Source organism: Callorhinchus milii, unplaced genomic scaffold, assembly GCF_018977255.1.
Source record: "Callorhinchus milii isolate IMCB2004 unplaced genomic scaffold, IMCB_Cmil_1.0 Scaffold4, whole genome shotgun sequence".
Classification (NCBI taxonomy): domain Eukaryota; kingdom Metazoa; phylum Chordata; class Chondrichthyes; order Chimaeriformes; family Callorhinchidae; genus Callorhinchus; species Callorhinchus milii.
The window spans coordinates 67,568,824-67,831,998 of record NW_024704745.1 but is presented as its reverse complement, the minus strand read 5'-3'; the positions used below and the strand labels follow the sequence as shown (position 1 = coordinate 67,831,998).

Below are 263,175 nucleotides of genomic sequence, written 5' to 3'. Positions count from 1 at the left end.
AGTGCTATTTAAATGTTGAATGAAAACAAATTTCACATTATATGTGTCACAGTGCAATATTTTTGTTTTTAAAGATTTTTAAGTACTTTCTAATATTGATAGTTCTTAAATACTTAAGTCACTGGCTTCACAATGTGGCCTAACAGACACACCTAGTCCTGTCTATCTCTGCATGTCATTTTCTTAGTCAATGTATTATGTAGACATGGTGTATTCAATGTATTTTTAGTTTTCCTTTTCAAATTGCTATACTTTATTAGTGAAATGTTGGAGGTGCTAATCTTTAAGGCACTTTTTTTAAATGTGTTTCAGTTGTCAATAGTGTGTTCTCAATAATGTATGTTTCCGATTTTGTGTTTAAAATTTTTTTAGTTTTATATATGAATTAGCCATTTATTTGGCATGCCAGTCCATTCTTTCTGAAACATTTAAATGGTGCAGCACTTTCTTACCCCAGCTTCAAATACTGCTCAGACAAGTTTGCTGAAACATGACTAATTTGCTTCCCTTGTTCAAACAGAGAGAGGGAGAGAGATAAAAAGCTGCTGAACACATTTCCTTTAGTGTTACAATATTTAAGCATGTGAATCATTTAACATTCAGTCACTGCATTGCGGAATTTGACAGTGTTTCACACATAGATATCAACAGCCCCACCTTTGCTGGGAAAGTGCTAGTGCTAACTTTGGGTTCTATTATGCACTATGTGTAAGAGACAGCTGTATTTTGTGCTGTAGTGCCCCCCCCTCTCTGCCCACAAAAAACACCTTCAAAGCTATCTCTTTGACCATAATTTCAGCCACCAATCCCCCTGCCCACAAACTAATCTCAGGCTCCCAGTCAGTTGTGTGAAGCACTTTTGAGACATTCTCCCAATGTGAAAAGCACTACATGAATGTAAAGTGTTATTATGTGTAAGAACAAATGCAGAGAAGTTATGTCATTAACAAAGAATTCTTCCATTGATGTTGATTGCATAATCAAGGGCACATGCAGTTCCCTCTATACACCTGTTTATACATGGTGCATATTATGCTCTTGTATCTCTAGGCTTCTTCTAAAAAGGACCCTGTGGGATTCAAGGGTGTGAAATGAGGAGGCAGCTCTTATTGACATCTCAAACTACCACCGATTTGGCAGTAAATTGGAAAAATCTGACTCATTGTGGGTGCATGAGAGCTGGTTTGGGAAATAGAAGGTGTCTCACTGGTGTGGGAGGGTGTGTTATGAGGTTAGGGCCAAGCACAGGGGGGGAAGCTTTACTCTGCATGCAACTATATTACAGCTGACACGGGAGTGCTTAATGCTGCCACTTTGTGCCCCGAATGTTCCATCTTTCAGCGTCAATATTTCTCACTTTAATGAGCACAAGAATCTCAAAAAAACTTTTAAAAACACCTTTTTATATATATAAAAAAAGTTTTTTCACTCAAAACTGAGAGACAAAGTGGTTGTAATGATAGGGAAGAGATTAAGATCTTTGCCTAAGCACAACGGTTACTAACACTCTGATATAAAAGGTAGTGACCTTGACAGTCTGTACGTGTAATAATATTTCCCCATTGTGATAACAGCTTGAATTTATATAGTGCCTTGCATGCAGGATAGGGTCTCGGAGTGCTGCATAATGGATCCTGATCATGGAAGAAGGAGGAGTGGGTGGTCTTAAATTGGAATATAAAGAAGGGGAGAGGTGGAGGAAATGAGGCAGGGGATTGTAAATCCAAACTGTTAGTCGCTATACTTAGTGACATGTGGAATATCTCACTGAATGTTCCATTAAAGGGGAATTAGCCTTTTCCATACTCGGTGGACCTGTGAATCACACACTCACTTCATGCACAGAACATTTGTTGTACTTCACTAGTCTTTCTTCTGGGCAATATGTTAGAGCATCTCTGTAAAAACAGTGTTAATGTTGACAACAATGGCTTCAGGAATGTGTGATCCATGCTGGGAGTGTTCAAACACAGAAACGATTGTGAAAGCTGTCATATTTTTGACATTTATCGGTTGATTTTTTTGCCATCCAGGTACATCGTACACTTGTCTCATGTAGCATAATCCATCAGAGTTTATTTCACTCTTGTGTATATTTGACAAAATCCCTGCTGCAAGACCTTGGTGTGATACTGACTAGCAACTAATAGATTGTGCAAAAGCTGCTGTAATAAGAAGTTATGCGTTTTAAAAGAATGGTTCTAGCACTGCTTGTGAATTCAGAGCTTTGTCGCTCTGTCTGCTGATGTACCAAGTATCACAACTAAAATAAAGCAAGTTCATTACACTGATGTTCTATTATTGTCGCTCGCAAGATAACAAAATCAAGGAAACATACAGCACTTTGTAAATGTGATTATCTTGTAAGTCAACTTCTCAGTTCTACTCCTATTTCTGTCAACTAAAGACAAATAGTGTATGATTAAGCATGTATGTTGCTAGCATGTTTATCCCCCAGTGGTGAATGACAGAGGCAGATGTCTGTGATAGTTCGCCCTAACTCAATGCAAATTCCTCTTCCGTTGTGCTCACTTTCCATCTATACCTGAGTTGTGCTCACACCGAAAGCATATTTTGAAAACAAAATTTCTACCTTTTTCAATACTTGCTGATAGAAAGTTCAACCGCTTATTCAGACTGCAACGTCTCGTTCTTCTAACTTTCTGTGTAAAACTATTGACCCATGTCAATGCTTCTGACAAGATTGTAACTGCTACGTAGTTAAGTGAATATTTTGCAATTTTAAGGTTTCAAATTTTGTTCCCAGTTTAGTATAAAGTACATGTGTTCAACTTGCAGGTTTCTTTAATTATAAACCTCTTAAGTTCTGCAGTTCATGACGAAGTTCAGTTTATTCAAAATAAGTTTTTTTTAGTTTAGCGAAAATGGATTTTTAAACCTTTAACCTCACTTTTTTAATCAAACTTATTTATATTGAGTATTTAGTGGCAATTCACCACTAAAGAAAATTATAGGTTGGGTAAAGCATGAGGAGCCCTTCAGAACAGAACATATTGCAAAGTTGGTTTTGACTAAACAATAAATACAGCGGGTGCAAATCAACTCTTCTCAGAGTTTGCGTCTTATAAATTCACTGGATGGCTAGGGTAGTAGCTTTTCCCTAACATGATGCTGTCTCTTGTTGGGTTCAAGGAAATAAAGTACTCTACCTCAACATAAGTATATATTCTTCATGTGTAAGTTTAGACAGTGGGAGCTTAAACCATGTAGGGCAAGACAGCAAAGGCTGATTGTATCCTCACTTGATATATCTATGCACGTGCCAGCAGAGATCATTCATTAAAAGCAGAAACGCTGGCTGTTATTGCTACCTCTCTTGTCCATGTAAACTGAAGCCAAATGTAACAACTCTACAACTGTTCTGCTGAGATCTATTAACTCAGCACAGATTGGGGATCCAAGCAGGTTTGACACAATGGGATGCTAAATTGTTCCGTTATCATTTTCTATAATCAAATTTACACGACTCAAAAGTGAATTGATCTCCATCGTTATCTTTGGCATCTTCTGCTGAGTGATTCATTTTAGCTGCGTGCTAGTTCAACTCACATTCAAGCCAACTAAAGTCAAGACAGTTCCCCCCCATGATCTAACCAATCCTCATTGTGGTAACACTTTTTTCGAACACAGTGACTTCTCTTTTCAGATAGTGCCATAAGATCTTTAACCATCATCTGAACAGCCAGACGGGACCTCGGTTTAACAACTCACCTGAAGGACGATACCTCCAATAATACAGTTCATTTGTATCTAAGTGTCAGCCGAGACTGCGTTCCAGACCCTGATGTGGGGCTTGAAAGATCACTTTCTGACTCAGGTGGGAATGCTACCACTCAGCCAGGCTTTATGAAGATTATATAGTTGAGCTCATATCTCCATATCTTTAGTCATAGGATCAAATACATAATCTTCATGAAGACATTCATTAAATCTGCTAGGTAAAGAATCACGGTATATTAGCTGGATCTATCTTTACCCAGGGTTTGGATTTATTGCCTTTCCACTTTACTCTTGTTAGATACTTCCTTTATTATTGATGGCAATATTTTTAACTTGATGTGTCAAGCTAAGAGTAATTCTTGTGATTCGAAAATTATCTTCTGTCTTATACCATTTAGTGTGTTAATCTGTCTGGTGTTCATTTCTACCCTCGCTCCTCTGTTCCTGTTCCCTTAAGTGCTGTCAGGTTATAACATTTAAGTGGGAATTAGATAAATACCTGAAAAACAGAATTATAAAAGGGTTTGGGGAACCGTCAAGAGAATGAGACTAAATGCGAAAGTTAGAACTGGGATCAGGAAATATTTCTTCACACAAGGTCAGGAAATATTTCTTCACACAGAGGGTTGTGAAGACGTTGAATATTCTCTGCGGAGAGATGTAGCTCTGCAATCAATAGGGATGTTAAAGTTGCTGGACTACCAGACTCTTACTTACAAAGCTACAGAGTATCCGGAGCTCTGCAGCCCATATCCTTCTTGGACTAGGACCCTTCCTTTACTTTTAAGGTCAAGACCTTCCTCTTCGACCGTGTCTTCTGTCATCTTTCCCTTGCCAATCTCCCTAATCTCCCACCTTCAGCTTGGGTGCCAAATCAGGACTCAAATGCCTTGGGATGTCCTCCTGACGTGAACAGCGCTGTACAAATAAACATTTGTATTGCATTGGAAAGGGAGACAGACAGATACTTGAGAAGTAGACTTATTAAAGAGGTTGAAGGGTGGGGTTTTGGGATTAAACAATGTGACAAGGTCTAAAACTAGTTGAACAAACTCAATGGGCTGAATGGCCTCCTCCTGTTCCTGTTTTCCTATGTTTCTAAATGGATAGCATTTTCAGAAAACTGGCACTTGGATTGAGGGAGAGCATTCCAAGAGTGAGAGAGTTCCACTGCACTGGAGTGTCAACCCAGATTATAAGATTTCAAAGTTCCAAAGTGAGTCTTAAATGCCTGACTCAGAGACAATAACAACAACAATTTGGATTTATATAGAGCCCTCCATGCTGGATGGCGTCTCAGAGTGCTTCACAGTAACGGATCCCGGGGCTGAGCCAGGGGGAGGGGGAGGAAGGTGACCAAAGGCGCGGTCGAAAAGAAAGGTCTTCAGCAGAGACCTAAAAATGGGAAGGGAGGGAGTGAGACAAAGGGAGTAAGGAAGGCAGTTCCAGAGCCTTGGGGCATAGTGGCTGAAGGCACGGCCGCCGAGGGTGGAGCGGAGGACTCGGGGGACGAGGAGGAGGCCAGACCCGGAGGAACGAAGGCAACGGGTACTGTTTTGAGGAGAGAGGAGGTCAGAGAGGTGAGGAGGTGCAGAGGGGTGCAGGGACTTGAATACAAGGGTGAGGATCTTGAAATCGATCCTCTCTGGGATAGGCAGTCAGTGCAGTCTGGCAAGGACTGGGGTGATCGGGGAGCAGAGTTTCGTGCGGGTGAGAATGCGGGCAGTAGAGTTTTGAATGATTTGGATTTTATGGATGGTAGTGCATGGGAGACCGGTGAGGAGGGAGTTAGAGTAGTCCAGCCGAGAGGTGACAAAGGCATGGACCAGGATTTCAGCGGCTTTTGGGGAGAGGTATTGGCGGAGACGGGCGATGCGTCGGAGGTGGAAGAAAGCGGTGCTGGTGAGAATGCTGCCAACTGAGCTAGGATGGCATACTGTACCTAAATACCTGGGTTGTGACTGAGGAATTGATGCGGTTGTTTTCCATTGTCACTCACTTGAGAGCCTTGACCAATAAGTGAGATTTATATTTCAGGCACTTGACATGACGTTTCCCGTAAAAAAAGCAGCAGACCAGACATTTGTAACTGAAGCTCTAGTTGCCTCTTCTGGAGTTTCAACCACTTTTGATGGTGACACAATTTGGGCTCAGCGTTCAGTATCCGAAAGAATCTTCTAAGGTAAGAAGCATTCCCAGGAGTTACTTACATTAACGGTAAGGACTTTCCCAACTACAATCAAAATACCGGCAAGCGCATTGTTTACAAATACTCTTGAGTTATAGAATCATAGAAGTTAACAGTACTTAAGGACGGGTGGGTGTTCATGAAACAGTAATTACGATGCTACTTAGGCATCTAACCACATGGCTTACCAATAGGAAGTATTTCAAAGTAGTTATCTGACATGAACACTATTATGGGTTTAAGAATCTTTGTCATAGAACTATGAAACTGTACAGCACGGAAAAAGGCAACCATTTTGAAAAAAAAGTAATTAGTTGCGATTGCAACTGTTAAAGTTAAAAAAAATAATAATTACAACAATTGAGACTCAATGTCAAAACAATTCATAAACAATAATAATAATTTGGTCACTCAATCCACAACTGTTTGTGGGACACTCCTGTGCACAAATTGCCTGCTGCATTTCGCCCACAAAATATATTCAGTTCATTTCACTTCTGTGAAGTGCTTTGAGACATTTCAGCGACATGATAAGTCGCTATATTAAATGCAAGGATTATTATTATTATTCGACACATGGTGTCTCTGCTGGCTCTCTAAAAGAGCAATCCATTCAGACCCACTCCCTTTCCCTTTACTCATAATCCATTAATCTTTTTCCTTTCAAATATTTGCCTGTTAAAAGATGCTCCTCCGTTGTATTGTTTTAAATCTTTCCCACTTTCTCTCTACTGCCCCCCTTAGGGAAAAGAAGGGAATTATCAGAAGCTTGCCAACTAAACCCCTGTTGTCTGAACGTTTATAGAGACATTGCTCATATATAGATAATCCTTGCATTTGATATAGAACCTTATCACGTCTTCGAGACATCTCAAAGCGCTTCACAGGACATACTGTAAAGTGAATTGACTGTACATTTGTGTGCGAAACGCGGCAGCCAAATTGCACATAGCAGTGTCCCACAAACAGTCATGGATTAAGTGACCAAATTATTATTATTTATTTATTATTCTTAATAAAGAATGGCCTACTCCTGTTCCTATGTTTCTATCATACACTCCCGATTGCTCTACCAGGCAGGACTATCCCTCCCCTCTACACCAAAACCATGTTGGAAGATAATAAATAATAATAATCCTTGCATTTGATATAGTGCTTTTCACATCGGGAGGACGTCCCAAAGCGCTTCACAGAACACACTGTAAAGTGAATTGACTGTATATTTGTGGGCGAACGCGGCAGCCAATGTTTTGTGGGCGAACGCGCACAGCAATGTCCCACAAACAGTCGTAAATTTAAAATGATCAATTTATTATTGTTTCTGGTTTTGGAGGGATTATTATTAGGCTCTGTGTGGAGTAAGGAAACTTGCCCAAGGTTTCGCCCTCTGCCTGGAATTGAACTCAGGTCTCTCACTTGCAAAGCGAGTGCTCTAACCACTGAGCTACAGGACTCCACTGGAATGTCTGGTTTGTTTGTGACTGTTCCACAATTGTTGCTGAGTTTAATAATGTCTTTCGTATGAAACTGCTTCACTTTTTGGTGCAACCCATTTGTATCAATAATAATGGATTTGATATAGTGCCTTAACACGTGTTCGAGATGTCTCAAAGTGCTTCACAGAATATACTGTAAAGTGAATTGATTGTATATTTTGTGGGAAAAACGCGGGAGCCAATTGAGCACAGCAGTGTCTCACAAACAGTCTTGGATTGAATGACCAAATTACATTTATATGTATGACACCCAACTCTGCCTCTCTGCCTCCACCCTGAACTCCAGGACTATTGGCGTCCTGACCGACTGCCTGTCTGACCTCAAGTCCTGGACAAGGGCCAACGTTCTCCAACTGAACGTCAGCAAGACCGAGGCCCTACTGATTGGCTCGCGCCAGCGCCTCCACACCTCAGGCGTTGGCAGCATCAGCCCTCATGGCTGCACACTCAACCTCACTAAGTCAGTCAGGAACCTGGGTGTCTTGTTTGACCCTGAACTGTCCTTTCTACCCCACATCCGCACCATGACCGGCACTGCCTACCACCACATTCACAACATTGTCAGACTCCGCCACTGCCTCACCCCTCAGGCTGCCGAAACCCTCACCCACGCATTCATCACATCAAAGCTCGATTACGGGAACTCCCTCCTCATCCGCCTTCCCAACTCTTCCCTTCGCAAGCTGCAGATCATCCAAAATTCTGCAGCTCGTGTACTTTCACGCACCAGCCTCCATGACCCGATCATTCCCACTCTCGCCCAACTCCACTGGCTCCCCATCCCCCAGAGGATTGAGTTCAAGATCCTCGTCCTCACCTTTAAGGCCATCCATGGCCTTGCCCCCTCCTACCTCTCTGACCTGCTGACTCCCTACCAACCTGCCCGCTCCCTCCGTTCATCGGGCCACCATCGGTGGTCAGGCTTTCAGCCTCTCTGCCCCCACACTCTGGAACTCCATCCCTCGTTCCCCTCACCTCGCTTCCTCCCTCGCCTCCTTCAAGGCCGGTCTCAAGACCCTTCTCTTCGACTGTGCCTTTGGTCTCTCTCCCACCTCTCTGACTTCCCTCACCCCTACACCACCCCTCCCCATTCTCGGGCCCCGACACCTGACTGTTCAGCGCTTTGGGACGTCCTCCCGACGTGAAAGGCGCTCTATAGATGTAATTTTGTTGTTGTTTTATTATTTATTTTTTGAAGAGATTATTAACCCTGGAAATGTCACCCGCCAATCGAACAACAAATGGGTTCCTACTTACTGATAGACCGCCAGTACACCATTATTCAGATAGGCGACTAAACATTAAGGAGACTCGACTGTATTTCAAAGGACCTATACTTGAAAGGCACAATACATGAAAGACACTATACATGAAAGGTGCTATATGTGAAAGGAGGTATATGTGAAAGGCCTTTTGTTAGTGCAAGTTTAACGCTAATTGGAAAAAACATGTCATTTGATGATCAGCTTTAACATTATAATAATGTATCAAAATGAGAGAAAGAATTTTGCTACAATAAATGTCTTCAAATTTTCCCTAGATAATTATCAACGAGCCTTCTTAGTCAAAGAGATAAATGGGGACGCTGTGATTATTAATTATTAATTGTGGCTCTCATATACTTCACTATTCATGCCAATACATTAGTCGCAGGAGGGATTCAGTGCCTTATTTTCAAAGCGAATGAACACAATTGGCAGTTATTTGTAATTTGCAGCAATAATAACTTGTCATTGCCATTTATTGTATTATATAGAAATCCCAGAGCTAGAAATATGAATCAAACATAGCTGGAATAGTTGTTAATTGCTAAAGTTGAGATGGGTATTTTTCTACAGAATGAAATAATTCCAGGTTTTGCCACTTACTGTCAGTTCTCTTGTGGACAGTAATTTCACCTGGGTCTAGATATACTCTGTTAATGTATCATTTCTGAGATCCAGAATTTGTTAAATAAAGTTCTTAATTTTGAAGCTGGTTTTCTGTAAGTTCTTTTAGGAATTTTTACTGCACTTTATAGTAAAATTGTTGTATTGAATAGAAATTCTTTGAAGCACTTTGAGACATCATCTTGATGTGAGAAGTGTTATGTCAGATGTAAGCATTATTATTATTATGATGGTCCTCCTTTTCTTGAGTGGGTTTGAAAGACGCATTCATTGGTGACACCTAATGGGATCCTCTGCTCCAGGGCTTCTGCTTTGGTTTCAAGCAAACTTCCAAGCAATAAGATAAAATAGTCACTAACGACAACAATAACAACAACAACAATTTACATTCATATAAATGTGCTTCACGTAGGCTAACATCTTGCTTTGCAAAGTTGGGGTTGGATGCCAACTTAAGTGAGGGGAGAGGAGGGGAAGAATTAAGGGGAGGTGTTGGTTGAAGAGGTAGATGCGAAGACAGGAGTTAAAGACAGAAAGTTGGAGGGAAGGGAAGCTGAGATGGAGCAGTAGAAAGATGGATCTCCAGAAGTTAGGGACGTAATGTTTGCTTCCTTCTCCTCTAGTCTCTATTCCCTGTTTTCCCCGTTTCTATTTATGCGGTATTGACTCCCTTATCTCCCTCGCTGCTATAAAATCTGCCAAGTTGGCCATTTTGTACAAAAGTACATCTGGCTGATGGCTATCACCGAGATTGTTGCTGGCTGTTAAAAGATATTTGTATTTATAACAAAACAGGCTGATCATGCTGATCACACAGTTGGTGTGATTCTGTGGTGGATGCACTGTTGATATAGCTGTACTCAAATGGAAAGTACTCCCTGTGATGGGGAATAAAAGACTTGCAGTTAAGATGAAATCTACCTACTCTCCTCCTATTTTGTTTCTCCATAAGGAATGGTGTAAGAGCATACCGTGTAGAATAATAATAATAATAATAATCCTTGCATTTGATATAGCGCTTTTCACATCGGGAGGACGTCCCAAAGCATATGAAAGAAGGAATATGAAACAGTGAAAATGTTTCTTATACAGTGCCGGAGGTGCCGTGCTTTGATTGAGACACTAGATCAAACTCCTATCTGTCTGTCTCAGGTGGGTGTTACAGATCCCATATTTGAAGAGAAGGGAGTTTCTGCTTACTCACCTGTACTAAACTCCCTAGTCCCATCACACCAGTCCTTGCCAGGTTCCACTGGCTCCCCATCACCAAACGGGTCAATTTCAAGATCCTTCACACTCATTTTCAAATCCCTTTATGCCTTGGCACTTCACTACCTCTCTGACCTGCTTACTCCACAACCCACAACCCGCTGCCTCTGCTCGACTGGCTCCGGCCTTCTGCATGCCCCTCATGCCCTCCATTTTACCATTGGTGGCTGCGCTTTTACCCACTATTCCCCGAAACTCTGGTATACTCTTCCTCCATTCCTCCACATTGGCCCTTTCTTCCCCATTTTCGGGTCATGCCTGAAGACTTTCCTATTTGACCATGCCTACGGTCACCGTCTATCTGTCCCCGGCTTGGAGTCGTACTCTGCCAATGTCAATCACTGCGTGAGAAGCACTGTATAAATACAAGTTATTGTTGTTGCCTGTGCTCAGGCCAACCATTCCCCAGATCACTTCCTGGCTATTTGTATGAAAATGTATGCAAACTGACTGCTGCTTTTGCCTACTAAATACACAGTCTCTACACTTTACAGTAAATCCTATGAATCATTTTAACAAACTTTAATGAATTGATGAGGTGCCTTATCACATGCAAAGAATCTACTGTCATGTACACACATTCCACAAGTATTCTTTTTGGTCAACTGGGTGTCTGACACATACGGAAACCTTTCACCATGCTTAAGAGTATCCAAACCAAGCTGAGATTTCCATACATCCCACCTACGCATGGAAATCAGAAAGATAGATTGTTGAAAAGGAATGCGCACTCTTTCCCTGGAGGGACACAGCCTGCTTACCTAATTCCGGAAAATATTAGGTGCAGGTTGGCAAGTGCCAAGGCTAGGAGCCCCCAGGGTGTATGTTGGGATAACTGCTGGTGTTTAACCAGCGAAAACTGCATAGCTTGCCATTGTTATCGCTGTCCGGCAAGCTTTCCCGCTGCTTGTCCAGCTAGGACCACCCTACCCGTTAGGGCTTTGGCTTACAAAGTTAACAGGAACTGAATTGGAGGATTCCCTGCCCTAGTGACTGGTCTGCCCTTCCAGGTCCTGCCGATGAGCCAGGCTGGCTGCGCTGCCATCAGCAGTGCCCTGGAATACTACGGGCCTGCCTGGCTCAGGAACCGGACTACTGAGACCGCCACAGAGGGCTGGCTCGATTCCAACATTCCATTGCCAGGCATGTTACCTTGGAACCAGTTCAGCTCCAACGAATACACGCTTACCTCCTGCCCAAGAAGGAGAGTCACTAGTTGGTTGTTCAACATCCGAAAAGCTCAGCCTTGCCACGGTCTTCCTGTCCGCAGATCGGGCACATGTCTCTTCCCATTGAGCGATGGTTCCAGCAATTTGAGAGGTGTAGAGGTTAAGTACAGGCAATGGAGCAGTGACAGAGACCTGGGATCAGATTAATTGGGAAATTGTGTGTGGCCATTGAAGAGAATGGGAGACAAAAATAATTCAGTGCATGAGGCCCGGGTAACACAGAGGTGAAAAATGTGAATTGAGAATCTTTCACTGGTGATGTTACTACATCTTTGGAAACTGCGGTCCAAACCATAATCAACTGGCATTGGGGGTAAAGATTTTACCAGATTACTTGACACCATGGAGTTTCAGTGTTACAGTGTTGCTCCGCGGGACATCATCATGGTATTGAACCCTGACTATCATACCCAATGACTGTCAAACTCTTCGCTTCACTATTTTCCAGGTTTTGAAAAGCAAAATACTCTGTTATTGCCTGGTTTTATTTTCATATCAAGCTCAGAATCATAGAGCCAGACTGTTAATCTAGTCTTTCTGAAAATGTTAAATGCTTTGCAGTAAAATGTTCGTGAAAGAAGAGAGTCACCATCTGTTTGAGCGGTCTGTCAGTGACACTGTGGAAGACAAAACAGTGACCACATCTCATACTTCTGAGGCCTGAATTTCCCATATACTGTGAAAGCATCATCTCCGTTTGAACGGTACAATCTTACAAATGCATTGATAAGAGGGCTTCACCTCAAATGAAAATAATGAAACAAAATTGATTTTGAGGCAGGGTCGGGGTCAATTTTGAACTATTTCTTTATTGAAAATAGATTCTTCAATAAAAAAATTCAAAATGTCTCAAAGTGGAAAACTGGAGTAACTAATAGTTACTCTCAAAGTGTAGTGACTGTTTTCAAATTAATTTGAGCCTAAATGGAAGTGATGATTAATGAAAGAACTGAAAGGATAAGTTTGGATAGCAATCAAAAGGTAATATAGGAATGATAATTCTTGTATTTAATATAGTGCCTTTCACGTTGAGAGCATGTCTCAAAGCACTTAAGAATAGAGGAGATGTGAAAACATGAATTATATTTACAATTTCTATTATGTAGTGCAAATAAAAAGTCTGTTCTTTCAAATTCTTAATTTGATGAAAAACTGTATTTTGAAATTATTCTCGTTGTTTTCAAAACATTTAGTTTGAGCTACCAGAAGGTGGCATGAGTACAGCATCTTACAGTAATGCATCAAGCAAGTCTCAGTGACTGAAGCAAAGCTTTCTATGTGACAATCACTTTCCTGGTTGTTATCATATAGTGAGGTAGCTTGATCCTTTGCATTATATGTTTTTTCGTTTGAACCACAAAGGCCAGATGCCTGCAGAGGTCTTTTCCGGTCCGACACATGCCTCTTAAACATCCAACACAGGGCAAGAAAGGCAGCTTACATAAGCAACCATTCTAACATCTTTGATCATCTCTCCTTTCCCAGCCACCTCTGCACTTTCCTGGTTCCAATCATACTTGACCCATTGCCTCCACTTTGTTTCCTCCAGTGGGTTCTCCTGCCTCGTATGGTCAACTGTAGTGTACCTCGGGGCTCCAACCTCAATCCTTTCCTTTTCCACATCAACATACAATCTCCATGGTGAGCACAGCCTTGTCATTCAGTTTGACTCTCTATTTTCTTTCTTCTCTCATGTCTCTCATCAAATTAGCTTTGTTGAATTGTTATCATATCACTCGCCTATGTCCTATCTTATGCCCAGTGAAGTCAAAGCCCTCACCCACATCTTTGCCACTTCAAGACTGGCTTTCCCCAAAGCTACCCAGATCTACCTTCTACAAGCTCCAAATCATTCAAAGCTCTGCCACATCACATCTTTACCTGCATAAATGTTGCAAACCCACTATCCCTGTCCTTGAAATGTCCACTGGTGTTCTGTCTCCCAGTAGATGAATTAAAATCATCACACTTACCTACAAATCCCTTCACGTCCTCACAACTTTCTACCTCTGTGATCTTCACCAGCCTAACTCTCCACCTTGCCTCCTCTTCTTGGCAAACTCGGGCTTGCTGAGGATTCCTCTCCCCCACTGCCTCATCATGAGCAGCCAAGCCTTCAGCCACTATGTTTCCACTCTGGAACTCCCTCTGTCAACCTTCCTTCTCATACCCCTCTCCTTCTGTCTTCAAAAGCTACCTAATATCTTACTTCTGTGACAGTGTCTATGGTCAACTCTCCACTCCTCCCTCTCCCCACCCCCACCATTCAATATCTCTGTAAAATCCTCTAAGTGAAGGTCACTGTATAAAAGTTGTGTTTGTTTTGTTGTATAGCATTGACTAGATGCTGCATTTCAACAAATGAATTATCTATTAAAGAATAAACTGTTACAGCACAGAAGCAGGCCATCTGACCCATCATTAGTACTTTTCTCCAAGTGAGCCGCCAAATCTATTCCCGCTCACCAGATCACTCCCCTTACTCTTTAATATGCCTCTTTTTTCCCTTTTAAATAATTTACTCATCGCTGGGATTTGGAGAGGCAAAGTGAGGGCAAGTATTCTTCCCACTCAGCTCCTGTTAACCCTGCAAGCCAAAGCCCTAAGGAGTAGGATGCTCATAACTACTGGATAAGCAGTGGGAAGCTTGCAAGACCTTGCTTTAATAGCAAGCTATGCAGTTTTAGCTGGATATGTTCCAGCAGTACCACAACGAACACTCTGGGATGCTCAAACTTTGCCAATCTGTACCTAATCTTCTCTGGAATAAACTAAACTTACTTAGCAATGTCCCACAAAGAGCTTTGTGGTAAATGACCAAGAAACTCTCTTCTCTTTTCAAACAGTGGCATGAGATCTTCAATATCTGAACAAACAGAGGGGACTTCAGTTTAGCAACTCATCCAAAAGATGGCAGACGCCAAGACTACCAGCCTAGCCTGTGAGATCAAAGTCCTGATGTGAGGCTTGAATCTTTTGACTCACAACGAGTATGCAGAGAGGAGGAACAAGTGGACTATTCTCCAAATGAAATAATAATAATAAAGGTAACTTTAATGTTACAGTAGAGGCCAAAGTAACTTGTATAGACATTGACCAGTTGAAACAATTCTTTCAGTCCAAGTTTCATTAATTCAGACAAACATATTGATTGGTCCTTTTGGCACCCATAAAACTGTTTTATTTGTTCAGATCCAGGATTACTTACCTGGATGACACTTCATTCTGTACTTTGCCTGAACTTTGTTGCACTCGGAGCACTTTCGCTTCGTTCACTCCGAAGCCAGTCAATAAATTGTTATCGTTTGAAACAAAAGGGTATTTTTCTTGCAATCCATTGAAATTGCATTTCCTATTGCAGATCGGTATCTTGCCGTTGCACACACTTCACTATGCAAACTCAGTAAAAGAATATAATCAATTTAAATGCCATAAGTAGATTCATATATAATTTCAACCCAATGTACTTTTAACTGTGTTAATAGCCAAGGACTTGTTTTGCTGGGAAGATTTAAGGAAACCAGAGACATTTCAAGGAGCATCTGTAATTTATGTAAAACAACTATATCATCTTCTATGTACGCATGGCTACTTCTACTTCATTGGATTATTCCATTTCTGTCAGCCCATTACTTATTCCATGAGTGGAGCGTTGTACACGGCTTTTACTGTACGATGAGGATACAAAAAAGCTTGCATGTGGTAGAGTGCCTTATCATGTCAAAATGTCTCAAAGCACTTCATACACAATGAGTTACTTTGAACTGTAGGGAGTGTTATGTACCGCAGCATTTCATTTGTCAGCGATGTCCCTGAAACAGCAATGAGATGAATAACCAACTGATCTGCCTTTTTGGGAATTTAGATCTGGGAGGAATATTGACCAGCTCGTTCATCAAAGAGTGTCACAAGATCTTTAGCCTCAAATTGAATCAGTGGAAAAGGCTGAGGAGGCATAAATCCTGCAGGTGCTGGTCTCACAAGCGGGAGGACCTGGGTTTGTTTCCCGGGCGGCGCAATAACTTAGGAAAGTTTCCTTACTCCACACATCTCTGTTTACCTCATAAGTAGGAACTTGGTTGATTGATCAACCAGGTTCCTACTTACTGCTAGGTAAACAGAGACATGTTTCTGTTTACCTAGCAGTAGTCGATTGGCAGATCACTTTCCAGGGGTAATTATACCTTCAAAAAAAATTAATAATTTGGTCACCTAATCCATGACTGTTTGTGGGACACTGCTGTGCGCCGTTGGCTGCCACATTTCGGCCGCAAAATATACAGTCAATTCACTTTACAGTATATCCTGTGAAACGCATTGAGACATCTCAATGACGTGATAAGGGACTATATGAAGTGCAAGCTTTATTATTATTGTGTTTAAGTCTAATTCTGGAATCTAAATCTCCAATCGTTGACAAATCTATCAACTTGTGAAAAGTATTATGTATCAGGTAGATGAGATGAACTGTTTGTTTCTGTACTCTAATATTCTCTGATTGTATGAATATCATTGGGTTGAGAGAGTTATTTCCCAAGTAAATTGATTCTGAGCTTCCAAGACCAAGGTAACTCGTCCATAGGAATATGGGAACTTTGTTTTTATTTCTTCAAGATTTTATTTCACCAACATAGACAGAAAGAAAATAGAACAGTGGATTATTAAATCACACCATCAAACTGGTAGCTGTTGTGAGAAATGGTAAACAGGGCACTGGAACTGAAAGAGATTCTTTTCTGAGGTTGGGTTTAAGGCACGCTGCTGATGGAGAGTAAAGAGAGGCAGATGGGGAGGAACTTTACTCTGCATCTGGCTTACGCCTTGACCTGGCAAAACGTGATGCTGAGCAGAAAAAAAATCACCCCCAAAAGATACAAATTCAAAAAGATTACATAGAGGCAAAAAGCATCCATAATATTGGTTATTTTGCCCACAAAATGTACAGTCAATTCACTTTACAGTATATTTTGCAAAGCACTTTGATATGTCTCAAAGACATGATAAGGCGCTATATCAAATGCAAGGATTATTATTATTATTTTCATTTCTTAGGGCTGCAAACTTGCCACTTTTTGTTACTGATTGGACTCTACCTTTATACGTAAGTGTTATATATGCTTGCGGCATGCTCACCTAACTTGGCTTTCAAGAGCCATATGCTTCTAAATCGCTGGGTTGTTGTCAGGCAGGTTGTTGTGGAATGTGATTGTTAGCACATTGTTCAAAATTTCAGAGGGGACAGCTCAATAATTAGCGACTAATCCTGCGGGTGTAATCCTACCAAGCCCCTCGACTGTTTTGCACAAATTTGGGGCCCTAAGAGAGGCTAATGTAGTTGTCAGGTGTGGCTTATGAGTGCTGGTTAATGGGAGATGGCTTCACTAGCAGTTTTTGTCATGAGGTCAGTCAGTATCCCAAGATTCTTACTTCCAAATGCATCAAGGCAAACAGGAGGACACAGGATCAGGGTTGCTAATCACAATTTCAGGAAAGACACCAGCAAGTGCTTGTTTACCCAGAGTAACTAATGGCTGGGACAGGTTGCCAAGGAAGGGTGGTTGAGTCCAGAACACTGAGCTCATTTAAGTTGTTATGGGAGGACAGGAGAGTGGGTATACTGGAAGGGTGATATCAAATTGATTCAAGTGCCTTCTTCATCTGGAACTGACTCGTTTGTGATCTTGTGAATCAGCACTCAAATAGACAGCCAGCAACTCCAAAGCAATTTGTCGTACAACCATTATGTTGCTGTCGGGGGAGAGGAGCAGTGTCACTCTTCATGACTATTCAGAACACTAATAATTTTCAGTACCAAAGGTCATTTGGCCCATTGTGCTTGTACCAATGGAAATTGTATTTTATTGTACCATCTCTGTGTTGTCCTACTGCTCTGCCTTTTCTCCATGCATTTTTATATTTACGGGTTCCTTTTCACATCTATATTTTCGTTTCAAATGCTTTATTGGATTCTGCTTTGACCACCAATTGTGGTAGGGCATTCCACAACCTCATAACTATGGGTGTGGGTTTGTGTGTGTATAAAAAAATCTTACCAAATGACATTGACTGAAATTTTCAGTAAGGTTAACAATATCACACCTCAGAATTTTCACCTTGTTGTCCTGTGGTTGTGGGTTGGTTGTCTTATTAGTCAGCTTTACACTGTTGCAGCTGAATGCTCCATAGGATTCCTCTTTTTCATATAATGATACTGTCTTGGTTTGTTCGTGCACTTTTATATTATTTTATATATGTGTGTATATATTGTATTTTAAAAAGACGAACAATAGCCTCCAAATAGAGCTTAGTAATTATAAGCTCAACTACTCAATGATCATTACACCCCAGAATACATATTACTTTGTTAGCAATGCATAGTTGTTGCGCTGGGCTGATGAAATTGGCATTGTTGCTATTTTAATAACCGCAGCAATCCATTCGACACTCTGGATAGCACTAAGGTTGCTAGCAAGGCGTGCCAGGGATGCTCTTCATAATGCTGCATCACTGTGCTGCTTTGCTCATCCTTTTGTTGCTGGGAAGAAAGTAACAAAGTACCATGGAAGCTTTAAAGCTGCAGTATCCCTTTTCCCAAAAGTTTGATTTCAATGAGGTCAAATTAAAGCTAAATGATCTATGGTTTGTGCGTAATCCAGTTAATTCCTCTAAAACATATTAGAGCAAAGCTAACTCATCGGCAATCCAATGTGGGGTGTGGGATGGACAGCTTTGGGGCAAAACCACTGTGAATGGTTTTGGGGAGGAGGTAATAGGTTCTACCTCCAGTGCACCCAGGGAGCAGTCAGTAATTTAACATCAATTTTGTTTCAACAATGTGTTAGACAGCAGCATCGGTGTTAATCATCTCAACCATGGCAAATTTCACCCCATCTACATTATAGTTTGGGTTACACTTTGTTCCAGAGTTAAGTTAATCTGAAAAACTGGTAGAGATGCCAATGTGAACCCAGACTTCCACAATGAAAGTCTCAATATGCAAAGGTTATTGGAGTCCTGTAGCTCAGTGGTTAGAGCACTCGCCTCGCAAGCGAGAGACCTGGATTTAATTCCCAGCAGGGTGAAACCTTGGGCAAGTTTCCTTACTCCACACGCCTGATAATAATCCCTAAAGAAAAAAAAAATAATAAATTGGTCACTTCAATCCACAACTGTGGAACACTGCTATGCGCAATTGGCTGCCCACAAATATGCAGTCAATTCACTTTACAGTATATTCTGTGAAGCTCTTTAAGGCATCTAGATGTGAAAAGCGCTATATCAAATGTAAGGATTATTATTATTATAATATTGTTTTCACCCTGTAAAATGCATTGGTGACATTCAACAACAACAAGAACAACAACAACAAGATTTCATTTATAGAGCGCCTTTCACGTCGGGAGGACGTCCCGACAGTTGGGTCAGGACCTGAGCAGGGAGGAAATGGTCAGGGTGAGGGGAGGGAACGGAGGGAGCGAGGAGGGGTAAGAGAGTCGAGAGGGGAGCTGAAGGCACGGTCAAAGAGAAAGGTCTTGAGACCGGCCTTGAAGGAGGAAAGGGAGGAAGCAAGGCGAAGGCACTGGGGGATGGAGTTTCAGAGCCTCGGGGCTGAGAGGCTGAAGGGCGGTTGGGGCGGGGGATGCGGAGCAGACCGGAGCCAGAGGAACGGAGGGTATGGGCAGGTACCTGGGTCGAAGAGGTAGTAGGGAGCAAGGCCGTGAATGGCCTTGTAGGTGAGGATGAGGATCTTGAATTCGATCCTCTGGGGGATGGGGAGCCAGTGGAGGCGAGCGAGGGTGCGAGTGATGTGGTCCCGAAGCCTGGTGCGGGACAGTACACGAGCTGCAGAGTTCTGAATGACCTGCAGCTTGTGGAGGGAGGTGCGGGAAGGCCGGCGAGGAGAGAGTTCCCATAGTCCAGCCTTGAGGTGATAAAGGCGTGGACTAGAGTTTCAGCAGCGTGAGGGGTGAGGTAGTGCCGTAGTCTGGCGATGTTTCGGAGGTGATGGAAGGCGGTGCCAGTTGTGGCGCGGATATGAGGAAGAAAGGACAGCTCAGGGTCGAACAGAACACCGAGGTTCCTGACTGGCTTTGAGAGGTGGAGAGTGCAGCCTTGGATGCTGATGCTGTCAGCGCCTGAGGTGCGGAGGCGCTGACGCGAGCCAATCAGGAGGGCCTCAGTTTTACGCACGTTGAGTTGAAGAAAGTTGTCTCTCGTCCAGGACTCGATGTCGGACAGGCAGGCTGTCAAGACATCGGTGGTCGTGGAGTTGAGGGAAGAGGAGGAAAGGTAGAGTTGGGTGTCATCCGCATACATGTGGAAGTTAACCCCATGTCTGCGGATGATGTCACCAAGGGGGAGCATATAGAGGGTGAAGAGGAGGGGACCGAGGACAGAGCCCTGAGGGAAGTGAGCTGTACTGTTGCTGTGGGAAGATGGACTTTTATTGGGGTGATGTTAGACATTAAAAACATGAGCCCATTGGCTAGTGGCTGCCTGTTTCAGTGGAATAAATTGTTTATTTGTCCTGTGCTTATGTATGTATTTACACACTATCAGAGTGTAGGGCAAAATACAATATTGGGTTGAAATTCCATACGTCTTACGCTATTATCTTTGATAATGTTGGCTCCTTATGGGTTTTCCCATTATAACTGCGCAATGCTAAAAAGCAACGCTCTATGAGATTTTTACCTATGTTGTTTATAAATGCGAGTAAATAATATATGGGTAACAATTCCGTCCAGCAATATGAACGTCACCTTTGGTGATGAGGGCCACTAAACGGATTTTCCGATTACACTTGAGAGCATCACTAAAAGTTTTTCTGTGTATCACTGAATGGAACCCAATAGATTAACATGCTAAAATGACTGGGATGAAATGATAACACAAATGCAAATAGGGACTTAGGACTTTTTATTTTTATACATTTTTACAGGTTTATAAAAAGACTAAGAAAGGGGTACTGCAACCTTAATACTGTGGCTTACACACAGAGGGTAAAGCTTTGGAGACTTCATCAGTCCACATTGTAGTTTGTACAAAAAAGCACAGCTCTTGTGGTTCAAGTGTTATTGCAGGAAAAGAAAAACAGAAGTTATTGCATAGACATCTAGCAGCTACTGGCTGAACGAAATCAACCCAGTTCCTGCTGTTAGTGTATCAAAATTGATTTATTTTTTATTACATTAATAAAAAAAATGAATCTCACATGTTGGCATAAGTAAGAGTTGAAGATGTAGATGTTTACTGATGTACTGATAGAAAATGTCAATCTAGATTTTGGAGTTCATATATCTTTCCTATAAAAATGTTCCATAATAGTAGGAGATTTATCTGTTGGATCAAGGGGCGTTTAACAATGTCAGTGCAACATTATGACTGAGCCCAAGTCACTTTTTTTGCTTCCTCTATTCCCAAATAAATGTTCTGAGTTGTGCTCTTTTTGTCCTCTTGTGTATGGGGTATATTTTCTCTCTGGGGAGTGGGGTTTGGTTGTTTAATATCTTGGACTAGAAGATCTAATGATGGGAAGGGACACCTTTACCAGTTTCTTTATGGGAATGATGCTTGCAGTTGCATGTTACTGAGAAGGTGTTAAAATGTTTTGGTAATGCCAGGCAGAAGGGCAAGTTCTCAGAGGAAAGCGGAATGGTACCGCTGTGCTCACTGGCAGACCCGGCTGTATTCCTGGCAGGTTGAGCCCTCACCAGCCACGGAACGGTATAGTTTGCCATCTGGACAAACGCAAACTTCATACAGTCCCTGAGAAATTCCAGAGCCACCCTGTATCCCCTGAGGCAACTTGGGCAGCTTCACAGTCTCAGCATCTAAGAGTATCTGCAAAAACAAAACGGGGTGGGGACGACGACAGGAAATCCTATTATTTTTGTGCTTTTATTTTCCATGTTACACCAGAGGTAAGAACGCTACTAGCTGAGCCAACCCATTCTAGTGGGGCTGATAGTGCTACAAGATAACAATTTTAACTCTTTTGATAGCTGGTGCGGTACTCCAAAATACAGCCCAGAGTCAAAATTGTTATATTATATAGATTAAGCGAGGTGGGATGGAGTTCCAGAGAGGGGGTGCATCATGGCTAAAGCAGTCCATCCGCCCATCAACAGGCTTTCAGACACGATACACCCTCTCTCTGGGTCTCCATCTCGGGTCCCTCCCTCTCTTCCCTCTCTCTTCCCTCCCTCCCTCCCTCCCTCCCTCCCTCCCTCCCATCTTTCAAGGTTTATCTCAAAACATACCTTTTAACCATGCTTTCAGTCATCTTTCACCTCCCCATTCCCCTCAACTTTCATCCTTAGCTCTGTGCCGAACTACAATTGTCAAATGCTTTGGGACGTCCTCCCAATGTGAAAGGCACAATACAAGCGGAAATCAAGGATAATTAAAGAACACTTTGACTGGATAGTGTCTTTGGGACCGAATTCCACCCCTACCACCAATCCTCCCATTTTAGGAGAATAATTTCTCCCTCTGGTCTCTCACAGTCAATTTGGTCACCATATTTTGAAAATAGCATTTCAGTAAGTTCCAAAATTCTGATTCCTAGACGCTTATTTAACTTTAAAATATTAATGTTTAAATTTATTTTTAGGCCAGTGTTGTCAAAGAAGCACAAAATCCGGGTTCTCTACAGTCCACTCCAAACACTCCCACACCAGGCGTACTCACCATTCCTTCACTGGTGTGAAAGATGATGTCCATCTGAGAGCTGCCCTCAATATTGCCTGCTCTTGCTTTGATCTGAACCCCTTTGGGTGCGTCCATGCTCAACGAACGAGTTGGGGATTCCAATCTAAGGGTAAAAGAAGGTAAGATCTTTGATTGTGCTGATAACTGTCGCAAGGATTTGCAATTATTTTTGCTCTCCCCTCAGATCCCTTTGTTCGTCTACCGGTTCAGGTGAACGTCAAAGATCCCCTAGAACTACTCCAAAAGAGAAGGGAGTTTCTCCTCATGATCTGGCCAACAATCTCCCAAGTAAAATGGGTTATTCATTGCATGGCTGATAGTGGAACATTGCAATGCACTATTGGGATACCGCATTCGCCTACAAATACAGTCACTCCACTTTAAAATATATCCTGTGAAATACTTTGGGCCATCCTCCTGATGTGAAAGATGCTATACCAAATGCTAGGATTATTATTATTATTATTATTATTATTATTATTATTATTATTATTATTATCATATGTCTTTACCAAGTAGCAGGATTTATAGAGTCTGATTTGAGGCTATTTCTATTGGGATTTCTTATTTAAGGAAACTTGAAGTACGTCACGTCAACTCTGCTTTGACACAATCCATCCTTTGGATGAGGTCCCATCAGCCTGTTTGGCTCAAAAGAGCTGAGAATTAAGAGACAAGTGCTTTTTCTCGGCTTAGGTAACAATCCTCCAGGTAAGAATTGGTCATTGATCAGTCTTGACAGAAATTCTGTAAAGCCCCTTGAAACATTTTGAGGTGATAAAAGCATCATAAAAATGCAAGTTCTTTCTTCTAGCCAGAGTTCCCATGAGTAGGAGTAATGGACATGGCATAATTCCAGTGACTAGAAGAGTCGACACTCAGATTCTTGAATGAAATGATCACATTAAAAGTCACTGCGTATTAGACCCCATGGGCTACTTAATCTTGTCAGCCACAATCAGGTTGGCTGTGATATTGTACTTATCTTTTTGAGCAACCCAATTTTGCAGCTACGCTTGCTATGTAGCTGTCAGCAATTTGTTCCGGAAGATAATATGTAATATTAAAATTATGCATTAACGTTATTTTGTTTTGAAAAAAACAAAACAAACAACCGGGATATGAAATGCATTAATTCCCTCTGGGTAGTGTTCAAACTGTAGGTCATATCCAAGATACTAAGCTATTAAAAATGTTTATAAGATTATACAGTAAATAGAAAGACAAGCTATTAATAAAATAACGTCCACTATATATTAGGGCAACTGCTCCCCAAGTCAATGAAATTTAATTCAATCTAATAAAATTTAACTCAATCATTCATATCAAAAGTTATTAAGATCTATCGATGAGTTACATCATATGAGTCTTGACAGCAAAGGGAATCCAGCAACTGTGCTGGCAACTTAGATGCCACATTTTGTATGTGGGGATGCTGAGATCCAAACATCTCTAGTGCAGGTGTAAACTTCACCCCCTCCTCTTCCTTATTACTATCAGTGAAGCAGCTATGTGTAAAATCCAGATAAATGTCCCTCTTTTAGCCAAAAGATTACAGTTCCTGTATATCTCATTGGCCAATCTGTGATATTCATAATAGGATTTGTAAATAGCAAATCCCTGACGATATGCCAAATCCTCCCAAGTTACCAATCTCAGTTAAAACTTCCTTAAAGTTGGTAATTAACTAGGGTTCAGAGGTCTGACTGCAGATCAGAGGTCAAACTGGTGTGTCAAGTTCAGACTGGGATTCTTAGGTCCAGCTTCATAATTCTTGATTTATAAACCTTTTTTGCAAATTATTGCGGAGTTTTTTATTACAATTTTTAACAGCGAGATCTGGGTGAAGGCTTTTACGAAATGAGGACACAGAATTTAAGAAGATGAAAAAGAGCCCCATCACCTCTCTCTGGATTTAAAGTTATTGGATCACCTCTCTCTGGATTTAAAGTTATTGGATTTCGAGAAAGTTACATCGAAGGAATCTCATGGTAAATTAAGGCGCATTGGGGGAAATTAGATAGATAGGCTGGATGGTCTAATTCTGCCTGGAATTGCTCCAATGTTACCCACCCACCTCAGACGCAAGACAGCATGCACCAAAGTGTATTCCCTAAATAACTTAATCTCCTTTTTAAACAATGCAGCAATATTTCACATCAGAGGTCAGTGCGCACTGGTGGACTAAGAAGAAACTCTCACAGCAGAGCACAGTCTATCTCATGCTGTAAACTTACAGACTAAAAAGTATTTTTTGCAGGAACCAAATATGGTTTAAATAAGACAAAGGGAAAACCACCATGTCAAATATTAATAATAGCAATCCTTGCATTTGATACTGCACCTCATCATGTCTTCGAAACGTCACAAAGCGCTTCACAGAATATATTGTAATGTGGTTCGACTGCCCAATTTTTTTTAGGGATTATTACCCCAGGAAAAGCAATCCACCAATCGAGTAACAACTCGGTTCCTACTTACTGCTAGATAAAGAGAGGCGTGTGGAGTAAGGAAACTTGCCTAACTTTTCGCCCTGCCCAGGAAACAAACCCAGGTCTTCTTGCTTGTGAGGTGAGTGCACTAACCATCAAGCTACAGGACTGCACAATACACAATGCAAGGATTGTTAACAATAAAATCTTTGCATTTGATGTAATAAATCCTTACATTTGATATAGCGCTTTTCACGTTTTCTAGACGTCTCAAAGCGCTTCACAGAATATACTGTAAAATTAATTGACTGTATATTTGTGGGCGAAACACGGCAGCCAATTGCGCACAGCAGTGTCCCACAAACAGTCGTGGATTGAGTGACCAAATTATTAATTTTTTTTAAGGATTATTATCCTCAGAAAAGCAATCCACCAATTGACTAACTACCGAATTCCCACTTACTGCTAGGTAAACAGAGGGATGTGGAGTAAGGAAACTTGCTCAGCGTTTCGCCCGACCAGGAATCGAACCCAGATCTCTCGCTTGCGAGGCGAGTGCTCTAAATATAATGCCTTATCAAGTCGTTGAGGCACTCAAAGAGCTTCACAAAATACACTGTAAAGTGAGTTGACTGTATATTTTGTGGGCTAAACTTAGTCTTAAAATATTAAGATTCAACTCTTCGCCTTCAATTTCAGAGTTTGGAATAATTTAATTTCTATGAAGAACGTAACTTTACTTTTTGGAGCCATTAGGAGTAGGAAATCAAACCAACCTGATGTCAATGCGTGTGTCAATCCCTTCCTCTCTCAGCCTTCCTTGTCTTATGTTTCTTGCTGAAACCTATCCTTTGGGAAGCATAATAGCTCTACCCTAGATCAGCTCCTTGGTAATATTACAAATGGTGTTTATGAGAATTTACAGTAAAATGGAAGGTCTAGTTGTTAGTAAAATAACTTTCTCCAGGGTTCTTATTTTTTTATTTTATTTTTTATTTTATATACATTCTTAAACTCAATTATAGTTTATGTTGAACAGATAATGAGTTGCAATGATTTCCAATTAGTTGCTTTTCAAACACTTTTCTAGCACTGGTTAGAAGGCGTTAACACTGCAACAAGCTAACAGAATAAGAGGACATGGGTTTAGAGTTGTAAAGGACAGTTTCAAGATGGATACCAGTAAGATTTTTCTTTACCCAAAGGTATTCTCGCCAAAAATCCCCCAAATAAAACTGGTCATTCACTTCAAGGTTGTCTGTGGGACATTATTTTGCGTAAATTGGCTGCTGCATTCGCCCACAAACACACAGTCACTGCACGTTACAGTGTATCCTGCAAAGTGCTTTGGGATGTCCTCCATGAAACAACAATAAATTGCATTTATACAGCACCCCTCACATCCCAGAGCACTTGAAAGGCACCAAAGCAAATTAAAGAATTATTATTATTATTCATAATAATGACTGGAACAGTTTGCTAGGAAGCCTGGTTGAGGTCAGGATACTGGATTTAAAAAAGAACTTGATATTGCGATGGGAGGACGGTAGGGTGGATCTTCTGGAAGGAAGAGATCAGTTGGGCCGAGGGACCTACTTCATCCAAACTAATCTTGAGATCTTGTCAGAACTCAAAAGTGGGAGCTGAGACTTGTCTAAAAGATAAGAAAAGCAAAGCAAAGAACTAGGATTCTGTGGTAAATAATGTAAACAAGAAGAGATCTCTTGAGAAAGGGTGAGGCATGAAAATTCTGTTTGCTATTATTTTTTCTACCTAATTAATTTATTTGAAGGATCACTCGTCAGAAAAATACTGAGGAATTAAATTGCGAATGAAATGAATTTGACAATGAGACTAGGAAGGCTAGCGGCAGTATCAAGATCCACCTCTTTGACTGCACTTTCGGTCATCTTCCTCCTTCCCACCCCACTTGGCTGCCATCTCCAGCCAAGCCATCATTGTTAAGTGCCTTGGAGCATCCTCCCGACATGAAAGGTGCCATGCAATTATAAATGTATATTGTAAGTTGTTTTTGCCTTAAGGGGTTGGGGAAGGTAAGCAGGTCTCTTTGGGAATGAGCTGGCTTCAAGGAGACGTGTCTGGCAATGGAATGTTGAAATCACGTGAAACCTCTTTCGCAGTTTCAGTAATATGGTTCGTCAGCCAGGTAGGTCCACAATACTCTACTAATACTGCACCAGAGTGTCAGCCTAGACTGTGAGTTGAAAATCCCAGTGAGTGGTGTGAACCCACAACCTCCTGACTCAGAGGAAAGAGTGCTACCAACTGAGCCTGACTGACACTAAATTATTTAAAGTATTGTTCAACCAAATAACTCAAGTTTCACCTACAAAATACAGTCACTCTACATTAAAGGAACACCTGCAAAGTGCTTTGAGACGTCTCACTGAGGTGAAAGATGCTATACTAAATGCAAGGATTATTATTATTATACGTTTCACATGCATTTGGCACAGTACCTTTAGTATTCTGATGATACTTAAAGTCACAATTATTATCCAGCACAAAGATCGATGCAGTATTGACCTAGCACTTGTAAGTCCAGCTAATTCCTCTTAATGGCAAGTTGAATAACACATAGAATAAATTGCTGTCAGCTGAAATGACTCCTAGCAGAAAAAAACCTTTCCACTGCAACTACATAATTTACTGCCTGGTAAAGAGTGCTGAGTTGCTCCATCATAGTTACTTTTAATCAAAATATCCTGTCCTGAGAATCAGAATGGAGTGGTCAGGCAATCAGATCACTCCATTGTCCATTATCAGCACAGTGCTACCTACTTTTCTCGAACCCATTTATATCGAAATCCCGCACATGTCAACAAAAAATTGAATTTTTTTCAAGTCCCTAAACAGCACTCATACATTGTGTTATTATCGCTCATGTCGATAAGCTGCTTATGTAGACAAAATTTGCTTGACAACCCACGACTAGTTGACATAAACGGGTAGGACTGTAAACATCCCAGAACAATACTCAAAAAGAAGAGTTTCTCCCAGTGTCCTGGCCAACAATCCCTCAGATAAAATTGGTCACTCACTTCATGGCTATTTGTGCAAATTGACTGACACATTTGCCTAGAGATATACAGTCACTACACTTCACAGTAAAATGCAGTGAAGTGCTTTGAGGCATCTCAAAGGCACTATATCAAATGTAAGGATTATATACTTTATTATTATAATGTTTAATCCCTCACTTAATCCTCCATTGTTGAATGTTGTTTTTTGGGGTCATTGAATACAATTAAAATATTTCCTGGATTTAAATACAAACAAATCTCACCTGCTTAATAAATTGTTACTGTTTCATACCTTTGTTCCCCAGTCCACCTCAAACAATTTCTGTTGCATGCTTGGCAGACTCTCAACTGTGGCTTTCATCACAAGCAGGATACAGAGGGTGACCATCAGCTTGAATGAGCTGGACAATAAGCACTTCACAGAATATACTGTAAAATGTGGGGACTGTACACAGTCAATTCACTTTACAGTACATTCTGTGAAGCACTTTGAGACCTCCCCGAAAACGTGATAAGGCGCTATATCAAATGCAAGATGAGTTTTATTATTATTTCACTGAAGTCTTTTGTTCTGGAGATTTTCTGAGAGTAAAAGGCAAGGACATCATACCTCCCTCGTAATCCTCTGCTCTTCCTCATTGTACTGAGTGCCTCAGCTCTCACTATTAATGCCTTTATGTTCTTGCTGCTGTTTTACTCTTGCAGTCAACATGAGTGGTTTGAATAGAATATTCTTCCCTGAGGGTGTATATAGTGTTCTGTGGGTATTATGTCCAAATTCAATTTGTACTAAATACTGCCAGGATTTAGTGCTGTAATTGCAATGGAGTCTTTTTTTTGCCAGATTGACCATTAATTAAAGGTCTAATAGTCTCTTAAACACTCTGGCATTGGGCATTGCGACCAGTCACTCATACTGACTGGAAACTGCAAACTGATGGAAAATCTGCCACTTGCAATTTTACTGCCACAAAAATTACTGCTGGTATTAAACATCAAATCTGAACAAAAAAAAACAAGAACCAAAATGGTTCAAAATAAAGTAACAGAATAGGAGGCAAGTGAGGCTTTAAAGATGAATTCTTCAGAATTTTTCAATTTTTGGGGGTCAGTCGGGTGTCTGCCACATGCGGAAAGAGTAAGGTTAAGAGTATCCAAACCAAACTGAGATTTCCATGGTTAAGAGTATCCAAAACAAACTGAGATTTCCATGCATCCCACCTCCACATGGAAATCCCAGAGACAGATTGTTGGAATGGAATGTGCACTCTCTTCCTGGAAGGAGACATCTGCTTACCCAATTCTGGAAAGTATTAGGTGCAGACTGGCAACAGCCAAGGCTTGGGGACCCTAGAGTGTGGGTTGAAACACTGCTTAGCAGGGAGAAGGAAGAGATATGCGTGGAGTCAGTGAATGGCTTCAGTCAAGAATAGTGAGATCTTGATCAACTCTGGTGATTCACAGTGTACAGATGGCTGTACGCAATGTCTTTTCTCTTGTGAAGTAAAACTGCCTGAGGGAATTCCTGAATCATTTCTGACAAGCCTCTATGGATGAAGATGCTGTGATAAAGAATGAAATAGTCTCCCTTCAAGAGGCTTGATTCCATCTGCTCAGTTATAGTTCAATCCTCAACGGGAGGGAAGAAATAATGCTCCCTCTTTCTGAGATGTTGTCACTGACACTCAATGTTATAATTATAATTTAAACAATTCTTTAGCACTTCATTGATACATCTCAAAGCACTTCTCAAGATTTATTGCAAAGTGTAGTCATGTGCAATTGTAAGTGAATTTGAAAGCCAATTTGTACACCTCAATGTCCCACAAACAGCCATGAAGTGATAGAAGTTAGGGCAGTGGCGAACTGGCTCCCTGAAAAAGGTTTGGGACTTACAGGTAAAATAGGGGGGTGGGGGGGAGGCACGGGGGTGCTGTGCCTCAGGATTCCGCATTAAACCTCCACGTGTTTAAAAACAATTTCAGTGTTTAAATAGGAGGGTGGGAGCTAATCTATTCGAATAGTGCCATGGGATCTTTCATGCCCATCTGATAAGCAAAACAGTTGTGCTGTAATGGAGCTGTTTATATCATCGGAGCATTGATATGTTGCTTTACTGTTAAGAGTTGTAAAGCAAGAATATTAGAAGAAAGTGAATCCATTGATGGCACTGTCATTGTTCAGATTGTCAAAAAATCTATAACAGCCTCATACCTGATCCTATGACCTGTACAATATAGAATTCTCTTTGTATCAGTTTGGGAGGGGGTGGAGGTGAGGAGAAAAGCATTGAGAGAAATGTTAATTCTGGAAGATTGGAAACCAGCATTGAACAAAGTGTGGTCAGGTAGGGAGGGATGAATGAATGAATGAATATATAGAGCTTATTCTACAATACATTGGGGTTTTGAGAATATACAATAATAATCCTTGCATTTAATACAGCACCTTATCATGTTTACAAGACGCAAGTGCAAGTGAAATGTAAAGTGAATTGACTGTATATTTTGTGATATTCTGCAAAATGCAGCAGCCAATTGTGCACAGCCGTGTCCCACAAACAGTTGTAGATTGAGTGACCAAATTATTATTATTATTTTTTTTTGAAGGGATTATTATCCCTGGAAAACCAATCCACCAATCGACTAACAATTTGGTTCCTACTTACTGTTAGGTAAACACATGCGTGTGGAGTAAGGAAACTTGCCTAACATTTCACCCTGCCTGGGAATCGAACACAGGTCCTCTCGCTTGTGAGATGAGCGCTCTAACCAATACGCTAAATGACTCCACAGTGCAATAGTACTGGCACGCTTCTCAAAGTGGCTCAGATCAGACTAAAGTGAATAACGTCATTTTATTTACAAGACTAAAGTGAAAAATAAGAAACACAACAATAAGCAGATAACATTGAGCATATTGGTATCTAGACATAATATTGAGAACATGACTCCCAAACAGCGAATAAGATCAAACTGCTAATAACTAGAAGGATGTCTTGCTGATCAGTAAGAACTGGGCTCTGGAAGTAGATTATGTTTATCTAGCGCCTTTCACATAGGGTAACATCTCGGAATGCTTTGCAAGGACAGGGTAGGGAGATGAAGAAGGGAGAGGGGGGGAGATAGCATTCGCAGTGGTAGGATTTGAGTTGGGACTTAAAGACAGAAATAGAGGGGGGAAGGGAAAGACTGAGTGTGATAAAGAGAGGCAGTTCCAGGCATCAAGATTATAGGTCAGAGAGATCTGTTGTGATCAGGAGTCATTATTTATTACACTGTTAATATGATCATATTAAGTTTACAATATTGCATTAAAACGTGAACAGTTCTTGATGAGATAAAACGATTCTGAAAATAAATTCTGAAAATCGAAAAATCCTGAATGTGGAGATCAGGTCAATCAACATTTGACAGAGGATTGAATTAAACATAATTCTTGATGGGTTGAATCAGCTTCGAGCCTTAATCTTTGGCCTGTTTTAGACACTGATAAAAGATTAGATAGAGATGCACCAATGGGATAAGGACAGGGAGGAACTTAGGGAAATTTTCATTAGTAGAGAATTGGTGCTAGGGAAACTGTTAGCATTAAAAAGTGATGAATCCCGTGGTCCGGATGGCTTGCATCCCAGGGTTTTAAAAGAGGTAGCTTATGAGATAGTGGAGGCCTTATGTCTGATCTTTCAAAATTCCTTGGAATCTGGAATAGTCCCCATGGATTGGAAGATCGCAAATGTCAAACCACTATTTAAAAAAGGTGGAAAGGCAAAGATGGGGAACTATAGGCCAATTAGTCTCACATCAATGATAGGAAAAATTTTAGAATCATTGATTAAGGATGTGGTAGTGCGGTATTTAGGGGAGCACAATATAATTAGGCCAAGTCAACATGGCTTTACAAAAGGGAAATCATGTTTGACAAATCTCATAGAGTTTTTTGAGGATATTTCCAGTAAACTAGATAAGGGTGAATCAGTGGATGTGGTCTATTTGGACTTCCAGAAGGCATTTGATAAGGTGCCGCATAAAAGGTTAGTCCAAAAGATAAGGGCCCATGGGGGGAGCATATTAACGTGGATTGGGGAATGGTTAACGGGTAGGAAACAAAGAGTAGGGATAAACGGGTCCTTTTCAGATTGGCGGGATGTGACCAGTGGAGTGCCACAAGGATCAGTCCTTGGGCCTCAGCTATCTACATCAACGATCTAGATGAGGACATCAAAGCTAATATATCTAAATTCGCGGATGACACAAAACTAGGAGGAAGTGTCAACACAGAGGACGACTAAAAAAATGCAGCGAGACATAGATAGGTCAGGTGATTGGGCAGGTAGGTGGCAAAGTATAATTTAGCGAAGTGTGAAGTCATCCACCTAGGTAGAAAAAACAGTAGAGTGGGTTATTTTTTAGAAGGGGAGAGATTGGAATGTATTAGCGTCCAGAGGGACTTGGGTGTCCTTGTACACCAATCACGGAAAATTAGTCTGCAGGTGCAGCGAGCAATTAGGAAGGCGAACGGTATGTTAGCATTCATTATGAAAGGATTAGAGTATAAGAGTAGGGAAGTCTTGCTGCAACTGTATAGGGCCCTGGTGAGACCACATCTGGAATACTGTGTGCAGTTTTGGTCTCCTTATGATGTATTTGCCTTGGAGGGGGTGCAGCGTAGATTTACTAGGTTAGTACCAGGGGTGAAGGGGATGAGTTACGAGGATAGGCTGACCAATTTAGGCCTTTATTCTCTAGAATATAGAAGAATTAGAGGGGATCTTATAGAAACCTATTAGATCATCAAAGGGCATGATAGAGTAGATAGTGGGAGATTGTTTCCCCTGATTGGAGAAACTAAAACCAGGAGTCACAACCTTAAAATCAGAGGCCAGCCCTTTCGCACTGAGTTGAGGAAGAACTTCTTCACTCAAAAGGTGGTGAATGTATGGAACTCACTACCCCAAAGGGCTGTTGACGCTCAGTCCTTGAACATATTCAAGACTGAGATAGATAGATTTCTTATTGCAAAAGGGATTAAGGAATATGGGGATAAGGCAGGGTTAGGTTATTAGCTGGAGTTAGATTAGAAGATCAGCCATGATTGAATGGCGGGGCAGGCTCGAAGCACCGAATGGCCTACTCTTGCTCCTACATGTTATGTTATGTTATTCTGCTGTGGGCTGCACCTTGATTTTTTTTCTAGCCAGGTGTCTTACAGATGTGGAAACCCATCACCACATGCAGAAATATCCAAACCAGATAAGATTAAAGTTTCACATATGTACACCACCTAAACATGGAAATTTCCCTGTGTCTGGAATGGAATGTACACTTTCTGCCCAGAGGAATGATCTCTGCTTATCTCATTTCAGAGAGTATTAGGCACAAGTTGCCAAGAGCCAATACTTGTGGACCCCCAAATTGTGCGTTGGGGATACGGCTGGACTTTAACCAGCTATAATAACACATTTTCAGATTTAGCTGGTATCAGAATTTTGAAAGCGTGTCAACATCTCATCTATATAGATAAACTCTTAAGTATAACTGATAGGTTGCACTTAAGCTTTCAGAGAGCAGTGCTGAACAAAGGCTAAACTCCTTGCCACAGAGACAGGGTTAACATCAGAGAACAAGTCACTGTGAGTTACTCTTGGCTCACTCTGGGGTCAGCCTGGCTCAGTTTGTAACATTCTTAACTCCACTCAGAAATCTGGAGATTCAAGCTCCACATCGGCAATTTGGACTCACAGAACAGGGGTGTGCTGCATTGCTGGAGGTGTGGACCTACAAATCAAACGTTAAACTGAAGACTCACCTGCCTGTTAGTGGCACCATTTGAAAAGAGAAGCGAATTTCTCCTGGTATCCTGGCCAACAATCCCCAGATAAAATTGGTCATCAACTCTATTGCTGTTTCTGGGGTAGTGTTCTGCGCAAATCTGCTACTGTATTCAGCTTCAAATACACAGTAAAATTCTGAGAAACTCTTTGAGTCATTACCAACAATGTGATATGGTGCTATATCAACATGCAAGGATTATTTATTATTACTGGCTACAGCATAGCACAGGCAGAGACCTGAGTGATAATAATAATAATCCTTGCATTTAATATAGCGCCTCATCACGTCTTTGAGATGTCTCAAAGCGCTTTACAGAATACAATGTAAAGTGAATTGACTGTATATTTAGTGGGAGAATTGCGGCAGCCAATTGCGCCCAGCAACTTGATCCCAAGTTAGGGGAGAACAGAAAGAGAATTTTGTTGATGAATATGATCCCAGTCAGACATCACGTCTAGTGAATGCAGGCTGAGATCTGAACACACTGTTAGAAGCTGAAACAGTCTTGTTCAGCTTTCCAGGCCAAGAAAATAACACCCACAACCATTCTGCCTATCTTCTTCACAGTCAGGAATTTTGACTAAAGGGACAAGTGACTAAAGGGAAAAAAGCAATAATACATTATAACACCAGTATAGTTAAAAGGTCTAGCAGCGTTTGGGTCTAGACAAAGAGCTTTGATAAGAGCAATTACCACTGGTATTTCCCAGAGAACCCACTAGTGACTTCAGTTTTCATCTGTGACCTCGAGGGGGGCGGCAGTGAAGGAGGTAAGTGAGGTTTCTGTGGGAGTTGAACTGACTACAAGGTAATGTGTTTGGCAATGCAATGTCGGAATCGAGTCAGTGCTTTGTGGTGTTCTAGGTAGTCCTTTTGCTAAGTACTCCACGGTATTCCAGGGCAGCTAGCCTTCCTCAATAACAGGACTCAGAGGCACAGACTGGAGGCAGGGATTCTTCCCACTCAGCTCTCATTAACCCTGAAAGTGAAAGCTCTAATGGATAAGGTGGCCATAGCTGTACAAGCAGCAGGAAGCTTGACAGACAGAGCTCTCAGTGACAAACTATGTGGTTGTAGCCGGTTAAACTCCAGCTCAAACTCTCCAAACCTTAACCAGACCTGGTTCCCCTCCCCCACTGCTGTTATTAATGATGAAGTCAGAAAAACTCAGATATTGGACTTGCCCCAAATCACCTAGAATTTGTGTATAACACTAACCAACCAACAGGGCATGATTCATAAACATTAAGTTCAATGCCACCATCTGACTTCTTTAACTTCTACCATCTTCGTTTCCAGGAGGAGCCCAGGAAGTGCCTTATTTCTGTGCAAATTGACATTATATAGTGTGACCCCATTTTTAAGTGCCTCACTAGAGGCAGAGTTTGCTTATATCATGAGATCTGCAGTTGCCAGAAGTCAGGTGCCACAGCCGGCATCCTATGGTTCCTGTCGTGTAATGTCTCAGATTGCTTTACGACAATGGGGCCAGATGCCGAGCAAGGTAGAAGGGAAAGAGAGAGGTGACCATAATATGTTGGAAGAGGTAGGTTATGAGGCTGGACTTAAAAGACACAAAAAGGTGCAAGACAGAGGGATGGAATGGGGGAAACCCACTGCGTAGAAGCTTTCAGAATTTCACTGTTTGGTGCAGTGTGATGATGACATCAACGAACTAAAATAATTTTTAAAACAATAAAATCAAAATTTACAGACGTGTGAATAAAGATGCCTACTGATTTTTATAATTAATACTTCAATCATCTGTATTTGTTTCAGCTTTGACCCTGCAGAAAATAACCAAACCAGACATGAATTCTCAATGAAAATAATACACCAACAAAGTACACAATCATTTCATTTCACAGTATACTCCGCAAAGTGTTTTGAAATGTCCTCCCAACTTGAAAATTGTAATATCAAATGTAAGGATTATATAATGCACAAATTGAATTAAACCACGCACCAATTGAACTGCAAAAAACTTTGTGAGCACGCTGAGAAGAATAAGGGAGGGAAATGTGCAAGCCGGCCATGTTAGCGGCTCAGCAAAAAGTATCTAAAAGACGACTGGTGTGAAATTGTGCAGCCTAAAAAGCTAGTTTGGGGAAGATTTACACACATTGTTCAGGTCCTAAGAGCCAGTTGAACTGGAAAGCCCTTTGCGATTGCCTGGTCTAATCTCTTCCACCCAACGTATGTGTCATTTTGTATTGCTCATTGCACTGACAGCTAGCACAGTTCAAGCTTATGCCATAGCAGAGTGACAAGAGGATTGGGCTGTGCTGCATTATCTGATCAGGCTGCGTTCAAGAGAGCTGAAGGAGATTACAGCGCTGGACCACAGGCTGGAGCCCCATTAAACCAAAACAAATCTCAAGAACGTGCAGCTCAGCTTATTTTGCTTTGTATTTTCTTCCTATAATCCTCAATGTGCAGTATTTCTGTTTTCAGCTAAGACTGGAAAATTAAGAATTTTTCAGTTCACCGCATGGAGCCACATTATATTTTTCGAGCAAACCTCAAAACTACTATTAGGAGACCTCAGAGCTTAGAATAAAAAAAAGCAAATTCTATACTGTCCAACCTTGTTAGATACTCTTTCACAGAGAAGTGCAGCAAATTTATTATTAATAATTAGCGCTCCGGGACGCTTATAAATGCAAGGAACCGAGTGAAGGACGCTATATAAATGCAAGTTCTTGTTGTTTGTTGATGTAATAATGCCAGCAGTCACTGTAGACAGTGTTTCTCCAATAACAGTATTTACTGTGCTAGAAATAATAAGCTTGCATCCTGAAGATAGGTAAAGAGCGGGCAAGACAGAGGGACTGAGACAGGGAGTTAATGATAATCCTTACATTTGGTATAGCATTGGGAGGATGTCCCAAACCTTTTCACAAGATACACTGTAAAGTGGAGTGTCTGTGTTTTGTGAGCGAATACAAATGGGGAGAAAGTGCATTAACATGCAACAAAATCATTCAGCCTTTTCCCTTTTTGTGGGAGAATTTTATGAACAAGATCAAAGGAAGATTCAAGGAAATCTCACTGATGTGAAACAATGTGTTTCAAACAGTTTTTGCTGGAGGAAGGGAGATTTTTTGACTGAATTGCATCCTTGTTAAAAGTGATAAGAAGATAAATAATAAAAATAATAATCCTTGCAATTGATATAGCATCTTATCATGTCATTGAAACGTCTCAATATGTTTTGCAGCATTTTGCTATTTACTGCACTTACATTTGTCAAGTTAGTGTGTATATATAACTGTGCATTTGGATGCGAATGCGGGAGCCATTGAAAGTTGATATAAAGTACATTACTGTAATGGTTGTCCTTTCCCCTCAGGATAACATTTTGAAAAATGTAGTTTCAACAGTGGGTGACTAAGCTCACATTATCTAAGATGGCACTCTAATGCAGTGCTGGGGTGTGCTGCAGTGCTGCAAGTGCCATCCTTTGGATGAGATGTTAAACAGAGATCCCATCAGTCACTTCATAGTTGTTTGTGGGACACTGCTGTATGGAAACTGGCTGCCATGTTTGCCTACAAATACCTAGCCACTACACTTTATAGTAAAATACTATGAAGCGCTTTGAGACATCTTGACCACGTGATAAGGCGCTTCATCAAATGCAAGGATTATTACAATTGAGATGATCCGAGAGCTATCTGCGGGCTGCATCACAGATGCACTTTAAGCACTGTTTAAGCACTGAATCCTAACCTGACATATTTTCACTTTGACTGTGAGGAAACAGATAGAGCTGAGTTTCTGTGAGCAAGAAACTTTGTCTTCGATTTGCATGTGTTTTTCCTACCTAAGCTCCTTGAAAGGCTGAGCTCTGACCACTGGTGTCTCCACAGAATGTTCAAAGAGTGCACCTTCTGGTCCTGGAGGAAGAAAGGAGGAAACAAAGCTTTTAATCTCAATGAAATACCACAGCAAGTTAGTTTAACATTAAATACACGGGTTCACAGTTGAAAATTCGCATCAAATAAATGCAAAGGTACCACATAAAAGTGACCTTATTGAGGCCTGTTTTAACTGAAATACAATATTAACTGAATCTGTATACTTAGCCATACTATAAATCGTAGGATGACATTTTTCAGCAGCTCTTTTGTTACAGGCTTGATTCTGGTCAGCAACATCACCTCTCTCTCTCTCTCTCTCTCTTTATCCCTTGTGATTGTGGAATGTGAACACTTCCGCTATGCTTCCCAACACTGGCTTGATGAGAGCCTGAGAGGTGAATAATTACCCACACCAATTGAACACACTATATGCATTGTGATTTGCCCCAACACAAGCCACATTGCCAAACTCTCTTCAATTAGAAGATCTTACCACAAAGAGCATCTTTCAGATTAAAGAAAATAGTAACTTGATTCATATTTTACCTACAAAATACACAGTCACACTATACTTTATAGTAATGTATTTTGTGGGCAAATGTGGCAACCAATTTGTCTCACAAACAGCCATGAAGAAAATGACTAATATAAAGAAATAAATGATAAACTTGCATTTAACATAGCGGAGTCCAATACTGGAATGTCTCAAATATCTAAAGCTCTTAATAAAAAAAGTTATTTTAAACTGTAGTGAATATTAGTGAAGTACTTAGTGAGTTCATTGCCTGGGGGAATCTATCACCACCATCCTTCCATTCTATCTATTCTAACACTACATGTTTCTCCAAAGCCTAATCGAATAAGTTAAGTTGAAGATTTTGAACGATTCCTCAGTTTGCTGTAGTTGATAAAACAATTACTAAACAATGGACAATTTGTGCAAGAATGGACAGAATGTTTTTCTTGCTACCTACTTCTAATGAAATCCCCATCATTTACTATTAGGCTACGGTCACTGCAAAGACTCTAATTCACAATCTGCCTGGCTCAATTTAGCTCAATTATAGAATCTGTATATACTGAATATAGAAAGCCCCAATAACACAGAGCAAAACAGTGTTTAAGTTTAACCTTCAAGACCATTTCATGTCCTCTATATACAGAGGAGTAACTTCATAAAAATTATAGCAAAGATGAATGACAATCTGCCCACCTACCCTAATGTTAGCTCCTCCATTGGAGTACTGTATTCCAATCCTAATTTCATGCTCTTTCCACAATTGTTCCTCTTCAAACATTTACCTATTTCCCTTTTACTATTTAATGATAAAGGTAACCCTGTCTATAACATGTTCAGCTGGGTCCAACCCTTCATCAACTGTGCGTTATGTAATACAATACAATTTACATTTATATAGTGCCTTTCATGTTGGGAGACAGATTCAACATGCTTAATAATACTGGCTGGGTACCCAAGCTGGGAGTGGGAGCCAAGGAGGCTGGGGAGTGGAAATATGACTGAAAGAATGGTCAAAGAGGTAGGTCTTGAAACAGACTTTGAAGCCTGGTGTACTGCATTTTGAGTCAGCACGGGTCCACAATAGACTTGTAATATAAGCAAGGCAGTGTTACAGTGAAGGGCGCTATAAGAGGGCTACCCTGTATACACACTGGGACAGCATTTGTAGACTTGAAAACAACTGTAAAATAGGGAAATCTGTATACTGTCGAGAGTCTCACATGCACACTAACTGGGACTGGTCCCATTATACAGAAATAATGGGAGGTAAGAGATCCATTTTACAATCAATGTACTGACAGAAACCAATCCAGAATCTGAAACAAAAACTACAGTCCTTCGAAACACATCTGACAAGGCTATTCACTCCACCGTTGGTCTTTGTTCTAAATTCTAAGTTTGATTTTCGGGCAGGGCGAAACGTTGGGCAAGTTTCCTTACTCCACACACCTCTGTTTACCTAGCAGTACGTAGGAACCCAGTTGTTAGTCGATTGGCAGATCACTTTGACATCAAAAGAATAAAAAATTTGGTGATTGTTTGTGGGACACTGCTGTGCACAGTTGACTGCCGTGTTTCGTTCATAGGAACATAGAAACATAGAAATTAGGAGCAGGAGTAGGCAATTCGGCCCATCCAGCCTGCCCTGCCATTCAATAAGAACATAGCTGATCTTCTAACCTAACTCCATCTGCCCGCCTTATCCCCATATCCCTTAATCCCTCTATCCTTCAAAAATCTATCAATCTCAGTCTTGAATATATTCAAGGACTGAGCATCTACAGCCTTCTGGAGTAGAGAATTCCATAAATTCACTATCCTCTGAGTGAAGAAGTCTTTCCTCAACTCTGTTTGAAAAGCCTGACCCTTAATCTTAAGACTGTGACCCCAAGTTATAGATTCTCCTACCAGGGGAAACAGTCTCACACTGTCTACTCTGTCAAGCCCCATATGAGTCTTATATGTTTCTATAAGTTCACCCCTAATTCTTCTATATTCTAGAGAAGATAGGCCTAGTTTGCTCAACCTATCCTCATAGGTCAACCCCCTCATCCCAGGAACCAACCTAGTGAATCTAAGCTGCACCACCTCTAAGGCGAGTATGTCCTTTCTTAAATAAGGAGACCAAAACTGCACACAATATTCTTGGTGGGATCTCACCAGGGCCCCATACAGTTGCAGCAAGACTTCCCTACTCTTGTATTCTAACCCTTTTGCAATAAACACCAACATCCCATTAGCCTTCCTAGTTGCTTGCTGTACCTGCATACTAACTTTTTGTGACTGGTGTACAAGGACACCCAAATCCCTCTGAACACTGACACTGCCTGGTCTCTCCCTTTCTAGAAAATAATTTGCTTTTCTGTTTTTACTACCCAGGTAAATAATTTCACACTTCCCCACATTATATTCCATCTGCCACCTTCTTGCGCACCCACCTAACCTGTCTATTTTCCTTTGCAATCTTTTTGTGTCATCCTCAGAGCTTAGTCTCCCACTTAGCTTAGTATCTGAGAAGGACACGTTTATCCCTACTTTCTGTTTTCTTCCCATTAGCCACTCTTCGATCCATGCTAGTATATTGCCTTTAATTCCATGGGCCCTAATATTGTGTAGCAGCCTTATATGTGGCACCTTGTCGAATGCTTTCTGAGAATCTAAATACACTACATCTACTGGTTCCCCCCTATTTAACCTGCAAGTTACATCCTCAAAAAACTCTAAAAGATTTGTTAAGCATGACTTCCCTTTTGTAAAGCCATGTTGACTCTGCCTAATCATGTTATGGTCTTCTAGGTACCCCACTATGACCTCCCTAATTAAGGATTCTAGAATTTTCCCAACCACCGATGTCAGATTGACTGGTCTATAGTTCCCCATCTTTTTTCTCCCACCCTTCTTAAAAAGTGGAGTTACGTTTGCGATCTTCCAATCAATGGGAACCGTTCCAGAATCCAGGGAATTTTGGAAGATCAAAAACAAGGCATCCACTATCTACATCTCACCCGCTCTCTTGCCCCCTTCAAGCCCTGTCTAACGACCTTCCTCATCGACCATGCCTTCGGCCACCCCCCTGCCCTTGCAACCCTCCTGACTCCAACTCCCAGCTCGGGTCCAAAAAACCCTGACTCCAAGGCCATGCACAGCTGCCAGGAATCACCATTGAGATGATTGTCAGGTGCGTAGGTTCGCTTTCTGCACCTAGGGACCATTCAGTGAGTTAATTATCACAATGTTCCTAAATTGATTACCAGTATTAATTATCATGTAGGTGTTAACCAACACATCAAAACAACCCAAAATGTGTACCCCTAGATTATAACAATCCTATTATTTAATATTTCATATTGGGAGGACATCTCAAAGAGCTTCACAGGATATATTGCACTGTAAAGTGCAACATTTGTGTATTTTGTGTTTGTGTTAACTGGTTCTACTGTTCAGTATATCTGTTGGTTGCTTGCTGATGCAGAATCTAGACCTTCAGCATCAATCTTCTTAGTTAGCTTTGCAGGCATTCTTTTGTACTACTCATATACGCAAGACATAATAGCACTGAAACACATCTACCAATGAGATGCGCTTAAGTATAACATAGTCACGTTTAACAGACACAGTCACACCACTTTACAATATAACCCTGTCAAGTGCTTAGAGACACTGCGATGACTTAATAAGGCAGTATATCAAATCCAAGGATTATTTTTATTATTGAAGGAGTGTAACCCGCACACCCCCGACCCCCATTATGTGGAGCCCTGTAGTTCAGTGGTTAGAGCTCTCGCCTCTCTCAAGTGAGAGACCTGGGTTCGATTCCTGGCAGGGTGAAACCTTGGGCACGTTTACTAACTCCACACGCCTGATAATAATCCCTCTAGAAAAAGCAATAATAAATTGGTCACTTCATTCCACGACTGTTTGTGGGACACTGCTGTGCGCAATTAGCTGCCGCGTTTCGCCCACAAAATACAGTCAATTCACTTTACAGTATATTCTGTGAAGCGCTTTGAGACGTTTAGAAGACATGAAAAGCCCTATATCAAATGCGAGGATTATTATTATTACTATTATTTTGTAAGCCAATTTTGTGCACTGCAATGTGCCACAAACAGCCATTAGGTCAATTAACAATTTTTTATTTGGGGGATTGTTGGCCAGGAGAAACTCCCCTCACTTTTCAAACAGTGCCATGGGATCTTTAATATCCACCTAAACAGGCAGGCGGGACCTCAGATTTACATTGGAAGATTGGCACCACCATCAATGCAGCACACCCTCAGCCCCACTGTATTGGAACATCAACCTAGAATATATGAGTTCAACATCCCCAATCCTACCCCTTTATTAGTTACATTATTTCATGAAATGAAATACCTGGGATTGAATTGTTGGAAGTCCCAGGTAGCCCTGTCAGAATCCCATCAAGTCTCACATTAAACCAATAAAACATTCCCAATGATGGTATACTGCTGTGCGCAATTGGCTGTCGCAATTCGCCCACAAAATATACAATCAATTAAATTTACACTATATTCTGTGAAGCGCTTTGAGACGTCTCAATGACGTGATAACGCGCTATATCAAATACAAGGATTATTATTATTTTACAGGATGATATGTAGATATAAAACTTCTGATACATATATTACCATATATATATAATATATATGTATATATATATGTATAGATATTGCTACCTGTGTGAGGGGCCCTATATAAATGCAAGTTGCTGTTGTCTTTTTGTTGATCGGCCAACAAGCCTAAAGACCCACAGGAAGGAAGGGCCAACTGCTTGAGGGAAAATTGGCATTACAAACATTTACCTTCATTGAATGATGGTGATTGGTAGGGTTGATGATCTATCATAAATGTAATCATCTGTACTCCCAGATTAACAGATCTGATTTATAGTATAAACTAATCCGAATACTAAAATCAACTGTTTTATTAATAAACTGTTTTATTAATCTATCTAGACATAACAACATAAACCAGTCTGTTCTCATATCATAATTAAGGTAACAGAATGTTACTGATGCCATTAGGATTATTTTCAATTTGTTGCAAATAACATTTTGATGGTGGGAGCTGTATTCAGTTCCATAGTTTGCTGCCAGCTTTGCTTACGTTGCTGTGCTGCTCTTGGCAACACTGAATATAAGCGGAAGATAAAAGCACAGTCATCAGAGTCACTCCTCAGACTCTCCTAGTTCAGTGGGACTGCTGAACAACTTTGATTAACAATTAGCCACGGATTCACTAATGGTTCATCACTTAGGCTTGATCACAAGACAAACATATTGGAGTTTGATTTGTGACAATTTTTTTCAAAGCGGGCAACCTAGTCTAGGCTGACAATTCAATGCGGTGCTGGGGCTAAGCTGCATTGTTGAAAGTGCCGTCCTTCGGAAGACATTTTAAACTGAGGTTTTATCAGCCTGTTCAGGTGAACATTAAAAATCCCATGGCTACACTTAATAATAATAATAATAATAATCCTTGCATTTGATATAGCGCTTTTCACGTCGGGAGGACGTCCCAAAGCGCTTCACAGAACACACTGTAAAGTGAATTGACTGTATTGCCCACAAAATACAGTCACTATGTTTCACAATGAATCCTATGAAATGCTATGGGATGTCCTCTGAATGTGAAAAGCTCTGAATCAGATGCAAGGATTATTTATTCATTATTTATAAAAGGGATTCCTCAATAAATAATCTGAATTCAGCAAGTAAGAACTCTTACTAATAACTGGAAATATGCCAATGTGCTCTGATGTGATTTAGTTCATCAGTGGAGTTTCTGCAGATTGATGGGAATTCTAATGGGATTCCTAATTTCTAAGAAACACCATTAATTTACCCCAATGTATTTTTCAGAATTACTTTCTCATGCTTACTGGGTTTATATTGGTCCCTATTAATTTAGACCATCCATGAATAACCTTAGTTCAACTCTCCTATCCATGTACTTTCAACCAAAAAGAACAAAATGAGTTAATTGCAAACTGATGTTATTTTACTAACAGTAAAATTGCGTAGAATGCAATCCTGATCTTAACCTTAATAATTATAATTCTTGTTTTCAAGCCTTGCTCATTCATGGAAAATAAAGGTTTATCATATTAAATCTTTTATTTCACTGATCAAGGATATTATATTAAAATAATTGATACAATGTTAAAATAGAACTTCATTTGTTTATTGAACCTGTAATGGCAACTGGTTAAAGGCGAATAGAATCCTCCCTTCAGATTAATCTGATGCCACTTCACTCATGGTGCATTATTTCTCTTTTAACACCCCCCCACCCCACCTCTCCCCACACACACAGCTCCATGCTTGCGAAAGACTTGTTCAGCACAATATCAATTGGTTTATACTGGGGTTATTTCTATTTTTACTGCTCTAGAAACAAAGTGGAAGAGAAACAAACAGCTGGACTTTTCTACATCCATGTTCCACTCTGGCTCAGTCAGTCACTCTAACCTTTAAAATGCCTGCCACGTTTATAACAATCCTTGTATTTGAAATTGTCAGAACGTCACAAAGAGCTTCACAGAATTTTAGTGTAAAGCGTAGTGATTGTGTATTTGTAGGGGAACGCAGCAGCTAATTTGCACACTACAAGCAGCTTGTTGTCATGGAGTGAGTGGCCAATTTTATTTGGGGGATTGTTGCCAGGACACTGGGAGAAACTCCCTTCTTTTTCAAATAGGATCTTTAACGCCACCTGACCAGGCCCTTGGTTTAAAGTCTCATCTGAAGGACGCCATCTCCAATGATGCAGATTGAAGACCTGCCATGGGATTTGAACGCACAACCTTCTGATTCAAAGGTGAGAGTGCTCCAGGATGCCACCCCACGTGAAGGGCATTTTATAAATGTTGTTGTTGCCACCAATTGAGTCAGGCTGATATACAAAACAGTGATGACACCAGGCATTGTCTTTACCCTGTAGACCACTAGGGAGCTTTTCAGATAGTTTTGAGAGCCACAGTCATTAATGTATTTTTAATACATTGTACTCAACCATCGCTATAGTAATATCCAATATATTTTACTAATATCCCTTGTGTGTGCTGTACTTGCTTTTCACAAAGGGTTTCATCACTTTTCCAACCATTATTTCAATTTGAAAGGATTTAGTAGTACATAAAGTCTTTTTGGAGGGTGGTTGAGTTTTACATTAAGACATGTAATTCTCTGTTGTATATTAGGATTTTTTGAGTAATTGAGTCAGCTGGGTGATCAACACATAGAAAAACCCCTCATCATTAAAGCACCTAAACCAGATTAAGTGACGGGTTGATGGACTAGGCGGATGGTCCAATGGGAGTGCAGCAAGTTGATGGGGAAAGAGAAAATTAGAAAGTTATTTCTGGAGGGTTCTCAGAATTTAGCACTACATCACTGCCAATATTTTGCAGTTGCTTATACTGCAACCTTTGAGCTTTAAGGAGACAAGCAACCGATTTGCTCTTGGTCTTCTCTATATTGTCAGACTCCAAATAATGGGCATGATAAAGGTCCTTTAAGCACTACCCAATACAACTCCAGTTCAAAGTGCTGGAGATGACAAAAGATTCTAAGTGGGAGTGGATCAAGAAATATTACCATGTTAATTCTTCAATTTCAGTTTCCAGGCAATTTCATGAAGTCTAAAGCTGCAGTTCCACAATGAGAAGTGAATCTCACAGTGCATTCAATGTTTATCACATTCAATGTGCTGGACAGGCCTCCCTCCCCGATACCAGTCTCACTGGCGAGATCCCAGAAACTATATCTACAGCATTACACTTCTAGCCTGCGATTGACAGGAACTATTGTCTAACTGTCCAATGCTCCAGGCTCCAGAATTTCAGGCATTTAAGTGTCAGTGTTGCTAGGTTGGCAGCATTCTTTGAATGTTGTAGGCGAATGAAGCAGCCAATTTGTGCACAGGAGTGTCCCACAAACAGTCATGAAGTGAATGAACAATTGTTATTGGGGGAATTTTTTTCTTATTGGCCAAAACATTGGGAGACACTGCTTTCTCTTTACAAGTAATGCCATGGGATCATTAACATCTACCTGAAGAGGCAGGACCTTGTTTTAACATCTTATCTTTGCCCACAAAATATACAATCAGTTCACTTTACAGTATATTCTGTGAAGCGCTTTGAGATGCCTCGAAACATGATAAGGCACTATATCAAATGCAGGGATTATTATTATTATCTGAAGGACAGTACCTCCAATAATGCACCTCCAACACTGCACTGGAGTGTCAGTTTAAGTGAGTTTAAAGACCTGACATGGGCTTGATCTCACAAGCTTCCAACTCAAATGCAAGGGTGCTACCAAGAGGCGAGAGTGCTACCAACTGAGCCAGGTTGACACCTAATTGAATGGCTGCCAACACTTTTTCAGGCTGATACGTCACACATAGCTCAGGTACCTAACATGAGTCAGCATTGCTAGGAAACAAAGAGAGGAAATTGGAGAGGGAAAAATAAAAGGAAGGCAATTATATTCAATTTCATCTGAATTACTAACATATTGCAACAGTTCTGAGTCTCAATTATAGAGACAAGGAAATGGGCAGTTCAGTAGGTCTTTTCAGACCTCACCAAACAATGTTAACTACATAAAAATAACGAGAACACTTAAAATGACTCATTGTCAACTCCAGTAATAAACCCTTTGGCAATGCGTCATGAAGTATCACAGGGTAGATGCTGAGACCATATTCATTATCCAACTTAGAAATAAAACTGAGGGGTTACAGATTCACTTCTATTCTTCTATTAATGTTTTTTTTCCCATCAGTTTTGTGCTCATCGAGGTGAGGGATGTTAGAGCTGGGAGATGGAACACATATCTATCACCCAGGAGTAAATCTGATGAGTAACTGTTTGCTAACTTCTCCTTTGTAATATCTTTAATATTTAATAAAACGATGAATAACAACAACCGCTGGAGGGACAGGAACCTGAAATTATCAACTTGGCTCCATTGGTAGTACTCTCACCTCTGAGTCATAAGATTGAGGGTTCAAGCCCCACGTCAGGGTATTTTAACTCATATCTAGACTGGTACACAGTACTGGGGGGAGCACAGCATTGTTGGAGGTACCGTTCTTTGCATGAGATTTTAAACCGCAGTTCTATCTGTTTGTTCAGGTGGATGTTAAAGAATCTATTCAAAAAGAGAAGGGAATTTCTCCTGGTGTCCTGGCAAACAATTCCCACACATAAAATTGGTCATTCATTTCACAGCTGTTTGTGGGACATTACTGTGTGCAATTGGCTGACAAGTTTAACTTGCATTAAATAGGAATCTGGTTATTAGTCAATTGGCAGATCGCTTTCTGGCAGATAATAATCCCTCAAAAAAAAATGTGGTCACTCAATCCACGACTGTTTGTGGGACACTACTGTACACTACCTGCTGCCATGCTTCACCCACAAAATACTCAGTCAATCCACTTTAAAATATATTCTGTGAAGCGCTTTGAAACATCTCGACGATGTGATAAGGCACTATATCAAATGCAAGGATTTTTAAATATAAATTCACCTACAAAACATAGTCAGTACAATATACTTTACAATAATTCCCGTGAGGCACTTTGAGAAGACCTCCTGACTTGAAAGGTGCTATATCAAATGCAAAGATTATTATTAAATTCTGTTTCATGCAAGACTAGATATTATAGAATGACCTCTGTGGCAATATCACTCAGGTTTATGCTTGGCAAATGCTAACTCTTTTAAAATTCTTGACTGAAAGCTGAATTCTTCATTACGTTTGTGTCTGACTTTGAAGTGCCAAATGTTTGCCATCTAAAATAAAGTGAGAGGTTACCAGTATTTGTGAAGCATATGGACACTGCCAGAGGGGATTAATCTTACTGGACTTCAGCCAAGATTCATGTAATTCTTCTCCACTCCCCCAACCGCCTTATTTTGTGTCAATTCCAAAGATACTTTAGAAAGACTCAAATACACGATTGGAAGGAAACTGGAGAATATGTCAACGCTTTAAATGCATTAAAAACATTAAAAGCACAATATGAGTCACACTTCTGCTACTATCCACTTACACCCCTTGTCAGTAACTGTCTTTGCATTGTTCTCCATGGTAAAAAAACTAAATAAATAATAATCTAATAATCCTTGCATTTGATTATGGCGCCTTATCACGTTTTCAAGATGTCTCAAAGCGTTTCACTGTATATACTGGAAAATGAATTGATAATAATAATAATCCTCGCATTTGATATAGCGCTTTTTACATCTTCTCGACATCTCAAAGCACTTCTCAGAATATGCTGTAAAGTGAATTGACTGTATATTTTGTCGGCGAAACGCGGCAGCCAATTGCACACAGCAGTGTCCCACAAACAGTGATGGATTGAGTGACCAAATTATTATTTTTTTTGAAGGCATTATTACTCCTGTATAGGTGATCCAACAATTGACTAACAACCGGGTTCCTACTTACTGCTAGGTGAAAGGAGGCGTGTGGAATAAGAAAAATTGCTCGAAGTTTCACCATGTCTGGGAATCAAAGCCAGGTCCACTCGCTTGTGAGGCAAGTGAGCTAACCACTATGCTACGGAACTCCAAGATGCATCAAGACATTGAGGTCCTGTAGCATAGTAGACTTTGCAAGCGAGAGGACCTGGGTTCAATTCCCGGGCAGGGCAAAACCTTAGGCCAGTTTCCTTACTCCACATGCCTCTGTTTACCTAGCAGTGAATAGAAACCCGGTTAATGGATTGGTGCATCGCTTTCCGGAAGCATTAATCCATTCAAAAAAAGCAAGCAAAAAAAATGTAGTCACTCAATCCATTACTTTTAGGCTGGAGTAGGGGGTATTGCTGGAGTCTGACCAGCTAGAAACTGCATAGCTTGCTGTTGAAAACACTGTACCCACAGGGGGTAAGGTAGTCCCACTGCTTGTCCAGCTGGGACTACCTTACCTTACCCATTAGGACTTTGGCTTCCAGGGTTAACAGGAGTTGAGTGGGAAGAGCCCCTGTCCCCAGTGACTGATATGCCCTTCTTCTAAGTTCTGCCAATGAGCCAGTGCTGTCATCAGCATTGCCCTGGAGTTCTACAGACCTACCACTAACAATTTACTCAAGGAGATCCTGCTTTCCTCCCCATAGACACTAGTTGATCATTTGAAATCTTACAAGCGTGGGTTCAAGCACTCACTAGATGGATAGCAGATACCAGGAACTTCCTTGAACTTCCTAGTAGGCAACACAACTCAGCATGAAATGCGTGAGATCACCACCATCTTACTGTCCACAGCTCGGTTACACATCCCTTCCCATTGAGCAATGGTTCCACCAGTTGAAGGTGCAGAGCTTGAGCATCTGCTTCTTGCCTCTCTGCAAACCAATCAAAGTGAATTCCAAGCACTGGATGCACAGCCATGTGTTCATGAACTCCGAATGTCTGCTGTGCACTTCTCTCCCACTACTTTCCGACTCAGTGGCTGAACCTTCACTCACTATGCCTCTATTCTCTGTAACTCCCTCCCTGAATGCCTTTCCCTCACCGCTTCTCTATCTATTTTGAAAAGCCTCCTGAAAACATACCTCTTCAACCTTGATTAAGATCACCTTCCTCCTCCCCCACTCTCATTGCTCAGTACTTGGCACTGTTTCTGTGAACCCCTTTGAGACGTTACCCTATGTGAAGGATGATATATAAATGTAAGTCGTTGATTTCCAAAGCCTTGAAGGTAATTGCTTTCTGCTTGCACCTCAATGACAAGCAGACAGCAAGGACAAGCTTTGCGGTTTCAGCTGGTTGGACCCTTGCAGTACACCAACACTCTGTGGTCTCCAAGCCTTAGCTCTTGCCAACCTGCGTTGAATACTCTCTGGAATTAGATAACCATGGACACATGATGATGGGTTTCCGCTTGTGTCAGATACCCGGCTGACCAAAAAAATGCTTCTACCTCAAATAAGGAGCAAAGAGAGGAAGACTGAACCTGTATTTTTCCACTCAGTGACACGTTTTGCTGCTTTAATATACAGCAGCATCAAGCTGACTCAGTATTGGTTTTCACGTATATGCAAACTGTGAAAAATGCTTTGAGCTGCTACAATTGCAATTTAAATTTCTGAAGTAGGTTTTCATTTAAATGTTATTGGAATGTTTAGATAGTGCTGGATTAAATCTTTGAATAACATTTATTTCCTCTGCTCTGCATGAAAGCAGTTCGCATTACTGATCACACAGCTAAATAACCTCGTATTGGCAAGTTCCTGTGCTGGAGCCTAAACGGAATTGAACTGTTTGCAAAAAGCAGTGAAAAGCAGTTCCAAGGTTAAAATCTTATTCTACATCGGATATTATTTATTTCAGTCTATCCATTTTTTTTGCACCATTTATATTTTCTTAAGTGTTCACAATGCAAAAATAAATTGCAAATATAGGTCGAAATTCTTAGCATTTTTTTCATAAAATAAGCCAAAGGTCAAATCTTGCAAGGTCAAAAGAGGGAAGAAGGAATAACAATTTTGAATTGTTTTGATTTCCTTTTCTTTTACAGTGTAGGCTGACACTCCAAAGCAGTGCTGGGAGTGTAATGCATTTTTGGGGATGTGCCGTCCTTCAGATGAGATTTTAAACCAAGGTCCTGTCTGTCTCTTCAGTTGGATGTTGAATTGGTTTGATTCCCAGGCAGGCGAAACATTAATCAAATTTCCTTACTCCGCATGTCTCTGTTTACCTAACAGTAAATAGGAACCCAGTTGTTAGTCGATTGGTGGATCGCTTTTCCGGGAGCAATAATCCCTTCAAAATTAAAAAAAATTATTTGTTTCGCCCACAAAATTATGCCCAATAATTCACTTTACAATATATTCTGTGAAGCACTTTAAAACGTCTCAATGACATGATAAGGTGCTATTTCAAATGCAAAGATTATTATTATTATGTTAAAGATCCCATGGCACTATTCAGAAGGAGAGGGAAGCTTCTCCTGGTATCCAAGCCAACACTCCTGATAAAAAAAAGGGTATTTAACCTCATGGCTATTTGTAGGACATTACATTCTGCCCTATTTTCTGCAAATTTATCCCGGAGTCACTCCGACAGCCCCCCCACCCCACTTTCATAGCTGTCTCAAGACATACCTCTTTGACTGCATTTTCAGTCATTCCCCCCTCCTCCCCACCCTCTTCAGCTCCACCCCCCCCCCTGCCAGATTTGGTATCCAGTCAGCTTTGTGAAATCCTTTGAGTCATCCTCCCAACATGAAAGGTGCTATATACATTTAAATTGCATTTTACTGTAAAAAAAAGTTAACTGCTCCAAATATTGTGTTCCACAGACCATACGCAGCACCTAAAGGCAGAGGTCAAAAGGCCACTAGTGTAAGGAGATAGACAGAAGGCTGTGCAGATGCCTTATTTTCATTTTTTTCTGTATTCCTAAAGCAATCTAACTGGATCTAGCATGAATGCTGTGAAAAGCTTGTCACTTCTAATATAAGGAGCATCCCATTAAAGGGGCAGAATTTCCATCAGTGCATTGTGAGTTTGCATCCAAATGGAAAAAATGATTTCCCTGAATCTTCCTCACACAGATCCTTTGAATGAACGACCTCAAGGTCTAGATATATGACTCCAGGTCTGATGTAAAACCTGTTCTGCTACACAATCAGGATAATCACATTCAGTCACCAAACTGCATGAGACAGGAATTGGGAAATGAGCACAGAGCTGTGCTCTGCTGAAACCCTGCAAGATGTATCTACACTATATAAATACACAATATGTACGTACATGCATTTATGGACTTTCTGGAAGGAAACAAACCTCAGAATGGACTGGGAGTTAATAGTTACATGTATTTTCTCTGAATAAAATAACTTTTAAACAAATGTACCCTTTTGTATACATATAAAACCCTCAACTGTCCTTTAAATCCCATATCCATGCCATGACCCGTTCTGCCTTCTCCCACCTCCACAACATTGCCCGCCTCCGCCACTCTGCCCTTCACAAACTGCAGTTTATTCAGACTTCTGTAGCTCATGTTCTCTATCCCCATCAAGCTTCATGAGCCGATCACCCCCATGCTCATCTGGCTTCCTTGTCCTCATCTTTAAAGCCCTCCATGTCTTGCTTCTCCCTAACTCTCAAAGCCACTTCACAGGATATACTGTAATGTGTTGGGGCTATGCATTTTGTACACAAACACAGTAGACAATTTACATACAACAGTGTTCTACAAAAATCTAGGAAGTGAATGACCAATTTTAGCTGTGGGATTCTTGGTCAGGACACTGGGAGAAACTCCCTTCTCTTTTCAAATAGTGCCATGGGATCTTTAATGTCTACCTGAACAGGCAGGTTTAACATCTAATTTGAAGGACAGCAACTCCAACAGTGCAGCATACCCCTGCACTGCACTGGAGTGTCAGCCTAGATTATATGAGTTCAATGTCTTGATGTTGAACTCACATAATTTAGGCTGACACTCCAACCTTCTGATTCAGAGGCAAGAATGCTTCCAAATGGGGTAAGGCTGTCTGACACGCAAACTGTTCCACTTGTACAGCAATGTTGAACTGTGTATCTAAGACAACTGAGGCAAATTCTTGAGTCAAAGGAGAAGCTTCCCTCTGCTGATCTGATCGTCTTTGATGTCGCCAATGTGAGCGTTTTCCATTCCCAAGCTCTACTTTTCAGTGTTAAAAGAAAGTTTAAAAGAAGAAAATATGGTGAGTCTTTTACCAATATTTAACTTGTCCTACTATTATACTCTTAATGCCTTCAAATGGTACTCGTTACTCTGACTGCCAGATGGTGGCTTTGGAGCATCAGAATTTTAATAACAGATCTATTAGTTACCAGAAGATCTAAAATCTTTCCGTGACAATTTATGACGGAGATTTTACTTTTAACAGTTGTCGTAGTTCTGAAAAGACTGAAGATCCGCTGGATACCAGAGGTATAAAGGGAAGTGTTGGAAATCATTGCCTTGTCTGTCAAGCATTAACGAAGATCATGACAATGTTCCAAAGCAGGGGGAAGATGGTTTCTCTTGCCGCTGAATACAATGGCTTTGGTGGTTTAGGCTTACGATGGGAAATCCACATTTATAAGCACATTGAAGTTAACAGAAACCAAATTTATCTTAGCATTTGGGTATTTAGTCTATTGAACTACATTATGGGAATTGTGGGAAATCTATTGTACTGAAAAGAACTGTATTCTCTCTCCAATTATAATGATAATGATACTGGCTGTACCTGTTGCAGCTACGCTTGCTCTCAAAGGATCCAATATGGAATGTAGATTTTTCTGATATCACTCACAAAACATTTAACATGCCATAAACACCGTGTGCACACCTTAAGCAAAACTGCTGTACATGTGTGATGAGTTTGTTTAGGTCATATTTCACCAACGAAAGGAGATTCCCCCCAAAAAAATAGGCCCCCTTACAAGACCTTTCCGGTGAGGTATAAATCATATCTCTACATCAATCGGTTATTGCGTTCTTAGTGGACACACAGACAGATACACAGAATTACGTCTTTATTAGTATAGATAATAATCCTTGCATTTGATATCCTGCCTTACCACATTGTCGATGTACTGTATTTCAAAACGCTTCATGGATTTTACTTTAAACTGCAGTGACTGTATTTATAGTAGAATACGGCAGTCAATTTACACAATTTGGGGGATTTGTTGTCCAGGACATCGAGAGAAATTCCCTTCAATTTTTAAATAGTGCCATGGAATTTTTAACATCCACTTGAACAGACAGACGGGACCATGGTTTAACCAAAGGACGGCACCTCCAATACTGCATCACTCCCAGAACATTATATTAAAATGTCTCTTAAATTAGACTGAAAAAAAACTTCAGGAAGGTGCAAATCTCGATCAGACATCTATGTAATCGTGTAGTACCTGATTGAGGTGTATTAGCTGAATAGTAAAGAATAAAAGTGTCAGGGGGAAGAATTAGAAGACAAACATTGACCCAAACGATAGGTTAATGATACCTGTGTGGTGGGAACAAATTTACCCAATGGCTCTGCACTGATCTTTCTTGTTTTAAATAGTGCACGTGACAAAGGACGGAAAATTATTCTCTGAAAATGTTGCACTTACTGAACATATCGACTAGAAATATACTGAGCTGAGACTAGTTGACAGTGGCTTGATTTATGGATCGCTGCCAAACTGCTAACAAACTTTGATATCGATGGGCTATCACGCCAGGCTAGTAATGGCCATGTGATCATTCTGTTATGGGTAGGGGAAACAGAGAGGACGTCTTTTAAAGTGGATCAACAGGCGCAATTCTGAGTGAATGCAGAATTCACACAAGCAAAGTTACTTGAAGTGAATCACCAAATCCATCACAATGTGCATTATAATGAGCTAATTTCACACAAACAAGTACTGCTGCTAATGCTCTGTAAGAAACCCTCAGGTGGGAAAGTTGTCTGTCAGGTCTGTGATCATTTATTCTTTAGGAATCATTAAGAACAAGAGGACATAGGTTTAGAGTTGTAAAGGGCAATTTCAGGACAAACACCAGGATATTTTTCTTTACGAAGAGGATAATGACTAGAACAGGTTGCAGGGATTATAGTTTAGGCCAGGACGCTAGACTCATTAAAAAAGCAGCTTGATTCTGTGATGGGAGGACAGTAGGGTGGGTGTTCTGAGATCAGATGGACTGAAGGTTCTTCATCTAAACCAATCTTGAGATCTTATGATAAATGCTTGGAAACATTTCTGCAGAGAAGGGGGCCAATCAGCCTATTGTGTTTTTCTAAATCACCTTCTTTTATTAACACATTATTCTTTTATTAATACTATTCTTTCCTCACATCTTTTCATGGAGTAAAGGGAGCTGAAATTGCTCCACAGCTCCTTATTGTTTATCAGAATGCAGCAATTTCCCCAATATTTACTGCTCTATCTTTATCTTTGTAGAAGTGCTATGGACAACAAATTGTTGATCTTCAGGAAATGGTTAATCATGGGAACTCACTGTCAATGTTAGCTTTCCTTGAATGTAAGTATGTAATTATTCAAAGATAACAATCGTTGTTTCTCATGATGCTCATGTATCAGCCTGGCTCATTTGGCAGCAATCTCTCCTTTGAGTCAGAATATAAAAGAGGAATTTAAAATGCATTCAAAGCTTTGGCAGCCAGGCCCCTGCATATTTGTGTATTGATATACTTCTAAATACTGTGTGGAATACTGATCCAAATTGGCTATCTGATAAAAAATCAGGGGAGCATAAAAAAGATTACATACAGAACATTACATAAGACTTAATCTAGGCAGTTCTAATATACTTCACAAATCATGACAGACTTTACATTTGTATTTTTTTGAACGGTTTATTGAAGAATGAATGATGATGTTTGTTAAAGATGATCTCATTGGATGAGAATGAGTGGGCTGATCATATCCTGCAGCTCAAGTATTTTTCAGGTTTATTTATTTTTTGACTTGGGCAGTGGGTGGATTGTTCAATATTTCAATCAGTCAAACAGAGGTTGCAGGGTTGTTGGTTGAGTTATTCTCTTCACACCATAAGTGAATGTACAAGTGGGATTTTGAATTCACAGTCTAGGCTGACACTCCAGTCACAGTGTTGGATGCTGTAATGCTCTGTTAGTAGAGATATTAAACCGAGGCATCCTCTGGCTGTTCAGCTGGACATTAAAGATCCCACAGCATTATTCAAAAAGAGAGGGGTGTCCTGGCCAAAAACCTCCAAATAAAATTGGTCATTCACTGCATGGCTGTTTATTGGACAATGCTGTGTGCAAATTGTTGGCCTTATTTGCCTTCAAAACACAAAAGTCACTACACTCCACAGTAAATTCTATGAGGTGCTTTGAAATGCACTTCTGATGTGAAAGGCACTATATCAAATGCAAAGATTATTTGGAAGCAGGGAGTAACAGCAGTCAATTGTTCTGTTGGTATCACGGATCTTTCTTAATCAGCACAACTTGTTAGTGAAAGAGACATTTTGAAATTGTGGCTTCAGACAACAGCACCCCAGCATGCAGTCTACAAAACCAGGATATCTACACAGTTCGACAATCAGAGAACCAGATTAACTGCAACCAGATAGCAGAGAGAAAAAAAACTATTTTCTATTAAAACTACAACATAAGAACTGAAAAACAATTTAAGGAATGTTCGTTCAGTGGTCTGTGGTCACAGCAATGTCCTATCAAAGTGCTAACCCGTAATAAAATTTTCATCCCAGTCTCAATGAACATTTTAATGGAGATGGGAGTTATTCTTCTCTGTTAACTGGTTCCAGTTAATTTGGTACGTTTACGAATAGTTTGTGTAAATATCCTGTTTTTTTGTAGACTGCAGATGTGGTCAGGCTGTTGTAGTTTTAATATGGTTTATCCATTAAAATCACAATCCTCTCAATATCCACGCTATAACACTGAGCACATTAATGGGTATCATGATAAATCAAGTTCTATCAAGGCTGTACTTCTGCTGCAACGGCAACTCTGCCATCCACAGGTGGCGCTATGCTCTATCATGTTTAGTTTTGATTTTCTTTGAGTTATTAAACTTGCTTAAATTGGAAACTAACATTATGATCTTGCTTGGGAACCTTTCTTATGCAAAGTCAACATGCGGGACAGGCTGATCCTGTAATAACGCAGTGGTTTGGCTCCATATGTGCAAGCCCTGTGCCTATGTTATAACAAAGCACATCTTGAAATAAAGGCGTTCTGGGCTGACAGGTCATCATTAACATCACTTGCCGTGGGTTGTAGACAGGGAGTCAGCAACTGCTTTAGCAAGCATTTCCAGTGGTGGGTGGCACATTGTTAGATGCTACGAAGCCTTCTGCACCTGCATCCCCCCACCACGCACACACACACCACTCGAGTACCCAGGTAACTGTGCAAAGCACTTTGAGGTATCCGCCTGATGTAAAAGGCACTATCATAAATTGTATTGCAATTGTACGCCATGAGCAGGAAATCAGCCAGTCAACCCCGGAAGCCAGATATGGGTTATACTTAAGACCATGAGAAATGCTAGACGAATAAAAACCAAGATCCATCTGGTTCGCCTTCTACCTTCCTGGTGGTCACATGCACATATGTCCCAAACTACCTATATCCCATAATGTTATTTCCTAAAAGAAAATCTGTATTTGAAAGAATCAACACTTCCTGCTTCAACCGTCTCCTTAGGGAGTCTGTTTCACAGATTCACTATTCACTCACTGAAATAGCATTTGCGTATAAGAACATACTTCTGGTATATAGTGAGTCTACAGTGCTATATCAGGGCAGAGTATATTCCAGGGTATAACAGGGTTGGTCTGCAGACAGTGTTTTCTATCCATCAAAATGTAGCCTTGTAGATACAGTCCAGTCCTCTGAATCAATGAGCACTTATTCCCCTTAATAGATTGGTAATTTGTTCTAAGAATTAAAATTGCTGTAGCTCTATTGATAAAGGAAACTTATTTTGAGATGTGCCTTTATTATAACATAGGGATTGCATTCATAGAGCCAAACCACCACATTATTAGTACACATCCAGGCTACTTTTGTCATCTTATTTAACAAAATGTGCACTTATATAGGAGTTGGAATTGAAAAGTGCTGACCACAGGCACAGTCAAAGAGGTAAGATTATAAAAGGGATTTAAAGGTGTGGAGAGGAAATGCAAGAAAAGAGTTGCAAGGCATTTGGATTGAGCAGGGACATAATAACTGAAAGCTCAGCCACCGACGGTAGAATGGAGTGAGAATGATGAGATGGGAGGGGAAAATAATAATAATCCTTGCATTTGATATCGCGCCTTATCAGGTCGTTGAGACGTCTTAAAGCGCTTCACAGAATATATCGTAAAGTGCAGTGACTGTGTATTTTGTGAGTGAAACGTGGAAGCCAACTGCGCAGAGCAGTGTCCCACAAACAGTCGTGGATTGGGAGACCTCATTTTTTTTTGAGGATTTATTATCGACTAACAACCGGGTTCCTACTTACTGCTACGTAAGTAGGAACCTTTGTCTAAGGTTTTACCCTGTCCAGGAATTGAACCCAGGTCCTCTCGCTTGTGAGGCAGGAGTGCACACCACATATTAACATAGCGGGAATCTTTGAAGCTCTCTCGGTCAGAGCAGGGCTGTTAGATGTGCCATTTCCCTAGTAGAAAATAACTTTTTTTTCAAAAGGACATTCCAAATTGGACCACCAACATCAACTTGGACAATAGAATACTTTAGGATATATCAAGACAGTAGAACAAGAGGTCATAGGTTTAGAGTTAAAAATGTCAATTTCAGGACAGATATCAGGATGTTATTCTTTGTTCAGATGGTGATCGCCAACAGGTTGTCAGGAACAGTGGTTGAGGCCAGGACATTCAATTTGTTTAAAAAGCAGCTTGATGCTGTGATGAGGGAATGGTAGGTGAGTGTTCAGGAGGGATGAGAGTAGATGGGCTGAAAGGGCCTTCTTCATCCAGAGCAATCCTGTATCTTGTGAAATTCAAAACATGATTGGCTCTGAAGGCACTATACGAATAATATTTTTCCAATATTTTTCAATTAACTCCAAAAAGTCTGGATCTGGAGTGAGGGGAGGGAGAGGGATGTCTGAGTGCGAGTGGATTGGGAGGGTGCACAGGTGAATTTACTCAGTTCTTGCTTTAAGTGCTCCATGGAATATGGGAGTCCAGTTCCTACCGATCAAATATTTGCATTGCACATGTGCGCTAATGCGCTGTTGCACACTTAGTCTGTGGTTATTAATAATAATAAGCCTTGCATTTGACATAGCGCCTTATCAAGTCTTCGAGACATCTCAAAGTTCTTCACAGAATATACTGTAAAGTGAATTGACTGTATATTTTGAGGGCATAAGGTGGCAACCAATTGCGCACATCAGTGTCCCGCAAGCACTCATGGATTGAGTGACTATTATTATTATTATTTTTTGAAGGACTTATTACCCCCGGGAAAGCGATCCGCCAATCAACTAACAACCGGGTTCCTACTTACTGCTAGGAAAACAGAGGCCCATGGAGTAAGGAAACTTATCTAACGTTACACCCTGCCCGGGAATCAAACCCTTGTCCCCTCGCTTACGAGGCGAGTGCTCTAACCAATACACTACAGGACTCTACAATTCCACTCTTATGACGTGCACTCTGTGATGATTGCACTCTCAGCACCTACACTCTTGTGATTATCAGTGCCAGCCTGCCTCAGTTGGTAACTCTCTTGCCTCCGAGTCAGAAGGATGTGGGTTCAAGACCCTCGTTGTGACCTGAAACTCATCTTGTCGGAGCTGACACTTCCTGAGGGTGTGCTGCATTGTGGGAGTCGCCATCTTCCAGTTGAGACATTAAACCATGGTCCCATCTGTCTGTTAAAGATCCTGTGGCATTATTTGAAAAAAGGTTTTTCCCGGTATCTGGACCAGGAATCCCCCAAATAGAAATTGGTCATTCACTTCACGGCTGTTTAGGGGACATTGCTGTGCGCAAGTTTGCCCACAAAGTAGACGGTCACTGCACTTTACAATATTTCCTGTGAATGACTTTGGAACATCTGATTCCTGATGAGAAAGATGCTATACCAAATGCAAGGATTATTATTGTGCTCTCAACATGACTATTGTACTCTCCGCACATGCTTTCTGGGAGTGCCAAAAGCTTGCCCGACAGTGTTTTCAATGGCAAGCTATGCATTTATAGGTCGTCAAACTCCAGGTGCATTCCAACACACACTCTGAAGTCACAAGCCTTGGCTCTTGCCTACCTGAGCCAATTAGCTTCCATAATTAGATAAACAGCATGTATCCCTCCAGGGAGAGAGTGCACATTCAATTCCAAACATAGGAAAATTTCCATGTGTGAGTGGCATACATGTGTGAAACTCTTCAGTCTGTTTTCCGATACTCTTACGCATGGTGATGGTTTCCCACGTGTCAGACTAAAAATGATGGAATGAGGAAGAGCAGAGTTATGGAATTAAAGTAGATTGCTCCAGTGGGGGCACCAACTCAAACACATGCACATTGGGTTGAATGACCTTCCTTGCTGTAACTTTCTGTGATTTAGGTAAACCAGCGTCTGATTAAAGAGAGCAAAAAGCTATTCCAACTTCAGTTTTATATCGTTTTTACACTATTACTTCAGTACTTTCATTTCAGCCACCATTGACTAAAATTATGGGTAAAAAGTTTTCCAAAGACCAAAGGACAAAAAAAAATCTGATTTTTCTTGACAACCTAATATTTTCTAGCAGTAGTTTTATGTTTATTCCTATATGTAATTCCAGATACAGGTTGCAAGGTGCCCTATTCACCATTAATTATGATCAAGCACTTACTTGCTATTTGAATTTACTTTTAATCTTCCAGATCTCTTCCTCATTTGCATGCCTTCCTTTCATCTGAAGATGCCACTAATTTGGAACCAGTCCAAATGAACAGCATCTGTATGAGTGTGAATATTTACATAAGCTTTCAAACCCTGTGAGATTTCTTCATCACCTGAAACCACCCCTGAGGCAGATACCACCAAGTATTCCTCTAACAAAGGACTTAGTTCTGCATGTTCTGTGGTAGGCTGCTCCCAATTCATGCGTTGACTCGAGAGAGCTGGATCCAATTTCATATGTCATGACTTTGCTTTTATGAAATGCCTTTCATTTTTAGAAATAACTCCTCTTCAACAAGGACTTTGTTAAAGACTTTAAAGAATATATTGTTGGTGACTTCATTTGAATCTAGTGTTACGTTGATGTGAACTCTTGGTTTTCATTCAGATAAACGTGAGTACATTTGCCCAAGGTTAATCAACTCGGCTCACTTGGTAGCACTCTTGCCTCCAGATCACAAAGTTGCGCGTTCAAACACCACATCGGGACTTTGAACTCATATAGTTTCGGCTGACACTCTAAAACAGTGCTGGTTTGCTGCATTGTAGGAGGTGCCATCCTTCAGATAAAATATTTTCTTATCTTAACAAAAGGGTGGAAACTATCAGGGCTTAGAGATTTGCACAGATTCAATTCCACAATAGCTTAGCTAGTGGAATTATGCAAAAGAAAAAAAAGTTTCATAAGGTGCTTAGAATGGAATGTGGGACTTGATGGTTCTAACTGGATTTTGCATAAAGATCTTGTTTCCCAATACACTGAGAGCAGATATGAAACTAGATTTTTTTTCACATTAAAAGCAATAACAAATTGTGTTTACATAACACCCTTCATGTAGGCTAACATCTTGAAGTGCTTCACAGAGACATTCAACCATGAAAATTTACAGCACCAAGAACCACATTTGGCCCCAAAGTGTCTATGGCGTCGACTGGGTCAGACACTGTACTCTCAAGAGCTTGGTTTGCAAGTGCGAATTGGAAGGAGAATTGCCACTGACCTTGTGATAACCAAGTTTTCTACAAACACAGTAAATGCCCTAGCAGAATGTTTCGCTTATACGGTGTGTGCAGAATCCATACATCCACTGTAAGGAGGGGGAATCATTCCAGAGACTAATTTGTGATATTCACAAACCAGATTTGATGTGCCAATTACAGTTTAATCTAGTTTGCAGTGTTTCTTAATCGGATTTTCTTAATATTGAATCTGGCAACTAGAGGTGCACCACTCCAACCCATGGGAGCTCTCCTATAACAGAGTCTACTCGGCAATACCAAAAAATGTAACCTAAAGGCAAGTGCGTTGTGGCAGACTATCTGTCAGCAGGATTCCTCATAAGATTATATGGTTGTGTTTTCAGAATACAAAGACCCAAGAGAAATCCTGGCAAGTGAGGTCAAGCTGCTGTACTGTAGCTTTGTGCTGTGTTCCATTTTATTAGTTTCCCTTCCTTCTGCTTTTCCCCTTGTTGGCCATTTAATTTCCTCCTTTGTGCTCTCTTGTATCGATTACTTTTGTTGCCCCCTCTCTCATATACTCCCTGTCTCTACATATATTCTTATATTTAGAACAACTACAACTTGCATTTATATAGTGCCCCTCATGCAGATAGCATCGCCGAGGACTTGACAGTGGCGAAGTATGATGTCGAGCACAGTCAAAACGAAGGTCTTCAGGTGAGACCTGAAGATGGGGAAGGAGGGGGCAAGGCCTTTTTGAGGGAGAGTGTTCCAGAGTTTCAGGGCAAAGTGGCTGAAAAGCACGAAGGCTGATGGTGGAACAGAGGACACGAGGGACTAGCAGAATTTTGTTCTTCAGCCTCTTGAAATGCACTATGACTGTGTGACTTAGATTTATGGGGAGAAACACAACATTAAAATAAATCACATTAGCGTTTGACATTGTTAAACCGGAATAGAATATTGCCTTTGGCCTTCATACTTATTAGGCTTCCCTTACACTTCTCTTGTCCGAATGAAAAAGTAATGGGAATCAGATACTTTGTCTTCCTGTTGGATGAATCTATTTTTAAAAAAATCAAAGCCTTTCACAGGGGAGTTCTGAGTTGTACAATAAATATAGAAAAGTCGATATATATTAAATTTGTTTCCAGAACTTGAATGTTACTGGAGAGGTTCCAAGGTTTCTCCTTTGTTTGTCAATAATTCATATTGACAGCTATGCAAGCACTTTTAAAGTAGGCTACCAAGCTATATCACTTCAAGATGGTGTAGGATTTACTACAGGATTTTCTTCAAATTGTTTAATTGGGATAAATATGTCCCCAATTGCTCTGACTTTACAGCACCCGTGAATGAGTGCAAGATAGAAAGAATGTAGTGAGCAATAAGTCATTCCTTCCAGTGCATTTTAAGTTCTCCTCCCTATTGGCTTATAATTATAATGCTCTGGAACAAGGCATTGAGCGAGGAACTAGTGACATTTAACTGGTCTTTTGCCAGCACGATAAGTGCACTAGAAAAACGTTGTTGTGTTTACAGTGCATGCAAATTCCTTATGTGGGACCTATTATACAGACTAATTTTCAATTGATGCATAGAAAGGACAGAGATTAAAAAGGCCCAAGAGTTCATTAAGTCCACTCCAGTGATATCTCCTCCATGCCATTCATTTTTCTCTCCAGGGAAGGTGAAAAACAAAGAGAAACAAAAATTCCCAAGAAAAGACACAAAATACCACAAGGTTTTTGCAGCTGCCACTTTTGGTTGTGAATTTCGAAATTTGGTTTGCAAATAATGGCAAAATTTGATCTTTTGCTAATGGTAAAATTATGTTTCAAAAGCTCTTTAGCTGCGTAACCACTGCATAGCGTCCAATCAGTGTTGTGAATGGTGTTTTCCCCAAGAAACATGCAGAGCCGAGAGACATCAGCTTGGACCCGTGGTCTAAGCAAAGAAGTCTTGTGACTGTGACATTACAAGGCATTCCCTCATGAAGCCACTGTTCATGTCGAAGGGGACTTTCTAGTAGCCAAACAGCCATTACACTCATGCTTTTAAGATACTATTGTGCCTTCTGAAGTTACCTGTGGGCCAAAGAGGCCTTGTTGGATTAAGTGCAACCCATACAACAATAACCCACATTTATCTAGTGCCCTTCACATGGGTAATGTCTTGGAGCACTTTTTCATACTCACTGAAGAGAAGGACATGGGGAAACGGGCACTGATGTAAGCAGATGTTTTTCACTTCAATCAGTTTCCACTGTAGTAGATAGTAACCTCAGGCTGAAAACCATTCAAAATGTGCTGAAGGTCAAATGAACCCCAAGCGACAACAATCCTTTATAATAATCCTTGCATTTGATATAGCGCCTAGTCACGTCACTGAGATGTCTCAAAGCTCTTCACAGGATATACTGTAAAGTAGATTGACTGTGTTATTTGGGGGTGAAACATAGCAGCCAATTTGTCCACAGCAATGTCCCACAAAAAGCCATGGTGTGAGTGACTAGCTTTATTTGGGTATTATTGGCCAGGACAATGGGAGAAACTCTCTTCTCTTTTTGAAGCGTACCATGGGATCTTTAACTTCCACCTGAACAGGAAAATTGGACTTCGGTTTAACGTCTCATCCAAAGGACGGCAGCTCCGACAATGGAGTGCCATCTTGGACTGTGATTCCAAGACCCGATGCGGGGCTTAAACCCACAACCTTCTGACTCGGAGACGAGAGTGCTATTACAGAGCCAGGCTGACAAACCAATTTTTGGAACCCCTTAAGCAGTGCCTTTGAAACTCATATAGTTTATGCAGACATTCCAAAACAGGGCTGGGTGTGTGCTGCATTGTTTGAGGTACTATCCTTTGGTTGAGATATTAAACTGAGGTCCCATATGCTTGTTAAGGTCATATTGCACTATTCAGAAGAGAAGGGACTTTCTCCTGGTGTTCTGGCCAACAATCCTCTGAAAAATAAAATTAGTGACTCACTTAATGGCTGATTATGGGAAATTGCTTTCTACAAAGCCACATTTGCCTACAACAACAACAAATTATATTTGCATAGCGTCTTTCACGTCGCAAGGACGTCACTAGGCGTTGGACAGTCAATGGTTTGCACCCGAGCTGGGGGTTGGAATACACAGTCATGTGCTTTGCAATATATCCTGTGAAACACTTTCAGATGGCTCCCTGACTTGAAAGGCACGATATCAAATGTAAGGATTATTAATATTATTCCACATGTTGAAGTGCAGCTGGACTGTTTCCTGTACTCCTGAAGATCTTGGTGCTATGGACAATGATTTGGCCCAACTACATTTAACCAATGAAACAACCGTTTCCATTTCTCTCAAATGGATATTCCACAACACATGGCAAAATTGCTATGGTTTACAGAATGGTGATTGATTTGATCTGGCTATTTAATTCCTTAATGTTCCATGAAATGAAGTTCATTCGAGGCAGACACAATCAGTTATATTCTAGTAAGCAGCAGTTACTTTCAGTGATACTAGTTGATCCCTCTCTTAGAACCAATTTATTAGAGGTCAGACTTATAATAAGTATTGTTCCTGTTTTTAACTCTTGTATAATGATAATAATAATCCTTGCATTTGATATAGCGCTTTTCACATCTTCTAGACGTCTCAAAGCGCTTTACAGAATATACTGTAAAGTGAATTGACTGTATATTTGTGGGCGAACGCGGCAGCCAATTGCGCACAGCAATGTCTCACAAACAGTCATGGATTGAAAATGACCAATTTTTTATTATTGTTTTTTTTTGGAGGGATTATTATTAGGTGTGTGGAGTAAGGAAACTTGCCCAAGGTTTCGCCCTCTGCCTGGAATTGAACTCAGGTCTCTCACTTGCAAAGCGAGTGCTCTAACCACGGAGCTACAGAACTGTGGGACACTACTGTCGCAATTGGCTGCTGCATTTTGCCCACAAATATACAGTGGGCAAAATGCCCAAATACCTTACTGAAATTTAGTCCAGTTTATTAAAGGAGATTTTGCTTTTTAAAAAAAGGGAACTGATGGCTATCCTATCCTAAATATATTTCATGGCTGTTTTGGGGACATTGCTATCCAGTCACTACACTTTATCGTAAATCCTTTGAAGCACTATGAGACATCTTAAAAAACATGATAAGGCACAATATCAAATATAAGGTTTTGTAATATTTGTAATATTACAATTATATTTAATGCAGTTCCAGCCCATCCTGATGCAAGGCTCTTAGTTATACAGTAATGATATCGCTATTGTGAAGTTATTGCACCTTGGATGAATGGAATATTATTGCTTTATATGATTCAGGGCTTTTCCCCTTATATCTGACCTATTTAAACCCCATTTCGACCTTTATTTTCATTCCAGGCTTGTTTGCAGTCTTGCATTTTTGGTCTTAAAGGCTGATTCCAGATTTATCCCAGTCTTACAGGCATCTTTTAAACCTTACCTCTGTGCTCTGGGGTCTACCACAAGATTAGTGATTAGTTTGGATGAAGAAGACCCTTTGGCCCATCTGATCTCATCCTTCCAGAATATTCTACCATCTTCCTATCACAGCACCAAACTGATTTTTAAATGCTGTTTTTAGGCTCTGACCTGAATGCTGATGTGATCTTGGCTGTGTTCTCTGTAGATAGCAACATCTGTTGACAAACAGATTTCGTTTTTCATTTGTAGTTGGAATTTAAAGTTGGAGTAAGTTTGGAACAGGAAAATTAAATGTACTGTATATCCCTAATGATTAGGGCTGCTGTTAAAATCTAATCTATTACTTATTTCAATGCGATTTATACAGTGGTGCAATTTCTACCGAATGCAATGCCTTGGAGTCTCAACAATAATAATTCTTATATTCGTTATATTGCTTTTCACGTCGGGAGGACATACTAAAAGGACATACATTTGACCATTTTGTGAACGACGTAGGACCCCATTTTATGCACAGTAATGTCTCACAAACAGCCATGATGTGAATGACCAATTTTATTTGGAGGATTGTTGGCCAGGACATCGGGTCAAACTCCTTTCTCTTTTCAAGTAGTGGCATGGGATCGTTTAACCTGAATAGGCAGAAGGGGGCCTCGGTTTAACATTTCACCTCCAAAAATGCAGCACACCCCCAGCAATGTACTGGAGTGTCATCTTAGATTATATGAGTTCCAAGTCACAACATGGGACTTGAACCCGCAACCTTCTGATTCAGAGGCAAGAGTGCCAGCAACCAAGCCAGGCTGATACAAGAGCTACCAACTGACTCAGGCTGTATGTTACCTCAGATATGGGAATGTAAATTCGAGTGAGAATCAGTCAGAAAGCCAGAATTAATGAATTGCCATTCGCGATTGCAGCTAACAGATACAGTGAAGACTAGGAGCGAGCCCTGTACTTAGAGCTCACATGCTGAATAAAATGTTCTTAGGGTGAATAACAGCTGGTTTAGAATGCACTAGGCGGTGGCTGCATGGATAAAAATAACATATAAAAAATACAAAAAAACTCAGAAGATAAACAATAATAATTCTCGCTATATTTTCTGCGCTCGGTGTTTAATGAAAATCTATTGGATAATATGACTGTCGCTCCTGAGTAATGGATGATCAATCCCGTATTCCAATTCATGACTGACAGAATAATATTTACACCAATTTGCAAGTTTAATTCCTTCAGTAAAATTCCCTTATTAGTTTGCTTCATATGCAGCGTTTTCATAACCTTGACAAGCCCTTATTTCGTTCCATAATGTGTATCTATTAAAATAATAAACTCGCCTGCATCAATATGTCTGGGTCAGCCAAGGTTATCTTAATGAACAGGGTTTGCCTTGAATTCCATTACTGTTCTTTTATGGTCCTGTTAACTAATTTTTTTTTGGACTCTGTGGCAACCTTTCCTTCTGTCGGCTGTTGGAAACATCTTTCACTCTTTATCCTTCGCTGTTGCCAAGTCCAATAAAGATCTCTAAGTGATATGGAGTTGGGCACCAATCTCCTTATATGTGAAACTGGGAAAATAACAGATTAATAATAATAATCCTTGTAGCATCTTTCATGTCTGTGGCATGTCTCAAAGTGCTTCACAGGATATAAATGTAAAATGGAGTGACTGTGTATTTGAAGGTGAACATAACAGTCCATTTACACACAGCAGTATTCCAAAACCAGTGAACAGAACATGAATGACCAATTTTATTTGAATGATTGTTGCCCAAGAAACCACGAGAAACTCCCTTCTCTTTTCGAATATCGCCATGAGATCTTTATGTCCACCTGAACAAGCAGATGGGACCTTTGCATTTGATATAGCTGCTTAGTACATCAAAACATCTCCAAAGCACTCCAAGAGATTTCTGTAAAGTGTAGTTTATTTGTTGGTAAACCAGTCAATTTGCAGACAGCAGTGTGCCACAAACAGCCAGGTAGTGAACAACCAAATTTAAATGGAGAAATGTTGGCCAGGATATCATTCTGCAATTTATCTGATCCTATTAAAGCATCTTAACTTGCATGGATTTGTAGTTCACATGCATGAAAAGTAACATTAAGTATAAATGAAATCCTGCGAGCAGTCATCACTACAGGGCCTAAAGCCTCTGTAGCCTTGAAATTGTGACAGTGCCCCTTTTCGCCACTTGAAGTATTCAGCATCTCTTTGAATCATTTTATATCTTTTGGGATTTTCAATGTACACCGCCCCACTGTCTATAAATATCTGGACTGAAGATATATCCTTGCCACATGAAAAATGCTCCACTTGTCATGATTGGCTTCATCTCTCATGAGCTATCTAGTCAGCTATGTTTCAGATATTTATCATATGTCTTGGCTGGCTCTGACATATTCTCCCTGTAATATTTACAGCAAAGCGAGGCCTTTTCGTGTGACACATTATATTTATAACACTTGCAGCAGTTTTTTGTAAATTGAAAAGAATAGTCATAAAAGAAAAGGAAAATCTAGCAGGTGGAGAGGAAGGGGAATATGTTGATTCAAAGTACTCCCTTTCGTTAGTTCAGAAAATCATCTAATCATCAATACGTGAGTGTGACTTAAAATTCCCCAAAAGTAACAGAGCCACAGATATGATGTATCACCGTCAATGCTGAAAATTTCTGCCGCTACAATTTGCAGTGTTCCTTAAAGCGTTCCACATTTTAATTGGCAGAAGGAATGAGTTAAGAGGAATCCCATGAATTTTACCCCTATGTTTCTTGAATATATTTTAGATCAGAGTAGAGGAATTTTGGAAGACGGTTTTATTTTGAGAACTGTAGAAAAAGACTGAATTTTAGAATTTTCCATATTTCTGCACAATTTTACATTTTAAGACAAAATGGCTGTACATGCTAAAACCTAGTGGGATTTCAGTGTTATGGGAGGTGGAGAATATACTTCACTGCAAACACAACTTTTGACATATGGAGAAGGTTTTGTAATAAAGTAATAATGAATCAAGTTTTACCAGCTTCTCACTCGACTATAATGCAAATAAATAATAATTATAATCCTTGCATTTGATATAGCGCGTTATGAAGTGTCGAATTGTCTCACCGCACTTCACAGGATTTTACTGTAAAGTGTAATGATTACATTTTGTAGACAAACACGGCAACAAATTTGTGCACAGCAATGTCCCACAAACAACCATGTAACCTTCATTTCCCTGCAAAAAAAACAGTGTAAATTAAATGATTGATAAGTTGCCTTTAACTTAGCATGGAACACTCATACTGCAACAAGCAATTAGTAATTATGCTCATTATATATGAAACTAACAGCAAAACCAACAGCGGAAAATTCATTATAGCAATACATAATCTGAAAGCCTGATAAACGTCAAAAGACAAAAAGCAGGGTAGACACATTGTGCAAGAAAGCAATATGTTTACTCAAAGTGGATTAAGGTAATTACATGAATAGCAGCTTGTACTGGTTATGTCTAATAAAAACCACTGTGTGCTCCTGATTCTCTATGTTCACTGTGCATACAGTAAACTCTTGATAAATCAACCTTAACTTGTACTACCACTGAAATCATCAATATCCTGTAGGACTCCCGTAGCTCAGTGAGAGACCTGGGTTCAATTCCCGGCAGGGCAAAACCTTGGGCAAGTTTCCTTACTCCACATGCCTGATAACAATCCCTCAAAAAAAAATTGGTAACTTCAATCCACGATTGTTTGTGGGACACTGCTGTGCGCAATTGGCTGCCATGTTTCGCCCACAAATTCACTTTACAATATATTCTGTGAAGCGCTTTGAGATGTCTAGAAGACATGAAAAGTTCTATATCAAATGCAAGGATTATTTTATTATTATTTAACTTGTCACTGAGCGCTGTTCCCATAGAATCATGAGTTATCCAGCATTTACACCCTGGCACAGTGGTAGCACTCTCGTCTCTGAATTAGAAAATTGGTACTATGTTGGGACTTGAAATCACATACTGACACATAGTCTAAAAACACTCCAATGCAGTGCTGCGGGTGTCACATTGTCGCAGATGTTGTCCTTTGGATGAGAACATCAAGCCAAGGTCCTGTCTGCTTGCTCACGTGATTGTTAAAGATCCCATGGCACTTTTCCAAAATAGAAGGGCATTTCTCCACACCTCCAATTGGTGGAACCATTGCTCAATGGGAAGGGATGTGTGCCCGTGCTGCGGACAGGAAGATGGTGGCAACGCTCTCACACATTTCATGCCCACCAGGAAGCTCGCAGGGAGTTTCTTGTACCTACCATCCACCGAGTGAGGGCTCAAACCTGCGCTTGTCAGATGTTGAACGACCAACTAGTGACTATCCTCCTTGGGGAGAAGGTAAGCGTGGACTCCTTGGAGCTGAACTGGCTTCAAGGTGACATGCCTGGCAATGGAATGTCGGAATCAAGCCAGCCCTCTGTGTCGGTCTCAGTTATCCGGTTCCCGAGCCAGGCAGGCCTGTAGTATTCCACTGCACTGCTCAGCACAGCCAGCCTGGTTCATCAGCAGCCTTGGGAGGGCAGACCAGTACTAGGGGCAGGGAGTCGTCCCACTCAGCCCCTGTTAATCCTAATGGGCAGGATGGTCCTAGCTGGACAAACAGCAGGAAAACTTGCCAGATAGTGATATCGATCAAACTATGCAGTTTTAGCTAGTTAGACTCCAGTAGTACTCCATTGCACACTCCCAAAGCCTTGGCTCTTGCCAACCTGCAATTAATACTGTCTGAAATTAGGTAAGCAGGATACATCCCCCCAGGGAGAGAGTGGACATTCCATTCCAACAATCTATCTCTGGGATTTCCATATGTTGATGGGATTCATGGAATTCTCAGTATGTCTGGATAATTTTAAGAATAGTGATGGGGATTTCCACATGTACCAGACTCCTGGCTGACCAAAAATAAAATAATCTCCAAGCCTATTAATGTCTTCCTGTGAATTTTGATACCAAACCTCCTATATCTGGAGAGGACAACATTACACAGATTAAGCTCAGCTACGTTGAGCAATTGTTCAGGAATCATTAATATACAGTGTGATGTTTAGTGCATTTTAACTCTTTTTGGCAGAAGCATACACAATGAGCTTGATTTTATATTCAACAACAACAACAAGATTGCATTTATAGAGTGCCTTTCACGTCGGGAGGACTTCCCAAGGCGCTGGACAGTTGGGTCAGGACCCGAGCAGGGGGGAAATGGTCAGGGTGAGGGGAGGGAAGGGAGGGAGGGAGCGAGGAGGGGATAGAGAGTCGAGAGGGAAGCTGAAGGCACGGTTGAAGAGAAAGGTCTTGAGATCGGCCTTGAAGGAGGAAAGGGAGGAAGCAAAGCGAAGGCACTGGGGGATGGAGTTCCAGAGCCTAGGGGCTGAGAGGCTGAAAGCCCGGCCACCGATGGTAGGGCAGTTAGGGCTGGGGATGTGGAGCAGACCGGAGCCAGAGGAATGGAGGGTACGGGCAGGTAAGTAGGGGGATAGTAGGTCGGAGAGGAAGGAAGGAGCAAGGCCGTGAATGGCCTTGTAGGTGAGGATGACGATCTTGAATTCGATCCTCTGGGGGATTGGGAGCCAGTGGAGGCGAGCGAGGGTGGGAGTGATGTGGTCCCGAAGCCTTGTGCGGGACGGTACATGAGCTGCAGAGTTCTGAATGACCTGCAGCTTGTGGAGGGAGGTGCCGGGAAGGTCGACGAGGAGAGAGTTCCCGTGGTCCAGCCTTGAGGTGATAAAGGTGTGGACCAGTGTTTCAACAGCGTGAGGGGTGAGGTAGTGCCGTAGTCTGGCGATGTTCCGGAGGAGGTGGAAGGCGGTGCCAGTTGCGGCGCGGATTTGGGGAAGAAAGGACAGCTCAGGGTCGAACAGAACACCGAGGTTCCTGACTGGCTTTGAGAGGTGGAGAGTGCAGCCTTGGATGCTGATGCTGTCAGCGCCTGAGGTGCGGAGGCCGTTTGCAGAGACAAAATGAAGACGGTGGGAGAGGTAGGACCTAAACCACTCAAGGACAGGGCCTTGAAGGTTGAGGTGGGAGGACAAGCGGTGGAGGAGGATAGAGTGGTCGACCGTATCGAATGCGGCCGATAGGTTGAGTAGGATGAGGAGGCAGAGGGAGCCCTGGTCGCAGATGGTCGAAATATCATTGGTGACCTTGGCCAGGGCGGTTTCCGTGCTATGGGCAGCACGGAAACCTGACTGGAGGGGTTCAAAAAGTGAGTGGGTGGAGAGGAAAGAGTGCAGCTGGGAGGCGACGACTCTTTCAAGAACCTTGGACAGGAAGGGGAGGTTGTAGATGGGCCGGTAGCTTGATAGCTGCGACGCATTGAGGGAGGGTTTTTTCAGTATGGGAGTGATGGTAGCAGTTTTAAGGGGAATGGGAACAGAGCCAGAGGAGAGGGACAGGTTAGTGGTGTCAGACAGTGATCCACACATATTTTTCAGTCATGTTTAGTGGCAATTAAAGACTTGGGTGTTCTGGAGGAGAAAGTACATACATTATTTTGTTTTAAAATATGTCACATACATCCTGGAAAATAAAAACCTAAATGGGATTGAGGAGCAAAGGGACCTAGGGGTACACATACACAATAAGGCCATAAAAAAGGAAAACCAGGGATTGGGGTTCATTTCTAGAGGGATAGAAATGAAAAGCAGGGAAGTTATGGTAAACTTGTACAGAACCTTGGTTAGACTACACTTAGAATACTGTGTGCAGTTCTGGTGCCCACATTATAGAAGGGATGCAGAGGCACTGGAGAGGGTACAAAGGAGATTCACAAGGATGATCCCAGAAATTAATTATCAGGAAAGGCTGAACATGTTTGGACTCTTTTCTCTTGAAAGGAGGAGGGTAAGGGGTGACCTGATAGAAGTCTTTAAAATTATGAAAGGTTTTGATAGGGTAGACATAGGGAAGATGTTTCCATTTGTGGGGGAGATCAAAACCAGGGGCCATCAATATAAAATAGTCACAAATACATCAAATAGAGAAGTTAGAAGAAATTTCTTCACACAGAGATTAGTGGGAATGTGGAACATGTTACCACAAGGAGTTGTTGAAGCAAATAGCACAGATGTATTTAAGGGAAAGCTAGATAGGTACATGAGGGAGAAAGGAATAGAAAGTTATGCTTGAAGACTTAGTGAGGAAGGGCAGGAGGAGGCTCATGTGGAGCATAAACACCGGCAAAGACCAGTTGGGCCGAATGGCCAGTTTCTGTGCTATATATTCTAAAATGTATTCTAATGTAAAATGCTGCTCTTGCATATGAGTGGTGATGGGATGAGTTAACCAAGGTCCCGTCTGGCTGAGTGGGTGGCTGTTAACATTCCCATGACACTCTTCAAAAAGGGAGTTTTTCCCAGTGTCCTGGCCATGAATCTCCGAGATAAAATTTGTGGGACATTACTGTATGCAAATTAGCAGCCGCATTTGGCAATCACTACCCAGTGATGCGCTTTGAGACATTCTTCTGATGTGTAAGGTGCTATATCAAATGCAAAAAATATTATTACTAAATGAACTGAAGAGTCTTCTTCATGCAAGCTTCTCTTGTGAACTTGTGAGTATCTCAGCAGCAGAGGTCAATTCTAGGGACTCCTTTAGGAGATGAAAGAGGCACCATAATGCACATGCACTGCTTATTTCATTCTTATTTCAACTGCCACCGAGTTTCATCACTGCTTCTATTTTTCATTGTAGGATTTTTCCTCTTCTCAGAGTCCGTAGGCCACCACCAAATCCTCCCAGTAGCTGCTCTACCATGAGAAAATTACCTGCAGAATTTTGTCAAGCTCAAACTCCACTGGAGCTGGATTCAAACCCTGATCTCAATGGGAGCTCAATGCTCTGCAGCAAACCGATCTGCAAATTGTACATTTTTATCACAAAGTAGGTGGTCCATAGACAATGGAATATGAAAGAAAAATTAACATGTAAAGATGCACAAATTATTAACGTGGTAAGTTTCCACTGCCTGTGGTTTGTTATTATTAAATATTAATTGACTCATATCTCCCCTCATGAATTTTAATGAGTTTATACCAGAAGGCATTGAAATATACACCTTGGTGAACTCAAAAATGTATTATCAACATTAAATCTCACTTTTTGTGGATCCAGAGAAACTCCAGGCTGGAGTACGAAATGTATAATCCAATACAAATTTATATTTATATGCAGAGACTTTCACGTCTGGAGGACTCTGGCAAAGGTTTAGTCACAACTTTGGACTCAAAGCTCCCAGTACCAGTGTTTATACTGAATTGATGTGAATATGTGAAAACCTTAGCAACAGCAAAATACTGTACATCAAAATTTCTTCCCTGAACATTTTATGCTCATCAAGGCGGGGATGTTGGTGCTCAGGGTTAATGGAATCATTTTGTCCTTTTAGGAACTCAGTCGCAGGATTAAGCACTCCCATGTCTGGTATTAAATGCACAAGAAAGTCCTCTCTACTCCCTAACCCTTGTTCAAAGCATGTCCCATAATTTACCAACATTTCACCCACAAAATACACAGTCACACTCCACTTTACAATATATCCTCTGAAACACTTTGAGACATCTCAATGTCATGATAAGGCATTATATCAAATGCAAGGATTATTATTATTATTATTTATTTTTGTTAATGTAACCTTTGCCATTCCCCAGAATACCCTTTCTGGGTGAGTTTGCCAATGTAAAGTGCCTTATCTTATAAATGGAATCTTGTTGTTGTTGTTATGCACAACCAGCAAGAGGTAGAGCTTGAGAACACAAATGTATTTCACATGAGATATCTTCTTCCCAACTAGGTTAAATTGGAACCCTGGTGCCAGAAGTGAAAGGCCAATATTCAAACCTATTGAGACACCAATTTGATGGTTTGCAGCAAAGGATTTGACATCATAAATATAGCTAACTGGCTTACTTTCTACAGTATGTATTGAGGCATTTCTCTTCCATTTATAATTCTGACAAACATAATGTCAACAGGTGTCAGCCTGGTGCAGTTCGGAGCACTCTCGCCTCTGAGTCAGAAGATGGTGTGTTCAAGACTGACTTTGGGTCTTTGAATTCACAGTCTAGTCTGACACTTCTATACATTGTTAGGGAATATATTTCAAGGTCCATGTGCCTGTTCAGGTGGATGTTGAAGATCTCACAGTACTTTTCAAAAAGACGAGTGAGATTCTCCCAGTGTCCTGGCCAACAGTCCCCCAGGATCATTCACTTCATGGCTGTTGGACTCTGTGTGAAAGCTATCTGCCAGTCATTACACTTCACAGTAAATCCTGTTTGAGATATCTTGTCGCTATGTTAAATGCAAGAATTATTGTTCAATTGTGAATAAAGAACTCTGTCAAATGATATGAATGCTAAAATGATTTACTATTAGGGAAATAACACTTGTGAGTAATATGATTCATATCATAAATTGTGGACTTTAACATGCATTTTAAAAATTATTATTGTATTTTGTGCGGACCAATAATTATAATTTAATGTTGGTGAACTATGTGGATGTATTTGTGTGGGTAGCATAGCTGAGCCTGATTCTATCAACATCTCCAGACACACACACACACAGATATACAAGTATCTGTCTTTTTTTACACAGGCAGTGTCATTTCCCCTTCCCTAGCCCAAAATGCTGCTGTCCTTAGTGAACTCATATGACTGGGCACAGACCCAGGACTGATTTCCCTGGTTCGGCTCAGTGCCAAACTACACAGTGCATTTACTGACTGAGGCAGTGGAGGAGTTTAAGCTGTTATGTAAATGTGGGTAAGGTGAACAGACTGGAGCTCAGCATTGCCATTCACCTGTGGCTTGGCCCCATTTTCACAGGGTTGACGTGGAACAGTGACAGATGTGAGAGGCTCAGCATAGCATCTATCACTCCACTTAATCTGGAGGGTGAAATAGGACAAACCTGCAGTCGCTTTACTTTCATGAAAAAAACATTCTTTAAACACAGGTTATATAGATTGATGGGGAATTTTTCCAAAGGGTGGATCAATCATTTTGATTTGATTTCTGGTGTTTTTTTAAAAAAAACATTAGAGATATAGGACAAGAAACACCAAAATGTTATCGGTTTAAACTGAAATAGCTTCCATCTCCCTTGCTGAAAGGAGTGTCACTTATATCTAGCGTAAATCGGTCAAGATCTCTCTTAAATAATTGCAGTGTTAAATAATACACATTGATACACTTTCCAGTACATCCTAAGAAGGGTTTTGAGACGTCCTTCTGATGTGAAAGGCATCTTATCTAATGTAAGGATTAATATAATTTGCAACATTAAATACCTGTGACTCGTAGTTTATCAGCTCCAACCACCACCTCCTCCTCATCTGCGGAAAACAGCAATCTGCCGCTATTGGAGTTGATTTCAAAGTGTTTCCCATGAGCTTGCACAGTCCTGGGTCCTTGAACCAAAAGACAAACACTTATCAAAATAGAGGACAGAGGCTGGCACAAAAACATTTCTGGGAAAGCAAACCCAATTTAAAACCGACAGTGTTCTGTACAGTAACCTTGTGAAGATTGGAAACATCTTGAATCAGGCTTGGATTCCATACTTCTTCGCTAGGTCATGGCCTAAAATAATTTAAAAAGTTTTCACTTAAAACTCAATTCACAAGATCACAAAGTGAGTTCGGACGAAGAAAGTTCGACCCATTTGATCTCATTTTCAGAATACAAGACAATATAAATTTACATTTATATAGTGTTTTCACATCAGAAGGATATCCTAAACACTTACCTACCTTACATCCCCCATTACAGAATCAAGCTGCTTTTTAAATGGCCTTTCCTAGCAACCTGTTCCCGTTATCAATTACCCTATGAGTGAAGAAAAACTTCCTGATAGCTGAAATTGCCCTTTGCAACTATAAACCAATGTCATTGTGTACTACATACAGTAAATAGTAATAATAATACTAATCCTTGCATTTGATATAGCGCTTTTCACGTCGGGAGGACGTCCCAAAGCGCTTCACAGAACACACTGTAAATGTCCCACAAACAGTTGTAGATTGAAAATGACCAATTTATTATTGTTTTTGGTTTTGGAGGGATTATTATTAGGTGTGTGGAATAAGGAAACTTGCCCAAGGTTTCGCCCTGTGCCTGGAATTGAACTCAGGTCTCTCGCTTGCAAAGCGAGTGCTCTAACCACTGAGCTACAGGACTCCACAAATGCACTGATATAGGGGGATCCTAGAGTATTGTTCTGGAATGTTCAGGACATGCTAAATGACTTTATGAGCTGGGAGTCCATTAATAATAATAAAATAATAATCTTTACATTTGGTATAGCATCTTTCACGTCCGGAGGATGTTGCAATGCGCTTCACAGGCATTTGTGTGTTTTTGTGCGTGAGCACGGCACCAATTTGTGCACAGCAATGCCTACAAAGAGACACAAAATCAATGGACAATTTTAATGGGGGGTTGTTGGCCAGGCCATTAGGAAAAACCTTTGAATAGTGCCATGGAGTCTTTAACATCACATGGTTAATACAGAGTTACAGAAAGCCTTACCAAATGGTAACAAATGGTAGCAGCAAATTAAAACAGAGAACATCAGACACTTTCCCACTCATTGAAACTCTTTAAAGCAGTAGCGAGGCAAATGGTAGTGTATTTAAGACAATTTTCCAGTCAGCCAGAATTAATCTAGCAGATGGTGAAGGCAGATACTGCTCTATTGTAATCAATTAGCAGGCAATTGACTGTGTTGGAATTTAGAAATGGATGATTTGCACCACACTTCCTTACTTGCAGAGTAATAATAACAATTCAATAGATGGAGTCGGGGCGGTTAGCAGTAATGGGTAATTGGTTATTCTCAACCAAAATGTTTCAACCCATTAGTGAGATTCCAATATCTGACTGAGAAACAAGATTCAAGTAAGTTATTTCCCAAGAATTGGCAAGTATTTTTTTCAATAGATGATTTAAGGATATGTTCTTTAAATATGAAAATACATTTTTCATATTCCTCTTTATACTGCCTACAATACAATCTTGTGTATGGAAAAGCATTGTCATGATGAATACTTTAGTACATTGGAATGGAGGATATATTGGTTTAAATAACAATATACTAAAAGATTTGATATTTGCAGAGGTGGAATTTTAAATGAAGTAGATTTGAAGAGCGTGCAGGGGTTGATTGAATTCACTTAAACATCCATCAAGAAAAAAAAAAAAATTTGGTTTCTCAATCCACGACTGTTTGTGGACACTGCTGTGCACAATTGGCTGCCGCGTTTCTCCCACAAATAATACAGTCAATTCACTTTACAGCATAATCTGAGAAGGGCTTTGAGACGTCTAGAAGACGTGAAAAGCGCTATATCAAATGCAAGGATTATTATTATTATAAGCATAGTTATGATAATAATACTTTCATTTGATAAGAGCACCTTTCAAGTCAGGATGTCTCAAAGTGCTTCACATGATATCCTGTAAAGTGGAGTGACTGCTTCTTTTGTGGGCAAACATGGCAGCCAATTTGCTCACAACCATGTCCCACAAACAACCATGAAGTGAATGACTAATTTTATTTTGTGGTATTGTTGGCCTGGACACAAGAAGAAATTCCCATCTTTTTTCAAGCAATGTCATGGGAACTTTAACGTCCAACTGAACAGGGTTTTGGTTTTGTAGACGGGGCTTTGGTTTTGCTTGTCTAACAATGTTAGCCCAATCCCCACTCCAATCCTCCCTTGCACTTGCATTCATTGGACTGTCAGCCTCGACCAGTGGTGGCCAATTTTTATGCCATAAATCAATAAATATTCTGACAAGAAAAACTTTGAAACACACAACTGACCGAACATGGACCTACCTAGACGCGTGCGAATGTTCGGGAGGGGCCATTTCATGACATGGCTGTCACTGGCCCAGACTATATCAGTTTCATGTCATGACATGGAGATTGAACCCATAAATGTCTGATCAGAGGCGAGAGTGCTACCATCTGAGCCAGGCTAACACGCAACTAGTTATTTTTGAGGTAAATGAAGAATATTCTTGAAATATTTTACACAGTTGTAATTTCTTATGGAAACAAAATCCTAAGGCCTGAAATTCCATTTAGTCGTAATGCATTTTATCTTAAAATTTAAGGTAGTGCAGTATTGTGAAAAGAAATTCAGGTTTAATTTGGAAGCTGATGTCTTTTTTAAGAGCAGGAGCAGAGGAGCGACTTTGAAATCAAAGCTTAAAAATTGGAGATGGAAGAATTTTCCACAATTCTGCAGTGACCTTAAATTTTAAGATGAAAATGTACTGCAGCCTAAGGCTGGGTGGAATTTCAGGCCAATGGTGCTTTGTCTAATAACCGTATCCAGGGGCTACACAGTAGGAGATAGAGAAGCAAGCTCTAATATGCAGGTGTCTGGTTTAAAGCGTAAGCTGCTTAGGGAATTCTAAGCTGCCAGTTATTTTCCTAGACACACTCCATCAATACTTTTATTAGTTACAACTGTCGATTTGGAAAGCAATTCATTTCTCATAACAGGCTCAATCCTTCAAAGATGGCGTTCTTCTTGCTTTCATGTTGTATTATTTACGCTTAAAGAGAAATCATAGGATTTGAGACCACTATGTCCTGGGTTTGAATCCTGTTTGTTTCACTCAGACTTTTGTCCTTCAGCAGTCAATAAAATGAATTACTGACCTTCCTGAAATGGAACTTGCTTAAGAAATACGTTTTGCCTCCAAAACAGGGAGCTGCACAGTGATCCGAGGCATTGTTCATAGTTGACTACCTCATCTACCTCATCAATGAGACTTACAAATGTTGACATGTACTCAATCTTGCAAGGCTCGACAGTTAGGGCAGTTTTAACTGTGCCCTTTTGGCTCAGTTGGTAGCACTCATTGTTTCTGGGTCAGAAGATTGTGGGTTGAAACCCTAAATTGGGACTTGAGCTCATAGTTCAGGTTGACAGCTGAGGTTCAATCTTTCCCATTGCAGCACTGATAGGCAGTGACATGGGTGTTGGAAATGCTCTCATCACAAAAATGTTAGCGTGATATCACCTCACATTGGAAAAGCAGCTCAGAACATAAGCAAAAAGTTTTACCTGGTGACAGTTTTTTGCCTTAAAATTTAAGTTTGTGCAGATTTGTGAACATTCTTAAATTCAGTCTTAATTTTGAAGCCTGTTTCCCAGAGTTTCAAATTAAGACTGATTTCAAGAATTTTCCACAATTCTATGTGATCATAACTTTTAAAGCCAAATAGTCTTAAGCAGAGATCAATTTCAGGCTGATAGTAAATTATCTACAGGGAAACGAGCGAGTCTGACTCCTGAGAACATGGCTCTAACTTAAAATCAAATTGGAGATCACAGACAATTGTGTGAAATGCAAGTAGTTGTTGTTGTCAAAGCTCTTTGAGATGTCCTCCCGACATGAAACATAAATATAATTTGCTGGTGTTACGTATTGCGAGTCATTATCATGTACATGGGATCCTGGAAGCAACAGACTTTATACCCCAAAGTGCTTTTTCCTCTGCAAGCTATTTATGCTACTGTTTTCACAACAAACATTTTTTCAACCATACGGTGTCCTAGCTTATAATCCCCCAGATAAAAATGATCATTCACTTCACGGCTGTTTGTGGGATATTTAAATCTCTCCAGAGTCTTGCCCAATCTACCTCAGCAACCTTCTTGAACCGTACAAATCCGTCATTCGTTTCGCTCAGCCTGCTTCATATCCCCACCCTACCCACACCACCATCAGCGGGTGGGCTTTCATTCTGTGGAACATTCACTGGAGTCCCTTTGACCTGCTCCCTCCCTTACCTTATTCAAGATATATCTCTTTGACTGTACTCTTTGGTCACCTTCACCCCACCCACCAGTCCTTTGGACATCCTCCAAGCTCTAAATGTAAATTTGTGATGTATTGTAACATTGCTGTGTGCAAATTGTCTGTTGTGTTTGCCTGTAAAATATACAATGGGCTAAACGAAGGAGAACATACATGAGGGAGAAGTGACGAGAAGGGTATAAGTGAGTGGATTAGGACGGGTGGAGATTTATTTGGAGTATAAACACCAGCATAAACTGGTTGGGCTGTACAGCCTGTTCCCATGCTGTCGTTTCCATCGACAGTTGGGGGCCTTCAGCCTCTTTGCCCCCAACCTTTGGGACTCCATCTAGGAGTCCCTTCACTTTGCCACCCCCCCCCCACTCTTGTGTCTTTCAAAGTCCATCTCAATACCCTCTCTTTGACCATGCCTTTTGGCATCCTTCCACCCCCAACCCCCTTTCCCTCCACCCTTCTTCATTCCAACCTCCATTTTGGATGCAAAGGTGCAGTATGAATGCAATTTGTTGTTGTTGCTTTCTAAGCAGCTCTACGTAAAGACAGCGAGACTCCTGCAGAGTGCACAGGAATGTTGCAGATGCATCAATGATCTCAAAAAGGTAGCGGAAGTGGAATTCATTAAAAGGTGCAATAACAAAGCAGGCTTGAAACATAAGGAAAGCCTTGGATGGCTTTAGTACATGATGCCAAGCCCCTCAAACTGCTGGATGTGGAACCCAGCAATTCCTCAGCAGTGGCGTGCAAACACCCTTGATATCATCTTTCGTAATCCACTTGCACATACCAGTTTATAGAGTTATGAAATCATACGAAAAAAAAAGTCCTGTGTCTAATTTCTTCTGCACTTAACTGCACACATCGATTACTATCTGCCTCGACTGTCAATTTCTGCACAGCTGTAAGTGGGCATGAGGATTACCGACAGACTCACTATAAACTAGTGTGACTAAGCCACTGTAACCAATGGATATCTGGAATAGACTCTCAGTTGAAGCAATTGATGTTATCTTAATTAATATCTTAAAAAAGAGAGCTGGATGAATATTTGGTGAGGTAGTCAGGTAGATCGATGGTACAAAGACAATCATAGAATGCTTGTATCACTGAAAAAGGTCATCCATCTGATTGTCTGCTGGTGCTGTCTCCCCCACTGCACCCTAATAGCCTGTGCTTTTCCCACTCCAATATTTTTTCCTCAAGTATCAATGCTCTGAAACACTACCTGCTTGAAGGATGCAATTCAACTGCAAGTTTTTTTTAAAAACATTTTTATTAGTTGCATTTCATACAGCAGCAGTGTCCCCACAAAAAGTCGTGGATTGAGTGATCAATTTTTTTTGAGGGATTATTATGACCAAAAAGTTCCAACAATCGACTAACAACCTATTTACTGCTAGATAAACAGAGGTGTGAGGAGTAAGGAAACTTGCCTAAGGTTTTGCCCTGCCTGGGAATCAAACCCAGGTCCTCTCACTTGCGAGGCGAGTGCTCTAACCACTACTCTATGGGACTCCACAAGTTATTTTTGTATCCAATTCCCTCTTAAATGCTGCTATGGAGTCAGCTCCAACAATGATTTGTGATAAGTCGTTCCACATTCTAAAAGTGTATATAAAAAAAACTATTTTAACCTCCGGCTTATTCTTGTGATTATCTACAGCTTGTATCCCACTCTTATTACTGACTAAATGATTCATGGAAATAGGTGGAGAAATTCTGCCTGGGTTTACATTTACTCTATAATCTTAGCATTTCAGCATCCAGAATTTGGCATGTTCTTAAATACAGCCTTAATGTTGAAGCCTAGTTTCTTGACAGTACCTGTAATTCTGCACACGCTTTATCTCTTTATCCAGAGGGTAACTAACAAGTCGACAAGGTTACCAGAACAACAATAACAATACATTTGTATAGTGCCTTTCACATCGGGAAGACGTCCCAAGGTGTTGGACAGAGTACAGCATTTCAGACCCGAGCTGGGGTCGGAGTGGGGGGGGAGAGGGGAAGGGGGGTGGCTGGTGGCATGGTAGAAGAGGAGGTTCTTGAGATGGGACTTGAAGGAGGCTAAGGAGGGGGCGAGGCGGAGTGACTGGGGGATGGAATTCCAGAGCTTGGGGGCAGAGTGGCTGAAGGCTCTCCCGCCAATGGTGGGGCGGGTGGGTCGGGGGATGTGGAGCAGGCTGGAGCCGGCTGAGAGGGAACGGGCGGGTTGGTAGGGTGGTAAGGCCAGGATGTCGGATTCATTTAAAAAAAACAGCTTGATGCTGTAAAAGGAGGAATGAGATCAAATGGACAGAAGGGTTTTCTTATAATATAAATATAATTGCATTTGCAACATGCTTGAAACATTTCAAAGCGTTTCACAGAATTTCAATATAAAGTGTAATCGCTGTGTATTTGCAAGCGAACGCAGCAATTTGAACAGCAAAGTCCTATCAAACAGGCATGAAGTGAACAAGTAAGATTTTATTTGGAGGAATATTGGCCAGGAGAGTGGGAGAAACTCCCAATACCTTTTCGAATAGTGCCATGGAATCCTTAACATCCACCTCAAAAAGCAGACAGTACTCCTGAAAATGCAACGCTGGAATATCTGTCAAGACTATGAGTTCTAAGTCTCACTGTGACACCTGAACCTATCATCTTCCGACACAGAGGCAAGAGTGCTGATAACTGTGCCAGTCTGATACCTAGCAACTAAGCTAGGCTGACACCTTCATGTGAACCTTTCTTGTGTTCTTACAACTCATTTGCCATTAAAGGCACAATCTGGTGCTCTCACTGCTGGGTTCTGCTGGGAGTCATGAACAGCGCACTGGGGCTGTGAACAATGTCATCACAGCTGCAGATAACAACAAATGAATCAAATATAGTATTTTAGTCCCAAACCCATTAGTATTTAAAATTCATTAGTATATGGAAAGGTCATTCTGCATTTCTTTGGTCTGCTGTGGTCATTAAATGCTGAATCACTGAAAGCATTTGGAATAATTGAATTTCTTTTGTAATTCATCCTCCCACCAATTACTGTGATATTATTCCTCCACCTTTCACCAGCCTGCTGAACACTGATTAAACCAATACAAATCCTTATCTCCCTCAGCAATAGGAACTGAAAGGAATAAACTTTTAATTTTGAGAAAGTAAAGGCTATTTGGGGAAATTAATTTTTGAACGGATGTACTGTATTTCTCACACCAGCGAATAAGCGGTTGAAGCTAATGATTTTTATGATGTTATTAATTCACTTAACTTTTTATGAAAGCTGCTTCAGGGTTTGAGTGCACTGACACAGTTAAACCTGTGCTCGCTCCTGCAATGTGCTTCATTAATGTTGCGCATCATCCATTACATATCGAAGGAACAGCCTTACCTCAAAAAAGGCTGCAGAAATGACGAAAACCTTTAAAAATACAGTTCCAACACCAAAGGAAACAACTGGGTTATTTTCAGAGCTAGGTGAGAGCTCAATGCATTTGTCTGCTCATTGTGACACGTTTTAAACAGAAGTTGGGAAGCTCGGTCCGCCAGCGATCGTATTCTAAAGCCCGGTGTTATGACACATAAGGTTGGCTATTACTGCCGTGTCCTTGTCATTACTCAAGTCCAAATAGGTTTGTGGCAGTTATGATGGTAAAATATTACTACTGCCGACTTTTCAATTAGGCAGTGTCCAACAAATGCTACGTCTGAACAGCCCTTCAATTTACTCCGGATTACAGATTCATAGAATGTTTCACAAAAATACTCTATTCAGCCCATAGGTCTGCACTGCTGTTTTTCTCCCTGTAAGCCACCAGGTCTGGTACTTGAGCCAGGCAAGGCTGCAGGATAACAACAACAACAGCAGCAGTTTGCATTTATATAGCAGCCTTCATGCAGGACTTAACAGTAGTGGAGCATGACTGTAGGCACAGTTGAAGAGGAAGGTCTTCAGGTGTGATTTGTGGAGTCCTGTAGCTCAGTGGTTAGAGCACTCGCTTTGCAAGTGAGACCTGAGTTCAATTCCAGGCAGGGCGAAACCTTGGGCAAGTTTCCTTACTCCACACGCCTAATAATAATCCCTCCAAAACCAAAAACAATAATAAATTGGTCATTTTCAATCTACGACTGTTTGTGGGACATTGCTGTGCGCAATTGGCTGCCGCGTTCGCCCACAAATATACATTCAATTCACTTTACAGTGTGTTCTGTGAAGCGCTTTGGGACGTCCTCCCGACGTGAAAAGCGCTATATCAAATGCAAGGATTATTATTATTATTATTATTTGAAGACGGGCAAGGAGGAGGCAAAGGTGGGATTTGAGCCAGAGAGTTCCATAGTTTTGGGGTGTAGTGTCTGAAAGCACAGCCACCAATGGTGGAACATAGGGACATGCAGGGGGGCAGAGCCAGCTGAAGGTAGTGGAGAGGGGTGTAAGCAGGTTGAAGAGGTAAGAAAGTGTCAGGGCGTGAAATGATTTGTACTCCAAGGTAGAATGGCAGACCAGCCAGTCTGGCTTGTTGGCAGGATTTGGCAGGGCAGAGTAATCACTTGGACTAGGAATTTTTCCCACTCGGCTTCTGTTAACCCTGTCAGCTAAAGTCATATTGGGTAGAGTGGTCCTAACTGGACAAGAAGCGGAAAGTGGGCAAGGCAGAATTTGCAATGACCAGTTTCACAGTTTTAGCTGTGGTTAAAAGAAAATCTTGAAAAAAAGTTTGGAGTCATCCTTGTTTGTCAGTTGATCGGCAATTCTACTCTATTCCATTCCACTCAGGGTTCAAGTATGTTGGAGCACTTCTAGAAGTCAGCCTGTTTAAATTGTAAATTTAACACTGACCTTTGATGGTTTAAAATTAAAACACACCGAGGCAAGTTAAAACAAGAACGTTTTATACTGGGGTTTAATTTACAATATTTCCAAATAAGAAATGTGTAATTATAACATATGTAAAACATTGAATGTGCTAACAACAACAACAAGATTCCATTTATAGAGCGCCTTTCACGTCGGAAGGACGTCCCAAGGCACTGTACAGTTAGGTCAGGACCCGAGCAGGGGGGAGATGGTCAGGGTGAGGGGAGGGAAGGGAGGGAGCGAGGAGAGGGTAGAGAGTCGAGAGGGGAGCTGAAGGCACGGTCAAAGAGTAACAAAAGTTGTCTTCAATAGAAATTCAACATGGGGGGTAGGACCTACTTCTGACCCAGAGGCAAAAATGCTGCCAAATGAGACAAGTTCACACCTACAGCACTTGTTGCTCGTTGAAAATATTTAAATGAATTATGCATGAAGTAAATATTTATACATTGCTTCCAGACCATTTTGACTCACAGCAGTATGTCATTCCTGAGCTATGTGTTGTTTTCACATTGTATAATGCCTTTCCCTATTCCACGAGAGCTCCTCTGTTACTGAAAGTCATATGTATGTTTACAGGGCTTTATTATTGTTTCTTCTTATTGATCCTAGCAGCAAAATCAAAACAGCAGAAGTCAAACCAATGCAGGCATTATTTAATAATTTTATTTATCACTTTATAGGCATCCCCCAATACCAGATTTTAATTATAACTTCAGTTTGCTGGTGAATCTTCAAAACCCATTAGTGAAGAAACAAAATCAGTACAACTTGCATTCACAGCATTTTCATTGTATGGGTTAGCACATCAGCTGTTAATTTAATGCTGTTTTGAACACTTTTGTTTCCTGTTTTTCCACTCCACTTAGCACATCTAGACATGGATGCAAAATGGGGAGTTGGCAATGCAGCAAACAAACCCCTATAAGCATCTGGCAGGCCAAGTTTCTTACACCCTGAGGCAGAAAACATACTCTTACGCGCAAGCACGATCTGTCTAAAGTGCCTTGACTATATCTTCACATTTTAAAATGCTTCCTTTTCTTGCAAAAGTGGGCAACAGCTTAATAATAATAATATATTAAGATCCTAATCGAGCTTGGGTTCACTTTTAATACATATCTCTCGTGGATCTGCAGATATTGGAATGAAGTGCTAAAAAGTGCCTGCTTTCCAGAAAGTCGAGCCTCATCCAGGACTTAATATCTGACAGGAAAGTGGACAAAACATCAGTGGATCTGGAATGAAGGGTAAAGGTAAAGAGAGGTAGAAGCAAAAGGAGTAGAACATTCATCCATGCCCCCAAATCCTCCCAGTGTATTGGCCAACAACCCCCGAATAAAATTGATCATTCACGTCTTGGCCCTTTGTGAGACATTGTTATGCACAACTTGGCAGCCACGTTCACCTATAAAAATACACATTCACTACACTTTACAGTAAATCATGTGAAGCACTTTGAGATGACATGCACGTATCTATAGCAATACATTTCTAATCTCCAGTTTTGTTTGAGATATATTCATTCAAAACCGATGTCCGTTAATTCCTGGTCAATCCTTCTTGGCTCACAAAATGCAACACAGTAAGTCTTGTGAAATACTGAAATTCTGCAGTGATTTGCTATGCCGCTATATTAATTGCAAGGATTATTATTATTATAAGTAAGAATGCTAACACTAATCTGTTCCTCCACCCCCTGCGTCATGATCTGTCAGACCCAAATCCCAAATCTTTAGCTCCGTTGTCTAATAGTTATTCACCCACATACCAGGCATGAGTGGAAATCAACCCAAAGAGACAAATACTTAGGCAATGATGGTTCCAGCTTGTCAACCCCAAAATATTGGATGATATAGTTTTATTACGTTTATAATTTGGCTCATAATCAAAATATTTGATAACCGTTATTCTTACAACATATTGTTATTTCTGTTTATTTTGCATAGTTTTCAGTTGCAACTCATTTCAACGGATCATTCATAACTGATCTAAACAATGGTGTTTTCTCTCTTGCCACCTAGTGCACCAATTATACACAAATGTTTCACCAGTGTAGGCACTTTTACTGTAGTTCCATGACACTCAGCGTGCGGTTGAAGTGAAGTGATATGAATTGACACTTGAAAGGGAGCTTGGTTTTCCAGACCATTAGCTCGGGCTATTATTTTAAGGTTATAACCCTTTGTTAACCTGTGAGGCCCAATTTAGAGAGGAAAAGTGGTGACAAAAAGATCACTTCAATAGAATGGCATAGCTTATAAGAAGCCCTGCATTTTCTTTTACATTAGTTCTTCATTGTTGGCTCACCGTGTCACTATTACCATACATGCGCAATGCAATTCAGCTCCTCTGCGGCTGATGATTCAGGGCTCAGTGCTCACAATTTCTTCTAAAGGTTAAAGTCTCTATCAGACTGAAATAGCTCGAGAGACGTGATATACATTCTTCAGAATGGTTGTCCTCTGAAGTTGTTCGGATTCAGATTTTTCTATGAGGAAATGTTTTGTAGAACAGAATAAAGGATTTGAAACGTCTCGATGATGTGTTAAGACGCAAGCTATATCAAACGCAAGGGTTATAATTATTATTTATTATTGCCTCCCCCTGACTTCTACCTGCCTCATGGCAACTTACAAACTGCTGCTGCTTGTCAATGCAAATGTCAATGGATGACAATGCCAGAGACTGAGCAATTTTGACTTGTCTGATGCCTAGTTCGTCTGAAATAATAGCTTTAAAAAAATGCCATTTTGTAGCTGTAACTGATAGATGTCCTCCCATCGTGAAAGGCGCTATACAAATGTCATTTTTTTGTTGTTGTTTTGTTGTAGACTCTTAAATTGAGTCACCCCTGTAAAAAACAAGGCAATCGAAATGGACAGATATCAGGTCAGGTGTAACACTCCTGCATCTGAGTCAGAGGTTGTGGGTAAAAGCCCCACTTTTGGACTTTAAATTCATAGTCTAGGCTGACAGTCCAGGACAGTGCTGGGGGATCTTTGCATTGTTAGAAGTGGTGTCCTTTAGATAAGATGTTAAACCGAGGTTCTGTCTGCCTGCTCATGTGGATGTCAAAGATCTCATGGACTAGATATGAGGGAAAAATGTGATACATGATACGGGGTGATTCAGTTGGAACGTTGAGCATCAGTTTGACTTTAATAAAAAAAATCTTAAAGTGATCTTAATGTTAAATCAATTAATGTTTCTCAGTTGAGTCTTGCTGAGTGTCTAGATCATAAAGAAAATGTGTTTTGTGCAAGCCCACACACACACAAAAAAACATTATGGTGCTTTAAATAATGCATACCTACTTTCCCCAGCTTCAAGAAAACAAATATTCTGAAGATGCTTGAATATAAAAATCTCATTAGCTCCAATATTTCATGGTGCTTTAGATAAATGATTATTTCTGATCTGGTTTGGGACTGAAAGCTGTAAAGTTGTATGATTCTAAAAACTCTTCAGATCAAGCAGGCAAACCAGCATCACTATGGCTCTCCATAGAGAGCCTGATTTAGCCTGGTTCAGTTGGTAGCACTCTCGCCTCTGAGTAAGAGATGGTGGGTTCAAGCCCCATGTTGGGGCTTTGAAATCACAGCAAAGACTGATACTCCAATAATAATAATAATCCTTGCATTTGATATAGCGCTTTTCACATCGGGAGGACGTCCCAAAGCGCTTTACAGAACACACTGTAAAGTGAATTGACTATGTTTGTGGGCGAACGCAGCAGCCAATTGCGCACAGCAATGTCCCACAAACAGTCGTAGATTGAAAATGACCAATTTGTTATTATTTTTGGTTTTGGAGGGATTATTATTAGGCGTGTGGAGTAAGGAAACTTGCCCAAGGTTTCGCCTTGACCTGCCTGGAATTGAACTCAGGTCTCTCACTTGCAAAGCGAGTGCTCTAACCACTGAGCTACAGGACTCCACGAAGAGTTCCAAGGGAGTGCTATATAGTTGGCAGTGCTGTCTTTTAGATGAGAATTTAAACCGAGGTCCGATTTGTCTTTCCGGATGGATATTAAAGATCCCATGGCACTATTCATAAGGAGAAGGCAGTTTCTCCCACTGACTTATCTCCATATAAAATTGGTCATTCACTACATGCTTCTCAAGGGACATTGCTATGTGTTAAATTGGCTGTCGAGTTCGTATACAAAATACACAGTCACTAAACTTTAATCCTATAAAGCACTTTGAGCCATCCTCCTGGTGTGAATGGCGATATATCAAACCTCAAGGATTATGCCACCTACGCATGGAAATTTCCCTGTATCTGGAATGGAATCCACACTCTCTTCCTAGAGGGACACATCCTGCTTACTTAATTCTGGAGAGTATCAATAATAATAATAATCCTTGCATTTGGTATAGCACCTTTCATGTCAGGAGGATATCCCAAAGCGTTTCACAAGATTTACTGCTGCGTGACTGTGTACTTGTAGGCGAACATACAGCTCAATTGCGTGGCAGCCCAACAATGATGTCCCACAAACAACCATGAAACATATAACCAATTTTATTTTGGGAGCTTGTTGGCCAAGATACCAAGAAAAACTCACTTTTTTTTCAAAAAGTGTCATGCAATCTCTGAACAGGCAGCTTGGACCTCGACTTAACGTCTCATCTGAAGGATGGATGGAGGATGGTTGGTATAGAGCAAAGGTTGGTGGATCCAGAGTGTAAATTGTGGTCCTGTTGGAGTTTAACCAGCTAAAACACATGGCTTGTCATTGAGAGCACTGTCTGGCAAACTTTCTTCTGCTTATCCAGCTAGGACAATCTCACCGATTTGAGCTTTGGCTTGCAGGGTTAACAAGGAAAAATTCCTTCTCGTGAGACTTAACTGAATGCAATTATTACAAGACTTTCGAATATCATCAGGTATCCTTCCATTTTATTAAGCCCATAAATTATTAAAAATATGAATGCTGGGTGTTGACCTTAGGGCTCACATCCACACATCTAGAAATGTATAAATAACCCAAGCTGCACCCTCATGGCTTGTGATGGCATCAGAGTTGCTCAAGTAAAACAGCAACTGCATTATTCTCTCCAAAACCTCTGCAGCTCTGACTGCAATAAATAAGGATTTGCTGTTTGCCTCTGCACAAATTCCACAACAAATGTCATGCAAGTCCACTGCCCAAATTCCGAATGAGTTTCAAAGGACTTCCTAAGTGCATTATTCCATCTCAGAATACTGTGGCCAGAACCGTTAAGCACAGCAGAATGCCACATGAGTGACAGGCCAGAAGATGAGGGGTGAAGGTGGGTAAATAAAAGCACATTTTAACGAGAACACTGATGAACTTGTCAACTGAACTTACGTTTACAACTACTCAGGTACTTGATTCTGATTTATACTCCGTACTCAGGTGACATTTACAGATACCACAATGCTCTTACTTTCTGAATCGTTATTAACCGCTCCTCATAAATACACATATCACAGTCATTATATGGTTTGAGCTGTGCTATTGCTTATACCACTACACAGGTCACAAGATTGATGATCAATGTCACTCTCACAATTTGGTTAAGAATATACACGAACCATCTCTCAGTAACATGTGCAATCTCATACTGTTCTATGATGCCCTTACAGCCTGAATGTACAAGGTTTTAAGGTTTTACCCTTTTGTTCCTATTTATTATGTAATAATACAACAAAATTACATTTCACGTCGGGAGGACCTCCCAAGGCACTGGATAGAGTTTCGGACACGAGCTGGGGGTTGGGGAGGGTGGAGGGCAGGGGGGATGCAGGGAGATCGAAAGCACGGTCGAAGAGGAAAGTCTTAAGATGGACCTTGAAGGAGGCAAGGAAGGGGGCGAGGCAGAGGGACAGCGGGATGGAGTTAATATAATAATAATCCTTGCATTTGATATAGCGCTTTTCACGTCTTCTAGACATCTCAAAGCACTTCACAGAATATACTGTAAAGTGAATTGACTGTATATTTTGTGGGTGAAACGCGGCAGTCAATTGAGCACAGCAGTGTCCCAAACAGTCGTGGATGAGTGACCAAATTATTATTGATTTTTTGGGGGGGATTGTTATCAGGCGTGTAGAGTAAGGAAACTTGCGCAAGGTTTCACCTGCCAGGAATCAAAACCCAGGTCTCTCGCTTGAACCACTGAGCTACAGGACTCCATAACAGTTCCAGAGGGTGGGGGCAGAGTGGCAGAAGGCCCGCCTGCCAATGGTGGGGCAGGCTGGGAATGTGAAGCAGGCTGGAGCCCGCTGAGCAGGCAGGTTGGTAGGGGGTTAGAAGGTTGTAGAGGTAGGGGGAAGCAAGGCCATTGAAGGTGAGGACCAGGATCATGAATTGTATCCTCTGTGTGATGGGAAGCCAGTGGAGTCAGGCGAGGATGTGTGTGATAGGGTTGCGGAGCCTGGTGTGGGAGAGGACATGGGCTGCAGAGTTCTGGATGATCTGCAGCCTATGGAGGCAGGATTGGGGAGGCCGACAAGTAGGGAGTTTGCGTAGACAAGCCTGGATGTTATGAATGCATGTATGAAGGTCTTGGCGGACTGCGGTGTGAGACAATGGCGGAGCTGGCCAATATTGTGGAGGTGGGGGAAGGCAGAATGGGACATCAACAAGACAACAACAACAAGATTCCATTTATAGAGCGCCTTTCACGTCGGGAGGACGCTGTACAGTTGGGTCAGGACCCGAGCAAGGGGGAAATGGTCAGTGTGAGGGGAGGGAAGGGAGGGAGTGAGGAGGGTGTAGAGAGTCGAGAGGGGAGCTGAAGGCACGGTCAAAGAGAAAGGTCTTGAGACCGGCCTTGAAGGAGGAAAGGGAGGAGGCAAGGCGAAGGCACTGGGGGATAGAGTTCCAGAGCCTAGGGGCCGAGAGGCTGAAGGCCCGGCCACCGATGGTAGGGCGGTTGGGGCGGGGGATGTGGAGCAGACCGGAGCCAGAGGAACGGAGGGTACGGGCAGGTAGGTAGGGGGATAACAGGTCGGAGAGGTAGGGGGATAACATGGCACGGATGTGGGATTGGAAGGATAGTTGAGGGTCAAACAAGATGGCAAGGTTCCCAGACTGGCTTAGTAAGGAAGGTGGAGTGTGCATCCTTGGATGGTGATGCTGTCAGTGCCCGAGGTGTGAAGATGTTGACGGGAGCCAATTAGGAGGGCCTCAACCTTGCTGAAGTTCAACTGAAGAAAGTTAGCTCTCATTCTGTCAGAACACAACAGTGGTGCTAGAGTTGAGGGTGGAGGCAGAGAGGTACAGTTGGGTGTCATCCGCACACATGTGGAAGTTGACCCCATGTCTGTGGATGATGCCACCAAGAGGGAGCATATAGATATTGAAGAGAAGGGGATCAAGGACAAAGCCCTGAGGAACTCCACACAAGATGGTGCAGGGGCTAGATGAAGTGGAGATGATGTGAGAGGTAGAGGTGTGAAGGGCGCTATATAAATGCATATTGTTGTTGTTGTTTAGTGAGTGTTTTTTTGTGAATGAATGTGGCGGCCAATGTCTAAAAGCAGCCATGAAATGAATGACCAATTTTATCTGGGGGATTGTCAGCCACGACATCGGAAGAAATTTCCTCCTCTTTTCAAATGGTGCCATAGGATCTTTAACGTCCACCTCAACGAGCAAAAGGGATTTCAGTTTAATGACTCATCCGAAGGATAGCTCCTCGCAACAATGCAGGACTGCTCAAAGTTTAGACTGAATACAACAATTTGCCAAATTCTGTATACTCTGAAATGCTAAGAAATCAGAATAAATTCTGGAAGTAGAATTTCCTACTCAGATATGAGAATTGCGACTCATGTTTTTATTAAGACTAGTCGAGCATTACATTGTGAAAAGTTCACCAATGCAGTCAGTCAATAACTGGAGACATTGACTGGTCCAAGGGTTTAACCAATCACAGGATCCTTAACACATCTTATCCCAATCATAGAAGAACATCTGTCCAGCATCGGATCCAGTTTCCATTTTCTACAGTTTCCATTTCCCTGTCTTGTGACCTCTCTGAGGGATACTCTCAAACTGGTGCTGGTAAGTGCTGGAAAGATTCAGTTCTCGAATAGCAATGTTCGTTCAATCAGAGGAGGTCAGAGAGTGAAAAGCTATGTATTACTTACCCACCGTTAACCTGCCTGTCACCTGCCCACTAGAGTTACGTGCATTAACGGTCACGTTCTGGGAAGAATCCACGAGCAAAGGGGAATCCTGTGAAACAAAAGGAAAGCAAATCGGTTAGAGTTCAAAACAAAAGCAATGCGTAAACTAGAATTTTAGAAATATAATTCTCCAAAGTGGAATACATTAAAAAAAACAGGGTATGTTAAAGGATTGTTGGTGTCCTTCAGGCAAATTGATATAAATGATTTGCCAACAAAATACACAGTCACTACACTTTTCAGTAAATCATCTGAACCACTTTGAGACATCCTCTTGATTTGCAAATATAAGGATTATCAAGAATTATTAGAAAATATTATTAATAGTGAAAACTCTGTATTAAAAGCATACTGTTCAGAAATTTCAAGTCCTAAACAAGGACTTATTTAAATGTTGATGGTTATTGTGCTCCCGTATTCTGAAGGGATTGCTCTACTGATGGAAAATTTAAGGATATTGGGAAAGTGGGGCTGATAAAAGGGGGACTACGAAAGACAGACAACAGTAACATATTAGATTGGATGATTAACTTTGGTGCTGAATATTTCAATAGTCTATGTCAAGAGATGGTATCATGCTATGGAAGTCAATGTCATGAGTGGGAGAAGCTTGCAAACTTTGAGGGTTGAGTGCAGGACAATGAGTTCCGAACACTGAATTCGACTAAAGGTAACCCATAGTGCTCTGGTCAAACCATACTAAGAATACCACGTACAGTTCTGGTCACCACGAGATAAAGGAGTTGTCCTGGCCTTAGAGGCAGTGCAGAGGATGATTCCCAGTGTCAGAAGAATGAACTATGAGCAACAAATAGACAACAAATAGGGTTCTTCAGTCTTGAGAGAAGGTGACTATGAGGGTTACTTACAGAGATGTAAAAGATTTCAACAACAAGATTACATTTGTATAGCGCCTTTCACGTCAGGACGTCCCAAATGGGATTAAAAAAAGGAAATCATGGAACAATACTGTAGGATTGCATCAGGACAGGAGGACAGGGGGACATAGGTTTGGAGTTGCGAAGGGCAATTTCAGGATAAAAACAAGGATGCTTTTCTTTACTTGGAGGACAGTTGATGACTGGCACAGGACGGTGGTTGAGGCTAGGACACTGGACTGATTTAAAAGGCAGCTTGATGCTGTGATGTGGAACGAGATCACAAGATCCGAAGGATAACGAATCTTGTGATTTTGTGATTACTTGTGAAAATATTAAAAGTACTTCATTAAGTGTAAGTATTAATGAATTAGAATAAATCTGGCTTGTAAGTGAAGTGGATCCTGAAATGTTTACCCTCCCATAAGGAAAACTTTGCCGCTCCCTCATAAATTGATAAAGCAATAATCCATGTGGATTACAAGAAGAAATAAATAATCATTAATGCTCTTGCGGGTTGCTAATGACCTAACTTGTGTTTATTTCCTAAGGCTGTTTGAAATACACATAGGCAAGCTCTCTTTAAGGAGCTTAGTGTCCCATTAAAACTGATATTTGAATTGAGATTTCCCATTAGGATTCTTTAATGTCTGAAGATGTGATCTGAATTTTTGGAAATGTTCAGAAATATGAAAATAGAAATACTTATGAAAAAGACATGGGACTTAAAGTCTCCCATTGTGTTGGTGTTCCCCCATTCAGCTCTATTTGATCTTTTTGACTTCCTGACACTATCGTACAAAATAGAGAAATATATTTTAAAGATGCCCAAGCGAAACTGTGAGGGAGACTGCAAAGACTTGTCAGAAATCACAAAAATAATAATAATCATTACACTTAATATAGCACTTTTCACATATGCCTACAAAATAAAAATCACCATTTATAAAAAAGAACTAAAGCAACATTTAAACCACCCCAAATCCTACCAAGTCTTAGCCTAAAAGACCATTTTGTCTTTAAATTTAAGATCAAGCAGAATGGTGAGAAAAACTTTAGTCTAATATTACTTTTGAAATTTATTTTAAGAAATGTGGAAAATCTGTAGCTGTTTATCAGTCATATTATTTGCGAATGGTGATTTTTATCTGGTGATGGTTGACTGGGATGAACATTAACCCTAAAATTATCTTCAATTCTTAGAGCCTCATAGTTTCATTAGTGATGGCTTTCCATGATTCTGGGACTCAGAACAGGTATGGAACAGGTACAGCATAGAATAACACAAATTATGATAATAATCCTTGCTTTGATATTGCACCAATTACATTAAAACCTCAACTTGCTTCACATTTTCTGTTTGAGAGGATTGAGAGGATATTGTTATAATGATAATCCTTGCATTTGATACAGCAACTTGTATGTTGGAAGGACGACTCAATGTGCTTTGCAGGATCAACTGTAAAGTGTAGTCACTGTGCATTTTGTAGGTGATCACAGTTTTGTACACAATGACCACTTGGTGAATGACCAATTCTATCTGGGGGATTGTTGCCCACAACACCAGGAGAAAATCAGTTCTCTTTCAAGTAGTGCCATGGGACCTTTCCCATTTCTTTTAGATTTCTTTTAGCAGTGCACTGGAATGAATATAAGACTAGAATATGATCTTAAATGCCCCTAATCGCCTCCACTCCAAAGTTTCTAAAGTTTGAACCCACACCTTCTGACCAAGTGGTGAGAAAGCTACCAATTGAGCCAGGTGGATATCCATAAGTGTAACTTTGCTTTGGTTCCATTGAAACAGAGAAGATCAAGAGGAACACCAGGAACATAGGAAAACAGGAATAGGAGAAGGTCATTCAGCAAACTGAGGCCTGTTCCACCAGTTTATTAGATTTTATAATAATAATCCCTGCTTTTGATATAATGCCTTATCACATCACCGATATGTCTCAAAGCACTTCACAGGATATACTGCAAAGTGGTTTTGACTGTGTGTTTTGTGGGCGAAACAACAGATATTTTAATCCCATGTCCAATCTTTCACTATGACCTTTAACATCTCTCATACCCAGGTGTGTGTGTGTTTGTTTCTCTCTCTCCTTTGTGCACAGTAAAGTCCCACAAGTGGCCATGAAGTGAATGAACCAATTTTATTTGGGGGATTGTTGGCCAGGAAACTACCTTTTCATTTTTCGAATAATGCCGTGAGATCATTAACATCCACCTGAACAGGCAGCTGGACCTTGGTTTAATATCTTAACCATTCCAGACAGGGAAATTTACAAGCATAGTTGGCATGCATGTGAAGAACTCTCAGTCCACTTTGGATGCTCTTGAGCATTAGTGATGGGTTTCTGTACATGTCAGACACCTGGCTGAACAAAAAAAATGCAGAGATTTCCTTTAGGAGGTAGAATGGAACAGGGTAGGTCTTGATTATGATTATGCCTGTTAAGACCTATAAGGATAATGGATTGATTTCAAGATCCTCAAGCTCGCATACAAGTCACTTCATGTCCGGGCACCACTCTCCTCTCTGGGGCTAACACTCCACTATTCTATAGCCCCCTTGGCCCAGGTGGCTGCGTCCTCCTGCACATCCATCGACCCCTACACTCCATGGTGGCTGTGCTTTTAGCCACTATCGCCTGAGACTCTGGAACTTTCTGCCTTAATCCCTCTGCCTTGGGCCCTCCTTGTCCATCTTCAGGTTGTACCTGAAGACCTTCCTCTCTGACCTTGCTTACAGTCACCTCCTCTCTCTCCCTGGCTCATGTCAAACTCGGCCACTGTTAAGTGCTCCGAGATGCTGAAGGGCGCTATATAAATGCAAGTTGCTGTTGTTGATATACGGAAGGAACTGTTCTCATGGCCTTAACCCATTCCATTCTTTCTCTTCTGCGATATGACAGGCAACTACTCATAGGACTTATGGGCAGTGAATGTTAGCTTTTCACTTTCTCTTAAGTCCAATTGTCTGCCCAGTGAACATTCCGCTTATTTGCTCAACAGAGAAATGACAAAACTCATCAGATTTGAAGCTGTCAGATTTAATTGTCAGAAAACTACAAACTGTGACTTCTGGAAGGCAAAGCACACAATGTTACCACTATGCTACCAGGCTGACTTTCTACAAAGACCATTATGGAGTAAAATTTGCTAGATTCCTTAATGTGCTCCGTAGGCTATTTAAGGAATGCTTTAAGGAACAAAGCAGGCAGCCTGCTCCTCGCCAGGTAAATGGTTGCTGCCTCTCATGGTCCTAGTGCTACCAATTTGAAACTCTGAGGAGAGAACAATCTCAGTTTGTGAACCTGAGGCCCTATATTGGGCTCTGGGTTGTTCTTCTTGCTTAATATTGCTTTCTCAGGTTTGTTCTGGCAAGAAGAGCTGAACTCTGTCTTCTAGTAGGTCAAACTTTGGTGATCGACCAGGTCAATAATAATAATCCTTGCATTTGATATAGCGACTTATCATGTCTTTGAGACATCTCAGAGAGCTTCATAGAATATACTGTAAAGTGAATTGAATGTATATTTCATGGGCGAAACGTGGCAGCCAATTGCACACAGACAGCAGTGTCCCACAAATAGACGTAAAACTGCTGTGCGTAATTGACTGTCGCGTTTCGCCCCCAAAATATACAGTCACTGCACTTTACAGTATATCCTGTGAAGCACTTTGAGATGTCTCGATGAGGTGATAAGGCGCTATATCAAATCCAAGGATTATTTTTTTTTTCAAGGGATTATTACCCCCACAAAAACAATCCACCATTCGACTAACAAGTGGGTTCCTACTTACTGCTGGGTGAACAAGCATGTGGAGCAAGGAAACTTGCCCACTGTATTGCCCTGCCCGGGAATCGAACCCAGGTCCTCTTGTTTGCAAAGCAAATGCTCTAACACTGATACTGGACTCCATGACAAGATTCTCCTAATGTCAGGCCAACAATCCCCCAGAGAAAAATGGGCATTCATTGCATGGCAGTTTGTGTGACACTGCTGTGCACAAATTGGTTGCCGAGGTCAATTACAAAATACAATCATTACAATTTACAGTATATCCTGTGAAGTGCTTTGAGATGTCAATCTAAGGATTATTATTACATAGTTATAATCTGCAAGTGAATTTTAATCAATTTTTACAGATTTATACAGTATTCTTTAAAATTTACAGGACTTTAATCCAATTTTGTTTTATTCAGCGGGTATCTGACATGTGCAGAAGCCTATCACCAAGCTTAAGAGTATCCAAATGAGTGTTCCAAATATGTCTGCCACCTACACATGGAAATTTCCATTTCTCATGAATGCTTCTCCGAGAGGGATGCACCCTGCTTATTTAATTCTGCAGAGTATTCAGTGCAGGTTAGCGAGAGCCAAGCCAATAATTTGCAGACGGCAAAAATAATTAAAAGTAAAATTTCCTTTTAATTTGTCTTTCATGTTCCAACTTTTAGGCAAACAGCGAACCTCTATTTTAATAATAATCCTTGCATTTGATATAGCGCTTTTCACGTCTTCTCGACGTCTCAAAACGCTTCACAGAATAGACGGTAAAGTGAATTGATTGTATATTTGTGGGTGAAATGCAGCAGCCAATTGCGCACAGCAGTGTCCCACAAACAGTTGTGGATTGAAATGACCAATTTATTGTTGTTTTTTTTTGAGGGATTATTATCAGGTGTGTGGAGTAAGAAAACTTGCCCAAGGTTTCGCCCTGCCGAGAATCAAACCCAGGTCTCTCGCTTGCAAAGCGAGTGCTCTAACCACTGAGCTACAGGACTCCATGTCTTTTTATGCTGCTTGTCATTCCACGTCTGCACACTTATATCTGCTTCTCAACAAAGTCTACTGGAGGGGGTTAGAATGTCAAGTTCAGACTCATTAGACTCATGCTGGTAAGTAAATGGGGAGATTTCAATGTGAGCCACAGAATTGTTATTCCTGTTGAATTGCAGAAGTTCCCAGTGTTGGATCCCACTGACAAAATCTTATATTTTTATATTGAAGCCAGCCTTGCACAACTATTTTTGTTTCTGGCATTTAAGTTAAGAAAATGAAAGTTATTGCACGTCTATAGGTACAGAAAATAAAGATGAGGCTTTCGTAAATTCCATCAAGCAATGTACACAAATACTTATATTAAGGTACGTTTGCAATAAGGGATGGAAAAGGCTATATGTATTAATGGATTAAATGCCATGTCTGAAGTCACAGTTTAAATTGTGCACAATTAGCAAACAACTTTTCCAAACTGACATTTAATCCATCGATAAAAATCACTCTGGAGGTCTATTACTCCCTAATTGTAGCAGCAAGGCCCGAAATACAAAACAGATTTCACTCTCTTCAAGCAACCTTTTTTTTAAAAAATTGCTTTGACTAACTGGCCCCCTCTTTTCCTAATGAAGGCTACGCACATTCATACATACATCAGAAAGAAACAGAAAATGTATTAATTAATGCTGAATTGCAAAATAAAACCTGGAAATAATCAAAATTTATCTTGAGGAAAATGATAAATGATTATTAATGATTCACGTGTGGCCCTTCAGCAGAGCTCCAGTTTAAAATTATGTTTGTTAAAGATGCTAAAACCCAAGCACGAACTCTTACGTTACAATATTGTATACAGGCGACCCATTGTAACACAATGGTGTAGGTCCATTAACTCAGTCTCTAATGAGGCAGGTTAAAATATGGCTGCCTGTGAGCAAAACACAGCAGTCAATTTGTGCACAGCAGCTTCCAAAAACAGCCATGGAATGAACAATTAGTTTTTCTTGTGGATTGATGGCCTGGACAGCGAGAGAAACTCTTGCCCTTTCAAAATAGCACCAGTAGAGAGACAATTACACAAGTAAAAATATTTGGGACACCCTAAATTTACTTTAAAAAAGAGAACAAAATGGAAGAAATATCACGTCAATTGGTTTCGATGTGTGCACAGGATGTAAGACACTAGCCCTGAAATAGCAACTGAAAGGAAAATGAAAGTATGAAAAACCATAATAATCTAGCAAAGCATTGTAGAGAGGGACCTCAGGACTTCTCAGAACATAAGAATCTGCTAGGCGTAGAAGACCAAGATCCATCCAGTTTGCCTTCCACCATCCTGGCAGTCGCTTGACATGTCATTTCCCAAATTATACATTGTTTCCCATGATATTAAAAGGAACAGAAGAATTTGCTTGGCGAAAGAAGAACCAGTTGTTAGATACTGTCATCACCTTGATATGGGGATTATCCAGGTGGAACAGAAGAGGCTTCGTCACAGATACTTAGGCATAAGATATTTATAGATCTCACTCAGAATATTTATGTGTCAAGAAGTTTTGGAAAGAAAGTAATGTATTCAGAATGCATTAATGGGCTGAATTAGTAGTCAAGTAGCTGAATGAACCAACCAGAATATTTTGGAAATAAATACAGTGGAGCCTTGCTATAACTTGTTATAATGTGGAGATTGGGATTAAAAAAAACAAATAGGTACGATAGCTATTTATCAATATTACTCAAGATCATAGTGTTCTGGCACAGCAAATAGGAAGTGCTGTTGGTGGTGATAACAATCGTGGAAGTCAGTCATTTTAGAGTGAAAATTGCTTAGCGTGCAGGAAGCAATACGGATGAGCAAAGAAAAAAAATCGAAACTTCGAAGGGATGAGAAATGAATTAACTATGGTAAACTGGGCTGAACTGTTAATGGGTAAAACCACGGACCTACCATGGTTGACAAATAAGGTTAAGAGGCAGCATCAAACTAAAAGAAAAGGCTTACAGTCATGCAAGAAAAAATGGAAATCCAGCGGACTGGGAGACTTATAAAAAGCAACAAAGAAAGTAATAAGGCGCAAAAAAGGAAATATTAGAGAAAACTTGCAAAAGATATCAAGGGCCACAGTAAAAGCTTTTATAAATATATTAAGAGAAAGAGAGTGGTAAAGGGGGAATATGGGCTCATCAAATACACACGTAGGTGAGTCTATAATGGACAATAAGTTAAATGGCAGGCTTGTTGAATGCTTCCATTTTCACAGTAGAGGAAGAGGAAAAAATACCAGCGGTACAAGGGAACCTAAAAATAAGCCAAAGAGAAGTACTACTACTACTACAACAACAACGTGGATTTATATAGCACCCTCCACGCCGGATGGCGTCTCAGAGCGCTTTACAGTTTAGGATCCAGGGACCGAGTCAGGGTGGGGAGGTGACCAAAGGCGCAGTCGAAAAGAACGTACTAAATGGATTTAATATAAATTCAAAAAATGGTAATGGAGAAAGTAATGGGACTAAAGATAGACAAATCTCCAGGACCTGATGGAATCCACCCCACAGTATTAAACAAAGTAGGGGAGAAAATTGCAGATGTGTTTGTCATGATTTTCCAAAGCTCTCTATATTCGGAAATTGTGTCCTTGGTTTGGAAAAGTGTAAATTTCATTCCATTACTTAAGAAGGGAGGGAGGGAGAAACCAGGTAACTACAGACCTGTCATCTTAACTTCAGTTATGAGGAGCTCACTGGAACCTCTCATCCGGGACAGAAACACTGAGCACTTGGGCAAGTATGAGTTAATCAAAAAGAGTCAGCAAGGATTTGTGAAGGGTAGGGCATTTCTGACGAATCTAAGTGAATTTTTTGAGGAGGTCACTAACATGGTGGATAAGAGAGTGTCTATGCATGTCATCTGCATGGTCTTTCTGAAGGTATTCAGTCCCCATGGATTGGAAGATCGCAAATGTCACACAACTATTTAAAAAAGGTGGAAAGGCAAAGATAGGGAACTATAGGCCAGTTAGTCTAACATCAGTGATAGGAAAAAATTTAGAATCAATGATTAAGGATGTGGTAGTGCGGTATTTAGGGGAGCACAATATAATTAGGCCAAGTCAACACGGCTTTCAAAAGGGAAGTCATGTTTGACGAATCTCATTGAGTTTTTTGAGGATATTTCCAATAAACTAGATAAGGGTGAATCAGTGGATGTGGACTATTTGGACTTCCAGAAGGCATTCAATAAGGTTAGTCCAAAAGATAAGGGCCCATGGAATTGGGGAGAGCATATTAACGTGGATTGGGGAATGGTTAACGGGTAGGAAACAAGGACTAGGGATAAACGGGTCCTTTTCAGATTGGCGGGATGTGACTAGTGGAGTGCCACAAGGATCAGTCCTTGGGCTCAGCTATTTACCATCTACATCAACGATCTTGATGAGGACATCAAAGTTAATATATCTAAATTTGCAGATGACACAAAACTAGGAGGAAGTGTCAACACAGAGGACAACGTTAAAAATAGCAGCGAGACATAGATAGGTTAGGTGATTGGGCAGGTAGGTGGCAGATGAAGTATAATGTAGGGAAGTGCGAAGTCATCCACCTCGGTAGCAAAAACAGTAGAGCGGGTTATTTTTTAGAAGGGGAGAGCTTGGAATGTGTTAGGGTCCAGAGGGACTTGGGTGTCCTTGAACACCAATCACAGAAAGTTAGTCTGCAGGTGCAGCGAGCAATTAGTATGTTAGCATTCATTATGAAAGGATTAGAGTATAAGAGTAGGGAAGTCTTGCTGCAACTGTATAGGGCCCTGGTGAGACCACACCTGGAATACTGTGTGCAGTTTTGGTCTCCTTATTTAAGGAAGGATGTACTTGCCCTGGAGGGGGTGCAGCGTAGATTTACTAGGTTAGTACCAGGGATGAAGGGGATGAGTTACGAGGATAGGCTGACCAATTTGGGCCTATATTCTCTAGAATATAGAAGAATTAGAGGGGATCTTATAGAAACCTATAAGATCATCAAAGGGCATGATAGAGTAGATAGTGGGAGATTGTTTCCCCTGATTGAAGAAACTAAGACCAGGGGTCACAACTTTAAAATCAGAGGCCAGCCCTTTCGCACTGAGTTGAGGAAGAACTTCTTCACTCAAAGGGTGGTGAATGTATAGAACTCACTACCCCAAAGGGCTGTTGACGCTCAGTCCTTGAACATATTCATGACTGAGATAGATAGATTTCTTATTGCAGAAGGGATTAAGGGATATGGGGATAAGGCAGGGTTAGGTTATTAGCTGGAGTTAGATTAGAAGATCAGCCATGATTGAATGGTGGGACAGGCTCGAAGGGCCGAATGGCCTACCCCTGCTCCTACATGTTGTTATGTTCCGCACAAGAGGTTATTAGCAAAAATGAAAACGCATGGAATGGGCGGTAACCTTGTGTCCTGGCTTGGAAACTGGTTGGGAGGCAAGAAATAGAGTAGGGACAAAAGGAACTTTCTCTGATTGATGGGACGTGACAAGTGGTGTTCCCCAGAGAGCTGTACAAAGGCCTCAGCTTTTCACCATTTGTATATAAGTGACTTGGATGAAGGAAGAGAGTTTTATATCAAAATTTGCAGATGGCACAAAGTTAGGAGCACAATAAATTGTGAAGATGGGAGCAGAAAATTAAAAAGGGATCCATTCACATTTTCAAGACTGAGGTGGATAGATATTTGTTAGGTCAGGGTATCAAGGGATATGGGGCAAGGTCGGATAAATGGAGTGGAGGTACAGATCAGCCATGATCTTATAGAATGGAGGAACAAGCTCAAGGGGCTGAATGGCCTATTCCTGTCTCTATGTTTCACACTGCAAGTGAATTGGGACCTCCTCCCGACATGAAAGGCCCGATACAAATGTAATTTTGAATTGTATTACAAGCTTTTGCGCTATAAAGAAGCACGCTGTACCATAGTCGCACTGTCCATGTGTGACAAGTAATTAATTCTTAGCCGGCCAGCAATATTGCAAATTGGACCTGAAAACATACCGTTCTAGATCGAATTTCTTTCGCATACAAAGGGAAAAGAAACTCCGATTCTCCTTCCAACCGAAGCCCATTTTCGGTTACTCTTAGGTGTCCCATCCCATCCTACAAGGGAAGAAGAAACAAAACACAGGTCAAATGGGTGGACCACACTTTAGTGATGCTCGTGAATTAATCATCAATTTAAAAGTTACATTTGGGAGGAAAATAATGGGAGTGTGCTATTATCTATTTTGAATGTAGCTCAACCCCCGATCATGATTTGGTTGTTTAATTCTGAAAGCACCAGTATAAATCAAAAATGTGAAAATCCTGGTAGACCACAGCAGGAATCCAACAAAGAGCTTAATCATCATTCTCAAGTCCACTTCATTTTAATGCTTAGCAACTCCAGGACTGGATATCATTAACAGTAAGATTCTTCCTGACGATTCGAAGATCAAATATATGAGCCAGCAAAGACTATTGATCAAGGGAGCACAATGGTTAACGTAAAGAATCTTTTGAGGGTAGGACAGCATTATGTGATCACTCAGTCAGTCCACACTTGGGATCAGAATATTCTGAGTTTGAATGAGACTAAAATGAACTTCAGAGAGCTAGCATAGGCACGGTGGGCTGAATGGCTTACTTCTGTGTGTAAATTTCTATGGTTTATGGTTCTCTCCCCAACTCTAACCTCTTAACTTTGAACTCTTCCAACCATTTTCCTCAAACCTTTCTATTCATTCAATCTTAATGCTGGGACTCCCACTCTCCTTAGTGCTTGTGAAATTATAATAAAAAATAATAATCCTTGCATTTGGTATAGCATGTCTTCAAGACGTCTCAAAGTGCTTCAGAGAATATACTGTAAAGTGAATTGACTGTACATTTTGTGAACAAAACACGGCAGCCAATTGCATACAGCAACGTTCCACAAACAGTCGTGGATTGAGTAACCAGATTATTATTTTTAAAACAATTTTTGAAGGGATTATTACCCCTGGAAAAGTGATCCACCAATCAACCAGCAATAGGGTTCCAATTTACTGCTAGGTAAACAGAGATGTGTGGAGTAAGGAAATTTGCCTAACGTTTTGTTTCAACACTGAAGCTTTGGAAGTGACTTACACCAAAGAGCATGAATAAGATTGAACGGAACAAAGAGCACTTCACAGCAGACACACAATTTTACCAGAGCAACAAACTGTTGTGATTGAAGGAGACACTGGTTACAGCTCATTCACCCTCCTTTAATAAATATGGAATCTCACACTCTAATCTGCTGCATTCTGCTTGAACAATCAGCTTACTGCCAATTTGTTTGTAAGCAATTATTCCTTCTGGAAGATTGATAGCATGGATGACCTGAGATTTTATTAGTTCAGTGCACATTTCGCCAGCATTATGTTTGTTAGATTAGAACTCTTGGGGGACTGAATTTGAAACTGCGGGACACCTAAAATATCTTTTACAGAAATAGATGTCACATAAATTGAGTTTATTGCACAGGTCAGGAGGACTTCACAACTCAGCAGTGACAAAGTCACCAGAGAATTACATTTGTGATTGGGATAAATCCACTCTCCCTCTATTCTGATGCAGTCTAATTATACTATCCAACAAATGCTTAAACATCTATGAATGCAATATTTAATAGCCCTCAGGATATTATAGTTGTTTCAGTCATGTGGAATGTGCTTGTTTTACTTAGAATCTGAGGCCTGAAAATCTCCTCTGATTTTAGCCCTAAGACTACTGCCTTAAGATTTAAGATTGTGTCCAGTTTTGCAAAATTCTTAAATTCTGTCGTAATCTGAAAAACAGTTTTCGTGCAGTTCCTATCCACGAAGAACTTTTTTTGAAGAACTGTGGAAAACGGATGGTAAATATTAATAACAATATAATAATCCTTACATTTGATATAGAAATTTATCATGTCTTTGAGATGTCCCAAAGTGCTTTACAGAATATACTATAAAGTGAATTGATTGTATATTTTGTGGATGAAACAAGGCAGCGAATTGCCACAGCAGTGTCACACAAACAATCGTGGATTGAGTGATCAAGTTATTTATTACCCCCGGAAAAGCAATCTGCCAATTGACTACTTACTGCTAGGTAAACAGAGAAGTGTGGAGTAAAGAAACCTGCACAACGTTTTGCCTTGCCTGGGAATCAAACCCAAGTCCGCTCATTTGCGAGGTGAGTGCTCTAACCAAAACGCTACAGGTCTCCAGAATGAAGGCTAAATTCAGGAATTATGCATGATCTTCAATTTTACGACACTGATCTTAAGGCCTCAGAGTTTGAGAAACGCCAGGTCTCAAATCTTGTGAATTATGTCAGCAAGACCAAGAACTGCTTGTCAGAAACCACAGACTCAGCTGAGACTCTTTGAAAAGTCACATGGCAACTTTTACACGTGTTCCTCAACAGGATTATTAAATTGAAATCAAATGAATTACGCAGATCTTCTGCAGATGTTACTGTTGACTGTGATCAAGGACGGTTTTGCTGCAGCCTATTTTGGCACGGTCCTCTAGATCGAAACTGTGGTCCTCTTGCCTCAGCATCTAAAGAGGTTTCACACAAATCTGCCTGTTGACTTTCAGCTGGTCTTTCATGTCTTGCTGACTAGTTATTTATCACGGCTGACAATATAATGGCCGAGCGTGGTATCTTCTGCTCATTCTACGTGCTGCATTCCTTGGAGATTTATCTGCCGAAGACATTGAAGATGTCTTGTTCTGAACACGCTCGAGTGGTTCCACATCCAAGGGAGTTGGCCTGCAATTAATTTCAAGATAAAACAAACTCCCAATGCAGCAGTGAACCAACAGCCATCACCACAGAAGTAAAACTGAAAGGTTAATTGCACATTAGGTAAATAGTAATAAGCTTTTAATACTACTTTTTGCTGGAGGAAGATCACAAATAAAGTACCTGAACAAAACACTAAGATAATTAATCCTTGTACAGTAATCCTGGAAATAGTTCCAATTTTCTGATAGTGGGTGGCGCTGGGCCAGAGAATTTCATAGTCAAATCGACCTCGGCATTAATATTGTTTATTATTCTATTAAATCGCTAAAAGCAAATCTGTTCTTCCTAACTGTTTTGTGACATACATTAGAAATGATTTTACCACTCAATTTTCCCAAGATGTGCCATTACGTCTTGATGCGAGTATTTGTGGAACATTGGTTTGTGAGGTGTTGCTATGCGCATGCATTATCACACACAGGCAAATTCATGCCTCAGGTTCCTTAATAATAATAATCCTTGCGTTTGATATAGCGCCTTATCAAGTCTTCGAGACGTCTCAAAGCGCTTCACAGAATATACTGTAATGGAATTGACTGTATAGTTTGTGGCCCTTACTCTCCCTCCTGTCACTCATCCCTGATTGAAAAGACTTTTAAACTTTATTTTAAAATCTAAAAACGTGGCCCAACTTTGACATCACCAAATGCTCCAGAATGACAGTCACACCAGTCTAGGTCTCCACACAGAGGGCAGATTCACAAATGAAATTCCAAGTCCAGTGTTCTGAGTGACCAGGGCAGGCTCTTTTAACAGCCCAGGCCCAAAATTCCATCTCGTCTTAATCGATGAGATTAAATTCTTAAATTCAGACTTAATTTGGAAGTCGATTTTCTGCTGGTTTTAAAAATAAGCAACTTCCAAATTGTGACTGAATTTAAGAAGTTTCTACAATCCTGAAATTGTGAAACAAAATGTCTCACAGGCTATGACTTGGTGAAGTTTTGGGCTTCCTGATTGCCAATCATAACATTGATATTGATTTTGCAGCAAGCTAATGTTTTCTTAGGTACATATTATAGGATTATTATTATGCATCTCAACTGAATATTGGCTGAATTGTTTTATCACTGTTGTATCAAGATAACTATTGCACTTTTAATGTTTTCTATGCTTTTTCAAAACAACTATCATTTATAGCACAATTTACATCACTCTCTCCTACTTGGGAATGCCAGTATATTGACATTTCTATTAAAGATTCTGGCAGACGCAATTGAGTACACTATCTCATATATCACCAGGCCATCAATATGAAATCATTCACACAAGTGCTAAGAATTCATTATTTGTTGTTTTTCCAATGAGGTGTACTGCAAAAAATATACTGTCCTGGGCAAATGGCATGAAGTAGAGATGACATGTTGTCGATGTGACCTGCTATGCAGTAGGTGGAGGTGGTGTGATGTGGCGGTGTATTTCTTTACCCAGACTGGAATGGTTATCATGGAAGCACTTTGAAACATCTAGAAGACGTAAAAAGGCCTATATCAAATGCAAGCATTATTATTATTAAGCGTATTTAGGGCCATGAAACTGGACTTATTTAAAAAGCAGCTTGATGCTACTGATGAAAGGACAGAAGAATGTGTATTTGGGAAAGATGAAAGCAAATGGGTCGTGGAGCCTTTTTCAACCAAACCAATCTTATGATCTTGTGTTTTGACTAAAACTGCAAGGTTTGATGTGACGTTATCAGCAAATTCAGGAATAGTCTTAGCTCACCATGCTTGCTATCATCATTTTTATCTTCAAATCCCACCTTAAGACTTATTTTTTGACCCCATTTACCGCTGCTCCTTCTGCCTCGTTCAGTGTCTATTGTGCAGGGCTCTGTGATATTATCCTGTGTGAAGGGTGCTATATAATTGAAAGGTGTTGTGGTCATATCACTGTTGTTCTTGATTTTGGACCATTCTGCTGCTTGCTTATGTGTGTGAATTCTAACTTTCTTCTCATTCCCACCTTCTCGCCTTCTGCCTGTGGTTTCCCTTTTTGCTTGTTTCCATATATGTGATTCCTAGCCTTTGTTTCATTCCCAATTTCTGTGTAGGCAAAGATCCATTCATTTCACAAGTAAAACAGGCAGCAGTTTGGTCCTAAAACTTAGCAGTTTATACCTGTTCTTCAGATATAGCGCTGCTCAAAAGAATTTAACTAGTTAGTATCAATCTTACCTGGAGGAAGTTACCAACCTGTGCTTAGAATACAGCTGCCACCAGCTGTTCCGCAATCCCGTCAAGTATCAAAGCCCAGGGTGTTATAGGGAGTTATTTACTGCTTTGCTTTTTTTGGTCAGCCGGGTCTGACGCACACGGAAACCCATCACTATGGTTAAGAGTATCCAAATTAAACTGAGATTTCCATCCATCCCACCTACACATGGAAATCCCAGAGGTAGATTGTTGGAATGGAATGTGCACTCTCTCCCTGGAGGGATGCTTGGGGACCCCAGAGTGTGCGTTGGGGTATTGCTGGAGTCCGGCAAGCTTCCCCGCTGCTTGTCCAGCTAGGACCACTAGTTTACATTATACCCTTGGAAGTGCATCGGGATGTCCTTTCAATATAAAAGGCATCATATCAAATGTAAGGTATTTTTTATATTATTTTACGTATAAAAGAAGGGTAGAAAGCAAACAACAAGCTTTTATTCTAAAGGCTTGATGTGTTAACAGGTCATTTTCTTCATTTTCTGCTCATACTACAGAGTACCATTTAGTAATACCAGAAATAAATGTCTATTGAGTAATTAACTTAAATTCCATTAAGACCACGATAACTCGTTTCCCTTTTAGCAAGCTGACTGCACCTCTGAATTTTCATGAAGGCTGAGCTTATGTTTTTTTAATGAGTTAGTTAATTTTGCAAATTAGACTAATTTTCACATGCAGATCAGAATTAATTAACATAATATATTAATGTTTTCTCAATTCAGCCAAACGATAATACACTTCAAATTTCATGAGGATTGTTCGTATGTTTTTTCCACTTTAAAAGGAGAAAATCTATTTGTAAGTCACTTTTACGCAAGCAAAAATCAAATGCAATTGGCATAATTTACAATGTTATTCCTGCTTGTATAAGGAGGTCACTGTCACCTCTTTCCCTCCCTTTCAGCTGTTTTTCTAGCAGAGATACACAGGTAAAACTGTAATAAAAATAATTGGGGAAGCACATAGCTTACCAGAAACCGACTGAAATAGTGTCTTGTGAATTGTGATTTTTAAAGCATGAGGCAATCTAAATTGCATGCAATTCTCTGTTGAAGAAATAATTTACAATAATAATCCTAGCATTTGATATAGTACCTTATCACGTCACTGAGACATCTCAAAGCGCTTCACAGGATATACTGCAAAGTTGATTGACTGTATTTTGCAGGTGAAACATGGCAGCCAGTTACAAACAGTAATATCCCACAAACAGCCATGGAGTAAGTCATCAATTTTTATTTGGTGCATTTGTTGGCCAGAACACCAGGAGAAACTCCCTTCTCTTTTTGTAGAATGCCATGGGATTTTTAACCTCCACCTAAACAGGCAGACTGGTTTAATGTGCCATCCGAAGAAAGAGAAAGTTATTGAAATTGAAAGTAACGGAATTTGGGAGAAAATTGTAAGACATATTTTGTTAAAATACGATTGCAGCCTGTTTAACTCCAATTGCTGCCCTTTATCCTGTACTTTGGATAGGATGTTAAAACCAAGGTCCTGTCTGCCTGTTCAGGTGGATGCTGAAGAGGGGGCAGGGACCACAGATTCGAATTAAACTAAAATCCATTCACAAATGACCTTCTAAAACCAGAATAGATCTCTATAACCTACTTTTAAATCTGAATAGTTTTAACACTGCAACACATTTCTGAGGACAAGGAGATAGAATTGTAGTTAAGACTGAAGAAACACAGCAAAATGGAACAGTGCTAATTTAGTTCAGAAGCTGGTAATGTAAATGGAAACCTAATCACCTCACAATTTCTGGACTCCGCAGAGGTAGGCTGACACTGCAGGATATAGAGAAAGCTTGTGCATGTGAACTGCATCATTGGGATTGAAAATGCAGCATTTTCAAACTGGAGGTCACTGCACCTTCCGATTTATGATGGAGATTGTAGGATTTCTTAAGAAGATCCAAAGATGGCAAAGAGATCCAAAGCTGGCAAAGGTTGTTCTATAATGAACAGTTTGTAGTCCAACGTCCAGGCCTTTTTTATGTCCGAAAAATAGCCCCAAAGCAAAACCATGCCGAGAAATGTCAATGAGTCCTCTATCTTAGTGGTTAGAGCACTCACCTCATAAGCGAGAGACCTGGGTTCAATTCCCGGCAGGGCGAAACTTTGAGCGTGTTTCCTTACTCCACACGCCTCTGTTTACCTAGCAGTAAGTAGGGGGCCGGTTGTTAGTCAATTGGTGGATCGCTTTTCCGCAGGGAATAATCCCTTAAAAAAAAATAATTTGGTCAATCCACGATTATTTGTGGGACGCTGCTGTGTGCAGTTGTCAATGTCAATACATTTTACAGTATATTCTGTAAAGCGCTTTGAGACGTCTTGAAGATGTGATAAGTCACTATGTCAAATGAAAGGATTATTATTATTATTTTTATTATTATTGTGAGATGAGGCTGGAATATTCTGAAAGCATGGTTGATGGGTATCTTGACCCAAATATCTCTCTGAACCGCTTTCTTTGGCCGGTGGATGCGCTCGGAAAATAACAATGAGGTACTCAATATGCTCAAAATTCCAATCCATTCCAGGTCACTTCACCACTCAGCTCATTTCACTGTTAGGAATTTGGCCACAAACTGTGCCTTGATAAATAGTTCAAGGTTGACAAATGTATTTTTTTTGAAGTGGAAACGATTCAAAACTTAATCCACATCAGTTTAAGATGGTCTCAATTGGATATTAGCAGTCAATTCTTCACTCAGTACTCAAAACCACAAAGCATGTTGACCCAAATGTAAATTTCCAAAATTGACTGATTTGGCACATGTTTCTAGGACGTCAGCTAGCTCAAAGAGTAATAATAATAATAATAATCCTTGCATTTGATATAGCGCTTTTCACGTCGGGAGGACGTCCCAAAGCGCTTCACAGAATAGACTGTAAAGTGAATTGACTGTATATTTGTGGGCGAACGCGGCAGCCAATTGCGCACAGCAATGTCCCACAAACAGTCGTAGATTGAAAATGACCAATTTATTATTGTTTTTGTTGTGGAGGGATTATTATTAGGCGTGTGGAGTAAGGAAACTTGCCCAAGGTTTCGCCCTCTGCCTGGAATTGAACTCAGGTCTCTCACTTGTAAAGCGAGTGCTCTAACCACTGAGCTACAGGACTCCACAAGTAGGAGTAGTGGACTAAGGCAGTTAGATGGTACAAGGTTCACAAATGCTGCATTATAAATAAGCTTTATCAGTACAGTGAAATCAGGAGGAACCTGTATTTGGTCTACACAACATAATGGGATACTTCATCATGTTGTAATTGACACGGTACCTGCCAGCTTTCCTCGCCAGTTATTTCGCAACAAAGGATGACACAGCACCCCCCAAGACTATGCCTTACGCATATAATCACGGTTGAGTAATGGACTAATCAAAGTAATGTGATGTTGGGTAATGGAAGTCACGATTTTAGCAGATTTTTGTCTGAATATTTCAGGATTCAGTCAGTACCACAAATCTTCTGTCATGTGTGGAATCGGGTGTGAAAGTGCAACTCTATTTATCTCCCAGACATGGGAGTCTAATAGGAGACGAGCGATGAAATAAAAGCACTGGGGCAAGAAGTGAAAAATCAATGGTGAGTCAACAAATCAAGCAAAGCATATCAAGATCTCGGTGCACAAAGGGAACAGTTTAAAAATATCAACCTAAAAATCACTGTCTTCAAACAATTTCTCAGAACTGGACATTTCTGAGCTCGGCAGAGGCGAGCACTGGGCACTGTTACATGTGACTGCTAAATAAACCGAATAAAGTGTGTATTATGTACGATATGTAACACAACAAGGGAGTATCTCAAATGACGACTTATCAGAGTTGACGAGTTATCCAAAAACTCATTGCTATTGTTAGCCATACTTGTATGGGCCATTCTCTAGCAGTGCTTTATTTAGTAATTAGCATGGCCACTGATACAAACATTTTTATCATGCTATATGCATATATACTGTATTAGAGAGTGAAGAGACTTTGATTTGAATACCTAATACAATGGAATAAGATATTTACCTGAATATAAATTTTGATATTGTTTCCCCCACCAAATGCATGTGTGGGTTCTCAAAACAGTGCTGGAAAAAGTTTCTGAATTTCTTTTAAGATTTTTTAAATTTAAAATGCTCGCATAAATGTTTAGCTCATACAAACATGCAAGAAATTGAATAACAGACCCATGAGGATCATGTTATAGTAATTGACATTACCTTATATAAAGGCAGCTATTGTAAATGCAAATTGTTGTTGTTCACAAGATCCCAGGAATGGTTTTGTCCAATAGTTGTGTCCAGTACATTTGGCTAATCCTATCTCATCCTTTCAGAATAACCAGTTTATTGGGTGTCATTGTATAATTGAAGTGCTTTGAGTTATCCTCCCAACTTGAAAGGCACTATATAAATGCAAATGGTATTGTACTGAAACATCTGTTGTTGAGCTTATTGGATAATGTGTGCCTCTGCTTTTTCTTCACCAAAGCAGGTGTGTACAGATGGACATACAGAGGACTGATTGCTGCCAGGATAAGTAATCATGAAGTCTGCAAGTCTCTGCTAAATTAGAACTGTGTGTCAGTCTGGCACAGTGGTAGCATTCTTGCCTCTGAGTGAGAAGGTTTTTTTAAGGTTGTGGGTTCAAGCCTCACATTGGAAACTCTGGCATTGCAGGAGGTGCTGTCCTTCAGATGAGACATTAAACTGAGGTTTCTGTTATGGTGGGTGTTAAAGATCCCATGGCACTATTCGAAATGAGAAGGGAGTTTTATCCGGTGTCCCGGCCAACAAATCCCCCAAATCAAATTGGTCACTTACTGTTGTCGGCTGTTTGTCGGTCATTACTGTACGCAAACTGGCTGCCACGTGCACCCACAAAATACACAGTCAATCCACTTGTTTTGAGTGTCAGCGCCTTGGGACATCCTCCCGATGTGAAAGGCGCTATACAAATGTAATCTTGTTGTTGTTTGGAGACGTCTCAATGAGGTGATGAGGTAATATTAAATGCAAGAATTATTATTATTATAATTATTATTATTAACCGTGGTCCAGTACAAATTGTACAGCTTATCTCAGTTATAGCACTCTCATATCTTGGTCAGAAACTTGTGCTTTCAAGCTCCATATTGGAATTTGAGCTAATAGTAAAGTGTTGAGTGTTGGATCTGTTGAGAGTTAGGACTGTGGAGGTGGAAGGGCATCACAAACTGTTTACAGACTTGGAGAGGCACAGACTGAGAGGGAACAGGAAACACAGCGAATTTGTTGAGTTAAGAATCGATGAGTGGGAATTCAAGTTTCCATTCTGGTGAGCCAAAAAGATTTGTAGGTGTGTTTTTTTATTTACAAGCTCAGTATAAATAGTATGGACAGACAGCTGAATTCCTGGAGACTTGTGTCTGGGAGGTCCACACACGCAGGAGGTGTCTCCCTCAAGCTCAAAACTTCTGACCTTGAGGAATAGCTAGCAACATACCATCATGTACACAAGGTGTGTGTGGGGAGTGGCCATCCTTTTAGAGAAATGACATGAGATCTTTAATGTCCACCTGAACAGATAGAACACACTTCAGTTTAACATCTCATCCAAAGGAAGCCACCTCTGACAATGCAGTTGCACCCCAATATTGTATTAAAGTGTCAGCCTAGACTGTGAGCTCAAAGTTCTGACACTGGATTTGAACTCACAAGATTGCAACTCGAGAGGTGAGAGTGCTACCAACTGAAACAGGCTGACATCTGAAGAATGAAGAGATTTGATAAAACTTACTACTTACAATACCACCAAACAACTGAGAAAAACAAAATCACAGTATTGCAAACACTGATGAATACATCACTTGTATTGACTGAGGAAGTTAATACTAGTCATATTTTAGCAGAATAATACAGAATAAGATTAAGGTAAGATATTATGAATACATAGATTTACATGGGTAGCAATGTTTTTATGTATTTCATGCTGAGCTGTGTTGCCCAACAGGAAGCTTGCAGGGAATTCCTGGTACCTGCCATTCACCTAGTGAGGGATGTCAAATGACCTACTAGTGACTTTCCTCCTTGGGGGCAGGTAAGCAGGATCTCTTTGGAGCTAAACTGACTCCAAGGTGACATGTTTGCCAACAGAATGTTGGAATCAAGATCACCCTCTGTGGCGGTCTTGGTACTTCAGTTCCTGAGTCTGGATGGGTCTTCAGTATTCCAGGGTACTGCTGATGGCAGCACAGCCAGCCTGGCTCATCAGCAGGACCTGGAAGAGCAGACCAGTCACTAAGGGCATGGACTCTTCCAATTCAGCTCCTGTTAACCCTGAAAACCAAAGCCCTAATGGGTAGGGTGGTCCTAACTGGATGAGCAGCGGGAAAGCTTGCCAGACACTATTCTCGATGGCAATCTATGTGGTTTTAGTTCGTTAGACTCCAGCAGTACCCCAAAGCAGACTCTGGGGACCCCAACCTTGACTTTTGCCAACCTGTACCTAATACTTTCCAGAATTAGGTAAGCAGGATGCATCCCTCCATGGAGACAGTGTGCATTCCATTCCGACAAAGATCTCTGGAATTTCCATATTTCTGGAGTCCTGTAGCTCAGTGGTTAGAGCACTCGCTTTTGCAAGTGAGAGACCTAAGATCAATTCCAGGCAGGGCGAAACCTTGGGCAAGTTTCCTTACTCCACACGCCTAATAATCATCCCTCCAAAACCAAAAACAATAATAAATTGGTCATTTTCAATCTACGACTGTTTGTGGGACATTGCTGTGCACAATTGGCTGCCGCGTTCGCCCACAAATATACAGTCAATTCACTTTACAGTGTGTTCCGTGAAGCGCTTTGGGACGTCCTCCCGACGTGAAAAGCGCTATATCAAATGCAAGGATTATTATCATTATATGTAAGTTGGATGCAAGGAATTCTCAGTTTGGTTTGAATACTCTTAAGCATGGTGGTGATTTTCCACATGTGTCAGATACTCGGCTGACCAAAAAAAACCCATAGATTTTCATAGATTGTACATATGGAAACAGGCCACTCGGTCTAACTTGTCTGTGCTAGTGTTTATATTCCACATCAGTTTCCACCAACTCCGTACTCCCTCCTATACCCTTCTATTTCCTTCTCCCTTATGTGAGGTCTTGCTTCCTCTTAAATGCATCAATTCTATCTGATTCAACTGTGCTTCAGGCAACACATTCCACATTCTCACTAACTTGAGTGAAGTAGTTCCTCCTAAATTCTTTCATAGATCCCCTAGTCACTATCTACTGCATCTCGCAGGACACAAAGGCCACTGATAGGATTAGTGTTCATGCTAACAATCAAGCATGTGTTGGATCAGAGATTGACAGTGAGGGGCTGGTGTCCTGATTGCAATAACTACAAAATGGGACTGGAGTTAATGGTAGTTTGGCTGGTTATTTTAGCAGTGAGAAAGAGCCTTAATGCATTGATATATGGTACACAAAATAATGTTTTAAAAATAAATATAGCGCCCTTTCACATTGGTAGGACTTCTCAAAGTTCTTCACTGGATTTACTGTGAAATGTAGTGACTATATTACACATGCAGACATTTCATACATAAATATATTCTGTATCAGAGATTTTTTATTCCATCCAGTATCTCAGACATCTTTTGCTCAGGTGAAGCTATTCATTCTGTTACGTATCCGATTTTGGACTAAATATGATAAGCATTGTAGGTATTCTTCTTACAGGCTGCTATCAAAACAAATGATAAGCAGTATAGCTGACACTGAACAATTTGAGATAACATTTCCAAGACAACTCTATCAAGTAGTACACCAGAGCTAATATTGTGGCTTAAAATGAGTTTCGCCTACAAATATAGAGTCAATTCACTTTAGTCTATTCTGTGAAGCGCTATGAGATGTCTAGAAGACGTGAAAAAGTGTTATATCAAATACAAGATTATTATTATTATTAAAATAGTCCCAGATTTCTACATTGATTAGCTGTGCAAGAACAGTAACAGCTCAGCTCGGCTGATTTCAGATCTGTGTTGTGACGTTTCATTTTCATTGTAAAGCACTGCAAACCTTCAATATTTGAGACTTACAGGTTTCTCCATAGAATGCTGTTTTCCCTTTGAAGCGAGTACCACCAGATTATTTACTTCAGCTCTCAGCTGCACAGTCATAATGCTAAATGTTAAATGTTATAGATAGCAAAGTAATGTGTAGAATGAAGTTTCTTATTCCTACAGTCTAAATAAAGAGCAAATACTAATCTCAGGAATACTCTTGGATATTGTGTACAAATTCAACTCAGTCCTTCATACATTCAAGGGATTTTATTTCAATGAAAATAATCTTATTTCTGACATAAAACAAACATAACCCTGTCAGAATGTATAATGCACGCTCCTATTTATAAACACTTTATGTAAATAATACTAATACTATACTAAAATGAGTGTCCAACTAAACATATTACTCACAGAATCTAAAACAAACACCATTGACTTATGTGGCTTTTATAAAAGGCACAGCTGTAGATACCGTCTTTGCTAAAATTTCTCCAAGATTCACAGCTGATTCTCTGATTAAACACACAAATACTGTCTCATGCTTATTGTATTAGGGTGAAGCACCTAAATCGAGATACAGGTTTGGCAGCAGGTTGGATGTATTCCATAAGGGACAGAAATAATACTCTATACGTCTGATATAAAACCTTTCACTTAGGGAGGACGTCTCAACGCACTTCACAAAGTTGAGTGACTGTGTATGTTGTAGGTGAATGTCAATTCCACCTTTGGGCTCACAAGAGCTGTAGCATATCTACTCAAAACAACCCAGGCAGCTAGATGGCTGTTCCCATGCTTAACAGTATCCAAACAAATTATTGAGAGTAACATGCTTGGAAATGTCTATTCATCTGGAAGGAATGCACACTCACTCCTTGGAGGGGTGCACTATGCTCACCTAAGCCTGACTAGTTTTAGGCACAGGTTGGAACCCCAGAGTGTACAACGAGGTATTGCTGGAGTCCAATTCAAGCTTAATATTGCAAACAATCAACAAGTACATAAGAAAGTTGTTTAAGTAAGCGCTAGGGTGGTTTAGCCAATTAATAATAATAATAATCCTTGCATTTGATATGCGTCTTATCACATCGTTGAAACGTCTCAATGCGCTTCACAGAATATATTGTAAAGTGGATTGAGTGTGTATTTGTGGGTAAAACGCAGCCGCCAATTGCGCACAGCAGTGTCCAGTCGTGGATTGAGTGACCAATTATTTTAAAAAAATTATTGGCTACATATATTGAAAAAAAACCTCTTCTATTAGGTTTAATGGGTAGCGGACAGTGAGCCAGAGATTGACCAAAGAGAGATGTTGCCGCTCAGAACATCCCAAAAAACAGATAAAACATGCTTGAAATCTGCTTTTGATATCAAATTGTAATTATTCTTTCTTTTAGTTGTATAGGATAAACAAGTGTTAAGAATTTTCTCATTTTTTGCACTTCTGAGAGTATTGGCTTCTGATGTGGGGTCTCGGTAAGTCCTCAATCCACATGCCTGAGCCTAGCCATATATAACAGTGTGCACCTGCAGACCATTTTACCACGGAGAAAATGACAGCCAAGACCAGTCCTGACCTCACCACACACACCCACACACACGAACACAGTGTACCTAGCAGGAGTCATTCACAGCTGGATCAACTAATTCAATGCAGATCAGGGACTGAACCTTGCAAAGTTGTTTACATGGCCTAAGGTAACACCAGGTAGTGCTTTTATCCGCTCGGCCATCGAGGAGGTCAAGCTTACTGTAATAATGCTGTGGTGAATACCCAATCTGCTCCTGCTACCTATCCGTTCACCTGAACTATAGTCGACTTTCCATATGAAATGCTGCTGCCTCTCTGATAAACACAATGGTATTGGCATTGTGCCTCATGCCTATATACGCGTCACTGTATCTGCCAGTCTATGGGTGTCCAAATTGCAGTATCCTAAATTCAATTCCTTATTTATTACCAGAGTTGATAAAGGAACGGTACAGAAACTACAGCTGAAATAAATTGTCTTTACAATCTAAGTGCTGATTTAGGACTGAACACCTTAGGACTTATATTTCATATATTTTGCAGGCGTGTGGCTTTCTGTTCTGTAAGTTTCTATGATTTTATGGCCTTTGGGAGAATGGTCAATCTGATGGCTGTCTATTTTTTAATTTGACAATGGATGGCACTTTGATTCCCAGCTGTTAAAATCTTTTTATATCATTCAATGTTTACTTTAAAAAATATTTTGGATAGAGCTAAGCACTCTTTCCACCACTGGATTCAATGTTTTCCTAATCTAGATCACAGGATTTTACAATACTGAGGGAGGGAATCAACACTTAATGCCTCTCTTAGTCCCACCCCGTCTGCCTTTTTACCCTTTTTTTTATTTTTCAAATATTTATCTATTTTACTTTTAAAGTGTATTATGGATTCTTCCATCACTGTTTTGCATTCCATGTCTTAACAATAGTAATCCTATAATAATTCTTGCATTTGGTATAGCGCCTTTTCTGTCTCAAAGTGCTTCACAGGATACACTGTAAAGTGTATTTTCTGTGTATTTTTCTAATAATTATAATAATAATAAACCTTACATTTGGTATGGTGCCTTTTGCCTTCAGACGACATCTCAAAGTGCTTCAAGGGATATTCTGTAAAATGTAGTAACGGTTTACTTTGCAGGCAAATGTTGCAATCAATTTGCAAACATCAATAAACACTCCTCTGTGTAAAAGAAACTTCCATCTTTCCCGCTGTGGTTATGGCAATGATCTTAAATTTATATCCTCCACTTACCGACTCACCAAACAACGGAAATAGTTTCTCTTGACTTATCAAAACCCCACATCTGAGCTGTTATGAACTTGGTTTGAAAAGCTATTTGTGGTACATACAATATAGCTCAAGCTCTACGATGTTCTCTAGAACTAAAATAAAAACCTCCTGTGTTTTAAATGCTAAGTATAAAATAATTACACTGCCTGCACTTCTTTGGGAGCAGCTTTTCATGCTATTTATGAATTCACAATAATGAAATGAAAAACGGCCTTTCAAATACAATACTATGCTTAGAATCGAATGTCCAAAAATACTATTATTATTCCTTCTCTTTGCTTTACAATGCAATTTGTTTCAGACGTGCTGTCATTTTATTGGCAGTGGAGGCTAAGGGATTCATCCCCTGAAACTCTAGGTTATATTAAACACTGTTAAGATTAAATATCCAAAAGAAACATCACATATTGTTCGAGATGAAAATGCATTAAAAAGTATGACAAATATTTCCAACATCTAAGAATATTGATTTAAAGCTGAAGTGATTCAAATGAAATGCTTTCTCTTTCCACCACCCCAATTTAATCACCATCCTGTCCTAATGATATAGAACCATATAACTTTACAGCACAGAAGAAGGTCATTCAGCTTGTGGTGTGTGTACTGGCTCTTTGAAAGAACAATCCATTCAGTCTCCTTCAGCTGCCTTTTCCCCCGGACACCTGTAAAAGATTCCTTTTTATACATCTATCTAATTCCCTTTAGAAAGCTAATATGGATTCTGCCTCAATCACCACACCCAGCAAGGCATTCCACATCTTAACAACTCTGTGTAAAAAAAATCCTCCTAATCTCTTCCTTTGCTCCCTTGATAATTATCATAATTTGGTGCCCTCTAGTCACAGACATACTGACCAGTGGAAATAATTTCTCCCTATTATGCTCATAGTATTAAAAATGTAAGGATTATTATTTATTGCAGTACTAAAGAACTCTGGGTCTCCCTCCAAATCCTTGCTCCAATGAAAATTGGCTCAGTTCCTCTTGCCTACAATTTGTTATGAAATGTCACACTTTTCGGCTTATTAATTTGTATGAATCTTCAAAATGTATCTTGTCAGCTGAGACATCACAGAGAAGAGGTTTAATATACTACCCAAAGGACAGCGGGTACCATCTAATTCCAAAATGGTTTTGAAACAGCATCCATGCAGTCCCATTTACCAACCTTTTCCCCAAACCACTTCAATTTACCCCTCTCACCTCCAAAGAACTCTGCTCATCAACCCCACCCCAATTTAATGTGTCTTCACTGTTTACCACTTTTCTCCAATCTTTAGGAGGAGATGTTAAGCTCAAGTCTGGTCTGCCTGTTCTTCAAGTGGACTTCCTTTCAGCCAACTTCTTTTCATGCTACTTAACAGCATATTCCATATTTATCACAATGATTGCTTTTAGGTGTGTAGGAGCATATTATGTCCGCGAAGCCACACTTGTTTAGTTGTTACTTATTTAGCATAGGGCTGGTGTTCAAGGAAGAAGACCCGGCCTGACAGACACTGCCATTGACAACAGCATTAGGGACCCTTCTCATATATCCGCTTCCATACTCGTGCTAAATTCACTTTGCTTGCTTAGCCTACAAAACACAGTCACTAACACTTTACAATAAATTCTATGAGACGTCCTCCCTACCTGCAAAGTGCGATATCAAACGTACTGCTAAACTGATGCCATTAACATCTGCAAACCATTAGCTAGCTGTCTCCTCCCTTCATTTCCTTACTTCAATCTGACGTTTAATTTCTCCCTGTTTTCTTCCTACACTTTACTTCAGCATTTCCCAATCTATTAATGAGCCTTCAGCTCTCTGTATACGTAATCGTTTTTTAACATCTTTCTAATGGCTTTTTCTTTAGTCTTTGTATATATCTGCCTCTTTGTATATTTAACATGTTAAATTGCTTCCTTATATAGTTATTTCCTTTGCCTCATCTTACTTTGCTTTCCTACTTACCATTTCAGCTCTGCTTGGCACCCATTATTAAATAAATGAATATATCTCTGCTTCAGATGCTGATTTGAAACACTTCATTTTTTTCAACAGTTACCTGCTACTTTTTCAGTTCACCAGCTTTCACAGCTTTTCTCCTCGTCTCTACAAGTTCCCTGAATCAGCTGTCATCTGCCACTCAGACTCAAGTAGTCATATGTCATGCTGCTCAGTAAGAGTGACAGAATGAGGTAGCAATGGATATGAAGCTAATGAGCTACCATTTTACTAGATCATGGCAGACCTTTCAATCCAAATTCCCTGCCGTTTCTCCATCTCATAGAATCATAGAATTATACAACACAGACGGAGGTCATTCGGCCCATTTGTCTGTGCCCAACTCCGCCACTGCCTCACCCCTCAGGCCTCCGAAACCCTCATACGTGCCTTCATTACAACCAGGCTCGACTATGCCAAGGCCCTGCTTGTCGGCCTTCCCAACTCTTCCCTCCACAAGCTGCAGATCATCCAGAACTCTGCAGCTTGTGTCATCTCCCGCAACAGGCTCCTTGACTCGATCACACCCACCCTCAGCTGGCTCCACTGGCTCCCCATCCCTCAGAGGATCGAGTTCAAAATTCTCATCCTCAGCTTCAAGGTCCTTCATGGCCTTGCCCCTCCCTACCTCTCTGACCTGCTAACCCCTTATCAACTTGTCTGCTCCCTCCACTCAGCTGGCTTTGGCCTGCTCTATGTCCCCAGCCCGGCCCACCATCGGCGTTTGGCCTTCAGTCTCTCTGTCCCCACCCTCTGGAACTCCATCACACATTCCCTTTACCTCACTCCCTCCCTTGCCTCCTTCAAAGCATGCCTCAAGAACCTCCTCTTCAGCCACCCTACTAACCCCACCCTCCCTGTATTTCACCTTCCCTGAACCCATCCCCCCCACCCCCACCTCGCTCAGGTCCTGATCCCTGACTGTTCAGTGCCTTGGGATGTCCTCCCGACATGAAAATGTAATTTGCATTGTATTTTCTCTGCAATATCTGCAAAACAAGCAATCTATTGTTTTGCTTTTTCTGCCATTGATAGTGGCTTGAAATGTGTGTGTTTACAAGAAAATAGTTAAATTCTGCAGTGGAATGGAAGGACTAGAGAGCTGAGAGAGAAGCTGGCACGTTCAAGCCTGTCTCTATCACTTATTAAACTACTTTGTGCCAAGTCAAATTAAACCCTTATTTGATTTAGTGATGTCACATGAAATTTGCATGATTGCTGACATGTGAAAAAAACAGGAAAAAACCTTATTTTAGATTGCATTTAAAAAATCTACTTGTTCTGTCCTCTGGAGAGAGCTGTTTGTTTAAAACAATGCAACAAAAAGGCTAGTTTCTACAGGAAAGACAGCATACCACTGAAGCCCATTGAAGGGACTAATGCAAATGGGTTCAGTGGACAGACAGAGTTTGCAGGTAGAGAAGGGATTGAGTGAACAAAATGAGACTCAAGGAAGAAAGGAAGGTGGCATGAAGAATCAATGTGATGAAGAGACAACGTTTTTGACCCTTTCTCTGTTCCTAAGAATTCATCTACTGATATTGTAAATGCCAATATTAAATGAATACAGATTCAGATACTAACTGGTTCAGCATAACTTACATCTGATCTCATCTCTATGATACTCATAGGAATGAGATGTTAAACCGAGGCCCAAACTGCCTGTTCTGATGGACATTAAAGATCCCATGGCACTATTTGAGAAGTGACAGGAGTTTCTCCCGGTGTCCTGGCCAACAATCCCCTAAATAAAATTGGTCATTCACTTCAAAGTTGTTTTGAGAGATATTGTGTGCAAATTGGCTGCTGTGTTTGTCTGCAAAACACAGAGTCACTACACTTTACAGTATATCCGGTGAAGTGCATTGAGACGTCCTCCTGATGTGAAAGGTGCTTTACCAAATATAAAGGTCATTAATATATCCCAAGGCGATGTTGAAAATGCAGTACGTAAGATACAAAACCAGCACAAGACATAACCAACACGAAATGGAGTGGGGGTAGACAGGGCAACTCCACATAAAATACCTTAATAGAACATTTCAGGCCACATTCAAATAGTACGGGCTATGAAAGGAAAGATTTTGATTAACCAAATGTTTTTTTCTCATTCTGTTCTTTGTGAGATAGAAAGATGAAAAGAAAATGTATCAAAAGAATTCACAAATTCTTTTATGGAAGTTACATGAAATTGGTTTAATCAATTAAAAGCTGATTTCTATAAATGCCCGTGTAAGCTCTGCTGTAGAATTAGATTTTTTTTCAAAAATGAGTCAAATGAAACCATTTGATGCATAAAACCATTACTGAAAAATTATATCTGCCCAGTTATTGCTGTGGTTTATTATGTGGTTTATGCCTATGGCATTAATACAACTTAAATTTTTATCAGAGCCTTATTTACATAAAGCCACAAACAACACCAGCTGTTTTATTCCCCACATAAAAAAGTTAAGAGGGCAAGGAAAATGCATCTGACCCTGGGTTAGACGGCATTTGCTTGCGGTTTGTGCTTTATTCTCTTTAAGGAGTAGGTGGGAGCTACCTTTCACCTTGTAAATAAATGAAAAACACAAAAATTCACAGATCCCTTATCCATACCAAACGAAGAGCATTTCAGTCATCTTTTCCCCCTCCACCTCTCTCGTCTCCCACATCCAGCTCCCGTGCCCCTGGCTTTGTCGAGGACTTTGAAACGTCCTTCCAGCGTGAAAGTATATTGTAGCTTTTCTAACCATGGTTTAATTTCAGTGCTTGAACCTTATCGTGAAAGGAAGTCTTGGTCATAATCCATCTCTAAACCCTTAAACTGTTATTAAATTGAGAGATTTGCTAAAGGATATGTAACTCTCAGGAATTCCTCTCGGATGTCAATCTTGGCTCTGATAGCCATGAAGTCGGTGTATAAGTGGAATTCCAAAGGTCTCAACAAAACCAGGATTCCTGATTTGCTATTTCTTTAGCAAATCCTGCAGTTGGATCCCATCTTTTTTTTATTAGATCCCAATGTCCATGGCCCACTGGGCCCCCCAGAGTGCATTTGTATAGCACCCTTCACGTGGGGCAGCATATTGGAGCGCTCAATCCAAATTTGGCATTAATTAACCATTAATGGCACCCCTTGGCAACCCCTTATCTCTCTAATCTCCTCTCCAGCCTCCTCCACGTCCCCCGAATCCTCTACTCCACCACCGACGGCCATGCCTTCAGCCACTACTCCCAAAACTTTGGAACTCCCTCTCTCAACCCCTTTGGCTCGTCTCCTCCTTCCCCATCTACAGGTTGCGCCTGAAGACCTTTCTTTTGGACCATGTCTACGGTCACCTTCCCCTCCTCGGCCTTGGTTAAGTGCTCTGAGACACCGCCCGGCGTGGAGGGAGTTATATAAGTGCAAGTAGTTGTTGTTTTTGTTGTTGTTAATGCCAAATTTGGATTTATTCAGGTCAATAAAAGGTAAATTGTAATTCTGAGGATTGAAAGTTTAACACAAAATCCTGTGTAATTGATGACGGTGTGGCACTATTCGCTATGCAGCTAAGACTCTAGTTAATTAATAATGATCCTTGCATTTGGTATAGCACCTCGGAAGGACTTCTCAAAGTGCCTGACAGGATCTACCATAAATTGTCATGATGCTTATTTTGTCGGTGAACACAGCAGCATATCTGCGCATAACAATGTCCCACAAGCAACCATGAAGTGAATGACTCATTTTATCTGGGGGATTGTTGACAAGGACACTGGGAGAAACTTCCTTCTCTGTTTGAATAGTGCCACGGGTGTCTTTAATGCCTATCTATATGGGTAGAAAGAACCTCAGTTTAAAGTCTCATCTGAAGGACGGCACCTCTGACAATACAGCACACCCCCAAACTCCCACTGGAGCATCAGCCCCTAGACCATGAGTTCAAAGACCCAACATAGGCCTTGAACCCACAATCTTCTGACTCAGAAGAAAGAGTGCGACCAACTGAGCCAGGCTGACACCTCAGACAGAAACTGAGCGATATCCCTGTTTCTTAGTTCTACAGATTCCAATTTCATTGAGGAATTATTCCTTCTGGGCCTGGCGTCAGCCTCCAAAGTAATTTACTGTCAGCCAAGTGTAATCCTCCAGGGAACAATACTTCACTTCCATAAAGCTTGTTCAAATCATTTCCCAATAGGGGACAGCAGGGCATTGCCCTGGTCTATACCTGAAAGCATTTCTAATCAAGAAAATTGGAACGATCCACTGACATCTCCGAGTCACTAGGTCACCAGCAATGAACAAAGATTCGGTAGGAGAAAATTGGGTTGCTGAAACACAATGAGGATGAATGACCAACACAGCCCTGTTAACAATGGACAATGTTTGTGTCAATCACAAGAAACCTTTGAAATGTCAATGCCAGCAGGTCATAATCATCCTATCCTCTGCAGCCACTTGGAAAGCAAAATATGATTACTCATCATCTTTGATTTCATTTCATGGCTGTGTGGAAATTCGCTACCAAGATACACAGTCATCGCACTTCACAGCATATCCTATGAAGTGCTTTGAGAGGTTCTCCGAACATGAAAGGGGCAATATCAAATGCATGGATTATTATTACTATGATTCTAGCTAGAAATTTTCAAAAGCTACAAATATGTAGTTTAGTATTCTGCCAGGTAAGTTACACTATCAAACTGGTCTAAATATAGAATGGTGGAATCCTGTAGTTTAGTGGTTAGAGCACTCGCCTCACAAGCGAGAGGACCTGAGTTTGATTCCCAGGCAGGGTGAAATGTTGGGCATGATTCCTAACTCCACACGACTCTGTTTACTTAGCAGTATGTAGGAATGCGGCTGTTAGTCAATTGGCAGATCACTTTTCCGGGGGTAATAATCCCTTGAAAAAAATAATAACCCTTGCATTTGATATAGCTCCTTATCACATCATGGGGATGTCTCAAAGCGCTTAACAGGATATACTGTAAAGTGTAATGACTATGTATTTTGTGGGTGAAACATGGCAGCCGATTGCACATAGTAGTGTTCCACAACAGGCATGGATTGAGTGAATTTTTTGTTTTGATTTTGCAGGGATGATTATCCCTGGAAAATGATCTGCTAATTGACTAACAATCAGATTCCTACTGACTGCTAGGTAAACAGAGGCGTGTGTGTGGAGAAAGGAAACTTGGCTATGGTTTCAGCCCACCCGGGAATCGAACCCAGGTCCTTCCTAACCACTACCCTATGGGATTCTTCTGTGTAAAATGATGTATATACAGTTGTGCACTGTACGTATGCACAACATATTTTTGACTGAGAGACAGCCAGTTGTTGACACCAATGGTGGATAAACATTGGCTATAGAACAATGCAGACAATGGTTTATGAGGAAAAATCTAATTTGCAGTCTTGCTGTGCCAGTAAATAGTGTTCCCAATCAACTTCTGAGCATTGCACTCAACCAATTTTTCTCTTGATATTGCACTTCACTTCACCTCAGGACCCAATACTGACAGTCAGTGTTCATGTACATGATCCATTTACATTTTCAAGATGGAGGTAGATAAATATTTGTTAGGTCAGGGTATTAAGAGATATGGGGAAAGGGCAGGTAACTAGACTTATAGAAAAGCCATGATCTTAGAAAATGGTGGAACACGGGCTGAATAGCCTACTCCTGTTTCAATGTCTATGTATCTATGATGGTCTGTTGAATATGTGACCACCAAGTAGTCATAGAATCTTACAAGACAGAAGGAGGCCATTCGGCCCATCGTGCCTGCTCTTTGAAAGAGCTACCTAATCAGTCCCACTCCCGTACTCTTTCCTCAAAGCCCTGCAATTTTTCCCTTTTCAAGTATCTCTCCAATTCCTATTTGAAAGTATTATTGAATCTGCTTCCACTGCTGAACAAAATTGGCTGTCGCATTTCATCCACAAAATATACAATCAATTCACTTTACAATATATTCTATGAAGCCTTTTGAGACGTCTTGAAGACATGATAAGGCCCTATATCAAATGCAAGAATTATTATATTACTATTATAAAATGGTATAATTTTTATTGGTCTCACTGACAACTATGAATATTCATTTATTCTCTCAGAAATTCAATGTCAAATACATATTAAAATACCAAAAAAAATAATGCTTTGCCCACTGGTAATAAATCAGCTGAATCAAAGACAGGATTTTTTTTAAAACCTTTGGAAATTTAAACTGCAAATCTCAAGACAATTTTATTTTCCTCTTCATTAACTGCAATTCTACACCATGAAAACTGATATCTTATGCAAATGAATCTTCCCCTAGAGGTTTGCATCAAGCCTAGCTGAAAGACTATAATAAAAGTGACTATAGTTGCATTCATCAAATCCCAAGATTGGTTTCGATGAACGTCAGCCAGAATATCCAGAGTACCATCTTTCCATAATATCCATCCTACAGTGCTCCCATGGAACATAAAGCTGTTTTTCAAATAATTCCAGTGTCCTGGCCTCAATCACCCTCCTGGCATGGTTGCCAGCCCAGGCACTATTACTTTTTGTGGAAAGTATTTATAGAGTCTGGTGGAAACCTATCTTCGGAAATAGGAGCATCCATTAGAGCTGTACATTAGAGCTGTACTAGAACAGATACATTCCAACAGTTGTATTACTTATCTGTCTCAAAAATTGTTTACAATGCCTGCCCACAGCATCATCCAAGCTGAAGATGACAAGATCTCCAGCATTTCTTAATTAGAGCCTTTCGGTGTAACTTTTCTTAAAGAATTATGAAATGACTAGTGCCTTGAAAACATATTTTTGTATTTAAAGATCAAAAATGTTTAAATTTGGACAGATTATTTTGAATAAGACAGAAAGTTGAACAAACTCATGGCTGGGTGAGATAAATATGATTAACCATTATTTCCTGATTTGCTTTATGTCAGTTGGAATCCTGACGGGACATCCTAAAGCAAGAATGAGTTTGACACACAGATTTGGATGCTCACAAGAGAGGTCCAGGCGAAGAAGATTATTTATCCCATTTAATCTCATCCTTCAAGCATACCCACCCTACACTCTTCCTATTACAGCATTAAGTTGCTTCTCAAATAAATCCAGTATCCTAGCCTCAAACACACTTCCTGCTAAACTATTCCAGGCATTATTTACCGTCTGCTGTCTGTCCTGAAGTTGTCCATTACAAAACTGAACACGTGTCTTCTTGTCCTGCTGCCTTGAAGTCACAGGGAAGCAGAACGTTGCCTCGTTTGAGTTACTTTATTAGAATTTGTCAGACAGACTAAATTATTGATTAGTCCAGCAGCCCCCACACATTCAGGTGTCCTTACGCATTAGGATCACGAGTGCACATTCCATTCCAAACGTGTGAATTTTGATGTATATGTGACAAACACATGTAGAACTCTCGGTGTGTTTTGGATACTCTTAATCATGGTGATGGGTTTGACAGCTGGCCACCTTGCCTGAGATCAACTAACTCAGTACAGCCGAAAAATTCAAACCTGCAAATTTCCATTTCCTGCTTATTTGGGTGCTTATCCGTGATTATTACATCTATACAATTAGTTATTTAGGTGATTACATACAGCAGCAAATTTGCTTATAAATATTTACAACACTGCTTTTTCACAGATTTATAAATCTCAGCAAAAGTCTGTTTGCAGAAATTAATGTGTGCCTGTTGATGTACAACTTGCACTTTTTACGCAATGCTTTTAGTGTTAATCATAGTTAAATAAACAGCACTCATGTATATTTTTATTGTCTGTACTGTTTCCATTTATGTTTCATATACATTTTATGCCTTGGACATTAATGCGAATTTAATGTGAAGATGCCAGACAATTATTAATACCTGAGTTAGTTTTGCTGCTGAATAATGGATTTAATGATTTTATTTCCTCTGTGCATTTCATACATGTTTGTTCATTTCATACCTAACTGGAGGAGAACTGAATACAGAATACATGGCCTTTTACAGCGTTCAGAACTTCTTTGTAGTGCTGTGATCTTTTCCACCTTATTAGTCAGTTGTTTGAGGTTATAACCATTTACAGCAATGTTGTGCAATTTGCTGAATTGTTGCCAGTTTCTAACATATCATGGTCCCCGTCACTCTTCTGTGCACGGTAAATGATGTTACAAAGAAAAAACATCGAAACATGTTGTTCCGAATTGTTTCGACAGTTTAGTCTCTGTAAAACAATGCACTTTACATCCCTCAGCTCCATTTTCACTCTCCACTCTGAATGAAACAATGTGACCTTAAAGTAGAAAGCTAACTTGCTCCTGCTCACTTGGACTGCAGATTTGACTAAACCACGAGAGGCATTTGATCGGAATTTTTAATTTACTGCCAGTAGTAAGTTCCTATCAGAATTTGCTGCAGTCCTTTCTAGTGGGCAAATGCAACCACTTACAACTACATAACTGTCTCAACTCCTCAAGAACTAACAATCACAATACCACCCCAGTCCAATTGTATAATTATCCATAATAAAGAGTTCATTATTCACTTGCAAATCTTGGGATTGGAAGGTTGTTTCATTGAAATTTACGATTCCATGTTGTGCACAAATTCACTTTACAGTATATTCTGTGAAGTGCTTTGAGACGTCTAGAAGACGTGATAAGGCGCTATGTCAAATGCAAGGATTATTATTATTAATTATTACTATTAGTCCCCAAATACACAATCAATCCAATTTACAATTTATCCTGTGAAGCGCTTTGGAACGTCTCAATGACGTGATAAGGTGCTATATGGAATGCAAGGATTATGATTATACATCATCTTCATTATAGTAAACTAACTGCAATATTATTCATTATGTTGTATGTGCTGTCAAATTTCTTATTCACTGTTATGCCTTAAGCATCAATGTTAATTTAGTGTGAAATGGCATATAGTTGTCAACACCTGAGTTAGTTCTGCTGCTGAGTAAATGATGCAGTGATTAGCCATTCGTTTCCCACTACATATAATACAGTGATATGAAACAGACTTGGAGAATGTGGAATACACTGCACTAGAAGTTCAAAGGTGCACAATCAATCGGAAAGTTTAAAGAGGAGACCGACAGCCTGTCAGACTGGCTGACCGAGAGACCTGTCATGTCTGCTCCGTTATTTTACTGGATCCTTGCTGATCTTTTAATCCCATTCCCCTATCTCCCGACAGCCAGATAGTTCAGGAGGTAGGGGGATGGGATTAAAAGATCTGTCAGGATCCAGCAGTAGACTTGACAGCGTAGTGGACTTGACAGCTGAATGATCTACGGCTGCCCTAGGACAGTCTGAGACTTCACCTCTTACCCAAAGGGCACAGCCCAGATCAGAGCCAGCTATGATCCTGCCTGACATTTCAGTTTGATATTGGAGGAACTGCTACAAGACTGGAGCTACTGTGCTTCAGAAGAGTTGTTAAACTGAAGTTATATCTGCCTGTTCAAGGGGACATTAAAGATCCCATGGTGCTACTTGAAATGAGAAGAAATTTTCTCCCTGTGTCCTGACCGACAAATCCTTCAGCTAAGTCGATCATTCACTTCCTGGCTGTTTGTGGAACATGGATGTGCGCAAATTATCTGTGTTTGTCTACAACTACACAGTCACTACATGTAAGAATAAATACTGTGATGTGCTTGGAGATGTTCTTGATATAATAAGATGTTGTATTAAATTGCAAGGATTATTATTATCATCAATAAACATTTATTTAAAATGTTACTTTAGAGTCATTTAAAACTGTAATACCAAATAGTGAAATTTCTCTTGTTCTCGCATATCTATCAGTTTCTATCAGAATTTGCTGCAGTCCTCTCTAGTGGGCAAATGCAACCACTTACAACTACATAACTGTCTCAACTCCTCAAGAACTAACAATCACAATACCACCCCAGTCCAATTGTATAATTATCCATAATAAAGAGTTCATTATTCACTTGCAAATCTTTCATTGTTGAAATTTACGATTCCATGTTGTGCACAAATTCACTTTACAGTATATTCTGTGAAGTGCTTTGAGACGTCTAGAAGACGTGATAAGGCGCTATGTCAAATGCAAGGATTATTATTATTAATTATTACTATTAGTCCCCAAATACACAATCAATCCAATTTACAATTTATCCTGTGAAGCGCTTTGGAACGTCTCAATGACGTGATAAGGTGCTATATGGAATGCAAGGATTATGATTATACATCATCTTCATTATAGTAAACTAACTGCAATATTATTCATTATGTTGTATGTGCTGTCAAATTTCTTATTCACTGTTATGCCTTAAGCATCAATGTTAATTTAGTGTGAAATGGCATATAGTTGTCAACACCTGAGTTAGTTCTGCTGCTGAGTAAATGATGCAGTGATTAGCCATTCGTTTCCCACTACATATAATACAGTGATATGAAACAGACTTGGAGAATGTGGAATACACTGCACTAGAAGTTCAAAGGTGCACAATCAATCGGAAAGTTTAAAGAGGAGACCGACAGCCTGTCAGACTGGCTGACCGAGAGACCTGTCATGTCTGCTCCGTTATTTTACTGGATCCTTGCTGATCTTTTAATCCCATTCCCCTATCTCCCGACAGCCAGATAGTTCAGGAGGTAGGGGGATGGGATTAAAAGATCTGTCAGGATCCAGCAGTAGACTTGACAGCGTAGTGGACTTGACAGCTGAATGATCTACGGCTGCCCTAGGACAGTCTGAGACTTCACCTCTTACCCAAAGGGCACAGCCCAGATCAGAGCCAGCTATGATCCTGCCTGACATTTCAGTTTGGTATTGGGGGAACTGCTACAAGACTGGAGCTACTGTGCTTCAGAAGAGTTGTTAAACTGAAGTTATATCTGCCTGTTCAAGGGGACATTAAAGATCCCATGGTGCTACTTGAAATGAGAAGAAATTTTCTCCCTGTGTCCTGACCGACAAATCCTTCAGCTAAGTCGATCATTCACTTCCTGGCTGTTTGTGGAACATGGATGTGCGCAAATTATCTGTGTTTGTCTACAACTACACAGTCACTACATGTAAGAATAAATACTGTGATGTGCTTGGAGATGTTCTTGATATAATAAGATGTTGTATTAAATTGCAAGGATTATTATTATTATTATCATCAATAAACATTTATTTAAAATGTTACTTTAGAGTCATTTAAAACTGTAATACCAAATAGTGAAATTTCTCTTGTTCTCGCATATCTGCTTTCTTCTCTTTGTCCACCATACTCAACATTTATTGACCATCAAAGTGACTTACCCTCTAATTTCCCCTTGGTAATAGAAAATATACCAACAATCTTATTTGTGCCTCACAGTAAGGAAATGTACTTGTTGCCTCTCTCCTTATAGGGCAAGTGTCAGCATGGGTTTATTCCCATTTCTGGTTTAGGAAGTTACGAGTTCAAACCCTACATTGGGACTTCAGTTCATAACCTAGGAATAACACTCCAGTGGAGTGCTGAGGTACCATTGTATTGTCAGTACCATTGTCAGTAGTGCAGCCCTTTGATTGAGATGCTAAACCAACATTCCTGTCCGTCTGTCTTCAGGTGGACTTTAAGGTGACAAGGTTCGAAAAGAGAAGGATGTTAGTCTGGGTGTCCTGGCCAACAATCCTTCAGATTAACTGATAATTAACCTCGCCACTGTGTGAAAAATTATATTTTCACTTCCCTACACTGATAAATTAATTATAATCCTTACATTTAATACAGAGATTTTTACATTAGAAAGACGTCTCAAAGACCTTCACAGGATACACTGCAGAGTTTAGTAACTGTGTATTTTGTAGACAACAACAACAATATAGTTAAAATAATAAAGGGATTTGATAGGGTTGATACAGAGAAACTTTCCTTTATAATAATAATAATCCTTGCATTTGATATAGCGCTTTTCACGTCGGGAGGACGTCCCAAAGCGCTTCACAGTACACACTGTAAAGTGAATTGACTGTATATTTGTGGGCGAACGCGGCAGCCAATTGCGCACAGCAATGTCCCACAAACAGTCGTAGATTGAAAATGACCAATTTTTTAATTATTGTTTTGGGTTTTTTGGAGGGATTATTATTAGGCGTGTGGAGTAAGGAAACTTGCCCAAGGTTTCGCCCTGCCTGGAATTGAACTCAGGTCTCTCACTTGCAAAGCGAGTGCTCTAACCACTGAGCTACAGGACTCCCCTTTGGTGGGGGAATCCAGAACAAGGAGGTATAATCTTAAAATTAGAGTTAAGCCATTTAGGAGTGAAATTAGGAGGCAGTTTTCATCCAAAGGGGGGTGGAAATCTGGAACTCTCTTCCTCAAAAGACTGTGGAAGCTGGATGCATTAAAATTTTCAAGACTGAGGTGGATAGATATTTGTTAGATTGGGGTATCAAGGGATAAGGTGCAAGGGGGGGGTAACAGGAGTTTGTGTACATATCAGCCATGATCTTAGAGAATGGGGAATAGGCTCGAGGGCTGAATGGCTTACTCCAGTTCATATGTTCCTAACAACAACTTGTATTTATGAAGCACCCTTCATTCGAGCACTGTCTTGGGCTGCTTAACAGCAGTGTGGTTTGATAATAATAATAATAATAATCCTTGCATTTGATATAGCGCTTTTCACATCTTTTAGACGTCTCAAAGCGCTTTAAAGAATTTGCTGTAAAGTGTATTGACCGTATATTTGTGGGAAAAATGTGGCAGCCAATTGCGCACAGCAGTGTCCCACAAACAGTTGTGGATTGAAAATGACCAATTTATTATTGTTTTTGTTTTTTGGAGGGATTATTATCAGGCGTGTGGAGTAAGGGAACTTGCCCAAGGTTTCGCCCTGCCTGGAATTGAACTCAGGTGTCTCGCTTGCAAGGCGAGTGCTCTAACCTAACCACTGAGCTACAGGACTCCACGAGCTGGACAGGGAGGGGAGGTGACTGAAGGCATGGTTAAACAGGAAAGGTTTCAGGAGTGATTTGAAGATGGGCAAAGAGGGGACAAGATGGAGGGATTGAGGCAAGGAGTTCCAGAGATTTGGAGCATAGTAGCTGAAAGCACAGCTATCCATTATGGAGCAGACGGACAGAGACAGAGTGTGTATTCTACACCAGACAAATACATGTGTCCATGCCAATAGTTTGGTTTGGATACACTTATTAATAATAACAATTATTATTATAATCCTTGTGTTTTCACTTGGGGAGGATGTCTCAAAGCACTTTATAGGATTTATTATGAATTTTATTTGAGGGCAAATCATGGAGACGGGCTTCTTCGTATATCAGACACCCAGCTGCCCGAAAAGAACAAACACACTGTGTACTTAATAATTACTGTAAATCACTTTCAAATGTTTCGATGAATACAGTGCTATAAAAATGCACCTTTCTTGTCATGTCGCAATCATTCCTGGGCCACTCTTAATAATTAAAAAGATATAACATTTGCAATAAGCATCATGGTATTAATTCTCATAAAAATCCTCTAAGGACTTAAAAATTTGCCTCTTCAATGGATCTCTGAACTATTGTGCTTTGAATAAGATGCAAATGCCTCCTTCACATCAAGTACATTCAGTTTAAACAGATCAGATCTGCATTACGGTGGATCGAGGCAAATACATTTTTCAGGATCCCATTTGTGTTTAACTTCTAAAAAAAATACTGCATATTCAGTAAAATGTAAACCTTTCTGAACAATGCCTCAAGAATCTGGAGGTGGAATACATCAATTGCAGGACCGAATAAATAGAACTTCTAAATATAGGAATTAGACCCAGATAATCCAAACCATAGAACAATTCATTATTGATTTAGAACTGGGCAGTGCAGTGGGTTATATAACATTTGCACTTTCACTTCCAGGAGCTGCCTGTGAATATGGCCAAGAATTATGGGATAAAGAACCCGACTCTTTACTGGCGGTAAAATGGCTGACTAAAACCAGATTATGCACACACAATCCCAGTTCCTAGTGCACTCTATTAACTAAATAATAATAATAATAATCCTTACATTAGATATAGCAGCTTTCACATCACGAGAATGCCATTAAAGCACTTCACAGGGTATACTGTAAAGTGTAATGACTGTGTATTTTGTAGGCAAATGCAGAAGCTAATTTGCACAAAGCAATGTCCCACAAGCAGCCATGAGGTGAAACAAAACATTCTATCTGGAGGATTGTTGGTCAGGACACTGGGAGAAATTCCCTTCTCTTTTTGAATCAGGTCATGGGATCTTTAAGATCTACCTGAACAGGCACAGGGTCCATCTCACCCAAAGGATGGCACCTCTAACAATGCAGCACAGTGGACTGACTGAGCCAGACTGATATGGAAGTATGGCAAAATTGGGAAATGAAATATAGCTATAAGGAGATGCTGCAGAGATGAGGACTCTTTCATTCGAAGCATAGAGGGAGAGGGGTGGCATGGCAACAGCGCTTAAGATAATAAAAAGGTTTGAGAAGATAAATAATGAGAAATAATTTTTACTGGTAGATCATTCAAGGAAAAGAAGGCACATACTGAAACTGTAATGAGGAGTGTGAATGGAGAAGTTCGGAGTCAATTAGGGGTAGTGAAAAGGGAATTAAATAAACATACAAGGAGGAAAGGCATTAGAGGGTGTGGGGAACGAGCAGGGAATTGGGATTAGAAGAGATGACTTCATTGGAAGTGCAAAAGCTGACAGTAATACAATAGGTACTAGTAGCAATATGTGCTCCTCTCACATGGCTTCATACTGTCGTAAACTTCTATATTATGTAAATTCAGACTGGTGAATTACAACCTGCTTTTCAAAGAGTAAGGCGAATGCATCGGTTAGAGACAGAGTAGAGAGAGCCTCTCAACTGTATATCTGACCTGGAATTGCCTCATAAGAGCTTTGAATGCCAAAGTTGAACATTGTCCACCTTCCCCTCGCCCATCACCAATATCCTTCAGCTTGAATGGCAACAGCAGAATGAGCTATCAATTCTCTTTAAAATGGGTAAAAGGAACAAAGTTCAGACTGGTTCCATAAGTAGAAATCTATTTTGCCCAACTAGAAATCAAGTTGTTGGACAAGAGAACAATGAATTGGTAAAGTACATGAGAAACCACAGAGCAAAATATGCCTACTGAGCATGCTCCGATCGTGTAATATTTTTAAAATGAGTCCAGTGTCCTGGCCTCAACCATCCTGACTTGATAACTTGATCCAGTTGGTGATTACCTTCTGGGCAAAGATTACCCTCTGAGTAAAGAGCACTACACTTTACAGTATATCCTATGAAGTGCTTTGAGATGTCCTCCAGACGGGAAAGACTCCATATCAAGTGGAAGGATTATATAGTGTCAAACCTAAACTTATACCTGAACTCCCTTCCCTAACATTAACTGCTGCACATGTTTCTGAGATTGTGGACTGCATTACCCTGGCTTGACCAGCTGGCTGCCTTCACAGATAGCATTCTCATGATCCTAAAGGAGCTGGAGGTATTAACAAAGTAGTTAATCATTTATGTCTATGATGAATAATGCACATATAGCATATGTGAGAGCGGCACAAAGCTGCCATGTTATTTTCCCAGGGTCCCTGAACTCTGACAATATACTGCACAGCAACTAACTTTCCCAGAATATTACGACTGATAAAGCATTTGCATCTTTCTTCTTTGCCCGTCTCAAAGTTCAATTGTATGCCAATGTAACAACAGGAGTGCCACTGGTTTTGAATAAATTTTCACAGTTACAGCTACAGCATTATTATGGAGAGTAATTATGAAAAATAAATTTCTTCTTGGTTTGCATTCAATTCTGAATTAAGGACCGAAGCTTCTAATAATGACCTTTTCCCTTGCCACTCCCCCTGCCCCACACACATACACATACTCACACCCCTGCAAAATTCATCTATTTCACCTACCACCACTTAACTTTGTGAGAAAACACAAAATCATTTTCAACGTTTTGTGTGATTTGTAAATTCTACTGTGTGCTGTGAGATTTTTTAAATGAGTCCACTTTTCTGTGTTCAACCGCCCTTTCTGGTAACATGTTCCATTTATTCATTACCCACTGGGTGAATAAATACTTCCTGGTTTCTGTCCTGAAATTGCCCTTTGCAACTCTAAACCTGCATTCTCTTATTCTGCTGTCTCAAAACATACAAAAGTATTGTTCTGAGTTTACTTTCCAAATCCCATTGAATTACATTTTTGGTAGTACATGAATTGTTCTGTGTGTTAAAAAAAATCTTCTACCTTTCCCTTTTTTTATTATAATGTTCTAAAAATTTACACCTTTTAGTCACTGATCCAGCAAGCTCTCTAGTTAACTAGTGACTAACCATATTTTACTTTATACTGACATGACAATTGCCTTGAATTAATGTGAAATGTGGGAGTACAAATGCAGCTTTAGGTTCATGATTACTGAGAAAATCATGCCAGCGACTGTCAGTCAAATCGAAGTTGATGAGGTAATTTGATCAGGAAATTGATTCACAGCATCCCAGTGTAAATTGCAGCCAGTGCAAATCAATTTTGTTTCCACTCAACAAAACATCCTTTTGAAGTTTTCTAGGCAGTCCAATGTGTCACCAGGAACTTTTAGAAAAAAGTGACATTTTTTGCATCACTTTATCATATTCAAAATATCTCAAAGAGCTAAGCTTCATAACTAATTCCTGCCAAGTGCTGTGAATGATTCCTTTAGGATCATATGTACTACCTCTCTCAGACACTTTTTAAAATAATTTGGGATGTCTGAACAAAATTTAACACTGCAAACTGCAATCACACAGTGTTTCACAGGGAAAATACTGTAAAACATGGGGCTCATGCCTTTTTCACAATAATAATAATAATAATCCTTGCATTTGATATAGCGCTTTTCACGTCGGGAGGACGTCGCAAAGTGCTTCACAGAACACACTGTAAAGTGACTTGACCACGTATTTGTGGGCGAACAGGGCAGCCAATTGCGCACAGCAATGTCCCACAAACATTCGTAGATTGAAAATGACCAATTTATTATTGTTTTGGGTTTTGGAGGGATTATTATTAGGCTCTGTGTGGAGTAAGGAAACTTGCCCAAGGTTTCGCCCTCTGCCTGGAATTGAACTCAGGTCTCTCGCTTGCAAAGCGAGTGCTCTAACCACTGAGCTACAGGACTCCACAATGGCTGGAGACTGAGAGCATTGAAACATTTAAATCTGGATCAACATTTGAAGAGAAGGAATATTAAAGCGCATGGGGAACGAGCAAGGAACTGGGATTATTGCAGGTATAGCACTGTTGCTACATTCACTGAAACTTAAGGCAGGAAGGACACCTCTGTCAGATGCATAGTTTTGAAACGGTCACAACAAAAGTTGCTTTAGAGAATGTTGATAATTAAGTGATCACAGTGTGTTAAGTTGTAGGACTGAATGTTTAATACAGTATTTGTAACTGGGATTTGGGGATAGAACAGGGCAGTTGGATTGAATGGCTAGCTTCCTCAGAGAGCTAGCGCAGACGCAGAGATCAGGTGTCCTCCTTCTGTGCCGATTCAATGAAATGAGCTAGGTTCAGTTTAAGCTATACAGTATATATTATTATATATTTACACACACACACACTGTATTTAAACAAATTGGATCGAATTATATCAGTTAATGAAGATTTCAAAGCAGTCTCCAGTGCTACAATCAAACAGCAATACAATATCATTTCATCCACAAAATGCACAGTCAGTCCAGTTTACAGACATCTCAAACAACATGATAATACAATAATAATCCTTGCATTTGATATAGTTCCTTATCACATCTTCGAGACATCTCAAAGCGCTTCATAGAATATATTCTCATGGGTATTCTACTACAACAAGAGGCTATTTCTTCAGCAGAAATCTCGTAGGGTTGGCAGGAATTTGAATGGGATACTGTTAAAGCATACTGTAAACTAGACTCCAATAGCACAAAAGAAGTGCTCATCTGACACAGTTTGAAAATGCAGTTTCGCTTTCCATCATTCAGCCATTCACTATATTATTTTCCTCACGTCTCCTTGCTGGAGTGATCTGTTCCCCTTTGCCTTCACACCGTGAAGCTACTTGATTAGAATGTGCTGCTGTTGTATCCAATAAATCTACCTTTTTGTCACTCTTTCCACTATGACTTCTTCACGCACAAAATGCACAGTCAATCCACTTTACAGTATATTCTATGAAGCGCTTTGAGACGTCTCAATGATGTGATAGGTGCTATATCAAATGCAAGGATTATTTATCCAATGTAAATGTAAAAATCGCACATAATAAACTGCTCCTTTGAACCATTTTAATACTTTGAACAAATACCCCAGCATTTATTTTCTTTACACAGTGTATTTATTTGTTTTCACACAGATTTACCACAAAATTGCCCAGATGATGTCTACAGATTAAATTACCCAATCTCAGATATGACTTCCATTTCAATTGGTGTCTGTGAAGAGTTCCAGAGGGTCAGCCACGAGACATCCAAGATAATAATAATAATCCTTGCATTTGATATAGTGCTTTTCACATCTTCTAGATGTCTCAAAGCGCTTCACAGAATATACTCTAAAGTGAATTGACTGTATATTTTGTGGGCAAAATGCGGCAGCCAATTGCGCACAGCAGTGTCCCACGAACAGTCGTGGATTGAAGTGAGCAATTTTATTATTGTTCTTTTCTTGATGGATTATTATCAGGCGTGTGGAGTAAGGAAACTTGCCCAAGGTTTCGTCCTGTTGAGAATTAAACCTAGGTCTCTCGCTTGTGAGGCGAGTGCTCTAACCACTGAGCCAAAGGACTCCACTCCCTGGTGATGCCAATCTATATTGTTGTTTCTGCTTGGGACGAGGCAATACTAGACAACTAGAGATTTACTCTGTGTGAACAACATCAGAAGTGCCTTTATCGCAATCCTTTCCTTCAATCAATGGAGATATCCAGCACAACGGGTTAACATAACTGATTGAATACAATCTATATTATAAGATATAATAACAATCCTTGCATTTGATACAGCACCTTATCACATCTTCGAGATGTCTCAAAGTGCTTCACAGAATATATTGTAAAGTGAATTGACTGCATATTTTGTGGGTGAAACACAGGAGCTAATTGCGCATAGCAGCGTCCCACAAACAGTCGTGGATTAAATGACTAAATTATTTTTATTTATTTTGAAGGAATTATTACCCCCGGAAAAATGATCCGCCAATCGACTAACAACCAGGTTCCTACTTACTGCTAAGTAAACAGAGGCGTGTGGAGTGAGGAAACTTGCCCAATGTTTTGTCCTGCCGGGAATCAAACTCAGGTCCTCTCACTTGCGAGGTGAGTGATCTAACCAGAGCTGCTGGACTCCATATATACACACACACTGAGATTCACTATTACAGAATTACATACATGATACAGCACGCAAATTAGCCATTTGGTCCTTGCTGGGGTTTATACTCCACACAAGCCCTCACCCAACCTATCCCCCTCTCATAGCCCTCTATTATTATTATTATTATTATTATTATTCCCTTCCCCTTCATGTATGCATGTTTCCTCTTAAATGCATTAATGCTTTTAGCTGCAATCACAGCTTCTGGCAGTGAGTTCCACATTCTCACCATCCTCCGCATGAGCACCTAAGCAGGAGGCCAAGAAAGGAAACAAGCCGTTGAGTTTGACAGCACAAGTGGAACAAATCTTGATCTAATAATTGATCCTCTCTCCACTACCACTCAACTTACATTGGATCAAAAGCAGACTGCAGGGCACCAAATAGCATTGAAAACTGAGGCCATAGTAGATTGTGGAGTATTGACATGTGCATTGATTCGGTGTGCTGTTGATTGTTTCTGCTATTTCTGGTTTCATTCTCTCTAATGTTATTCTTCATCTGATGTGGCCAAACTCCATCATTTACATGACTTCAAGTGTCGCCACACTTTACAGTTTGTGCATGGCTCGAATCATCAATTTGGTGAAGAAAGAGGTCTTTCAGCCCATCGTGTTTGTTTACTGGCTCTCTGAAAATACAATCTATTTAGTCTCACTCTGTTTCTCTGTAAGCTTTCATATTAATTATCTGTCCCATTCTGTTTTAAAAACTATGATGAATTCTGCTTCAACCTTTGTTCTTACATCTTCGATGCTTACATTTAACCTTCAGTTGAAAAGCAATAGTATTTCGCCTGCAAAATTCAGTCACTACATTTAAGAGTAAATCATGCACAGCACTCCCTATCAACTCTGTACGAAACCCTCATAATGTTAAGGGCCTCAAGTGGATCTCCCTATAACATTGCCTGTTATAATGAAAATTGGCTACTATGAAATGTCACACATTTTTTATCCATAAATATGTTACAAATCTTTAGCATTTTTCTGGCCAGCTGAGACACAGCATAGCACAGGTTTAATATAGTACCCAAAGAGCAGGGGGGTACCACCTAATTCTTAAGTGGCTGACAAAACCTAGCTGCACCATGTAAATACTGTGAAGCCAGCCTCTGCCTCTGTCAGCTGTGCATTTTGCAAAGCAACAGATACAGTCTGGACTTTTTCTGCCTTTGTGTCTTTTAGGTTGCATAATAAAGAGGCTGTGCTTGTCAACATCTGCTTCACAGAAAGACAGTTCATGAATCCGATCCTGGTGTCCCATGAGAACACAAATACACTCAAGGTACTAATGCTGGACAACTCACGGGCAGGTTAGAGCAGGCACAGGTTTCCCATAGTCTTGAGTTCAGCAACTATCCTATAAATAGCCATGAAATTAATGACCAATTTTATCTGGAGGATTGTTGGCCATAACACTGGAAGAAACTCCTTTACTTTTCCAATAGTGCCATGAGATTTTTAACAGCAACTTGAACAGGCAGACAGGATCTCAGTTAAATATCTCACCTGGCATCTCTGATAATCCAAGGCTCCCGCACCACTGGGGTGTGAGGCAAGACTGCAAGCACAAAGTCCCAATGTGGGATTTGAAACCACAACCTTCTCACCCAAAGTCGAGAGTGCTAACAACTGAGCCAGGCTGACACTGAATACTAAGTAGTTTGATGTTCGAATGAGAGCTGGAAAGATGAGATCAAATTGGCAGAAGAGCCCACTTCATCCAAACCTCTTTTCCCAAGATGAGCTGAGCTTTTTCCAACCATCTTTGCTGTGATATAGATCAGATGAGAGAATCAAACTAAGGAACTAAACATTTTGTAACTGAAAACAGATTGTTTCCCCTTATACACTGGAGATAGCTTAGTAATATCGTGGGCAATTTTTCTTGACAGCTATTGATTGGTTTTCCAAGCACTGAAGATAATGCACCAATTGTCTGACTATTGTCTGATTCGGTCTATAGATGCCTGCAGGGATTTGATTCTTGTCCGTCTTTCAGATGGAGAATCAACACTCTGTGGAAGGCTGAGGCCCATACCGGGTGAAAGCTTATGAACATGTTTAAAATACAATGGGGGTTCAACCCACTGTGGAACTGGGAAGAACTCTTATGTTTCATATCTGTATTGCGAACCTGAATACAGCTATTATAAACACTAACAACACTGGAATACCAATGCTGCTGACTCATTTATTATTTATTGCACCATGTATCTAAACAAATCCTGAAGATCTTGTGGATGGCTCTTAAAATGACTTTACATGCAGCACTTTGTTACTTTACATTTTCCCTTAAAAACTGAATCTGCCAGGAACTTTGTTCTCCTAGCACTTAAGAATAATAATCTTTACATTTGATGTGGTGCCTTATCACATTCTTGAGAAGTCTCAAAGGGCTTCACAGAATACACTGTAAAGTGAATTGACTGTATATTTTGTGGGCGAAACACAGCAGCCAATGGCGCACAGCAGTGTCCCACAAACAGTCGTGGACTGACTGACCACATTTTTTTTGAAGGGATTATTACCCCCGGAACATGATCCGCCAATTGACTAACAACTGGGTTCCTACTTACTGCTAGAAAACAGAGGCATGTGCAGTAAGCAAATTTGCCTAAGGTTTGCCCTGCCCGTGAATTGAACTCGGGTCCTCTCGCTTGCAAGGCGAGTGAGCCAAACACTACGCTACAATACTTATATGCTCTGTCCTAATCCGTACATATTACCATTGGCGATCTGTATTATAGCAGATTTGCATATATTACGTAAGTTTCTGTAGGACATAAATATACCATTGCAGTGTATGAAACTGTAGAAAATGCCAGCATTCAAAAGGATAGCATTGGAGTTTGGAGCAACTGACAGTTGCAATCATCCTTGTATCACAGCAGGATAAATTTATTCATCTGAACAGTGGTAAAAATGCAAATACAACAAGTACACTTACAGAAAAGAGACAACATAGAAGATAGGGAAAGGGAATGAGCAAAAGCAAATACAGATACAGCACAAAAGATTATGAGAGAAGAGCAAGGAAGGTACACAGAGAAAATACTGAAAGATTATATTGCAACACATCTATATTGGAAAAGGGTGAACGAAAAAGAGGATAGAACGAGAGAGGATACAAATCAATGAAATGTGAAAGGAGAGTGAGAAAGGAAGGTGCAAATGGAAGTGAGAAGAATACTGCAAGATTATCTGAAATGGGTGAGTGAGAGAAAGAGAATAAAAAAAGTGTAATTCGCACTTACTGTTGAAAACCACATCACTTTGAGAATCCAGATAGTCAATGCAAAATTCACAACCAGGATGATGAGAAGCAGCAGCACAAATAAATAAAGACAACGCTTCCTCCAGCCATAGATCCCAATCTTGTAGACATATTGGTTCTCAGGCCTCTGTAGGCTATTGCCTTGTGTTGTCAAGTATTGTTCCCGTACCATCTGCTGGGAAAGGGAGAGAGTAGAGATTAGTCAAGTCCCATAATCAACTGTAAACGTCTTTGGATTTAAGACTTTCAATTAAGTTTGCTCAAGTATAGTCACAGGAATACACCTGCAGTTAGAACAAGAGTCCTGTAGCCCAGTGGTTAGAGCACTCGCCTCGCAAGTGAGAGACCTAGGTTCGATTCCCGGCAGGGAGAAATGCTGGTCAAATTTCCTTATTTCACACGCCTCTGTTTACCTAGCAGCAAGTAGGAATCCAATTGTTAGTGAATTGGTAGATCGTTTTTCTGGGGATAATAATCCTTCAAAAAAAACAATAATAATTTGGTCACTTAATCCACGACTGTTTGTGCGCAATTGGTTGCTGCATTTCACTCACAAAAGCAAAGTCAATTCACTTTACAGTATATTCTGTGACACGCTTTGAGACGTCTAGATGACGTGAAAAGCGCTACAGCAAATGCAAAGATTATTGTTATTATTAAGATCAGTAAGACGAGAAATGTTTCAAGTTCCTCGTCACAACTATCAGTTTCGGGAGATTGGAACATTCATTTGTTACATGAAGAAAAATCAAATGGGGGTGACAATGCAATGGTTAAGCAGAGGACTCCCAGCACAAACCATTAATCTGGGATATTAAATTTTTTTGTCATGGACTATTTATCAACACCAACAGCACGCAACAGCTATTTCAATGCCTCACAATGCAGAAGCAAATCAAGTGTTAGAGAGCCAGGCCATTCTGCAGTCTCACAAGAGCTTCCCATCTGTAAAAGCTACATATTTTTTTTCCTTCTGGCTCGCTCCACAAACAAGATATGCTGCCTAAAAACATAATCAAATGAAAGCACAGCTTTGAGTAAGATCTCTTTACAGTTTCAGAATTGCACAAGGGAATAAAGGTTTTATTGGGCTCAGCATATATGATTTAACAAACATGATTAAATCGCCACCCTTTTCCTGCAAGAGAACTATTCCAATCTCTTAAATGAGTTTGATGTGGGACTCCTCCTGAACAAGGCTATGCTTCTAACATGCCCCAATTCTCTGCAGTAACCTCCAACTGTCAAGCTCCATTCTTAGCCTCTCTTCTGCTACAGCTACATGTCCCTTTGGGTTTATTAAAACTCCAACTTAAAAAAAGAAACAAGCAGATTATAATTGCACCTGACTAGAATCTTGGATCACGTCCCTTAAATCTTACCCACCGCCAGCTGTAGTGATCCTTTCATGTGTCACTCTATACCCCTTGTTTCTTGCAGGTAATTCACTCCTTTTTCCTTTCATTGAGATTTGGCTCCATGGATGCCAGTTGCCCTCTTGTACTCTGCCCAAGTGACCATTATTCATACCTGAACCTCAACACTGAGTGTTGGCAGAGAACATTGAATCCGAGGCCAATCCTGTGCTCGTGTACAATCACACCTGCCTTAGGGATCACAAGATAGTAATCAGAAACAGGAAACAATTTCTCCATCTTTAATGTGGGCACTAAGATCAATCGTATCACTCCTATTGTCACCGTGGCTGAGATCAGCTAACTCGGCAAAGAATTATAATGGGAATTTCCCTGTCAATTGCTCAATGGATAAATCTGCTGAGCCATCCGGGGAGTTCACCTATAATTTAGGCGACTTCTAAAGATCCCAAAATGTGGGTGAGTTACCAATTCACGTGCTACATTTCAGGTTGGGTTATCTATGTGCTAATATGGCAAACATGTACCCTTAATTTTGTACTTAGTGACCAATTAAAGAAATTTCCAATCGCTCTAATCCTTTGGTTGCAATTGCAATAACAAACTTAGATTTGTATAGCACCTTTCATGTCTGGAGGACCTCGCAAGGTGCTGATTGTACACTCCAGTGCAATACTGGGTGGGGGGGGGTTGCAGCATTGTTGGAATTGTTGTCCTACAGAGGCAACGTTAAAAGAGAAGGAAATTTCTCCAGGTGTTCTGACCAATAATTTCCCAGATAAAATTGGTCATTTACTTCATGGCTGTTGGTGGAATATTTAGAAAGGATGTTTAGATCTCACAAGCAGATGTATGGAGTGCTTGAGGCTAATGGTTATGTTGTAACCCCTGGGGTCGATCACTATCCTGGTGGATGTTGGTCTTGTGGAGTGACTTTGAATGTACTTCAGTATCTGTTGGTTGATCAACATTTGAATTCGGTGGATGGAACTCACTTCAATTTTTTGTTTGCCTACAAATACACAATCATTACATTTTACAGTAAATCCTGTGAAAGTGCTTCGAGTTGTTTCAACAATGTGATTATTATTATAATGATAATCCTTGCATCTGATATAGCGCTTTTCACGTCTTCTCAACGTCTCAAAGTGCTTCACAGAGTAGATTGTAAAGTGATTTGACCGTATATTTGTGGGTAATTCCCCCCCATTCCCCTCATCTGCAAGACCTGCAATGCTTGGAATTGTTACCTCCCCCTCAACAACTCCTGTGGCACTGCCTGGTGCTCGAAGCAATGACACTTTTCCCAAGTACCAGGGCCAGATGGTCCCTTTCAACAATGGCACGCATTCCAAATGGGAAACTTTCCACTGATGTGGCAGGGCAACAGCAGGCAGCAAGTAAAATGGCTGCAGGCACATTGTGCTGTACAAGACAGCTTTCTTGGCCGAGTTAAGGAAAACCACTCCTCCTCTGTAATGATCTTACCCACAAACTGAAGGTTACCAAGAATACAAACTACCTAAAGTGCTCCTGGCTACTGTCTCATGTATTTGACTGACAGCCTCCTTCACAGTTCAATGACTTCAGAAAGATTTAGGCATTGCTTTTTGACTACCTTTTGAGGAAAGGTAGCAGTGTCTAAAACATCTTCCCTCAGCTTTTCTTACAGCAAAGAGCCCTCCGCCTTTTCAAAGAAAAAAAATTCTGCAGTTTAACACTGCAACACAACACTACATTACATTTACAGAGTGCCTTTCATGTCAGGAGGATGTCCCAAAGTGCATTTATAGTGCTGGACGGGCACTAGAATTTGGGGTGGGGAGTGGAAAGATGATTGAAAGTGTGGTCAATTAAGGTACATTTGAGATTTGCCTTGAAAGAAATCTAGATGGAATTCCAGAGAACAGGGGCAGAACAGCTGCAAGTCTGGTGGGGATGGTGAGGCAGTTAGGACGGGGGACAGGAAAGATACTGATGCTCAACGAGTGCTGACTGAGTGGGAAGATCCCTGCCCTCAGTGATGCTCATTGACATTAATTATTTGTTATTATTAACTTGCCAACAATTTTAAATCATTCTCACAATCCTTAAATTGTCATGCCTTTGTTCAGTAGGAGACGTTCACCTGTTAATTAAATGATAATTATGCATAATTCTGTCTATCTGTTAATAATGTTCTTTTGGTTTCTTTCACTAATAGAAATGGCCTTAAAGTTTGGTCTTAAAGAGATCCTATTCTCTGACCCCACATTTAATACAAGTTTATTGACCCTATAGGACTGTGTAACTGTTTTGGCTTCCATTCGGAGCTGCTGTGCAGAAGATTGAAAAGAATTTGGTGACACAAGACGCATATGGATACTTGTTGGACAGCATGAATTCAGTGCGGAAACATGACTAAACATGACCAAGCACTGGAAAAATACTGTGTCCTGAATGGGAACCTCTTCTACTTTTCATGGTTGCCAGAACTTGTTGAGTTGCCTAACTAACTTGTCAGTGGGCCTCTTGCAGACTAAACTAACTGGCTACGTCAATCCCACGTGCTGGATCGATCTAGGGACGAAATGCACCTCCCTCAGAATACCTGAGCTCAACTGAACTAGTGCAAAACAACCCACTAGCTGATATTAGCACTTTGTCTACCGGAATTTCTAACCTCTTATGACTTATTCTCCAGATAAAATTGGTCATGGCTGTTTGTAATAATTGGCTGCTGCATTTGTCTGCAAAATATGTAGTCTCTTCAAAATATGTAGTCACTTCACTTTGCAATTAATCCTGTGAGGCGTTTTGATGCGCCCTCCTGACATGAATGATGTTATATCAAAATAAAGGATTACTTATCATTATAAGTATTGATAACATTGGGCCCATCATTTCACCTTCAAGGCTATTTTATCTTAATATTTAAAACTGAAGAATTCAGAAACATTCTTAATTCAGTCTTAATTCGAAAGACATCTATACGTAAAGTACCAGCTTCCAAATTAGGGCTAAATTTAAGAATCTATCTACAGTTCTGCACAATCTTAGATTTTAAGACTAAATGGCCTTCTAGGTGATGCCTAAGTGAATTCACGCCTCTGATTTCTACTTTCTTGTGAGGGTTTCTAATACACACAGCATTTGACCGTTTGCCTGATGTTATTTTATTTATTTTCCCCTTGTAAGTCTCCACACAACATGAACCATCCTCCAGCAGAAAGGATGGCCAAAAGGCCTACTCCCAGGCCTCTGCTCATGTTGTTGACAAGCTGTGTGACTAACCTTTGATTTCCCCTTGCTCCACGTGGAGAAGTGCCTGACATTTTCCCCGATGTCATGCTGAGACTGAGAACTCACCTTGCAGGAAATTGTTAGTGCAAACATGTTTCCAACTGCTCTGCCTGTACATCACAGCTCTAATGAGTATACCACCCGCTAGCTATCTATCAGATACTCCCTTCATTTGCTGAAACCTGCAATCGTGCAATCTGTACCTTCTAAATCGAAATAAACATAAAATATGGCATTCACAAACAAAATTCACTGCGCTACTTGCGACTTGCATTTTACATCTGAAATGACACAAAATTGGCTACCACTTTCGTCCACAAAATAGACAGCTTTACTTTATAATGAATCCCGTTAAGAGCTTTAAGACATCATCCTGACGTGAAAGACTCTCTTTCAAATGTAAGGATTATTATAATTACAGTAAACTCCTGATAACTCTTAACATCCAGGGAAAAGGGCTAAGTAATGAGTTATCTGGAGTAGCGAGTTAAACATATGTATAAATACATAAATAAATGTGCTTGAGATATTGACAGGACTTAAGTGGTAGTTACCTTTCTGATAACTTGTTCCAGTTATAATAATAACAATAATAATAATAATCCTTGCATTTATATATTGCCTTATCACATCGTCAAGATGTCTCAAAACATTTCTTAATTTAAACACTCCGAGATTATCCTGATTATAGAAGAGCACTCTATAAATGCAAGTTGTTTTTATTAATTACCCATTTGATAAATAAGTACTTCCTGGTTTCTTTCCTGAAATTGCCCTTTGTAACCCTAAACCTGTGTCCATTTGTTCTACTGCCTCACTGCATCTGAGAGTATTCTGGATTTACTTTTTCAATTCCCTCTGAGATGCTCTTTTCAAGACTGAAGAGTTCCAGCTTGTCTAATCGTTGCACAAAGCTCATTTCTCTTAAAACAGGGGATCGTCCTAATTGCTTTTCCCTGAGCTGCCTCTGGGACTTGGGCAGCTCCCTTGTATTGCAATGACAAGAACTATACACTGAACGTCAGGTGTAGCCTGAGCAGAGCACTACACAGCTTGAATATGACTCTGAACTCAAAAGACATCCTGAAAGCAAAATGCCAGTGCAATCACTACTTACTATAATAATAATCCTTGCATTACAGGAGTAAGGAAACTTGCCCCTGCCACAGAAATCGAACCCCGGTCCTCACGCTTGTGATGCGAGCATACACTACGCTACGGGACACTTCTGGCTTGTAAACATAGAATTACATAGCTACGTGGAAACAAGTCATTTGACCCTTCCAGCAGGAAGTTCCATATTCTCACCAATCCCCTCGGAAACAAGTTCTCCCCTAAGCTTCTTTTACAACCGATACTAGTGAATATTGCATAAGTTTTGGGTTAAGAACTTTCTGCATTGGAGAAATGGCAGAAAAAATCTGATAAAAAGCTGCAGTTAAAAATATACCTTTGCCAGCATTTGGGATCACAGTTAATTTTAGTCCCGCTGGTCAGCAAAGCGCAGATATTTCTATCCAGGATTGTAGCTTTCAAAGATGAGTTGTGCCTGTTAAACAGCTGTTGTGAACTCCCTCAAAGACTCGGGGTCTAATTTTAGTGAGTAGCTGAGAAGCACAGAATGGGAAGGTCCTATGTTTGATCCAGGGTTTGGACGTTAACTGATCCTGGGCAGGCAGAGCCAGGTTGCTAAACTTGATTTCAATGCCCGAATCAGCCAGGGTCCCCACTCATTGCTATTCAGCAAACCCTGCTGCAAGTCTGTTTGGATGGACACTGAGTGAGGTCAGGATCAGGTCTCCAATTTAATGGTGCTGCAGGACACACAGCTTACCGACACTCACTATCAACGGACAGCGAATAATGGTAATTTTGGCGAGCTGCCAGAGGTCAAATAGGGCCTGTGAAAAGGTGACAGGAGAAAACTGTCAAGCGAGAAAAAAAACGATTGCATTTCTAATAATTTTCTACCCCACCATGTTATTGTGGAGTCCTGTAGCTCAGTGGTTAGAGCACTCGCTTTGCAAGTGAGATACCTGAGTTCGGTTCCTGGCAGGGTGAAACCTTGAGCAAGCTTCCTTACTACACATGCCCGATAATAATCCCTCAAGAAAAAAAATAATAAACAATCCACGACTGTTTGTGGGACACTTCTGTGCGCAATTGGCTGCCACATTTTGCCCACAAATTTACAGTCAATTCACTTTACAGTCTATTCTGTGAAGTGCTTTGAGACGTCTAGAAGACGTGAAAAGCGCTATATCAACTGCAAGGATTATTATTATTATGAATATATTTTAGCCTATATTCTCCATTCAGATTTGCCTATGGCATCCCGAATGAATCATGATAAATCACTGTGTTTCAAATGGGACCCAGTGGGAAATATTCAGTAAACTCAGATGCCTCCATCATTTCCCGTACTGTCTCCTACTCTTGCTTCTCCCCCTGGTTCACCACCCACCTCCGCTCACTGAAGAGCCAGGTGCGGGCCGCTGAACGCACCTGCGTCAAATCTGGCCTCACGGTCCACCGACAAATCTGGCTGGACCTCCTCAAAATCTACCGCTCCACTCTAGCCTCGGCCAAGTCGTCCTTCTACTCCAGGATAATCCTGGAGGCGAAGAACAACCCCAGGCTACTGTTTTCTACCACATCCCGACTCCTCCGTCCCCCCGCCACCCCGCGCAGGTCATCTCCTCCAACCTTCACTGCGAGGAGATGCTGGATTTCCTTGAATCCAAAATCAAGGGAATTCGCTCCGCGGTCACTTCCCCTCCAACATCCACCCACCCCCACCCCTCCCTCCCACACTCCGACTCCTACCCATCCTCCCCTACACACTTTCGTACCCGTTTCCCCACCCTCTGTCACCAAACTCATCCTATCCCTGAAACCACCACCTGCTCCCTTGACCCCATCCCCACTCCACTCCTTATCTCCCAGCTCCACCTCCTTGCCCCACATATCACAGACATCGTCAACCTGTCCCTCTCCTCTGGCTCTGTTCCCATTCCCTTAAAAACTGCCACCATCACTCCCACCTTGAAAAAACCCTCCCTTGATGCGTCGCAGCTATCAAGCTACCGGCCCATCTCCAACCTCCCCTTCCTATCCAAGGTCCTGGAACGAGTTGTCGCCTCCCAGCTGCGCTCTTTCCTCTCCAACCATTCACTATTCGAACCCCTTCAGTCGGGTTTCCGGGCTGCTCATAGCACAGAAACTGCCCTGGTCAAGGTCACCAATGACATCCTGACCATCTGTGACCAGGGCTTCCTCTGCCTCCTCGTCCTCCTCGACCTATCGGCAGCATTCGATACGGTCGACCACGCTATCCTCCTCCACCGCTTGTCCTCCCACCTCAACCTTCAAGACCCTGTCCTTGAGTGGTTTAGGTCGTACCTCTCCCACCGTCTTCACTTTGTTTCCACGAATGTTTTTTCCTCCAGCCGCCACACTGTCTCGTGCGGTGTCCCTCAGGGCTCTGTCCTCGGTCCCCTCCTCTTCACCCTCTATATGCTCCCCCTTGGTGACATCATCCGCAGACATGGGGTTAACTTCCACATGTATGCGGATGACACCCAACTCTACCTTTCCTCCTCTACTCTCAACTCCACGACCACCGATGTCCTGACAGCTGCCTGTCCGACATCGAGTCCTGGACGAGAGATAACTTTCTTCAGCTCAACGTGCGTAAAACTGAGGCCCTCCTGATTGGCTCACGTCAGCGCCTCCGCACCTCAGGCGCTGACAGCATCAGCATCCAAGGCTGCACTCTCCACCTCTCAAAGCCAGTCAGGAACCTCGGGGTTCTGTTCGACCCTGAGCTGTCCTTTCTCCCTCATATCCGCGCCACAACTGGCACCGCCTTCCATCATCTCCGGAATATCGCCAGACTACGGCACTACCTCACCCCTCACGCTGCTGAAACTCTGGTCCACGCCTTTATCACCTCAAGGCTGGACTATGGGAACTCTCTCCTCGCCGGCCTTCCCGGCACCTCCCTCCACAAGCTGCAGGTCATTCAGAACTCTGCAGCTCATGTACTGTCCCGCACCAGGCTTCGCGACCACATCACTCCCACCCTCGCTCGCCTCCACTGGCTCCCCATCCCCCAGAGGATCGATTTCAAGATCCTCATCCTCACCTACAAGGCCATTCACGGCCTTGCTCCCTCCTACCTCTCCAACCTACTATCCCCCTACCTACCTGCCCGTACCCTCCGTTCCTCTGGCTCCGGTCTGCTCCACATCCCCCGCCCCAACCGCCCTACCATTGGTGGCCGGGCCTTCAGCCTCTGGAACTCTATCCCCCAGTGCCTTCGCCGCCTCCTCCCTTTCCTTCTTCAAGGCCGGTCTCAAGACCTTTCTCTTTGACCGTGCCTTCAGCTCCCCTCTCGACTCTCTACCCCCTCCTCGCTCCCTCCCTTCCCTCCCCTCACCCTGACCATTTCCCCCCAATGCTCGGGTCCTGACCCAACTGTCCAGCGCCTTGGGACGTCCTCCCAACATGAAAGGCGCTCTGTAAATGGAATCGTGTTGTTGTTGTTGTTGTTGTAAACTCTCACTCGAACTCATCACTTGGAATTCTACCAAATAGCACATCTGAGGGAGTGTCTGCTGCTGCTCACTATTGCTTCCCTGAATTAGCCTCATTATAAAAAATGTTACCCTGATGGATTTGAAGACTGTTGTTACCAGGATTTGTTTCTAACGCGGAGGAATATTGCTTGTAGCCCTGGGGGAAAGTCCTCATGAGTTAAACGTAGAAGATGCAGAAAATGAAACTCAAGTCATTGTGCTGAGTCAGTTTCAGTTGTGTTGTAGCCAAATAAAATCAAGCTACTGGCAATGCCAAACCATGGGATGCAATTCTCACACTGTCAATTAATAATTATGCTTGCAATTAATATAGCGCCTTATGTTGCTGAGATATTGCAGTGACAGAATTTTGCTGTGAAGTGACTGAATTTCTAGTAAAACGAAGCAACCAATGTGGGTACAGCAATTTCCCATAATCAGCTATAAAGTGACGAATTCTATCTGAGCGATTGACAGCCGAGACACCTGGAGAAATTCCATTCTGCTATACACAATTGGCTGCCGCGTTTCGCCCACAAAATAAACAATTTAGAGTATATTCTGTGGAGCACTTTGAGATGCCTCAATGACGTGATAAAGCACTATATATTAAATGCAAGGATTATTATTCTCTTTTGAAGCAGTGCTATGGGATTTTTAACATCCTCTAAAGAGGTAGATGGGACAACAACACCAACAAGATTACTTTGTATAGCGCCTTTCACGTCGGGAGGACATCGGGACCTTCGTTTAATGTCTCATCCCCATCACTGCAATGGAGTGTCAGCCTAGACTGTGAGTTCAAAGTCCTGACCTGGGGCTTGAATCCAGAACCTTCTAACTCAGAAGTGAGAGTGCTATCTACTGAACCAGGCTGACATTTAAATGAGTCAATAGCTAAAGGCAATCTATAAATAAAGACAGTCCATATGTGTGACCGTCCACTGCCACCTCTCAACTCTGCTGTCACAATAGCCAGAAGGCAGCCGTGCAGAAAGTGAGCTGTGCAGCTTTCAGCAGAGAAAGAGATGATAGCAAAACTGTCAAGAGAGAAAAATAACAAACACACAACATTCTTGGGCATACATACAAAGAAAAGCCATTGAAAAGGAGGCACTGAAAAGTACCCCTGGAAACATATTCCAGCATATCAGTACGTTGAGGAGGGAAGGGAGAAAGCCGGGGGAAAATGAAGCCCTTTATTATGGCTGGTTATTAGATTTAAACCCAGATACCGGAGGGAATCCACCTCGTTCCAACACATGACAGCCCAGACCCTGCAAAGTATTGACATTTGTGGATGTTTTAAAGAAAACAACATGCAGTTTCTCTCCTCTTTCTTAAAAATATAAAATGCGACGCATGTGCAAAAATTATACTGCATTGAAGAATTTGTCGTAAAGTTTAACTACTGAAATACAATATGAAGAATGGTTAGCAGTTAAAGGTCTATAATCCAACTGAGAAATTCAGATCAGATCATAAAGCACAAGTATTTCTGAAAGTCACCCATGTCCTAAGATTAAATCACAGTTTTGAAATAATTCACCATCCACTGTTTCTTATATAAGATATGAAATGCTCTTTTGTTTTTAATAAAAGAATGTAATTAAAAATATTTGATTCATATTTTCAAACATCAAGGTTTCACTGAGTCAGGCCCTGGGTACATTGGCACTGCTATGAGTTATAACACCATTGGGCTGAACATGAAACAGTCACTTCTAGCTGCACCAATTGTTAACCTACTGGAAGCTGCTGCACTATTATTAATAATAATCCTTGCACTTGATATTGTGCCTTATTGCATCTTCGAGACGTCTCAAAGCGCTTCACAGAATATACTGTAAAGTGAATTGACGGTGTATTTTGTGGGCAGTCAATTGCGCTCAGCAATGTCCCACAGACAGTCATGGATTGAGTAACCAAATTATTATTATTATTATTTTTGGAGGATTATTACCCCCGGAAAAGCGATCCACCAATTGACTTACAATCTGGTTCCTACTTGCTGCTAGGTATACAGAGGCGCGTGGAGTAAGGAAACTTGCCCAACATTTTGCCCTGCTGGGAATCGAACCCAGGTCTCTTGCTTGCGAAGCGAGTGCTCTTAACCACTGAACTAAGGGACTCCAAATGATCATCAGTTGCCATGCCCTCAGCCACTTCACCCTTAAACTCTGGAACTCCCCATCTCAATCCCTCTGCCTTGCCTCCTCTTTATCGACAGTATCTTTAAATCCTACCTGAAGACCTACCTCCTCAACCACGCCCCCGGGCTTGGTGTCAAAGTGCAGCACTTTGAAACACTATCTTACAAGAATGGCACTATTTAAGTGCAAGTTTGTCATTACTCTTTGGCAATATTCAAAATTGCACCTTCTATTGACCAACTAGCCACTGCTAGTGACTCTTGTCCACAAAGATTGGTTTATGATAATGAGCTACTGAATAAGCCCTTGGAAAAATATACTAGCATAAAACAGCACCTTCAGAAGGGGAGAGAGAGCTCATGGGGAAAGAAAAAAAAATTGGACACAATGAAAATAAAAACATTGCTTGCTTATAAGTTGTTAGAATATTTTGTAACTAAACCAGAATCATAGCTCTAAAATTCTACCTTAGAGCTATCTAAGACCATTTTGCTTTAGAATTAACCCAGTCTTAATTCAAAATCGTTTTTAAGAAATCAAATTTCAAATTAAGAATTAATTGAAGAATGTTCACAAGTCTGTTCATCTCTGAATCAGAAGGTTATAGGCTCAAACCCCATGGTCAGGACTTAGAACCCACGTAGTCTTTGTTGACACTTCAATGCAGTGCGGGGTGTTGGCTGCATTATTGGAGATGAAGTCCTTCAGAAAAGACATTAGACTGAATTCCTATCGAGGTGGACGTTAAAGGTCCCATGACATTATTTGAAAAGGCAGTTAATCCCGGTGTTCTGGCCAACAATCCATTTAAAATTGGTCAGTGCTGTTTGTGAGACATTGCTGTGCTCAGATTGGATGCCAGTTTTGCCCACAGTTCCACACAGCCACAGCACTTTACATCCTGTGAAGTGTTTTGAAATGTCTTGACAATGTGGTAAGGTCCTATATCAATGCACAAATTATTATTATTGTTGCACAATGGGCTTGTATGCTAAGGTTAAGTGGAATTTCCATATCTGGCAACACAGTCAATGCACTGCCCACACACGTACACTCCCTCTCCCTTATGTCGACACATCTGAGACCACTCGAGTTCTGTAGACATAGGCAGTTTGTTAACATAGGCAAGTGGTTAATAGATATTCTATGATTAAAATTTCTGCACCAGGTATTTACATCTATTTTGATTGATTTTTAAAAAGTATTACATTCAATTAAAATTCCTCAACCATTTATTTACATGAATTTCCATTACCTTATTTTCCAAAAATAGTCATGTCGATTAAAAAAAAGTAATTTAAGAGTACAACATGGATATAGGTAGTAATAAAACAATGCCTTTAATGCTGTTAGGGACCTAAACAATCTGTTGATATAAGTGTGCCGGAGTTTATGTCAACATAGATGGTAAGATTTTAGTAGTAATATGCAGAGAAAGGATGGGACTTCCCTTTTTTGTCGACATAAACGGATTCGAAATAAATGAGTAGGACTGTACTACACTGAAGAGAAGCCAGATTCCAAACAACATACAATTCTGTAGGAGGATTTAATATGCTTCCAAATTAAGAAAGATATTAAAACCTAGACATCATCAATATCTTCCTTCATTTGGGGTCACAATGTTAGTGAAAATTGAAGGCTAAGAAACTTTGTGAGGAAAAAGTCACCAATTGCCCAACTCTAATGTCACCCCATGGTCGAATAGTTCACTGTTGTGGCTCATGCACGAAATAAAATTTCCAATAGATCATGTTAAAGCGAAACTCAAACTTTACAGCAATCTCCAGCCATCGCATTTGGGTTGGTGCTTGCTCTCTCCCACAAGACTATCCACTTTACCTATCAATCTACAACAACAACAAAATTACATTTATTCCCATTTATTCCTCTATTTAGATCTATTCCTCTACTCCTTCCCCATACTTTTCGATATTATTTTTTTAAGTAGTTATCCATTTTCCTTTCAAATGATAATTTGGATTCAGCTTTAGCAGCTCTATGTTCAGCCCAATATTAATACTGTAGTTGCTTTATCGATGATTGTTAGGCAGTGTCAAAGTTGCCTTCTCTTTTCAAATAACACTATAGGCATCTTTGACATCCATCTGAAGAAGAGGCATACATTGTTTACACTGCATCCAAGGACAACTCTTCTAACTTTGCAGCACTCCCAGTAATGCAATGGAATGCCAGCTGAGACTATGAGCACAAATTCCAATTTGGGGCATGAAACCATAACCTTCTGACTCAGAGACAAGACTGCTGATCAGCATCTAACACAATATGTGTGCCTGAATGTGAAGGTCTACAAAAATATTATTGTGTCCTCAAATAGGCTTCCAGCACTCATTATCTAGGGTCACACACAAATAATTTCCACTTGGGTAAGTTCCTAGAGAATAGGAAGCATTAGCATCCTCAGGAAAGGAGAACTTTTGTGAAAGACAGTGAGTTGATCAGTCATTTAAAATAGGTTTACTTTCCCCTCCTGCACTTTTTAGATTTTCATCATTCATAGATAATTTTCTTGATCTCATTATCAGACTGGCTCAGATGGTAGCCTCACCTCTAAGTCAGAAAGTTGTGGGTTCAAGCCCCACATCAGGACTTTGAGAACATGATCTAGGCTGACATACCAATGCAGTGCTGGGATTGTGTTACATTGTTGGATGTGCTGTGCTTCGGATGAGATGTTAAACCAGTGTCCACCTGAACAAGTAGACTTTGTTTTACAAAGTGTCATGGGATCTTTAATGTCCACCTGAACAAGCAGAACAGTGTCTAATTGTTAAGTGAACATTAAAGATACACTTTAAAAAGAGAAGGGAGGGTGATCATTCACGTCATAGTTGTTCATAGCACACTGATGTGCAAATTAGCTGCTACACTCACCTACAAGAATACAGTGACTTCACAGTAAATGATGTGAGAGATTCGATGACATGATAAGGTGCGATATCAAATGCAAGGTTTATTGTTATTGCTGTTGTGTTATAAAATGTTCAGCAATAGAGAATGAAAGTCAGTCCTCTGGCTATGCACATCTGAGTCTTATTGGAAAATTACAACACTGATTGAAATACATAGCACAGGACATAAGAATATATCTCAGAATCGCTTCAAGCTGTGATTGTATTGGGCTGGTTCCCAATTGCGATGATGCTGCAAATAATGCATTGTAAAACCTAAACTGTTTAAAGTAAGCATTTCGAGGTAATCCAAATTAATCTCTTGGGTCCTCAGGGGACATTAGTGTCACATTCTGAAGCCTCTAAATTGTTTGCAATAGCAGCTCATGTCCATCTCAGAAAACCACATGCATCGTTGACAAATCTGCAGACTAATTTTATGACAATAAGAGCCTATTGGGAGGAAGACTTAATTTGATTTTTTTTTAAATTACAGATTTACGATTTTTTTTGTGCTGTAAGCATTTCATTAAATCCAGGACTAAGACTGGTTGGATTTCCGCATTTAATATTATTATTACAAACAGTATTCCTATGATGGTGCTGCTCTCTGATTAGAGAACAAGCGAGGGGAAAATAGAAGGTCCATAAAGAAACTAAATTGTAGGCAAACTGATTTTGAAGGTTTAATATAATAATAATCATTGCATGTGTTATAGCTTATCATGTCAAAACATCTCAAAGCACTTCACATTAACTACTGTAAAATATAGCAACTGTATTTATAGGGGAATGTGGCAGCCAATTTACACATAGCAATGTCAATCTCACAAACGACCAAGAAGTGAGGTTATTTACCTTTTAACACATATTAGGATGAGGGAATGCACCAATGGGAGGAGAGGTTAAAAGGAAAGGATGTGAAAGCAAAGTAGTTTAAAGTTTTATAAAAAGCAAAATAAATTTATCCTTGAAACAAGGTGCGAGGGGAACAGAAAGATAAAGTCAACTTGACTGACCAAGATAGATTATGGAGGATATTTATGGGTAGAAGGAGAACACTTTAGATATCTATAATGTTGGGAAATCAGCAGAGCAGGAAGGTGAACATAGAAAGGCTAAGAAGTTGATAAGGACTGCAAAGAGAAAACATGAGGAAAATATTGCTAAAAATAGTATATTAAAAGCAAAGAAAGGGTAAGGATAAATATTGGGTCATAAAGCAATGAACAAAGAACATAAAGTAGTTTAAGTTTTACTGCTCTATTCTATCAATAAATAATTTCAAACCTGCAAATTAAGATCATACTTTTGGATTTTCTAGTACATTTTGAAAGCTCTTACCGCACTACTGATTTCTGGTGAAAGTGTGCACTCTTTGGGAACAGTGCTCATTGTTGAGACCACAAGATTGATCTGGATGAAGAAGGTCCATCCGATCTCATCCCACCTGAAAAGCCATCCTCCCCTACCCCCAATCACTGCAGCAAGCTAGATTTTAATAGCTTGGTGAAACGCCTGAAGTAAGGGTTGCTGTTTCTAAGTGAGAGCAGACTTGATCACAAAAGAGGATTTACTGGAGAAGTTGCAGAAACCCAAGGATCTCAACACTTCCATCCCACAGTTAAAAATAATTGGCTCAGGTTATTGTGAGTCTTCTCATGGTTAGTTATCACATTTCACTACACTTGGAGCAAATTCCAGAGGATTGGAAAACAGCAAACGTAACTCCCACCTTTACTAAAGTGGCTATGGATGAATTGTCAAACGTACACCGGCAAGCCTTAAATTGACTATAGTTGTAAATAATGCTGAGATGTACTATAAGAGATCCTCCTAAGAAGTGCATGTTAACATAAGGCAAGCAACGTGTCGGAGACTGTGCTCAACACATTTTTGGGATTTCTTGTTGGAAGTTATAGACTAGGGATGAGCTGGTAAATGATATTTGCCTGGATAAGAACATAAGAACTTGCTAGGCGAAGGAAGACAAAGGTCCAACTGGTTCACTTTCCATCATCCTGGCAGTTGGTTGACATGTCGTGTCCCAAACTATATACTGTATCCCAAGATATTATTTTCTAGCAGAATTCTATCTAATTTGTTCTTGAAACAAACAACACTTTCTTCATCCACTATCTCCCTATTGAGTCTGATCCATAAGTTCACTCTCGCTTACTGAAGTAATGTCTCCGCAGATTTGTTCTGAATTCACGCTCCTTCGATCACAAGCCATGTCCTCTGGTTCTACAGTTCAGTACAAGATAAAACAGCGAATCATGGTCTACATTATCCAGTGCCTTCAGAATCTTAAAGATCTTAAGGTTTCTGGATTTCAGAAATACTAACACTGGAACACTGTAAAATCAACACTGTTCCATATAATGGACCAACGAAAAAGGCAAATGTGTATGAGTTTTTTTTCAATTATAATAATCTAGCATTGATATAGCACATTATCATTTCATCTAAATATCTTAAAGTGCTTCATACAATTTTTACTGTGAAGTGTAGTGACTATGTGCACAGTGATGGCCCATAAACAAACTGTCGGTGGTGGAAGAAAGAACTCTGTAAAAACTTTCAAAAAGGTACTAGACAAGTTCCTGAAAATGAAAAATGAATCAGATATTAACTGATGAGATAGATATGTTGAAGGAATATTTTGGTAAGTTGTGTAGGTTGGTCTAAATTGTTGCAACTAAACAAGTAGAATGATGCCAGAATATTTTTCTTAGTCTGTTCAGAATAGGAAAACAAAACTTTGGCACGAATATTGGAAACAGTATAAGTAAGGTTTTCTTGATGAAGCATTAAATTGTACACTAACTGTAAACCTCTTTATCTTGCTCATTTCTCAAACATTTGAAACATTTATTAACTTATTTCGTTCTCCTTAATAGGTTCCACAAGAGTTATGCATCGTTTAGTCCAGTATTAGACGTTTTCTTGAATTAGTGCCATAATTGAGAGTTTCTACAAGTTGAATAGCTCACCAGGAATTTGGATTGATCAACTGAATGGAGGAAAGCTAAGGAAAATTGTTAGGATTCAACTGAGGAAATCAATAGTAACTAAATAGTGGTAGTCAACCTCTTAACTTGATAAGGTTTCAAAATGGATAATCTGGTCAACAACAATAACAAACTACATTTGTATAGGGTCTTTCACATCAGGAAGCCTGGATTATCTAAAGGAAAATAAAGAAGAAACCTTTACAAAGAACAGATTTCGTACTTTGTGATAGCTATCACATATTTCCATAGACTCGCAAACCCATAGATTGAACAGCCAAGGTAAGTAATAAGCACTCGAGGGAGCTTTCATTGGCACTTAACCTTGCAATATCTCTCCTTGCTTTAAATATCTCTTAAAATAAGATCTCTTTTAGCCTACCTTTGGTCAACATTTTCACATCTCTTATTTGTCTGGATTGGTATGCAGCACTGAATTTGTCAAGTAATTTGAGGTATTCTTTTGTAAGAAAGGCACTAAATAAATGTAAGTAGTTGTTGTCTCATAGATCTGCCCATTGCCATTTATAAAGCCCCTTCATCATTTCAGAGAATGTGAAAGTTCAAAGATCTAAAAAATCTCTTTGTCTTAGCCGTAAGATCATTGCTTTATGGTTAAGCAGAGCTTTGTAAAATTCATAAGTAGATTCAGTCTGATTTCGGAAGTCAGTTTTCCACAGTTCTAAGAAGTCAACATTGTTTTTAATGTTCACAATTCCAAATCAGACTCAAATTGCATTAAACCCAGAAAGCAGATAGCAGACTGGAAAGTCCCAAATGAAAAAAGAAAATTGATAACGTGTAAATGAAAAAAATATTTTCCCTTTCCAGCTTTGGTAAAACGATTTGCTCTCTAGAAGATAAGAGCTGTGGATTTGTCAGAACAAAATAATTCATTCATTTGCTTCATGTAAGTGCTTGGATGTATATTGGAGAATTGCGTAGGTCACTCATCTCTGCACTGTCAAAACTTTGTTACGTACAACAGTTACCAACCTTTCTGACCTGCTTACTTCCCCATTCCAACACCCGATGCCTCCAGCTTCCTGCTTGTCCCTCGTCCCCTCTACTTCACCATCAGCGACCGTGCTATCAGCCTCTATGCCTCAAAACTTTGGAACTCTCTCCCTCAATCCCTCCACCTTGCCTCCTCCTTCTCATTTATCAGATTACACCTGAAGACTTTCCTCTGACTGAATTTACGGTCACCTCCTCCCTCCCCCACGGCTCGGCATCACTGTTAAGCATTCCAAGACGCTAGGTAAATGCAAGTTTTTGTTAAAATAAAAATAGTATCTTTGACTATGAATGTTTTGGTAATACTGTGATAAAAAATGCAGTGTTTCATAACAGATTCTGTAGTTAATCTTTCTAAAGACTTCTGACAGCCTAGTTGAATTATTTATTAATCCTTTATGCACAACACACACACACACAATCATGTTCAAATAGCTTTTAAAAGCATGCACCCCACAGGCACCAACTCGATAGCTCCTGTGTGGTTTACAAAATAAGGTCACGTCCCTCACAGGAATTTTCTTCTCTCCTCACTTCCAAAAGTACGGAATCGTGCTGATGTAAAGTTCTATGGACAACAAACATTCTCCATTACTTACTTCAAATGGCTATTGAAACACAGAAATGTGAAGGATTCTGCACAGAGGGGGGCCATTCAACCCATCATCTGTACAACAACAACTTGGATACTACATGAATAGACCCTGAGTTCTATGTGAATCTAGAGTCTAGACGGTGAGTTCTATATGACTCTGGATTGAACTCTATGCAACTCTAAATTGTAAGTTCTATGTGACTATTTAGACAATGGGTGTTAGCCATGAGGGGGGGATTAGTGTCAAAACCTTTCCAGTCGTTTACTGGATCCACAGTAGGAGAGTCAATGGATAACAATCGGAACTGGGAACCTTGATTCTTTTTCCAAACTAAGATTCCTGAGGGCAATTTTACCATCACCATTGCTGCTCTGCCTGAGATCAATGCACTCAGTAGAGGAATGGCTTGAACCCAGGATCTGCAATGTGTCTTGAGTTCCTAGGAGTCAGAGGGGAGTTCCCAAGAGTCGGAGCTGGATGGAGTCCCCACTGAGTCTTTAGTATGGAACCCATGAGAAACACTGCATATTGGACCCTAATCTTCCTTGTTCTATAGATTTTCCATATATTATTTCTTGTTATTCAGATCTTGACTATCACGTGATCAATATACCATGTTTTTTTAAAAAAAATGTATAGGTGCTTCTAAAAGGTTATAGCCCGAAAAATCAAATCTGCCCTCAATACCAAGAATTTGAGCCAGAACTATGAATGTGCTCATAATATCTGTATTCAGTCATATAATGGCAACATGAGGGCAAGCCTAAAGTTGTGCAGTGCGAATATATGATATGCTCTCAGAAAAGATGTCTGAATTAAATCTAGGATTACAAGCCATTATAGATCTGACGAGTGAAAGCTTTTATTTTAAACAGGCAGCACACATTAAGCAACATTGGCAAAAACACAATACTTAGCCAAACTGTGACATTGGTCATGCAGTCTCTTCAGGCATACAGACTAGGGATAGTAGCTCTGAGCAGGATATTTAAAAAGGGGTAAAAAGACAATATTCTACAAAAGGAAGAAACTTGCTATCAATTCACATTTGCAATGAATTAAATTCTCTATCAATGTAGCAGAAATGCACAATGTTATGTATCTGTATAGATGGCATTTTTTTGCTGACACTTATAGCTGTTTCAATTGCAAATAACTATTTCCATTGTTCACCGAGGCTGGGAATTGGATATTATATACTTTTGGAAGTACAGTATTAAACGATACAGGGAATTTAGTTACATTGGCAACGTAGCACTCAGCCTATCAAATGAGGCATTAAATTGAGGTCTTCACTGCCTGATTTTGTGAGGATGTGAAAGATCCCATGACACAATCTGAAAAGGGAAGGGAGTTTGTACCAGTGTTCTAACCAACATTTCTCCAGACTAATTGACCATTCACCTCATGGCTTTTTGTGGGACTTTGTTGACGGGACGTTGGCTGCAATGCTCACCTATAAAAATAATTGCTGAACTTAATAGTGAAGCCCTTTGAGATGCTTTGATGCGAGAAGGCACTATAAAAGTTCTTCCTTTTACTGTGGATACAGCCATTTATTGAGAAGCATTTATACTGAAGCATTCCTTGCCAAATAGCTTAGGTTCATAGTGCAGAAGCCAATCACCTAAACTAAAAAATCACTAATATGTGATGCAGACATTAGCTTCACAATGGGTAACTATAGAAGATAACATCTGCCTTGCGTCTCCTTCATACAAGGCCAACAAGCTAGTTTGGGCAATCACAGCTCAATACTAAACTTAAAACAAAATATACCACAGAAGCAGCATTTTAATTGAACGATTAAATCAATATCTGTCTGTTTGTCACATATTGGGATCGGATTTCTGTGCAGAACATTTCCATGAAGCTTCATGGTTGTTTGAGGGACACTTCTGCATGCAAATTATCTGCCATATTCTCTTACAGAATTTAGCAATACACTTTACAGTATACCCTGTGTCGTGCGTTGCAATATCCTCCTGATATAAAAGCTGCTCTATCAAATGCAAGGGTTATTATTTATTAATTAACAAGGTCGTTCTGACAAAAGGTCAAAGACCTGAAATGTTAGCTCACTTTCCTCTCTCCAAAGATGCTGCCTGATCTGCTGAGTATTCCCAGCGACTTCTGTTTTTATTTCAGGTTTCCAGTAAATTACAGTATTTTGCCTTTTGTCCCCTTCTATTCCCCTTTCTGTCATGTGAAGATTCAGCCTCCTATTAAATTCATCTTTACTATCTGATTCAACCACTGCTTCAGGCAGCAAATTCCATGTTCTCATGACACTCTGCATGAAGTAATTCCTCCTAAATTCTCTTTCAGATCCTCCAGTTACTATTTTCTACGTCTTGCGGGACACAAAGACCACTGATAGCAATAATGTTAATGTTAATTATTACGAATCAGTGATTGATTATTATGCATTTTTGATGCTTATTTTAGGAACGTAATTGACAAGCTTCAAATTACTTTGATTTCAATCTGCACATCATGTATACAATGTAATCTTGCTAAGGTTCTTCTGGGCCATAACAGGCCCATCTTGTCAATGACCTTGAATCACTTGTGCTCTTAATGAGTGACTGGCTGCCACTAATTCTCATTGGAGAGATATTCCTATATTCCAGGCCTGCCAATGATTTCTGGATCATCGGAGCAGCTTTAAAATTAATTCTTAGTTGCTGCGTGTGGCTAAAAGCTGTCAAGTGATTATTTGCATGTTAATTTTCACATGTGAATTATCACCTTGCAGGAGCTCAAAATATCCTCTGTCCCAGAATAAATGATCTTTGTCACCTGTGAAACAAATCCTGCTGCCAACTCTCTGTACAAGTGAGATCCCCTTAAATATTTATAGTCTTACCCAAATTATTAGATGCAATAACACCATTATGATAATTCCACCACACAAGTTAAGATATTGAAATGAAGGAGGGAGAACGATTGGGGAGAAATTTCATTTGGTCTAGATTTACTCTATTAATGTGGCATTTTGCAGTATTCAGAAATTGGCTAATTCTTGTATTTAATATTGCATTAAATACAATATTAATTTTGAAGCTTTTATTTTCACAAATTCCTCTAACAACTAGAGAAAAACAACTTCAAAGTGAAGACAGAAGTTAACTATTTTCCAAATTCTGGGTGCTTTCCAAATATGCTAAATAATTTTGAATTATTTTGCTCACAAAATACAAAGTCATTCTACTTTACAATATATTCTCTGAAATGCTTTGAGACGCTACCCTTGAAGGGTGCTATATAAATGTAAGTTGTTGTTGTCTCAACGAGCTAATTAGGTGCTATATCAAATGCAAGGATTATTATTATTTGCTTCAACCACAGCTTCCGGCAGTGAGTTCCATATTCTCACCATTCTGTGTAAGAAGGCGTTTTTTCTAAACTCCCTATTTAGGTCTATTACCGTATATCTACGTAAATGCTACATAAATAGAAGAATCTGGACCCAGGTAGAATTTCACCTTAGATAATCCAAGAGGAGAGAATATTCAAACCCTTTCAATATAGTCATTGAGGTTGTTCTGACAGCAACAAGCTATTTTAAACAAGCAATAAACATAAACGTTAGATTGGTTGAGAGCAAGCAGACTAAATTTAAATCAGACTATTTTTATAGTTAAGTTTAACAAGAGCTCAAAAAGTGTGGCATTTCTTCCCTTTCTCGTGTCAGCCTGGCTCACTTGGTAGCAATCTTGCCTCTGAGTCATAAAGCTGTGGGATCAAGTCCCATGTTGGGACTTTCAATTTACAGTCTAGGTTGACACTTCAATGCAGTGCTGGGGGATCGCTCAATTGTCAGAAATACCGATCTTTGGATAAGACGTTAAACTACAATCCTGTCTGCCCACTCAGGGTTTTAAGGATTACAATAGGATAAGTAATATGGTCAGTAGACAACCTGATATCCAAAATAATTGGGAACTGTAGGTTTGAAAACAGTGCGGAAATCAGGTCAGCACACAAAATATAAATTGGCTGTATTACGAACCAAAAACTGCTTTAATTAGGAGTCATAATGTCACAATACTGCCACAATAATAATAATTCTTGCATTTGATCAGATTGCTGAAACATTTCAAAGCACTTCATAGGATTTTACTGTGAAGTGCTGTGTCTTTATTTGCAGAAAACACAATGTCCAATTTGCAACATCACAAACAGCCATGAAATGAACGACAAATTACCTGGGATTGTTGGCCAGGATACCAGGAGAAACTCCCTTGTCTTTTTGATTAGTGCCGTGGGTTCTTTAACATCCACGTGAACAGCCAGACTTTAAGTTTAATGCTTAATCTGAAGGACACCACCCGCCAACAATGCAACACAACCCCAGCACAGCATTGGAGGTCACCCTACAACAACAATAATTTGCATTTACATACAATGGCATCCTTCACGCAGGGTAACTTCTCAAAGCACACTCTTTTTATCTCTATTTTTCTCTCTGACTGTTACGCACTCACTTTTCCGATTCTCTCACTCTATCAGTAAACTTTCTCTGTCTTTAGTCCTACACTCTACCTGTAACAAATGTTCAACAACAAAAACCCTAACTCCTGCTGCTATTCATAGTGGCTGCCCAGGAAAAATCGTAAATCTGGTAAGCTCTGGTATATGTGTATAACTAAACGTTTTTGCTGATATTGCTGATATTCACTTTTGCAATGAATCAGTGTAGGTATTTTTAAAACCTGGAAATCTGGCTTCTGAATTAAGACTGAAGCTAAGAATTTACCACAGTTCTGTGCAATCTTATCCTTTCTTTTGAAAAACATGGTATTAAAATTGGTCATTCACTTCATGGTTGTTTGTGGGACACTGCTATGTGCAAATTGGCTGCTGTGTTCACCTACAAAATTCACAGGCAGTACACTTTACAGTAAATTCTGTAAACCGCTATGAGATGTCTCAATGACTTGATTAGGCACTATACCAAATGCAGGGATTATTATAATGATTACACGCTAAAACAAGGTGGAATTTGAGATCTCGTGTCATCTGCAATTGTAACAATCTATGAAAAGATATCAGTTTCGAAACCACCATACTTTAAAACTGTATTGAACAGAGTCAGACAGATTTCAAAGTATGCAAATCAGAACATTTGAACATTTTCGGGATGACTGCTTGGTTTAAAAGACTTAAGTAGACCATGTGTAGGATTGCCTTCTGAGAGTGTGTGGATTGCACCTGACTACAGGCCATCTGTTTCTACATCGGGCCAATACACTATGATCTATGCAAATTAACTGAGAGAACAGCTATAGAACAGTGGCTCTTAATAACCTTTTATGATATTGCGAGTCCAAAATCATTTATACACAGATATCCCTATCAGGATACAATACAATTTAGACTTATATAGTGCCTTTCACTTCAAGAGGATATTTCAAGGTGCTTCACTATGCTGGATGGGAGTCTGAGCTGGGGTGAGAGCCGAGGGGATTGTGGAGGCAACTGATGTCCAATAGCGCAGTCGGAGAGGTAAGTTTTGAGACAAGGAGCGATGGAGCGAGTCGGATGGAGTTCCAGAGAGTAAAGGCAGAATGGCTGAAAACCCATCCACCAATGGACTGGGTGAGGGAGAGTGATCACTGATCAAAGGGATCGGCCAGGATGGTGTTTAAACCTTTCATACCCTCTAGTAAAGACCATTTTTCAACACTAAGGAAAGGAACCATATGTTTAACATTTACTTTAGTGCTTTGACCTTTTTTCAAAAAGAAAATGAATGCTTTTTCAGAGTTAGTGAGAGATGTGTAAATGAGCCACTGTCATAGGGTAAATGAAAAGCAATCCAAAGGACTTAAGGACAGATCAGTTAAGGGTAAATCGACATCATCAAAACCGTTCTGTAGAACACCCAGGACATTCACATAGCCAAGTGCAGCAGAGGCAAAATTAACTCAAAAAAAAACACCAAAAGAGATCAAGTAGGAAAATAAAAATAATTATCTTCACATTTGGTGTAGGGCCTTTCACATTGAAAGGACGTCTCAAAGCGCTTTGCAGAATCTATGGTAAAGTGGAGTCAATGTGTGTTTGGTCGGTGAACTAAGGGGATTATAAAGGCAGACTAAGAAAAAAAGAAAGATTTAGAAAGATTGTAGGGAGAAAGGAGAGGGTGACTATAGCTGTTGATGCTCAAGTTGCCATGATGAGTGGCTGATTGGCAGATATTAATAATAATCCTTGCAATTCTATTGGTCTTTCACATCAGGAGGACATCTCATAGCACTTCACGGGATATACTGTGAAGTAGCGTGTCTGTGTAAGTTGTGCGCAAACATAGCAGCCAATACATAGAAGAGGAATTCAGGTTTCCATTAAGCTGCTGCTTGTTGGCCGTGGCTGGTGAGAAGGTAACCTGCTTCCAGCCATGACCCTAGCATTTCAGGAAGTGAACACTGGTAATATTTTGAATGTAATGGTATGAGAGGGAATTGATTGTCACTGCACTGCAACATCTATAATCGATAGGATTAGCATTCTGAATTGATGAGATCAAATGGGCTAAAATCCTTCTTCATCTGAGCCTTCTTTAGATCTTGTGAGATGCTAAAGTCCCAATTTGCCTGCTTATTTCAATGTTAAAAATCCTATGGCACTATTCAAAAAGAGAAATTTATTTGTGTCCTGCTTTACAATTCCCCAGTTTATTTGTTAATTTACTTTGTGGCTTTGTGTGTCAGTGATCTTCAAAGGGTCAATTGGCTGCCATGTGTTCCTACAAATACAGTCTCAACAGTGGCTGCAATTGCCTGTGAGGCTTTTTGAGGTGGTTCAGTGTTACAGTCACTTTATCCAATGGAAGGATTATTATTAATCAATGGACCTTTTGAGTCAAGGCACAACAGCAACTTTCATTTATATAACTCCTTTCATGCGGCAAGCATCTCAGAGCTCTTAAGATATTGTGCTTAAGAGCACAATAACACTCTGGGTCCCAAAACAGACACCAGTTACTCACCATTAGTAAAGATTATGAATGCAATATGTCTGTCGCTCTCTTTTATATAAATGAATAATTGCTCAAATTTCTCAACCAAATTATGAAGATCCATTCAGGATATTCTCTACCAGGTAATGAAAAAGAATCAGAGGCAAACAGAAAGCACAAAGGCCCTCAAAGAAAGCACAGCTTTTTTTTTTAATCTAACAATTCTTACATTTAGCACTTTACAAGATTGACTGTGTGTTTTGTGATGAACAACAAATCTATATGTACAATCCTGTACAGCCCTCACCCTGACCCTGCTTCATGGTTCCCTGATTGAACATCATTTGAGCATTAAGGCCCAAGAGTCTCACTGTTACAATGTAAATGGAAAAATGACATCAGTATGATTTGTGGCAATACTGCACGTCACAAATGGCCTTGGAGTGTTGAAAATGTTCACTTTTTTAAAATTATAATTCATTGCATCAGCGCTGACTGATGAGAGATATTCTTGGTGTTGTGAGACAATAGTCCTGAGCTGTTAATTCATGCTTGGAATCCGTAATGTCTGCAGCAAGGTTTACAGAGGCAGCACATTAACCAAACAACCGAGCGCAAGAATAAAAAAGAGAAAAAAAGACAGCACAGGATTGACCAGTATAATAGTTAGCTTTGAAGGGAGACATGACAATCCAGAGACACAGAATGTGGGTGGGGAGGCCAGAAATTGGTTACCTCTAGAGATCATACTGGCTATGCAGCAGTCCCCACACCCTGCCACCCACCCCCACGAGACAACAACTCCACAATAAGACATGTTTTATATGGTCTGTGGCAGGAGCGGGTTTGATAGCTGAATAACCTCCTATTGGACAATTTTTGTCTTTATGGGCACAGCTTTGCAACTCTCAAATTTCATTCCATAAGCATTAGAAGTGAAGAATTCTCAAAACTACTGACAGTAAATGGAAAATCCTTTGAACTGCCAATATTATGTTACATACACAGAATCATTGCATTAGTGATACATTATTAATATTGTTGCACTGAGTTGACAACAATACTGTTCCAATAATAATTATGTATGTATTTCCTATGTCTTGAAGCCATGAAAATCTATCCCCCAATGAAAACTAAAGTTTGAAACCATTCACTTTAGGTAAAAGAAGTTACACATGCATCACATAAGCACACAAGCACGGCCTCCCAATATAAAAAGGGGTTATTTATTTAAATATAAATGTAAATTTGTATTCCATTGTATCATACATTTAAAAAGAGCTACTCTAGGTATTTAAATTTTATTTGAAACCAAGGTCCACTATACTGATAAGAATAATAATCCTTGAATTTGATATAGCATCTTAGAGACTTCTAAAAGCGCTTCGCAGAATATACTGTAAAGTGAATTGACTGTATATTTTGTGGGTGAAACGCAGCAGGTAATTGCACACAGCAGTGTCCCACAAATAATTGTGGAAGGTTATTCACAGATAGAGAAATGTACATGTTGATAGATTGAGAGACATGAGCAGCAAAAAGTAAGGCAGACCAATAGGACGAGGCTGACACAAACAAAGGGAGACTGAAACAGAGGTAGTTTTTATAAAGCATGTTTTATTTAGTGCCCCAGCCTCTTGTTCTCTCACTGACCTGGATTTAGTCAAACGCTGCAGTGAGAATCTTAATTTGATTTTAATTTAATAGTTATAACAATAATAATCCTTGCATTTGGCATAGCATCCTATCACTGAGATGTCCCAAAGCGCCCCACATAACACACTGTAAAGTGAACTGACTGCGCACTCCATGGGCGAAAAGTGGCAGCCAACCTTGTTATAATAATAATAATCCTTGCATTTGATATAGCGCTTTTCACGTCGGGAGGACGTCCCAAGGCGCTTCACAGAACACACTGTAAAGTGAGTTGACTGTATATTTGTAGGCGAACGCGGCAGCCAATTGCGCACAGCAATGTCCCACAAGAGTCATATGGATTGAAAATGACCAATTTATTATTGTTTTTTGGTTTTGGAGGGATTATTATTAGGCGTGTGGAGTAAGGAAACTTGCCCAAGGTTTTGCCCTGCCGGGAATTGAACTCAGGTCTCTCACTTGCAAAGCGAGTGCTCTAACCACTGAGCTACAAGACTCCACAAATAATGTTATTTGTGTTAATTTAGAACTACAGCAATTTATAGCATAGAGGAAGGCCATTCATCCCATCATATCTGTGCTTGCTCTCTGAATACCATTAACTGTATTTATCGTTTCCCTTCGACCATTTAAGTGTTTGTACTTGAGTCAGTAAAAGTCAGAGGAAATGCCATTTGTAAGCAACAGTGCACTTATCATCTGCTGTGTTTGAAGGTTACTTGTACCATTAGTTTATATTTATACATAAGCAGGATAAATGCCTTCTGTAATATCCTGCAAGGATAAAATGTAAGGTCATAATTATCTCGACAGCAGGCATTTTTGAGATAATGCCAAACTTGTCAAACTATCAGAAACAACAACCGTACAGAAGAAGTGAAACACAAAGAGATAATGAAAGGAATTAAAACGTTTCCAAACATTGACAGACAGACAAAAATAATCTTTACATTTGATATAGCGCCTTATATTGAGACCTCTCAAAGCACTTCAAAGAATATACTGTAAAGTGAATTGACTGTATTTTGTGGACAAAATGCAGCAGCCAATCGAGGACATCAGGAATCTAGGTCCTCTCGCTTGCAAGGCGAATGCTCTATAACCACTAAGCTACAGGACTACACTTTTAAAAGACAAGACAGATATATGCCTCTATTTTGACAGCCGCTTGAACTAAATTTACAATTGTCTTTCACATCTATATACAGAATAAGTTAAAAAAAAGTGCAGGATCCTATTAATGACAAATTCACAGCAAATGTATTTTTGCTTCCAAGACCTGATACTCTCAGTTTGTAAGACTATTTTGCTTTAAAATTTAAGATTGTGCAGGATTGTGGAAGATTCTTCATGACTGTCTTAAGTTGAAAGCTGCTTTTCAGCAGTTAAAAAGTTCACCAGTTCTTAAAAAGAACTGGCTTCTCAGGCTAAGCCTAGCGATTTTTTGGTCATGTATACATAATGTATAGTAATGTATACATAAATTGCATTTAGTAATAATGATAAATAAAATTAAACCTTGCATTTGAGATAGCATCTTTCACATCGGGTGACAAAAGACTGGGAACAGATCAGTTAAGGAATTTACACAATGTACAGTAGGGAGAAAGTAACATAACTTTTCTTTTCAAATACAAATTACATTCGTAATATAAGAGGTGAAAATCACAATAATCACTTTTCTAATGAGCAAATACTGCCACAGACAGGTTTTCTCTTGTTAAGAGCTCCTGGAAGTTTGCAAATAAAGGAGCATTTCCAGTATTCATTACAGAATCCAGAGCTCTAATGTCAAACACAAAGATTAACTGGCAATTGATTAACAAGAGAGAAAAAATGAGTTGTCTGTGATGGTACATGGGATTATCCTGATGTGAGCACAATCTGTATTCAGGCCCATTCAAGCCATGATTTTAAGATCCCTCTATTATTGTGTCTGCTGCATGTTGATCTTTAGTTGCCTATACTATGTATTCTTGGTATGTCTCATAACTCCTTCTACGTCTTCACCGTATCTTGAATAGATAAGAATGCTAATCTCTCCCTCTATTAAACTGATGGACTATTCATTAACTTGTGTCTGGTTCTCCTTATCCAGCAAGACTGGTTCTCCTTTAACATATAAGTTAATGCAGGGTTCAGATTTGACAGGAATGCAGATCATACCAATGAGTTGATTTCTAATTTAGGTCAAGGAAGGTCCAATGATTGACATTACAGGTCCCATCACCCCCAAAGCATTGCGTGGAATCTCTATGCAGAACTTTGAGAATTGTAATTATATTGAGAACTTCTAAGACTGGAATTAACTATTTCCCCGATCCACTAATATCTTAGCACCACAGTGGGATTCTTACAGTAACAATACGCTACATAGAATCAGAGCTAGCAGTGGCTGTTTGCACTGTTCGTTTTCATTGGAACATATAAGAACATAAGAACATAAGAATTAGGAGCAGGAGTAGGCCATTCGGCCCCTCGAGCCTGCCCCGCCATTTGATAAGATCATGGCTGATCTTCAGACCTAACACTAATTACCTGCCCTGTCCCCATATCCCCTAAACCCTCTGTTTTTTAAAAATCTCTCAGTCTCAGCCTTGAAGATCTTCAAGGACTGAGCATCTACAGCCTTCTGCGGTAGTGAATTCTACCCTCCGAGTGAAGAAATGTTTCCTCAACTCTGTTCTAAAAGGCTGACCCTTCATTTTAAGACAGTGACCTCTGGTTATAGATTCTCCTTCCAGGGAAAACAGACCCTCAGTGTCTACTTTATCAGCCCTTTAAGAATCTTATATGTTTCAATAAGATCTCCCCTAATTCTTCTGTACTCTAGAGAATATAGCCCTAGTTAATTCAGCCTATCCTCATAGGTCAGTCCCCTCATGCCAGGAACTAACCGAGTGAATCTACGCTGCACCCCCTCTAGGGCAAGTATGTCCTTTTTTTAAATAAGGAGACCAAAACTGCACACAACACTCTAGGTGCGGTCTCACCAAGGCCCTATACAGTTGCAGCAAAACTTCCCTACTCTTGTACCCTAAACCTTTTGCAATGAACGCTAACATGCCGTTCGCCTTCTTAGTTGCTTGCTGCACCTGCAAACTAACTTTTTGAGACTGGTGTACAAGGACACCCAAATCCCTCTGCACACTAACATTATCTAATCTCTCCCCCTCTAGAAAATAATCTGTTTTTCTATTTTTTCTACCTAGGTGAATAACTTCACACTTCCCCACATTAAATTCCATCTGCCACCTACTCGCCCACTCCCCGAGCCTATCTATATCCTATTGCAATCTTTTTGCATCATCCTCAGAGCTTACTCTCCCACCTTGGTTAGTGTCATCCGTGAATTTAGATACGTTACATTCAATGTCCTCGTCCAGATCATTGATGTAAATTGCAAATAGATGAGGCCCAAGCACTGATCCTTGTGGCACTCCACTAGTCACATCCTACCAATTCGAGAATGACCCGTTTATCCCTACTCTCCGTTTTCTACCCGTTAGCCACTCTTCAATCCATGCTAATATGTTCCCATTAATCCCGTGGGCCTTAACCTTGTGCAATAGCCTTTTGCGTGGCTCTTTGTCAAATGCCTTTTTAAAATCTAAATATACTATATCTACTGGTTCCCCCCTATCTAACCTGCTAGATGCATCTTCAAAAAACTTTAAAAGATTAGTTAAGCATGACTTCCCTTTTGTAAAGCCATGTTGACTCTGCCTAATCTTGTTATGGTCTTCCAGGAATCCCATAACGACATTCTTAATTAAGGACTTAAGAATTTTTCCTACAACTGATGTCAGACTGACTGGTCTATAGTTCCCCATCTTTTCTCTCCCACCCTTTTTAAATAGTGGTGTCATGTTTGCAATCTTCCAATCAATGGGAACCGTTCCAGAATCCAGAGAATTTTGGAAGATCAAAGACGAGCCATCCACTGTCTCAGTAGCCACCTCTTTTAAAACCCTAGGATGTAGGCCATCAGGTCCAGGAGATTTATCAGTTTTAAGACCTGATAATTTACCTAAAACATTTTCCAGTGCACTGGCACGCAGTCATTAGATATTTGCAGCAATGCTGGAAAAAGTTAAGACCATCTTGTTGACAGCGAGTAAATCTTCTTAATGTTATATTGGCATGAAAATGCCAGACCAGCATTGGCATTGCCAGCAGTCAGTGAGCATGATGCAGAGACTGATATTTTGTTAGGTTTGTATTAGCATTAACACTGACACTAAGTGCAGGGTAATGCCAACGAATCAATATTAACAATGTAATTTACATCAATTTCCAAAACACGTTCCGACGGTGTGCTGGAATGCTGGTCGGGGGCCAGGAAAGCACGGAACTCACTTGATGCCTGAAATGGATCAGGTGAATTTAATTCCTACCTCAACCATTAAGATAGTAATAATAATAATCACAATAGTAATCCTTGCGTTTGATACAACACCATATCACATTGTTGAAATTCTCAAAGTGCTACCCAGATTTTTATTGTAGATACAGGAATATCCCAAAAACAACTCGCATCTATATACAACAACAACAAGATTCCATTTATAGAGCGCCTTTCACGTCAGGAGGACGTCCCAAGGCGCTGCACAGTTGGGTCATGACCCGAGCAGGGGGGGAAATGGTCAGGGTGAGGGGAGGGAAGGGAGGGAGAGAGGAGGGGGGAAATGGTCAGGGTGAGGGGAGGGAAGGGAGGGAGCGAGGAGGAGGAAGAGAGTCGAGAGGGGAGCTGAAGGCACGGTCAAAGAGAAAGGTTTTGAGACCGGCCTTGAAGGAGGAAAGGGAGGAAGCAAGGCGAAGGCACTGGGGGATGGAGTTCCAGAGCCTCGGGGCTGAGAGGCTGAAGGCCCGACCACCGATAGTAGGGCGGTTGGGCGGGGACGTGGAGCAGACCGGAGCCAGAGGAACGGAGGGTACGGGCAGGTAGGTAGGGGGATAGTAGGTTGGAGAGGTAGGAGGGAGCAAGGCCGTGAATGGCCTTGTAGGTGAGGATGAGGATCTTGAAATCAATCCTCTGGGGGATGGGGAGCCAGTGGAGGCGAGCGAGGGTGGGAGTGATGTGGTCCCGAAGCCTGGTGCGGGACAGTACACGAGCTGCAGAGTTCTGAATGACCTGCAGCTTGTGGAGGGAGGTGCCGGGAAGGCCGGCGAGGAGAGAGTTCCCATAGTCCAGCCTTGAGGTGACAAAGGCGTGAACCAGGGTTTCAGCAGCGTGAGGGGTGAGGTAGTGCCGTAATCTGGCGATATTCCGGAGGTGATGGAAGGCGGTGCCAGTTGTGGTGCGGATGTGAGGGAGAAAGGACAGCTCAGGGTCGAACAAAACGCCGAGGTTCCTGACTGGCTTTGAGAGGTGGAGAGTGCAGCCTTGGATGCTGATGGTGTCAGCGCCTGAGGTGCGGAGGCGCTGACGTGAGCCAATCAGGAGGGCCTCGGTTTTTCGCACGTTGAGCTGAAGAAAGTTGTCTCTCGTCCAGGACTCGATGTCGGACAGGCAGGCTGTCAGGACATCGGTGGTCGTGGAGTTGAGAGTAGAGGAGGAAAGGTAGAGTTGGGTGTCATCCGCATACATGTGGAAGTTAACCCCATGTTTGCGGATGATGTCACCGAGGGGGAGCATATAGAGGGTGAAGAGGAGGGGACCGAGGACAGAGCCCTGAGGGACACCACATGAGACAGTACGGGGGGTGGAGGAGAAGCCATTCGTTGAGACGAAGTGAAGACGGTGGGAAAGGTAAGAGCTAAACCATTCAAGGACAGTGCCTTGAAGGTTGAGGTGGGAGGACAAGCGGTGGAGTAGGATAGCGTGGTCGACCGTATCGAATGCTGCCGATAGGTCGAGGAGGACGAGGAGACAGAGGGAGCCCTGGTCACAGATGGTCAGGATATCATTGGTGACCTTGACCAGGGCAGTTTCTGTGCTATGAGCAGCACGGAAACCTGACTGAAGGGGTTCAAAAAGAGAATGGGTGGAGAGGAAAGAGCGCAGTTGGGAGGCGACAACTCTTTCCAAGACCTTGGAGAGAAAGGGGAGGTTGGAGATGGGCCGGTAGCTTGATAGCTGCGACGCATCAAGGGAGGGTTTTTTCAGGGTGGGCGTGATGATGGCAGTTTTTAATGGAATGGGGACAGAGCCAGAGGAGAGGGACAGGTTTATGATGTCAGTGATGTGTGGGGCAAGAAAATGGAGCTGGGAGATAAGGAGTGGAGTGGGGATGGGGTCAAGGGAGCAGGTGGTTGGTTTTAGGGATAGGATGAGTTCAGTGACAGAGGGTGGGGAAACGGGTACGAAGGTGTGTAGGGGAGGATGGGTAGGAGTCGGAGTGTGGGAGGGAAGGGGTGGGTGGTGGGTGGAAGTTGGAGGGGAAGTGACCGCGGAGCGGATTCCCTTGATCTTGGATTCAAGGAAATCCAGCATCTCCTCGCAGTGAAGGTTGGAGGAGATGACCTGCGCGGGGTGGCGGGGGGGACGGAGGAGTCGGGATGTGGTGGAAAACAGTAGCCTGGGGTTGTTCTTCGCCTCCAGGATTATCCTGGAGTAGAAGGACGACTTGGCCGAGGCTAGAGTGGAGCGGTAAATTTTGAGGAGGTCCAGCCAGATTTGTCGGTGGACCGATATAGCACCCTTCACTCACGGTAGTGTCTCAGAGCACAAACAGCCAAAAGAGAGCGACCACACAGACACAGAAAAAATCCCTTTTCTTTACAAATAGGAATGGGATGCCATGGGATCATTACTGTCCACCTGAAGAGGCAGACGGGACCTCAGTTCAGTGTCTCATTCAAAAAAAATACCTCCAACAATGTTTCCCAGCAATGCACTGGAGTATCAGCCTAGACTATGAGCTCAAAAGCCAAATGTGGAGCTAGAACTCACAACCTGCAGACTCAGAGGCAAGAATACTATGGCCTGAGCCAGATTAGACACTTCCTCAGCCAAGTGATAAATCCAGCCAAGTGATGAATGTTAAGAGTCCTAAAAGAAACAGTACTGGCAGCCTAAATTTGTAAGTATTGCTTGAGAGTACAACAACAAGATTACATTTGTATAGCGCCTTTCACGTCAGGAGGACGTCCCAAGGCGCTGGACAGTGTACAGCATTTCAGACCCGAGCTGGGGTCAGGGGGTGGGGGGGGTGTGGTGGAATGGAGGGGAGGGGAATGAGAGTGAATGGTCGAAGAGAAGGATTTTGAGGCGGGACTTGAGGAGGCTAAGGAGGGGGCGAGGCGGAGTGATTGAGGAATGGAATTCCAGAGGTTGGGGACAGAGTGGCTGAAGGCTCTCCCGCCAATAGTGGGGCGGGTGATGTGGAGCAGGCCAGAGCCGGCTGAGCGGAGGGAGCGGGCGGGTTGCTAGGTCACAGAGATAGGATGGGGCGAGGCCATGGAGGGCTTTGTAGGTGAGGACCAGGATCTTGAACTGGATCCTCTGAAGGATAGGGAAACAATGCAGTCGGTTGAGAATGGAGGAGATGGAGTCATGGAGTTTGGCACGGGAGAGGACATGGGCTGCAGAGTTCTGGATTATCCACAGCCTGTGGAGGGAGGAGTTGGGAAGGCCGACAAGCAGGACATTTGAATAGTCGAGCCTGGAAGTGATGAAGGCATGAACAAGAGTTTCAGCGGCCTGAGGGGTGAGGTAGTGGTGGAGTCGGGCGATGTTACGGAGGTGAGGGAAGGCAGAGCGAGTCATGGCTTGGATGTGGGGAAGAAATGACAGTTGAGGGTTGAACAAGACACCTAGGTTCCTGACTGGCTTTGTGAGTTGAAGTGTGCAACCATGGAGGATGATGCTGCCAGAGCCTGAAGTACAACTTCACTCAGCAAATTACAACAGGAAATTTACATTTATATACAGCCATTACATTTATAATCAGCCGTACGTGGTTATGGGATAAAAGCAGAGAGGGGGACTAGTTGAATAGCTCTTTCAAAGAGTTGGTACAGACAAGGTGGGTCAAATGACCCCTTCTGTGCTGTAAAATTCTATGATTCACATTGGGAGGAGGTCTCAAGGTGTGAACAGTCCAAGGTTTGCACCGAAGCTGAGGGTGGGAGCTGGAAGAGGGGGAAAAGATGACCAAAGGTGCGGTAAAAGAGGAGCGTCTTGAAATGGACCTTGAAGGAGGTGAGGGAAGGGATGATGCAAGGGGAATGTAGAACTGAGTTCCAGAGAGTGGGGGCAGATAGAGTGAAAGTCCAACCCCCAATGGATCAGGTAAGCTGGGAGACATGAAGCAGGCCAGTGCCTGCCGAGCATAACGAGCGGGCAGGTTTGCAAGATAGGAGAAGGGGAGCATAAGTACGGTGGGGCAACAAATGGAGAAATTTAAACTGAGGATGAGGATTTTGAACTCAATCCTATGAGGGATGGGAAGGATCCGAGCGAGGATGGGGGTGATAGGCTCATGGAGCCTAGTGCGGGAGAGGACACAAGATGCTGAGTTCTGGAGAGTCTGCAGCTGGTGAGGGGAAGAGCTGGGTAGTCTGGTGAGCAGAAGTTGGCATCGTCAAGCCTGGAATGTGATGAATGTGTGGATTATGGTTTCAGTGGCCTCAGGGGAGAGATAGTGGTGGTGGCAGGAAATGTTGTTTCGGTGGGAGAAAGCTGAGCGAGTCTGAGAAGGTTAGCCTTACCCTGGACTTGATGTCAGACAGGCGATTACTCAGAATAGTACTAGTCTTAGAATCAAGGATGGAGGCAGAAAGATAAAGGTGGGAGTCATTTACTTTATGTTAACCCCATGGCTGAAGATCACATCACCGAGGGGGATTACGTAGATATTAAAGAGGAGAGGACTGAGGATAGAGCCCTGAGGAACACGGTACAATCACAGTGCAGGGCAGCAAGAGAAGCCGTTGGAAGAGACAATGTGGAGATGTGGGATAGGTAGGTGTGAAACCAGGAAAGGACAGAATCATGAAGATGGGTGTGAGAGGAAAGGTAGTGGAGAAGGATAGCCTGATCAACAATGTTAAAGGCGGCCGAGAGATCAAGAAGAACAAGGAGGCGTGAGAGCCCTGGTCACAGATGGAAAGAATATTGATGGTGAATGGCCAAGGCAATGAATGACCAAGGCAGTCTCGGTAATGTGAGCAGAATTAAGGGTGAGCTGTAATTCAGCCCATCCCATATCTGAAGTGGTAAAATCCCTCTTGATTTAGCAAAACGCAAATTAAAAAAAGTTAGCCATGCTCAGTTTGTAGCATTATTGCCTTTAGGTCAGAAGTTTGTGAGTTGAAGTGTCATGTTGGGATTTTGAACTCATTGGCTACGATGACACTCAAATGCAGTAATGGGGTGGGCTATATTGTTGAATGTGTCTCCTTTGATTAAGATGTTGCACCAAAGTTCTGTCTGCCTGGATGTTGAAGATCCCATTAATCTATTTGAATCAGAAGGGAGTTTCTCCTGGTATCATGGCTAACAAACTTCCTGACAAATTGTTCATGTATCTATTTGGCTGTACGTCGGGCATTACTGTGTGCAAATTGATCTTTCATGTTTGGCTACAAAAATGCAATCATTGCACTTTACACCCATCATGTGAAGTGCTCTGAAATGTCAAATGGAAGAATTATTATTACATCTAGAATAATTTTAAGCCTGGGAACCAGCCAGCATGCGGGAATGAAGCCAGCAGCTACACACATGCACGAAGAAGCTAAGTAACATGGCATCGTTAGAAGTTGGGTTGGTATTTTATGGACCTATCCACTGCTTTATAACAAGGTTCCACTGCGTTATAACAAAGCTACACTGTAATAATAACTTGCAGTTATGTGGCAACTTTCACGTACAATGAACAACAATAACAACTTACATTTACATATCACACTTCACTCAGGGTGGCGTCCCACAGCACTTGACAGTGGTGGAATCTGAGACCGAGCCAGAGCCAGAGGGAAGATGGAGGTGACTGAAAGCACCTGAAAGAACCTTCCTTTTTGGTGTGATTTGAAAGTGGGGAGGGAGGGGCAAGGCGGGGGGATTGAGAGAGGGAGTTCCAGAGGTTTGGGGCGCTGTAGCTGAAGGCACGGCCACCAATGATGGAACAGAGGGGAAGAGGAACCTTCCAACGTACTTCACAAAACAGAATTAAAGAAACTAAATAGTAAGCAAACTGTCTGCAGGCAAACCATGGCAGTTAATTTGCACCAGGAACGTCTTGGAAACAAATAAAATAAGATGAGCAGCCAATTAACAACAAAATTACATTTGTAAAGTGCCTTTCACATCGGGAGGACGTCCCAAGGCACTGGGAACTTGGGAAGGTAGAAGTGACCGTAAGCATGATCAAAAAGTAAGGTCTTTAGGCGTGATTTGAAAGTGGGGAGGGAGGGGGCAAGGCGGAGGGATTGAGGGAGAGAGTCCAATTAACTTGAACAAGGACATAATGAAGCCAAGATAACCAGGAGAAAAAAATAAGGCGTTAAACATTTGGGGCAAGAAAATGTATAATTTCCACTCGAATTCTCCAAATTAATTTATGGAAGGCAGCTGGGATCAGACGTTGACAATAACAAAGCAGTGTATCTGCAAATAGTAACAATCTAATGCATTTAATTAGTTGCTTAGGGGTTCCTCAAAGTACTGGGTGTGTTGCACTGTAGGGTTTTGCTAATATGTTAAGAATTCACAGTTGTTGCAGGCTTAATTAGAATTGCAATTCATTAACTAAAATGTTAGCTAAGTAAATCCTTCCCCATGTGACAAAGGATTCTTATATGAAACACACGTACAAATTGGATAACACCATGGCGCTGGCAGAATTAGTTCCAATTAGTGGCTGAATTACTGTTACAGTTGAGTCCATTTTATGATGTTGCCTTAGGGAGCTACATTTAAAACAAGTTCATTGCGGATGGAGATGACATCTGATAGAGGGCATTCTTCAGATACCTGGTACAGTAGTAAGGATGTCACAGAGAAATCTCCATTATATCAGAGACTCGTATAAAAGGCAATTTATTAGATTTTTTTGTGCCAATTTCCTCCTCTCTTGAAATTATGGATACTTGCTTTGTACTATCCAAAGCAAGGCGTGGATACTGCAAGACTGGCTGTGGTTTTGAATCAGCTACATACGTCACTGTTAAATATGTTGTGTACATTTTCTCAGATACTAAATTCCATTCCACCCTTGGACCATCTGAAGGTTGTCAGTCTATTTTTCTTGCGCTTGCTTTGTACAGACAGGTTTACTCCTGTAACCTGACTCCATGTTAACTTTCTTCATTGCTAAGCCTCAGCAACGGGGAGGTGAACTATAGTGGCTCAAATGTTGCCTTGGTTGAAATCGGCCAACTGAGCTGACAGATATATTTTGTTTTAATTGAATGAAACTTGTTAATCTCTGCAATGTATGGCTCCGTGCTACGCAAGACCATTAGAAGAGCTACCTACTTTCCTTTCTATTGGCGATATACAATTATTTTGTTACAGTTTTTAAGAACAATGCTAAGTGTTTTTCCATTACAGAAGCAAATGAATCAGCGTATTGGCAGCAGGAACTCAGACAATTGGCTTCATGTGTGGTTAGAGCACTCGCATCACAAACGGGAGAACCTGGGTCCGATTCCCAGGCAGGGTGAAGCGTAAGACAAGGTGCTTACTCCACATGCCTCTGTTTACATAGTAGTAAGTAGGAACCCTGTTAGTCGACTAGGGGATCACTTTTCCAGAGGTAATAATCCCTTCAAAAAACAAAAATAATTTGGTCACTCAATGCACAACTGTTTTTGGGACAATGCTATGCACAATTGGCTGCCGCATTTCACCCACAAAATATACAGTCAAGTCACTTTACAGTATATTCTTTGAAGTGCTTAGAGATGCCTCGAAGATGCGATAAAGCGCTATTTCAAATGCAAGGATTATTATAATTTCTGTTCAACTGGTTAATATAAGCCTGGCTCAGTTGGTAGTACTCTCAAGTCTGAGTTAGAGGTTGTTAGAGTGCACTTTGAACTCACAGTCTAGACTGTCACTCAAGTACGGTTCTGGAGAATTGGAGACATTAAACCAAGGTCTTGTCTACCCGTTCAGTTGAACATTACAGGCTCCATTGCTCTATTGAAAAACAGAAGGAAGTTTCTCCTGGTGGCCTGGCCAACAATGCCTTAGGTAAAATTAGTCATTCACTTTGCAGCTGTCTGTGGGAAATTGCTGTGTGCAAATTAACTGCCGTGATCATCTGCAAAAAAACAGTAACTACATTTTACAGATATCTGTGAAGCATTTTGACACATCCTTCAAAAGTGAAAGGTGTCATATCAAATACAAGGATGATTTATTTGGACCAATATCCAAACTTGACAATATTCTAACTTTCGACCAAGTGTTGATAGTAATAGGGAACATGCTATCTCCAGATAGCAGATTGGAACAGTTCCTAGGCAAGTCAGTGCAATGTATTTCTGGTTGCTGAAGGCAACTCTATTTGCAACTCGACAGTCCTGATCAAAATGAAAATGCATGGATTATTATTAATAATCCTGGAAAAAAAAAACCTGATCTGTTGGCAAAACGCAGTCCAAAGGAGACTAAACTACTTATAAAACTAGATAGGATTGTTGCTGATCGATATAAAGAATTATTCTTAACCAGCAGCTGCAATTGATCCATTAGGAATATTAAGCACTTTTAACAAAAGAGTTAGCATGTTTTGTATAAAATTAACCAAATACCACAAGCCATTCTCATTAATTAGATGTTTCAGTGTAGGTGGGTCAATTGCCTAGCTTTTTAGCTCTTGTTATTGACATATTTATTTCAGTCCTAAAAAAATGTTCCACTACTGATGGGCTCTATTCTAAGTAAACAGCTTTAGATCATCCACCAGATCCTGTTATTAAGAGATGGATTAAAGACTTCAGCCCTTATGTACATCTAACCTAGGACACTTTACTGCTCATCTGACTCTTGCCATCTTTTTAATGACATTAATTAAGATAAAAAGACATTCCTCTCATTAAGACAGGCTCCACTAACAACCTTTTACTCTACACACTTGATCTCATCATTTCAGAATACCCACTCTACCATCTTCTCAACAGAGCAGCAACGTTTTTAAAAAAAGTCCAGTATCCTGGCCTTAACCCCCACTTCCTGGCCACCTCTTTGTTAACTAGCCTCTGCGTAAAGATTTACTTCCTAGTATCTATTCTAAAAAATGCCCTTTGCAACTCAAAACCTCTTGTTCTGCTGTCTCACTGCATCTGAAAGTGCTGCATTTTGCCGACAAAATATGCAGTCAATTCACTTTACTGTATATTCTATGAAGTGCTTTGAGATGTATCAGACATGATAAGGTGCTATATCAAATGCAAGGTTTATTATTATTATTTCCACGTTGATTCAGTGTTGTTAATTCTAATAGTTTACAAAGATTTATCAGGTTAATACACTCTGTCAGGTAAACCATGAAGACATCCGAAAAACATTGGGTTATTCTGCCAGGCACTTGAACATGCCTGTCAATCAATGATGCCAATTGAAAACCATCCTTGAAATTGAAGATAAAGATCACTAACCAGAGGGATGTTTTATGATCTGTTTTAACTATCTTCCTATAAAACTTAGATTTCGAAAGACATTTCCCACCTAATAAAATCAATGGGGTGAAAAATGCAACATTTCGTAACAGATTTGATGGGACAATTATCAGTTATGAAATGTCACATTTTTTACCGCTGTAATCATGGGTCTAGGGAGTAAAATCATGTATTATGGTATGAGCAAAATAATGTGCATCAGTATTGCTGACAGAGATTTCCATGATTCTTTTTTAAACGCAGTCCCATTTCCACTCTGGCTTGGTCATAATAATAATCCTTGCATTTTACGTAGAGTCTTTCATGTCAAAAGGCATCTCAAAGCATTTCACTGTAAATTATAGTCACTGCATTTTGTAGGCAAACTTGGCTTCCAATTTGCACACAGTATTGTCGCTCAATCATCCATAAAGTGAATGGCTAATTTTATCTGGGATATTGTTGACCATGATACTGGGAGAAACTCCCTTCTCTTCTCAAATAGTGCCATTAGACCTTTAATATCCACCTGAACAGGCAGGCAAGATCTCAGTTTAACATCTCGTACTAAGGACGGCAACATCTGACAATTCAGGTGTACCCCAACACTGCAGTGCCTTCCTATATAATGTGAGTTCCAAAGTTCCAATGTATGACTTACAACCCTCTGACTCAAAGATGAGCGTGCTGCATACTGAGACAGGCTGATGCCCAAAGTATTGTACATATTTGATAAATAAGGATACACAGTAAAACTCACAAGTTGTATCAGTCAGGAACATAAGATTTAACATGACTTACACGAAGTCTGAGTTTCAGTATAAGTATAAGTCGTATAAAATACAATTTAATCCACACTGCGCATGCGTAATGCAATGTAGCCGGTAAGTGCGTATGAAATAGTTTGTCACTGCAGCCAATAAATGCACGTGCGGTGTCTAAGTTTCCCATGATTCAATGTGTCTTGACCCATCACACATGTGCACTTACCGGCAAGCATTGGAATTACATTGAGTCGCAGGAAATGAAATTCCTCTGCGCATGGGTCAACTTATCAAGACAAAGTTTCCCACGATTCAATGCACCTGACCGATAAGTACTCGTGTGTTGAAAGGTCAGGACATCATTTCCCGTGATTCAATGCAGCCGGTAAGTGCGGGAGTAATGGAAGATAGGGGAGCGGCGTTACCGGATCAGAGATGATTAATACCACTAACGCAAAGAAATTTAAGTGGTTTTGATAGAAAAATGAATGGAACTTGGCTGGTACCATTTATAAAGAGAAGATTTATGCGAGTTTTACTATATCCGATCAGATCTATTCATTCATAAACTGCCAAGTTTCCCAGGACAAACACACTGATTATACTTAGACACTGATTAAAACTAACACATTATGTTTTTGATACCAGTCCCTCGGACCAATATTAGTTTTATTTGCTTATTTTAAAATGGTACCATTGATGGACATATTAAATTTAATAACATCAGCAAATTACATTTATAAAGCACCTTCGCATCAGGAATTTGGACGAATATTAAATAATATGGTGTGTAGTAATACTTTTTTCATCATAATCCATTCATGTTGCTTGACTAATAAAGCCAACTTCACTTAAATATTATTTATGAATAATGTACACTAACATTAATTAAACTACAAGATAGATACTTCATGCTTATGGCTGCAACAATAAAGTACACTGACAACCTTCAGCTAGTCCAAGGCTGGAGGCTGGAATGGAATTTAGTATCTGAAAAAATGTACAACAGAGGCATATTTAACAGTGACGTATGTGGATGATTCAAAGTCACGGACACTCATGCAGTATCCACCCCCATTAGGCAAGTTTGATCAGAACATGGCATGTACTGCATTTAATTGAGATCAAAGGAAACAAAAGTCTGTTTTAATCTAGTGTAACATAGAGCTAGCCTTTGTATTTGGTCTGGCACATGCAGAACCTTATCACCATGTATAATAGTATCCAAATTAGACTAAGAGTTCCACATATGCATGGAAGTTTCCTAAAGTCCAGAACGGAATGCTCACTCTCTCCCCAGAGTTATGTACCTTGAGTTACTAATTTTCGGCTCCCCATGCCTCGACTCTTAAGTTGCCCTTAATACGGGTACTGTGTTCTCAATGGTAATTCATGTTGTTATAGCTCGTTAAGTTGCAACAACAGAATTTGCCATTGAGAGCACTGTACAGCAAGCTTCCCGCTGCTTATTCAAATGCAGCCGTCATGTGCTCAGCAAAAAACCATGAAGTGAATGATTAATTTATTTGCAGGATTTTTGGCTAGGACACCAGGAGAAACTCCCTTTTCTTTTAAATAACGTCAATTAAATTCCGTGTAATGTTAAATGGCAGACGAGACATCAGGTTAACATCTCATTTGAAGAACTTCCAATGATGCAGTGCTCCTCCATGCCTCATGACAATGTCTGCCTAGTATATGAGCTGATGAGGGGTTTGAATCGTCCATCACCAACCCAGAGGTGAATGCTGGTAGCTGAGCCAAACTGATTCCCGATAAGAAACATTAGCAAGGTGTCAGCTTGACTCAATTGATAGCACTCTCATCTCTGGGTCAGAAGCTTGTCGGTTCAAAGCTTCATATCAGAACTTGAGCTTGTAGTCCAGGCTGATACTCCAGTGTGATATTTAAGATCTTTCTGCCTTCATTAGATTAACACTTCCATTTGTATAAATCAATTAATTCAAACCTATCAACATAATGTGAGAACATACAACCATGCCCAAAGAGTCAGAGGTCAGCGTACCACCGTTAATTGATAACCTCAGCAATTCTTGCTTGCAACGAAGAGACTCGTATATACTTTCAATATGGTATGAACTTAGTTCCCAGATTGAATTCAACAGGTATTTTTCTTTACACTTCTAATTAATTATTGCATTTGATACAGTGCTTTGTGTCCTCGAAATTTACATGATATACTATAAAGTGTTTATTTCACTACTTACAGGACCATACTTGAACATTTCATCCGAAGGATGAACTCACTGCACTGGACTGTCAGCCTAGACCTTGGACTCAAAGATCCAATGTGGATCTACAACCTTCTAACAGAGGCGAGAGGGCTACCAAATGAGCAAGGCTGACATCTAACACATTCCTCAAAGAGATTATATCCTCAGAAATATCCTGAACTGCAGAATTTGATGAGAATTACATTACATTCAATTACTGTATATGAAAAAAACTCTTTCAAATTGTGGCAACTCCTGTGTTGGAGTGAGAACAAAGGCAACAATTTACAACCCAAGCATTTTCCATCGCCTGCATCATAAGACTAATGAATTAGAAATGGTTCGCTTATTATACAAAAAAATGTGTATAATTCACATCATGGAAGGAATTACTTCTCCAGCATTGTTTACTGGTATTTAAATATAATTTGCAGTTTGTTTTGTATAATTAGCCACTGATCCCTCAGTAAACATACAATGAAACAATTGCTGGTTTTGGAACAGGACCAAGCCAGATAATTATTATGTGTTCCAAATACATGAAGGTCAGTAGTGATCTTGTATCTGCTTGATATATATGTGGTTAATTATGTTACTTCTGCTGTGCAAGAATAATGTAAACTAATTGAAGCTGTCTGAAAGGCATTGTAATGTATTGAACAACTGGAACTTAGGAAACCTATTAGTGATATTACACATCTCTTTGCGCTGTATAGACCCTGGTCATAAATTGAACGTGTAAAAAAAATCATTTGTGAAAGGTTTTAAACAAGCCCCAATGTTTATTCTTACTTGTAATGGTGAGACATTCCACTGAGCTAAGGTTCAGTCTGGTATCAATGGACTTCTCAGAATTCAGTATAGTGACTTCAGTTTGTAATGGTCCATAAAAAGGAAAGGAGACTGTCCGGTGAATAGACAGGTCATTGTAAACGAGTTAGCAAGGCAGCAAAGGGGGAAGATTACGAGGAATTTCTTTTTGCACAGATTCGTTGGGGATAGAATGCCTTTCTGTGTGTGGTGGTTGAAGCAAGATCCAGATTAGCTTTGAAGACAGAACTTCTATGATTAACTATCTAAAAAGGAGTAATTTACAAAGTTATCGGGAAAAAGCAGGTAAATGAGGCTGGCTGAATGAATTGATCTTACAATTAGCCAATTCAGCCACAATAGCCTTCTCTGTGCTGTAAATTTCTATGGTTATAAAATCCGTTAATGTCATATTTTGAGATGAAATTGTTTCCACAACATAGCAAAGCTGAGATCAGGAAGCTCACTGTGTAGAGAACTATAGAACTAAGGGCATACAGAGTTGTGCCCTTCTGAAAATATTAATGATAATAATAATCCTTGCATTCGATAAAGCGCCTGATCACATCATTGAGACATCTCACAGATTATACTGTAAAGTGAATTGACTGCATTTTATGAACGAAACGGGGCAGCCAATTGCGCATAGCAATGTCCCACAGACAGTCGGGGACTGAGTGACCAAATTATAGGTAGAATGACATGCCATAACTTTCTCCAATCTGATTTTATATTGTTTCAAGTGATTTACGACTAATTTGATAATAATAATCTTTGCATTTGATATAGCACCTTATCGCGTTGTCGAGGCGTCTCAAAGCGCTTCATTAAACCATCTACCTGTTCCATTGGACGTTAAAAATCCCATGGCACTCATCAAAAAGAGAAGAGAGTTTCTCCTAGTGTCCTGGCCGACAGTCCTCCAGGTAAAATGCTTTACTCACTTCATGGCTGTTTGTGGAACACTGTGTACAAATTGTCTGCCAAGTTTGCCTACAAAAGATAGTCACTGCACTTTAAACTCTGTGAAGTGTTTAGATATGTTCACCTGTTGTGAACAATGCCAAATCAAATGCAAGGATTATTAATTATTATATTATTATTATCATCCTTATTTCCCCCTCCCCATAAAGGAAATAATGATCAGTATTTTACCTAAAATGTAAGCCACTTCCGTTTCAGAATTCAGCCTCTGTTGCCAACACCAGAGGTGGCAGAATTGCTTGGCAGATTAAATATTGTGATGCCGCCCAACAGACACTGTCAGCTAATCCGCAGCACCATGTAAGCCTTTGAGATACAGAGCATCGAAGGCTTCTCACTCATCCTTTACACTGCTTCTCAGAGAGAGAGAGCTTAAGGAAGGGAAGCAGGAAGACACATTTTGATTAAAATAATCTAAGCTTGTCGCCTGCAGCAAACTATAATAAGATGTAATGTATACTGCAAGTCACTAAAACATGCCCCACATTGTGGAGTCCTGTAGCTCAGTGGTTAGAGCACTCGCCTCGCACACGATAGACCTCGGTTCGATTCTCAGCAGGATGAAATGTTGGGCAAGTTTCCTTGCTCCATACGCCTCTGTTTACCTAACAGTAATTAGGAACCCAGTCGTTAGTCGATCGGTGGATTGCTTTTCCGGGAGTAATAATTCTTTCCAAAAAAANTTGGTCACTCAATCCACGACTGTTTGTGGGACACTGCTGTGCGCAATTGGCTGCAGCGTTTCGCCCACAAAATATACAGTCAATTTACTTTACAGTATATTCCGTGAAGTGCTTTGAGACGTCTTGAAGATGTGATGAGGTGCTATATCAAATGCAAGGATTATTATATTATTATATATTACTTTAGTCACTGTCACACAAAGATGATTTATTATCTATACTTATTCATACTTTTCTTACACTTTCCCCTAAAGGCAACCTATAATGAGGTGGACATTTTTCTTTACCATAAATCCTTTGTCATAAAGAAGATAACATTCAAGCTGCAAAATTAAATTATTATCTTTTCCGCAGTCTTTTAAAATATATTTTTTTGAATTCTAATGTCTATCTTCATGACGTTATAATGGATCTATTTTGGAATACTTGAACAGCAACACATTTATTGCACCTGATGTTTGCATTAAAACCTGCACTTCTGATCACTTCCATGAGTCGTTTAATGTTTGGTTATACTGGAGACTTATTGTACATTATTTCAGTTTAATGTTCATCAAAAGACTGATGAGGGAATTCTTGAGGCTTTGGACTGAAGCATCTGGAAGACGCAAAAAGAAGTGTGGTTTCAGGGGAGCACGCTCTTGTGTCTGAAATTCAATGGTTTCCCTGGTTGGAGTACCAAGTGCTAAGCAACTGATTCTGAAGTTTTGCATCACCAACTGGTTGAGTTTATTCAATGGTTTAGGGTGATTCTGGCTCTGGTCTTCAGCATGGTGGCAATACACTTTACATGCAGTTAGTTGTGTGGCTCACCGCTCGGGAGCTGGATATCCATCGAGCAAAAGCTCAAACCTAGGCTTGCTTGCTAGCCCTGTGACTATTCCAATTTGGGGGCAGGTAACAAGATCTCTCAGGGATCAAGCCTGCTTCATGGTGACGTGCCTATTGAAGGGAGATCAGAGCTAAGTGAACTCTGTGTTGGAATCAAATGATCCAACTTGCAAGCAGTCCCACAGTGCTCCAGAGCAACACTGTATTGGAATGTCAGCCTTGACTGAGTTCAAAGTCCCGATATGAGGCTTAAACTAACAATCTTAAATCCAATCTTAAACACAACTAACTGCACGTAAAGTGTATCGGGAGACCTGTAGCTTATTGATTGGAGCACTCACCTTGCAAGTGAGAGGACCCGGGTTCAATTCACGAACAGGTTGAAACCTTAGGCAAGTTTATTTACTCACATACCTCTGTTCACCTCGCAATAAGTAGGAACCCAGTTGTTAGTCGATTGGCAGATCACTTTCTGGGTGTAATAATACCCTCAAAATAAATAATAATAATATGGTAATTCAATCCACGATTGTTTGTGGGATAAAGCTGTGAGCAATTGACTGTCGTGTTTCGCCCACAAAAGACAGTGGAACCTCACTAATCAGGTCACTCAAGTGACTGGGCAAAAGTGACCTATTTAGTGAGGTGACCAGATTACTGAAACGGGGTTACATACAATAAAAATAGTGACCTTTAAAATTACATAGGATGAACATTCAATAACCATACTTTGCAATCTCATTACAATAAAGTCACATTTAAAACAGATCTCAGGTTTCATTATACAAAGTTCACATAAGAAGTTAAAAGGATGACAGCTGGCCTAATCTGTGTGAATCTTGTATCAAAGGTTCATGTGTTGATTGGTACAGCAAATTATAAATTGTTTTTGACAGGTCAGAAAATACTGGTTTTGATTTTGCAAATCTCTCTCAATTAAACAGGCAATCATTCAACAATTAACTCCATTGATCTTTCTTAATTGGCTAGATTCCCTAAATTACTTTCAAAACAATAAGCAATAATGCATAGCTAAGGCAGACTACCAAGTTTGCAACTGACTGCAAATCAATGACATGCCGTCTATTAATGAGCAGCCAATCGAGACAGGTGGCCGACTCGCTGAGACACGGAAGCCATATCAGACTGCAATCAATGACCGTTGTCCTGAATAGTCAGGTATCCGGTTTACTGAAGCAGGCAACGTATTTTAACAGAGAAAATGAAAGAGACTGAAAAAGTGCCTGCAATTGTGAGATTGCTGTGTTACCAAGGTGACTGCAAACTGGGTTTCTACTGTATACAGTCAATTCACTTTACAGGAAATTCTGTGAAGCGCTTTGAGACGTCTCAACGACATGATAAGATGCTACATCAAATACAAGATTATTATAATATTATAAATCTCCAGCCAGCAGTGGTGTTAAATCCAGGATAGAATAAAGAAACCATCTCTCACAGCCTGGATGCCTCACATGACTACTTTTTTTGTTCAGTCTATTTTCGAGCAACAATTAGTCAACTGCATGGAACTGCCAGCACATCTAGTGCTTACTGGGATTCAATAGATCAAAGTAACGCTTTCTGATTAGATAGTGAGGAGACATTAATTTCCAATTCAGTCCTATAGTCTATGTCGATGAACCAATAACCGTACTATACAAACATGTGAGTTCTGCCCGAAGCAGTAGCCTAGTATCATTGCCTCTATCTGCTGAGACAAGAACTGACAAAGCACAAATTGAATGTCCAGCTCATATCTGCTGTGAGGGGTTTTCTTGTTCTGATTTGGGTCTCGCACTTTAATAACAATGCCAACAATAGTTTTCTCAATGCGATCATCAAAGTAATAGCGTAACATTCAAAAGGTTGTTGCTGTTATAAAGTAGACATTCATGTTAGTATGAAAGAAACAAGTTGTTTATTGTGTAATAGCATCCAGTCATAGGGCCTAGGAGTATTACAGCTGAAATAGTAAATGTGAACTGAAGTCCAAACTGATACTTTGAGGTCAGCCGTGTGTGTTGCATACAGGACTGCAGCAATTCAATTGTTGAGAGCTCCAGCAGAAACCTGCAAGAACTAACCAGCTAGGCATAGATTTGGCCATGGAAAGCTGAAAGCTTATTCAGATTGATTATACCTTTAGAGTGACTCATGCACCAAGTGCCGTTTGCAAAGCCATTCGAGTGTCCAGTAAACAAATACTTTGATGGTCTGACGTGTTCTTACTCAATCCGTGCAAACGTTTTCTACCAGTTACTATTAAAGTTGGTGTGATGTGTGGTCGCACCAATTAAACCAGGTTTTTGTTTGTCAGCCGTGTGCCTGACACACAGGGAAACCCATCACAGTACTTAAGTGTATCCAAACCAAACTGAGAATTAAATGCATCCCACCTACACATAGAAATTCCAGTGATAGGTTGTTGAAATAGAATGTGCACTCTCTCCCTGGAGGGACACATCCTTCTTACCAAAGGCTTGGGGAACCGAGAGTGTGCGCTGGGGTATTGCTGCGGTCTAACCAGCTAAAACCGCATAGCTTGCCAGTGATATCGTTGTGTGACAAGTTTTCCCGCTGCTTGTCCAGCTATGACCACCCAACCTGTTTAAAGTCCCATTCGCAGGTCGGTCGGCACCTCTGACAATGCAGCACTCCTGCAAGCACTGCACACCAACTTAGCCTATGAGTTCAAATTCCCAATGGGGGATTTGAGCCCATAACCATCAGTTATGAATTCCAAGAATAGCTAAACTTTTGAAACTTCATCACTGCTAATACTGTGAACAGTATTGTGTACATTATTTAGAAATGCTCAAAATCACTCTCCCCGAGACACATAACAGTCGCTGTTTTACTTTCATTAAATTCCAAAAATATCCGCAAACTTCTAAAGATCAATATATGTCCAAAGTATTACACTTACGGGCCAAGAATGTCTTCAATAAACTCTCAGTAAAACATCAGCCATTTGTTCTCTGATTTATAGCAAGAATAATCTCACTCCACGTAGGAGCTATTGAATCCAGTCGAATTTACAGTGCCTGGAACTGAACTAATAAAATGCACGCACATAAATGGAATAAAACGAGAGAGGCAATAACTTTTACTTTGTCAAAGGAGTCTGTCGACAAGAGGGTTGAATCCTGATGTATGCATAATTAGTTTGGCAAGAATATTATGAGTGAATTAGGATATGCGCAGATCAGCACTTCTATAAACTATAGATTGAAAAAAAAATAGCCAATTTACAAATCATTGTACCACAGCCTTTTTAATCATGCGGTCAGCAAATCAATGTGAGTAAAAACCAGCGCAAAACACTTTACAAGATCATATATTGGAGCGAGTGAATTTATAACATGTTTTGCTGTCTTCATGCAAATTCTAAAAGCAGACAGACTATAATGAGCGGCTATTTTACTCCGTTCACTAAGTGGAGCAAATCATGTGATGTAGGGATATATAATGGGATTGCCCATTATCAGCACTTATTGCATACTTACAGAAAGGAGCCAAATCTCTCTTCCTTCCCTCTGCACACATACAAAGTTTGCTCAACATTACAAGCCTGAATAATCTGAAATGTTTCATGCTTGGATCAAAGTTTATCTGCGAGCTTTGTTGGTGGAGTAGTCCTGTGGAATAGGGAGCGCTTTGGTAAATTGCCATTTGGAATTGTGCACAGATCAAGCCTGCGTTCACCCAGAGAGCAACTTGTGAAATTCACTTCTCCCTAGTTACTTTTAATCAAAGCAATTGAAAATACTGTGCATATTTTAAACAGGAATCAGAGGCAGAATAAAATGTACTCCAATGATACCATAAACTGCATGTGCCAATTGGACACAGGAATTACTTGAAGTTTGTTAGTTTCACCCACAAAGTATACCATCAATTCAGTTTACAGTATATACAGTATGTGAAGCGCTTTGAGACGTCTCAAAGCCGTGATAAGGCGCTATATCAAATGCAAGGATTATTATTATTATAATATTGGTCCTTTCATCGAATGGACTGCAAGTCACTCCTGAAATAATAAGTGACAGCCACACTTTGTATTCTATCATAAAAACTAAAATGTAATATTGTGAACGGATTGAGGGATGGAGAAAACACAATAATTATTTTGCAGATGTAATGTCAAACTCACCAAACCATGTTGTGGGGAGCAGATCACACCAAATGTAATTCAGATCATTTAAAGTGGATCCACTGCATGCTTTCCATATGACTTAGGCTGCTTTAACAGCAGCAATTTATCGTGTGCTTTTGCATGGGAAGGCAAAGGAAATTTTGTTCCAAAGCACACAAAGAGTCCAAGAACATTTCTCATCCAAAAATGGTAATAACAGTGCGGAGACTCATCTCTAGTTAAAGGCATAAAACATATCAATGACGTTCAAACAGCATGAAATACTGTTAGTGTTAAATATTTGCACAACCCAAAGACTACTCGAGTGATAATCAAGTTTCATATCTGACGCTGATCAGTATTAGATTCATGTCGCCAGTCAAAATAAATAGCATCTCAAACGGAGCAGCAAAACAGTTTATTACAGGCAGTCGCATTGAGAACTGGAGATCCATGTTGATCTTCCTTAACAAGCAGCTATTAGAGATCAATTTGTGCCATTTATTATTGCCCAAGTACAATCTATTCTGACCCTAATATCCTCATGCTCTGCAGATTCACATGTTTATTCATACATTATTGATGCTGCTAACAGCATTAGTGAAACCAGCAGGCATATTCTTTGCAAAAAGAGGTTGGTCTCACTCTCTATTCAAATTATGCATAGATTCAAATGGATTACGTCATGCAAACTGTTTAAAAGATGTTAAAAAAAAATCATTAACCAAAGCTGGCGCCAGATCCATCGCTTTTGCTTTGGATATAACAATAATGATAATAATAACTCTGATACAACACCTTAACATGTTGTCAAGATTATACGCAAATGAGGCAGCCAATTGATTCACAGCAATGTTCCACACCCATGAAGTGACGAGGACACCCGTGGGAAACTGACTTCTCGTTTCAAGTAGTACAACAACATTTCATTTATAGAGCGCCTTTCACGTCGGGAGAACGTCCCAAGGCGCTGGACAGTTGGGTCAGGACCCAAGCAGTGGGGAAATGGTGAGGGAAGGGAGAGAGCGAGGAGAGGGTAGAGAGTCAAGAGGGGAGCTGAAGGTACGGTCAAAGAGAAATAGTACCATCTTCAATGTTCATTTGAAGAGGCAGACAGAGCCTTGGTTTAATATCTCAGTTGAAAGATAGCACTGGCAACAATGCATCATACCTCCTAGCACTGCATTGGGTTAGCATAGTCTGTGAGTTCTGACCTAGGGCTTGAACCCACAACCTTCTGACTCGGAGGCGAGAGTGTGACCAACTGAGACAAACTGACACACCCCTACGGAGCATGGGTTGGCCAGGATATCGGGAAAAACTGAACTGACATATTTAAAAGGTAGATGAATATTTTGTACACAACATATCAAGGGACATGGTGTAAGGGTGGAGAAATGAGATTAAGTTACCCACGATCTAAAAAATTGGGGGAACAGGCTCAATGGGCTGAATGATCTACTTCTGTTCTTATGTTCTCAGTCTTATGTTCTTAAACTCCATTCTCTTTTCAAATAATAATTTTTTGTATTTGGTATAGCACCTTACAACATGTCCAAATTTCTCAAAACACTTCCCAGGATTTTTATTATGAAGTGCAGTAGCTACATTTGCAGACAAACTCGGCAGCCAATTTGCACACAGTGAGGCCCGACAAATAGCCTTGAAGTGAATGATGATTTTATCTGAAGAATTCACCAGGATTCAACAGTCAGGAAAACCAGGTCACCAGGAGAAACTCTCTTTTCACAGTTCCAAATGTGGAGTCCTGTAGCTTATTACAACAACAAAATTTGCATTTATGTACATCCCAGAGCACTTGTAGCTTAATGGTTAGAGCCTCGCCTTCCAAGCGGCTGAGTTCAATTCTTGGGCAGGGTGAAACATTGGGCAAGTTTTCTTACACCACACGCCTCTGTTTACTTGTTAGTTTTCTGATCGGTTTCCTGGGGGTAATAATCTCTTAAAAAAAACTAAAATAATAATTTGGTCACTCAATCTACGACTGTTTGTGGGACGCTGCTGTGTGCAATTGGTTGCTGCATTTCGATTATCCAAAACTCTGCAGCTCATGTACTCTTGCGCACCAGGCTGCGTGACCCCATCACTCCCACCCTCGCCCGACTCCACTGTTGTATCCCTCAGAGGATCAAATTCAAGATCCTCATCCTCACTTTCAAGGCCGTCCATGGCCTTACCTCCTCCTAGCTCTCTGACCTGCTGACTCCCTACCAACCTGCCCATTCGCTCCATTCAGTGGGCTCCGGTCTGCTCCATGTCTCCTGCCCAACCATCGGTGGCCTTGCTTCCTCCCTTGCCTCCTTCAAAGCTGGTCTTAAGACCCTCCTCTTCGATCGTGCCTTCGGTCGCCCTCCCACCTCTTTACCTTCCCTCACCCCTACCCCATGCTCAGGTCCTGACCCCTGAATGTCCAGCGCCTCGGGACGTCCTCCCGACGTGAAAGGCACTCTATAAATGTAATTTTGTTGTTGTTTCGCCCACAAAATGTACAGTCAATTCACCTTACAGTATATTCTATGAAGCGCTTTGACAAGTCTCAAAGACATGATAAGGCGCTTTATCAAATACAGGTATTATTATTATAAATAGTGAACTGGGATCTTTAATATCCACTGTCCCACGGAATGACATCTCTGCTGACAATGTAGAGTACCACCATAGAAGCTCTTTCCTGACATGTCAGTAGCTTCATAACTACAGTATAATTTAACTGAAAATCTAAGAGCAGCCTAGAGAGAAAGAGAGAGAAGAAATTTTGCTCTACCTGAAAGATTAAAATCTCTAGACAATCTTTAGCAATCACTGCAAATTATTCAGTTCAGTTGAAGAAAATCCATTGAATATCAGTTTTGTAAACGCTAGCTGACTTAACATAGATATTTGAGTGAATGGCACAAAAGATTAGTATAGAAGCCTTAAAAATGATTGAAATGCTGTAAAGTGGAACAATTATTTAAAAAAGAAATAGAAACCAGGCAGACCATCAGTGGGAGAAGCATACTCGATTCAGCATATGAAAGAAAGACCTTGTGTGCTTTTTCAGAACATAGCTGCTGATTGTCAAATTTTCTCTATTACATGCATGTTGTTACCTACTGAAGTCAGCAAAAATATTGACTTGTGAACAGAAGTCCCATGGAGTCCTGTAGTGTATTGTTTAGAGCACTCGCCTCGCAAGCGAGAGAACCTGCGTTTGATTCCCAGACAGGGTGAAACATTAGACAAGTTTCCTTACTCTACACTCCTTTGTTTACCTAACAATAAGTAGTTAGTTAGTCGAATGGTGGATCACTTTTCCAAGGTAATATTCCCTTCAAAATAAATAATAATTTGGTCACTCAATCCACGAATGTGAGAGAGACAACGCTGTGCCTAATTGGCTGATGCTTTTCGCCCGCAAAATATAGTCAATTCACTTTACAGTATACATAAGCGGGGAGGGGCATTACAATGCGTAGTCTCTGTCTCCCAATTTTTCCAATTCCCTCCTTGTCAGTCTCCTCAGCTGTACCATTCAGAAAATCTAATTAGTTAAAAACTCTGTGCTCATATCCTCACCACACTAAACTCTGAACCCCATCACCCCAGTCTTTGCCAGGCTTCACTAGCTCAGTTGCAGAATAGATTGATTTCAAGAACCACACACAAGTACAAATCACTTCATGCCCTGGCACCTCCCTACCTCTCTGAGCTGTTTACACCCCACTCTGCAACCTGCCCTCTTTGCTCAGCTGGCTCTGACCTCCTGAACGTCCCTCATCTCTTCCACTCCAACCTTGGCGACCATGCTTTCAGCCACCACACTAATTAACATGAAAATATATATTTATAACGTCACATCACAGTATCTTTGTTATGGGTGGAGATTTCTCCATTAAATTGCAAGTTTCTGTATAACCCAAAAAACAATTACAGTACTTCTAAAGATATTACTTTTTCTTAAGTGAAATTTGTATTACTCTTTTTTCAGTAAGCATCAATTAAATCACAATGCAGTATTATTCACTTTCTTTATTTTGTTCAAGGTATTCAGGTTATTCTGAAACATGGTGGGTGTTCTGGAAGGATGGGATCAAATAATAATCTTTGCATTTAATACTGTGCCTTTCACTTCAGGAGGATGTTTCAAAGCAGTTCACAGGATGTACTGTAAAGTGTAATGACTGTATGTTATAGGTGAAGATTGCAGCCAATTTGCGTACTGCAATGTCCTACAATCAAACATGAAATGAATGACCAAATTTTATCAGGCAAAAGGGCCTTCTTTATCCTTAGCTCTTGTGATCTTGGGCTAACTTGTGGGAATACTTTGAAAATAATAGCAGAAGTATTTGCCATTCATCGCTGTGCTGTTTGTGGTTCGACCAGCAATAGTCATGAAGACAAGATCAGTCTCCAAAAACTGGTTTCATCAGATTCAAATGCTTGTTTTTCCCCCTTTTTTGTGAAGATGCATTAATAAAAGTCAAGCTGCTACTGCCGTTATGCGGATCTTCATTTCTTCCCTTTTCAGCTTTCCTCTGTGGGTCTGTAGTTTAACTGCTCTAAGCCAGCCAAAGGTTTGAGCGATGAGAACGTATACATGACCTGCTCCACTGTTAACCCACCTATATTTAAGAAGCTCTATAAATGGTCCGACTCTATCATCTGCAGTTCGTGTCCAAATTAGCACTGTAAAAACAGCCTGTGACCTTATTGTTTAGGGCTCCGACTGCAGATCGTCTGAGAGGACATGACAAAACTGGCTTCTTTAATAACTTGAAAATGACAGCAAACACTGATGACTATTAATTGCTGAAGCCTCTGATGTGCACAGCAATGCTTCAACTGCTCTTGTAGAAATGCAACAAAAAGCGCTTGCTATTCCACAATTGATATTCTACATTATAGTACATAATACTTTACTGCATTTTCTCTTTCTCCCGGTCTTTCTCACAGTTTATTACTCAACCAGTCCGGTGATTTCTGAGAGATGACCAGCTACTGCATGAATCTTAAAGTTTGCCCTGCGTTTCCTTCCCAGATAGCCAGTGATGAAGTGCAACAGATGCCTGGAAAATAATCTATAGAGGGAAACTGGCAAACAGTAATTGATGGAGGAAATAAACAGAACAAGATCTCCAATGTGAAACATGAAACCTGTTAACTGTCATTTCAGGCCAACAGCAATAGATGTAATCATTTGCCATATTTCTTTATGCAATTCCTTTATCAGGAAATCAAGTCACACACATGAGATTTCTTCTGGTACTTAAGTAACCAGAAGTATATAATAATCTTCAATATTTCCTTACATTTTATGTGGCACCTTTCAAGTTAGGTGGACATCTCAAACTGCTTCACAGTACATAATATAAATTACTGTATAGTTGTAGGCGAACATGGCAGCCAATTTGCACACAGCAATGTCCCACAAACAGCCATGAAGTGAGTGACCAAAATTATCTGGAGGATTGTTGGAAAAATCTCCTTCTTTTTGCGGGTAGTGTCATGGGACCTTCAACATCCGCTTAAACAAGCAGACAAGATCTTGGTTTAACATCTATTCTGAAGGATAACTGCAGCACTGCATTGAAGTGCCAGCCTAGACTATTTGAGTTTCAAGTGCCGACAAGGAGCTTGAACACATAACTTTCTGACTCAGAGGCAAGTGCGACCAACTGAGCGAGAGCCAGACTGGCATAGCGTAGAAACACCTAAAAACAACTACAAATTGGATTTATATAGCGCCTTTCACTTCAGGAGGACGTCCCTATAAACAACACAAGCAAACCAGTCTATCACTTCTACCAGCTGGAATGCCAGTCTGATACAATCTATTTGCAGAACTGTGTTAATGTGTTCAGTGAGAATTCTAATAGGCAGCTTCCTTATTAAGAAACATTACAAATATCTCTGTAAAGTTTCTCTTATTTCTTCAGTAAATCTGCTGCAAAATTGTTTAGAAGCATTCAGGCTCAACAATGAGAAAACTGCATACAAATCGATATTCACTACTAAACATTAAAATATTTAAATATTTTAATATTCACTAGGCTCCGTGACCCTATCATTCCCATCCGCCCCTGACTCCACTGGCTTCCCATCACACAGAGGATACAGTTCAAGATCCTGGTCCTCACCTTCAAAGTCCTCCAGGGTCTTGCTCCCCTCCTACTTCTGAGACCTCCTAACCCCCTATCATCCTGCTCGCTCCCTCCGCACAGCGGCCTCCGCCCTGCTCACTATTGGCAGGTGGGCCTTCTGCCACTCTGCTCCCACCCTCTGGAACTCCATCCTGCAGTCCCTCCGCCTCCCTCCCTCCCTTGCTTCCTTCAAGACCCATCTTCGACCTTGTTTTCAATCTCCCTGCTTCCCCCACCCCCCTCCAGCCTCCCCGATCCCGACCCCCAGCTCAGGTCTGAAACTCTGTCTGTCCAGCATCTTGGGACGTCCTCCCGACATGAAAGATGCTATACAAATATGCACACAAGGAAACAAGGAAATAAAGATTGAGAAGACTAACATAATAATTTTGATTCAACCGTCACTGCAGATACTGCCTGTCAAATGTATTTCTGAGTGTGGTCCAGTAGCATTCAATCATTGGCAATTCTGTAAGTTGGGAGAAAGCTGTGTCAATAGCCTCAACAGAAAAGGCTCTATTAATTTAATGGAGAATTTTCTATTCGAATACTATACCTGCTTTAAAAGCAGACACGCAAAACCCTCCAGCAATTCAATTGACGAATATCTAAGAGTTAATCTGTGAAGATTATCTGTACAATTGAATAAGAGCTCCAACAAATTAGGGTGTCAGCCTGGCTTAGTTGGTAGAACTTTTCTCTCTGTGTCAGAAGGTTGTGGGTTCAAGCCCCACTTTGAACCTTTGAGCTTATAGTGCCGTACTCTAGTGCTGAGGAGACCTGGGATGCCATCCTTTGAATGAATTCTCATATCTCTTCTAGTGGACGTTAAAAATCTCTATTGAAAAAAGAGAATTTCTCCTGGTGTCCTGACTAACAATCTTCCAGATATAAAATAAAATGGTCATTCACATTGCTATGTGCAAATCAACTTCTGCACTTGCTTACAAATCCACAGTCATTACACTTTAGAGAAAACTTTGTGAATTGCTTGGAGACATTTTGCAATGATAAAGCGTTATATCGTATGCAAGCGTTACTATTATTAAATGAGTGTGTTTAACCTGTTCTCAGCTGCTCTATAGATACTACCCATAACCAATCAGATGTCTCAGTGACTGCAGAGAATTATACCCAGTTGTCAATGTGAGGAGATCAAAATTTATCCAGCGCACTTACAACCACTGTATAAAGTTGTGTGTCTGTCCATCAACACAATTGATGGCCAGCTTGCCTAATAATGTGAAAATTCACTTCTGGAATCATCGGACAATAATAGCCCTTACATCCTGGCGTATAACGCCTTTTATTTCAGGAGGATATACGAAGGAACGTCAAAGGATTTCCTGTAAAGTGCAGTGAATGTGTATTTTGGGTGCGAATGTGGCAGTTAATTTGCACACAGCAATGTCCCAGGAATAGCTCTAAAGTGAATGAACAATTTTATCCAGGGTAATGTTGGCCAGGACACCGGGAGAAACTCAGTTCCCTTTATGAGTATCGATCACCTGAACAGGCAGACACTACTTTGGTTTATACCTTATCCGAAGACTGCTATCTCTGACATGCAACACAATGCAACACGGAATACAATGCTTACAGTATGAGCTCAAAGTCCCAATGCTCACATCTTCGCTTCTCTTTTCGATGGCCTGCAAGACAGCCCTAAGCTATCAGAGACCAAGTCTCTGAGTTGGAGGGTGCTGAGTTCGTAGCTCTCCACCAGCTCAGCGGTTGGGGGAGAGAGGGTAACAATTACTCACATAATACACACTGAGCACCAAATAATTTTTACTTTATTTTAACAAGATTAATTATGAGGGAATTCAGTTTTAATTATTTTTTTTTGAAATATCAGCAATGCCTTAATTTTATTACCCAGAAGATTGTTAGGGAAAGAATGAATCATGCACTCTCCCCGACAGCTAATCTGTAGCTGGGTAACACTGCTAAAACTCATTTAATAATTCATTCATTACCAGGAATAATGACAGCTCACAGGGAGCAAAGTTCATTTCGAAGACATGTGAAGTACGAGATGAGAAATTAGCACAAGAGTGCAGGAAATGTATATAGAATATTTTTGTTGTCAACTTCACAGCTTCATTGTACAAAGGAAGTAAGAGAATCAGGTTATAGATCTAAATAAGTGAATCTTCCATAATGCAGTAAAGTGTCCTTTTGAAATCAATCACTGTTCGAGATTGGAAGGCTGGCATGGCAACATTGAGACAGAATAAAATAAGTGGGTTTAGTAATAAAAATAATCCTTCCATTTGATATAATAATCCTTGCATTTGATATAGCGCTTCATCACATCTACGAGGTGTCTCAAAACGCTTCATAGAATATACTGTATAGTGAATTGACTGTATATTCTATGGGCAAAACGTGGTAGTCAATTGCGCACAGCAGTATCCCACAAACAGTCGTAGATTGAGTGAACACTTTTTTTTAAAAAAGGGATTATTACCTGGAGAAAACTGATCTGCCAATCGACTAATAACCGCGTTCTTACTTACTGCCAGGTGAACAGAGGTTTGTGGAATAAGGAAACTTGCCTAAGGTTTCGCCCTGCCCAGGAATTGAACACAGGTTCTCTCGCTTGCAAGGCGAGTGTTCTAACCAATACACTACTGGGTTTTCTGTATTTTGGTTTCAATCGCCTCCCAAAACCTTCCAAAAAGTTCTGAAGGAAAGTTAGCCTTTGACTTGTCTGATCAAATACCTGTGTGAATGAACCAGGAGCATATTAATTGTATAATTGTTCAATGCATTTAAACAAAGATAAAATACTATTCCAATACACAATGGCTTTCTTCTGTGCTACAAATTTCTATGGTTTATACACAGTCCATCCAGGGGCAGCATATTACTTCTTTTGATAAAATAACGTAATTCAGATTTACAGGACAAACACGAGAAGTATTTCTTTACCCAGAGAGTAAGTAATGACTAGAACCGGTTATCAGAAAGAGTGGTTAAGTCCAGAACGCTGGACTCATTTAAATAACAGCTTGATGCTTGGGATGGGAGGACTGTATTCTGAACTTTTCAGCTAAATTTTTGTGCTGTCATCTTTGATAGGCTTTGAAGAGTTAAGCAGAAATGTGTTTCTTTATTTGCTGTGGCAGAAACAACAATTTGCATTTATATAGTGTCCTTCAAGAAGGGTAGAGTTCCAGAGCTGGGAGAAAGTGAAAGTAGGTACGGTTGAAGATGAAGGTCTTCAGGCATGACCTGAAGATGGGTAAAGAAGGGGAAGACTGAGGGATAGAGGAAGAGTGTTCCAGAGTTTCGAGGCACAGTGGGTGAAAGTGGTGGAATGGTGGGCATAAAGTACATACAAAAGGCTGGAGCCATTTGAGCGGAGGCAGCAGCTTAGGGGGTAAGTAGATTGGAGAGGTAGGGAGGTGCCAGGCCATGAAAGTATTTGAAGACAAGTGTGAGGATGTTGAAATTGATCTGTTTAACGATAGGGAGCTTGGCTAAGACTGATATGGATGGGATACAGAGTTTAGTGAGGGTGAGTATTGGGTGGCAGAGTTTTGGACTAGCTGGATTTTGTGCATGATGGAGCTGGGGAGAGCAGTAAAGAGGGCATTTGAAAAGTTGAGAGGTGACAAAAGCATGGCCGAGTGTTTTGGCTGTGTCTAGGGTAAACACTTTGCATAATGACTATTCTATATTATTGTTAATATGTCAGCACACAACAGTGTCCAAATCCCTGTCAATCTATTTAATCTTTTGTGTTGCAGGTATCTACTATATAAGAGTATTGAAGTCTAAGATTGTTTCTTGCACCTGATTCAGAAGGTTGTGAAATTAGGTCCCATTCCAGGACAACTCATGGGCCAAGGTGCAGTAAGTGGTCGTCTTTCAGCTGAGATGTTCATAACAAGGTCCCACCTGCCCATGCTCAGAAGATTCTTCAAGAAGAGAAGGGAGTTTCCTTGTGTTGTGGCCAATATTCCTCCACATTAACCGTTAATTCAGCTCATAGCTATTTGTGGGACCCTCTTGCATCAAGTGGCTACCACAATTTCAAAAACAGTCAGTCCACTTAACAATAATTACCTGTGAGCGCTCTGATATGTGTCAATGTGATAAAGTGCTTAAAAAGGAAGGTCATCCTCAATTGACATTCCCACTTGGGAGCTGCAGAAAAAAAAGTTCCAGGAAAATCAATTTTACATGCTCTTCATTGCATTGTTTTTCTCATGCATTTGCTCTGCATTCTAATCCATCAAACAACAGCAAATTGACTGCATCTAATACAGAATGTATCTTGGTTTATCTAGGTGTTTCTGATGTTAAACTGATTAAAACAAATATTTGCTAGGTTTTCGCAACATTCGTCAAATGGAGGAAAATTAATTCCCATTCTGAATTTTTTTTTATTGTTTGAACCAAAGACCAATTTCTGGGTCATAATGTCACCACGAACATCACATCTTGTTCACATTGGTCATGGAGTGACATTTGCAGCACCTAGCAGGAAGTGACATGCATACTGTTCCCCATAACCTGGATACCTGTCTGTCTATCAGATAGTCATTAAAATAATGTCCGAGACTCTGCATTTTATTTCTCCTTGATGAAGCATGGTGGTACTCTTCACTGCTGCTTCATCTGCTTCCCAAATTCAAGCATATTTTCTAATTGAGACATATCAGTTAGATAGACCCATTAGTCTGACTCAATAATTGAACAACTAATGGAACCACAATCTGAAGGAAAATGGAAGATTACCATATGAAAATAGCCTTCTAAATGGTGGTCAATATATTTTTAGACTAGTTAGGTGTTGTATGACTTTGCTTTGGGGAGGTGACAATTAACGTAAAGTATCTAGGTGTCCAAAGGTCCTTTGATGAAGTATCATGTAAGATATTCCTTCATAAACTAACGTCACCTGGCATCAGCTGTAAGGCATGGGCGTGGGTTCAAATGAAGAATTAAAATTTTGAATGCAGCTGTCTTCAACGAAGAATATGTCTCCATATGCTACATAGGAGTCAGCTACCAGTCTTAGCATCCTTGATGTGTGAGAGGACGGGTAGGGATGGATCCATTACTGTTCAACATTTCCCAACACTGCACAGTTCATTGTGACAGGTGTAACAAACTAGGCAAAGATGCAATTCACAAAGATGCCAATTCCAAAATCCATCCCTTCAGGGGCAATGATAACAATCATCCTTTCAGTTGATTATAATATCACATCACTGAGACATCTCAAAACACTTCACAGGATTCTACTCTGAAATGCAGTGACTGTGCATTTGTAGGCAAACGGGTCAGCCAATTTTTATTCATGGCTGTTCGTGGAATAGCAACGTCCCACAAACAGCCATGAAGTGAGTGACCAATTTTATTTGGTGACTGTTTACCAGGACTCTGTGAAAATCTCCGCTCCACACAGATTCCCATTGAGGAGAGAGGAAAGATTAAAGAGAAAAAATAGTGAACATTACAAAATTAAAGATTTAACAAACATTACATTCTAAAAATGGGGAGGGCTGCTTCTTAACTCATGCAAGCCTATCACACCCAATCAATACAAAACATATTTACATTATATGGCGGCTTTCACGTTCAGAGGACATCTCAAAGATCTTAGCAGTGAGCTGGAGATGAAAGCCAAGGAGGGTGGGGAGGGGAAAGATGACCAAAAGTCCCGTCAATGAGGTAGGTCTTGAGATGGACCTTGAAAGAGGTAAGGATAGCCTGGCCACAGATGGTGAGGCAGATAGGCAGGGAACATGAAGAAGTCTGGTACTTGCTGAGCAAAAGGAGTAGCTGGGTCTTTATGGAAGTAGGGTGGGGCGAGACCATGGAGGAATTTAAAGTGAGAACAAGGATCTCATTCAATCTGAATCCAAGATTGCAGATACAATGAGGTGAAAGATAATATTCTTGCATTTGATATAGCACCTTATCACGTCTTCGAGACATCTCAAAGTGCTTTACAGAATATACTATAAAGTGAATTCACGATATTTTGTGGGTGTAACACAGCAGCCAATTGCGCACAGCAGTATCCCACAAATAGTCATGGATTGAAGTGACCAATTTATTATTTTTTTTGGAAAGAATTATTACCCCCGAAAAAGTGATCCGTCAATCGTCAATAGGTTCCTATTTACTGCTAGGTAAACAGAGGTATGTGAAGTAAGGAAACTTACCTAACATTTCGCCCTGCCGGGAATTAAACCCAGGGATCTCACTTGCGAAGCAAGTGCTCTAACCTCTGAGCTACAGGACTCCACCTGTAAAATGTATTGCAATCTAATCCAGGTTAATCTAGTTCAACAGTGTCTTTTGTCTGGCTGGGATAAACTAAGGATAAAAAAGCATGTTTGGCACAAGCACAAATTCTGAATCTTTGAAAGCTGCATTTATGAAAGACTAAAATTCCATAATACCTACAATCTACAAAACTATCATGCTACATACAGTGTTTTGGGTATAACTGAATAAACTAAGAGTAAAATCTTCATGTATGAAGATAAGAAAAAGTAAATATTTGTATATTCCTTTTGTGTTCCACTAGATTTCTATTCTGCAGGGTCAGTGTGCTATAAATTATACATAACATACTGTGCTGTGACAGACCAACACAGTAGTTCTTTGACAAGTTTGAAAAACCCATAACTTGTACGTACAAACAAGCCACACAATACCAGTCTATTGTAGCAGTGAAAGACTGTTAACTATACATCAACAAAAAATTACATTCATATTGCAGCTTTCATGTCAGGAGGACATCTGAGTCTACGAGGTGGGGGTTGGGGGGAGAAAGGTGGCCAAAAACAGTCAAAAAGATCGATTTAAAGGCAGGTTTTGAAGATGGAGAGAGAGGAGAGTCAGGCTGAAGGACTCTGGATTGATATTTTGAAAGCTTGCCCAAAGATACTGGGGTGGATTAGGCAGGAGATAAAAAAAACAAGCCAAAAGTATGATGTTCTAGTCATTTCATGGTACGGATTACATTATGGTTTTCAGCACATTCCAAAACAGGTATTTAATTTCACTGAATGGCAGTCCCACTTCAGTCGAAGACAAAATTACCATTCACAGTGTTTGTGTGACCTTCGTGGCATTTCAGTGTTACTGCCCTGTGTTTTCAATGCACACTACAACAAAAGCAGCACTGATCAAGAGAATGTTTTGAGACTTCACTTGATGTGAATATAAAGGAACAGGGGTTGTTCATTCTATAGTGAGTGCCCAGCATTCCTTATAAATGAAGTAAAAGGCTAGTGCCCACTTCTTAAGAAGGCGGCGGCTATGAAAGCTGAGTTGTACACTTAAATGTGATGGAAATTAAACTGGAGACTGCAAACTCTATTCAATGCAATTAAATTTGTATTGGTACTAAAAGTGACTGATCTTCTCTTGTTTAAATATCCTTCTTTTCAGTATTTGTGAGTGAAATTCAAATGCAGATTTAATCAAAATTGCTTGCAACTAGGACATATTATGGTAGACATGGGTTGACTATATTGTGTGAAGCTGTACCTTACTATTTGTTGCATACAACTCCACTGACATGACAGTCAGACCCCGACATATGCAGTTTCAGTGTATGATGTTAATAACATAGAAGTTGTTATATGTTATCAACATAACATAGCGTGGTATGTATCGTGCACTTGCAGTATACCAGAAGTGAAGTATACTTCTGGAGTCCTGTAGCTCAGTGGTTAAAGCACTCACCTCTCAAGCGAGAGACCTGGGTTTGATTCCCGGCAGGGCGAAACCTTGGGCAAGTTTCCTTACTCCACACGCCTAATAATAATCCCTCAAGAAAAAAATAATAAATTGGTCACTTTAATCCATGACTGTCTGTGGGACATTGCTGTGCACAATTTGGCTGCCGCATTTCGCCCACAAATATACAGTCAATTCACTTTACAGTATATTGTGTGAAGCGCTTTGAGACATCTAGAAGATGTGAAAAGCGCTATATCAAATGCAAGGATCATTATTATATTTCTGATACTAAATGTCTGGCCTTCTGTGCATGGCATGGAGGTGCCCAAACCTTCTGGCACCAGTGATATCTAAGCAACCACTAGAGACTGTAGAGTGGTTAGCACTGACCGATTGGCTCTGAGAGCTATGTTCGAGGCTGGAAGTCGATCAATCAGCGCCAGAAGCTGGACATGATGTCAATGGGAATATGGTAACCTGGAAGCAATGACTATTCTTATAACAAAACACCTTATATTGTGGGGTCTGATTTTATGGATAACAGGCACTGTTGTATATGGTTCAACTGTAATCTGTCTTTGGGCCCGGATATTGTTTATTATGGAACATATCACAATGGTTTTCTACATCAGTAAATACACCCCTCAGTCCCAAGGGCTGCTGCTCAGGTGCTCGTATATCAGGATTCCTAGTGCAGCCCAGGGGCCTAATATCAGAGATATCCCCTTTCTCCACCAGCAGCAATGGACCCTTGTCACTGGCATTGCGAACCCCAGGCACAACAACAACAAAATTACATTTATAGAGCGCGTTTCACGTCGGGGGGACTTGCCATCCTGCAGGGCTGTGCGTTCCTCACCTCCCTGTCTCACTGAGATGTTAACAATAAGCAATATTGTTGTGTCTTTGTGCAATATTCGCAACTGTAATGCCTACTGCCAAGAAAATTCCACCAGCTTTAAAGATTCTTCGTGTGATGGACATCGCCTTCAAAATATAACTAGGATTCAAGCAAAATATTTAAATATTTCACTGTTTTTTGTTGAAAGCGTGAAAAAATAATAATCCTTGCATTTGATATAGCGCCTTATCAAGTCATTGAGACTTCTCAAAGTGCTTCACAGAATATACTGTAAAGTGATATTACTGTATATTTTGTCAATATTTATAGACGATATGACAATATGTATATTTAACTGTATATTAAATCCCAGTTACAGACCAATTTAAGATTGTTTTGTAATCCAAATTTTTTTTTAAAAGAACGTTGAGGTGTGACAAAAGCTGGGAGCACAACTTCATTTACACACTGAATATAATTGTCTTGACTCAACTCAAGCACAGTCTTAGGCTGCCTCAACTTCATAAATCCTCCTCACTTATACTGAAACTGTGTAGCATTAACATTGGGACTGAAATGTCATCCAGGATTATCATACTTTTATTATATACTTTTCAAAGAAATTCAGCGGAATGCTACGAGGCAGATTTTTCCAGTCCTACAGCAACATTCGTGCTCTCAACAACATGAAAGCCTCTGTTCAGACCACCCACCTGGACTTTCCGCCTGCAGTCCTTTATTGAGCCCAGATTGGCCCACTCACAAATTCCAAAGCTCTGTTTAGACAGGAGTCACTTGTAAGCAGTCCAAGCTTCAGCGAGAGGCCAAAAATACAATCACACACACTGCCTCGTCCTGCACGCCTTAATTCCGTGCATCATATACCAACAGCACCATAGCTGTGTGTTAGGAAGTACTTAGAGGTATGTGAAGAGCTCTGAGATGTTACAATGGTAACCCTTGTATTTGACATAGTGCCTTGTCACAGTTCAGATCCTACCTCTCACACCATCTCCACTTATCTCCAAAAACGTTTTTTCCTCTAGCCCCCGCACCATCTCATGCAGCGTTGCTCAGGGCTCTGTCCTTGGTCCCCTCCTCTTCAATATCTATATGTTCCCTCTTAGTGACATTATCCGCATGGGGTCAACTTCCACATGTATGCGGATGACACCCAACTGTACTGTTTATTTGTATGTCTGTCAGGTGAGGTCTGGATGAGGGCTAACTTTCTTCAGCTGAACGTTAACAAGACCGAGGCCCTCCTGATTGGCTTCCGTCTGCGCTTCCACACCTCAAGCGCTGACAGCATCACCATCCAAGGATGCACACTCCACCTTACTAAGTCAGTCCAGATCCTTGGTGTTTTGTTTGACCCACAACTATCCTTTCTATCCCACATCCATGCCATGACCTGCTCTGTCTTCCACCACCTCCGCAACATCGCCCGCCTCCGCCACTGTCTCACACCGCAGGCTGCCAAAACCCTCATACACGCATTCATAACATCAAGGCTTGACTATGTAAACACTCTGAGTGTCGGCCCCCCCCAACTCTTCCCGATCATCCAGAACTCTGCAGCCTGTGTCCTCTCTCGCACCAGGCTCTACGACCCTGTCACCCTCATCTTGGCCCAACTCCACTGGCTTCTGATCGCACAGGATACAGTTCAAGATCCTGGTCCTCACCTTCAAAGCCCTCCATGGACTCGCTCCCCCCTACCTATGCGATCTCCTAACTCCCTACCAACCTGCCCGCTCCCTCCATTCAGCAGACTCTGGTCTGCTTCATGTCCCCTGCCTCGCCCGCCCCCCATTGACGGGCGACCCTTCAGCCACTCTGTCCCCACACTTTGGAACTCCATCCCACAGTCCCTCTGTCTCGCCTCCTCCCTTGCCTCCTTCAAGACCCATCTCAGGATCCTCCTCTTCGACCATTCTTTCGATCACGCTCCTTTCCCCCCCCCTCACCGCTCTCCACCCTCCCCAAACCCGACCCCCAGCTCAGGTCCATAACACTGACTGTCCAGCGCCTTGGGACATCCTCCTGACTTGAAAGGCGCTATAAAAATGTAATTTTGTTATTATTTTAGCATACCTGATGCATGCACTCCTGAAGGCAGCAGCCAATGGAAACAGATTTTGTTGTTGTTGCTGAAGTGACGCCAATAATTATTTAAAAAATTACTGGAAGATTTTTAAAATAATTAAATGGGATGATTTCCGAGCAGCTTCCCATCAAACTTCAGAGCCTGAACATCTTCGCCAAAACCAACCATTATAGATCTGCAGTCAGGGCTGACTAATGGGTGTCTTTAGTTGCACTTATTGAAGGTAACAATTGACAGAGGGAGTGAAAGGTTTCGGGAGATATGTGTAAAGGGGAAACAGCAAAACTGGGCAATGCGAGAGGGGACGAAGAGAGAGGACAGCAATAGCCACAAGATGTGGTGATGGCATCAAGAACAGGTCAGAGTCAACAAAGGAGACCAGTAGTGTGGTGAATAAATTATGTAAGAACCTTGAAATATTTGATGGAAAGAAGTAAAATTAACCAAAGTGTTGAGTTGAACAATCATGATGTGGAATCTCTCCAAGAGGTCATATTATCCAAACCAGGCAGTTTCCAGCAACAAGCCCTATCTCATCTACACTGCAGCTGGATGAATGAATAAGAGTGGACTTTCAGAATTGGAAATCTAGCTACACTTCACAGAAATTCTCTGAAGTGCTTTGAGAAATTTCAGCTTTATGGGTGCATGTTACGCTATTTCTGTGTGTTTTTTCCCCTCTTAGTAGTAGGTTAGCGACGACAGCAGCTCATCCATCAGTGTTCCTGGGTTTACAATGATTCACGTACCAACCATTGGCATTAGGGATTTATGAAATCGAACAGAGTAAACCCAAGCCAAACCTCCACTCTCTTGTTTTGATGACAACCCTCAGTTTGCTTCTGATTTTGTCCAATTTTAATATTCAGAGCTCAAGTAGACAAAATGCATGCAGAGGTGCTTGCATAATACTGACTATTATCAGTGATTCCCAGCCTGTTGTTACAATCTTGACACAAATCATCCTGAAGCTAATATCTTCAAAATCAGTATTACTATTCTCACATCAAAAATTATTAGCACCCAGAGTTTATCACAGGCGAAACATTTCCTTCCACAGAAAATCTTTTCCAGCAAATCCTTTGTATATTCCTATGAACCCATGCAGCTGATGTTCAAAGATTATTTCATTAACAATGAGGGATGGTTATAATGATAAATTTCTGTCCTTAGTTTATCCTAAGGAATTGTCTTATAATGTATCGATAAAAGTGCGTAAATTAGTCATTTAAATGACAAGCCTTCAGCAACTATACGCCACTCCTCACTCTATCCCACCACCTTGCCTCTTCTCTGGCTGTCTTTAAATCCTACCCAAAAACCTACCTCTTCAACCGTGCTTACGACCACCTCCCTCCTCCGTTGCTTGGGGTCCGACACCATCCCGTGAAGCTGTCCGTGATGTAATCCTGCTTGAAGGGAGCTATATAAATGCAGTTGCTCAAATGGAGATGGTCTCTTTAGAGCTTGCCATTGTAGTCTACTGTAACACAACCAGCCTAACCCAGGTTTGTGCAGCTTTTATTACAGTATATTTATGCAGGCTGTCTTGTTGGGATTCATCAGTACGTTCACCTGGAGGCTCTATAGGTATGAAACAATTAAAGTACTGACACATTCTAAACTTGAGGACATAATAAATCCAGTAAGCTAAGAATGTATACAGTCTCTGTGATAATCACAATTACTGTTTCCTGAACAGATTATTCTATCTTGACTCAAAAACAGTGAAATGAAAGAATTTTAATGATACTTTATTAGATCTAGGGATGCACTAAACAAATAATACAGTACCTTATTATGTCATAGCATCTAAAAGTGGTTCACACAATCAGTTATTTTGAAATGTAATTTTCTATTTTTTGTGGGAAGAATGTTGATAAGGGAGAGATGTTGGCCAGGATACAAGCAAAATTCCCTGGTCTTCATCAAAATATTGTTATAAGATCTTTAATATCCACTTAAACCATCAAACAGCATTCTGTCTCCTCCGAATGACAGAAAATCCAAGAGTAGAAAACTAACTCAGTACAGTAGTGAACTGTCAACAACCACAACTTGCATTTATATAGCTCTCCTCACACAGGGTAGCGTCCCAGAGCGCTCAACAGTGGCGGAGCACAACACTGAGCCGGGGAGGTGATCGTAGGCACAGTTGAATAGGAAGGTCTTCAGGTATGACCTGAAGATGGAGAAGGAAGGGACAAGGCAGAGGGATAAAGGAAGAGTGTTCCGGAATTTCTGGGCTGAAAGCGCGGCCACAATGGTGGAACGGAGGGGCACGAGGGACAATGCAGAAGGCATGTCGAATGGAGGCTGTGGGTTGGGGGTAAGATGTTTGGAGAGGTAGGGAGGTACCAGGGCATGAAGGGATTTGAAAAAAGTGAGCATCTTGAAATCAATCCTTAGATTTCATTTTATTTGAGAATTGTCAGCTAAGTTTATGAATATAAAATTGTGGTATGAGACTTAAGCGAAAGTGCTATGTATTTACAAGAATTTACAAATCATATGTTACTCCCTTTGGACATCAACTTTATAGAAAGAAGGTATCAACTTCAGAGAGATAACAGAGATGGCCCCCTGTGGTTTGTCCATGACATATTTGGCATTTGCAAGTTACAAATTGCTTTGCAACTCCTGCAATTCAGATACCAGTGGCTGGATCTATAGAGGGTAGAAGCAGGAAGAAGAGATCTGCCCATCATCATCAAAATTGAATGTAGTGCCAGACAGTGAAAAGTGCATATAGGATGAGCTTAGCCATCCGGTGGTCTAAACACTCCCTGAGAAGTTAAGAATTTAGGCCATGGGTCAGTAATTCTTGACTTGTACCCAGTTATTAAAGAAAAATGGAAACCGCCACTTACCAATTCAAAGAGGGTGGAATTTCTCCCAATGTGAAATTGGTAATTCACTTCATAGCTATTTGTGGGGCATTCCTGTGTGCAAATTGGATGCTTGACAAAATATAGTCACAACACTTGCAGTAAATCCCATGAAATACTTTGAGATATCTTCCTGACACAAAAGGCGCTTTATGAAATCCATTATCATCATTATTATAATAAAAATACTGGTTACATTTTTACAATACTTGTTCAGCTTGGGCCACATACTCATTGGGGTTCTTACTTGCAGGTTTGAGAAAACGTCTACAACTTCCAACTCTCAATGACCTGGTCAACGATTAACAACAACAACAAGATTCCATTTATTGAGCCCCTTTCACGTCGGGAGGACGTCCCAAGGCGCTAATACAACACATTAAAAATGTGTTGTATTATTGAATTTCTCCCTAACATCAACCCTGTGAAAGTTCAAACCAAGAGAGATTCTGTTTACCTTCCCCTTCGCCCAGGAGGAATCTTTTTGAAAAGACATCTTACTCAGTTTATTTTCTCATTCCCCAAAAGTTGATCTGAGGGAAGCCACCAAAATTCAAACATAGATGCTCTAGTTTTAAGTTTGGTTTAATCAACAGAGCTACTATGGATGTGATTAAAGCTGCCCATGATGATGATACCCATTGGGTATTGCTGGAATGGGTGCCAGTGTCTGTAATTGACAGATCTTGTTAGCAATAGAGAAAGTTAAAGTGCGAGATTTGCAAAAAGGATTTTTTTCCAGATGAATCATGTCTCGTCCTTTGGAACCTCACTTAGGCTTGGATATAAGTTTCTGTGAAGTCAGTGTCTGAGCAAAGTTTGAGAAACCCAGCTACACCACATGCAGTATTCACTATGTGCAACTCTTTCTGTGAATCCACACATTATAGACCATAATATTAGAAGACACTGCAGAACCATAATAAGAATTTGGACCACTGATAATCCCGTTTCTTATGTTTAAGTAGTGACTCAGATATTTTAAATTGTTCAGTAAACCTGAGGGTTATTTTAAAGCTGAGAAATATATTCATTAAATGATAAGGATTCATCCAGGTCTACTCCAATATACTCAATGGGAAGAGTCACATGGACATCACTGCGTTAAGTGAAGTTGGAAAGTGCGAGTCGGAAAATGGTTTGGAGCTAAAACTCGGAATAAGTTTTATCTAAGTTCAGTGTTAAATGGCTGAATGCGCTGGTGCACCAGCACACCCTCCTCCTGCTATTCATTAACTCATGCTGGAATTCACACATGGCTCCAGGACTGCTCAGTTCCAGAGATATTTTTAGCCTGGCACAGACCAGAGAAAAAATTACTCATAGACTGAAGCACGCTTCACATTCTGTCCCTGGAGACTGAAGCCATAAAACTGCAGCTAACTTTACTTCAGAACATGAGAAAGATAGTCACCGGCCGAAGATTTGTCTCTAGTCTTAGCAGGTTGCCGGCTGCTGACTGACTGCATGTTACTCCTGACTGTAAATATTATGTCACAGGTTCAAGCACAGCTGAGGGCAGGTCCATTAACAAACCAGTGTGTTGTGAGGCTGGGAGGAGTCCAGCCTCACACAAGCCAACAAAAATCAGAAATGGAAAAGTTTTCCTGATCAGCGCACTTCAGTTACTTAAAAGTGAAGCCTTTTAACACACAAACATTCTGAATAATTTAGCTGACTTCCACGATTTCCCAGTCTCTGGAAGTTCTCTGATAATATCAAATGTAAAGCTGTGTTCCAAGTCTCCAGTCTCATTTTCTAACCACAGGATCAAGCGTTTGAAGCCGCACCCAGTTGCTCCACTGTAAATCAGAAAGAACTGAGAGAGTTCTGCTTATATATCTTACACATTTTACACGAACAAGCGAATGTCTTTGGATGCCAATGTCTGATTGATCTCCTTGGGCTGCCATCAAGTAACATATTTTAATGCCAGAAAATATAAACGTGCAACACTAGAAAGCCTCAAATCAAGAGAAAAAAAATGTTTCTGCGAATGTCGTTAAAATGCAGAATACTTTGCTGTATCGTTCCTAAAACATTTCACGTTGCATGTCACACGATATCACACTGAATGGATATCGCCTGTATCACCCATGGTTACAGCAAATAACAGATTAATTAACTGAATGCTTTACTGCTGCCATCTCTGGTCACCAACTGTCTGCGATGCCAAGGATTGCAGAGCAGAGGTTTATCACATACGACCACAAAAGAATTGCATGAAAACTGCTCTGAGTCAGAGCACAAGTTATAATGGCTTTCCATTTATCAAACTTCAAGCTTGTCAGGAACATGCAGATACGACAGTTCCGCATGGAAACAAATAATGCCTCTCGTGTTAATGAAGCAATAATGCAAAACTAACATTTTATTAAAACACATAGCTAAAGACAGAAAGTTAAGTCATAAGCTGCAGTTTCCTACCCTAGTTCTTTGAGCTGGACTTGATTTTCTGGTGGGTCTCCCTGGATTGCTATGCTTCACAGGACTGTTCAGAGCAGACTCCTATCAGACATCCAACAGCTGCAGGTCATAAATTTAGCTCTGTCATGCCTCTAACTAATCATGAGGGTACCAGACACTCATAATGCTATGTTATAAATTCCCTGCATTTTCCCTTTCTTTGCTTCAATACAAAATGTTTACTCCTACAAGAAAATGATTAACTGGTAGTTTGCAAACCTCCAGACATAATTATAATAAAATCCTGGCAGGCACAGATTTATTTATATGAATTATATTTTTTATGCAATGAAGTTAATTTGGACTCCCGTGGACCTGATATTCCCACAGCACAGCACATCCCACAGATGTCAATGCTATATTGGACAGACACCAAATACAAACCCTACCACAGTAGGATTGTACTTCAAACGCCTAAAAATGCCAGGGGTCAGCCTGGTTGTGGATTCAAGCGCCACATTGGAACTTTAAGTTTATAGTCTCTAAGCTGACACAGCAAAACAATAGTGGGGTGCACTGCATTTGTAGGAGGTCTTAGCCTGCGGATGAGCCACTAAGCCAAGGTCCTATCTGTCTATTCAGATGTACATTAAACATCACATCATTCAAAAAAGAGAAAGGAGTACAGATTTTACAGTAAAATCCTGTGAAGCGCTTTAAGACGATCTCTTGACATGGAAAGTTTTATGTCAAATGCAAGGATTTTTTTCATTATAATGTACAGCTACAGATGGCTGGCATTTTTTAACATTGGCTGAATGCCTGATATCCCACTCTGTCCTGTAGACGAACAAATAAGTTGAATGATTTAAATAATCTTTCAGTAATTGCCTTTATACAGGTTCACAATTATTCTGGATTTTAGTGCTGGGGGTGTGCTGCATTATTCAAGGTGATGTCTCCTGAATGAGACATTGAACCAAGGTCCAGTCTGGCTGTTCTGGTGGACGTTGAAGATCCCATGGCACTAAAATAAAGACACCTGTAGTTACCTCTGCACACATGCATCTACATTTTGTGCACAATGTACATAAGTATTTTACTATGAACCTCATGGTTTTCAATGATCAGGTTAGTACAACTGCATTGCCAGTAAGCCCTGCAAAGAAACTCTACACATGCCTGGTACTATCAATAGATTTAAAATGACTTTGGGGCATTCATTGTTACTGCTGGATCCTGTTGTTGTGCCTGCTGTTCTAGTGTGTCACTGAGGTATCCACAACATGAGGAATGGAGGGGAGCGTGGAGCTGAACAGACATCAAAGTGTCTAAATTAAAATACCATTTAGATTCCCTGAACCAACAAAGACCTCAAGATTCCCCCAAAGGAACACTCCTGAGTGACAGCTTTGGTGGCCCAGGGAGACAGTTTGCTCAAACACAGCTTGTTTGCATATGACAATCTTTTCTGGCAGGCAAAAGCTACCATAATGGATTGGTCATTGGAGGAAGGTGTGCATCACACCCAGAAAACAAAAACTTGTACAGTTTTAGCAATAAAAAGGTTTATTTTGAAAAGGCAGCTCTACCATTTTTTACATCCATCTTCTCCAAATGCCCCTTACACTCTCCAGCATCCAGATTTATTCTGGTGCTCATCAACTTGTGGCTGGTGCCCAATTAGCATTTAGGGCTGGAACTCCAAACAAGTCTGATTGGAGTACTGCCATTGTCAGCTTCCTTGATTTTGAGGGTCACGATAAACAACAACACACTCCTTTGTACTTAGGTTGAGTGCCAATAACCATAAAAGGCATTGACAGGGTTTATTCCACTGTCACAGTCATATATTCAGCTGCAGTATGATTGCATGTGGTTTGAAAACGTGGAGTGGTTACCACATTTCTGCCCTCAAAGCTCACAACAATAAAAATCGATCTCTGAACCCTCTCTTTACCATTCAAGAATATAACAAAGGATGGATGAGATCTCCAACCAATTGGCCTATTGGAGTTCCACCCAAACTCCGCTATATCCTAGAGAAAACTATTGCATAGATACTATTACTATTCATCCTTTCCTTCATCTCTCTGTTCAACCCTTCCTGCTACCCTCCACAATTCCCTCCCTACCTATTCCCATTGTCAGATCCAAGCTATTCTAGATTGTGTCCCCTGGAGAATTCACTCAAAGTTACTTTCAAATACAACAATGCAAGAGGACAAGAGGTTCAGGGAAGTGAAGGGCAATTTTAGGGCAGGAAATATTTCACTCCACAGAGAAAAACTAACAGATGAAACGGCTTATCCAGAAAAATGTGGTTTAGGTGAGAACGCTGGGCTCAATCAAGGAAACAGCTTGATGCTTGTAACAGCAAGGTGGAATGCATACATGAGGGAGGAGGGAACAGTAGAAGTGAATAGGAGGATCATAGGGATATAAACTAGTTGGGCTGATTGGCCTGTTTTTTGTGCTGTATCATTCTATGCAAGTCTCAGTTAAGTTATGTATGGCAAAGATGAGATCAAGTGGGTTGAAGATCCTCCTTCATGCAAACCTCTATTATGAGCATGTGAAATTGCCTGCATATGTTCACTTAGAATCTCAGCATTTTATACATACACCGCAATCCCCAATCACAAATAGATCACTGGAGCATTCATCATTCCCATATTCATTACCCCTTTTGTACATGAACCAGCTTTCCTCACTCAGAGAGGCCACAGGTTTGCTTGTAGGGCAGGTGGGAAATTTCACAGTATAAGATGCTCTTCTGAAGCTGGATCCAAAGCACAATGCTGGGAAAAAGCAGAGGCAGCTTTACTCTGGGTCTAACCATATGGTATACCGTTAACTTAATGTTGTCACCCGTCATCCAAAAAGACAATGTTCCATTTCCCCGCTTTATCGTCTGTTACCTAGAATGAACATTAGTCCTGTAGCTCAGTGGTTAGAGCACTCGCTTTGCAAGCAAGAGACCCGAGTTCAATTCAAGGCAGGGTGAAACCTTGGGCAAGTTTCCTTACTCCACACGCCTAATAATAATCCCTCCAAAAAACCCCAAACAATAATAAATTGGTCATTTTCAATCTACGACTGTTTGTGGGACATTGCTGTGCGCAATTGGCTGCCGCGTTCGCCCACAAATATACAGTCAATTCACTTTACAATGTGTTCTGTGAAGCGCTTTGGGACATCCTCCCAACGTGAAAAGCGCTATATCAAATGCAAGGATTATTATTATTATTATTTATTATTAAAAAAAATCCTTGCATTTTGTATTGTGCCTTATCGCCTAAGCATTCCAGGACAATATCCTGCGTGAAGGGTGTGATATAAATGCAAGTTGTTGTTGTTATCACATCACCGAGAAGTTTCAAAGCACCTCACAGGATATACTGTAAAGTGGATTGTCTGGTATTTTGTGGGCGAACACAGCAGCCAGTTTGCGCACACCAATGTCCCACAAACAGCCAAAAACAGTCAAAATGAACAATTATATTAGTGTGCATTATAATGTGGACATCTCTATGTACACAAACAGTATATGAGACCGTTAAAATATATACTATACTAACTACTCAAATGAGAAAGATCCATATCCAGGGATTGAAACTCTTCCAGATGTTTTTAGTTAAATCCATTTTTCTCAATAATAAGCTGTATTTTCCAGTTTGTTTGGGAGATTCAATTCCACAGTACAGTGGTCCAAGATGAAATTAATATATTTAGGGTTGAACAAAGACTTTACATGGCTGTAATGGACTCATGATTTATGGCCCTTTGTTAATTACATCTATCACAGGATTGCTTGATCTTAATGTTTGATCTACAACTAGCAAAATCATTACACATTGAGGCAGGTCATACTAACTCCAATTTTCTCAAGGGCAGTACACACACAGAATGACTCAATTCACGAGATTGGTGCGGATGAAGGAGGCAATTCAGCCTATCCGATATTATACTTCCATAACAACCACATTATTGTTCCCTCATCACAGCATCAAGCTGCTTTTTAAATGAGTTCAGTGTCCTGACCTCAGCCACCTTTCCTGGTAACCTCTTTCAGTCATTGTTTATCCTCTGACTTAAGAAAAACTTCCTGATATCTGTCCTGAAAATGCCGTTTACAGCCCTTTACTAAACCTCTTGTTCTACTGTTGATTCACTTGTTCCTTTATTTAAACCTTACACTTCCACTTTCTTCCACAATCTTCCCATTCACTTTCTCAGAATCCTTGAATACCTGCTTGCTTCTCATTGTCAATGTCCAATTGCCAATTAAGTCATTAAAGCAATATGCAACAGCAAGGAGAAAACATGAAAATAATATATCTCAGGACCCAAACTTCAAATGGCCTGCAGATGCAGCAAGTCTGGTGAAGAGCTAAAGCTTGGATGGAAGTTAATCAGGTCCAGCAATGGACCTTGACAGCTTTAATGGGATTGTTGTAAAACATTAGAATTTATAGAAGAGTCCACAGTAATCACGCACGGCTGGTCACCAAGAACAAATCAGTCGACAGTTGCCAGTAAGTGAGGAGAGTCCAATAACTATGGTGTAGCTATCTAATCAAGACTTATTGATGTGTGGGCTTTGTCAGACACTCAGCCCCTGAAGACACCAATTACCTTTTCTGCAGTCCTTGTTAAGGTTGCACAAATCACTGTTTTACAAGTTCTTTCACAAAGCAGGGCACTTCAGAACATTATTTCAGTCCAAGTCCTTGTGTTTCCTGAAGATATCCCTGCTTAAAGTGTTCAAATAAAATTAATTTTAATGCAGGGGCCATCTTATGCTGCCCATTAAAAATAATGATTTTTTAATGCCATCTTCCTTATAGAAAATACATCCTAAACTGTCACAAAAATACGTCTTATGTTTAGCAATCAACATTAGATCCTCCTAGTTTTACAATTATTGGTAATACAATGCAGAGACCAAGCTCTCACTCTCTCCAGTGCTTTACCACAGAGCAAAGTTATGCACAAAAGCTTACAGCTAATTTGTGTTGTGCAACAACAACTTGCACTTATATACTGCCCTCCACACAGAGTAGCATCTCAGAGCTCTCCAACGGAGACATTATGTGTATTAGCCTGGTTCAAACACTAAGACTCTTGCCTTTGAGTCAGAAGGTTATGGGTTCAAACCCAACATAGGAGAAACACAGTGTAGGCTGACACACCATTGCATTGCTGGTGGTGGTGTTTATAATAATAATAATCCTTGCATTTGATATAGTGCTTTTCACGTCTTCTAGACGTCTGAAAGTGCTTCACAGCATAGACTGTAAAGTGAATTGACTATATTTGTGGGTGAAATCAGCTGCCAATTGCACACAGCAGTGTCCCACAAACAGTCGTGGATTGAAATGACCAATTTTTTTTTTTTTTTGAGGGATTATTATCAGGCGTGTGGAGTAAGGAAATTTGCCCAAGGTTTCACCCTGCCAAGAATCGAATCCAGGTCTCTCGCTTGCAAAGCTAGTGCTCTAACCACTGTTGTTGGAGATTCCACGCATCAGATGAGATGTTAAAACCTAGGTCCTGTCTGCTTGTCCAGCTGGACGTTAAAGATCTCCTGATTCTATTCGAAAAGTGAAAGGAGGGACATTATTTGCTTCATAACTGTTTGTGGGACATTGTTGTATGAATTGGCTGCCATGTTCGCCTATAAAATACACAGTCCTCGCACTTGACAGTATATCCTGTAAAGCTCTTTGCGACATCTTCGCAAAGTGAAAGGATGTAAAGATTTTTATTACTTATTAAAATGTACAGAGAATTTTATGAACAAATGCTACTCTGAGCTACTTGTGTATATGTTGACTGCTGAGCACAATTCAGACACACTTGGTTTTTTATATATTATGCGGTTCTTGATTGAAATTCAAACATTGTCAACAGTACTGAGATCATATACTAACCATGTTTTATGCTTGAGCTTTTTTGAATAATAGGATAGTGAGGTGACATTAACAGGTCATATGCCAATGTACAAGAGAGTACAAGGGAGTTCAAAACAGTGATTAATCTCAATGTGCTCAATTCCTTGTATTAAGTGCCTCAAGACATTCATTCTACATGAAAGGCAAAATCAAAGCGCAGCTTATTCTTGTTGTTCCCGATTCTTTTTGGCCCTTGAAGGGAAATGCTGAGTGAAGACTATACAGGAGGGAAATAAAATACCAACCAAGTTGAATTCACGCTTCCCTGCAATTAATTTAAGATGCACCAAGATAGAAGAATAAGAGGACCTAGGCTTACAGTTGCAAATTGCAATTTCAGAACAGATACCAGGAAGTTTTTCTTTACTTAATTAATAATTGAAACAGTTGCCAGGAAGGGTGGTTGAGGCCAGGACACCAGGCTCATTTGAAAAGGAGTTTGATGGTGTGATGGGAGGACAGTAGGGTGGACATTCTGGAGCGATGAGATCAAAACAGGTTGAAGGGCTTTCTTCATCCAAAACAAACTTGTGATATCTACCAGTGACCATAAAATGTGTCATTTGGCAGTGGTGGAAGAGCAGGGTTCTGCTTTGTTTTATAAGAAGCTGCATTTTATAGTCTTGAGGGATACCAGTTCTCAGTAGTGTGGGGAATCTTCAATAAAAACTATCATTTTATATCCAATCTCAGCCTCCTCCCCATTCAATAACAACTTCATTGTATAAGAATATAACTGCAGTCCCTGCTTTTTCATAGGAAAATTTGACAATTTTGAATAATTCATTAGACTTTCAATTCAACTAAATAGTTATCAGGTAAGTTAAAAGTAAAATAAGCAGTATAGTTGCCGAAATTTCCAAAACCAGGGAACGCAATGGATCCCTAATATGAAAGAGTCTAGTTTTTAGGTGTTAGTTCAATAAAGCTTTATTAACTTTGTCAATAAGCTTTTATGTGAGATACAAGTCAGCAATTGGGCACACTCCAACAAGCACGGTACAAAGTAACTGCACTGTAACTGCTTAACTGCACAGTTAAGATCATGTTATTGATATGCTAAAGGCGAATGACAAGCTGACTGAACACTGCTGTTCTGATTGCTATTATTTCTTGGCTGTTAAGTGTTATACCGTGGTGCTTTCTTATTTAATAGCAGCATATTAAACAAGAATGTTCCTATTGGGAAACACACTTTCAGTGTAAGGCTTGCGCTCTCATGCTCCCACTAATGTTTTGAACAATAAATCCCTGACGGCAACCTTGTGAAAGTTTAACCATCAAATGTGGCAGATATATCAACCGCTCTTTTATCCGTACTCTCCGCTTGTGATTGTCATTTCATGGAAGTGGTTTCATTCTGCTGATGTAAGACAGAGAAATCCTCTTGGCTTTGTTCCACCAGGTGCCATCTGGTTGGTATATTTGAAGTCTGACTGCAAGTTCTGCTCGCCTTTCCCTTTTAGCTCAGTCCTTCGCGGCTTTGATTTGGATGTCAGGATCCAAACAGTGAAGCTTCCCCCATCGCCCCCACCTACATGCCTTGGCAATGGAAAATAGCAACGGGACACCCATCAGCTAAAAGTGTAGTTGACATAGAAAACAGTACGATCTGCTTTAAGGCAACAATGTATCACAGTGCCCTGTGGGGTGCATCAGAGCCACTGCTTTCCACTGTAGATCAAGCACCTGGTCACCACAATGTGTATCATGTCATCAGCTCACAAGTTCACTGTTCAAGATTAAAGCTTTGCATTCTTACGGTACCCTATACATCAACAACAACAAGATTCCATTTATAGAGCGCCTTTCACGTCGGGAGGACGTCCCAAGGCGCTGTACAGTTGGGTCAGGACCCGAGCAGGGGGGGAAATGGTCAGGGTGAGGGGAGGGAAGGGAGGGAGCGAGGAGGAGGTAGAGAGTCGAGAGGGGAGCTGAAGGCACAGTCAAAGAGAAATGTCTTGAGACTGGCCTTGAAGGAGGAAAGGGAGGAAGCAAGGCGAAGGCACTGGGGGATACAGGCGTCTGACGCTTCACACTTGAGTTCTTGTCCTTCTGCAAAGGTTTAAGCCTACAATGAGGAGTCAGGGACAGAAACAGTAGGAATGACAACATAGAAAGCGGCGACACCTGCACGTGGGTTGGCTCAGGTCAAAGGCCACTGCAGCTGAGTGGACAACACCATTTGGCTTGGAAACCATCCTGAGGGAAGCCCTACCCATCTGGGCAGGGATGGGACTAGAAAAGATAGCCTCAACATAATTTGTCTCAACAGCACGTCAGCAACTTATAACTCTTGTGGGTAAAAGAGTAAGACAGCTCTGAGAGTAATGGTCATAATAATGGAACATGCTTTCTATAACAACAACAACTTGCATTTATATAGTCCCCTTCATGCAAGGTAGCTTCGCAGAGCACTTGACAGTGGTGGACTCTGACCCCTAACATTCAATGCCAGTGATTGCACGTACAGCTCTGTTTAAAATAAAGTGTGACTGTTTTTCTTATTGTAGCTTCACCAAAATAAGCATTGCAAATTGATGTCACTGGGCAGCTTGTAACAGATGAGTTAACCGTTTCAGTCTTACACAAGCACAGAGTTGAAACTGCAGTTTCAATTTATATCTCACAATATAAGCTCGCTAATGCTAAAATTCCCACATGTTCACACTTTTTGGTGATGGGTGCGAAGAGTAAGAATCATTGGCACAGACAGAAATGCTGAAGTGACAAATTTCTCTTACATAGCATAGGAATCTCGAAAAACAGGGACAGGAGGAGGCAATACAGCACATCAAGCTAGTTGCATCAGCTTTGGTCAGATCGTGAAACAAAAATGTCTCACTCTTTCAAGTTAACCTAATCCTAAAATCCTAACCCATATGTTTACTAAATCTTGACAAAGTCATAATAATGACTCCCAAGACACAAATGAGGACACCTTCAGTCAACCGAAAGTACTTCACAGCACTCCAATGTGATCTCCCGCTCCCATGGACCAGAGTGAAGTGCTTCAAGTTACTGGAAAGAGTCTCAATGAGACTTCATTAAAAATTCCATTGAGCATCACTATAAATTACAGCTCTAACATCTTCTTTCTCTATCAGAATGAGACCTAAAGGGCTGTGACACAGATAATGATTTAGCAAAACTGCAGGACTGATATCAAGGTCCCACTGGTACAAGGAAGACATTTGTATTGCTCAAAGCCATAAGAAGGTTGGGACTACTCACCTTTTTTTTTCTTCTTATTCAAAATGAGTCTATCAACATTGTGTGCATTTTTCACCTCTTTCCTTAACCAGCAAAGTCTCGTCTGGTCCCTGGTATTCAGATCCTGCATAACCAAACGCAAAAAAAATTGAACTACGCTATCAACATTTTAAGAGAGAAAGCAATTTTTTTACTGTCCCATTCTAAGGCTCCTGCACCCATTGAGCCCAACACACATAGACTGAGATGAGCCAATGCTCTGTAAATTCTGTGAAGCACTTTGAGACCGCCACCCTCCCCACCACCAACCCCAACATAGAAGGCAGTATATCCCATATGCAAGGAATATTATTATAGAACACTTTTCAGCCATATTGTTTGTGTCACAAGCTTCCTTTTCTTAATATCAGTTATGTCAGCCTAGCTCAGTTGGAAGAACTCTCGCTTCTGAGTCAGAAATTGTGAGTTCAAGCCCACATCGGGATTTTGAACTCATATAGTCTATGATGGCACTTCAGTGCAATGCTGGGGGAGTGCTGCATTATTGGATGTGACGTCCTTTGATGAGATGTTAAACCGAGGTCTTGGCTGCCGGTTCTGGTGGATGTTAAAAATTCCATGGCCCTATTCGAAAAAAGGAGTTTCTTCCAGTGTCCTGGCAAACAAATCTCCCAAATAAGATTGAGCGTTCATTGCTCGGCTGTTTGTAGGACATTGCTGTGTACAAATTCGCTACTACATGTCTCGTACAAAAAGTATGCAGTCACTGCACTTTCCAGTATATCCTGTGACGCACTTTGAGAACGCTTCCCGATGTGAAAGGCACTGTATCCAAAGTAAGGATTACTATTATTTGTATCATAAAGTACCAAACCTGCATAACTCTTGTACTTCCTTTTTAACAAAAATAAGTGTCTTAAGTATATTCCACCAGGTCCAAAGGCAAATGGAATTGATTACTTTCATGTCAATGCTGCCCAACACAGTACAAGTTTAGGTATAACAATTAGTTAAAAGTAGCAGCCAATAAAACATTCTTCCCAATTATCTATTATGGTTGTTTAAATGCTGTATTCCATACCTAATCAACTGTGGAAGGAATTCCTGTTCTTGTCAAGTAGATTTTTAACTTATTTACTAATTTCACTCAAAATGTACATGAAAGGGAAATTCTCACTGAACCTTCTGGATCCTGCCATGGCACCTTTACTGACTGATTCAGGGCGAACTTTATACAGACAAATAGCAATTATCAGTGAATTCAATTGAATTAACATGTGATCACATTTGAGGCTTAATGCAAAGCTGCTACCTCAATCCAATCACAGGGACTACTTTCTAAAAAGATAATTTTATGATATTGATAGCATGCAGTGGATTTGCAGGTGATGATATACAAATATTAATGGGGAATGGGAGGTTTTCCAAAGCTAAAGTTATTTTCATTTTAATTATAGATTGCATGCATCCTGTACATCTAATTACATTGTATGGATGTTGGAATTAGTACAAAATAGAGAACCACAGACATTTATAACAAGGTGATTTACATCGAAAATGAGCAATGGCTGGGAGCGTGCTTTGGGCACAATCCCATACCATTTAGATTTGACTACAGGCTGGTCCATTATAATGCGTCTTTCATGTATGATATCCTGGAAGTGCAGTACTGCTCTACAACTTGCACTTATATAGCGCCTACAAAATACAGTCACTACACTTTACAGTATATCCTGTGAAGCAGCTTGACACGTCTCAAAGAGGTGATAAGGCGCGATATCAAATGCAAAGATTATTATTTTTATTATTATATTAAGTGTTTATCCACACAAACCACTGTGCTATAATGGGCTGCATTATATGGCCTGTATATGGCATGGAATTCTGAAGCTCAATGGTTAGAGCACTCGCCTCATAAGTGAGAGTCCTGGGTTCGATTCCCGGCAGAGCAAAATGTTAACAACAACAAGATTCCATTTATAGAGCGCCTTTCACATCGGGAGGACGTCCCAAGGCACTGGACAGTTGGGTCGGGACCCGAGCANGGGGGAAATGATTAGGGTGAGGGGAGAGAAGGGAGGGAGCGAGGAGGGGGTAGAGAGTCGAGAGGGAAGCTGAAGGCACGGTTGAAGAGACCAGCCTTGAAGGAGGAAAGGGAGGAGGCGGCGAAGGCACTGGGGGATGGAGTTCCAGAGCCTCGGGGCTGAGAGGCTGAAGGCCCCGGCCACCGATGGTAGGGCGGTTGGGGCGGGGGATGTGGAGCAGACCGGAGCCAGAGGAACGGAGGGTACGGGCAGGTAAGTAGGGGGATAGTAGGTCGGAGAGGAGGAAGGAAGGCCTTGAATGGCCTTGTAGGTGAGGATGAGGATCTTGAATTCGATCCTCTGGGGGTTGGGGAGCCAGTGGAGGCAAGCGAGGGTGGTCACGAAGCCTGGTGTGGTCGCGAAGCAAGTTTCCTTACTCCTCACTCCTCTATTTACCTAGCAGTAAGTAGGAACCTTTACTATCAGTCGATTGGCAGATCGCTTTTCCGGGGGTAATAATTCCTTCAAAAAAAATTGGTCACTTCAATCCATGATGGTTTGGGAGACACTGCTGTGCTCAATTGGCTGCAGTGTTTTGCCCATGCAAAAATGGTCAATTCACTTTACAGTATATTCTGTGAAGTGCTCTTAGATGTCACAAAAATGTGATAAGGCGCAATATCAGCCTATTCTTAACTAACAGATCAAAGTTTTCCCGAAATTATACTGCGAAAAATATTTAGTTCAAACTTTCCTAGCATGTAATCATAATAAATACTGGTAATAATTATTACATTTGATATAGCATCTTTAATGTTCGGAGGATATCTCAAAGCGCTTCATGGGACACATACAGAATAATGACAGTATATTTGGATACTTCACTTCCCATCAGTGTCTCGCAAACAGCCGTAAATTGAATGATCAATTTTATTTGGGGGATTCTTGGCCAGACACTGAGAGAAACTCCCATGTCTTTTCAAATAGTACCAAGGGATCTGTAACATCCACTTGAATGTCTCATCCGAAGGTCAGCACTTTCAGCAATGTAGCACAACGCCGGCATTGCCATATGCCCTTAAATACTGATTCAGAGCAATAAAGTTTTCTGCATCGAACTCTAATGTTTGTGCTTTTAAAACCTTGGATCACAACCTCCAACTTTCCAATGAAATGCAATTCAGCTCAACTCTCTTCGTAGCTCATTGATTTAAGACCTGAGGGTCAAATCCCTGCGTGTTCTTCAGGCCATGTTAAGAATGTGCAGAATGCTGGAAATTGATAGTGAAAAGGGTAGCTAGTTTGGGGAGTTTTTTTTCTTATGGGTTTTAGAAATACTGTCCAAGCCTTCAGAATCATTTAATTGCTATAGTAGGGAATGGGTCATTAAAGATTGGTTGGATTTTACCATTAGTGGTATTTGTGTTTTTTATGCTGATGAAATTCACCACTGACAGGATGTAAACTTCTGGAATGATGCGGGGTGATGTTGACTCTGTCACTCTTGTATTTCAAGTGCTCTGGGTACACTACCCTGCGTGAAGGGTGCTACATAAATGCAAGTTGTTGTTGTATTTAAAATTAAATAAAGTCCCTCCAGTGGTCAGTATGAAACTGAGCCATGAAGACTAGCTATGGCTCAGGTTTGATCTCTGGTTAGTGCTGAGTCAGGCCGTCTCTGACAAGGTTTCATAGGCAAGGGTCAGTCTGGCTCAGTGGTGGCAGTCTGGCTCAGTTGGTAGCACTCTCTTCTGAATCAGGAGATAGTATTAAAATATTTGCCGTTTACACAGCACCCCGTGACAAGGTGACATGTAGAAAAATGACTGATAACATTCTGAGGAATTTGGAACAATCAAGTGGATAGATTAAGAAACCACAGATAGATTTAAATGTGAATAAATGCTTGGTAATGCATTTATAAAAAGGAAACAGCATTAAACAACAAAGATATCCATTAGCAGAGATATATTAAAAAAAAGGATTTGGGAGGGATCATTGATCATTCCCTGAAAGGATCCAGTCAAATTGTTATCAGCAAGACAAATCAATTCTTGGAAGCAATTGGAAAGTATTGAATTACAAGTAAAAACAAATTACTATGCAATCATATTGTATAGATCAATGGTGAGGATTATTCTGGAATATGTAGGCAGTTTTGGTTGGTAACCTTGCATCAATAATGTGTAAAAGCATTGGGAAGGGTTTTAGAGAAGAGTAATAAGTAGGATTCCAGGTGTTCACAGGCTGAATGAGGAAATTTGTGGTATGTGATCATGATAATTATCACCAATGCAAACTAATGTCTCTGAGAATTATCATACAGGCAGAATTTACAATCTTTTCATGTCTAATACTTATTGATTGGTTGGGGCTGAATACTGTTGAGACGAGTGGAGAATGGTTTCTCCTGTGGCTTTCACTGCACTCTATTGACATGAGCTTGAATTTAATGGAGTACTTTTGTTTTTGAATGTTAATCACCTAGAATGGCTTTTTAAATGTAACCAGTTAAATTTAGTTTTTTCTGTGTGTAGTTTGGCTCAATTGGTAGCACAATCTCACCCCTGATCAGAAGGTTATGGGTTCAAGCCCCATGTTGGAACGAACGCATGAACTGACACTCACATGCCGTGCTGGGGGTGTGCTACTGTGTTGGATGAGCCACCCTTTTGGATGAGATGTTAAATGGAGGCCCTCTGTTCAGGTGGATGTTAAAGATCCCATGGCACTATTGGAAAGGAGAAGGGAGTTTCCTGGTGTCCTGGTCATCAATTAAAATTCATCATTCACTTCATGGTCATTTATGGGATGTTTTGGGAACAAAATTCTTGAATTTAGTATTAAGTTTCAAGTCGTTTTTAAAAGAACTCACTGAAAAACAGCTTCAAAATTAAGGCTGCATTTAAGAATTTGCCAAATTCTGGATGCTTTAAAATGCTGCAAAAGTTTACAGCCAAGTGGAATTTCTCCCCAAAGGTCACTAAATTGAATGCATGTATTTATAAGCACTATTGATGTTATGAACATATCTACAACATTGCAATTTTCACCTCAGGCTCTGAATATAACTAGTGAAACAATGTAGAATTGGTTGTTGCACTTTCAAATACATGCCTGTGTATAAATTACAACAGAATTTGTATCTTGGAGAAACATGAATTTCCATTAGCACAAATTTGTACAGCAACATACTATATGTAGATCAGCATTAGTAGATCTGCCCGTGAAATCAACAGGTCACCTCACTCCACTTTCTAGCAGTGTTTGTTTGCACTGTCATAAACAAGGGAACTTGGTTAGTTACAGCAGACTGTGGACTGCCTCATACAATTGATTGTATTTGCCAATACAGTATAATAATGTACTGTATTTATACTCTTGTTTATAATATAAAAATAATCCTTGCATTTGACATAGCGCTTTTCACGTTTTCTAGATGTCTCAAAGCGCTTCACAGAATATACTGTAAAGTGAATTGATTGTATATTTGTGGGCGAAACGTGGCAGTTAATTGCGCACAGCAGTGTCCCACAAACAGTCTTGGATTGAAGTGACCAATTTTATAATTTTTTTTTGGGGGGGGGATTATTAGCAAGCATGTGGAGTAAGGAAACTTGCTCAAGGTTTCATCGCTTGCGATCCCGCATTTGCACCAACTAGACAATTGTTTGGTGGGACAGTGCTTCTACCAGCAGCCAGCGTCCACTCTCCAACTGATCATCATCTAATTTCCTTCCCATTAGGAGTACAAGCTGATTCACTCAGGGGGGTGGGAGTATAAAGCTGTGAGCTGATCCATTCTCCCTTAGTTCCAGGAAACATGTGTACTACTCCATAGATAGGATAGAACTTACCAAGGGTGTGACCACATTGCTCCACCCCCCTAATATGAAACAGCACAGGATTTAATGTCTGGCCCTTGACCGGCTTCACTGGCCAAATTTCCCAACAATGTGATAGGTTATGAGTGTTAATGCTAGAATTTCCAGTCTATCAATTCGCAACTTAAACCGTTGAAAAGTTATAAGGCCCAGTCCATTCAAAAAATCTTCAGCATTAAGTATAGTCCTAGGAAAGAGAATTAATCTCAATTTAAAAACCTTGCCTCAATTAAGAATTTCTCAGCACTCGTCACCAATAAATATAAATCCCATGTGAATCTTTTTAAAAAAGTCTGAGTTTTACACTGAGGTACTTAATAATGCACCTGACCTAACTTTGGTATTTGTTGTATCAGATAATAATAATAATAATAATAATCCTTGCATTTGATATAGCGCTTTTCACGTCGGGAGGACGTCCCAAAGCGCTTCACAGAACACACTGTAAAGTGAATGGACTGTATATTTGTGGGCGAACGCGGCAGCCAATTGCGTACAGCAATGTCCCACAAACAGTCGTAAATGACCAATTTATTATTGTTTTGTTTTGGAGGGATTATTATTAGGCTCTGTGTGGAGTAAGGGAACTTGCCCAAGGTTTCGCCCTCTGCCTGGAATTGAACCCAGGTCTCTCACTTGCAAAGCGAGTGCTCTAACCACTGAGCTACAGGACTCCACCAGGGACCAGGGATTTAACAAATAATAATAATAATCCTTGCATTTACGACGGGAGGACGTCCCAAAAGCGCTTCACAGAACACACTGTAAAGTGAATTGACTGTATCTTTTGTGGGCGAACGCGGCAGCCAATTGCGCACAGCAATGTCCCACAAACAGTCGCAGATTGAAAATGACCAATTTATTATTGTTTTGTTTTGGAGGGATTATTATTAGGCTCTGTGTGGAGTAAGGGAACTTGCCCAAGGTTTCGCCCTGCCTGGAATTGAACTCAGGTCTCTCACTTGCAAAGCGAGTGCTCTAACCACTGAGCTACAGGACTCCACCAGGGACCAGGGATTTAACAAAGTAATTTACTGCTTCAGAGTATACTGTTTTTCAGTGGTCAGCAGATTAGCATCTGAAGGTATCTTCAAGCACACAGTGGATTCTAATATGCACTAGTTTCTAACAGAATTATTGGAAACTAGAGCAAAGTTTCTAACGATTTGCGATCACGATGGCCTATGATTCTATGAGAATTTCAATGTACAGTAACTCAGCTCCAATCCAAACTAAACATGTATTGGGGTTTCCCTAGGGTGGTGTGATGTACAGAGATACTCCACTTCCCGTCACCAAACAGAACTCGGGCAGAAATCCTTGAGAGCGAGTTGAATAGATTCAAGTCAATTCACTGCAACCATTTTTCATTCCATATGTGCAATCCTCAGGAATGTCTAATGTGGATCACATTAACCCGTGGGAACTCCACTCTGACACTCCCAGAGAGAGCGATAGGGTCAGAGTAGAGATCTAATGGGATAGCACAATAAAGTTCAGTTACGAATCCTTTTCAAATGCTGCTACAAATATCACATTTTCGACCCCTTTGATCAAGAATAGTACTGAAATACAAAATTCCTATCGGCTCCTCAGCACATTAAATTCTATCCAACGTCAAATTAAATCTAGAGGCAGCGCTAGATAATTAGCTGTAAAATACATTATAAATTTATCAGAATTGAGCAACCTGACTTTGCATTTTGTGTTGTCTAGTTTTGCTTACATTGAATTTTGAATGAAAGAATTAAATGGCAGTAGGAAACGAATTTGCCAATCGTCCATTTTATCTTGCAGTTTTAGAACTCAGAGCTCCTGTTATAATTTCTCGACAAATTAGTTCTGTGTTTATCTGGTTTGGGCTGTACTGATTCATTATCTGATAATTGCTTTGCATTTTTATTACCCTCTATGGGATAAATGACAATATCTAATTGTGCCATTTACCATGCCCAAGATTATATTATTAAGAGGCTTCTGATAATATTGTCCTGTTAAGAAGAATATTCATTTGTTCTCTATCTTTTACTAATTACAATATTATAACATACAGTGCTATTAAGTTAGTGAAGCAGATTAAAGGCTGTAGTAGATTTCAATTACTATATTAAAACCCTATTTGTTCTTAGCACTCTAAGACTGAAGTAATATTCTCCTACGTATAAACATCAGTCTTTCAGAATCTGTAACATGCTGTCAAGAACAAAATCATGTTCCCCCCTCCAAACACATTTTGGATCTGATTTGTTTCATCCCCCTCACTTGTGATCACTCTTCCCTTATATGACTGCCTCTTACCTCATATGACCACCTCCCTCTTGCTTGGGACCATTACAACAACAAGATTCCATTTACAGAGAGCCTTTCACGTCGGGAGGACATCCCAAGGCGCTGTAAAGTTGGGTCAGGACCCGAGCAGGGGGAAAATGGTCAGGGTAAGGGGAGGGAAGGAGCGAGGAGGGGGTAGAGAGTCGAGAGGGGAGCTGAAGGCACGGTCAAAGAGAAAGGTCTTGAGACCGGCTTTGAATCCTGTAGCTCAGGGGTTAGAGCACTCGCTTTGCAAGTGAGAGACCTGAGTTCACTTCCAGGCACAGGGCGAAACCTTGGGCAAGTTTCCTTACTCCACACGCCTAATAATAATCCCTCCAAAACCAAAAACAATAATAAAAAATTGGTCATTTTCAATCTATGACTGTTTGTGGGACATTGCTGTGCGCAATTGGCTGCCGCGTTCGCCCACAAATATACAGTCAATTCACTTTACAGTGTGTTCTGTGAAGCGCTTTGGGACGTCCTCCCGACGTGAAAAGCGCTATATCAAATGTAAAGGATTATTGAAGGAGGAAAGGGAGGAGGCGGCGAAGGCACTGGGGGATAGAGTTCCAGAGCCTAGGGGCTGAGAGGCTGAAGGCCTGACCACTGATGGTAGGGCAGTTGGGGCGTGGGATGTGGAGCAGACCGGAGCCAGAGGAACGGAGGGTACGGGCAGGTAGGTAGGGGGATAGTAGGTCAGAGAGGTAGGAGGGAGCAAGGCCGTGAATGGCCTTGTAGGTGAGGATGAGGATCTTGAATTCGATCCTCTGGGGGATGGGGAGCCAGTGGAGGCGAGCGAGGGTGGGAGTGATGTGGTCCCGAAGCCTGGTGCGGGACAGTACACGAGCTGCAGAGTTCTGAATGACCTGCAGCTTGTGGAGGGAGGTGCCGGGAAGGCCGGCGAGGAGAGAGTTCCCATAGTCCAGCCTTGAGGTGATAAAGGCGTGAACCAGGGTTTCAGCAGCGTGAGGGGTGAGGTAGTGCCATAGTCTGGCGACATTCCGGAGGTGATGGAAGGCGGTGCCAGTTGTGGCGCGGATATGATGGAGAAAGGACAGCTCAGGGTTGAACAGAACCCCGAGGTTCCTGACTGGCTTTGAGAGGTGGAGAGTGCAGTCTTGGATGCTGATGCTGTCAGCGCCTGAGGTGCGGAGGCGCTGACGTGAGCCAATCAGGAGGGCCTCAGTTTTATGCACGTTGAGCTGAAGAAAGTTGTCTCTCATCCAGGACTCGATGTCGGACAGGCAGCTGTCAGGACATCGGTGGTCGTGGAGTTGAGGGTAGAGGAGGAAAGGTAGAGTTGGGTGTCATCCACATACATGTGGAAGTTAACCCCATGTCTGCGGATGATGTCACCATATAGAGGGTGAAGAGGAGGGGACCGAGGACAGAGCCCTGAGGGACACCGCACGAGACAGTGCGGGGGCTGGAGGAAAAGCCATTCTTGGAAATAAAGTGAAGACGGTGGGAGAGGTACGACCTAAACCACTCAAGGACAGGGCCTTGAAGGTTGAGGTGGGAGGACAAGCGATGGAGGAGGATAGCATGGTCGACCGTATCGAATGCTGCCGATAGGTCGAGGAGGGTGAGGAGGCAGAGGGAGCCCTGGTCACAGATGGTCAGGATGTCATTGGTGACCTTGACCAGGGAAGTTTCTGTGCTATGGGCAGCATGGAAACCCGACTGAAGGGGTTCGAATAATGAATGGGTGGAGAGGAAAGAGCGCAGCTCCCACCCCTCACTTGCAAACTCCATTCAGGTGCTAAATAAATGTGTTTACACTGGGTGACAACACTACCCATAAACACACTGGTCTACTGTCCACCGAGAAGTGACGTATTGATATTGTCTGATTTTCTTATAAGCTTTTTCTTTCTGAGCAATTTCATCACATGGGGCTTATTCACTGTATTTGCATTCCATTCTCATTCCAGTTTCGGCCTCGGCCCAGTCTACTTTGGAAGGCTCTCAAGTTTGAGAAAATGTCTACAAATCAACAGTAATTATTGTGTAGTGCTTTAGATATTTTACAGTCTTTGTTCTGGATTTCCATCACTAGACAGTTGTGTCTCTTACCTCTGAGTTAGAAGGTTGTGGATTCAAGCCCCATGTTGGGACCTGGAACTCATATAGTCTAATCTGAGACTCCAATGCATTCCTAGGGTGTGCTGCATTATTGGAGATGCCGTCCTTCTGGTGAGACATTAAACCAATGCCTTGTCTGTTGTCTTGCATGCTGAAGATCCCATAGCACTATTCAAAAGAGAAGGGAGTTTCTCCCAGTGTCCGGGTCAACAATCCCCCAAATAAAATCGGTCATTTGCTTCATGGCTGTTTGTGGGACATTGCTGGTCATAATTAGGCTGCCACAATCACCTATAAATCAACAGTCACTCCATTTCAAGGTAAATCCTGTGAAGCACTTTGGGACATCTTCCTGACATGAAAGGCACTATAATAGATACAAGGATTATTAAAATTATTTATTTATTATGACGCTTTATTTATCCTCTATGCAAGAGACGATTCCCCATTTCTGATGCAGGGTCAGATACTGATCAGTCTCGTTTTGTTTTACCACATCACTTTGGAACCTTTTGGGAAATTTGATAGCTGTGCTTCATAGATCAACTGATCTCCTAACTGAAATGGTTACTCTGCTGCACTATATTAGCTGATTCTGATACTCAGAACTCATATTTTAACTGTACACATCCACATCCTTTCCTGGTGCAGTTAATAAGCAGACCTGCCATTTACTATTTTTCATTCCTGAAATAACAACTAGCTGATGTTTTGACACTTTCCATGTTGTGCAAGTAAGCAGGATCTGAAATACAACACTGCACCAAAGCCCAATCGTGAATGATTACAGAATCAAAAGGTTCAGTAATCTCCATCATAGATCATAAGGTTCAACAAGCAATATTAATTTAGCTGAGCCTATTTTTAGAAATCTGGTCATTTTGATTCTTAATAAACTTTTACACACACTAATAATTTTCCTTGGAACTTGGCAAGGTTGCCACAGGGGAAGAAAGGGGACTGCTCAGATATGTTTCTCAGCTGTGGCTTTGAAATTTTAATAATTTATAATCAAACTCTTCTGATTTGCAGCCTCACATTTCGCAGTCATTGTCATCACTCATTAATATAAATTTATTTGAACAGAACTGAGGTTTCTCTGATCATTGGTGGTGCTGTCAGGCACACAGGATAAAACATTTGGCACAGATCAAAAACAATTCATGCACAATCAGTAAGCAGTGAAGTTTCTTTTTNGAATGTATTTATTTTTGAACCTCATTTCAGGCCAATCCCTAGCACATCTCCAAGAAACTCTATTTTCTTCCTTCAATTGTGGAGTCCTGTAGCTCAGTGGTTAGAGCACTCGCTTTGCAAGCGAGAGACCTGAGTTCAATTCCAGACAGGGCGAAACATTGGGCAAGTTTCCTTACTCCACACGCCTAATAATAATCCCTCCAAAACCAAAAACAATAATAAATTGGTCATTTTCAATCTGCGACTGTTTGTGGGACATTGCTGTGCGCAATTGGCTGCCGCGTTCGCCCACAAAAGATACAGTCAATTCACTTTACAGTGTGTTCTGTGAAGCGCTTTGGGACGTCCTCCCGACGTGAAAAGTGCTATATCAAATGCAAAGATTATTATTATTATTTGTTAAATCCCTGGTCCCTGGTGGAGTCCTGTAGCTCAGTGGTTAGAGCACTCGCTTTGCAAGTGAGAGACCTGAGTTCAATTCCAGGCAGGGCGAAACCTTGGGCAAGTTCCCTTACTCCACACAGAGCCTAATAATAATCCCTCCAAAACAAAACAATAATAAATTGGTCATTTTCAATCTACGACTGTTTGTGGGACATTGCTGTACGCAATTGGCTGCCGCGTTCGCCCACAAATATACAGTCAATTCACTTTACAGTGTGTTCTGTGAAGCGCTTTGGGACGTCCTCCCGACGTGAAAAGAGCTATATCAAATGCAGGGATTATTATTATTATTATAAAAGGTGCCATTCATTGACCTCTGGCTTTCTGAGACCATCACATTTCAGTGTTAAGAAAACAAAAAGGTTTGGACAAGAAAAGGTCATTTGGCACATCAAATTCATTTTTGCAAACACCACATATTACCCCTCCAATGGTGACTCCAGCCAGGACTGACTTTACAAAAGACTAGTCTCTGATTTCAACAAAAGGAGTCTGTGGAGAAAGGAATTGAGAGAGAAAGATAATCAATTGTCAGATAAACTCTTGTTGTCTCATGCAGATCCTTGCATTTGATATAGCGCCTTACCATGTTAATGAGAAATCTCATAGCGCTTTGCAGAATATACTGTAAAATTAGTTGACTGTATATTTTGTGCACAAAACGCAGCAGCTAATTGCACACAGCAGTGTCCCACAAACAGTCATGGTTTGAGTAATTTTTTTTAAAGGAATTATTACCACCAGAAAGCAATCCGCCAATCGACTAACAACTGGGTTATAATAATAACAATAATAATAATCCTTGCATTTGATATAGCACTTTTCACGTCTTCTGGATGGTCAAAGCGCGTCACAGAATATACTGTAAAGTGAATTGACTGTATATTTGTGGGTGAAATCGCGGCAGCCAATTGTACACAGCAGTGTCTCACAAACAGTCGTACCAAATTAAGTGACCAAATTATTACTATTTTTTTGTTGAGGGACTGTTATCCCCGGTAAAGTGATCTGCCAATCGACTAACCTCTGTGTTTCTACTTACTGCTAGGTAAACAGAGGTGTGTAGAGTAAAGAAACTTTACTCAGGTGTTCAAGGTGTTCTTCAAGGTCAATGGCATTTGTGCTTATCTTGGGAGGGGGAGAAAGAGGTTGTGGTATCTATGGTATTCAGAGAAAAAAATATTAAAACCTGGGACATCATATTTTAGATAGAAAAAATATTTTTATTAGGAAGCACATACCCAGAAAGAAAATAGAATACTTTTTACAATTATGGTTAATTCCAGATATTCTGGCGATCACAAGCTGTCATAACTCACTTGCATCTGCCATACTACTGAGGTATGAATTTTTCATATGATAAAACCACTGCCATATTTTAGTGATCCATGACATCTCCTTTATATAATGCATCTCTTGACAGTTGCAATGTCACAAATTCTTCTCTCTTAATTTGATGTTAATATCAGAGTAGAGGTTGCAAGCGTCCAATTTAAAGCTAAGCTTGTTTTAATCAAGTTAATGATGCCCTAACGAGGTCACTTTTTTAGAAAACCTGCAAAAATTGCTGTGAAAGACAAACAGCAAACCTGACAGATAATACAGTTGTCACCAAATGTTCAAGAGTCTGACATGAATTTCCAGGTGTTGAGACACTGTGACATAAAACTAACAATATTGGTGTCCAAATGAATTCTATGAAGTTCTGGTCCAACAAAAAAATGATGGACCAGAACAAGTCCAACTACCACCACTGCAAGTAGAAACACTAACTGGAGCTATCATAAGAACATCAGTTTCTCTTGATGTCAGCCTGCTCATTTGATAACACCCTTGCCTCTGCATCAAAAGGTTGTGGATTCAAGCCCCAAGTCAGGATTTTGAGTTCACAGACTGTCAATTGCAATGCTGGGGGAGTGCTGCATTGTTGGAGTGCTGCATTGTTATCTTTGCGGTTTGGATGAAACATTTATTCAAGGTCCTGTCTGCCAGTTTAACATCCTGCCTGGCTGCAAGGATTATTATATAAGGATTACATAATCCGTTCCACTGATGAACAACACCACTATGTCTGAGAATAAGTTTCCCAGAATTGCAGAATATTATAATATTATGACAAGGAGCAGCAATAAAACAGAATACCAAACAAAGGAAGGCTTTAGTCACATGGCTCTGGAGTATATTACTCACACAAGTCAGGAGGTATTGGTTGAAAGATTTCACCTAAACTCACTGGTATCTAAACCACTCTGCCTCCTTTAGAGCAGGTAATTATTTGGAGGTTGAAATAACAAGCTCCTTCTACCAGTTCTGCTAGGTGACTCAGTACTTTGATGTTGATGTTATTTAGATTATTGAATGTTCCTCTTAATAGAGCAAAGCAATAGAGCTGGAACTAATGCGAAAAACTCAAATCTCAAGTGCAATAACCATTATTATTGACTTAAGGTGTATATTAAAGGCATTAAGCTGTTGTGGTAGTACTACTGCTGGAATCAGGAAACTAATGGAAAATGTAATTGTGTTGGTTTACAACTAGTAATAATAAAGCAGGAAAACTTATGAAAAATAATCACCAACATTAGCCCAGCCCTTTAATAATTTGGAAAATTGAACCTTGTGTTAATTCCTCTGCATTACTGACATACATCAATACAGCAGCAGATAAATGTAAAGTCACGGGCAGCTTTGAGCTAATGTCTGAAGGTCACTAAAAACTGAATTGTGCTGATTGACACATATTAATTACATTCTACAACAGGTAGAATGTATTAAATTAAATCTATTAAATCCGCTGGTTACATTCACCCAGTGCTAAGGCTACTGGGGTAAACCTGGTTACAACCCAACATTTTTAAGAATTCTAACATAGAGCATAAATAGAACATAACATTTGTTCAGGAAAATAAAACCATTCTTTTTAAAATTCTTATTGCCTGGAGTATAAACACCGGCAAGGACTGGTTGAGCCGAGTGGCCTGTTTCCATGCTGTACATTCTTTTTAAGCTTTTCAACCCATCAATTCACAATGTCTGTTTTCCTCCTGAATCCACTGAATGTCTACTTCAAAGGGGTTCTCTAGCAACTTGATTCATAAGATCAGACAATTGGTTTGGATGAACAAAATCCTTCAATACACCTGATCCCTAGCTCATCAGCAGAACCTGGAAGGGCAGACCAGCTACTTGGGTCAGAGAGTCATCCCACTCAGCTCCTGTTAATGCTGCAAGCCAAAGTCCCAATGGGTAAGGTGGTCCTAGCAACACAACCAATGGAAAAGCTTGCCAGACAGCAACATCAATGGCAAGCTATGCGGTTTTAGCTGGTTAGTCCCCAAGCCTTGGCTCCTGCCAACCTGCGCCTAATATTTTCCAGAATTAGGTAAGCAGGATGCATCCCTTCAGGGAGAGAGTGCACATTCCATTCCAACAATCTACCTCTGGGATTTCCATGTATTGAATGTATTCTATGGGACGAATGGAAATCTCAGCTTGATTTGGCTACTCTTAAGCATGGTGATGGATTTCCAAATGTGTCAGACACCCGGCTGACCAAAAAGCCCACCTGATCCTATCCTTCCAGAACAACCACCACATACATGTTGTCCCATCACAGCATGAAGCTGTTTTTGAAATTAGTCCAGTGTCCTTACTTCAACCATCCTTCCCGACAACCTGCTCCAGTTGTTATTTATCCTCCGGGTAAAGAAAACCTTCCTGATATCTGTCCATTCCTTGCTATATGAAACTTTTATCATTTTGAACAATTTGCTCAGATCAGCTTGGCAACTCCTGAACAAAATCATGAACATTTCAAACAGACCGCCTGAAAGCCTTGCACAAAGAATAAACTCAAGTTTTTTTTTATCCTTCAAGAGATTCTTGCATTATAATGCTTGATGCATTGAGAAGATGGCTTACCTTGTGCCTTGACAAAAGGGTCGAAAAAAAAATTGATTCAAAACGAGATTCACCCACAGCAATTCAGATGATGCATCGGGTATAATACACAGGTATAATTCATATCAGTTGTGATATGCTACTGCTTACCAGTCCCAGGAGGCTAGTAAGCATTAATGCCTCAGAGTTGCTTTTGCAAAAATGCCACTTTGCAGCTGCACTTTGTAACTCCCATTTGTGTCATGTTTGTTCTTGTAGCTTTTATTCGTCCAGATTATGGAACGGAATCAACTGAAATTGGTTACGTCCCCTTTCCCATCAGATGAAATGTTAACCGATATCCGTCTGCCTGTCCAGGTGGACATTAAATAGCACATGGCTTCAATTGAAAAGAAAAGTCTATCCTAGTTTCTTGACCAACAATCCCCCAAATAACATTGGTCACTGCAGAAACAGTCATGTTTTTCTTTAATTGAGCCCCGTTCGCATGTGGGTATCAATGGACATTATTACAAGTTTTCAAAGGGGAATCACAGTACTGGTTTCCATGGCACAGCAAACACCAACTATCAATGCTGACTGAGCATCCTCACAGGCAACACACATATCTACTTGACTAAACGAAGGCAGGAGAAACCACTATTGTCATCTCCGACCAAAACTCTGATGAATGTGCCCTCTCTCTCACTCTCTTTCTCTATTACTCACTCACTCGCTCTGCTCTCTCATGTACATCTCTCTCATGTACCCTCCCACACTCTTCTCTCTTACTTGATTGCTCTCCACTCCCCCTCTCTCTTAAACACATCTGTCTCTCCCCCCACATTCTCTCTCTTTCTTACTTGATTACACTCCACTCCCTCTCTCCCATACCCACACTCTCTCCTCTCACTCTTTGCTCTCTCACTCTGTTTCTTGCCACCCCCTTCCCCCCACCTCTCTCACATACTCTCTCTCTCTGCCCTCTCCTCTTCATCACTCTCTCCCCCTCTTTCTCTCAATCAGTCATGGGATTCACTATCTGACAGCAGAAATGGCCATTCTCCCGTTCGCGCAGGTTGGCTCACTAACTGGCAATGGAAGGAGCCAGTGGTTGGTTAGGACATGGTGGATAAGGAGACCTCATCGAGTTTGTTGCATGTTGCTTTAAGGCTACATTAAAGCAACCACTCCACCTCCACACTTCAGGCGCTGACAGCATCACCATTCATGGATGCGCATTCCACGTTACTAAGCCAGTCCTGAACTTTGACATCTTGTTTAACCCTCAACTGTCCTTTCTACCTTACATCTGTGCCATGACCCGCTCTGCATTGCCCCACCTCCGCAACATTGCCCGGCTCCACCACCATCTCATACTCCAGGCCGCTGGAACCCTCATACACACTTTCATTACATTGAGGCTTGACTATGCAAACTCCTTGCTTGTTGGTCTCCCCAACTCCTCCCTCCATAGGCTGCAAATCATCCAGAACTCTGCAGCCTGTGTCCTCTCCCATACCAGGTTCGGTGACCATATCACCCCCAGCCTCGCCCAACTCCAATGGCTTCCCATCACACAGAGGATACAGTTCAAGATCCTGATCCTCACCCTCAAAGCCCTCCACGGTCTTGCTCCCCCCTACCTCTGCGACCTCCTAACCGCCTACCATCCTGCTCGCTCCCTCTGCTCAGTGGGCTCCGGCCTGCTTCACGTCCCCCACCTTGTTTGCCCCACTATTGGCGGGTGCGCCTTCTGCCCCCCCACCCTCTGAAACTCCATTTCTTAGTCCCTCTGTCGCCCCCTCCCTTGCAAGTAGGAAGCATAGAAGGATTCTGGGAAAGGGACTGAGCAGAGTGTTTAAGTGTACGGTTTAAATAAAGGATCTATTGAAGTTAAACTGTGTTGTGGATTGACAAATAGTACAGCCTTTCCCTTGGCTCAAAAGGGGCTTCCTGACAGACTGCAACAACAGCCGGCCTTATTTCCACTTCGCGCGCTGCGTCCTCCCAACCTCTAGCTCCTGTCGCTGGCTTGAGAGAACGGTTCATCGGGGAAGAAGGGAGCGGGCGGCCCGAATTTGGAAATAGTCTCAGGCACGTCAGACTACCCTGGCCTAGACTATGCGTTCAAAGTCCCAACATGGAGCTTGAAGTCACAACCTTGTGATTATTTGAATATTAGGCTGGCTCAGATGGTAGCACATTCATCTCGGAGTTCAAAGGTTGTGGGTTCAAGACGTACGTCGGAATTTCAAAGTAAGTTGACACTCCAGTGAAGTGCTGGGATGTGCTGTATGTTGGAGGTGGCATTCTTTGGATGATCCGTTAAACCGAAGCCCCATCTGCCTGTTCAGGTGGACGTTACAGATCCCTTCGCACTATTCGTAAAGAGAAAGCATTTGCTCGCGGTGACCTGGCCAGCAATTCCACAGATAAATTAATTCCATGACTGTTTGTGGTAAGGTTGGTAAAGACACGGTGGATAAGGAGACCTCCTTGCCTTTGTTGCATTTTGCTTTAAGGCTAAGTTTAAGGTCTCCTTATCTACCGTGTCCTTACCAACTTTACCGCAAACAGCAATGGAATTAATTTCTTCATGGAAATTAGCTGCCACATTCAACAACCAAAAAACACACAGTCACTCACCTTCACAGTGTATACTGTGAAGTCATTGGGATGTCCTCCTGTAGTGAAAGGCACTGTATCAAATGTCAGTATTATTATTAATCAAAGGTGAGAATGCTACCAACTGACACATAGATTACGAGACTTGAATAACCAATTAGGTATCCAGCCACCTATAGTATGTTACATTATAGTGCCTTTTACCAGCATTGTGTCCGTTTGCCTTTTGATTCACTGAAGTCCAATGGGTGAAGGAATAGGCTTTCCAACACAACACAACACAATAAATCCCATTTAGTCCATACTCTTGAAAGAACTTGAGTTGTTTCTCATTGTGTATGTATTATTGCCTCTGCTTAAAATATTAGCAATTAGTTCAGACACATAATAGAATACAGAAGGACAGTTCTAAGTGTTTCTCATCATTTACTCTGCTCATCATGGCTCATAAGCAATTAACTATCACATTTATTCACCAAAAGTTTCATTAGAGTTAATGTCTGAGCCACTGAAGGAATGAGCTCAGAACCGGCAGAATCTTCTGTGCTTCATAAATACAGCTTAATTTGTTCTGCACAAGATTAAACAGCTGTTGTGCATATGCTACCTCTAAAATGTACAGATTTCAGTGCTTATAAAGTTCAGATCAATTTAGTATTCTTTGTTATTATTCATTCTTGGCAGATGCAGTTTTTAAACATTCAAGGAACATGTTATTTAATAGATCTGTGATCATTTTATTTTCTATTTCCCCATAATTGATATTGCAAGTGAGCAAACTGCACTACTAATCCCTGCATTTGCTATTAAATATTTACACACCATTTCAGTCATTTCAATGGATCTGCGCACACACCATCAAACTGGAGATGGACTGGAAGAGGGAAAGACAAAGGGGTTTGTAAATTATCCATCTTATTGTCAGTCCTGTAAGACAGTACTTGTGTGTGTTTGTCTCTCATCCCCTCTGCTCCAAAATCGGCAGCCACCTACGTCTGAAACTCTGGAACTCTCTGCCTTATTCCCTCCTTACCTGTCTTCAAATCACACATGAAGACCTTCCTCGTCAGCTATGCCTAGTCATCTCCCCTCTCTTCCTGGTTCAGGGTCAAGCTCCGCCACTGATGAGTGCTCTGAGATGCTGAAGGGTGCTATATAAACGCAAATTGTTGTTGTTCACAAGATAACATAAGATCATAAGACTGGTCTGGATGTAGAAGGCTCTTCATCCCATCTAATCTCATCTCTGCTACCCCACCCTCCCAATCACTGCATTAAGTTGCTTTTTAAATGACTCTAATGTCGTGGCCTCTACCACCTTTCTTGGCAACCTGTTCAAGTCGTTAATTACCCTCTGCAAAAGAATTTCTTGATATCTGTCCTGAAATTGCTCCATGCAACTCTAAACCTATGTCATCTTGTTCTACTATCATGATACAACCTAAAGTATTGATCTGTGGTTAACTTTTCAATCCCATTTAAAATTCTGTACACCTCTATAGGATCCCCTCTGAGTTGTCCACTCAGGACTGAAGAACCATAGCTTGTTTAGTTGCTGCTCATTGTTCATTCCTCCAACACAGAGGATCAACCTTGTTGCTGTTCTCTAGGGCCCAGACAGCCCATTCATGTCATAGCCACTGGAAAGGTTTGCAGTATTCAAGTGTGGACTGGCCAGAGCACTGTAGAGCCTGAGACTGATATCTGGGGATCTAAACTCATCTGATTTAGCGATATAGTCAAGCATCCTGTTAGCCTTGTTTATTGCTGCTTCATATTGTTTCGACATAATGATCAATGAGTTGCCAAAAACCCTAAATGTCTTTCAGCTTCCCCCTTGGCAAGTTCAATCCCAAGCACGGAATACTTGTGTTTCCTATTCTTGGATTCTGTATGTAGTACTTCGCATTTATCAGTATTAAATGTCATTTGCTAGTTCTCAGGTCATGTGCATACCCTATCAAGCTCTCTTTGTAGGACTATTACTGCCTCCTCTAATTCCACAGTTCTCCCCAACTTGGTGTCACCTGCCATTTTAACTATCTTACACTGGGTCTGCAAATCCAGGTCATAAATATGTATGAGCACCACATTGTCTGATGAAATGTTCAATTGAGGTCCCATCTCCAAGGCTGTTTGTGGGACATTGCTATGCGCAATTCTGTTGACGCATTTACCTACAAATACACAAGAGAATGGGCCTTTGATATCCCTCCTAAATGGGATCACACAAAATTGCACACTACTCATCATCGTACACTTTTATTCAATACCTTAGAGACTGTATAGAATGTCTATCTAAAAAGTAGTGTCTATCAAAGAGTTTATCTGCTTTTTGCCATTGAAATGGCTGTTCCACACATGTAAACCCAGTTTTAAAATTCTGTGCACCTGCAATTCTAAAATCCCTCTGGTCTTCTTCACTGTTGCTTTACTTATATTTGCGTTATATTGGGATCATTTTTGGTCAGCCGGGTGTCTGACCCAAGCAGAAACCCATCACAATGCTTTAAGTTTAGAGTATCTGAGTATCTGAGTGCATAGCACCCAAACATAGAAACTCCCATGGCTGAAATGGAATACATACTCTATTCCTAGTATTCTGGAGACTGTTAGGCACAGGTTGACAAGAGCCAAGTCTTAGTGACTCCAGAGTGTGCATTGGGGTACTGCTCGAGTTAGTCCAGCTAAAACCTCATAGCTTGCTATTGAAAGCACTGTCTGGCAAGCTTCCTGTTTATTGTCCACCCAACCCATTAGGCTTTGACTTGCAGGGTTAATTGGAACTGAGTGGGATGATCCCCTGCCGCCATGGACTGTTCTGCCTCTCCAAGGCATGCCGATGAGCCAGGAGCCAGGCTGGCTGTGCTGCCATCAGCAGTGTCCTGGAATACTGCAAACCTGCCTGGCTCAGGATATATTGCAGGTGTATGTTCTTTTTCCCAAAATGTGCTTATATATACTTAGCAATGCTAAACTGTTAAATATACAGTATTTCCATATACAGTATAATATTTTCCAATCAGTCTGACCCCTTGTAGCCGTAAGGATTTTTCTGATTTTCCACATCTCCCAGTTTGTTATCTGTAAATTTTGATATTCTTCCCTCATTCTCATGTCTAAATGATTTACATTTGTGAAGAACAAGGAAGGTTCACCCACAGATTGCTTATATTATGGGAGCAGCTATATCTTGCCAAATCAATCCATTATTTTCTACTCCCCGTCCTTCAGCCAACCTTCTGACCATGCTCGTCACTTCACCTTTAAGAACTTTAATCTTTATCATTATTTCTTTATATGGCAACTTATTAAAGATTTTTAGAAAGTGCACACTATTTCCTGTATTTAAATGCTCAGTAAGTTCCAAACTTAAAGTGTCCAAATTACTGGTTGTGGTGAAGCAGAACCTACCTTTTATAAATCTATAATTACTGTTTTTGCTCAGCTTTTCTAAGTGTTTCTTAATGTTATCCCTCATTATGCTGTCCAGCAGTTTGCCTACTACTAATGAAAGACCAACTGGCCACCAATTACCTGGTTTATTCTTTTCCTTCATTTAAAAAATGATGTAAATTTCACCACCCTCCAGTCCAATCCACCATTATAGCTGAGCCACGAACCTCTGGAATTCCCTGTCTCCCTCCCTCTGCCTTACCCCATCTTTATCAATCTGCCATTCGACCATGCCTTTGGTCAGCTCCTCCTTGCCCTTCTCCCTTGCTTGGCATCGTGTAGCTAGCTGAGTGGTCAGAGCATTTTGTGTGGAGTCCTGTAGCTCAGTGATTAGAGGACTTGCTTCGCAAGCAAGAGACCTGGGTTCGATTCCTGGCAGGGCAAAACCTTGGACAAATTTCCTTACTCTGCACACCTGATATTAATCCCTCAAGAGAAACAAAAAATAATAATAAATTGGCCACTTCAAACCACGATTGTTTGTGGGACACTGCTGTATGCAATTGGCTGCCGCGTTTCACCCACAAATACATAGTCAATTCACTTTACAGTATATTCTGTGAAGCGCTTTGAGACATCTAGAAGACGTGAAAAGCGCTGTATCAAATGCAAAGATTGTTATATTATTATTATATTTGCCTCACAAGCAAGACAACCTGGGTTCAATTCCTGGGCACGGCAAAACCTTAGGCAAGTTCCTGTACTCCACACACCTCTTTCTACCTAGCAGTAACTAGGAACCCAGTTCTTAGTCAATTGTCAGATCACTTTCTGGGGGTAATAATTGCTTACATTTTTTTTCAAAATTATAATTTAGTCACTTAATCCACAACTATTTGTGGGCCACTGCTTTGCACAATTGGCTGCCACGTTTTGCCCACAAAATATAGTCAATTCACTTTACAGAATATTCTGTGAAGTTCTTTGAGATGTCTCAACGTGTGATAAGGTGCTATATCAAATGCAAGAATTATTATTATTATTATTCTCCAACCCCACCTCTGTGAAACACTCCAGGACATTATCCTATGTGAAGAGTGCTATATAAATGCAAGTTGTGTCCTTTCCAAAATATCTGTTTTCAACTTTGGAATATTATGAACAGTCCTCTCTGGAAGCCCAAGTGACATTTAAAAGTCTTTGGTACTTATTCGAGACCCTGCAAGACCCATAAAATGATGACCGATGATAATGGAAACTCAATGTAACTGCACTTCAATTGTAATAATAATAATCCTTGCATTTGATATAGCTCCTTATCATGTCTTCAAGACGTCCCAAAACGCTTCACAGAATATACTGTAAAGTGAATTGACAATATATTTTGTGGGTGAAATGCAACAGCAAATTGTGCACAAACAGTCGTGGAATGAGTTACCAATTTTTTTTAAAGAAATTATTATCCCCGGAATAGCGATACACCGATTGACTAATGACTGGGTTCCTACTTACTGCTAGATAAATACAGATGTGTGGAGTAAGAAAACTTGCTCAACATTTCGCCCTGCCAGGAATCGAACTCGGTCTCTCTCATGCGAGGCGAGTGCTCTAACCACTGAGCTATAGGACTCCACATCTGTTGTATTGACAATACTGTAGTGTTTACAGAGTCAGCATAGCTTTCTTGTGAATATTAACATGGTAAACATTTATAGATGATTCAAAACCTGTACAAAGCACTAAATATAAAAACACTGCTTCGGTGCAAAAATAACATTGTCTAATACAATCTTTCAAGATTAACTCTGAAGCCATGAAGCAGTGTGGCTGATAGACAACAGGAACTCAACATTGTGAAGCGATTGGTCAATTAAACACAGTGGGACTAAAATTTTAAAGGACAGATACTTTGATGATGTGCACTAAATAAATTCCCATCATCAAAGTCACCATAATAAATAACAAGGGGAATTTTACCCAACTGTATGCATTAGTACAACACAGTGCCAACCAGATTATTTACAGCCTTTCTATTTTTTCTTAAGGAAATATGATTTCTATAATAATACGGTTTGCATTTGATATAGCACCTTACCATGTTAATAATAGCACATTACTTACCATGTCGTCAATTTAACTAAAAGCACTTCACAGATTTTAAAGTGTAATCATCAGGTTTTGTAGGCGAATACAGCAGACAATTTTCACCCAACAATGTCCCACAAAGAGCCAAAATACACAATTTTATCCAACTTCTTAAGCTCTAACTTACTTAAGTGTTCCTCATAACTTAAATTTCAAATATATTTAATCATCTTAGTTGCTTGGCTTCAGCTTCTCAAGGACAATAATACCTGTCCTTTGTTTAGGTGAGCTTTCCTTCACTTCCACAACATTGCCCACCTACGCTACTATTTCTCCCCACAAGCTGCCAAGAACCTTATCCGTGCTTTTATCATGTTTGGGTTTGTCTACACCAATTCTCAGCTCGCGAGACTTCCCAACTCTTCCCTCCACAAGCTACAGTCCATTCAGAACTCTGCATCTTGTGCCCTCTCCCACACCAAGCTCCACGAACCTATCACCCCCATCCTCACCTCGCTCCAGTGGTTCGTCATCCCCCAGAGGATCGAGTTCAAATTCCACATCCTCACTTTTAAATCCCACCATGGTCTTGCCCCACCCTACCTCTGTGACCTTCTAAAACTCTACCAACCTGCCCGCTCACTCCACTCGCATGAACTAACCTGCTTCACTTCCCTCACCCTACCCGCCCCTGCATCAGCAGTCAGGCTTTCAGCCTTTCTGCCCCCACCCGATGGAGTCTCTTCACCTAGCACCTTCCCTCGTCTCCTTCAACGTCCACCTCAAGATGATCTCTTTGACCACGACTTTGATCATCTTCCCACCCCAACCCTCTTTGCCTACACCCCTCTTGAATCCAACCTCCAGCTCAGGTCCAAACCCTCAACTGTTCAGTGCCTTGCTATATCTTCTCAGAGTGAAAGGTGGTATTAAATGCATGTTGTTGTTGGAGTAGAGCAGGACTGCACACATTGTATGTACTTGAGATGACCACACCTTATACAGCTGTGATATCAGGTCTTTTGATTTGCGCTCTACCCCTCTGCAATCATAACCTTAATCTGCCTCTTGATGTACGCCAAGCACTTGGGTATTGATTTACCCACAATAAGTCTGTTTTCCTGATCAGCAGAGTCATCCTCAACTATTGAATCACTGGAGACTAAAAAATACTCTGCCAACAGACAACCACCACAGTTCACACCCTAAATTAATTCATGGTTTCCTATGAAAGAACCTTACCTTTTGTGTTCTGGCTTGAGCTAGAGGCAGCACTCAGTGAACAACTCATCATGATGGTGAACAATTACTACTATTGCAAGGATATCAGTATTTGTCTGTATGCATATTTGTGCTGACATCTGATCACCAAGCCCCCTCCCCCCCTTTAAATGGTCTCAATTGGGCCAAACCCACGTACCGCCAAACACATCTAAAATTAACAAATTCAAATCATAACAGTACAAATATATGCAAGCCCTCGGCTCTAGCATGTCAATATCACTATAGAACGTTTGCAATGCCACCACATAAACTAATTTTCACACTGGTTTCTGCCAGAGATGCTCAGCATCATTATTCTCCTAAACTCTTAAAAAAGGCTGCTTTGAGTAAAATACTAATAATCCTTGCATTTGACATAGCGCCTTATCATGTCGTTGAGACTTCTCAAAGTGCTTCACAGAATATATTGTAAAATGAATTGACGTGTACAGGACAACTATACAGTCAGGGATGGTTTTTAATATTTCTTTATTGATGTAGTATTGTGCTGCCAGTTGTTATAGTTATGTGTGATTGTTATATTCGTTCCCATTGTTGTATATCTTAAATTTTGTGTTCCTTATATGCAAGGTAGCCTAGGGTTGCTAGGTTTTAATAAAGAGCTGTTGTTTCTAACAAATGTATCTTCGAGCCTCTGTAGTATTCTAAGCAAGAAAAGGAGTAAGCACTTTGGAGGGTAGTTGTCAACATCAGAGGTCTACTGGTGCGAGCAGATCTACTAGTGTGAGCAGATTCCAATTAGACATTCCAGTTACTGGGCATTGGGGTTAACTGGGAATACCTGTCTGTGTGTGACTCTGACTTGGTTGAGTCACTTTTGAAATAGGGACTCACACTGACAGGATTAGGAGAGAAGCAGAGGCCACTTAGTACGAAAGCGATAAAAAAATTTGCACAGAAATCAAGGAGTGAGAACTGTCTCATTACCCATAGAAAGCAGTCCGCCAATCTACTAACAACCGGGTTCCTACTTACTGCGAGGTAAACAGAAGCGGGTGGAGTAAGGAAACTTGCCTAAAGTTTCGCCCTTTCCGAGTATTGACCCGGATCCTCTGGCTTGCGAGGTGAGTGAGCTACGGACTCCTGTAAATAAATATTGCATCTATATACAGAGTGAAATAGTTTGTGGAGGGTAATAATAATATTCCTTGCATTTGATATAGCACCTTATCAAATCATTAAAATGGCTCAAGGGCTCTTCACAGGATTTACTGTAGAGTAGCGACTGTATATTTGTTAGCATAAGTCAAATGAAGCTTTAGAACTACAGTATCATCTGTCCAATTGTAATGTTCAGCATATAATAGATTTCCAATACTTCTTTCTTCCGAACCTTGCCCTGATATTATTTGAGCTCCTCCAATTCAAGTTCTTTGTTGGTTGTACTGTTGTTATTTTGTAATTTTATTTTTTTATATATGTGATGACCAATGATTTTAGGATGTAATTAAAAAATAATTTCAATGAAATGTAGTAATGCTACAGGAGTAGTATGTTTCCAACTTATAACAATGTGGTTAGTTTGGCAGTGGAGCTGAATTTAGAATTTGTATAATTGGAGCTAGTTCATATTTTACACATTAATTTAAACCCAAGGCAATATTTAGTGTTCAGTGACTAAATCACATTTAAACTATTAATTAAGTGGCTCACGTGACTAACCAAGCATTTTTATGTACTAAGCACATGTGCTGTTCTGTGCATTCAAAGATTTAAAGTATCCTCAATAGTCTCATTCCATTATAACATTGTGACCTCCTTCAAACACACCAAACTGGTCATTACCTTATAATAACAACAATAATCCTTGCATTTGATATAGCGTTTTTCACATCTTCCAGCTGTCTCAAAACGTTTCACAGAATATATTGTAAAGTGAGTTGACTACATTTTGTGGGTGAAACGTGGCAGCCAATTGCGCACAGCAGTGTCCCACAAACAATCGTTGATTGAAGTGACCAATTTATTATTGTTTCTTTTCTTGAGGGATTATTATCAGGCATATGGAGTAAGGAAACTTGCCCAAGCTTTCACCCTGCCGGGAATCGAACCCAGGTCTCTCGCTTGCGAGGTGAGTGCTCTAACCACTGAGCTACAGGACTTCACTTCGCTCAATGAACACTAGCATGCTTCATGTCTCCCACCCTATCCACCCCACCATCAGCTTTCAGTCATTCTGCCCCCATTCTCTGGAACTCTCTCCTGAAGTCCCTCCAACTTGCTCACTCCCTCACCTCATTCAAGGCATGTTTCAAAACACGTCTCCCGAAATGAAAGGAGCTATGTGAATGTAAATTGTATCCTACATTGTGCGGGCAATGATTTCCCACAAATCTCTATTATATTTTTCTGGAAAATATGAATGACATAAACTTAAATCACTATAGTAAGTATAATTGCTAATCTCTGAAATTTGGGGGGTTTGAAAGCATGTTTTTTTTTGAAAGCCTGCAACGATTACATCACAATAGTTTATATAAGAAGAAAATACCAAATATGAATGAAAATGTCACATTATCCAACCACCCACCCAAAAGGTAAAGAAATAACTTACAATTGGTAACATCATATCAAATAAAAATAGCTCAAGACACTTAACACGTGTTATTGTCAAGTATAGTGATTTTTTTTGGAGGCAGACACAGAAGCCATTTTTGCCAGCAGTATCCTATTAATAGTTGACAAATACACAATTAATCTAAAGGATTGTTGGCCAACACATAAGGAGTAAGCTCCTTCTCTTTTTGAATGGGATGGCACCCCCAATCAAGTGCATCTCAACAAATCACAGGATTGATTTGGATAAAGGATGTCCTTGGGCCCATCTAATTGATTATGATTCGGCAGCATTCGATACGGTCGACCACGCTATCCTACTCCACCGCTTGTCCTCCCACCTCAACCTTCAAGGCACTGTCCTTGAATGGTTTAGGTCGTACCTTTCTCACCGTCTTCACTTTGTCTCGACGAATGGCTTCTCCTCCACCCCCCGTACTGTCTCATGTGGTGTCCCTCAGGGCTCTGTCCTCGGTCCCCTCCTCTTCACCCTCTATATGCTCCCCCTTGGTGACATCATCCGCAGACATGGAGTTAACTTCCACATGTATGCGGATGACACCCAACTCTACCTTTCCTCCTCTACCCTCAACTCCACGACCACCGATGTCCTGACAGCCTGCCTGTCCGACATCAAGTCCTGGACGAGAGACAACTTTCTTCAGCTCAACGTGCGAAAAACCGAGGCCCTCCTGATTGGCTCACGTCAGCGCCTCCGCACCTCAGGCGCTGACACCATCAGCATCCAAGGCTGCACTCTCCACCTCTCAAAGCCAGTCAGGAACCTCGGCGTTTTGTTCGACCCTGAGCTGTCCTTTCTCCCTCACATCCGCACCACAACTGGCACCGCCTTCCATCACCTCCGGAATATCGCCAGACTACGGCACTACCTCACCCCTCACGCTGCTGAAACCCTGGTTCACGCCTTTGTCACCTCAAGGCTGGACTATGGGAACTCTCTCCTCGCCGGCCTTCCCGGCACCTCCCTCCACAAGCTGCAGGTCATTCAGAACTCTGCAGCTCGTGTACTGTCCCGCACCAGGCTTCGGGACCACATCACTCCCACCCTCGCTCGCCTCCACTGGCTCCCCATCCCCCAGAGGATCGATTTCAAGATCCTCATCCTCACCTACAAGGCCATTCACGGCCTTGCTCCCTCCTACCTCTCCAACCTACTATCCCCCTACCTACCTGCCCGTACCCTCCGTTCCTCTGGCTCCGGTCTGCTCCACGTCCCCCGCCCCAACCGCCCTACCATCGGTGGTCGGGCCTTCAGCCTCTCAGCCCCCAGGCTCTGGAACTCCATCCCCCAGTGCCTTCGCCGCCTCCTCCCTTTCCTCCTTCAAGGCCGGTCTCAAAACCTTTCTCTTTGACCGTGCCTTCAGCTCCCCTCTCGACTCTCTTCCCCCTCCTCGCTCCCTCCCTTCCCTCCCCTCACCCTGACCATTTCCCCCCTCCTCGCTCCCTCCCTTCCCTCCCATCACCCTGACCATTTCCCCCCTGCTCGGGTCATGACCTAACTGTGCAGCGCCTTGGGACGTCCTCCTGACGTGAAAGGCGCTTTATAAATGGAATCTTGTTGTTGTTGTTGTTGTATGTTTAGAATTGCAATCAAACTGTCGAAGCTGCTGCTTTCAGATGAGACATTAAACTGAGGTCCCATCTGTCTGTTCAGGTGCATATTAAAGATCCCATAGCACTATTCAAAAAGAGAGGGAAGTTTCTCCCGGTGTCCTGGCCAACAATCCCTTCAATAAAAAATTAGCTAATCACTCGATGCTATTCATAGGAAATTGTTGTGCGCAATTGGCTGCCATATTTTGCCCACAAAATAAACAGTCAATCCATTTTACAATATATTCTGTGAAGCGCTTTGAGATGTCAACGACCTGATAAGGCACCATGCCAAATGCAAGGATTGCTAGTAAGGATTACAGTTATTGTGTCCTCTTGTTCTATTGTCTCAGTATCAAAGAAAAAACACAAGTGTTATGTAATCAATCATTTGGAGAAGTCAGAGAATGAAATAAAATTTTTAAACCAGACCACCAATATGAAAGTGAGCGATTGGAGTGAGCAGTGTCCCAGTTAGACAGCATTGTAATCTTCTGATTCAACTCTGCTAAATCCATAATCTTGATCAGGCAGATCAAAACCAAAATAGGCTTGTCACAAAAGAATGAACCTTAACCTGTGAGCCAGGAAAGCACATCAGCCATCCTAGTCAGAACACACCATGAAATTCTGATTCAATTTTGCTTTATTGCATTTCGCTGGCTGTAATTCATTTCACAAAACTAGTCATACCTAGCTTACTAGATGACCTTTGAGAAAAGACATCATTCAACCTGGCCTGCATTGGTATTGCATTGGTATTGTGGAAAGATGAGATCAAATAAGTGAAAGGGCCCCCTTCTGATTTGTAACTAGCTCTGACTATCCACCTGCACTCTGTATGTTACTTTTTTATCGTCCCTTAGATGACTGGCTGAGACAGGAGTGATTCCCCTTTTCTCTTGGCCTCTGCCAGTACAATTCTAAACCTGTTCCCTTCCAGGGAGAGAGGGAGTTGTACAGGTTACAAGTTACACAAAGGCCCCAATGGCCTTCTTCTGTGCTATGAGTTTCTAAGAGTAGTGCCTGCTGATACTCTATCTCTGGGGGAAATACTTCGTCTTCCATTCAGTGTTTCCTGAGATGTACTGTACTGTGGTGGCGCTGACACCATCAGCATCCAAGGCTGCACTCTCCACCTCTCAAAGCCAGTCAGGAACCTCGGCGTTTTGTTCGACCCTGAGCTGTCCTTTCTCCCTCACATCCGCACTACAACTGGCACCGCCTTCCATCACCTTCGGAACATCGCCAGACTACGGCACTACCTCACCCCTCACGCTGCTGAAACTCTGGTCCACGCCTTTGTCACCTCAAGGCTGGACTATGGGAACTCTCTCCTCGCCGGCCTTCCCGCCACCTCCCTCCACAAGCTGCAGGTCATTCAGAACTCTGCAGCTCGTGTACTGTCCCGCACCAGACTTCGGGACCACATCACTCCCACCCTCGCTCGCCTCCACTGGCTCCCCATCCCCCAGAGGATTGATTTCAAGATCCTCATCCTCACCTACAAGGCCATTTACGGCCTTGCTCCCTCCTACCTCTCCAACCTACTATCCCCCTACCTACCTGCCCGTACCCTCCGTTCCTCTGGCTCTGGTCTGCTCCATGTCCCCGCCCCAACCGCCCTACCATCGGTGGTCGGGCCTTCAGCCTCTCAGCCCCTAGGCTCTGGAACTCCATCCCCCAGTGCCTTCGCCTTGCTTCCTCCCTTTCCTCCTTCAAGGCCGGTCTCAAAACCTTTCTCTTTGACCGTGCCTTCAGCTCCCCTCTCGACTCTCTTCCCCCTCCTCGCTCCCTCCCTCCCTCCCCTCACCCTGACCATTTCCCCTTCCTTGCTCCCTCCCTTCCCTCACCCTGACCATTTCCCCCCTGCTCGGGTCATGACCCAACTGTGCAGCGCCTTGGGACGTCCTCCTGACGTGAAAGGCGCTTTATAAATGGAATCTTGTTGTTGTTGTTGTATGACATTGAGATCTCCCCATGTGGTGCATTCTGAAGGAGACATCAGAGAGTTGCACCATGGTTTCATTACCTGGTGTGCTCCCTGAGTGCACCCTCTAGTGTCCATGAGCCTGACAATCACAAACGGTTCAACATTCCCCCAAATAACCTTTGCTAAATATGTCTGAATTTTCAATTGAACCCTTCCCTGTAAATTAGGAGGGAGGGAAGGAGTGCAGGAAGACAGTGCCATAGCATCTGACTAAGGAATCTGATCAATTTGCTGTAGGTTGATTCTGGAAGCTGCCCATTACAGTAAGACATCAGTCTTATTATTTAAATAAATCCTTGTATTGGATACTTCACAGCTGACTTGCAAGATGGGAGGGAAACCTTACTATAGCAGAATACTAAATCTCGAAAGGAGAAAAAAACCTGCCAATGTTGGTTACCTGTCAATCAACCCCAGGAGAGAACTAACATAAAACATTTCACAAAATCCTTTTCTCAGTTCTTTCCCCAAGCCCTTTAATATTATTTTTTCTTAGGCAATGACCCGATTCCCATTAAAATGCTATTACGCATTTGCCTACAAAAATACAGTCACTAAACTTTACAGTAAATCCTGTGAAGCATTTTGAGACCGCCTCCAACGTGAAAAGTGCCACATGCAATGCAAGGATTATTATCAACAATTCCTTATTGTAACAAATATGTGTGAAATAAAACCATTCAATATCCTCTTTTTACTCTTCTGGAAATAATCACCAATTTATACTCACATTACCAATTTACCATTCAGGGGAAGTAGACGTTCATATCGATCCTAGATTATAAAATCTAGTGTCTGGATCACTGGAAACCTGGGGAAGTTGCATCAAGCATGTAATACTAAGACTTGCTGACAGGCACACAAGTCAAGACTATGATTGTTTTACTAAAGTAGGCTGGCTGTTGGTGACCTGCCCAGAAAGCAAGGTAAAGAATAACACTCAAGACTAAAGAAACATTGAAACACTGTTTCAAGTATAGGTTCAAAGTAGCCTTATTCTTCTTCATCGCTTTTCCTCTCAGCTCCACCTTCACGGTTCTGTCCTTGCCTATTACACTCTTACCTTTCCCATCGTCTCCACTTTGTCTCCGCCAACGTTTTCTCCTCCAGTTCCCACACCGTCACATGTTGTGTTCCTTGGGGCTTTGTCCTTGCAACTCTGCTCTTTAATATCTACATGCTCCTACTTGGTTATGTCATCCGCAATGTATGCAGATAACATCAACTCTATCTCTCTGCCAACACCCTCGTTTCCAGGACCACTATTGTCCTGATGCTGACGGATTGTCTGTCAGATATCAAGTCCTGGATGAGAGATAACTTTCTCCAGTTGAACGTCGACAAGACAGAGGCCCTCCTCACCTCAAGCAGACAGCATCACTATACATGGATGCACACTCAACCTCACTGAGCGAGTACAAAACCTTAGTGTCTTGTTCAACTCTCAACTGTGTATTGACCTGTTCAGCCTTCCCCAGCCTCCGCATCATTGCTCATCTCCATAACTACCTCTCCCCTCAGGCCATCGAGACATTTACGTGCTTTAATTACAACCAGGCCTATGCTAACTCTCCGTTTCCCTGGAATTCCCAACTCTTCCATCCACAAGATGCAAATTATTCAGAACTCTGCAGCTCGTATCCTCTCCCGCACCAAGTTTCGTGAGCCGATCGACCCCATTCTCGTCCGACTTTACAGGCTCCCCATCCCCCAGACGATTGAATTCCTCTTCACCACATTTAAAGCCCTTCACTGTCTTGCTCTTTAACATTGCCCGACTCCGCCACTACCTCACCCCTCAGGCCGCTGAAACTCTTGTTCATGCCTTCATCACCTCCAGGCTCGACCATGCAAATGCCCTGCTTGTCGGCTTTCCCAACTCCTCCCTCCACAGTCTGCAGATAATCCAGAACTCTGAAGCCCGTGTCCTCTCCCACACTAAACTCTGTGACCCCATCTCCCCCGATTCCTTCAGAGGATCCAGTTCAAGATCCTGGTCCTAACATACAAAACCCTCCATGGCCTTGCCCTACCCTACCGCTGCGACCTCCTAACCCCCTACCAACTTTCCCTCCACTCAGACAGCTCCGGCCTGCTTCACCTCCCCCAACCCACCCGCCCCACCATTGGCGGGATAGCTTTCAGCCACTCTGCCCCCAACCTCTGGAATTCCATCCCCCAGTCACTCCGACTCGCCCCTCCTTAGCCTCCTTCAAGTCCCACCTCAAGACCCTCCTCTTCGACCATGCCATTGGCCACCCCCTTCCCCTCCCCTCCCTTCCCCACCACCCCCCCACCGACCCCAGCTGGGGTCTGAAATGCTGTACACTGTCCAGCACCTTGGGATGTTCTTCCGATGTGAAAGGCACTATACAAATGTAATCTTCTTGTTGTTGTTGCTCCACCATACCATTGCAACCTGGTAAAACCTTACCACCCTCCCGCTCCCTCCGCTCGGCAGGTATTGGCTTGCCTCACCATCAGCAATCACCCATTCTGTCCCTCTGGAACTCCACTGTCTCTTCAACTCGCCCCTTCCCCTGCGTCCTTCAAGGGCCGTCTCAAGACCTTCCGCTTTGATCGCACTTTCAGTCATCTTCCCACCCCCAAACCCCTTACCCCCACACCCATCTTGAATCCAAAATGTGCACAATTGGCTGCCGCGTTCGCCCACAAATATACAGTGAATTCACTTTACAGTGTGTTCTGTGAAGCGCTTTGGGACGTCCTCCCGACGTGAAAAGCGCTATATCAAATGCAAGGATTATTATTATTATTATTAATCCCCAGCTTGGGTGCAAACCCACAATGGTCCAGCACCTTGGGACATCTCCCGATGTGAAAGGCTCTATATAAATGCAACTATATAAATGCAATTTGTTGTTGTTGCTGTTTAAAGAGGAGGGTAACTCAGGGGCTGACACAGATCATTAACAGTTGTTATTCACCCTAAACCACTGCCAGCGTTTTACTTTGATCGAAAAGCAATTACTTCAGAAAATATTTCCAGCATCCCTCCCCAAAGCTCTATTTCATGAAAGAGAGAATGCAGCAGATGCACAGTTGTGGCATTGCCAAGGGGATTCCCTCACAGCTTGTCTGTCTGTTCCTTAGCACTGATCTTGGTGAAATCAGTCTAGGTTAGGTGAGTTTGATCAATGCTCTGGAAAGCATTTCCTGAAACAATTTTTTTTAGTTTTCTGCAAACTGTGCTCATCAGGGTAGTAGTAATAATAATAATACAGGATGTTCCTGCTGCAAAATGGAACTCTTTCCAATTTTGAGCAGCCAGAGTACAAGATATGAGCTATAGAAACAATAACAACAACAAAAAATTACACATGTATTGTAACTTTCGTGTTGGGAGGACATCCTAAGGTGCTGGACAGTCAAGGATTTGGAACCGAGCAAGGGGTTGGGATCAGGAGGGGTAGAGGGCTGGGAGGGTAGGAGGGTGACTGAAACCACGGTCGAAGAAGAGGGTCTGGAGACGGGCCTTGAAGGAGGAAAAGGGAGGAGGCAAGGTGATCTTATCTAGTCATCAACCTTTCGTACTATGGATGAGATGTTAAACCAAGGCCCCGTCTGCCTGTTCAGCTCGGGTGGCTATCCAGCACTGTGAAGCTCCTCTAATGTGAAAGACTCTATATAAATATAAATTGTATTGTATTACACATTTTACAGTAAAATCATGCAAAGCACTTTGAGACGTGCAGGGATTATTATTG

The 263,175-nt window shown here is 40.9% G+C and overlaps 1 protein-coding gene across 4 annotated transcripts; it reads right to left on the bottom strand.

Annotated features, from left to right (window-relative positions):
* Positions 1-20,716: 20,716 nt before the first annotated feature.
* On the bottom strand, positions 20,717-219,012 carry sgcg (sarcoglycan, gamma). 4 transcript variants are annotated; one of them, XM_007900656.2, is made up of 8 exons: positions 218,917-219,012; positions 145,215-145,409; positions 104,682-104,783; positions 93,942-94,029; positions 76,420-76,539; positions 37,662-37,734; positions 22,505-22,628; positions 20,717-21,655 (listed from the first exon to the last, which is right to left on the bottom strand). In XM_007900656.2, the coding sequence occupies exons 2-8, from the start codon at positions 145,404-145,406 to the stop codon at positions 21,482-21,484; spliced, it is 873 nt and encodes a 290-aa protein (XP_007898847.1). In that variant the 5' UTR covers positions 145,407-145,409; positions 218,917-219,012; the 3' UTR covers positions 20,717-21,481. The 4 variants fall into 4 exon arrangements, with proteins under 4 accessions (XP_007898847.1, XP_007898846.1, XP_042190424.1 ...); XM_007900655.2 differs by having other exon boundaries at positions 145,215-145,406; XM_042334490.1 differs by lacking the exon at positions 218,917-219,012 and adding an exon at positions 207,009-207,023.
* Positions 219,013-263,175: the final 44,163 nt, after the last annotated feature.

What these genes read in the sequence shown, in the direction of transcription:
- sgcg (XM_007900656.2), bottom strand. Translation starts at nt 145,406, where the DNA reads ATGGTACGGGAACAATACTTGACAACACAAGGCAATAGCCTACAGAGG. An exon ending in AAGTGATGTGGTTTTCAACA is followed by an intron (nt 104,784 to 145,214) that starts GTAAGTGCGAAT and finishes CTTCCCTTGTAG; the next exon opens with GATGGGATGGGACACCTAAG. An exon ending in GACAGGCAGGTTAACGGTGG is followed by an intron (nt 76,540 to 93,941) that starts GTAAGTAATACA and finishes TTTTGGTTCAAG; the next exon opens with GACCCAGGACTGTGCAAGCT.